The sequence below is a fragment of the Dermacentor andersoni genome, chromosome 11, assembly GCF_023375885.2.
Source record: "Dermacentor andersoni chromosome 11, qqDerAnde1_hic_scaffold, whole genome shotgun sequence".
Taxonomy (NCBI): Eukaryota; Metazoa; Arthropoda; class Arachnida; order Ixodida; family Ixodidae; genus Dermacentor; species Dermacentor andersoni.
In genome coordinates, this window is record NC_092824.1 from 79,438,985 (window position 1) to 79,727,342 (window position 288,358).

Consider the following 288,358-nt stretch of genomic DNA (forward strand, 5'->3'; position numbering starts at 1 on the left):
TTAGGGGGAAAATTATTCTTTGCCTAATCGTTCTTTTATCGCGTTAAAAGGCTTCTGCGCGTGCCCAGGGACTGATATATGCGGAAAACCAGCGTTTAGAGACACTTCATTTTTCGTCGGAAAAATATTTTCATGGGCTATAGGCTTGGCATTTTTTCAATTTTAGGGGGAAAATTATTCTTTGCCTAATCGTTCTTTTATCGCGTTAAAAGGCTTCTGCGCGTGCCCAGGGACTGATATATGCGGAAAACCAGCGCTTTAGAGACACTTCATTTTTCGTCGGAAAAATATTTTCATGGGCTATAGGCTTGGCATTTTTTCAATTTTAGGGGGAAAATTATTCTTTGCCTAATCGTTCTTTTATCGCGTTAAAAGGCTTCTGCGCGTGCCCACGGACTGATATATGCGGAAAACCAGCGCTTTAGAGACACTTAATTTTTCGTCGGAAAAATGATATTTTCATGCACTATAGGCTTGGCATTTTTTCAATTTTAGGGGGAAAATTATTCTTTGCCTAATCGTTCTTTTATCGCGTTAAAAGGCTTCTGCGCGTGCCCAGGGACTGATATATGCGGAAAACCAGCGCTTTAGAGACACTTAATTTTTCGTCGGAAAAATGATATTTTCATGGACTATAGGCTTGGCATTTTTTCAATTTTAGGGGGAAAATTATTCTTTGCCTAATCGTTCTTTTATCGCGTTAAAAGGCTTCTGCGCGTGCCCAGGGACTGATATATGCGGAAAACCAGCGTTTAGAGACACTTCATTTTTCGTCGGAAAAATGATATTTTCATGGGCTGGCATTTTTTCAATTTTAGGGGGAAAATTATTCTTTGCCTAATCGTTCATTTATCGCGTTAAAAGGCTTCTGCGCGTGCCCAGGGACTGATATATGCGGAAAACCAGCGTTTAGAGACACTTCATTTTTCGTCGGAAAAATGATATTTTCATGGGCTATAGGCTTGGCATTTTTTCAATTTTAGGGGGAAAATTATTCTTTGCCTAATCGTTCTTTTATCGCGTTAAAAGGCTTCTGCGCGTGCCCAGGGACTGATATATGCGGAAAACCAGCGCTTTAGAGACACTTCATTTTTCGTCGGAAAAATATTTTCATGGGCTATAGGCTTCGCATTTTTTCAATTTTAGGGGGAAAATTATTCTTTGCCTAATCGTTTTTTTATCGCGTTAAAAGGCTTCTGCGCGTGCCCAGGGACTGATATATGCGGAAAACCAGCGCTTTAGAGACACTTCATTTTTCGTCGGAAAATGATATTTTCATGGGCTATAGGCTGGCATATTTTCAATTTTAGGGGGAAAATTATTCTTTGCCTAATCGTTCTTTTATCGCGTTAAAAGGCTTCTGCGCGTGCCCAGGGACTGATATATGCGGAAAACCAGCGTTTAGAGACACTTCATTTTTCGTCGGAAAAATATTTTCATGGGCTATAGGCTTGGCATTTTTTCAATTTTAGGGGGAAAATTATTCTTTGCCTAATCGTTCTTTTATCGCGTTAAAAGGCTTCTGCGCGTGCCCAGGGACTGATATATGCGGAAAACCAGCGCTTTAGAGACACTTCATTTTTCGTCGGAAAAATATTTTCATGGGCTATAGGCTTGGCATTTTTTCAATTTTAGGGGGAAAATTATTCTTTGCCTAATCGTTCTTTTATCGCGTTAAAAGGCTTCTGCGCGTGCCCACGGACTGATATATGCGGAAAACCAGCGCTTTAGAGACACTTAATTTTTCGTCGGAAAAATGATATTTTCATGGACTATAGGCTTGGCATTTTTTCAATTTTAGGGGGAAAATTATTCTTTGCCTAATCGTTCTTTTATCGCGTTAAAAGGCTTCTGCGCGTGCCCAGGGACTGATATATGCGGAAAACCAGCGTTTAGAGACACTTCATTTTTCGTCGGAAAAATGATATTTTCATGGGCTGGCATTTTTTCAATTTTAGGGGGAAAATTATTCTTTGCCTAATCGTTCATTTATCGCGTTAAAAGGCTTCTGCGCGTGCCCAGGGACTGATATATGCGGAAAACCAGCGTTTAGAGACACTTCATTTTTCGTCGGAAAAATGATATTTTCATGGGCTATAGGCTTGGCATTTTTTCAATTTTAGGGGGAAAATTATTCTTTGCCTAATCGTTCATTTATCGCGTTAAAAGGCTTCTGCGCGTGCCCAGGGACTGATATATGCGGAAAACCAGCGTTTAGAGACACTTCATTTTTCGTCGGAAAAATGATATTTTCATGGACTATAGGCTTGGCATTTTTTCAATTTTAGGGGGAAAATTATTCTTTGCCTAATCGTTCATTTATCGCGTTAAAAGGCTTCTGCGCGTGCCCAGGGACTGATATATGCGGAAAACCAGCGTTTGGAGACACTTCATTTTTCGTCGGAAAAATGATATTTTCATGGACTATAGGCTTGGCATTTTTTCAATTTTAGGGGGAAAATTATTCTTTGCCTAATCGTTCTTTTATCGCGTTAAAAGGCTTCTGCGCGTGCCCAGGGACTGATATATGCGGAAAACCAGCGTTGAGAGACACTTCATTTTTCGTCGGAAAAATGATATTTTCATGGGCTATAGGCTTGGCATTTTTTCAATTTTAGGGGGAAAATTATTGTTTGCCTAATCGTTCATTTATCACGTTAAAAGGCTTCTGCGCGTGCCCAGGGACTGATATATGCGGAAAACCAGCGTTTAGAGACACTTCATTTTTCGTCGGAAAAATGATATTTTCATGGGCTATAAGGCTTGGCATTTTTTCAATTTTAGGGGGAAAATTATTGTTTGCCTAATCGTTCATTTATCGCGTTAAAAGGCTTCTGCGCGTGCCCAGGGACTGATATATGCGGAAAACCAGCGTTTAGAGACACTTCATTTTTCGTCGGAAAAATGATATTTTCATGGGCTATAGGCTTGGCATTTTTTCAATTTTAGGGGGAAAATTATTCTTTGCCTAATCGTTCATTTATCGCGTTAAAAGGCTTCTGCGCGTGCCCAGGGACTGATATATGCGGAAAACCAGCGTTTAGAGACACTTCATTTTTCGTCGGAAAAATGATATTTTCATGGGCTGGCATTTTTTCAATTTTAGGGGGAAAATTATTCTTTGCCTAATCGTTCATTTATCGCGTTAAAAGGCTTCTGCGCGTGCCCAGGGACTGATATATGCGGAAAACCAGCGTTTAGAGACACTTCATTTTTCGTCGGAAAAATGATATTTTCATGGGCTATAGGCTTGGCATTTTTTCAATTTTAGGGGGAAAATTATTCTTTGCCTAATCGTTCATTTATCGCGTTAAAAGGCTTCTGCGCGTGCCCAGGGACTGATATATGCGGAAAACCAGCGTTTAGAGACACTTCATTTTTCGTCGGAAAAATGATATTTTCATGGACTATAGGCTTGGCATTTTTTCAATTTTAGGGGGAAAATTATTCTTTGCCTAATCGTTCATTTATCGCGTTAAAAGGCTTCTGCGCGTGCCCAGGGACTGATATATGCGGAAAACCAGCGTTTGGAGACACTTCATTTTTCGTCGGAAAAATGATATTTTCATGGACTATAGGCTTGGCATTTTTTCAATTTTAGGGGGAAAATTATTCTTTGCCTAATCGTTCTTTTATCGCGTTAAAAGGCTTCTGCGCGTGCCCAGGGACTGATATATGCGGAAAACCAGCGTTGAGAGACACTTCATTTTTCGTCGGAAAAATGATATTTTCATGGGCTATAGGCTTGGCATTTTTTCAATTTTAGGGGGAAAATTATTGTTTGCCTAATCGTTCATTTATCACGTTAAAAGGCTTCTGCGCGTGCCCAGGGACTGATATATGCGGAAAACCAGCGTTTAGAGACACTTCATTTTTCGTCGGAAAAATGATATTTTCATGGGCTATAAGGCTTGGCATTTTTTCAATTTTAGGGGGAAAATTATTGTTTGCCTAATCGTTCATTTATCGCGTTAAAAGGCTTCTGCGCGTGCCCAGGGACTGATATATGCGGAAAACCAGCGTTTAGAGACACTTCATTTTTCGTCGGAAAAATGATATTTTCATGGGCTATAGGCTTGGCATTTTTTCAATTTTAGGGGGAAAATTATTCTTTGCCTAATCGTTCTTTTATCGCGTTAAAAGGCTTCTGCGCGTGCCCAGGGACTGATATATGCGGAAAACCAGCGTTTAGAGACACTTCATTTTTCGTCGGAAAAATGATATTTTTATGGGCTATAGGCTTGGCATTTTTTCAATTTTAGGGGGAAAATTATTCTTTGCCTAATCGTTCTTTTATCGCGTTAAAAGGCTTCTGCGCGTGCCCAGGGACTGATATATGCGGAAAACCAGCGTTTAGAGACACTTCATTTTTCGTCGGAAAAATATTTTCATGGGCTATAGGCTTGGCATTTTTTCAATTTTAGGGGGAAAATTATTCTTTGCCTAATCGTTCTTTTATCGCGTTAAAAGGCTTCTGCGCGTGCCCAGGGACTGATATATGCGGAAAACCAGCGCTTTAGAGACACTTCATTTTTCGTCGGAAAAATGATATTTTTATGGGCTATAGGCTTGGCATTTTTTCAATTTTAGGGGGAAAATTATTCTTTGCCTAATCGTTCATTTATCGCGTTAAAAGGCTTCTGCGCGTGCCCAGGACTGATATATGCGGAAAACCAGCGCTTTAGAGACACTTCATTTTTCGTCGGAAAAATGATATTTTCATGGGCTATATAGGCTTGGCATTTTTTCAATTTTAGGGGGAAAATTATTCTTTGCCTAATCGTTCTTTTATCGCGTTAAAAGGCTTCTGCGCGTGCCCAGGGACTGATATATGCGGAAAACCAGCGTTTAGAGACACTTCATTTTTCGTCGGAAAAATGATATTTTCATGGGCTATAGGCTTGGCATTTTTTCAATTTTAGGGGGAAAATTATTCTTTGCCTAATCGTTCTTTTATCGCGTTAAAAGGCTTCTGCGCGTGCCCAGGGACTGATATATGCGGAAAACCAGCGCTTTAGAGACACTTCATTTTTCGTCGGAAAAATGATATTTTCATGGGCTATAGGCTTGGCATTTTTTCAATTTTAGGGGGAAAATTATTCTTTGCCTAATCGTTCATTTATCGCGTTAAAAGGCTTCTGCGCGCGCCCAGGACTGATATATGCGGAAAACCAGCGCTTTAGAGACACTTCATTTTTCGTCGGAAAAATGATATTTTCATGGGCTATAGGCTTGGCATTTTTTCAATTTTAGGGGGAAAATTATTCTTTGCCTAATCGTTCTTTTATCGCGTTAAAAGGCTTCTGCGCGTGCCCAGGGACTGATATATGCGGAAAACCAGCGTTTAGAGACACTTCATTTTTCGTCGGAAAAATGATATTTTCATGGGCTATAAGGCTTGGCATTTTTTCAATTTTAGGGGGAAAATTATTCTTTGCCTAATCGTTCTTTTATCGCGTTAAAAGGCTTCTGCGCGTGCCCAGGGACTGATATATGCGGAAAACCAGCGTTTAGAGACACTTCATTTTTCGTCGGAAAAATGATATTTTCATGGGCTATAGGCTTGGCATTTTTTTCAATTTTAGGGGGAAAATTATTCTTTGCCTAATCGTTCATTTATCGCGTTAAAAGGCTTCTGCGCGTGCCCAGGACTGATATATGCGGAAAACCAGCGCTTTAGAGACACTTCATTTTTCGTCGGAAAAATGATATTTTCATGGGCTATTATAGGCTTGGCATTTTTTCAATTTTAGGGGGAAAATTATTCTTTGCCTAATCGTTCTTTTATCGCGTTAAAAGGCTTCTGCGCGTGCCCAGGGACTGATATATGCGGAAAACCAGCGTTTAGAGACACTTCATTTTTCGTCGGAAAAATGATATTTTCATGGGCTATAGGCTTGGCATTTTTTCAATTTTAGGGGGAAAATTATTCTTTGCCTAATCGTTCTTTTATCGCGTTAAAAGGCTTCTGCGCGTGCCCAGGGACTGATATATGCGGAAAACCAGCGCTTTAGAGACACTTCATTTTTCGTCGGAAAAATGATATTTTCATGGGCTATAGGCTTGGCATTTTTTCAATTTTAGGGGGAAAATTATTCTTTGCCTAATCGTTCATTTATCGCGTTAAAAGGCTTCTGCGCGCGCCCAGGACTGATATATGCGGAAAACCAGCGCTTTAGAGACACTTCATTTTTCGTCGGAAAAATGATATTTTCATGGGCTATAGGCTTGGCATTTTTTCAATTTTAGGGGGAAAATTATTCTTTGCCTAATCGTTCTTTTATCGCGTTAAAAGGCTTCTGCGCGTGCCCAGGGACTGATATATGCGGAAAACCAGCGTTTAGAGACACTTCATTTTTCGTCGGAAAAATGATATTTTCATGGGCTATAAGGCTTGGCATTTTTTCAATTTTAGGGGGAAAATTATTCTTTGCCTAATCGTTCTTTTATCGCGTTAAAAGGCTTCTGCGCGTGCCCAGGGACTGATATATGCGGAAAACCAGCGTTTAGAGACACTTCATTTTTCGTCGGAAAAATGATATTTTCATGGGCTATAGGCTTGGCATTTTTTCAATTTTAGGGGGAAAATTATTCTTTGCCTAATCGTTCATTTATCGCGTTAAAAGGCTTCTGCGCGTGCCCAGCGACTGATATATGCGGAAAACCAGCGTTTAGAGACACTTCATTTTTCGTCGGAAAAATGATATTTTCATGGGCTATAGGCTGGGCATTTTTTCAGTTTTAGGGGGAAAATTATTCTTTGCCTAATCGTTCTTTTATCGCGTTAAAAGGCTTCAGCGCGTGCCCAGGGACTGATATATGCGGAAAACCAGCGTTTAGAGACACTTCATTTTTCGTCGGAAAAATGATATTTTCATGGGCCATAGGCTTGGCATTTTTTCAATTTTAGGGGGAAAATTATTCTTTGCCTAATCGTTCTTTTATCGCGTTAAAAGGCTTCTGCGCGTGCCCAGGGACTGATATATGCGGAAAACCAGCGTTTAGAGACACTTCATTTTTCGTCGGAAAAATATTTTCATGGGCTATATAGGCTTGGCATTTTTTCAATTTTAGGGGGAAAATTATTGTTTGCCTAATCGTTCATTTATCGCGTTAAACGGCTTCTGCGCGTGCCCAGGGACTGATATATGCGGAAAACCAGCGTTTAGAGACACTTCATTTTTCGTCGGAAAAATGATATTTTCATGGGCTATAGGCTTGGCATTTTTTCAATTTTAGGGGGAAAATTATTCTTTGCCTAATCGTTCATTTATCGCGTTAAAAGGCTTCTGCGCGTGCCCAGCGACTGATATATGCGGAAAACCAGCGTTTAGAGACACTTCATTTTTCGTCGGAAAAATGATATTTTCATGGGCTATAGGCTGGGCATTTTTTCAGTTTTAGGGGGAAAATTATTCTTTGCCTAATCGTTCTTTTATCGCGTTAAAAGGCTTCAGCGCGTGCCCAGGGACTGATATATGCGGAAAACCAGCGTTTAGAGACACTTCATTTTTCGTCGGAAAAATGATATTTTCATGGGCCATAGGCTTGGCATTTTTTCAATTTTAGGGGGAAAATTATTCTTTGCCTAATCGTTCTTTTATCGCGTTAAAAGGCTTCTGCGCGTGCCCAGGGACTGATATATGCGGAAAACCAGCGTTTAGAGACACTTCATTTTTCGTCGGAAAAATATTTTCATGGGCTATAGGCTTGGCATTTTTTCAATTTTAGGGGGAAAATTATTGTTTGCCTAATCGTTCATTTATCGCGTTAAACGGCTTCTGCGCGTGCCCAGGGACTGATATATGCGGAAAACCAGCGTTTAGAGACACTTCATTTTTCGTCGGAAAAATGATATTTTCATGGGCTATAGGCTTGGCATTTTTTCAATTTTAGGGGGAAAATTATTCTTTGCCTAATCGTTCATTTATCGCGTTAAAAGGCTTCTGCGCGTGCCCAGGGACTGATATATGCGGAAAACCAGCGTTTAGAGACACTTCATTTTTCGTCGGAAAAATGATATTTTCATGGGCTAAGGCTTGGCATTTTTTCAATTTTAGGGGGAAAATTATTCTTTGCCTAATCGTTCATTTATCGCGTTAAAAGGCTTCTGCGCGTGCCCAGGGACTGATATATGCGGAAAACCAGCGTTTAGAGACACTTCATTTTTCGTCGGAAAAATGATATTTTCATGGGCTATAGGCTGGGCATTTTTTCAATTTTAGGGGGAAAATTATTCTTTGCCTAATCGTTCATTTATCGCGTTAAAAGGCTTCTGCGCGTGCCCAGGGACTGATATATGCGGAAAACCAGCGTTTAGAGACACTTCATTTTTCGTCGGAAAAATGATATTTTCATGGGCTATAGGCTTGGCATTTTTTCAATTTTAGGGGGAAAATTATTCTTTGCCTAATCGTTCATTTATCGCGTTAAACGGCTTCTGCGCGTGCCCAGGGACTGATATATGCGGAAAACCAGCGTTTAGAGACACTTCATTTTTCGTCGGAAAAATGATATTTTCATGGGCTAAAGGCTGGGCATTTTTTCAATTTTAGGGGGAAAATTATTCTTTGCCTAATCGTTCATTTATCGCGTTAAAAGGCTTCTGCGCGTGCCCAGGGACTGATATATGCGGAAAACCAGCGTTTAGAGACACTTCATTTTTCGTCGGAAAAATGATATTTTCATGGGCTATAGGCTTGGCATTTTTTCAATTTTAGGGGGAAAATTATTCTTTGCCTAATCGTTCATTTATCGCGTTAAAAGGCTTCTGCGCGTGCCCAGGGACTGATATATGCGGAAAACCAGCGTTTAGAGACACTTCATTTTTCGTCGGAAAAATGATATTTTCATGGGCTAAAGGCTGGGCATTTTTTCAATTTTAGGGGGAAAATTATTCTTTGCCTAATCGTTCATTTATCGCGTTAAAAGGCTTCTGCGCGTGCCCAGGGACTGATATATGCGGAAAACCAGCGTTTAGAGACACTTCATTTTTCGTCGGAAAAATGATATTTTCATGGGCCATAGGCTTGGCATTTTTTCAATTTTAGGGGGAAAATTATTCTTTGCCTAATCGTTCATTTATCGCGTTAAAAGGCTTCTGCGCGTGCCCAGGGACTGATATATGCGGAAAACCAGCGTTTAGAGACACTTCATTTTTCGTCGGAAAAATATTTTCATGGGCTATAGGCTTGGCATTTTTTCAATTTTAGGGGGAAAATTATTGTTTGCCTAATCGTTCATTTATCGCGTTAAACGGCTTCTGCGCGTGCCCAGGGACTGATATATGCGGAAAACCAGCGCTTTAGAGACACTTCATTTTTCGTCGGAAAAATGATATTTTCATGGGCTTAGGCTTGGCATTTTTTCAATTTTAGGGGGAAAATTATTCTTTGCCTAATCGTTCATTTATCGCGTTAAAAGGCTTCTGCGCGTGCCCAGGGACTGATATATGCGGAAAACCAGCGTTTAGAGACACTTCATTTTTCGTCGGAAAAATGATATTTTCATGGGCTATAGGCTTGGCATTTTTTCAATTTTAGGGGGAAAATTATTCTTTGCCTAATCGTTCATTTATCGCGTTAAACGGCTTCTGCGCGTGCCCAGGGACTGATATATGCGGAAAACCAGCGTTTAGAGACACTTCATTTTTCGTCGGAAAAATGATATTTTCATGGGCTTAGGCTTGGCATTTTTTCAATTTTAGGGGGAAAATTATTCTTTGCCTAATCGTTCATTTATCGCGTTAAAAGGCTTCTGCGCGTGCCCAGGGACTGATATATGCGGAAAACCAGCGTTTAGAGACACTTCATTTTTCGTCGGAAAAATGATATTTTCATGGGCTATAGGCTTGGCATTTTTTCAATTTTAGGGGGAAAATTATTCTTTGCCTAATCGTTCATTTATCGCGTTAAAAGGCTTCTGCGCGTGCCCAGGGACTGATATATGCGGAAAACCAGCGTTTAGAGACACTTCATTTTTCGTCGGAAAAATGATATTTTCATGGGCTAAAGGCTGGGCATTTTTTCAATTTTAGGGGGAAAATTATTCTTTGCCTAATCGTTCATTTATCGCGTTAAAAGGCTTCTGCGCGTGCCCAGGGACTGATATATGCGGAAAACCAGCGTTTAGAGACACTTCATTTTTCGTCGGAAAAATGATATTTTCATGGGCTATAGGCTTGGCATTTTTTCAATTTTAGGGGGAAAATTATTCTTTGCCTAATCGTTCATTTATCGCGTTAAAAGGCTTCTGCGCGTGCCCAGGGACTGATATATGCGGAAAACCAGCGTTTAGAGACACTTCATTTTTCGTCGGAAAAATGATATTTTCATGGGCTATAGGCTTGGCATTTTTTCAATTTTAGGGGGAAAATTATTCTTTGCCTAATCGTTCATTTATCGCGTTCAAAGGCTTCTGCGCGTGCCCAGGGACTGATATATGCGGAAAACCAGCGTTTAGAGACACTTCATTTTTCGTCGGAAAAATGATATTTTCATGGGCTATAGGCTTGGCATTTTTTCAATTTTAGGGGGAAAATTATTCTTTGCCTAATCGTTCTTTTATCGCGTTAAAAGGCTTCTGCGCGTGCCCAGGGACTGATATATGCGGAAAACCAGCGTTTAGAGACACTTCATTTTTCGTCGGAAAAATGATATTTTCATGGGCTTAGGCTTGGCATTTTTTCAATTTTAGGGGGAAAATTATTCTTTGCCTAATCGTTCATTTATCGCGTTAAAAGGCTTCTGCGCGTGCCCAGGGACTGATATATGCGGAAAACCAGCGTTTAGAGACACTTCATTTTTCGTCGGAAAAATGATATTTTCATGGGCTATATATATATAGGCTTGGCATTTTTTCAATTTTAGGGGAAAATTATTCTTTGCCTAATCGTTCATTTATCGCGTTAAACGGCTTCTGCGCGTGCCCGGGGACTCATATATGCGGAAAACCAGCGCTTTAGAGACACTTCATTTTTCGTCGGAAAATGATATTTTCATGGGCTATAGGCTCAGCATTTTTTCAATTTTAGGGGGAAAATTATTCTTTGCCTAATCGTTCATTTCTTGCGTTAAACGGCTCCTGCGCGTGCCCGGGGACTGATATATGCGGAGAGCAAGCGCTTTAGCGACACTTCATTTTTCGTCGGAAAAATGATGTTTTCATGGGCTATAGGCTTGGCTAAGCTGGCAAGGATTGTCTCTCAGATTCCTGACACCCTTATAAGATGTGCGATGAAAAATGCTAACCATTTTTTAAATAATCTATATGTCACTTCTTTACTAGTGACTTATCTTCTATGCTCATTAACAATCCTCAATGCATCCGGCATGTAGTAAATCCTCATTATTCTGACATACCACTTTTTAACGAGCACAGTGAAATAGTTCACAATTCAGAATTTGTTGAGCTATTGTATAACGCATTTTCATTCATCTTTACACATGAAGACCCCACATCGTCACCATTTTTGGATTATCTAATGAACACATTGATGACAGAAGTAATTGCTAGTGAGGCAGAAATTTCATTACTGAATAAATTTAAAACTTCCTCAGCATCTGATCATACAGGAATTAATGATATGGTGTTAAAAAAATATTTCCTCGAGCTCATCAACTATATTGTGTGCCCTCTTCTCGCAGTATCTATCAGCTAACTCGATTCCACATAATTGAAAGGTAGCAAGTCATTTCCATTTTTAAGCCGGTGACCACACACAACCATTAAACTACCACCCCATCTACCTAACCGATACTATTTGCAAAGTAGTTGACCACATTTTATGTAGTGATCAGCTACTTGGAAGACCACAAAATTATTTGTGAACACCAGCATGGCTTTTCATGCTAAACACAGTTAGCCAGATTTTAAAGTTACACGGATTTATATACCATGGATTCCAAGTTGATGCTGTGCTTCTGAATTTTCCATAGGATTTTGATTGGTTGCCTATTACATATTACTACTGAAACTCGCAAATCTTAAGATAAACTCAACCACTATATGGAGGATTAAGGATTTCCTCTCATCTAGAGTACAATATACCTGTGCTAACATCAGTTCTTCTTCTGCCCAAGTAGCTTTTGGTGTTCCACATGGCAGCGTTCTTGACCCACTATTTTTCCAAATCTATATCAATGATTTACCTAATTGTGTGTGTTCCCACATCAGACCTTTGGCCGATGACTGTAATATATCACATTATGTCACCTGCAAACAACAATGTTCTTCAAGCTGATGTTCGCACAATCATAAATTGGTGTTTAACATGGCTAATGACACTTAATGTCTCTAATGTCTGTGTCACTTCATTTCCTCAGGTTTGTCATCTCATACTAACATTTCTGCATTAAAGACCGCGATCAGCTTGACAACTAATCCCATGACCGCGGAATCACTTGCCTTCTGCTGCACCCTAAGCTTTAACGTCATCTGCACCTTAACTGGATCTTCGAACCACCCACAGCCTTCTTTCCTCGAAGATCATTAAAATAAAACGTGTATAAATTGTTGTTCATCACTTCGTGTAAATTCCTTCATCCCCCAAACAATTGAATGGATTAACCTGCCATCACACATTGCTACTCAAAAAGGGTTCCCAGCTTTCCAAGAACTCTCACACGAGCATTAATTTGTCCACTCATTATATATTCATCTTAGTATAAATTACTCGTTTACTGTTACGTTCAAACAATTGCCTAAATTGCGAGTAATTCCATGTTTCTTGCCACTTTTTCTGTACCTTTCTTTGTATAATTTTGCATCATTATTACATCTACTATCTCTGATGAGCCCCTATTCCTATTTTCAATTTTGTTGCATTTAATTTGTTTTTAATATGTTGCAGTTCTGCCATTTGTATCTTTTTACCCGCATTTATATATCTGTTTTGTTAACAGATTTGGTTTTCTCACCCAATTTCACATGTTCTTGTGGCTTTTGTATAATATAGCTCACCTCTTTTTCTTTTTGCATTGAACGTGGTCGTCATTGTGCTGTAGTCGTCACACATATATGCTCGCCACACTACACAAACAACTACTCTATTTACATAAAAACGTTGGTCTTCCTGGTGTCCTTTTGCAAAACTCCCAACAGCACTGTATATCAAGGTACTAACAAAATGCCTCACATAACATCTATTCCCAAAGTGCGTGGGAACTGCACAATATTTAGGATTCCAAGCATGACGTCTTCAAGTGGCCAGGCTGTACGTTGTGAAATAATGATTGCTTACAAGAAATTCTGCTGCTCAAGCTGAACACGAAATACACTGTTATTGTGATTGTTTATATATATTTATTGGTGGCATCCCGCACCTTGATGAATGGTTATTACAGCGTAATGGGAGCATTTCAGAGCGCAGCGCGCCCATTCCTGCGGCGAGTGTCAGCGTCGCTAGTAGCTGCGCGAACGACCACAGCAGGGGATGAAAGACGGCGATAGCAAAGAGAGCGTGAGGAGGAGGCAAGCGGAGGAAAGTATGGCGAAAGCCTGAGAAGAGAAGCTTGCTGCCACGCAAGACGGGCCCTGCGGTGACGACAGCTACGAGGTGGCACCAGAGTAGGACGTGTCGTCTGTTTACCGATGACGCCACCGCTACCATATATGGAAGCAAAGTGCTGCATGAGCGGAGGTCTGTCTGCGGTGGCTGCTGGGAATCGCTCCCACGCATCACCCATGTGCTGCCTCTTGCGATCTTCTGATTAGCGAGGCAGTTGCGCCACACTTCGCTCCGTTTGCAACGTGCCGCACGAGACAGATTGTCCACACCAGCCAATATATTGTAAAATGAAAACGTGTAGAGCTGCACTCATATTTCGGATTAGGGAGTATCGTAATCGGAGGTGAACCGTCTTTCTTTTTTTTTTCGAGCACTAAACAGCTAGGTTACCATCTAGAAATAATCTACTGAAGAAAATAAAAAATCAATACACAACATGTCACAAGAGAGTGTTAAATTTATTTGTTTTATTTGTACATACTGCAGCCCGATCGGGCTATTGCAGGAGTGGGTGTGAAAGGCAGAGAAATAAGAATAGTAAGTAATACAGGCCAATACGAAAAATACAAATAAACACAAGTCAAAACTATTCAATGGCCGCCAAGAATAAGTTTAAAGGAAGAGAACGAGTAGCACCAGGCAAAGAATTCCAGTGCTCGATTACACGGGGAAATAAACTGTATTTAAATGTGTCCGTACGGGCGAAATAAGGTGCGATGTTTAGGTGATGGTGACTTCTAGTATTAGATGGTTTCGCAGGAGTTAGGTAGTTATCCGAAGATATCCGGCAAGAAGAGTTAATAACGCAATGCAAGAACTTCAATGATTCCGTGCGTCGGCGATCTGAGAGCGGTTCTAACCCTAGGGATGAAAGCGCTGTATACGGCGAGAAATCCCTATCGTACCTATGGCATATGAAGTGGATCGCTTTCTTTTGGATGGCCTCAATTTGATAAATGTCACTTTCTGCTGGATTCCTAGTCATGTAGGAATTCCCGGGAATGAAAGAGCAGATTTTATGGCAGCCCATACCAAAGATTTGGAGCTACATGATGTTGGCCTACCTTGGCAAGATTATAAAGCAACTTTAAGAATAGCAGTTGGGAAACACTGGCAGAAAGTGTGGGATCAAGAAACACTTAACAAGCTTCATTGCATAAAACCTATTTTACGAGAATGGCAGAGTTGTCGCCACAGACAAAGATTTTAGGAGGTTATCTTATGTCGCTTAAGAATGTCACACAAGGCTGACACAGTTACTTAATCAATAACAAACCACAACCAACATGCCAACACTGCGGTGAAAATTTAAACGTGCTACACATTTTAATAACATGTCTTGGTTTAGAAAAATGGAGGGAAAGATATTTTAAGATTTTTTACGAAAAAAGAATCCCTATCCATCCTATGTTCTTATTGAGCGATGAACCAATGGTCCCATATGAAGATACCTTTAACTTTTTAAAAGCCACAGGAATCCTACAAGAACTATAGCACATTTCATGTTTTACATTTTTACTTGGCCATTTACACCATTTTACAGCATTTAAACAAATAATCTGATACAAAAAACATGTGCTTGGCGCATTATAGTCTGCACGGCTGCTGCGCCATAAAAATCCCAAATCATTATCATCATCATCATCCGAGCACTAAACAGCTTACTGTAGAGCGAAGATGCAATCAACAACTAATGTATCGCAGTAGCCCCATGTAGGCCATCCACATGAGTGATTCTAGTTCACCCAAAGCTCGCTGTATTGAACAGCTGCCCTAAGAAATTGGTGAAACGAGGCAATAACGAAGGCTGGGCTCGAGCATATGTGATTCAATTCAATTCAGCTTTATTCAACATCTGCCAGATGTTGGGTGCACAGACAAAAAAGCCTGAAAAGGCTTGACTGGGTCCGTGCACCATAGCATAGCGTACAGTGGCATCAATTCCATGCAAAATGTAGAGGAGAAAATGCATTTGCAGGAAATGCAAGAATTTTAGAAAATACAGGAACTATGCAAACAGGCAAATATATGCATAAAGAAAATCCATGAATATACAAAAACATTGTGGGAAATTCACTGGATCAGAAACGAGAAAAGGAAAGTTAAGAAAATACAAGTAGTGTTTCAACAAAAAATGGAACAATGGAGAGTTATACATATATGTTGCGTAGCTGATTCAAAGAGATCAATTCTATATCCGTGCCATTTTTGGCCAACTCAGTTAACAAGGTCGGTAATGTTCACTTTAACATTTGCTTACCGTAGGTCGTGCGGTATCTATCAACTTTCCGCGTTTGGGGATAGCGTGTGTTGTATGCAGGGGAATTTTTTTGCAACTAAGCCACTGATTTCAGAAGGCAATTTTTTCTTTTGTTTCCAGTTGATGTTGTCGAAGTAGTCTGAAATTGTACATACATTGTACGTTAACAAGCTTAAGCTTGTTGAACATGTCCTCTGTGCGACTTAGGTAAGGAGCTTTAAAAACAAGGCGTATAAGTGAAAGAACTTTCTTCATATTTTCTTTAGTTGTTCCTCAAACTAGTGCACCATAGTTTAGCGTAGGAGAAAATAAAGCATTGTAAAAAATATTGTTAATAGAAAGAGGAAATAGAAAGATTGCATTGGTTATGAACAGGAAAAAAAAATGCCTCTTCAGATAAATTGCAAATCAATTTTTATTTTTTTCTTCTGTCACTGCTATAAATCACCACTACTACACTGGAATAGGTGTGACCACCTACCTCATCCTCTAGCTCTTCCTATTATCACGTGAATTCCTGAGCCGATCAAAGAGAAAAACAGCTAGTATTACAATACGTACGTTGCGTCCTTAATTGGAGCGTGTGTAGCTGACCAGATTTTGCGATTTTTTTCAGTTTTGCCACGGCTTATTTCCAAATATACAAAAAACGCCGAGGCGCATCCGAGAATCCCTACATTTTTTTCGAAAAATTGGCAGATGGCCATATGGCCCTACCAAGATGTCAAAATGCTCAAAATACCATACCAACGCTTCCTATATTAGAATAGAGGAGGCGCTGACCCTACAGTAGTGCAATTACCCCAGGGTTGGAAAACCTATGTAATTAGTAAACCTGTCCCTTGTCAGATCCAGAACGATGCTTTAGTATGCAGGCTGTTGCCAGCTGGCCTAAATGAATAAAGGCAGCATGACAATGAAGCACAAAGCTCACAGTGCATCTATCTGCATTTTCTTATACTTTTCCAGACTTCTGTACTGCCATACTATGTATGAAAGTACCGTGCACAAGCACTTCCGTTCCTAAGCCAACATGATTACACCACCAGTATGCATTTTCTAACACAGAAATACTGATTGCTAGTATGGTAGACATTTGTTCCTTGCAGGACGGACGACTATTCTTTTTTTTTCTGCAATGTCAATTAGTCGTTCTGCTATGCACATCACTAATAACTTCAGCATGCCTGTTAAAATACTGCCTAAATTCTGAATACAATTAAAGCTACTACCAACTTTTTAGCGGTGGTAATGGACTTTTTAGCGATTACACAATGTATACTATCGTGCATCATAGTGCTTTCTTTAAGATAATTTTTATCGCTAATTATGTACAGCACGTGTAATGCTGCAAAAATACAGTTTGTTTTAGGCGCCCTACATCAGCTACAATGGTTATACAAAAACTCGAGTGATGAAACTATAATCAACTATTTATTAGTTGACGTCAGAATCCTTGTCCCCTCTTGTGATGGTTACTTCGTAGTCCTGGTCGCATTTGTTCTGTAAAACAAACAAACAAGGCAAAGAGGTCGAACCACCTTTTTATGTTTCTATCGTAATCCTTACCACAAGCTGCATACAAGTTGTACTAATTGAAGCACACGTCACATTGGTCCTCAAAATCACCTTTATTTCAGATGTTACAGTTCATGTCAGATACATCTTACACAACCAAAAAATGTACACTAGTCACTTGAAAAAAAAAAAAAGGTATATAATGTAAAAGTTACACAATACGTCATTATAAAAAGTTGCCTATGTTCACGAGAATCAAGGAAAGGCTGCCTCCATTACAGTTCATCCATCGATAAAAGAAAGCTCCCTTTAGCGACCTCACTAAAATCAGAATGGAATGTGAAAACCTTTGCACAGACAAGCACACTGGCTGAATACAGAGACAAAGCAATGCACACAGCTGTTCTCGAGAAAACAGTGGTGAGGTTCATAACTGTACAGCATGAGACACTGGCAGAATGGCGGGGAAACGTAGTGCCTAGCGTAATGTCAATAATAATAATAATAACAAAAAGCTAAATGAAAACTATTTTTTCTGCCAAAATAAAACTTGCTAAAAAAGTATTTAAATACTGTCCAAAGAATGCACACGAGTATACCTACATAATGACACAAGACTCGTTTGCACGCTAGCCAAATGCACCGTAACAAAGAACGCAAGTGTAATGCACAACGCATGACTGGTGCTTAAGTAGATCTGCGCTGCCTATGAAACAAACAAATGCAAGTACTATGTGGCAATGAGGACAGGAAAGCAAACATCAACAAGTGGAGGGGGGAGAAAAAAAAAATCGAGAGGACCGTTGCTCAAAAAAGCTCAGCTGCTGGAATGGCGGAGGCAAAAACAGCTCCGAAAATGGCAAAAAGTGCAGGCTCTGGAAGTTGTGGTACTTTTTTGCTTTGTTTGTTTCATTTTGCTCCTCGCAGCCCAGGCCATAAAAGACAACAACAACCAGATGAACGCAGTGGCTGGCTGCTCCGCTTGCTTGTCGTGGACTTGTCTACCAGGGCCGCCTTTGCTTCCCGACTCAGCACCAGCGTCCCGCAACGTCGCACCCTAAAACACAGTGCAATGCTACCCGAGCCATTTGTCCCTGTGGACACCGTTACGCCGGACATTGTTTGTTTGCGACGGGAGTCACCGCAGCAGCGGCACAGAGAAGCACGCTTTTCGTCTACGACATCCATTCATCCTGCCTCGATCGTCGGCACAACCCAAGAAATGCAACGCAAGAAATCCCTGCGACACTTGAGCAAAGTTTCCGTGTGAAGTTCATGTTCAGAAGAAAGAGAGAGAGAGGCACACACGCGCAGGCGTGTGCAACGATGGAAGGACCCAATTACTGAAACAGTAGAACCGAGAGCTGCCACGGTAAAGAATTCTTTAAAAAATGTTAAACCTAATGTCGAAGCAGAGAAACGGGTAGCAAGAGAACTGGGTGGGGTAGAACGGGACAGGACGGGACGAGGTGTGAAGACACACAATGCGGTGGACCAAAACTAAACGAAAAGTCAAATTACCGCAAGCCACGGCAAAAAACACTCTTGTTGGCACTGGCAGGATCAGGAGTAGTACAGTGTAGTATGATGATAGAGTGTACTCGTAGTAGTAAGCGTTTGAGTAGTAAATGGCAATGGGGAAAAAAATTGCTTTCCCATTTCCCTGGTATATATATACCTGACCCCCCCCCCCCCGTCCCCCCCCTCTTCACATACTCTACTAACAGAGGGGAATGCACCGCCTATTTTTTCTTCTGCTTTCGTGTCGACGTCCTTTGTGTTTTCGCCGCGGCTGACATTTCGAGATAGCTGTCTTGATTGCGAACAGCGACTCGCTTCTGCTCACGAGATGGCGTTAGGACTTCCTGCCCCCCCACGCAGCATGTGGGGGGCAGAAAACAATGTTTCTAGAGATGGGGAGACCTGGTCTTGACTTCCTTGTTTCCTTTTCACAATTCAGCCCTGTGTTTTCCTTTTTCTGCTCCTCTAACAGGTTCGGCAGGTGGCGTGTCATGCCACTTCACCGCCTGTACGCACACAGTCAGAGAGCACCTCCATGGCGTCCGTTCTCCTGTCTTCCTTTTCTTTTCGTTCCCGTCAACAACTGCTACCTGTGTAAAAAGGCAGAAGAGGGAGGGAGAACACGCATCTCTCTGCAGGAGATCCCAGTGCCCTGCTCAATGTGAAACCTTGACGTGTGATAGAAGAAAAAATAAAAAAAATAAACACACACACACACACTCTTTCGGAGATGCCGATTTGTCGCTGGCAAGCGAGAGAGTAAAATGAGGAACTGGCTTTGGCTTCGAGCTTTCCCACACACAAACACGGCCACCACAGCCCTGGAAAACCCAGGGGGGTTGTGGTGGAGACCTTGGCTGCCCCGATCTGTGCATAACACATGCACAAAATTCTCATAAAATTCGATATAATTCGTAATGATTGAAAAGACAAAACCAGAAATCACAGCAGTAAAAAACAAGAAAACAAACGAGAAAGTAAAAAAAAAAAAATAATAACCACACTGCTGGCTTCCTCAGGCTAGTGCACAATCTTCTTCTGCTCTCCCTCCTTTTCCCTCCCATGTCGTCCTTGGCGTGTGAAAACGTCCCAAAACACGGCGAAACAAGAAAAGAGGAGCCGCCGCCGAGTCGCGGTGGCCGCAGCATCGCCTCTCACACCCAGGAGTCTCCGGCGGGCTGGGATGCCTGGCTGTCAAGCGCGAGGTACTGGGGCCCCTGATCGCTCGGATACCGGTCCTTCTTCTTGTTCACCTGGGCGTACACAGGCTCAGGCGGAGACCTCATAGGCGGCTGCTGCTGCTGCTGCTGCTGTTGAATGGTGCACAACAAATACCCGGAAAGACCAATAAAATTTCAGCAGTCGTCAAAGGATTGCTAGAACTAAGGTCTCGGTGACAGGCTAGGAATTCAGTGCAAGCAACGCCCACAGAACTGCACCGACTCTGGCCCTCCGTGCTTCCAAACACCAAAACATAAGTTTCTGAGTGGTGCCTATATTAAAGGAAGTTTGTATGCATTATGACGGCATGGAACTGAGTGAGTGTAATTAGCTGGCACATCTGTAGAAATTCTCTTTTGCTTGTACAGCGGTGTGGTTGCCACTGTATTCTTAGGTTGTCACCAGCTAGAGACGAGGTACAACGCCTGCCAAATCTTTAGCTCGGCCGTGCAAGTGTTAAGTTTTCCGCCCTCCAGTGCCTTACGACGAGATCAATGCTAAGCATGTGCTTTGTCAGCATGAGCTCAGCATCCATCAAAGTCTTCATGCAGTAAGGCCATTGGCAGCAGCAGAAAAAATTGGCACTCGCGTGGCCTAGCTAAGGATTTTACCGGGTGTACGGCCAAACTGTGATACATATAAAGAAAATGGACATAATAAACTACAGGATATAATGAGGTAAATGTTAGATCTGGTTGGACAAGCTTTGATTCGATGAACATCCTACTGCTTTAAGATTCTCGTGACCTGGGCAAGCCAATGTGCCAAAATCCTGCGTGATCACAGAATTACACAGTTACACATTAACGACCATGTGAAACACATCTTTAGTTAAGCGTTCACATGCCATGCACACACACTGCAAGCTGCAGACAGGTCATCAAAATCGACAGCAGACCAACTGTTATTCCTGGCTCGTCAGAGACATTGCGCTTGCCTTTCTTACGCAATGACCTGAATGCCTTTTTTGCTAATACCAGCAAGTATGCTTAGGTAATGAACACTGAATTTAACAACGGAATTTTTGTTAGATGGGACTTCATTATAATGAGATTATAGTTTATATTTCGGGCATGGAAGCAGCAGAAAAGCTGAAAGGTGACGAGAGTAAGATGCCAAATGAGGCTATGTTTGCTGGACTAAATGGACAATCCTTTACAGCAAATGAGGATGGCAAGCAGGTCTGGGACAAGGGAGTTGTTACGTTCTTGTTACATACTGGACTCATAGGCCCATAAAGCATGAGCCTATATTATAACTGAACTAGCAAGTTGGTTGGTAACATTTACTGACAGGAAAAAGTGACGTATTACACAAAGCGATACAGAAGTGTGCAACTTTGGTGAGGCTGCCTTCAAGTTGCCGAAAGAAGCTTCCTTGCATGTTAAAAAAAAAAAAAATATGTGGCAGCGATCAACCGAAGGCTAGTGAATCTGGCCAAGAGAGGGCACCAATATACAACCGCAGCGGGAGGGATCAGGAGCACTGATGTACTCTTCTAGCTAGCCTCATTAAGCATTCACATTCAGTGTCCTTTCAACTCAAGCTTGCTCGTGGCTTGCTCAAACAAGCTGAAATTGAGCAGTGCAGTGTTCCAGCTGCAAGAAAACAATTCCACTGTTTTCACAGCCCAAGTTATACAAGCTTGTGGGCTATAGGCAGCATGTTGGTCACACATGTATAACTATGTGCGATAGAGAAGGCAGGTGCGAATCTTCTTCGAGCTTTTAACTATGGCTCTCGATAAGGTGGGCTAGCGAAATGGCCAGATTTTTTTTTTGCTCCAGACTGTTGCTCATCGACTTTCATACGAAGGAAAACATTAAGGAATGCTATAGTGTCATAAGCCATGCAAATGACAAGAGAGTACATGATAAGATAGGGCAGTCATGAACTGTTAAGAGTTAACCATACAAGTTGTAAACTCTTTCTATTTCTAGCCATCTTCTGCAACCAACCCCAATGAGCTAACAAGCATAGGCAGTATTATCAGTCAACCATTTTCAGGGATGTCAATGTCAATGTGTACTTATTGGATAAGCCAGTGGATGGGATGCCTATTACTCCAATGAGACACTGTGCTGATCATTAAGTCAGGCAAAAGTGAAAGTATCCCTGAAAGTGATGAACTGAGAATACGAGCCCAAATGCATGCCTGTGAGCAAGAAAGGGACCAGCATTTGTTGTGCTAGCATTAACATTTAGCAGCATATGCTATTTAGTCTATTTGGACAACACAAATCACACAACAGTTCATAGGCCTTCAAATTTTTGAACCAACAGCCCCAATTCTTAAAATGCGGAGCTAACACAGAGCTTCGTGAATAGAATTCTCCTAGTTCTGCTTGTGACAAACTAGGGGAACAGCATGACTCCTTTGCTTGTGGAGTGTCCCAGATTTGTGACCAATATTTCATTACCAAAACAAGGAATTAGGAATGGATTGGGAACATATTAACATGAGAGATAGCTCTTAAATGCAGTTATGTTAAGAAAGGATAAAATATGCTATAAGCAAAAGCAAGCATGTTTTGCCACAATGGTAGAGGGCTGATGAGAGTCAAGGGTGACACACAAAAAGAAAGTTCGTGTGATAAGTATTGGCAAGTCAAGCATTGTTAGGCTATGATCGCCTTGCAACAACTGACTCAGCGCAAGCATTACCTGTCAAAGTGCTTAACTACAACAAAACCAGAATGTATTGGCTAATGATCGAAAGGAGTCATAGCAGTTTACAGGTGGGAAAAATCCAGGGGCTTTTAAGGACTTCCCGAAACCCTGATGAAGCATTTTCATAGACTAAAATTTAAGCATTATGCACTCTTTAGCAGGCAATACAGCGAAACACAGAGCATGGTACTCAGAACAAGTGTACTGTGACACAGTTGACTTGCGATAATTAAAACTCTGATAACTGAAGACATGGTTTAGTCAAGAATATCTTAACATTTCGGGCTACATCTTTAATGTATTTCACAGGCATTTCAGTAAAACTTTCTTTATCCTTCCCGAAAGAGAAGGCAATGTAGCCACAAAAATGGACCAAAGATGTCTGTGTTGATAATAAGCCTGCTTGAATGTTGCCGAGCAGTGCCGCTATATTGGCCTCGAGGACGTACCATGGCGCGACCTGCTCGACTCTCTCCGCGACGCAGAAGGCGACATCATGTGATACTGGCTGCGGAGTATTCGGCCTCTCTAGCAGTTCGGCCACGGTTAATCCTGAGTGTTTGCATGTTTTAATCGTTGTTTGCATGGCGATTTCGCTGCAAAACAACATGGCCCGTACATGCCGGTCTGGTGCGTAGTGCGGCAAAGGTTTTTAGCGAGTGAGCAACCTGATGCTTTCATATTGATCATTCAATTTGCAAGATCTTTCATAAAAGTAACCATGCGCTTTTGCTGCAATAACAGTATACTGTTCACAGCATTCATCGCAAGAAGTGCGGCTTGCCACTTTTGCCATAATTATTGCAGGACAATGACTTTTCGCCAGTCTATTATAGTATGTGGAACTTCAACCACTTCTGTCTTTGTCTACTCAATCCGTGCTTCCACCATGTGTGGGCATGCGGGTAGCATGCATCTCCATGCAGGGTATTCTGACTGACGTCATATTAAGCGAGCAAGTTACAAGCCTTATGTGCATTGCTCGCTCCCTGCTGCTTCGTCTTGGGACACGCATGAAAACTCGCATTGGTCTTGGTTGTATATGAGCGGCACTGCGGCACCGAGCAGTAAACCATGCTGTAAGGGAGGGCAGCTAAATTGCTGCCTTGGAAATTAAACACATTATGTACAACCTTACAATAAAGGCTTCGATTGTCCAGCCAGCAAGCTGCATTGGCTCTCGTGAAGGCACGAATGCGAGTCACGTGATTTCACTTTTTACATCATAGCAATTGCAGCGCCATTCTCTTTAGTGGTGGTCCTCGAGGCCAATAGCGCCAACAGTTTTGCTCGTGCATTCGCAGCAACCGGGCTGAATGTTCTGTTCACATCCATGTTTTGTTTGTATACCTATTATAGCGTTACCAAGTACACATGTCAAGTAGCTTAACACATTGTGTTATTCTTAATCGCATCTTACCAAACTTCTGATAATTAATTCAATCTAAAGCCTGTGCCGCTTAAGAGGAAGCTTTAGCTCGGGCCCAACTCCGATGCGGCCTATTCAAATACATGTAAAACGCAAAAACGTTTTTATGAGATAACCCCTCGACCGATTTTGATGAAATTTGTTGCATTTGAGAGGGAAAGTGAAATTCTAGTGACTGTTGGTCGCGGAATATTTATTTAGGTCCTGAATTTTGATAAAAAGATTTTCAAAAATTCGAAAGTTTGAAAAAAATAGAAGCATGAAGTTTACAAATTCATAACTCTGCATCAAGAGCAGATATCGCGGTTCTGTAAACGGCATCCATTCGACCATTGAAAGCGGACAAATTTCACATGTCATTTTATATCTTACGTGGATTTGTTACGTTGTTTACAAAGGTTCTGCAAAAGCTGTATTTCCATATTACTAAATTTTTTTAGATTCATGTATAGCATATCAATTTTGTCCGCTTTAGATGTACTATTAGATGCAATTCAAAGAATTGTATTATCGTTTTTCATTTTAGAGTTACAGAGTTGTAAACTTGATAGTTTCTTTTTTTGAAAATTTGCGATATTTGTCAAATTTTAATAAAAAATTAAGGACCTAAATCAAAAATACGAGACCAACAGTCACTAGATTTTAAGTTTTTCTTTTAAAGCCAACAAACCTCGTCAAATTCGGTGCAGTGGTTGGCGAGAAAAACGAGTTCTCCTTTTACATGTATTTAGATAGGAGCACCCGAGCTAAAGCTTCCTCTTAAGAGTATGAGCCATTAGAGAGTCTTACCTCAGCCATTAACATACTACTCTTTGCAGAATATGAGTTACTGGAGACAATTTTGTGGGCAGCCGAGTTGGTGGCACCAGCTTGTGATGTAGATTTTAGCCAGACAGTACGCAGAGCTGCAATTACAGTGACCTACTACATTTGCTAAGCTGCTATGTTGTGAAGCATATGCAGTGACATAACAGTTAACATTTAGTCATTCTTTATGTTCTTGGCTGAGAACACTTATGTAAGAGAAAAACAGTTCAAATGTGTTTTAGATAGTCAAAGCATCACAAGATGTTATTATCAATGTCGCCACTACTATTAGCAGGTCTTGTAAGCCAGTATTCCGCAAGCAGCAAATATGTTTATGAACAAGCCAGAACTCTACATTGCAAATTGACATGCAACTGCCGAAGACCTCTGCATTTTCTAGCACGCATGACGAAAATAAGAAGTGACACGGAAGGTACGAGGCACTCTTTTGGCAAGCAACGACACAGCAACATGCACAGGTTAAGACAAACAGCCATGCAAGAGTAGAAATGGCAAGAAAAACCCACCACGTTTTATTTTAGTTAAAGGAGTGTAAGACCAGGTCGGGAAGATGTTAGAAACCAGGCGGCTGAAGGAAAGAGCAAAGTTAGTCAGACATGGCACAGACTGACAGCAACGTGAACACAGAAGTGAGTGTTATTGGTAGATGGCAGATGACACGACTGCAATATCTTGAGTTATCACCCATCACCAATAGAATACCCGCACTTGTTTTGGCAACAGAACACTGGAAAATCGCCAATGACAGCAAAACTGTCAGAGTGACATGAATTAGGCACGGTGAAAATGTATGGGGTCTTGTGGTGCAAGGGCCAATTAAAATAGACCATGAAATATCACCTGACTGACGAGCCCTTGCAAATGGATGTGAACCAATAATGAATGAGAACTGCGCTCTCTCAAACATTGGTGACGTGTCTCATATTTTCAAAAAAGGGCGGAGATGATAACTTAGGATATTACACTAAACATTCTTCATCAGACAACTGGATGTTCTAAATGAACACTTCTGAACTGCAATGTGATTATTGCACGGTGAAGTTGTAGCAACAGATTTTATGCACTAGTGCATTTAGTCATGTGATAACATACTATCATTCACATTGCTGAACTAGATCTCAATGAAGTTAGGTTCTCACTCTGTGTTAATGTTAGCCATCACAACCAGAAGCAGTAGACAGAGGGACAAACAGTATTTCGCAAGTACATCACAGACAACAAACAGCAAGGCAACAGGGAGGCCTCAGCCATGCTGAACACCTATTGAGGTTAGCAGAAATAGGAGTGCACTGTAGGCATGACTGTCTCTGCTAAAGCGCTGGCTCATTTGCGCTTAAATTATGCACAAAGCATTTTGGCATTGTGCAGGCATTACATGCCCATTCAGTCCACAATGAATGTGAAGCGGGGGTAAGCTGCAGCAACACTCCCAAAAATCTTCTAGTTTGCTGCAACAAAATGGTGGCACTATCTGTCATGGCTACAGTGAAAACACTGTGTTCATTGTAGCCATGAGAGCTAGAGCCAGTGCTTCTTTGGAGTGGAGTTGACACATTGAGTGATGTCACCGCAGAGGGCATTTCGCATTTAATGCGGATGAAACTGGTGAGTAATGCCTGCAAAAATAATATTAAACTAAACTTGCTGCAAAATGCTACACTAGCATGAAATTAGAGTGCAAACGAGGAAGCTCTTTAGCAAGAAGAGTCATGTACACCTCGTGCTCCTATTCATGCAACAACCCATACAACAAAGCTACCCAAGTTACAGCTACTAAGCAGAACAGCAAAATCATGAGAGTGAAGGACGAGATAGGACTGGCCCCAAGACCATTTTTTTTTCTCTACGTTTTCCAAAGCATGTGTCCTCGTGAACTAAGCTGCCTTCAGCCTATTCCCCATATCATCTTCATTATGAATAACCTGTATGACTCAGCTAGAAGATGAAGGTCTCAACCGGCGATTTCAACTTACTGGAAATCGCCGTCGGCTAACTCAAGCCTATGGCCACAAATGTCCTTTTATCACTGCACCTAACTAATCCTTTGCTGCCTTTGGCTGTGTTTCCATTCACCTGGGGTCTACTCTCTTAGGAAGTTCAGTATGAATTTCAACGTAAGGGAGGCATAGTCAAGGATGGCAAAAGATTACACGAACTGATGAAATTTGGCGATTTGCAAGCATAGGACGGAGCCTGCCTACAGAAGACAGGGCCGACTGGAAATTGCTGGGGGAGGCCTGCATTTAGATAATATCTGCGACAACAAATCTAACAAATTTCCAGTATGTTAAGTCATACAAGACATTGTTGGGCATCTTGAAATGAGCAAGTCATAGCGCACAAGACCAAATAAGACCCAATTATTACGTGGAAAATGTTGCAGACCTGAACCTATTTACCAACAAATGGAATGAGACGTTAGCACCACCTGCATCACATCAAATGTTGCCTATGATGCTTAAGTGGACAAAAATTTCTGACCCTCTTTGAGTTTCCCAGACCTGTATCTAACCACACTTCAGAAATGTCGTCACATTGAATGTTTCAAATTTTTGGCACAATTTTGTAAATTCCCAGTGATGCACTTCACTGGACTACATTACTTTTTCAACACCCCAAATAACTAGACAGTATTGCGATCTTAATATTATGCCACATACTTCTCATACAAACATGCCTATATGCAGTTTTTTTTTCCAGTACCAGTAAATTATAGATTGTTTTGCCAATAAATTTTGCAAATATCCTGCAAATGAATTTCTAGCACCCATTTAACGCTTGTAAGAGTGTGTACAATTCATTGTTTTTTGTTATCTTGTAACCAACTCCAACTATAGCCCAGTACTCGGCAGCAGTACGTACAAAAAAAAATTAAACAAATGACATTACGCTGGATTTGATGCCACTCCATGACCACAAGTGGTAGTCGTATGACATGCGAAGTAATTATTCCACAGAAAGTACTGCAGATAAAAAAAAAGAAAAATGCACCACAAGATGTGCAAGCACAGCATTGCACGAGTAACTTCTTCAGTGCCGCCTGCTGAGTGTGAAAAATGGAGCAGAGAAAACGAACAACAACAAGCAAAGAAGAAATCACAAGAGCAGTGCTAGGAAGGGCACTCACGGGGCCTGGTGGGAAAATCGGGACGCCACCAACGGGCGGGCGATGCATTGTTGGCTGCTGCGGTTGCGCAGGTTGCGGAGAACCCGGCTGACCCTCGGCGGCGCCACCGCCATGGCTGAGTTCGCTCAGAGGAAGCTCCTCCGACTGGATAAACATCAACGCAATGCCATGCTGAATAGCTCTCAACAGAGCAGAGAAGTCTATTAATCTGCTTCTACAACAGCTGGCCAGGTGCTATCTACGCAAACTGTGTTCATCTCGATGGTGTACATATGTTCACCCTCATCACTTGCTGTGTATAATTTACTGAATACAAATTCCTTTCTGTGGGTTTCTCGTAGCTATTATACGTACCCTGCCTTGTGTTTATAAATGAATGTTTATGTATATATCATTTATTTATACTTTTTCGTATTGCTGTTAAGATGGTGAATTATAACTAGCATGGATCCCAACTAGCCTTGAGCTAGGGATTCAGATGTCCTGTACAACATTTCCTGTGTACTTTCCTGTTTTGAAAAAACTTCAACTTCAACTTCAACTGTGTTCACCCAACAATAGTGACCACATTTCTTTCGGAAAATAAAAAATAAAGGAACCCTAGACAGCACAAACAATTTGGTTGATATATCAAGCCAACCCACAACACCATTCTTCTAATAGTCACTCTCCTTTTAGCACAAGAATAATGTGTAAATCATAATAAGGAACATTAAAATCCCATTAATTCTAGAGTAGAGTACATTTGTAAGTTATCGGGCACTGTTTCCTGGTAAACAAAAGACCACAATCAAACTTGTGATCAGCAGCGAGGACAGGGCTTAAATACAGTAAATAGAGCTGGTTTTGGGCACTAAGAATGCTCTGAAGGAACTTGCTGCTCGAAATAATTTCAGTGATTGACAAGTTAGTCTCAATGGCACTTTATACAGTTGAATTTCGATAATTCAAACTCCGAAAGGCTGGAAACATTTGTCTGAATTAAATGGAGTTCAAATTAAAGGAAGCTCACTGAATGAAAGACTTATGTGCGATGCTGTGTTACGTGGTACACGTGTAATGAAGTAACACACGAGTGACGAGTTCCAGAAGTGTGGCTTCACGACAGCGTGGAATGTGCTGCCGTGAAGCTGCACCTCAAAGCAAAATTTGCATAACCCTTACGCCGATTTTATGGAGAAATTTTTACATTTTTTTATGTGCGTTATATGCGCTAAAATAACAATACTAGCAATGGGAGATGGGAGCCACAGCCGACGTGTGGCCACACTTGCGCCAGGCCAGAAGAGCTGCTGCACAAGTTGGCGTTGTGCTGCCGAGGGCACGGTTGGAGCGGCGTTACGTTCGAATCAACCGTCGTAAACGCTTACACCTTTGAATTACTGGGTGGTTTCCCACATTGAAACACACACAATTTGGGAAAAACTGTGGCATCGGTTCGAGCAAACCGGAAGTTCGAATTACGAGCTTCCACTGCAGTTGATGGAAGGATGCTCAACACTGCAACCCAAGACTGTCTCTGTCAAAAACAATGCCGAGAGAATGATTCTGCAGCACGTTGTGCTTCTGCAACCCGTTCTCGTGAGCTTCAATATGTGTGTGTGTAGCAAGTCACGGCGAATACACAGAAACACGTGGGAGTGGATCATGACGTCAAGATGCAGAACACAGTTTTACAAGACAACTAGTGCACTAGTGATAATGAGAATCTTTCAAAGACAAAAGTGCCTGTTGCCTAAATTTTACAAAATATTGTTATCATGTCACTATAGGGAAAAATATAGACAAAAAGAAAATGTGCTTACCCGACTGTATGGCATGCTCACTGGAAAAAGAGAAAGACAGAGGAAAATATTACAGCAACCTGAAGTTTACAAGTAGCTTGTGTTTTTTTGTGAGAGCACACAAGTTATTCCGAAATATAAGGTGCTTTTCACCAAAATCGAAGCCCAAAAATTCAGATTTTCTCAGCAACAAAATGTTGATGCCATCTGTCACTTTTCTGGTGAAGTGCAAGCACTATTATACTTCACCCTCACAATGACAGATGCACCATCGTTCCTTTTACAGGGACAATCACCTGGGTAGTTGTGGATCACCTATGAAGACATGTAGCTTCTTTTTATTCAGGGTGAAACATGCAAATACTGCTCTCAAACATGGCAATAAACAAAACGCACTGTGGAGTAGTACAACTATGTGAAAACTGAGCATGGACAAGCCAATTACAACTCAGATAACTTGTAACATAACCGCTTATATAGTGCTGGACTGGATATAACATGGTCTTTTCTGACTCCCATTTATCCTCCCATAGAACTCAATGTATATGCATATGGCTAATAGTGCAGCCATGCGAGACTGAATACTGTTAGTAATGCGGTTGCCGAACATCCCGCAGACAAGCAAGGCAGCAAGTGCGCTTCTCTGCAAAGCACAGTGACCGTGGGGGAGAGCGACAATTCTGATGCAGAGTAAGACACGCGAAGCGAGCAACAAGCGGGGGGGAGGGGGGGGGGATGAAAAGAAAAAGAAAGGAAAGATGCAGCGGCAACGTGATGGTTCAGCGGGCACGTGGGCGCTGCCTAGGCAACGGAGAAGCTGTCTGCTACGGCCAATCGTCAGCCATTCGTGGTCCTTATCCAATGCGTGCGCAATGCCGCTTTTTGGCTATTCAGTTTGTGTGCGGAGAGTAAATAGAGTCGCCAAATGATCTCTTTCAGATACAGACAGGGTTGCAGAAATGAATGAATTATCGGCCAGGCCGGAAAAACGAATTTCGACGATAAAATCGTAATTTGTTGTCTTAGAAAGCTCCAGCAGTGTGGAAAAAAATCGGTCGAGGCCGAGAGTTCGTTTCACATTCGCCTGTCGCAACGCCCGTTGTCATGAAGTGCAGATGTACGGGTGAGGCTGACTCCATGACCCTGTCAGTTTACTCCGCAATGCCAACGAAAGTGAGGGCGCATCTTGGTTGTGCGCTTCGATTCCCAGACACACACTGCGGTTTACAGGTCTAGATGCGTGTGCAAGCGGGCTATGAAAAATGTTGCTTTCGTTACAGTGCAGCACCGCTTATAGTGCAGAAATTCCGAGACTTCAGTGACATACATTATAATCAGCCTATGCTGCATTAAGATTGATTGTTTGCCAAGGCATGTAACAGCAGCTCTTGGGTTTTAGATGAGCTGTATATTAGTGTTGCTCAGGTATGCTTCGTAAAAAGTTTGCTATAGTGAAAACACGTCTACGAAGTAGTTCGTTTTGGAGGAAATTTTGATGTATTACCGTATTTACTCGAATCTAACGTGCACTGCTTTTTCCCTATAAAACGGGTCCAAAAATTGTGTGCGCGTTACAATCGAGTACGACCCTAAATCTGTGTTACCATATCGCCATCGGCACTTCAACATGGCGGCCTCGTACGCACTTCGAGCCTGGCTACCATAGCTTCATCCGTGTTGTTGCAGTACTTGTGCTTAGGCAATGCTTCCTTTGGCTTATTAGGTTAGTGCATCGTCCACCTTCCTGTTTTCCGTGTTTGCTCTACCAGCATGGAAGTGCCAACTTCAAAGACGCGTCGAGTTCATCACGATGCCGCAATTAAAAGGAAAGCGATCATGTGTTTGGAGATGGACGGAAATTGGGCCGAAACTTTTGAGTTCCCGAAACTTGCGTATGTGAATGGCGCACACCGGAGAGGCGTCCTACACTGACGGCTGCTATGTGTGACGCGGCCACGTGGCCCCTATCTTGAAAGCGATCTGCGACACAGACAAGAGTCTACACGTCTAGGCGCACCGCACTGTGTTCTCATCGCTTCGTTCGCATCAAAGCATGAGGCCATACAAAGGCCAATTCCCTCGCTTATGCTACCGCACTTCCTCGCTCCAGCGTTTTGATAAAGAGTTGCCATGGTAATTGAGTGAGACATGTTCATGTTTTCTTGTGCGCGCGTGACACCATGCTTATAAATTTAGCTAGTAAACGAATGTTTAAATGTTTATACGGCCGATAAAACTACTATCCTTACTTTTCGCATAGCTGTTTACTGATTTGCAATCGTAATCGATGCTTCGCCTTTCGGGCAAAACTGTGACTTCTTTTATTTATCGCTACTTTAGTGCATTGGGAGTAAATCTTTGTCTTTTCCAAATAAGAGAAAGTTGTATTTCTGTATGAAAGAACGAGCCGCACGGTACTGCAAAGGACTTTTCTCTTTTTTGGATCACGGCAAACAGGTGCGCGTTACAATCGAGAGTGTTTTTTCCCCCCTTTTTTGGGGGTTACGGAAAATGGGTGCACGACAATCGAGGGCACGTTGCAATCGAGTAAATATGGTACGTTCTATGGGGTGTCGACAGGGAATTAAGAAATCTTTGTTGTTGCGAAAATTTCGTGAGAGCGGCCTTCGTTGCGCTGGGATTTGAACGTAATTTCTGCCTCTTCAAGAAATCCAGCTTAATGGAATCTCTGTCTCTCCAAATATACGACAAACATGATGAAACTAGAGAAAACAGAAACAACACAGCAACGCCATGCCCCGTTTGAGCGAGTGGTAGCGAAGGAAAAACTGTTTTGGGCGTTCACTGCCCGCACTGTCAATCATGCAAGTGATGCTCACCAGGGGGCTGTCCGCTGTTAAGCTCTCGGGCCACACGGGGCAGCGTGCGGTCCTCGTAGCGGGTGCCACCTTGCGAGCTGATTGGCCGGCTTAGCGTGTTGTTGGCGCTTGATGGGGGCGATGACGAGGAGTTGCGTGCCACGAGTGTCCGCGTGAGGAAGTGGTACTCGCGCCAGCCGGCATTCTTGTAGACTTCCCGCAGCTCCACATGCTGCCACAAGTTGTACAGAAGCTAGAAAAGATCGAGCGAGGAAAATGTGAAAAGAAGCATAGCATTGCAAAGGCCTCATCAGATAAATACATGTACCAAACAGCTGCCAAAACTTTGTGTGCCTTCTAAATGTCAAGCTCACAGTGCACTTTTCACAGCAGACAATCTGTCAATAATCTCTAAACTGCCCTGTTAAAGCATCAGAGATTGGCAATGATATTTATGAGCAAATTTTGTCAGGCGAGCGAAAACGAATGTTGGCAAATTGCGCTGGAGAAAAAGAGGTGCCTAAACATGACCATTTAAGCAATAATTACATGCTTCTGCATGTCAGCCAAGGCTAAAAGAACCAAATAACAGGCCGATTTTTGAGACCTCAATGCAGAAATGGCATCCTCAACAGTGCAATAACTCAATAATGCTGAGAGAATTTCTAACTCATGGAAAGAGTAAAAATTGGCAGCCTTGTGCTCAAGGAACTTGCACAGCGTTTTAACAATACATGGAGGTGATATGGTGTGATGCAGTATTCAAGACAACTGCTGCAGAGCAGGAACAGGCGCCCAGGCGTGTTGCAATGTTGGTGCAACGAGCAATGACGACAAAGGCGATGCAGACCTCGTACCTCAATCGGTGCACAAGATGAGTCAGACGGGGAGCAGTTGGCATTTGTCAGTGCCCACTGCAAGAATTAGATTTAGCTTGACATTCGCTATCCATTTCGCTCAGACCAGTGCACGCACCATCATGTGGTAGACAGGCGTACAGCTGCTCAGCAAAAAACGCTAATGCATCTGGCAGCTAATGCTAACTTCTGGCAGCAGTGGAAGCCAAATCGCTGCCCTGGCTAAGGCAGAGCCTACTAAGCAAAGCGAGACGATGTGTCCAATTGGCTTCGTCATTTCTGCAGCTAAACACACTGTGTATATCTACAAGCATTCTAACCCTCCACTCATGGGCTGCACATGTGCTGTCGAAACCAGGACCGCATGACAACCAGGGTGTCTGCCAAGTTGACATTTCCAAATTCCCTGAGTGGCCTTTGCAAAATTCCCTGAGTGATGCAGAACTATGTTTTATGTCAAGACGGGCTGAAACCATATCGCCCGATGTTGTCACTCTCTAGTAAGCATATGAAAAAATTTAAAAGAAAAGCGACTTAATCCAATTTGAATACTAAGGAGTAGTGTTTACGTTATTCAAAAAGACTAGAAGGGAGTTGTTAGTAAAATGCACAGCAAATAAAATGTCTTCGAAAATATTGCAAATGGAGTCGGACCTTCTCAAATACGAATAAAAAGGATATGCATACAGAAGCAAATATTTTCGAACATGAGCTATTTCTATCAACTGATAGCAAGCTCAGTGGCATGAGGCCCAAACTTTGACACAATTGAGATTCTCTCTCAAGAGCTCGTAAGTAAACCTCAAATGTCCTGACATACCTTCAGCCTGCACACGACGCCTCAGTGTTGTGTTTCACTGCTTTAAAGAGTTTATTTTGGTTTGGATGATGGACACCTGCATCCCGCCATCAGTCAAAACTTTATTTTTTTGAGCTCAAGCTCTTTCAAAATGGCGGCAGCATGCTTCCTTTCCCGTTCATTCCTCAATGCGTAGGTCCTTTCTGTTCTCGTCCTCCGTCCGCCATTCGTTCACCCGACAGGCCATTTGAAGCACCTTGTTGGCCAGTTGCACAGTCCATGTCCAATTTTTCTAACTCCCTAGGGGGCGCGAAAACATTAAAAAAATCGGCCAGATGGAAAAAATAAATGCATGTCAATTACTGCCCTTAAGGGCTCAAACCACCACAGGCACATTCGAAAACACTCTGAAGGCCTGTAGGTACACGTATGAGGCATATCGGCACTCATACGGTGACAGGAAATACCGGGTGCATGTGTGTATAATTAAGGAATACATACTGGGTCAAATGGCAATAGCCCCTTCCCACGCTTGTTATGCTTCCCTGCAATACTTTTGTGTATGCTTCACCAAGTACCATTTCTGTACAGAGGTGAAGCTGGCTTTTGGCAACCGGCATTATACAACACACCATGCTTTCCAAGCTTCTAAGCCAATCGCGAGGACCATAAAGGCGGAGTCCGTGCCATTGCTGACAGCAGCGAATTCTTTCAATAAAAAACACGGCACCCAACGGCAAGAAGCTCCATAGCGAACGTCGAAGCAGCTAGGCCTAGCGTTGCCGCAGTGGTGGCTACGGCTGCCAGCGGATCTGCGTGCGAGAGCGCCGATTCGAGGAGGCGAGGTAATCAAAATGGCAGCGCTGGTGGCTTTGATTAATGCCGTTTCAGACCTGCAAAACGTCCAGAAAATCGGATGGCAAAGAGTTCTTGCATCTGGAATTTCAGACATTTTGATACATTGACTCTATGGGGTACGTGGTGGTGCCGCGAAGCCGTCCAAATTATCGGGAATTCGGAAAGTCGGTTGTTGACTGTACACTGTTAACTCCTCCAGCCAACGACAGGACGTCAAAGACGATTCATTACAATTCCTGTCTGTTACTCAAGCCAGTATTACCGCGACTTTCGACCCTTTCAATAAAATTACAGCTAATTTTCCCTGATAGAGGGACAAATTCCTTGAGTTTTCCCTGAGTTGTTCCAGACTACTCAAAATCCCTGAGAATTCCTGGTTTTTCCAGTTGGTAGACACCCTGGACAATGGCAGAGGCACAGACGTGCCTCGAGTAGTTGTGTATAATTGCTATCGCATAAAAATACGGGTCAGTCAGTGGAAAGTCAATTCTACGGTGGCATGAACAAAGCAACTTCAAGATACTGTATGATGGACCAGGCCTCTCGCATTGCACTCATGCCTTCTGCATGTTAAAGAATGCTCCTTTTTAAGTATGCTCCAGAGAAGTGCTGTCTTTATAAAACATGCATCATTCTCACTGATTCTTGAGGGCAATTTCAGGTGAAACAATGCGCATTTGATGAGCTAAACTGAAGGCTAGTATTGAATTACACCGCAACCTGGACACAAAAGATTTGGCAAAAACAGACACCGCACTTGTGCTTGCATAATCCACACGAAAAACTAAGAAATTTGAGCATGAAATGGGGCAAGAGCGTGAAATGTAACATGCGCCTTGTGATGTGGCTTCTCTGCACTGCAGAATGCATTGCTGCGAAGCCGCACCACATTACAGCATGATGAGTAAACGCAGAAGTGTGATGACTAAAAAAAAATAAAAATTGTCTCTAGAACTCTGCCTCGTGTCATAAATGAACAGAGTAGCATACATACAATGACTATGGCTACGTGGACAAAGTGGCTACTGCAACAGCAAGGCGCCTAGACATTTCTGCCAGAGAAACCAGAGAAAGACCAGAGAAACAACATGAACACAATGAAGTCTAGTGCCTGTCCTGTGTACCTGTTCTTTTACTTGTCCTTGCAACACTCTGGATATGTTTGACATGTAGCACAGCATAGCTGCCTGTGCTGCGCTCACTTCTGATCGCATTTACTCTCTGTCCATGCCTGAATACCTACCTTTTGTCGCCTCCTTTACTTCAGGTAAAGAGGTACAGCCCAGCTGTACTGCTTTGCTCTATTGCATTACAGTCACAAACCAGCAGTTGTAAACCACCATCATGGTAAAAGAAGTGACACAGAAAATCATTTACTATCTATGATGCACAAAAGCTGCACAGATCTAGCACGCTTTCCCTTTTCTACAGGTTGTAATTCGGGGAACACGATCGAAGGCATAAAGCTTCCTTCAAACCTTACTGGAGTATAAACTCTGCTGCTGTGATCATCCGGCTACCATGGGAATGATAGACAGTACATGCGTCTAAGCTTCATGCTTGTGGATTCAAACATTCTTGCGACACTAATGCTTTGTCTTTCTAAATTTGCAAGCCCTTAGTTTTCTAAGCACAGGAAGACAATTGGCCTCCCTGAACGTGCATAATCATTGCAAATCGTTGCACTTATCAAGCAATATTTCTTTTTTTTTTTTGCAAATGATCAATTTACGAAGTTACAAAAACATTTGAAGCCGGAAGGTCGAAGTTTAGGCAAATCCCTGTACCGTGCCCATCATCATTTCCCCACTGGCAGCTGCCATGGACACTAGCGCCAGAGTTCCCCCTAGCGTTCTTCGTTGGAAACTCTTTGCATGAAGGGGGCAAGGTGTGCCCACATACAAAGCCATTGAGCCTGGACAAAATCCCACGCACCTGAGACGTGAACTTGACGACACGGGCTGAGAAGCGGCCCTTCTGCTTGGTGATGTAGGTTAGCCGCGTGACACCGCCGGCCTCTAAAAGTGAGCGTGCAAAGTCACTGTTTCGCACAATCACTTCGTTGAGTGTAGCAAGCACAGCCGCGATTGTGTCGTCGGAGGTGCCCACGTCGTGCTGCGGGTTGCCGTTGGGCAGCTTCTGGACCAGATCGCTCATGGCGTATTTGCCTGCAGCAGAAGACGGCGGCGCATTAGGCAAATGGTGCAAAGGTTGAAAGACTAAACGAGGCTGTGGATCACTATTTCGTTCACCAAAGTTTGTTCCCACTGCGAGATACAAGAACATTATTACAAAAAAACAAATGTTATTTTTATTCGTATTATTACGTACAAAAGCTGTTTAGAGGTCGTAAACACATGTATGCCTGGCAACCTGATCACCTCAAAAATAAAGGAGTTTGACCAAGAAGAGATGAAGAGGCAAAAGAAAGAAATAATAATAATAATTGGCCCTTTTTTATTGGCCCTTTTTCTTTATGTGTGTGGGTGGGGGGACCACAGTGACGTCGGAAATAGCTCTGAATTGCTACCAGCACAGTTGCTGCAATAGAATCAGCCCTACACGTGGCTCGAGAGATGGCGTTTATTCAACTATCACCAAATCTTTCGAGGAGCCTTTATAGAAACTGTTGTTTTATACATTATTTTCGTTACAGCGATTCATTTTACGTGACGGACAGGTTTCCTTGTTGGGTACGCATAGAAATGCTTATGCATTTAAAGCACCCTAAGCGTTATCACAGTCATTCTTTCTGTCAGGCCCCGAGTGACTGTGATAATGCACGGCCTGTTTTTACCGAACGCTTGCCACCAGCGTTCTGGCGTCAGCTTTGCCGTTAGCTTCCCCGCCATCAAGCGCACCAACCCCGCCGGTGTGCCGTCGCGGCATGTTTGGCACTAGGGTGGATGCGCAGCTTACATGAGTTAGCTGTAGAATTTCGTTTACGTAATCTCAGCCTTTCTCACATAGCATTATTACGTATTTCCAACACAGTAACGAGTAGTGAGAGTAAGTGTGCTCGCCCTAAACACATGTACTAGAGTAAAAGATGCTAGTCTCCCCGAAAAACTACAGCGCGGCCTTTCGATCGTGGGATTGTACAAGAGCAAAGTTGGGGGGGGTGCGTTTACTATGCAAACGTGTTCCTTACATGAGTATACAGTATATCGTAGATGCACCACCCCTCAAGTAAAATCCCACTTATTGGTGTATTTCTGGTATCGTAAGCAAATATATATTGAATAAACTCTTGTCGCCCTGCAGTGGTGTGGCTGTAAAACTCACCGATCAGCTCCTTGTTCCGCTGATCCATGGCTAGGTTTCGCAGTGCTGTGGCCACTGCACAGACCACCCTGTCCACTTCCATCCGGAGCAGTTCCACCAAGACGGGCAGGCCCCGATCTTTCCTCACAGCTGCCCTGATGTCTATGCTTGGCTGCAAGCAAGCACAAGTATTTTTCACACTTGGGAGACAACACAGAAATGAACAGTGCGCTAGCACATTTTTTTGCCCAAGTTAAACTCTGGGAAACATGGTTAGGAAGCACGTGGGAGGAAAATCAGCCCTTTCAGCCATGTTTCAAAGCAAGATAAATTTTAGTGCATTTACAGCATAGACCACTTATGGTGCAAGTTGCCGGAGTCACGAGTGTTTGCACTATAAACGGTACCACAGTATAACCGAAACAAACGTGTGAAGCTCATTTTGGTTTCTTGGGCGATCAGCCGTGGCAATTCGTGCAAATGCCTACAAAGTTTGCACGTATAAGCGCGTACTGGTAGCAAGGCAGAAGCTCGCATGTGGACACAAAGCCTAAAAGCTCCGAACTAAATTTGTGGAGCACCGCTTAAACTGACAGCAGCCAAGGTACCATGCGTGAGATGTGTACTTCACGACGATGAGCATCACGACAGGCGCACAAAAACTGAAGGACCAAAGACCCGACAATGCGCACACATACCTACAGTACGGAGGGGGTGCCGTTGCCAGGGCTGCTTCGTAGCCTAGGCAAGTCCCACATGCCTGCATCGCATGGCCACCGTTTCATTTTTTTATTTCTGTATTCGTTCGCTCCGTGTCTCCTCCTCCTACGAATCGCTCTTGTTGCTTGCCCCCCTCGTATCGCGGGCCCAAGACGTCGCCCCCACCTGGGAGCCACACTAGGCCTACCTGGCCTAACTTCCCACCCTGCAGTGACAAATAAAGTTGCTCCTCTCTCTCTCTTCCCTCCCATCATCCAGTGCACCTCATTGAGAAGCGCTGACTACCACACTTGTGTGTGGTATTTTGCCGTGGGAGACATTATATAACCGGTATTTCATCTTGCATGGCTGCAATGAACTGCATGCGTATACAGTTGCCGACCATCCCACAGAAGTAGGCCTAACGACAACCAATAGTTTGGAGGCTTTACAGCCCGCCGTCAGATTTTGTGGACTCCGGCTGCCCGATGAGCTACAACGTCGACTGTCCTGTGAAGCTGACTGGCACTATTTGCATATTGGTAGGCTGCCAGTTCTATAAGGTAACGCTGATTATCGCTGAATAGGTGGTTTCAAAACCCTATCTGCAGTGACCACAGGCCAAGCCAAGATTCCAACTTTGGAAGCTTTCACTGCCATATGCATTTGCCTTGTTAGTTCGTCAGTTGCTTGATGTGCTAGGCCCGATAAGCTGCTACTAGTTCTCGCCGAGCCTCGTCAGGTAATGCCAAATGGTGCCAGCCCCAGCCCTGCTATCTGCGTAGTCGAGACCAGCGCGAAAAAAGTGAAAATAACCAGACTATGATAACGACGGAGAAAGCCACTATCATTAATCAGATGGAAAGTGGCCAACCTCAGTGCAATGTTACCTGGGGATCTTCCCTCTCAAAGCAAACTATCTCCGACTATGTGAAAAACAAAGTCAAGATCCTGGAGGCAGTGACAAAATTGCAACAGCACCCATCCAAAACTAGAAGAGGCCCTGAACATGTGACTAAGCGCCACTATGGCAAAGAATATTCCTGTGTCAGGCAATCTGCTCAAACAAAATGTGGAGACGCTGGCCCTGAGCACAAATATTGACAACATTAAGTTCCGGAATGGCTGGCTAAGGAACTTCAAAAAGAAAGGTACGATCTAACATTCAGACTACATGAATGTATGGCGAGAGTGGTGGCGCTGTTGACCAGACTCTTGTGGCCAGCTGCTGCGTTGGCAGGTTATGTTGACTGCTGTGCCAGCACTCTCCGGACATGCGAGACATGTAGCTGCGATGAGAAGGGCCTGTTTTTCAAGTTGTTGCCTGGCATAGCAAGGAGTGGCTAACAGTTGTAGGAAGCAAGATGTCTAATGGAGAAGCTTTCACTCCTGGTGATAGGGAAAACAATTCTAGAACTGCTACAGCGCACCATACAAAAGAAGAAACAAGCTGAGCCGGCCAGCGCTCTGTACCTTTATCTGGCCTGCTCGGCTTGTTTCTTCCTTTGTATGTTGCGCTGTAGCAGTTCTAGAATGCAACACCAACTCGCCCAATCCTCAACCCTAGGGAAATCAAAACATCTGATATGTTTTAATGGGGTCAAATCACTGCCCGTCAAGTACGAAGCGAACACCAAGTCATGGGTCACCCAGGAACTTTTTGAAAAGTACATCTGAAGCTTGACAGAAAATGCGAGCTCCAGAACCACAAGGTGCTCATGTTCGTCAACAACTGCGGTGTGCACGAACGCATAAGAAATCTCAAGGCCATCGAGATGGGACTTCTGCTGCCAAATACTACAAGTGTATTGCAGCTCATGGACCAGGGCACCATTAGGAACTTGCAGGTTCGTTGCTGAATGCACCTCTTGTGTCACTTGCTACTGTGTATGGAATGCAGCAAAAAGTATATTGTAGATTTGCTCTCAGCCATCAGCATCCTGTTTAATGCTCAGAAGGCAGTGACACCAAACACGATTCGCAACTGTTTGTGACATGCAGGATAGGTCCTTGATGATGAAGATGGTGCCACAGGCCCGGACCTCGCACCCGAGGTGCCGCCTGCCACAGCCACGAACAACATCGATGATTTGCGAGATAGTGGTGTAGAGGTCCCCACTGTTACGTTTGAACAATCTGAAAATTTTCACAGCGCTGTCCGGCCCTGCAGTGAGTTGGATGGATGGATGGAGATACTCCGGCAATTTACTCACGCTGTCGCCCATGGACTCCAAGCCCGACTCCGAAGACGACGTGCCGTCCACACACACCACAGCCACCAAATGCAGATTTAGTGCAGGCCCTGACAACACTTTTGTCTGCATACAGCAACGGCATGAAACTGGCTGACCTACAGGCTGACTTGGTTATGCATAAGGCTACATCTGTGCAGTTTAGCAATCACAATTTTTTCTGGTCGCTAGGTAAATAAAGGTAAGTTTTTCTGCTGCACTATCTATTTTTTTCAGACACCCGATCATTCGGAATTTGTATTTCTTTGCTGGTTCCTGTCGAGTCCGAATAAATGTTCAGCGACTATAAATTGATTTCTATGGGAGGGTAAATGGGAGTCAGAAAAGGCCGCATTATAGCTGGTTTTGCACTATACGCAGTTATGTTGTAAGTGGTCTAAGCTGTATTCAATGCACGACAAAGGCGGTGCAAATGAACAAGTCAAGATAAGTATGCACGGCACCTTAATGTTGCGTCAACAACTTTCACCAAAGCAACACGATATCCACTATTCTACTAGCTGCGTGACTAGGATACTAGCTTACTTGCCCAGTAGGAAAATTCTTTTCTATTCACCGATTTTAAGAATTCAGGAATGACCCTAACCAAAAGTCCACCTTTTGGTTGGAGTTATTTCCTTATTCCCAATTAATTGTCGCAACTAGACGGGTAATTCTGTCGAAATATTGGAAGCCATCAACACATGCATGGAGACTGAGTCACGCGGGAACCACAGCTTCAAACTTCCACGCCTTGAAAGCCTACCTGCCAGTAGCAGGCGGCCAGGTTCTGGATGGCACCCGCTGCTGCCTCTAGCGTCTCTGGATTAGAGCACTCAGACAGCAGCGCCAAATATGGCTGCACAACCTCCGGCTGCCAGAGGAGTTCCATGCCAGACGGGGGATCCGACTGCGGCCGTGGAGATGTGCTGGCCGAAGCCGATGCCAGAGCCGATCCGGAGGACTCCTTCTTTTGCTTCTCCAGGGCTTCTTTCTTCTTCTTGGCCCCAAAACAGCCCAAGCTGTCGCCCACTGCGTCAGGCAGGTAGGACAGCCACAGACGAGTTAAGCAAAGGGACACCACAATATATCCCGTAACACAAGAGTCATGATTCATGTTTGTCTAGTAATCATTTGTTGCTGAATGCATAACACTGTTGGCTTCGAACTGGAATCGGAAGTTCACTTCACTCTTTAGGGAGTTTTAGAATAGGGTACCCAAGCCATGACCAAGCGTCGGGCGACCCAAGTTTCTCTGTGGGCCCTTCGTGCTATTTTGTGCTCAGTTCGAATTTTTTTGTATGCCCGATAGCTTGCGTCACCAATGTTTGAGCCACCTAAACTAAAACTCTCAATTGACACGTGCATCGCACCTGTGGGAACCATGAATAATGGTTGTGTATCCTTTCTGCTATGCCTATGCATGTGCTGACCCACAAATGCTTGTTCCGAGATTAGCCATGTTGCGAGTTTTGTTGTCTTAGGACATACCGACACATGAAGCTAAATATATTTATACGTGAAGAAAAAAAAGTGCGGTACTATGGCATTTGCCGCTCAACAAATCACTATTCAATGAGAGACGTGTGGTTTGAACTTCAAGGACTAGACCAGACTTGTGCTACAAGCAGAACAAAAAGTGCCGTGCTCGAATGGGTTCCCAAACTTACTTCCTGTCACTCAATGCTTCTTGCCAAGGTCTTGCGAGTTCTGACAGCACATGTGGCTTATATAAGGAGTACTGTATTTACTTGCATAATGATCACACTTTCTTGCCAAAAAAATTGAAGCAAATTCAGGGATACGATCAATACGCGTTAAATTTCCTGAAAAAACAAAAAATTTTTTTCATCCAGCGTTTTCTGCAGGATGACAACAGGTCAACAAATAGGCGGCTGCCGCTGTATGTAGTGTGGGACACCAAAACAAAAATGGCGGCCAGCAGAGCAAGCCGAATGCGCTGAACGCGATCTTCTTATTCTCGCGAGTACACTACGTGCATTGAAACAGTTTCTTCCGTATCAGTAATCAATAATATCATTAATATCAGCAAGTTTGTGGCAATAACGCAGCCATGTCCACTTTGAGGGGACAGAAACAGTTGGGCGCGCTTAGCTGCCAGTGACAGAAACACATGGCGGGCATGCTGCGGAAACTGCGGCATTTGTCTTCACTACTATCCTAATACGGCATGTTTCCGCTAAGGGAGGGTGAATATCTTAGCTGTGTTACAAGCGTCGGCGTATGAATAGGGTACACTTTTAACGTATCAGTGTAAACGTGGCTGCTTTGTTGCGTGCCCACGAGTGCAGATGAGAAGAATCTAAAGGCGCCTTTTTTGTTGTTGTTGTTGACCACAACCATTATAAAGCCTACACATAATAAAGGCAAGTTTGGTTGCAGTGTGGAAAGTGATGAAAGGAATGAAATGGTGCATCTGCTTAAGAATGTTTGGTGCGTGCAGACCGCTTGGTTTGTCTTGGAAGAGTCATTCGCGTAGCATTCGACAGATGGTAAGCGCAATCATTATTAGCTAGACTTGGCACATGACACATCGCTGCGGCAAGTTCGGGGTGCGATCATTACACGGGAAATAAAGAAAAATCTAATTTTGACGACAAAATTCAGGGGTGTGATCATTACGCGAGTGCGATCATTATGTGAGTAAATACGGCACAATACATGATGCCAGTGCAGAAGTGCCCTTCATGCAGTCCCACAACTTCACATGCGTTCCATATTACCATTATGGACATAACAGGAATCAATATCAAATCCTCATTGATTCTACAACAATGGTGACTGCAACACACAGAAGTTTTTGTTCGGCAGCGGGAAACGCTCGGAAACACACCTTTGATGGCAGCACCCGTGGCACGCGACGGTGTCGGCGCCGGTGCGTGCTTGTCGTACTCGGGGTCCTCAACTTCCTGCAGCCGGTAGGACAGGTTACGCAACGTGCAGACGCAGTTTTCCACGCTCTTGTTGTCCATGTCATTCTTGCGCACCGCCGTCCGCATCAGGTGGAGAAGGGCATCGCAGAGGCCCTCGCACTCTCGAAGCTTCCGCCGTGCATACTCCCCAGCGGAGCTCACATTTCTGGCGAGAGAAAGATGACACCGCGAGACGCATGTTGCGAGATGTGAATCTATTCGCAAACGTGTTTTCCATAAGCCGATTTCAATGATTCAGAATTGTGAATGAGAAACAGCATGCAAAAGAAAGGTGGCCCTTGTGTGTGCTGGCCTCCTTTGTTCAGAATTATACAGACAAAAACAGAACAAAATAAATTCCAGCAGAACGCATCTCATGGTGACTGTCACCGGTAATGAAATTAGCATTCAAATGCTGTAGCGACACACTGTATTGCGGAAGTGACGTTTATTTAAAACCTGCAGTGGTCATTCTGAGACTTCTGTGGCTTCGGCTAAATATGACATAGACGTCTCCGGTATCGGCCCATTTGGCAATGGCACTCGCTTGCCAAGGTTGGCAATGAGTATCAAGGCATCACGCCTGTATGACGATGATGCAATGGTGACGATGGAACGATAAGGAATGAATGCAGATGGAACGATGAAGGCGGTATTAAGAAATGAGATGATTCTAAACTGATGAATATGGTATAACGTCTACAGCAAGAGGACGATGGCATGAGGATAATAAGATAGTAAGTGCATGACAATAGCATGTTGACGACTGTATGATGACAATGGCTGATGACAATGATATGACGAAAACCTCATGACAATGCTAGACTGACAATGATGAAACGACCACGACAATGACCGTATGACAACGAATGCATGATGATTACTGTCTGACGATGATGGCATCACGACAGCAGCATAATCACAATTGAATTATGACAGCATGATTGCAATACAATGACAAACAAGGCACTATACTGACAAACAAGGAATGACAATGATGGAACAATGAAGGCGGTATGATGACAATGGAATGACCGTTTGTGAGGTGATGACGATGGTAAAGCGACAGCCCGCCGATGACAATGAGATGACGATGAGGGTACGATGACGACGGCACGACAATGATGGCATGATTGAGAATCTGATAACGAAGCCGGATCGACGTTGATGGAACAACCACATTGGCATCTCAACGACAGTATGTCAATGAATGCATGACAACTGTATGACGATGACTGCAGGACGACAGCCAGATGTCGAAGGTGGAATGATGACAATGCAACAACCACAGTGGCATCATGAGCATGAGCACATACCTAGTTGCCCAAGTTGGTAGACAACACGGACAACTGCGTTGGCCTACGAGGCTACATAGACGATAGATCGGCTCAACATGCCTTAGGTAGGCAAAAAATGCCAATTGCACGAAACATCATCTGCAGCTAGAAAATTTTTCTCTGTAGGTACCACTTGCACCCTACAACCAGATAGAATTGCCTGTTGAAACAGCTGCTCTAGCAACTGGCAGATCCGGAGGAATGTCCTCCCTCAAAGCGTTGGCTGGCGCTTGCAAACAAGCCTGCAGCGCCAGCTGTCATCGTGCGGCGATGCAGTGTGCCAGCAGGGAGTGCCGCTAACTGCCGTGCTCACCGCAAGACTCCGTTGGCATTGCGAAAGACAATGGTCCAGTAGATCTCCTGGGGCTTCGTGTGGTCGCCCCTGTCGCGGTTGCGGTCCCAGCCGGACAAGGGGATGATCACGTGGTTCACCAGCACCTGGAGGGCATCGTCGATGATCGGCCTCTTCAGCTCCTGCACACGGAGATCGACCAACTTGTCACAAGGCTTGGCCGATTGTTATACCAGCACAGAGAGGCGTGGCAAATTGTGCAAGCCGATAGGCTGTGAACTGTAGGCGTGGGGGTTAGTATGACTCAGCAGTTCATATAGTCGCATGCAAAAAGACGGTATTGGTGCTTGTTCACCTGTTATATCTTTTACATCTTATTTGTGCGCAATTTTCAGTTTTCCGATGCTGTTCTCAGATAGTTAAATCATTTCAAACTTGTACAAGTGGACATTTACTCTGCGGCTGCTACTTCAAACGAGTACAATTATGTATTAATGAGTTACGCTGTTGTTTGGCTGTTGGTTGAATTTTTATTTCTTTGCCACGCATTTATTTATGCTTTGCCTCACGTGCAATCGAGCTACAGTTTTCTAGCTTTAGTCTGCAGAATTTATCCCCTCTGTTGAATGGAAAGTGAGGACAATTTTCGAAGTTTCAAATGTTGTTTGTGTTGCGTTGCCCTTCATACTTTCGTATCACGACATCACCAAAGCTTTTAATGCCTAACGGTCAAGGGTGCTTCAGCTAACCTTAGCCAGAGTTTAAAACTATGCGAATGCGATTTGAGTATCTCCAAGCGACAGCACACAACATTACCTTGGTTCTGTCTAGCTGTGTGGCGCTCGCATATCTTTAACCTCTGGCTAAAGTTAGTTGGGATACCCTGTAAACTGTACAAGTGGCTTTTACAGACAGCAACATTTTTAGGCTGCACGACGACACAGGCCATCAGTTGTAACTCATGCAACTTACAAATTGACCCACCTCGCATGAAGAAAGGTTCCACAAGACCCCGGTCACCAGCTCGCGGATTTCATTGTCGGGCGTCTTTCGCAGTAGACGCACGAGGGCCGGTATGCCACCCGCATTGCGGATGGCTCGCTGAATCGCAGAAGAGAAAATGGCGCACAAAGTCAGCGTTTATAGGTTGACACTGTCATCACATTATACATGACACTGGTCAAATGACATCGTAGGCCACAAGTTGACATTTACCATATTTACTTGAATCTAACGTGCACTTCTGTTCTGATAAAATGGGTAAAAAAATAGCTAGCACGTCAGAATTGAGTACGACCCTAAAGCTGTGTTAACATATCTCCATCGACATTTCTAAATGGCTACGTTGCACGAGCTTTCAGCCTAGCTGCCACAGCTTCCTCCGTGCGCCGTAGTAAGCGTGCTTAGGTTCATGCACCGTCCGTCTTCCTGTACTTCCCGTTTTCCGCATTTGCTCTATCAGGCAGGAAGTACCGACTGCAAAGACATGCCGAGTTCATCACAATGCTGCAATTACAAGGAAAGCGATCCCGTGTGTGGAGACGGATGGAAATCGGGCCGCATCACAGACATTCGGAGTTCCTGAAACTTGTGCGCAGGACTGGGCAAGCAGGAGAAGCTTTCTACGCCAGTGGCCCCTATCTTGCAAGCCATCAGCGATGGAGGCAAGAGTCTACGCATATTAGGTGCACCGCTCTGTCTTCTTGTTGCTTAGTTCGCGTTGAAGCGACAGGCCGCACAAAGGTTAATTCGCTCGCTCCTGCTATCGCACTTCCCCACTCAAGCGTTTTGATAAAAGAGTTTCCACGGTCACTGCATGAGACGTGTTGATGTGTTCTTGTGCGCATGTGACATTATGCTTGTCACTTTAGTTAGTAAGCGAATGTTTAAAAGTTCATATGGCTGATAAAACTACTACCCTTACTTTTCGTATAGCTATCTACTAATTTGCTATCATAATCGATGCTTCGCCTTTCGGGCAAAACTGCTACTTTTTTCATTTATCGCAACTTTATTGTATTGGGAGTAAATCTCTGTTTTTCAAAATGAGAGAAACTCATATTCCTGTATGAAAGAACGAGGTGCGCGGTACTGGACTTTTCTTTTTTTAGGTCGTGGCAAACGGGTGCACGTTAAAATCAAGGGCAGTTTTTTACTTCTTTTTTTGTCACGGAACAGAGGTGTGCGCTACAATCGAGGGCGCGTTAGAAAAGAGTAAATACGGTATAGTTTACGGTTGGGGTCACAAGACATCACAAGCACGAAAATCGTTCAACAAGAAAGTTTGTCATGAGAACAAAAATGTATAGAGAGCTCACAGGTTTCACTAAACGCTTTTCCTCAATGCAATATTTGAGTCAAAAGTTAGTTATCTGAAATAAAGGAACTTAAAGCTGTCAGCACAAAACAGGAACACCATTAAGATAATTGATAACATAGGTGAAAAGCGAAGCATAACTGCATGTTTACAAATGTAGTAGGATGTTGTTAATTTAGGTAAACAAAAGCGGCATCTTTGGCGTTTGGCTGTTTTTAAAATTTTTTCAGAAGCATGAGTAGCATGAGAGCACACAGGAGTAATGACGAAAGCAAAACTACAAAGATAATCATGATGCAAAAAGTTTAGTTTACCTAATTGAACTGCCCTTTGCACGGTGTCCATCCTTGCTGTGATGACTAAAGGCATCCTTTTAGATGCTACCTTGAGCCAAGTTCTTTCGTAGGAGAAATTTTCGCAATGCTACAGAGTCTCAAAAGATTGCTAACAAAAAAAATTGTTTTTCTAATTCAGTGTTCTTTTCAGAGCTGGGTCTTTCGTCAGGATGTGTTTCATTGTCTGCATAAGATGTTGGGGAAAGCGAAATAAATATGCACACCAATTTCGTACTTGCAACACAAGAACAAAAGAACTGAACGTTCAAGTTCTTGGAAGTGAATAAGCTATGATAAATTATTGTTGTGTATGACATACTACACCTGGTGGTGATGTGCTGGTGGAAGAGGTGGGTTGAACGATTTGAACATGCTAGTACACTCTGAAGAAATTAAAGCTGTTGTCCTAACATAGTTCACACATAGGCAACGTCCGCAAGATTAGACAAGGCTTACCTTGTTTTCGTCGTTTTGTCGGCCATAGGAGAGGTTCCTGAGAGCGCCGCAGGCATTCCTTTGAATTTCTGGGAAGTCTTGGTTCAGAAGTTCTATCAAGAGTGGGATGCCTCCCAAAGCTCTGTAATATTGATAAAAGAAGTTTCACGCCCTGTTTTGATAAAATCATGGCACCTAAAAAGTGTAAGAACGATTCTGCATTTACTTTTGTACTAGTACTCTCTAGTCTTATAATTCTACTGTTTAGCAAAAAACCACTGGCATGGATTTCTGCACACGAACAGATGCCTACAAGTTGGGCATACTTCCCAGGATCGAGCTTGTTAATTAAAACACACAAGAACATGAGACTTTTGATTTGTCTGCCGTTCATAGTAACCTGCAAGCTTGAAGGAGAGGCCTAGAGTTGATTGATCGAGGGATTTAGGTTTCATTCTTCAGGGATAGTTTCGTTTCTCTGCGGCCAAGAGTGCAGTGGACATTATTGTGTGGACGATCATTTTTTCCCTTTTGTAGCATGACATGTGGCATGACGCCTCGTTAGAGCAATCATTATTTTGCCCGCTGGCTTCCACCTGCGCTCGCTGAAAGCGACTGATCCAGAATGCAGACCCGAGTGCTGCGAGAAAGAATGTACAGTCCTGCAGAGGGCTTCACGTGCATTCTGGTGCAGACGATCACCGAAGCACCAACCTCGTTTTCTGCTTCATGCCATTGTCCATGTAACAGAGGTGTTGCAGGTAGGCCGCCGCATTGGCACGCACCACACTGTTGGGGTGGCCCAGGAACTCTATGACCTCGTGCAGGTCAGGGTCTCGCCACCGTACGTCCCCGCCACCTGAGAATGTGGAGAGACAATCAGGTACAAGAAAAACAGCCACTGGACAAGGACTTTCGCATCTCTAGGCCTCTCAAGACGGTGTTGACAGGTTCAGAGGTGTCGTTCAGACATTCAGGTGAAGGTTGCCATCTGCCAGTGTTTTCTGAAAGCCGACCTTTGAAATCTTACGTGAACGGCATTTGTAGATTGATTCGCACAATAAGACGAATGTCTGACCACACCTGGAGACTTTTAAAGAAAAAAGAATGTTGTGATACCCATCATGGATGCCTGTATATATTGTATTTAGTGTAGTTAAAGGGAAGCTAAAGAACTATATTAAGTCGTACCAGACTGATAGACCACTCAACTAGAAGTCTATTGTTTTCTGTGCGCCAATACTCTGTATTTTTCTGTGTATAATCCACCACTGCGTATAACCTGCACCCCCAATTACAACAGCCCAGAAAGAAAAAAAAAAAAAAATCCGCTCATATAATCCGTGGAAATAACCATGTACGACAAAGCTCAGATGTTTGCAAAAACAGTCTCCATCTGCAGATGCATGACTCATTCACGTCGTATCTTCGGCGATGCTGACAAAGCTGGATTCTCACGCTGGACTTTATCGCAGATGAATCAGTCGTGAGTGAGTCGTGAATCGGATGACTTCCCAGCTGGCATTCACATAACAGCGGATGACAGTGTAGACGGAGCTGCCCTGGCATGGGCAGCGGCGATGGAGCAAACGCGACCGAACCGAAAATCCTACTAATCATTTGGCTCACTGTCGTATAGCGAAGTGCTTCGCGTGGACAGAGGTAGTGCCGCGGGAATAGGTGACATAAGAGTTTTCCGGCACCGCACGCCCAATTAGCTAACTACCCACTAAACGTAAATGGCAGCCCATAAAGGGGAGGAGAACGGGCGACCATGAAGGAGGGAAGAAAGGAGCTTGTACACAGAGGAGTGGAGAGAGAGGGGTGGGGTTCCCTAGGAGATAACGAAACTTTGAATAGTGGAGAACCTCACCTTGAGGAGTGGCTTCAAGACCGTGCGGTGCGCGCTGCCGCACTAAAAGGCGAAATTCCCATATAGCTCACACCCCAACTATACCATCTACTTTACTGAAATTTAGGTGCCGGTTATACGCGAGAAAATGTGGTACAGTGGAATCTCTATAAACATAAATTACTTAAATGGAAATGCTGCTTTAAATGGAACACCATCCTCATGGTTGGTTGGTTTTGAATTCATTCAATAATCTCTGCAGAGTCTCTCCGTAAATGGAACTCCTAATAAACGGAGCCAATTTCCCTGGCTGCTTGAGGTTCCCTTTAAAGAGAGACAACTGTATATCAATTTGTTGCATAAAGGAATAGCTGCTGAAGGTCCTGTACCTGCTCTTTAATTTGAACTGTGCGGGCCAAAACGGACGAGCTGACATAATCACCACGTGACCTCCAGATTTTCATATTTCCCAATTCACTGCCTCACAAAGTAGAGCAATAACGATGATCTCTGTGAGCAATAATCGTGCCAACCCTGCGGATGAGCCAGCACAGAATTTAGTCTCTTTAAATAAAATGCGTGCTTTCTCAGATGCTGTCGGCAAACAGGTTTAATTTGATCAACCCTCATACATGAATCTGTCTAAACTTTGTTCTTCTGGCTTCAAGCAACATTTTAACAGAATCTGCCTTATGCATGCGACAAGTTGCAATGATTATATGCATGCGTGCAGAAACTTATTGCTCTCATGCATTTAGAAGTGTATGACTGCTTGGAAATCCAGAGAGATAAAGCACAATAAACAAAGCCACAAGAACGTTTGAATTCACAAGCACAAATATTACACAAATCCATGTGCAGTCAAACGAAGTTGTACTTGCAGCGAACAAGTATGCGTGAATGGATGTGTAACCAATGCTGCAATTTGGCATGACATATTCCACCACATCCCTAAATAGCACAGGCGGAAAGTGCTCGTCTCTGTGGCAAGGTGAAAAATGCATAGGCAATGTCTGAGAAACGGGTGCCGATGGCACAAAGCTGGAGCCCGTGATAACAAGAGAAACAAAGAAAGGTGGGGGGGCTAGTTGGTGGTCGATAGTTGAATGCATAATGTAACTGCACAAATGACAATAGACGAAGAAGGAAGCGCGCTGTTTCCTTCTTCATCCGTTGTTGTTTGCGCAGTTACATTACGGATAACAAGAGAGACGGAAAAACTGCAAACAGCGGAAAGAACCACGACAGTCTGCTTGTTGGAGCACACCGTATCCCAACTCTAATCGGAGATTTGCCTTCCAAGGTCACTTACGAATCCACACCCATGCACACGCACCGCATTCGAGCAAGTGAATCTGTGGTGTCGGCAGACGTCGTCTGCTCAAGGATGCCATTGTAGCTTGTTTAAGGGGCAGCACGGCATGTAATTCGACCAGTATCAAGCAATTACATCTGCTAAAATGTCCGTCACTCTTGTTCCTTGACATTATTGAATGAAATGTAAATTTACAAAACATGAGATTGCTATTTTTCTTCACCACAGCCATAATCGAGCATGTAAATGATGGACACATGCTTGCCACGTCATCTGACGTGCTGTGACGAAAACTGAACTTCCCCCTCGCCCAAGCGTGCCCCTGTCCAACTTTCTGCACATCCGGCACTCACAAAAATGAGGACTACGTGCCCCGGACATGCAAAGTGCATGTGGTGAGAAAGCGTCAATGGTGAAAGGGAATGCAGACCTCTGGGGTCAGAACCATCAAGAGGGGGTCCCACGTAAGGTGGCCTGGGGGGAAGCTGTCCTTCCAGGGGTGGGGGTGCAGGGCTGGCCTCCTCCTCCTCCTCCTCGAAGAGGGCTCGTGGGGGAGCTGCCCCATAGGGGCCCCTCGCTCCACCTGGGGGACCCGCCTGGTGTTCGTCATAGCTTGGCCTGCGGTCGAGGTACCCCTGCGGCGGGGGTGCACCTTCGTAGCCCGGGCTGTAGCCGGGGGAGCTGGCACCGGGCGCACCCAAGTAGCCATAGGTGCCTGCACAGGTTGGTTATTGTCATGGTTATCACTGCTAGCCAGAAGATGCTAAACTGCAGGGTGATGACGTAGAAAGAAATGCAGTGCGGATCTGTAGGGTGTTTCGCAGCACTTCGCATTCAACACAGGGAGTTATTAATGACAGGTGGTGCCAATTTATCAGTGTTGGTGGAATAGCATGGTCTTCGGTACTGTCAAGAGAATAGCAACAACATGTATAGTTAAGCTTTTCCTTCTTTCCTATGCTTTGTAGCCAAAATTTACCATTTGCATCACGGACTACATAAGGTGCAGCGGCGCTGCGAAACCAAGTATTTCCTCACCAACACCTTACGCCTGCTTTTGAAAAGCCTTCAAGAAGTGACTGCAGTAGCATCACATCGCGAGGCTGTGGTGTACAATAGTCAATATACTATGTGGAAGACTTGCACAATCATGCGAGCGTGACATTGTGTGCAATGATGCAAAATTAATATACTATATCAGCATGGAAAACATACCAAGCAGATACTATGGGAGCCGGCAAAAACAGTTCATAGATGGAAATGCAAGTCGAGAATTAATCAGTGCAAAGCCTTTGTTTAATTTGTTTCATTGCAACCACAGTTCATTGATGGCACTGTTAGGCACATTGAATGTTTGTAGAGACAAAACAATGTTTCTAAAACCTTTATTTATATATATATATATATATTGCCATTAAACCTACAAGTTGAGAAGATTGACCATATTGCTTACCATGCTCTTGCAACATCAACGTTTGTAGGCCGCGATCATGTCTACTTATGGTGCATGCTTCAACAAAAATAGGTACAAAATACACAAGACATTTCTGCACACATCGTCCTCTTCTTGCATGCCTTTCAGGTGATTCACAACACTGTTATTATAGTCGAGCCAAGCTGACAGCTATTTAACTAAGGCTTCAGAGCTGGACAAGTGGTGTTCCTTTTTTACTGCAAGACTTGAAACACGAAGACAAAAAAACAGGGACAAAAGGACGAACATGGTGTCCTTGCTTTCATCCCTGCATTTTCCTTAGTGCTTGAAGTGTACAGGTGATGGCAGATATTCATTGGCAAAAGGACGCAAGAGAATTGCTGTCCAAGAAAATGATATAAACCGAATGCCATCAAAATGGAAGATTTTTGATGCTTTCCACTAGGGTTCACAAACTGGGAAGCCCTTATTAGCTGGAAAAACATCAACAACGTTCCACCTGAAGAACAAAGCGCTTCTCACCGTAGCGATCCGGATGAGGTGCCGGTGAAGGTGTACTCCTGTAGCAGTCCGGTGCATACTCCACGCCGCCCCTTGGAGGTTGGGGGTCAAGTTCATCGTAACCCGAATTTCCATGGGTGTAACCGTCAGGGGCAACCATGAGGGGCGACATCATACTTCGAGACGATGCGGCCTGGGGCACAGCCATATGCGAGGGGGGCAAGGGTGACTCCGACGTGACCGAAGGAGGTGTAGGCGCTTGTCCGGGGTAGCCGCCGTAGTCGTAGTCGCGCAAATAGGAGCCGTAAGTCGCATAGTCCTGGGGATAGGCGGCGTGCGGGGGCGCCACCTGACTGGCTGGACTAGGGGGCTCGCCTGCAATAACAAGTGAAGTATTGGCCTTTTTTTTTAGCTGCACGAAGCTACAGCCACTTCTCAGATAATTTACAGTAGTAAGACATATTGTGGTACCCATAAAGCCTTGGGGCAGGCACTCCAGCCCACAAGTGAGTACAGCCATCGCCAAAAGTTAACGGACTACAAGATCTGTGAAAACCCTGAATTTTTTCTTTTACTGTAGCCAGTGAAATTACACAACGTGGTTTTGTGTGCTTTTGCGGGCTTCTTTCACATTCGGAAAAACCAGGGTTAGTTCCAGTAGTAACACATAAATACCCAAGAAAGTGGATGGGGAAACGGCGCTGCGGTAGCTCACTTGGTAGAGCATCGCATGCGGAATGCGAAGGTTGTGGGTTCGGTCTCCACCTGCGGCAAGTTGTTTTTTCATCCAGTTTCACTTCCATTAATTTACCATTTCCTTTATTGAGCACAAGTAATTTCCCCTATGTTGTCCTTGGTGTCAGTGTTTGTTGGCTTCTTATGCTACGACTAATAAAAAAAATTGGCTCCTCGGTTAATCCCTTTTCTTCTCGTTTATATTTGCTTAGTTACTTTAGTCAGGCAAGTTATTATTCAGTGAATAATATTGTTTGTTTAGTTAGATAACTTCGTCAATTAGTTGGTTAGCTTTGGTTTCGGCTGTTTTTATCGGAAACATGTGGACAAACCAATCTTCAAAGGAAAGAAGAAAGCTTAAATAGTCATTGTGGCACGGCAGCAGATACCTTAATACGCTACAACAGAACAGTGTACAACAAACACGAAATTTTTTGGGGACCTCCTCCAAACTACTTTCCTATGACGCATGACTCGAACAACATCAACAGTCAAGCTGCTGAAAACAATTAAGGTAGGCTAATCACAGACCAACGAAAACCATGCCTCAAAGAGGACCACCTACCTGTATCGTAGCTGCCATAGCCATGGGAGTTGTCAGTGGCACCCGTGTAGGGATATGTGACGTAGTCAGAGCCTGCCATGGGCATGCCGTGCGTTCCGTACGGGTTGTACTCCAGCGGTTGACCGTCGGGACCCACGTGACGGACTTCCCTCGTCTTTATTACCTTTGTGACCGTCTTGACCTGCAAAGAAAGCAGAAGGACAGCTTGTCTCACTCTGTGAGAAAAACAGATTATGCAGACAGTCCCAAGGTGTAAAATCCTTCACTGAGGAAAAAAAAAAAAAAAAAAAACTTGAGTGGTGTGCCTTCTAGCACCAACATTGCACATTTAGACATGAACGCATCTCACAGCATCAGCTGTCTAGGTTCTTTCCTGCAATGGATTCCCCGACATGGCAACCACCCGCATAATCCACAGGACTGAGTAAAAGAAATCTGTGCGCTGGCAGGAGTTAGAATTGTACTGTAAGTTAAGAGGTGCAATTGTTGGCAGGACAGTAACTAGCACTGTATAGTAGTGATTTGCACAAATTGACCAGTACACAAGTATGCCCGTGACGCTTGGTGAATTTTTTATTAATTTTTTGCTCTTAGACAAAGGGTGGGCCTTCGTAAGTAAATATGGCAGCTTGATGCACTCATCAGACTGGAGTGCGCCTGAGCACACTCTATCATGGCACTTAATGGTTTAGACAACGCAATGCAGCGTACGGCACCTGTTGTGTCTTGGTCTGCTGCGTTGTTCGGCTGACAAGCTGGGAATTCTCGCCCGGCACTGCCAGCTTGGATGAGTTCGGCGAGTGCTCGCCATCGCCCACTTGGTGACCGTTGGTCGACGTTGTACTGTGGTAGTTCATTGAGTAGGACTCCTGCACCTGCGGTGAGCTGCCATCTTGCCTGGAAAGGAAGCAGGAACAAGTGGCTTAATTTACGCTAGGCAGACTGCAGCGCACGAAGCTGAATTCCCTTTGGTTGCTTATGTCAGTGTTGAGACAAGGACGTTTGTAAGAGGCAGGCAAGAGTCTAAAGGTACTGAGCCACGAGACGATTTGTAGAGGACTCCGCACTCAAGCTTGATTTGGCTATGCACTGCGTTCAGCAACATCTGCTGTGAGCTTACAACAATGGCATAATTCCATAAAGCTGCAGTGCTTCGCTCTCGTAAATGAACACAGCAGTAGCATGCACACAGCTTCTGTCTGGGTTTCCTTCCTTGGTAACGAGGTACAATGACTCATTCTTTCTGCAAAGCACATTACAGAGCCTTTGCCTGGTTCAGTCTGTTCTACTTAGCTAACCTAACAAACTATAACTCCTTGCAGCCGTCGTCTGCACAGCGTACACTTTAGAAATGAAAGAACAGATTGTACAGGGCACAGAATTGAGCCAAGAAGTACATGTTAATGTCACGTGGGAAATGCACAGAGAAAAAGGATGCTCACATGCCTATCTTGCTCATTCTGTTCTCGATGAAGTTCAAATGTAATGCAACTGCCCTGACATGTACACATGTAAATCAAGAACAGATATAGTTCGTCTCATTAACCATATGGTGCCGGTAAGTGCATAAATGACAAGATTTTGCTGCAACAACAGCAGTTCGTGCCCTCAAGTTCTTGACAAAAAACAATAAATATTTACCATACTCCCACTACACACACAATGCACACTGTTAATCGGCACACCATACAAATTTCAAATGTTCAGCAGCCACAACTTTTCACCAAAACTATCAAGTGCAGCACGGTAACAGGCAACATGACAGCTATGTGCAAGCATGCCTCTTCTATTAAAGGTACATTCATAAATTACAATAAAAGTACTGAAGTACTTAACAAAACCACTGGATGCACCATCAGGCACTAAAGTGTGAGAATTAACGGCAACACACGACCCTACATGCAGGTATGCCCACTGCCAAGCACGTGAGCAATGACTCCAGCTTCAAAGGTACATTCACCACAGACACATACACAAACAGGTACACTCCAACAGTTTCAGACTTACATGTAGCGATGATACTCTGTAGTTGTTTGATCAGGATAGTAGCGCCTACATAGAGTAAAATTTGACAGAAACATTATGTAACAGCCACCTTTCACCAAACACACATTCTGGGAACACGCTATTTGAAGTCATGAGCAAAAAACACCGCGCTGCAAATCTGACAGTAACAGCGATTCTGACAGTTATTCAACCAGATGCCTCTAAATTCAATCATGGTAACTGCAGGCCAAAGATGAATACCATATTAATGCAATAGCAAAAGAAAACACGGTAAATTCAGAGTTGCCTCTGTAAACACACTTCAACTGCAAATGTAAATTTATAAGTGCAACTTAAGTTTCACAATGGGTGAGCTAGCCAACTGTTTTATGAGGGTGCATTCATGAGGCATCTTGAGTGCCGTGGGTCAAAATCTCTTAACACAAAATCAACCGTTTTCAAAGGTGTCCTTCAAATGCTCTCTGCACCGACACATTTACGTCAGCTACCTTTTTCCAAACTTAAATAAGATTTAGAACAAGTACATCACTCTACATGCTGCTGACTGGCTGCCAGATAGTGGAAATGCAACTGCAACGCACAGGCATGAGATGTAATGCAGCGAGGGTCACTGATGCCAACTTTCTTGGATGTTCTCTTAGCTATTTGCTTTCTTTCTTTGACAAGTGCTCACTGATCCAGTATGTTAGCACAGAGTAAGAAAGCTGTATTAGATACTTAGTTATGATGTCACTTGCAATAGTAGTATGTTTCATTTTTAGCTGCTAGATGAATGTAGTCTAACATAACCTCCAAGGGGCGCCTCAATAGCGCCGTCATCGTAGTATAACACTCACTTTTGTCTCACAACTTTGAGCATGAAAAATGACACATAAACACATGCAACATTACATTATTTAGTAGACCTCTGTGCATTGTCAGGCCAGTGTGGTTGACCTTGATAACGTTAGGCAGCCACACAATTTTAGACACAAATTGTCACACTTTAGGCAACACTGCTCTCGATATACTGTGCAATGAATTAGAACCCACAAATCATTTAATAATGAGGACACCATAGCTTAACTTCATGCCAGGGCTCTTTTATATACGTACAACACCATGTAGGAGAGACACAGGCAGCCACTGAGGTTTGCGCATGCAAGAAGAGCAAAAGCACAAAAGCAAAGGAACATGCATGCACAGTCAGGTGACAGTATCTTCACTCTTGCCTAAAACAAAGTAACGTGAAAGAGGTTCTGATTTTCAGTGCCTCTTGAGCCGTGCCACGCTATTCCGGTTTGCAACTGCCTCACAAGCCGGAATGCATTTAAAACTTGGTGGGTGTCCCATGTGGCACGCAAATCGTTTAATGCTAGCGTAAAGCTGTATCTAAAAGAACTGAAGCAAGTTCATAATCGGAAGAGTAGCAGATGAAACCTGTACACTCAGGTGCTCTCAGCTGCCTCCATGCCTGGCAAGCCCAAATGAAAAAACTCCGCCAAAACTTTTGCAAGTGTAGCTAAAGCTCCGGGGCACACCTCATTGCATGCCCTCTTGTTTCTGTCAGTACAAAATCAAGCTATCGGCTACCTATCTTGCTCTTTGCTGTTACGTAGAGTAGCAGGCCAGATGCTCCATTATCTGGCCGACCTCTCTACATTTTCCAGTCATTAAAATACTTCTTCTTCTTTGCCATAAGAGAACCTCCAACATACAGACAAAGTTGTTTGCGCATAGAGCATTTGGTTTCCAAATTGGACTACAACAAACCCAAGAGATCTGCAGACAAGTTCCCTAAAATTTCTGTGGGCACCAAAATAAATGAATGGTGCTCTTCCCACTTTTTTTATCCCAAGCTACCTGCTGCTTTGTGCTTGCACATGTGAATTTACGTCCACAATAAAGTTCAGTTGCTAGCCCAGCTTTCGTCCTGTGCACGCCTTGCATCTTATCTGGCATGTGCGTGCTTTTCAATCATTGTTGTCTTAGGCGGCCATGTACAAAGTTGGCCGGCGCTTAGCTTCGATGCAGTATTTGGCTAGCACTGTTAATCTGTCTTCATCTTTTAACACAGGTAAAATGGATTACATGGATGAGAAACTTGCTGACTCGTTGGAGACCTTGTCTTAGGCAAGAGCGAAGAAACCCTCACAGACCGCGAGAGGTTGCGGGCTCGGCAGTGACGACACCAACCTCTGCACTTTCTCGACGAGCTCAGTGCGCACGAGGTGCTCTTCCTCTTTGGATTCCGTCTTTCGGTTAATGATGCTGTGGCCAGGAAAGACAAGGCAGTGGGTGATTGCAGGAGACGATGGAAACAGGGCAGGAGAGCAAAGCAGAGGGCAGGAGGAAGGAGGCGTGAAAGCGTGAGCGATGTCACGACCAGGAAAGTGACAAAGAGGAGCGATCAGGTGGCGGCACACAAAAAGAAGCCAGGTTGCAGAGTGAGAAGCGTGAGCTGTGCCGGCTCTGTTTTATTTATTATTATATTTTTAATGGCTTAATGGCTAGTACTATGACGGGAGCTAGGCCCCGTATTCTAGAACATTTCAACACTCCATCTAGACACCCAAGAGAGTGCGCTCCCCCTCTTCTAAAGTGATTAATGATTTCGGCGGCACTTCCCGACAGCTTTAGAGCAATACTTTTGGAGCCTCGCCCTTGTGGTAAACATAAAGTGTACCAGGCTGGTGATGTGCTTCTCAGACAACTGGGCATCGTAGGAGCCACTGAGGAGCATTTCTGAAGCAGAGCATCTTGTTCGGTGAAGGGGTGGCACTGTGCTCTACTTGGTGGAAAGTCAAAGAAAAGTTTCGGGTCAAGGCTTGTTCGAGAACATGGGAGTAAGCCCTCAAATCCATTTGACATTGCGCAGCATTTCTAGAAAGCAAACAGCAATGCTTCTCCTTCACTGAAGTAGTCACCACTGTTCAATACCATTACTCTGTAATACCGACTTATACTTCACGACCAAGTACTCTCGGCATCTACTCAAAAGCACTGCAGTAAAGACCTCAAAGCATCACGATTACAAGAATTGTGGAACGTTGTTAAAGTTACTACAGTTGAGGGGGTAGAACTCTCATATTCTCTGTGCTGCTGATTGCTAGAGCATTGCTTCAGTATGCTGCCCTCTCTGACTCCCTTTTTCTTGCAGGCTTCCACAGTAAGCTGTCAGTGAAATTAGGGCAGCCTACACCCTCGCCTTGTAAGCAAAGCCACAAGCAATTAACTGCTGTGGCTGACACGGTCACAAAAAGGTGTTGACTGATAGCTGCCCTTGATACTGCTCACAGCTCTGGTTTAACACTAGGCGATTCCCTCTCGCAACTAGTAGATGCTACACATACACTGCCCCGCCATTCTTCTGCCACTGAGAGTACAATGTGGCCTTCCAGTCACCGCAGAGTCAATTTACAACTGCCATACAAAAACTGTACAAGCTACACTCCATTCCAAACACACGAGGCAACGCTGCGAAGGCTAAAATGACTTCTCTCGCTGCTTGCATGCTTTATTATGTTGAAAAATACGATGTAATTATTACACGGAAGACATCACCGATATGAACCTGTCTACCGTCGAACAAGCAGACTTCTGCAACCGGCAGCTACAGTGCACCGCTTGCGACCAAAACACAGTACGTTGCCCACTGCAAGCATAAATGTGCACAAATAATGTGTGATTCGGTGTAACCTTAGGTCTGGAAGTCGTAGTTATAATATGTGAAGTAGCTATTCTGTAGAAGGAACTGCAAACCAAAAGCAACTGCACCGCGAAAGGCACAGAGGGACACTTCTATGACCAAACTACTTGGGTATCCTCCACAACGTTGCCTGTGAAATGGAGTGTAGAGAAACACAATCCATCGTCTAGCAATATGCATGGCAACTTGAAAACTCAGTTATTCAGTTCCCCCTAATATACTTTAACAGAAATGTTCCAGATTTTACCTGCCAACAAACGCCCAAGCTACACTGAGTGCTGACACGGCCGCCCTGTGAGCTCAAAGGTGACATACCATCAGTTCCCTGCTGGCATTCACAAAATAAAAGATTAACATATGAAAAAAGGCACCTCTAAGTGAGCAATATCCAATGAGTGATCCTCAATCATATGCCACTTTCACACATCATTGTCATATTGCTATCCATATGCTGGGCACTGCTTGGGAGCACAATCTTGCACACTTCACAAGGAATATCAACAAAAAGACAAAAATTGACTCCAAAGCTAAGTGTTTGCACAAGCTGTTGCCATGGCAGAAACTGAAAGTCAGGCTTCAAAGACAGTAAACTCAAAGACTTGAGTGTTACACATATAGCTGACACTAACGAAACCAAGCCTGCACAAGCATAGCAAGTGACAGCAACTAGGTGTTCTTGATGTTCCAGAGCAACGAATGCCTCTAGTTTGCAAAGGATCCTGTCGTGTTCCTTAAGTCAAGGACACCCTTTGCTTTCGAAATTACGACATGATGTGCTGGAGATGCAAAGGCAGGAATGATGACTGAACAAATGTGCAGTGGGTAGATATTAAATAGCTGATGCCATAAATGAACTGTAACAACAGTAGGCTTGGAAGCTTGATACCTTCATTAAAATGCCTCCGTTATCAACTGCGAAATAACAATTTGCACGCCCTTCTCCACGTTCTCCCTGCCCGAGTCAACAAATGTTGACATTCAACCTTTTAGGCTAGACATGTTTTTAAAAGCACAAGCGCAGAAAATATGGGGAAGGGCAGTCATGCCGTGATAGAGGTACTCTCACACTGCAGAATATTGAAGCAGTAACTAAAGAGTGACAAGGTCTCCCAAGTGACGAGAGCATTACATCCCTTTTCCTAGCTGGAAAAGAACGCTCATTACTGATTCTGATTAAGTAAGGCAAGGCAGGCATCTCTACTCATACGCTGGTGCCTCATTTTGAATAAAGCTATCTGCTGGAGTTAGCCCTGCTGTATGTCCTCTCTGTCCCCCATCCACCTCTCATTTTCTTGCCCTTGAGCTTTCAAACAAGGTGGAATCACTTTTGCTGTGCATGTTCAAACAAAATGAAAAATTGAAGAAAGCAGGTGCTTCCCCCCAATAAAGACTTAGCGAGACTACTCAGGTGCTTAATGCAAAGCCACTGCTACGCACTCCTCTACGTCTTTCAACTTCCATGCACACGGGCATGCAAACAAGTTTCCCAGGCAACAAGCAGTTACTACTAAGTGTAGCGGAAATGCTGGTCCCACTGCAAGAGTTGAACACCGCAGCGGAACTCACAGGTGTGAGTCGGTCATCTTGGGCCGTGTCTCCCTGTCGTCACCTCCAAAGCTGCCAACCTGGGGAGGCGGGGGCCTCCAAGCGTACGGGGGCTCCTCGGCAGACCCACTCACCGAGACGCTAGACACGCTCACTGCGTCGTCCCGGTCCCTAAGTTTGATCTGCGGCAGGGAAGCGAAAATATGGAAGCAGAGGATGACGTTGTCAGCTGAAAACAGACACAGATGCACAGATGCACGCAAAAGAGATTTCGGGAGTTCTGTGCAACTTAAGTAACCAGCATGGATGAAAGGCCAACAGTACCATATGAATGAACGAGTGAGTTATCAACTGCTCGGAACAGCAGAGGGGCATCGAGGGAAAAAAAACTCAAGAGAGCTTGACGGGTTACTGAGCCCTAAACTTCTTGGCAGCAAATGCGTCAATAAGACAGCAAGTGCATGCTGGGCACAGAAAGAAATACACCAAACTCAATAAATAAGAAGAATGCAAATAAACAAAAATAAAACAACATACAAGCACTGAAACTGAAACAAAGTATGCATCAGTACAGCAGTAGGAATAACTAACTGAGGAAGTTGGCTTGCACCAAATGCAAATAGCATGAACTTCCGAGATCAATACATGCTGCCTGGTGATTCTGCAGATTCTTTAGAAGGCACATTGACGTGACACCACAACCTCAATCACAGGAATCATTCCAGTTCCATGCATTGACCTTCAGTGTTGCAAGGAAATGAAATTATTTTCTATGATGCCTTAACTTCAAGAAATTGAAATAGCAAAACAGAAGTGCTCAAGTGAATGCATGAAGATATGAGGAAGGACACAGTTCAGAACCACAGCACACAAGGCCACAGGCATTGCAGTCAAGTTAAAGAAAGAGAGGCTGATATGGTTTTGCCTCAAAATGAGAAGAGTTGAGTATACCACAGCAGCAGGAAGGCAATGAAATATGAATTTGATAGCGGGAAGAAAATAGGTTTTATAATGAATTAACTGTATATTTTCTTTAGATACATACAGAGAAACGAAGTGAAGCTAGAGGCCATTTGGCCTGATGGGACTTCCCTATGAGGTAACATGCCTTAAGTGACATTAGAACACAAAAAGAAAATTTAGAAAACAGTGATATTCAGTGCAACATGATACAATATAAGGAGCAGCAAAAATACATAAACATGCGCAAAAGTATACTGGCAACAACATCTCTGTATGCGACATATACATACAAAAGAAAAGAAAAAAGTAATAAAAGAAAGAAAAAAAGGAAGACTAGGCTTACAAACTAAAAGATCTAAGAATTTGAAAGCATTATACACATGATTTGCATGAGTATACGCATAAGCCAATAGACGTCAATAGTAGCGCATACAAAGTAATATCGACTGCCTACATTAGCCTATCCACAAAGAGTTCTTTGATGTGGTGCTTGAATTTCGTTATTGAGAGGTAAAAATTTATTTTTTCACCGACAGGATTTAAAAGCAGAGGCATGCAATATTTAGTCAGGGCTCTATCATACCCTGTCCTTGTGGCAGGTACCTGAAGTCGCTGTTTACGCAATGAACATCTGAACGTAATTTCATGTGTTGGAGAAAAGTTAAGCTTGCTTTTGTGAATGTGAAGTAGTACTAGTTTATATTTGTAGACTTGTCTCGCTTTGAGTATACAGTGTTCTTTTAAACAGAGGGTTGCTAGACATTTCCCTCAGGTCACTGTAATAGTTTTCAAATAGGTGGAGCAATTTTTTTCTGTAGAACTTCTAATTTGTTTAGGTTCTTTTCACTCGTACACCATACAAGCATGCTATAGGACATGCGCGAGTGAAAAAAGAGCGCGATATATTTTCTTTCTCAGCCGAAGTGGTATGAATGGATTTAATTTAAATATGCACATGATAATCTTGCTGAGTTGTGATGTTAAGTCTGTCGACATGAGTGTTCCAGGACACATTTTCTTAGAACCATGCTCCAAGAAATTTTTGTGTTTCAACCTGCTGCAGATCCTGGTTCCTAAACCCGATGTTAATCTCAGCTCCGCACAGCCTTGTTGATAGGCTTTAAAACTATGTACTTACTCTTACCTACGTTAAGCATGAGCTTGTCTTGAAGTAGCCATTTCTCCAATTTTTGTAGCTAGTCATTTACCTCAACCTCAAGGTGTATGAGTGACCTACCTGTAAAAAATATGTTAGTATCATGTGCGTAAATGATTAGCTTACGGGAGTTTGGAATGTTACAAAGATCATTGATATAAATTATAAAGAGTGGGCCTAGGATTGAGCCTTGTGGTAGACCATTTTTTACAATAGACACAGGAGAGACCTCACTGTCAACCTTAACTATATTGTTTCCTATTGGTGAGGTAACTTCTTATTAGTTCTGATGCCACTCCTCTTATACTGTAATCCTACTATTTTGAAACTTGAATGTCATGCATTAGTCAATTTTTTTGCTATGGTTAGCTTTAGATACCATTAAGGCGGACCTAAAAGCAAGCCAAAAATAAAATAAAATGAAAAACAGACCACTGCATATGTCATTGGGCACAGTACAAGGAACACCAACAACAGCAACCTTATATGAAAATGGGACAGAGCTTTTAGATAACTGGTGAGAAGCTTTGATAAGCGTGTTTATAAAGGCTAAAATACTAGCTACACACTGTAGAACAATGCAACATCATTTGGTTGTCGGCCTTTCCAATGTTATACCTTGCTTCAAGAACGTCTGCTCTGAAATATATTTAGTGTTTGTAAATACAGGTGCTGTAAATTATTTATGTTAACACAGTCATTGTGAAGCTACGAATAGGGATGACTTGCATATGCTATGCATTCGACAATCACCTATCATTACAGCTGAACAAAAACATTTTGAACCTGTATGCTACAATTGATTACAAAAAATTATAAATTGTTGAAAACACCTGTTCACAGCATGGCTGTTTATTAAGAAAAGGTTGCTATACTTTTCATTATCCTTGTTTTGCTGATAACATTGTGGGAGCATGTAAATCAAAATGTACAAGGTTAACATAAACATCAACAGATGTGAAGCAAGCCCAACACACTTGACAGCCCAAACACTTCATTGAATAGCATTTACAATTAAGTTCTGCAGGGTTATGTTAAAAAAATCCCACACTTATACAAACACAAATAATGTATCTCATTATGTCTCTCTCAGATTGTCCATGCTTATTTCTTGGAAACTACGACAGTGATATACAAGATCCTCCTGTCGTTTGGCAAAACATGAAGATCATGCATCATAGAGATTGCATTACAAAGGTCACTACTGAAACATTTCATATTACAAGGCCTAATGAAGAATGCATTCGTGCCCCCTTTAGTGCTTATCATCCAAAGAGTATCAGTATTTCAAAAGCACGTGTGTTCAATCAACACATCATAGAGTTCCATCACATTACTTGTATCCACATCTGCCAAGTATTGCTGCCCATATCTCGTTAGTTTCTTCAAATTCGTTGCTTTTTGTCACCTACTCATACATATAGGCCATTGTCTTCTAAAAAGAGTTCAGATGAGAGTATGATGTCATGTCCTGTACAGTTTTTCATTCTTTCTGGCATTCTTATTGCATTGAGCTTCATATCTCAGGCCCAGTTTGTTTTATTCTGAAGCCACGATTCATGGTATACATCTCTCACTGTTGGTTATAACGTGGCAACACGTTAAACATGTTTAGCATCAAGACCAAGGCTGACAATTTCTCCACCTGAGCATCTCTTACATTGTCACTGCAACAGCAAATAGGTCTCTCTTAAATGCAAGAAGAATATGTGAAGCTTCCTTGCAGGCTATACAGCTGACCTTTAGGAACACAAGTTGTTGCAGGCACAACTGGAGGTTCTCAAGAACATCTTTCTCCTAATGGTATTGTGGGTACAACCAAAGAAGGCGTTCGATGTCTCCCATCTCGTCACATGAAGTACAATTCAAAATATCAGTACAACCATCCAAATAACTATGCTGGTGTATGAGCAGATCATTTCCCTAATCGATTTACTGACCATAAATAATTCCAGGAAATGTTAACTCACCATCCTGCCTAAAGTTCCAAAACATACTCCTCGCCTATTCTAACAAACATTTTCTTTTCTTTTTTTTAGCCCTACCATCACAAGTTTGCCCTTCTTGCAATTGTTTTACTCTATCTATTTTTGCTGTTCTGTTATTTGTTCTGGCATTGTCACACGAAATGAAGCCCCTCGACTATGCAATGCCTCGAGGCCTTAAGGAAAAAATAAATGAAATTAAATGGTGATGCTTCTTCTCAACAAAACTGCATGGTTACCACATGGCAAATGCGGCAGCATGTAAAGTTACCAAAAGAGAATACAGACACCTGCTTCGTATCATCGTTCATGGTAATACAAGCATCACAGTAATGCACACGACGGAATGCAACTATCAATGCAGACGAAGGTGATGCGGGGCTCACTTTTTCGAGTTGTGTGGCAACCGTCTGGCGCTCTGCTTCCAGCTGCCTTGTGAGCAACTCAAACTGGGCCTCCTGCACCATGAAAGGACAAAAAAGGAAATGCCAAAGTTAGGACACTGCTCAATGCATCCATTCACTGGCCCGCACAAAAATCTGTAGGGAGCACAAACACTAAGCGCTGGCTAGAGATAGACGACAGCATTACAAGAGTTTGCAGATTAAGGCATAGAATGGTTACTACAGCAACATACTTTACCACTGTACCTGGAATCTGACCAAGCTGGAGCAACTGGTCAGGATGCACATAGGCAAAGCAGAAATGAAAACAAAGCAAAAGGCCTTGACAATACATCAAACAAACTTTTTATGCGCAACTACAGTGGTCGGTCTGATATTCAATACACCATGCGCCATTAGAAATACTGCTATCTCTGAGGAGTGTAATGGAAAAGAAAATGATGCAAACCTAACACTTGTGTAACGTACATGTACGGCAAAGGCATAGACAGGTGTCAAATACTGTGTGAGTAGCTATTTGCAAAACAGACAAACACAAGTAAATTGGCCCTCCCTGCCACAAACTTAGCTTATAGCTATGGTTCGTGTTAACAAACCATCGAACTTCACTGAAACTTACTGCTCTAGAACCTAGAAGCATGCTCTAGTCAAAGAGGCATGGCCTCCAAGACTGTCATAGCGGCACGTCTCTTGTCCTAGAGGCCATAGCCAAAGAAATGTATATATTTTTCTCGCATTCATCAGCATCACCGTTACACTTCCCATTTGCACTACCAGAACATGCAATGGTATCCAGAAAACTGTCCACCTTATTAATCCACAATACTGAGTGTTTCTTTTAAGACTACAAGGAATTTTTTTAAAATGCCTGTGGCATACAGCATAATTCTAGTTGTTAAGCTGGATTACTCAAAGAGGTGGACACTACTTGCATGAGGTATCTAAACACATAACTGAATAATTAATGAAAATTCACTAACTTGGTTTTTCATTAATTACTCTACAGCACATTTTGTAATCAACAAATTGTATCTGGTGAGTTTGCAAGGCATATCCACCTAGAAAAAATTCTAAGGATGGCATGAGGTTTCGAGATATGCACCATGAAGCTTACGGTAAAAGAATGCGCTGTTTTATGAATTGAAGCGCAGAAGGAACCCCCATGTATTTTGTCGTAATGAATATGAATTCCTCGAAACTGGTATCTTCTTGCAAATTTGTTCCAAGTGAATATGCTTTGCGAACTCAATGGCTACAATTTGTAAATTGCAATATGTGGCATAAAACAAATAATTATAATTTAATTAGTGAATTCTTTTTATTAGTCAATTATGTATTTTCATTTCCCTTGCAAGCAATGTCTGCCACTTGAAGTAAACCCACTCAAGGACTACAATTATGCCACAGCCATTTTTTAAAAAATTCTGTACAATAAACACCTACAAAAATATGTGTTCGGAGGCTGTCAGCGCACGCTGTCGTCCATGCAAGCCTAAAAACTAGAAGTGGACGAATATCAACTTTTCCAACTATAAATCGAAAACTGAAAAATCAAGTCAAGACACATATATTTACAGCAAGAATATCTATTACAGTATAATTCGGTACACTGCTCATATGAGCAATGCAAACAGGACAGGTAAACTATCAGGAACAAAGGATCAAATTTAAACACCATCACTAAGTGTCATTAAAATGAAACTGCACTAATAGAAGCACAACAACTTCAAAGCCTGCTTGCAAAGAAGCATATTTCAAGAAAAATGGCTGCTGAATGGGTAGCTTTGCATAAACAAATGGTTGTGAAAAAGAAAAAGATTAGTTGTGGAATGAGAAAAACTGCAAAGATGTCCGTTTCGACACGATTCATTGGGAAAAAAAAGAAAAAAAGGATGACAGACTACACAGGAAAATTTCAGGTTCTAATGTATGTTTCCACTGTAAAAAAAAAACCAAAAAAAAAAACAACAAAGCTTCCATTACCCATTTCGTTCCCACACTGCATCGAAACCATTACTGTTGTCTTGCTTCCGATAATTTGCTACACTGTTTAGCAGATGGAGAATCAATAACCAGAGTTTCACATTAGGTCGTTTTGAAATAATTGGTTAGTTTCGAATACTCATGCAACCGTACAGAAAACCGAAACGAAGGCACTCACAGCAGGTACCAACAAAAGCCTACTAAACAAAGAAACTCGTCGCTAGCAGCTTAGCAAAACAAAGTGTCTGAACGGGTAGTGGTTACTGACGTGAACTCCGAGCGCACCGGTAGCGGAAAGGAATTCCCCAGTGCCGGCAGGCTGCACAATACCGTGCAAGAAACGAAGCCGCGCAACAGCGGCGTTGCCAGGCATTCGCGCAATTCGGCACCGAGAAAGTCTGGCCCACAGACTACATTCCTGCCTCTAAGCGCGGCCCACGGCGACAGGAAACATATTGTTACCATTCAATAAAGATTTACCTCCGCGGAGTAGAGCGATTGTGCGCGGATTCGGTTGGTTTGGTAGGGTGCCTCTATGTCCTCCACGCCAGATCGAGAGGCGGGCGAGGAGGACTCCGTATCCTCCTCGCCCAAGAGTCCTCCTCTCCCGAGCGGCGGGCGAGGAGGACATCGAGGAACCCTAGGGTTCGGAGGTGATGAAAACGAGGACATTGAGACACGAACAATTTGCTGCTCTAGCCTGCTGACGAGAATATTATTTTATTTTATTTTTTGCTTGGAAAACAGCTTTTCTCGCGTACGCACAGTGTATTCGTGCAGACGGTTCATTGCAGAAACAGCCTGCAGCGACGGAAACGAACTGATCCAGGGACCAACGTGGTGGAAAACCAATTTTTACATTCTTTTTTAACATTTCAACAGAATTGAGGAGAAAAAAGATAAGCTAGAAAAATATTCAAAGGAGAAAGAAAGAATGACACGGTCCAGACGCATGTTCTTAGCCAAGAAAAAACAATGCAAAAGGGGGCTTAGCGACAGAAAAGGCAAAGATTCGGGCCACGCCAAGCCCCGGGGGAACACCAGGCGGGACCGAATTTGTCCGCAAGGACAACAGAGAGAAACACCATCGCGGCTTGCAAGTCGCGTCAAGAAAAACAGGGCGCCGGAAATGCGCACCAAGACTCGCAAGATGACAACACCGCGAGCAGGCCCGGCATGACAGGGGCATTACAGAGGTAAAACAACCGAGACGATCGAACAACTGTTGCAGTGACAGTACTCGACAAGACAGACGCAGAAGGCACGGCATAAAACGATATGGGGAGACAGAGAGCGGGACAAAAACAAATTATCACGAAACGCGCGGCCGGTGCTTCCGAACGGAGAGACGCGGCACAAAACAAGGGAGTGTTGCGGCAAAGCCATACTCCCCTAGAGGGACGAAAAAAGAACGTACCCGCAGAAAGACTTAGCACTACCAAAAGAAGTCGCGAGTACAAACAATAAATAAATAAAAACGAAGAGAACTAGACAAGCCTTGCCGGTTGTTTCGTTTGGGGAGACCGAAACGCACGCCACATATGCGACAGGGACCCATCCGCGCAAAGGAAACAAGACAGCAGGCGAATAGTTTCATGGCTTCGTTCAACGGTTCATCGTTAGTTCGGTGCACTGTTGCCAGTAGTGTTGCCGCCGATACTCGAGCATCAGTAAGCACGGCTGTAAGTAACGCGCTTCTCGCGCATTTGGTCAGCACGAACGCCCTAGCGCGAAATGAAGGGGAAGAAAAGTAGAAAGCAACAAAAGGCTAACTTACAATCGCCTGCGCTATAGGATGATGCAGCTATCATACGGCACTATCGCGCCAGCCGCACAGTGCAATTCCACTATACTGTCACATTCCGCCACGTTGGCGTTTTGAGCCAATCAGAGAGACCGTAGCAGCCCCGTGAGCCAATCAGCGCTGACAAGGTGGCAACTTTCGACAATATGGCGGAATTTGAGCGCCCAGAATAGCAGTCCCGGAGATATAGCTCCAATTTCCGTCCGCCTAATGTTGGTAGAAATAGGAGCATCGCGGCAAGATTCCAAAGCTTCTCTAACTGCCCGATTAAAGAGGATTTACACGTTCAAAATCTTCAGGATACCTCGTTGCGTTGATTCAGTGCGCCCATGTGTCCGAGTGACCAAACGGAACACGACGATTCAAATTTGATCCCGTTGCGGCAAGCTCTTTTGTGGATCTTGAACGAGGAGTCATCACACGGCACATGACCACCACCGCAATGCCCCGATACCCAGGTTCTCCCAGATCGATGGCCACTAACGAGAGTTCGGAACGCCGTATGTAGGATCAAGTGGACTCGCTGTCACCCAGGGAGGCAAGCCATTTCACACATATTTTGCGTTTCGTTTCGATATATACCTCTCTTTCTCTCTCAGACACACGCACGTAATTCATTTTCTAAGCGACTACCCGTTTTGAGACGACACGTTACTCAGCCGGCGTCAATTAAGAGACACCCTGCGTATACAGTTGCTCGGAGTTTTGAGCAGGAGTGCAACAGACTATGAGCTCGCAACCACTATTAGGCATTCTTGTCTTATCGGGACACATGGAGGCGAGGATACATAGGCCACACGCTACGTTACAGACACCGTGCAACCCTGAAGATTCCCGCGTGCAAATTATTTTCGAAATGACAAAAACGCTTTCCAGGACCCGTACCCGCGTTACCAGCCATGCAAGTGCAGACCGCCGCTGCGGGGTCGCAAAGATGGCGCACTTTCGCGCAACGGCCGTAAGTGGGCAACAAAATAATGCCAGATATACTCCCGCCCAAGAGAGAACGGTTACACAAACTAACTTCCGTCGTAAATATACACAATCACTGTTCCTATACAGCTAGTCTCGGTGGCTGAGACGATCTCTAGTTGTGTGCATAATGTGTATATGCGAACCTGCGCAGAGCCTCGAAGACCTCATTCAAAGGCAAAGTGCTATAGTTCTCGGCTTCGTTTCCTTTTCCTATTTCAACGGCACTCGGAACAGGAAAAAAAAAAAGGAATGAGTCAAGATCCCACGCCTACGGCTCTTTCAAGACACCTTAAGTTGGCCCTATATGACGGCGCGTGAGAGAATAAGCGCCTCAAAGCTGCCCGTGCCACGCCCCCCGCAACACAGCCAATGCTGCACGCAATTAACGAAAACGCGGTTCTACCTCCCGCGGCGGCGCGGCTTGTCGCAGAAGCTTCTCGGTCGCGTCAAATCGGCGGCGCTATCGATCATTCATCGCCTTCCGCCCTTTCTCTCTCTTTCTCTATCCCCAGAAGAGGAGCGGTGACGTCAGTGCGCGCCTCTCCGTGGTTACTTATATATCCAAGGAAGTGACAATGAGCGAGATATAATAACAAAAAAACGATTACAAAGGAAGCAGACGAAGCAATATGTCAATCTGGAAACAGCCAAGAAAAAAAAAAAACCGTTTGGCCGGACGTTCAACGCGCCGCGCCGGCGACGGTGTTGACAGGAGGTGAGGCAGAAGGGACCACTTCCGCCACGGAGGGTCGAAGCCGTCGCCGTCACGCAATAAACAAGCGCTTGTGCGTGCGTGTTTCCATGTCGGCGGTGGGCAACCCATCGGGCTGTCGTCACACGGCGCGGAAAACGGGATGGCGTGCGCGAGAGAGAAGCCGCAAGCTGTGCGTCGAGAGAGACTTCAACGGCCCCGGGAGGACTCCGAAATTGCTGCGGGCGACTAAGTAAAAGCGGCGCTCTCTGCAGAGAGAGAGAGACAGAGAGAGAGAGAGAGAGAGAGAGAGAGACCGTCGGAGTCGACGTGTATGAGTGTCGCGCCAGCGCACCTTTATATACTACGGTGTTGCGAGCGAGAGGGGACTCGGGGTCGTTGACACGCGCAAGGGCAGTACGAGAAAGAAAATGCGAGCCACAGAAGGAAACTTGGCACGAAGAACCTCGCGAGACTTCGTCATCCCGGTTTAAGGCGTCGGTTACATGAGCCAGCATTGCGCGCGCCCGGAAGTCTTGGAACCGGCTGCACGCGCTGTGGGGATCAAGAGTATACACCGGAACCAGATCGGTAGCTACGTTTACGTGAACGCCGTAAAGAGGTGGCCGACTCAGGCGAACGAAGAGAGTTCAAGTGAACCTTCCTGCAAGGGGTTAGGTAAACGAAGTTCATGTAAACGAAGCTAGCGAGTTGTAAGTTTCAGGCTACCAGTTCGGGTGCGTGTCTGTTCTAGGTGCCGGGATTCGTTAGTAAAAGGTGCCGTGGCGCGTTTTGCAACAATACATGGATGTGTATACCCCCCCGGTGCCTCATCATCTTTTGAGGCTCAACATCGTGGAGGAGCGACTATAGTCACGCCTCGCCTTCCATTTATGTGCATACGGCGTTTGAGATACGGCAATGGGCAGTTCGCCATTGAGGAGCCTACATGCACAGCTTCGCTGGTCGTCCACATTCCCAGAGTGAAATGGCACTGAACTTTTTTTTTCTAGCAGTTTCATACCCTTCCTCCCACTGAAATGTAATAAAATGTCGCAATTGCGACCACCACGAAGAAGAAATAATTTGCATCGTACACGTGAGCTCGACGGGAGCGGGTAGAGTCAGAAGTCGAGCCGATCCATGCCGAGCCGGCCATGCTTGCATGCATCTTGCCAAGCGGGTTGACCTAAAGCCTCGCCATACCCGTTTTCTCCAAGGCGCTGGCGCGTGGACGGGAAGGGGGGGGGGGGGGAGTTGCTTTAGGTTGACCGAATTCCGACAATCGCTCGGTCGAGGCGCTGCTTCGGTGCGACACGCCAGCGCTCACATGAGCCATTCGACCGGTTTCAGAGGTCCGACGATTCGACTCGACCCGACTTTGCATATCAAGCGCGGTACTGCAGTTTCGTATTTTTCATTACACAGAATGCCTACAACCGTTCTAAACGGCAGGCGACGCTCCCGGAGCATTTCATATAGTTAGCGCTCTGCTTGCACGACTGCAAAAATGTTCGAGAAAGGGACAACACAATTTAAAGCCCGACTTGCATACAGTCTTCCTCAGAGAAAACTAAGCCACCTAGCGCACGACCGCAGCCGACTCTGCAGGAATGCGCGAAAGGTCGCGGCCAGAAGTTAAAACGACACACTCACGGCGACCATAACGGCTTTGTGTCTTGCATTCGGCCAGATCCGCACAACAGGACGGGCAGAGTAGCCCGCTGCTGTATGAGAGAGTGTAATACTGGAGGCTCGTCTGGGCATTTGGGAGGAAGGGACAAGTGTCTGCTTTAAATAATAAGTAACAAAAGGGGTGGGTGGTGGGAGGGGGCTAGATGCTAATATAGGGTGAAAACCTAGCATGCACAAGAGAGAAAACCCGCCTCAAGTTTGCCGCACGCTGCTCGAGCGCGCACCGAAGCGCGCGAGCACTGCGTATGCAGGGGCCGCGGAGCGCGCGCGTTTATCTTTAGCCGCAGTTGATCCGCTTTCGGCTTCTTTTCATCTCGCAAAAAAGCCGCCCGGCGCCTGCCGGCTACCTGCAGCTCGGCTGAGCAGAGAGCGCCGACGACAAAATTGCAGGGCTCGCGCCATGGACACCACGTGACACTGGATGGAAAAGGCGCGCGCTGATCTCGGGCAAGGGACCTGCGCCAGCGCAGACGTCGCAGTGGAATCCTCGGAATTAATTTCGACCCACCAGGGGGCCCATTTAGGTGCACCTTAAGTTTAAGTACACGAGGGTTTCTGCGCTCCGCCCCCGTATAGAAATGCGGCCGGGAATCGGAGCTGCGACCTCGCGCGCAGCAGCTGAACGCCATCTGCCACTGCGCGCGCCGCCGCCGCCGCGGGTATAGTTTCGTTATCTTCATCTAAACGAACCGCGCATTTAGTTTTCTCTGACACACATACCATACCACCCATCACTCCCACGGTAGCTTAACGATCGCAGCGCCAGAGTTCGCCGAAGTAATTCTAGCAGGAAACTCTACAGCGTCCACGTTGCCTCCGAGATCGGACAGCGCGCGCCACCCGATCTCGGAGGCCAATTGCGTAAGAGTAGGCACAAGGCCGAGGAGGCGGTCGCCGCGCCGGTGGTTCTCAGGAGATGGGAAAGGACGAGGGCGGGAGAGGGAGCGGCAGCTCGGTAGAGAACGGCCCCCGTGCGCTCCCCGGTACGTGAGAGGCAACCCGATTCCAGTGTTGCCCGCATCAACAGCCTCTCGGAAACCAGAGAGAGAGAGAGACGCACGCGCGCGCAAAGTACAATGAACGCACAAAAGGAAGAGAAGCTCCGCGGCTGTCCGCGACCTCCGGATCGTCGCCATTCCATCGTCGCGGATGTGGGGTGCTGGGTTTCCGTTTGCCGCCGACAGCACTCACCGCCGCTTTTGCTTTAATACTATTATTATTTTTTTTTGCTTATTCATTTTGCGTGAGCTTGTGTTCTGTCTGGGCGGCGCTCGTCGTAAACGGACACGACAGTTCGCTTAATAACAGCGCGCGCTAAGGACGACGACGCGCTGACGTCCCGGCACGAATTCGATGCGAGCCCGCGTGAATTACACTGCGAATTACACTGAGACAAAAAAAAAAAAAAAAGAGAAACTAACTTCTTTTAAAATTTCATATTTGTGCCTAACGACATTCATCGGGTGTTGCATGTCGTGCGAAAACACGGTTACAAAGATGGCGAAACGGGTACGTTTCATCAGCATGCGAAGCGAGGTCTTCGTACCAGAAGGAGTTATGAGGTACGTTTCTGCAGAAGACCTGTCCTTAGAGTAATTCTTTTGCCACACACAACAAAGTGTTAAAACGTTTACCCACAGCGTTTGTACAGGATTTACACAATGGCGGCTGACGACGAGTTCTACAGCTGTAGACCTGTAAGACATAAAAGCGTTGCACTTTCAACCAACTAGACTGTTCACTGATTATAAACAAAGATAAACGTCTACATCTGGAGGAAAATTTCAGTTTTTAGACATGAAATCTGCCTCCACTTAGAAAAAGGGCTTCGCTAACACGAAGAAACACAGCACGTGCGACAACAGTAGGGTGGGAGAAACTTATGAGGGACAACAACCGATTGGAGAAAAGCATGGGACGCAGCTGGCGAGAGAAGATAAATGGAAGGAGTGATTTGCGCAGTATTCGATGCAGCGCGTTCGCGTTTGCCCGCTAAGCTCTCTCCACACACAAAGTACAGCGCTGAATCGTGCTTCGAAACGCGTAAAAGGAGTGACTCGTTCTCAAGCAACGAGTGCCACGAAAAGTACGCGGACAATGTCAAAACGCACAACAGCCCGCTTATGCAAAGCGGGAACCCTTTTCAAAACGGGACCCCACTTCCTCTGCTTCCTCTTTCTTTTCCCCCTAGAGATTAAAACTACACGATGGCACCGAGAAGACCACCCACGGTTCAAATAAAACCATTATCGGCATAAAACACTCAACTAGCACAGCATACAATGTCCAAGCAAGTCCAAGTTGAATATCGCCTTTCCGCAAACGTATACATACTCAAACTCTAGCTAACACTGTCAGGTCCATGTTGACATCAAAAGCTCTCCCAACCGAACAGTTCGTTCGAAGGCATCTCTTGACAGTGATGGGACAGAACTTCTGAAAGCAAGAAGCATGTGACCCAACGAGAGACGCCGCGACAGACGGCTCCGCATTCATTTGACCACCTACTCTTCTCTGACATCAATCTAAACCTACGTAAAGACGGACGCATTCTCTCCCAATCGTGAATCGAACCCACGACCTCGCGCCGCTGCCACCGAGCTACACCGGAGACAAGTTAGAAGACATCAGCGTGCGCATGCTTCCGCAAGCAACGATCACGGGAAAAGAGTTATATACACCGCGCTTGTCAGTGCAATACTTTTGCGCTCACGTACCTTGCAACGGGCTGTCAGGCGCAGCAGTAACGGAGGCGCCCTCTCTGTGCCTCTCAGAAATAACGGTCGTCGGTACATTATTCAATTAGCTGGCTGTAGGACTCGCGAGAATCCACACTGTAACGTTGAAGACTCGGACCAGCTTCGTTTCAACACGCGCCTGCGGGGAGTTCCGCACCGAAGTATTTGGACAGTGGTGCGGGCAGCTCGCGGATGGCGAACTTGACCGAGAGGGAAATGGCGCAGACACTGCCGCCATTGGCATAGATAAGCGCGTACTGATAGCGCGATAGTTAGCACGGGGACTCCCAAGTTAATCTTCGGAGGAAGACGGTCGAGAGTGAGCTTCTTCGCAAGCGCGGAAGATTTGTCTCCTTATCGGGAGGGAGTATTGAGAGGACATCCCCCACGCGCTTTCGAAGTCTATGTTGTCAGCTTCCACTGTGCTGCAGTAGATCAGCGGAAACTAGATAAAGCGCAGATTTGCACCGTGCCGGTTGTACTACAATATGGCCTCTATCGAGACTTTGGCCTAGAATCTGGCCAAATCGGGCGACCTTTCCCTTGCCTTGCCTATACAAATCATTGATACCGGCGGGTCAGTTGCTGACCCATGGTTTTGGTAAAGCAGCGCACTTAGAAAAAGAAAAACAAAAAAACAGATTCACTCAAACCTGAATGATGAGGACATACACGGGCGCTGAATGCCCGCCTGTGTATGTCCTCATCGTTCATTCATATTTGCCTGAACCTGTCCTTTCTTTTTTTAAGTGGGCTGTTTTAACAAAACCAACCCTTGTTCCAGCATTTAGACCGAATCGCTATCCCTTCGAAAGTAATAATTAATTGAAACTCGGATAAATCGAAACTCCGCTTTATACATCGAACTTCAAGCAAATTTAGAAATTACGGTTGGCCCGTCCAAGTTCCTCAAAGCGTCTTCAAAATACTTAATTCCGATCCCGTCCACTTCAGGCATGTGGGTTCCTTCGATGGTTGACCATGTTTGTCACGCGCCAACGGGACAAGCAAGCAACCCTACCAAAGAAAGCTTGTAGTTCAATGGGACGCTATGCTTCCCAAGTTGAACTACGACGAGAATAACACGGCCCCTGGGGCCAAAGACGGCTGAGGGGCAGCAGAGACAATCGTTGCGCAAAGGGCACGGAACGCAACCACAAGGACAGAAAGCCAATAGCGGCGGACACTCAGTCAGCTCGTCTGTTGTCGACTCCGGCTTGCGAGTATAAGCAGAAGTCGTTCGATAACACATCACAGCAACGAGTTCAGATTATACCTCCTAATGCAGCCAATTACTGACGTGATAAGCAGCGGCATCGCTTATCGAGTTAATCTTTTTCAAGCTTTTAGTCACTGTGTGATTTGCAACCGAAACATTGGACCAGTAGGGTGACATCATTAACCCCCCCCCCCCCCCCCGCCCCTATCTCCCTTAAGAAAAAAAAAAAAGAATGGAGCCATGACCTGTGCTCTCTATAGCTATGTAGCGATCGAGGCCCTCACGATGGAAACGAATCGAGGCCCATTTGGAAACTACTTCTAGGAGGAATATATCTTCACGAACAGCACATCCTCCTTGAATATACCTCCCAGAGTTACCATATGGCACACACAATAACTCTACTTGAGGGTGCCTCCACGCGCTCCTCCTCCCCCGCTCCGTGCGGGGGAGAGGGAACGCATGGAGGCACCCTAGTGTGCGGTAAGGTCATTAAAGAGGGGAAAAAAACTTGTTTTTCTATAGTGACTAATGTGCGCCGTTCGTTCCGTGAAACCGATTTTTGCTACGAAAGCGGGACCTCGACGCTCACAACGAAGCCGATCAACGCGGTTGGCAAGAAGACCCGCTTGCTCTGCCAATACGTGGGCGTAGCAATTTCGGCTTCCGATCGTACCAATGTGAGCCAGCTGCGCTAGAGAAGCGCACGGTTCTATAGAACGAACCGGAACGTGGAAAGAAAAAAGAAAATAAAAACAATATGCAAGAAAGAATCAAGACGGGGATTTAAGTAGAGCGGAAGCCAAGCTGTTACAGCAAACACTGCGCCGATTTTGGCGCGACTTCATCCCGGGCCGTAACGGCACGTGCAAAAGCAGAGAGAAAAGCAAAACTGAAAGAAATATAAACACGAGCGCGCGCGTGGGACACGAAAGCAAATAATCAAACAGCTTTACGGCAGTCTTCGAGGAATCGCCATCGCGACGCTCCCGAAACTGGTTCCTTGTCTTCCTCCTCTGCTCGTTACGGCTTTCTGCATTTTCTGAAACCTCCGTTGAGCCTCTACACGTACAACGGCGTCGCGGTTGCGTTTGCGAAGCCACGCTTCGCTGCGTCGCTCTCCTCCCTCGCCTTCTCGCCCGTTCTCGTTCTTCGACCGCAATTGCGCGCGACCGTGAAACGAGCCGCGTGTACTGAATACACGAACGGCGGGGGTTGGAAACGCTGGTTTCCGACGTCGTTCGGCGAGGCTGCTATTTGCCGGTGCTGCCGCCGTACGGAGGAGACAAGCGGAAGCCAACAACTATCAATTAACCCCGTCGCCGAAGGGAACGCGACGGCGGGTGATGGCGCGCTCGCGTTTCGAAGCTTCGAGCCACCATGGATTCGAAATTAATATAATTTCAAGCAAAATTGCGCCGATTGAGGTGCAAAAGTGCGGCACGCCGTAGTAGGGGGGGGGGGGGGGGGGGGGCACTCCAGATTAATTTAGACCACCCGGGTTTCTCAACGTGCATCTAAATGTAAGTGCACGAGCGTTTTTCTGCACTTCCAACTTAAGCAGTCGCGGCCGGGAGGGTCGAACCAGTGACCTCTAGTTCAGCAGCGCAACGCCATAGCACCGTGGCTTCGATATTGCGCAGGTACGTGTCCGCGTTTGACCAAGACGCTTCTCGAAAGACGACTTTACAGGTTATGCAGGGCTTAAAAGTTAAGAGGAACCTCTAGACAGAGAGAGAGAGGGCTGGGCCCTACCACTACAACTCGCGGAACGTCCCGGTGGTCGAGGTAGCCCTAATTCTAGCCCTAAGTATAGCTGCATGCAACGGGTTTGAAACAAGTTTCAGCTGGGGGAACCGTAAGAATCGGACTGATTAGAAAAGTGCGCACGCGCAGTGGAAGAGAGCTTCGAATCCATTTCCTACAAGTACTGCGTAAGACATTACCGTCGACTTTGCACACGCAATTCCACCAGGTCTGATGTTGGCTATAGCCGGCGATCTTGACACTGTGGCTAGGGTAAAGCACAGAGTGTTCATTAGCGAGTCAAAGGGACAACAGAGCTCCGCGTAGTGTACTGATATACATCCGCTAGATGGTGCGCCATGTTCAGAGGGAAGAGCGGGAGAGCTATCGGAGCCCAGCTGCAGCAGTACAGGCCTCACGCACATGACGCGCTTCGACGGTGGCATTACGGCGTGTCGCTACATGCTTCCATGCTATTTGCATTAACGTCAACTGTCATACTGAGATTATTTCTGTCGGAGTTACTAAGGGGGCCGTGTCGCAAGAAATCCGGTGTCGGCGTCGAACGTCGCTACGCGAAAAATCCTTCCGAACCGCAACTACGCAGGCCCTCCGCGTGGCGCAGAGGCGTTAACGAACGAATTGAATTCCTCAAAGCATAATGCGTCAGAAAAATCGTAACGTACGACCAAAACCCAACCTACGGACACGATAGCGTCGGATTGTAATTTGAATATACCAGAAGACATAATTCTGTTGGGTGAAAACCCGAACACGAACCCCATTTTCCAGCGTTTCTAGCATTCATAGAGCGGCGCGGCCCGCTCGGCTCCTTGCAACGACACCAGCCAGATGGCGCTCGCATCCGCAAGAAAGCTGCATTTGCCGGGAGGCGTGACAAGCAGTCAGGGATCTTTGAATGCCAATGCGTAGCACTCTTAAAGGCGAAGCTTAAGCGTCCTCTATTTCTTTCTTGATTCTCATTTTGTTTTTTTATTTTGGCACGCTTCCCCGCTGCTTCCGAATGGGCAATGATATACACAGGGTATACGTTCAACGAATAGTATACTATTACAACTTTCTTCTTCCTGCGCGTTCATCTCATAATCGATCGACTACGAAGGCGGGGAATGAACTGAGAACGCCTTTAATAAATATGCGCAATACGCAGTGACCGTCTGCTACGCGGCATGATTTATGGGCCCGAACGACATACACACGAAGCTTACAGAGCGTACAGTAGAACGAGCCGTCGCGGAGCGCTTCTACGTGTCTTTTATAGGCTCGTATAGGTCGCACTCGATCCATATCAACCTGATATGTCTTCTTCCTCTTCTTTTTTTCCTCCCGAAAGTAGTAGTCAAGAGCCAGGTACATGGGTATTCTTTGAATAGCCCCATGCAGCGTAAGGAACGATTCTCCGGGACGTAGGAGGACCAGAGACAAATTGATTTCCGCTCCATCGACGACGACGACGGGCCGGCTGCTCGACCGGTTGTTTTATTGCACCCCCCCTCCCCTCCCCGCCACCCCCTACCACACGCAGGCACGCGCTCTTTGGGGACAGGCCTATCTCCAAGAGCGACGGCCCTTCTCATGCTTCCTATATCTGCCCGCACGCTCGCGATGTGTCGCTCAAGCGACAGAAAAGACCTCGACCTCGCACCGCCCTCGTGTCCTTTTCTCGTAAAGCTTCTCTCTTCCATCTCCACCGCCAGCTAGCTCCTTTCCGGTATTCGAGGCCCCTCAGTCACGTTATTCACCCCTTTCTCGTTGCCTCTCGCATCCATCTACTAGTTTCGGAAAAGGGAAACAACGCAACAACAACCACCAGACATCACCTCTGCGGCGCCGCAACAACAGCCGGCGGCCGCCTCTCGCTCGATAGCGTGCGCACCCGTGGCTTTTAGCGTACAAGAAACCGTAAACGAAGAAGGCACGCGCGTGCAAGGCGGCCGGGCGGGCGGCCGACCGAGCAAGCGAGTGACGCTGCCTCCGGTCTGCACCGCACGTGCATTCATTCTTCCATTCCGTGCCCGGGCTCAGGACAAGCGACCTGCGCGCCGCCCTGGCGGAGCGTGCATGCACGTCGGGCACGACCGTAAAAAAGAGCGAGCGCGGACGCCGGCCCGCTCCCGCCTGCCTTGCATGTACGACGACGGCGGTCTTATGGCCCAATTCAAAGAAAGGAGAGAGAGAAAGAACAGGCAGAGGTCGAAGACAACCACCACCAGGCCCGGATAAACCAAGTCGACGCGCAGAACCGGCCATCCTTCTAGTTTCAGTGGAGGAGAGCTTCGCTCCACTGGCGCGCTAGAGAGCTTACTAAAAATTATGTGGTTTTACGTGCCAAAACCATGATCTTATGAGGCACGCCGTAGCAAGAGAGAGAGAGAGAGAGAGCAAGGAGAAGGCAGAGAGGTCAACCAGACGAGCGTCCGGTTTGCTACCCTCAACTGGGGGTGAGGCAAAGGGGGATAGAGAGAAGAGGAAGGAAGGGGTGGCTGTGTGCAGTGAAGCACCGTGACACCAAAGTGGCATTCCATAGCTGGTGATCTGCGTTGATCACGTCTGGGACGACCAAAGGGCCAGTGGTCGTTGCCCGAATAGAGGATCCGGAAATTTGGACCACCTAGGGTGCACCTAAATCTATGAACACGGATGTTTTCGCATTTGCCACCCATTGAAATGCGGCCGCCGTGGCCGGGATTCCATCCCGCGACCTCGTGCTTAGCAGCCCAACACCACAGCCACTAAGGAACCGCGGCAGGTCTAGCGCTTACTGGTGTCAACAGCGCAAAATGTAGACGATACAAACGTAGACGGACGTCCTGTCTACGTTTTGCGCTGCTAACACCAGGATGGAAACCCAACAATCCCAAGCTGCTATTCTAGAGCTTACTGACGTCTTCGCCAGTGTCTGGGCCGAACAGCGCGGATGTGTACAACAGGAGGAGGAATGCACTTTAATGCGGTTAACGGATCCAAGTCCGGGCCGGCGTGTATATTAGTTATAGGACTACACTTTGTCCGTAAACGTGTTACCGTTTACGGAATACGGGGTTATCGGAGCCGTGCACGGCAGCATGGCAGCGCTGGTAGCGACATCTCGCGAAGAACGCGAGCGGATGAATAGAAGACTTGCTGCAGGTGGGACAAGGATCCACATCATCATTACGCTTGCTGTGCCTTACCGATCAAGCTACCGCGGCGGTCACCTTATCGCACTCTTTCTTTGGTATTCGCGCATGTGTATGTGTGCGCGTGTGCACGTGTATTCGCGTATGTGAAACTCCGGGAGCGTTAACGAGTGGCACGGGAAGTCGCGCGAAAGGGAACACTGTGATCTATTCTAACGCGTACAGCTCGTGCTACCATTCTGGTGAATGACAACTTCCCTTTTCGTCAACCTTCAGTACGGTTTGTAACGCCTGCAATACGTCCGCGTATACGGCTGATCGAAAGAGAGCTCGCGCACATCGAGCGGCCGTTCGCGGAGCGGGGGCTGTGACGCGGACGGAGCCGACGACGAAAAAGTGACAGGCCGTGGAAACGAGACGTGTGTAAAGCCGTCCGTCAACGAGACACGGCGCGGAAAGACAGAGGGGGGCGGCGGCAAATATTTCGGCCCCTTTTTTCCGCCGGATATCCGGCGGGACGCACAGACGTCCTCTCCGCCGAGCCGTGACGCGGGATTTCGAAGCACGTTCAGTCCGACACCGTATTCCGATGCGTCGTCCTCTATACGCGTGTCCGCTTTGCTCTTCTTCTAAAGACCCGCAAAAGAAAGCAACCGCGTCTCCCGTACCGTTTTTCACGCATCCCCGTTTTTCGCGATCGTAAGGACGTCTGTACATATAATAAATACACACACACACGCACGCACGCACACGCGACAGCCATAACGCGCTCTATCTAACGCACAAGACAGTGACGCAGCAAGTGCATGCATGCATACAGTCGGCCAGAAAACTTTATGAGACACCGCGGGTTTGACGGCAACTGTGAACTTCTGCTCCGTTAAGGAACGACGCTTCTAATTTACGGATTGCGATCCGTCGGCGTAGTTCGGCGACCATGTCGTTGCGCCGCTGAGCTCGCGATGTCGCGGGTTCGATCCCAGCGGCCGCGTTTCGATGGGGGCGACAGGCAAGAAAAAGAACACGCTCGTGTATACTTTGAATTACGTACGCGCTATAGAAGGAACCCCAGGGGACCAAAATTAATCCGGATAGCCGCCCCCCCCCCCCCCCATACCCCACCCCAACTACGGCGTGCTATATTCAGATCGTGGTTCTGGCACGTAAAACCCCTTAATTTAGTTACCCTTGAATTTTAATTTAAGCGATTTAAGCAAGAACTAGTACACAGTGAAACCGTTCGAATGTGCGAAGGCTCAGCGTACTACGTGCGATCGCACAGCGGAAATTCGATATTCGTTTTTTTTTTTTTCTTGCTAATTCAGCGTTCCGTAACATTCTGTGGTCGACCTCGCGTTTCTTTCAACTACGCTCTTCCCATGGCCAGAGGACACGTCAAATTCTTGGCTATCTTTCTTTCTTTCCTCTTTTGACGTAGAGCCAGGTCGACTGCGCGCCATGCATATATATATATCTCGTCTCAAACGGGGCATTATTTTATACGCATCCGCCTCGCCTGGAAAAAAAAAAAAGCTCCACCGCTCCAGCGGAGCGAGAACGAACGCACGTACTATTATAGCAACACGACCACACACACATACGCACGCGGTTATCGTTGTTCACACCAGGGGGCGTCGGTTCGCGCGTAAATTACGTAAACGATCCGTAACACGACCATGTATCTAGTGGGCGCTTTTGTAAGCGAATAGCGGACTAGCCGAGCGTGGAGACACGAGACAATAAGGAAAGAAAACAAGAGAGGAGGTCAAAAAGGAGCACGTCGTGTTTTTTTTTTCTTTCCCCCTTCCAGCTTAGTATAAGTGCGGTTGCCGCGTTATTCAATTTTTCTTTTTGTTCACTTTCTTATTTTTTTTTCGCCGTGACCCAAATTCCTGTCCCACCGCAGATAGCGGCGTGTCTGGGGCGTCGTCGCTATTAATAAGCCGTCAGCGTCGGTTCGCGCACGGAGGATATGCATCGCGGTAATTTATGTCGATTTCCATCAGTACAGCTTGATGGAAGGGGGTGAACCTAAAAACGCGAAAAATCTCGCACTCGTGATAGCACGCTTATGATAACAACGACACCTTTTCTTAGAGAGAGAGAAAAAAAAAGGAAAATCATAGCAAAACCCGCGAGCTACTTCGACAAGAGGTACTTCGACCTCGTATACATGCCGCAACATACCTATAGATAAAATATATAAGACACGCAAGACTTAGGTTCATGTGTTTAAATTTAACTTATGTTGCGTTTATTTTATCATTTTCTGTTAACAGACAGCACTATACACCGACCTATCGGTAGCACGGTAAACATGCTAAGCGATCTGCTTTCGGTGCCCGTGCTATGCATTAAATTAAGTTCTTGGGTCTTACGAACCAAAGTCACGTTATGGTTAGGAGGCACGCACGCCGCATAGTGGGGAACTCCGGATTACATTTTGACCACGCGGTGTTCGTGCACCAAATGAACGGTGCACGGGCGTTTTCGCATTTGGACTCCCCCCCCCCCCCCCCCCCATCGAAATGCGGCCGTAGCGACAGGAATTTGAACCCGCGACCTCGGACTTAGCAGCGCAACGCCATAGCCACTACAGCGAGTTGCGTGCAATGTATACTATACTGTCAGCAGAAATTCGAGATGAACAAGTCGAAAAGGACCTGAAGGCGTCCTCGCGTTTGCAGCCTGGACTTTAGAACAAAACAAAAAGATATCGTAGTCAAACGCACAAAGTCGACGATCAGTTCAGCCGAAACCAAAATTCAAGCATTCTTACAAGCAATCCGTGAAACTTGGTCTTTCGAAACCTCGAAAAAACAAAACAAAAAGTCTAGGTTAACATTCAAGGGTTTTCAGCCGTTTCAAGAACCGCACTATACGAAACCTGCGCTGGTCTGTTTACGCCTGACCGCCTGAGGCATACAGTATATGGCTTCTTAGGCCTCGTTTACAGCACGACTCTGCAGTTCTTTCCGTGAGGCGGCAGCATACCCATTACAGTTGAAACGAAGGCGGCAGGGTGCCTGCTTAGCGAACTTGTCGGCGCAGAAGAGAACGATTCGAGCCCCCATCTGGGGCAACGATCTTAACAAGCACCGTCTGTGTGGCTATACCGTAACGCCGTATACGTAAAACCAGCGCGGCTTCGAATTTACAGAACGACGACGGGGACTACATCGGCAGCGATTATAAGAGCCTTTCGCGAGCTGCAATGTCAAGGGACCTGCCCAAACAGCCGGCGACCGAACGAGTACTGAACCGATCTACAGGCTTTTTCCTAAACTTATGCAACCGACAACCCTGCCTGCGTGAACGTCGAAGCGGCGAGGTTCATTACGGAAAAATCCGCCGGTTCGACAAAGCGGCTCTGGGTCGAGTTTAAGCGTTACCGCTAACCCAGAACACGCGACGACATGAAGCTTTAGCGAGTCCGTTAACGTATTGCCGTTTGCGGAATAGCGTGTTGCCGCATGCAGGGGCGTAAGGCAGCTATAGCGCTATAGTAGCGGCATCCTCTGGCGCAGAGTTCAGCGTGAGAGCCATGCAGGAACACATATATACAGTGAACTCCCATTTGAGTGAACTTAAAGGGACCCAAGGAAATAGTTCACTTAACTGTAAGTTCACTGAAGTGAATATTAACTGGAATATGGAACCGCGTGTAGGGCACAGCAGACATGCGAGTCAAAAGCGTGAAATGCAATTTATGGAGTTACGTACATCAATATATACGAAGTGTGTAACAGGTACGTTGCTGCCTATCTCACTTTGAAAAAAAAATTATATAATTTTAATTTGCACTGTAGTTCTCAAAGCGCAATAAAGCTGTCCAGAGAGTCTATGTTTTTATGCACTTTCTATGGCACAGCTTGTCGCTGAGACACGAAGTGTCGTCGCAACTTTCCAAGGCATCCTACAGCCTCGGCTAGCACTACAGGATTTGAATCTGCCTCTTCTTCAGGACGTACACTGGAAACAATTTCCAGATCCGATAGTTCGGCACAGGTAACCAACTCACTGACACACTGCACATAGCCGCAGCTGGAGGGGCGATTTGGGGGCGGCTGGCATCGGATACGCCAGCGCTGCAGAGCGCCGAACTTAGTTTAACTGATTTCAAAAATGAGCCCGGGTCCACTGATCGAGTTCGTTCAACTGAAATAGTCGCTATTGAGAAATTCGTTGAAACGAAAGATTTTTTTGCAGTGACTACAGAGAAAAACTGCCGGCATTTTCTAAAAGTTAGTTATTCTTAAATATTCGTTAAAACGACGTTCGTACAACTGAGAGTTTACTGTATATTCTACTAAACTGCTAGTCTAAAGCGTTAGTGCGGCATAATCGTTAACATGCTGTACTTTGATAAACGACGAGAACACTCACAAAAAAATAAAAAGAACGAAAATGTTTGAAATGCATTGAACTTGAACAAAGTGTCACAAGATGTTGCCGCCAGCTTTGCCACTGCAGCCATCCGCGGCTATATACGGCAATATCCGAAACGGTGCGATAAGTTAACGGACAACCTAAAACTTTCAAACATCAAAAGGACTAGACAGACAGTCAGCAACCGAATGAGTACTTAACCAACTTAAGCTCTCTTTCAGCTCACGCAAATAACAGCAGCGCTCGCACGATCACGTCGAAGCGGCGAGGTTCATTACGGAACGTCAGATCTTTTATAAAACAGCGGCGCTGCCGGATTCGAGTTAAAACGTTAACCACCGCGAACGCTGAACAAGTACGCGACGATATTAGTCTCTGTCTGTGTATTCGAGATTATATTTCCGGGGACTCTTCTTTTTGCCGGCGAAGCACCGGCGCGTGACAAAACGACGGAAACGGAGCTCGTACTCCGCAATAGTCGCCGGAATAATGGTTGCGGAAGTGGTGAGACGCCGTAAACGACCGCGCGGCTCGGGGCGTCTCACAGTCGTGGCGCATATACCATACAAACGCTCATAGAGGCCATGTTTGTTGTGACTCGCGCACACATCCCCTCTATTTATTGCGGTACGCGCGATAGCGTTGGACGCGCGTAACCGGAGCCGGAAATAAGACAACGAGAAAGAAAGAAAGAAAGAAGGAAAGAAAGAAAGAAAGAAGGAAGGAAGGAAGGAAGGAAGGAAGGAAGGAAGGAAGGAAGGAAGGAAGACATACTTCCTTCTTTCTTTCCTAACAACAAGGCGCGTACAGTACACAGGACAAATTTTCAAGGACCATACATGGACTTCACATATGCCGGAGGCCAAAAATCAAGGAGAGGGGGGGGGGGGGGGGGGAACGAACCTTAGTCGCACACGTGTACTGGAATATAATGAACACTCCCTTCTTAGATGCAATTTTTTTTTCGCAGCTAAGAGTTGACCACACGCCTTCGGGCTTTTTCGGATCGCTTTTCTAAGTTGACTTTCCAATTGTAACGATGTCAGTCGCCTTCTGGCACGATGGTTAGTGGTGTCCGACTTCAGCCAAAGATGGTATAAAGCAAGCCACGTGACTGAAACTTACTTCCCGGCAGGCATTTCTAGAGCCTATATATGGCTCAAGAATAGTGCCGTTATAGGCGCGGTGCGAACCAAATAGCAGAACGACAAAATGATATGGCGCGGCTTGCGTGTCTATGTTTGTCTAGTGCCACGATGGTAACGGGTGATTAAAACAAGCGTATCCTTGGTGGCTATGGACACGCCACATTGTAATCGTTTATCAACACTCCCAAAAGAAAATATATAGGATAGCTTCCCGACAGACAGTGTCCATGCAATTAAACCCTTTACGGGTGTAAGGTTGTAAGTTACAGACCGAGTTGCCCCCTTGAGTAGCCCTTAACCGTGCAAAACCGCTTAACAGTGATAGCTCTATGGGAAGTGCGTTACTTTGGATGTTCCAAAGTCACCCCCAAATCAAAGCTTTCACGGATTCAAGGAGAACATTTATTTTCAAGTAGTTTTACAAACCCTTCAATCTCTTTCCAAATTCAGGGGGTTTTCAAGGATTTCAAGGTACGAACCCTGCCATTTAGATGGAACGGAAGAGAGAAAGCTAGCATACGAAAGTGAGCACCCCCGTACTATTCGCTGAGATGTCCTTACGCTGGAATCATTCGTAAGAACAGATGCCAGCATTTCGTGATAGACATATCATTAGCGAAGGGAGCCGGTCAATGGTAAACGACACTTGCTAAGAGCTTTGCGAACTAAGCTCTACGTTCTTCAAACTGCTGGGTTGGTTGTTCCTTAAAGAAATGGAGGAAACGGTGTATTAAATGAATAAATAAATAAATAAATAAGCATACACAACTAAAACGAATAAATATTTGTTTGTCCTGCTTCTCGTGCCTGCTGTTCTTTGTAATCTGAGCATTAAATACCTTTCTATTCACTGTTAATCTCAACACAACATTGTGCAAATTGTTTTCGCCGATGCCTTTATAATAGTAACTGATTTTCCTGCGCGAATGCCCCACAAGTATTCAATCGCACTTTCCTGCCGTAGCAGGAACAGAGCTGTTCTGTTCCATGTCAAGACAGTGCCATCGACCAGCCCCCGCCCCCCCTCCCCCCCCCCCCTCCGGCTATTGGTCCGATAACTAAGTGTTCGCATATCGTGAATGTTGACAAGAGAAAATAAAATTGAACGAACGAATGAGTCGATCGATCGACCCAGTAGTGGGTTAAAGCGAATACAGGCCACGCCTTCTTTTCAAAGCATACGTGTTATTTTATGCCAGCCACGATGACCTGGCGATAATTGCTTTACGACGCGGCATATGGAGCGTCAGAAAAGGAAAAAACACATTCCATAGTAATCTACTGGACAGAAAGAAAGAAAGAAAGAAAGAAAGAAAGAAAGAAAGAAAGAAAGAAAGAGACGCTGCCGCAACGATCTGAGACCCCTCGGCACAGAACACAGCCGCAGGCATTAACTCCGTGCAATACTCCTCGGCGGCTAGACAAGAGATCAAAACATTCGCTCGACGACAATGCTCCCACTTTGCGATATCTGTCAACGATCTGTCAGGAGATTCGACCACGACAGCCCACACTAAACTACACAAAACCCCGCCGGTCACGCCCCTCCCCCTCCCTCCCCCTTCCGCCCTCTTCCTTTAACGCTTCTCGACAGGCGTTGTTTTCAATCCCTCTCATTTCATTTCTTTCTGTCTACAGCTTTCTTCAACAGAGCCGCTCCTCCTCTTCCGTCTTTCACACAGACTTCTTCCGCTTGTACCTTGTCGTCGTTTATAACCACATACGGCACGCATTATGCGCACTATAGCGTGCGTGTATGTAAAGACCACGCCCACTATACTCTGCGTTTGGCATCGCGGACCTTCCGTCTCGTAGAGTGAGGCCGGAGCGCAGTGTCGCGCTTCCACGGAGGCCCTCCGTGTACACACGCTCTTATCGAATGTGCGCATCACTGAGGAAGTCGGAAGCAAGCTCGCCTCACCAATCGTGGACTCTGAGATCGCAGGTTCCCGTTGCCACCACGGAGGCCACGCAGTGCAGTGCATGCTTCGAAAGTTAATGCTCGTGTCCGAAAATCGGCGAAGAGAGCACGAACAGAGAAGGTTCCAGAGTGACATGGGACGGCTCGTCCACTGAGCGCTACGGATCCTACAGTGTATCCCACTCAGTAGGCGTCGCTTGGAGGGCGATTAGAGGAGGACAAGACAGACACCCTTGCTGTGTTTCGGTGTTCTGGTTGCCTTACGCGACCTACCCGTAGCTCTGGCTGCCCTGCATTACAGAGGCCAGAAGGTTTGGCCAAACTCTCAGAAGCCAAGAGAGAAGCAAGCTGGGGCCAGGATGGAGCCAATAAAAAGGCCAACGTTACAAAGCCGCTCACGCAACGAAGCGTGAAATAAACAGCTACTTCGTTTAATAAACGAAGAAAATTAGTCTCTGCGGATAAATGCACTTGGTAGCTCCCGCTTCAAAGCGTGTGTGCGAGCGCACTTGTAGTACTTCTTTGTCTCAGTCCAGCTATGCAGTGCAACTTCATTTGACAAAAAAAAAATAAGGCTAAATGAACAATAGAGACGCCATGCAGTTTGAGGCCCCGTATTGTGTGCGCGCGAGCGTTCTTACTCTTGCGTCTCGTTCCAGCCGTGCAGCGCCACTTCATTTGAATAATACACGTGAATGAATAATACAGCCGCCCGCGTTTCATCGCCGCGTCGGCACGTCCCTATAGTTCCGTGCCACGTTCTAGCTACAAACAGCGCCGTCTGGCGTTTTTGTAAACCGGACGTCGCGCGGCGCGGTGCAGACAAAGGACGCGCGGAAAACGCGTCCAAAATACGCCCCATGTGGCTGCGCTGCATTACAGTACAGCTGCGTCGGCACAGAGGAACGGTGCAAGCTTTTTTGAGCTAGCACAAGCGCCCGCGCACTGCACACACACACGCGCGTGCGCAAGGAACACGCGAATAGCAGCACAGGCTGCGTCGCCGGCTATTCCCGCGCTCTCCCCCACCACCTTGTGCACCATCCCCTTCTCCCAATCTTCCCGAAGTGGGAAAGGCTTTCCGAGCGGCCCGCGACGACTTCGGAAACCCGATGCGGAAGCGCGCGCGCGGTGAAATATCGACCCGTCCGATGAGGACAAAGGAAGCCCGCCAGCCGCCCCTCCTCCTCCTCGCCGCCCTCAACGGCCCTTCTCGCAACTCTTTTCAGCGTCCGTTCCCACTAACCTCCTCTCCAAAGGAGGTCTTCCCTTTCGGGACCGCTCCCCCATTGCAGGCCCGCCTAACTCTCCCCCTTCGCGCGGACAGGAAAGGGGCAAATGCAGAGGCGACCAGCATACCGCATTTTCTCGCGTCCTTTATGCGTACCTTTCGTGCTTACAGCGCCCTCGCCGCTAGTGTACGCACCATCTGTATACATCGCGTACCTTGATCTGATGTGAAGGCACGACAACGGCAACTTGTCACTGGTTCCTATACTTTCTTTTTTTCTTATCCATGTTGCATTTCAGTTAGACATCGTGTCAATGATCTTAGTTGGGTCGGTGTACATCCAAAAAAAAAAAGGGGGGGGGGGGAGCCAACTGTTGACTTGCTCTTACGTTTTTGCGATAGGTTGCACCTACAACTGCTTAACTTATTGCTGCATACTTTATTCTTCTTCTCTATATTCCATCTAAGTGTCATTTTGAACCCAACTTTAATGAATAGCCATGACTTTAGATAAGAGGAAGCTTTAGCTCGGGGGCTCCCATCTAAACACGTGGGAAGGGAGAAATCTTTTTATCGGCAACCACTGCACCAACTTTGATTAGGGTTGCTGCATTTAAAAAAAGAAAGAGTTAAATCTAGTGACTGCTGGTAGTGAATTCTTTATTTAGGCCGTTAATATTTTTATAAGAATTGGTGAAAACGGGAAATTTTCAGTAGAGGAAACTGAATATTGCAACTAACTCAACAATGAAAAACACTCTCACAATATTGTAAATTGTTTCTAATGTAAGCCTAAAGCGGACAAAATCGATAGACATATATGGCTCTCAAATATACCATAATACGTTGGCAGGACTTTTGCAAAACCCTTGCAAACAATGTAAAAAATGCACTTTAGTTGTCAATTGATCAATCAAATTTGTCCGATTTTGATGCTCTATAATGGATGCAGTTTACAGAGCTACGATACATATTCTTAGGGCAGAACTACGAATTTGCAAACATTGTGCTTTCATTTTCTTCAATGTCATGCATGTTTTGAAAGCTCCTTTTGAAGAATTCAGGCCCTTAATGAAAAGACAGCCACTAAAATTTGACGTTCTCTTTCAAATGCAACAAACTTCATTAATATCGGCCCAGTGAAAGTGGGAGGCCAAGCTCGTCTCCGAGGACCTGGAACAATGACGTGTCGTCGCCAGGGTTACAGAGGTAGCGAAGGCCAGAGGGTTCCTGGAATGAGGAGACCTCCCACCTAGAGTAGAACCGGGGCTTACTCCGGGATACTGTTTCAAAAATGAACGTTTACTTTTCCTCTTCATCGGCCCAGTGCTTATCTAAAAAAAAAAGCGTTTCTGCGTTTTAAATGCATCTGCAAGAGGTGGAATCACAGTTTGGCCCGAGCTAAAGCTTCCTCTTAAGCATAACTGAAATCTACCGTAAATACTAGAGGCTACAACTTGCCGTAGCTTTAGGTATCTTGGCCTTTTATCGACGTTACTCTTTAAATCCCTTTTTCGCTCGTGCAGGGTAGCAAATCACTTTTGTGAACTTTCCTTTGTTTCTTTCCCTCTCACGCTGTAATGTTACCCTATTAGCCAAGGAACTTAGCGCCCCAACTCACGATAACCATCGGGATGAAAAAAATTAAGCGCGGGATTACATTTGAGTGAACACGGTAGTTCCTCGCTCCGATGTATAGGGAGGAGAAAGCGTCACTGGGGAAAGAGGAGTCTGCCGGGTACCGCCGGCCGGGAACCCGGGAGCGGGGGAGGCAGTGGGGAGGGGGGACACGACGGCGACGGCGGCAGGGCCCGTTCTATAATGTCCAGGGGTGTTTACGCCGCGCCTAGCTGGTCAGTGGCCCCGTCTCAAACACACACACACACATATAATGCTCCTCCTTCCCTTTTCCGTTGCAGTCAGTGCGCCCGACCTTTTCCACTGGGGGGCCAAGCCGGGAGCCCTGATCCAGCTCCTCTTCCCTTTTCTCCTTTCTTTATATTCTTTATGTCCCCGTTTTCGGAATGACGTCATTCGAACGACGCGCGCGCGCGCGCTCTGAGCTCGCAAGCCGGACACGCCCATCAGCATTGCGAAGGGTGAAAGTGCAGCCAGCGTAAGCGCGTTTGCCTGCAACGCATTCGTCGCGCGCCTTCACCGATGTGAATGCATCAGGTGTTGCAATGTTCGCGACAGGAACGCGTCGAGCGCGCAGTGCTACAGGAAGGATTCGCACAGAAGATAGACGACGATTACTGTTTGGGGACGAGATAAGCCCCGGATGATGCAAAAGAAAAAAAATATGTTTTTTGTTGCTTTAGATTGTGTAGGTTAACAAAAGAACAGATGTGCAATGGAAAGAAAAAGCACGCGCACACACCCTTCAGAAAAGTGGTGGCACGCACAACGCTTTAACGCAACACCGAAGCCTGCATGCATCGGCTACTCGAAACTACATCGAAGACCGATTGCACCACAAATTGAGGTCGAGCTTCAACCGCCATGAAACTATCGTGTGCCAACGTACGTAATAAAACATCGCGGAGTCGACAGCTCCTACAAGGAAAATCTTGAAAATATTCGAACTTATTCGCTTAGTTACGCCGTATGATAAAACAATTATCCCCGCCTCTCGCCTCACCTCTGCACGGATAATGCGTGTGACGTCGTCAGTGTTGACGACGCGCAAGGAGGCAACCCGACATGCGCTCAGTTGAACCAACAGCTGCTACGTTCGCAGCGCACTCTCGGGACGTACAGGTGAACCGAATTTACAAAACAGCGACGCAAGACCCCATTCCCCCCAACTGCCAACCGGCATCCTCTCTCTACATTTTTTTTTTCTTTTTTCGTCTGACGCGTTCTTTTGCTGTTGCTACTTCGAGACAGGCGACAGATCGCTCGCCCGTCATCCCTCGTCGACGCATGCAGGTATAATATAACATCGTTTCGGGCGCGCTACTCGCTCTTTCCTCCGGCACAGTTGATCCCAGCAGCAATTTATCAGAGCCCCTGTCCGGGGCTACGCCCAGAGCCGATAGGCGGGGGGGGGGGGGGGGGGGGGGGGCGCCGACTACAGAGCTGGCACCGAGAAAGAATAAAAAAATAAATAAAGAAGACGGCTCGCTAGCACGAACTGTCGCAGGGCAACGCGCGTTTCGTAAGCTGCTCCATAGAGGGCGTTTCGTACCCTCCCTACTCCGGCAGGCCTCTCGTCCACCAGTTATCTCGTTGCCCCGCCGGTATAGAATGTCACCATCTATTTCTGTCCCACGCGATGGAACACACGTGGCGCCTTCCTTATACACGGGGGACCGACGGTACGCAACAGTGCTTGATACCATCAAGCATCGCACTACATTCCCAGTTCCCCTCGGTTATATATATATATATATATATATATATATATATATATATATATATATAATGTACGTGGCACGAGATTGGCGTTACGTAAAGATCGTAAAATGAGACGACTGAGAAACGCCGTCGCTACTCGTCGCGTACAGCGCGATGGTAATGAGATTGGTGGCACGTGCCCGTATGTAAGATAACCCAACGCTTACATGCAGAAAGCGAACAAATGCATTACGTGAAGAAGACTTCCAGAATGCGGAAAGTGCAAGGAAAAGAAAGGAAAAATGTGGCGATCTGCAAACCTGAAGACAGCCGTATAGATGGGTAGATGGGTACACAGCACGGGGAGTATTGGAGCGTTTACGCAGTTACTGCTACAGGAAGAAAAACACACTTCTGCAGCGTTTATTTACGCAGAGCGCTAAGCCGTCCAAATACGGCGAACGCAACGTTCCAAGTTTGATTTGGCTTGGTGCCTATCGGTATGGCTCATCTCACGACGGGGAAGCCCGGCACGAGCACGCAGTCTGCCGGTCGCCGGGCCCATCTTCACTTCGTCCTCCTTGATGAGCCCTGGAGAGCACGGTTCCCAACAGCCGCACACCGAGCACTTTGCCAGAGACTGCCACAAACAACAGTATTACTGGCACCTTTCGCAGCATCAGAAACCTTGGTTCTTGAGAAAACGAAAAAAAGAAGAGAGAAAACAGCGACCATTCGGAAGTATGAACGAACTGGAAAAAAGGAATAGAGAGAGTGCTTCAAGATAGCTAGAATGCAGAGTAAGTCGTAAAAGAATTCACATTCAACCCCTGGAGTCGTCGCGGAAATTCTTCCGCGACTCCAAAAACAGCGAGGAGAAAAGCGTCCAGTCCGCAGCCGGCGTTGCGTGCTATCAGTTTACCCGGTTAGCCAGCCCGACGCGAACGTCGTCGCGGCAAAGCAGCTCCACCTTCAAGCACAACGGAGGGTGCGCGGCGGAGCGGGGAGCGATCGAGAGGGAAAGGAGGCCGCGGATGCAAACGCGACAAACGCACGGCAACAAATGAGAGAAGAAAAAAAAAAAAAAAGTGGTGCAATTGGAACGAACTCGAAACGAAGCCGACCTCATCGGTCGGCACGGGCGTTGACACGCGATAACATGCACTCGCTGCTCTATCGCGCTCCACCCCCCCCCCCCCTTCTTTCAATTCATTCATGCTTCCGAGAGAAAGGGTATTTAGGAGGGAACGTCAGCACCCAGTGGTTTTCAGCTGCCAAAGATATCGCTCGCTCGGAGGAGCCGCACGCCAGTACAAGCGAGCGAGCGCGTTCTCGAAACCAGCTCGGCCACCGAATCGCGCTCAAGCTACAGCCTTGTAGAGAGAACGCACGCACAAAAAGACAGACACACACGAACGCACGAAGGCATAACACACACGCGTGCAGACTACCACATACACATATGCAAACACACGTCCGCACAATCGCACATACAGACGGCCAAACAAACCACGCGGCTGCATAACTTTTGTTTTGTTTGTTTATCGGGCGTCCTCGCATGCCGTCGTCCTCGGGAGACAGCGGCTGCGTCGGACGCGGCGGGTCCACTTTACTTATTGATGAGGGCGCCCCATACGTCACAGAGAAAGCGCGTAGCTTACTGCCCCCTCCCCCCCCCCCCCCCCCCCCCCGCACACGCCTCCCGCGCACACGCCTTCAAAGCCCGGCGCTCCGGTTGAAAGCTGGTGAGCCCCTCGGGGGCAAGCACGCGCAAACTTCGTTGTGCATTTCTTTTTTTCTTCCTTCCGCGCTCTGTCTTCCTTACAGCGGCCGGGGGCAAACAAGCAAGAAACGCTGAACGGCTCAATTTGATTTTCCCGACAGGCGCGGCCCATGTGAGTGTACACACGCGGAACGCATAGAAGCGCGGGAAAAAGTTTACAGCGCTTTCGTTTTAAGCACACACAGTTTTGCGTTCAGTTGCTTCGAATGCGCTCCGCTTTCAAAAGACACGACGGCGCTCTTGGCTGCCTCAGAACGACGCTCTCCCAGGGTCCGTTTGAAGCCAGAGAGAGAGAGAGAGAGAGAGAGAGAGAGAGAGAGAGAGAGAGAGAGAGAGAGAGAGAGAGAGAGAGCAGTGACCGAAACGTTTTTCTTCCTCTGCATTCTTTTTTCTCTCTCTCTTATTTCGTGTTGCAAAGTAATTTTTTCTTTCATCCGCGGTTCGAAAGAAAAAACATTGACTCAAACTGGTAGATATGATTTCCTGAAATCAATTGTAGCGACGTATGTGGATGCTCGCGCAGTCGAGAATTCTGCAGAGAATGTTATACAGTGCCTGTTTTTCATCATGCACGAACAAGGTTTGGCCAAGAACGCGGAATGTGTATATGAGCCGAAAGAAAGAAAGAAATAAAGTAAGAAAGAAAGCGGATTTTACGTTAGCCGTTCACTCCATGGAAACAGAAACAGTAGTTACACGAGGCGTCGCGTCTTTCAATGTTGTAGTGGCTAGAATATTATGTACAGTAGCGAAGAATAGTTTCGAGACCCCGGCATCATGGCCAAAAATAGTCCCCAATTTCCAGTTACGTTCACAGCCGGATATGTAAGAATATCGGCTTCATCGCGGAACCCTCGACCTGTATACTTTCTTTTAGGGGAGTACTTGTGTTGATCCACCCAAGATGCGATCCTGGCATATGCCACAAAACAATGTGCAGTGTTCTGGTATATGGACCCAGAATTCGGTACCGAGCGCACGATCTCGTGAACCGCCGTGCCGCGGTCATCATCTGCGTCGTCATCGTTGTCGCGCTGTCGCCAATAAGTCAGCAACCAGTGGCTTTGTACAGCACTTAAGCTTAACTTCTTTCGAGTGTCACAAATACAACAGGTGGCGCCCACGTCGCAACCCTGCCAAAGACGGCTTGTCTCTCAGTAATGCAAACCTATATGGGGCTTAGCCAGCAAATCGTTGGCAAAAAAAGAAAGAAGAATAAGCATTGTAGGCTATCTAATTTCTGAATCACAAAAGAAAACTACAGAATCCGAGGTTCGTGAGTACTATATGATACAATAAAACCAAAATGGGGGGGGGGGGGGGGTGAATGCAGTAAGAATATTGCAAAGCAGTATACAGCTTCGTGCAGTCTGGTAAATGACGATTTTCCCCCCTTTCATAAAACTTCCTCCACCTAGCGGATTTCCGCGGACCTGATTTGACATATTCATTGTCCTAGCAGTTCGACTAGCCGGTGACTTCTACCTAGTCCTGCAACCTGCTGCAGACTCCTGATTAGCTCTGATGGTTGAGCGACCGCCATAGAAAGGCTTTGGCCAAGGTTTCGATCCCCGGAGTAGGACACACTTTGTTTTTTCAACGAAAGTCCTTGGGCGTCGGGTACTATTTCGGTCTAGCTTTTATCTACTGTTAATGCGCTCTTAATACCATTCCACATAGGTTTTATCAAGTAAGTGAAATATACTTAATTTATTAGCAAAAAAATCACCGACGATTAGGATACCGCCTAATGCAAAACGTGAGCGCAGCTCCACGCGTGTTTTCATTTGGTGATATATTTTGGCTGGCGCGGACAACCTGTCTCGTGCGGCACGTTGCAAACGGAGCGAAGTGTGGCGCGACTGCCTCGCTAATCGGGAGAACGCGAGAGGAAACGCGTGGGTGACGCATGGGCGCGATTCACAGCAGCCGCCGCAAACAGACCTCCGCTAATGCAGCGCTTTGTTTTCATATGTGCTATCGTTGGACGCACTCGCCGCATGTCATCGGTGAACAGACGACGCGAGCTACCCTGGCGTCATCTCGTAGCCATTGTCGTCGCAGAGCAGCACTACGCTTTTCTCCTAGCACTTTCGCCATACCCTCCTCCTCCACTTTCCGCCTCACGCTTTCCCAATATAGCCTCCTCCTCCTCTTTCGTACTCGCGCTCTACTCGTTTTTCGTCCCCCGCTGCGCTCCGCGTTCACTCTTTCATCCTTCGCTCTGCTCATGCGCTCGGTTACACCGACGCTCAACGCGGGAACGGGCGCTCAAGAGCTGCGCTCTAAGATCTTCCACCTTGGAACTTATGTGGAACGGCATTTAGAGCGTATTATATGACTGTAGAGTTAAGAACTCCAACGCATCACAAACCGGAGTTCGTATACTGAACCGCGCAGTCGAATTCCTCGTTCCGCTAACGAATCGACTTGGAAGGAAATCTAGACAAGCGCTATACCATTGGCCAAAAACAGAGCGCCGACGTCACGCGCCCTCCACCAATAGGATAGGGGAAGCCAGGCGTATGGACTGATAGCCCGTAGAGCCACCACCAATCCCACAACCATAGGTTATAACGGCGAGCGGCAGAGGCATTGCAATCTAACAAGCGGATACCCTCGAAAAAAAAAAAGGAGAAATGAGAGAGAAAGAGAGTGAGAGAGAGGACGGAATGGCGAATAAATAACGTAACACACACATAGAGAGAGAGAGAGAGAGAGTCAGACTAAACTTCCTCGGAGCGCATCCGGCGGCCGAGCGCGAGCACCGCAGACGCGCCACCGCAAGCAAGCGCACAGATATCGCGCACTTCAAAGGGATCCCTCCCGCCGCCGTCGATGTATACCTGCGCACCGTTGAAAGCGAGAGGAAGCGGCCGCGTCTTTCCCGCGCTCGTTTTACACGAAAGAGACGGTAGCGAAGAAGCAAGAAAACGCGGGGCACAGCACGGCGAGAGGAGTGCAGACGGCGTTGTGTAAGAGAAGGCGCAGCTGTGTAGAGACGAGCCACCGGAACCGAGCGCCCAGCGCAGGCGCGGATTATACTTATTGATCCGGCAGCAAGGCGTCGACTTCGGAAGGCAAAGCCTCTTTCCTAGCGCGAGCGCCTTGCCGTTCCTCTTCTCCGTCGTCGAACTCTGGCGGGCTTTCGCCGCGCGAGAGCGGCATATATATAGGCAGCGTCTCTGTAGTCAAAGGCGCGCACGCGGTGTTCCTTGCGCTTTGTAACTAACGCCGGCACCGGCTGCCGGAAGAGAGCCCGCGTCCTGGTTTCTGCCGCCGGAAAAAAAAAAAAAAAAAAAGAAAACGCGCGCGCAAGGAGGTGCAAAGAGAGAAAGCCTATTCAAAGCGCTGCGGTGTCGGTATACGTGAAACTACGTCGTTGTTATTTACTGGCGTTGCTTGCTCGGGGTGGAGCTGTGCGCGCGCCGTTACAACGCGTAAACATATTAAAATGTGGAACACATGAACGTGCCGGCTTTCGTGCGTACGCTTTACGCAAATAACTCGCTCGGAAGTGCATATACATATATATATATATACATATATATATATATATATATATATGTATACACACACACACACACATCTGTACTTATTCACGAATCCCATCTGTATATCATGCAGCCTGTTTACTTTCTACAGACAAACACGGGAAGTCCGACAACGCACAGTCTAAATTCCTTTCTGTAAGGAAGATTACGCTGTAGCCGCAATAAGCTACAGCCTTCTTCTGCAGGGTGGCAGTTCTTGGCGAAGAAAAAAACAACAACACAGGGTCAGCAAGTTCTGAGCGCCGCCACGAAAACGTTTACGATAGCAGACGTGGTTACGAAGCCACAAAATGGAACCAGATGCCCACCACGTTTGGCTGAGCAAAGCAACACAAGGTGTCGCCCCCTGGCAGGACGCGGCTCCGTGCCGGTGCTTTGCGTTAAGCACCTGCATAAAGTGGGGACTACGGTTTCAAACAATCAGGTACCCGAACAGAACGTACTCTGCCCGCTCTGCGTACAAAATAACACCACACGAGTTTGCGTTCTGAGCATGCGCAGTGACGCTGGCCCTACTCTTCGTTATGCGCTGGGCCGCATGCGTCCTTTATTTCTAAAGCGCCCTTAATACTACTCTCTTACGACAATGACCCGACGGAATGAAGGATGGAATCGGTATTAAAAAAAAAAGAACAAGAGAAAGAAATAAAAGAAACTGCAGAACTCGTCAGCCCAGTCAGTACAGTGAAGCACAGCACTACTACTGACCCGGAAGGGTAACCTCAAGACCCCCGAGAACTCATCTGCGACGGCCCGCCGGATGACCCAACAAAGCGGAAACTCCACAAGGCTCCGGCGGGCACAAGGTCGCCGCCCCCGCAGTGTGACCCACTCGGCCGTACGAGGCAGAGAGCGCGCGGCAGTCGAGAATGTGCATAACCTCACCGCGCAATTTGCAATCGCTCGCCCATCGCGAGCGAACGTGCCCGGAGGACTTTCTCCACCGCAGCACGCGCCACTGCGCAGAACACGACGAATGCGTTCGTAGCGAGCGCTTGCGGGTCACAATGAGTCGTTTATTACGCCGGGTGTGCCAGTCGCCGTACCCGCCGAGCGGTCTTTCTACGCATGTGCTGTCTGCTGCCAAGCTCAAAGGTCTCTCTCTCTCTCTCTCTCTCTCTCTCAATCGACACATAACTTTGTCGTTTCTCGTTGAGATTCCAGGCCACAAACATTTCTCCTCGGTCAGTCTAGGCGCCACCAAGGTTTCCGTCTGCAAATTCCAAAAGGGAGAAGATCCGCGTAAGCTAAGGTTACGTGAACCTGATGACGTCGCGTCGAGTCGACTTGTCGGACGGAAATCCGGTCGCCCGAGTTCACGTACACGCCAGCGGGCGGGTCCGAGCGAGCGTCGAGGTGAGTTCAGTTCGGCGCAGGGTGTATTTGTAGACTCACCCGACCCACTTAGCAAAGTGCACGTAAACGATGTAAACGAGGTCGCGTCGATCTGCGTAAACTCTTCGCGTCGAGTTCATGTAAATGAACCTACAGAACTGTCGTTCGTTGGACGGAACGTTCATGTGCTGCACACTACTGCACGTCTGTATACGAAAGAATAGGCAGAACAGGGGGGGGGGGGGGAGGAGGAGAGGAAATAACGAATAACACAGGTTATGAGAAAAGCTACATCTACGAAACGTAGTAGACACTGGTGATTACATAAAAGTCCACCATAGAGTTCGCGTGGGTTGACGAAAACTAATTGCTCGGGACTCCATTACCAAAGCAAGAAGACAACAGTCTGACGACGACAACTGCCGGCCATGCATCTTCGGCAACGGGGTCGCAGCAAAAGCGGACTTGAAAAGCCATATAGGAGAAGAAAAAAAACCTTCGGTGCGTGTTGTCTGCTGCCCGCTGTACGCAACTTCACATTCACGCGCAGTCGCACGGGGAACCACTCCACGAGCATCTAGAGAGACAACCAACAAGTCGTCACAGCGGAGCGACTAGCGCGCGCGTATCTCAGAGACGTGAAGACGCTAGTGCACCGCACCCGACGAAACAAACGACTACAACGGGGAAACCATTTGAGGTCGCAGCGGTGGTAATGGTCTTTCGTCGGAGAGAGAGGCAACGACGAATTCGCACTTCGCGAAGCGCAGTGGCGTTGTTGACGCGACTAAAGCGCCTTACAAAGGAGTCATTAGAGGCGGCTCGAAAGAGACGTCGCCTACCTCGAGCCGAGGAGAGTTCAACGCGAAGTGCCCGCGCAGCCCCCACACCATCGAACGACACACACACAACTTCCTACACACACGCGCGCGCGCGTGTTTGTGTGCACACAAAACTGCCGGAGACGGACGCGTAGGAAAGAAACCGCGGAATGATGAATGAGTGGGAAATAACGGGGTAGTGACTCTCCCTCCGTAGGAGCAATAGGAAGAATAGGACACACGCACGCACGCACACACACGCACACACACACAGCGAAACTGTTCGGGAGGGTTCGACAATCAAGAAGGCATCAGGGCAGCTAAGAAAGAAACCAAGAAAGGCGGCGCCAAGGGGGGTTGAAGGCGACAAAAAGTCAAAGCTGCCTCCTCGGCAATAACAGCGGGTGGGCCAAGACGGAAGTGGGGAGATGGGGTACGACACCACAAAGAGATAGAAGCCGCGCATATAGATCGACGACACCAATGCGCAGCTTCGACTCAGCGCCTGCACGGGCTATGTGGCTAGCCTGCCAAAACCGCAAGAGCGGCGGCACGATCACGATCCGCAAGCAATTCCTCCCAGCTCTCAAGAAAAACAGAAAGCAAAATAGAGAGAGAGAGAAAGAGAAAGAGAGGTTAGGGCGAGGTTGAGGCGGAGGCTTAGGGGTTGATATTACAGAGCGGTGGAGAACGTATACGGGAGCAGGGCCAAGAACGACAAAGACTTCAGGATCGCGTCTTCAAGACGCAAATATCGTGGGCCAAACTGAGAAAGGACTAAGAGAAAAAAGAATGCAGAAACGGAGCCGACCTCACGGAGGAGGAAGAAGTCAAAAGAAAACGACTTGCCATTCGATCGTTTTCGAAGGCGGAGCAAAGGATAAAAAAAACCGGTGGCAGCAACGGTTAAGCAGAAAGAGGTGCTAGTGTGTGCGCCAGCGGGTGGCGAAGATGGACTCCAGTGCAGTTAGAAATAAAGAAGAAGGCCGCTCCTTCTTCAAAGCGGGATCGAGTTCGTGCTGGTCCCTCCCTGCCTGCAGCTCTCAACTTGACCGAGGCTCGCGGTGAGATACCCTTTGCCGGCCCTTCCGGCGGTAATCGAAGCTGGAAACGCGCGAATCCTCTGGTCACGGAAGTCGCCGGCTTCCGATCAGGAGGAGAGTGAGTTCCTCTCACCGAGCAGCGGCGCGGGAATCTCTTAGCGGCCACCTAAGTACGTGTGAACCGCACGAACCAGCACACGAGGAACCCTCGATGTGACAGAACGCCGCGTTCGAACGCTTCGGAAACACTGCCACATAGCGGTCGCGGGCGCACTGGATGCGGCATATAGCCTAAGTCGGGACGTCCAAATTTCCGCGACTTGCAAGACCTGCATTTTGACCGGCTCGTAAAAAAAGAGAAAGAAATAGACAGACAAAAGAAAAGATTCCCGGGTGTCCTTAGCGATCGCCTAAGTGATGCGAAGGCGAAAGCCTCGCAAAGGCTACTGTAATTTACCCGAATCCACCTTAATCTTCTTTAATCAAGCTTAATCCACCTTAATCAATCCTCCTTAATACAATCACTAATGAATCATGCATTAACTTTGCTAATCATTAATCATCTCTTATACACGGCTGGGCATGCTTTGGTTGGCATCTGGCCTTCCTTGAGTGACGTGCTATTTTTTGTACCTCACAACGCGACCTTGAAACAGAGATTTAAGGCTTTCAGCTTAAAAAATAGAGCGAGGAGGAGTTCATTTTTCAGCCGTGCCGACCCCTTTTGAGGCCTAGACTAATTTAAATGTATAATTTTCGTCAGCCCACCGGCTAAACTAGCGTACGCGTGACTGCGCGCGAAAGGTCGCACCCACGTGTCTCATGGCATGCGCAGATGGTGCAGAACAGATCGCACGCGTCGAAGCGCGGCGCGAGCGTATATATCTTCTCCAGACAAATACCGGTGCTCTGGCTGCCTCGTGAAAATACGAAACGGTGTCTACCGAGGCGAAAATAGTGAGCAAAGTGGCCGCGCGTCTTGTAGGTTCAAACCTCCATCCCTTGCGAGACGCGCGAGCGCGAGCTTTCGCACGCCGGCAAGCGTCCGTGTAGTTTGACATTAAGACGCTGTGAAATGCGAATGCATCAACAATGCTGGCGTTACCAAACTGTACGGCCGCATGGAATCCATGAAATCCACGACAGCCGTCCCAGCAAGAAATCGTGCAAGTACCATCTGTTCGCGTCTGACACCACCACATTACGAGGGGAAGAAAAATGAGGCTGAGAATCAACGCGACGGCAACGTACCCGTTGTGCTACGTTACATGAGTGATCTACCAATCACGCTCCAAGGCGTAGCACAGAGGCTATCATAAGATAAGGCTCAGTGGAGAGTCCCGGGTTCAGACCTGCTAACCTTGGAATTCGAAGAACACTACAGTGGAAAGCAAGAACTACCAAAGTTCGTTGGGTAACGCTAAAAGTTATTTGATAATTCAATACGTTTACTGCTTACTATAAATATTCACAGACTGTGTTCTGCATGCAGCGATGGCGTGAACACACTCTGCTCTATACAGTCTCAGCAACAATGTCCTGCGCCGCAGGCAAGAAGAAATGTTTTTGAAGATATTAATGTAATATTCAAGTAAGGGCTGTCGAATATTCGGCTGCCGTTATACATTGGTTCTATCAGTTGACGTAGGGGTACGCAGGGGTACGCCCGCATAATCAATGGATCCGAAAAATTGGGCCAGAAAAATATCGCTCGGCGACTGTGCTCGTCCTTTATTTTTGTGTGTGTGTTGTCTTTGCTCCAAACTATATGCAAATGAAAAATCGTAAAATATTTGTGTCAGCACAACAATCATAAGCGAATGCTAAAAAAATGAAAAAGAAAATGGTAAAAGCTGGCAGGTGCGCCGGATTACGTTCGAGCACCTGTGGTTCCTAGAGCGCGCCTCCATTAAGTTTTCAGTGAAACGCAACGCGCAACAAAAGGCCAGCGCTCGCCGCCCACACCGCCGGCCACTATGCACGCCGTGAACATGCGTGAAAACATATGCCGACGCTTTACACGAACGTCGGCGTTAAACTTAAGTTGCGGGCCTTCACGTCCCCAAAGCCAGCTTTATGGCCGAGAGAGACGAGGAGGAGTCTGCAGACTAAGGGCACATTCACACCGGCGACTGACAGTGGTCGCGCGACCAAGTTGGTCGCAAAGCGACCAGTCGCAAATGGTCGCAAACGGTCGCCTTTCTTGAAAAGCGACCATTTTGGGCCAGTCGCTCTCTGCGCGATTTTTCAGTCGCGCGACCGTGGTCGCAAAACTGATAAACCAATCAGCGGCGCACCGGAAGTGATCTTTCGTGTGTCTACATCCGGCCTCCTCCGGCGTCGCGTTCAAATTCCGCGTAGATTCCGAGAGTTCTCGCTGAGAACGATAATCTCCGGGATTGCGACTTGCGGGTCGCGCTCAGCCGGGCTTGCCGGTGTGAGCATCAGTCGCCTTCGGTCGCTTTTTGATTGCGAGTCGCAAATGGTCGCGCGACCTCCTCAAGTCGCTGGTGTGAATGTGCCCTAAGTTTTGACCGGCAAAAGTTCATGAATGCACACACAAAACCCCTTTTGCTGTGCGTCCTGGTCAGAAAGCACAAGCCGCGGCCTAGAGAGAATCCAGCACGCTAGATCGCGCCGGCGCACCACAGCGTCACAGCCACTAAGCCACCGGCGGCAGGTAAAACGTCAGTGTCACGCTACGCAAACAGTACTTATATACGCCAGGCAGGATCTCTGAGCCAACCGACGGTGGACGAAAGGGCTGGGAAGTAAGCGAGAGAGGAAGGGTACGATCCGAAAGAAAAAGACGAAGAAAAGAAAAGGACATTCCAGAGAATTGAGGGGGAGTCGCGAAAAAAAAAAAAAAAAAATACCAGCCCCCTTATAAACCAAGCGCGGAAGCGGAATGGCCCGAGGGAGTATTAAGGCGGAAGCGGCAACGGTGCTCGATGGAGGAGGGAAAGAGAAAGACGACAGTAAAGCCATCATCGTAAAGTAGAATGACAAGAGCGAATGCCTCGAGGGGTGAGGCGGGGAGTTAGAGATCACGCTGGAGGCGGGGTGTAGAGCAACGGCATCTGCAGAGGCCCAAAACAAAAACGAAAATAAACATCTACCGCCCGCCGACAAAAAAAGAAAGAAAGAGGAATCGCCCTCTCCGTTTCTTCAGTTGTGGAAGCGATACCATCACCGCCCTGCAGCCGCCCGCCCGTTCGCCCAACGCCGGCATGCCCGCGGCAATCGACGACCGACGACGGCTAATGGAGGAAAGATAGCGTTATGTTCCCTTTAACTCCCCCCCCCCTCTCCCGCCTCCCTCGCTTTCTGCTCTTTACACGTCCTCTTCGATTTCGCCGTTTCCCCCCACTTCTCTTTAGCCCATAGCCGCATAACTCAAACCAATCGTCGCCCGCTCTTTTCTTCTTACCTTCCGATCTGTTTTTCATACTGCCTCGCCGGAAAGGTACACACGCGCGCACGCACACACTCCGCGGGTCGATCTCTAGCGAGACTGTTCCGTTACTGGCAGCCCCCCCCCCTACCCACCCCCTACTAACCCCTTTTTTCCTTTTTCTCGCTCGAGTACATACCTTCGGCTTCTCAAACGCCTCTTCGATGGAGATCGCGGCCGCTATGCGCACCATACCTCCTCTCCCGTTCTCCCTTTCGGCCCGCTCTGCTCCTTCCTGAACAACCCGGTGACGACTCCACGCACCGCCCGATTCCCATCAAAACGCCGCAAAAACCAATAAAGGCAAAAAAAGGAAGAGAAAGAAAGAAACGCGGCGACTCCGTCGCCGACCCGGCGTGCGAGCCCTCGGCTTCCGGCAGCGGCTCGTCGATATATTCATACGGGGAGGAGAGCTCGCCGCGAGAAAAATCCGTGCAGTGCTGCCACAAGACGCGAAATCGCGTCGGCCAATCGGGAGAGAGAGAACTTGGGAGGACGAGCTATTCATGGCTCACTCCACTGTCCAGCGCTAATCCTGCCGTTCGCGACACCGGTTGAACGCGGGAAGGTTCGCGCGGATGGATTAGCGGCGAACAGTGGGACATTGGGCGATCCCCGGCCGGTATGACGCCGCGATTCCCTTTCGCACGTTTCTGCGACTTTCTCGTACACCGCCCGCGACCGGCCAATCGCGGTGATTAACGCAGGCGGAGCGCAGCTCGGACTATTGAGACGAAGCGCGAAAAGGAAAATTGTTACATCATCCGTGTCACATTAATAATTGTTCCATTGCCCAAAGAAATGTTACGTTCAATATCGTTACATTAACCCGGCCCTCACCTCACCACGACTGGCCGACCCCATTCGTGTTTGTTGTTTACTAACTGGGGCAGCATGCGAAGAGTACGAAGAGCCCGTTATTCTAAAATCGTAGCTTAACAAAAACAAAACACTAGACGAGGCAATGTAAACAGAAAAAGATATGCATAAATAATCAAAAGCTTTCACAATCGCTTAGGCTGAAAGGAACGCACTACATGCAACACTCAGCAAATTTACTAAGAACTCGACACAAAGTTGCAAATCACCACAAAGTACGACTAATACCGAGCCAGCGCACGATCTGGCGACGAGCACGAGCAGACTTTGCTCGTCTGTTTTGATACAATCCGCAGCTTTCGCCGCACTGCGTGTATTTGTCGAGGCCGAGACGAAGTATACGCGGCCCACCGCCGCGCACAAGGCAGTGGCGGGTATACAAAGAAGTAAGCGCGCTCGCGTGCAAATTGCAACCGAGATCAGCCCAGCTCTCCACTCAACCCCCCCCCCCCCCCTTCCCCACCGCCTTCCGCTTTGACGCTGGAAGAAATTACGCCCTCCGGTGCGACGAGCAGACTCCGCGCGGCTAATGAGAGAAAGATGCTTCTCGCGCGATGGCACGTCGCTATACTTCGCGCACGCACACACAGGTCGGGAAGTAACTATCACTACTAGTTGGCTACGTTTAGCGTAGGAGGCCGTCAGTCGATCACTCGCCCCCTTTAGCTCGCGGAACACGAAGGAGGAATCTCATTATATCTCGCCGCGTAGCGGTAGCAGTTGCATGTCGGATGGCTACGTTTAGTATATAGAAGGCAGTAAGTTGATCATTCACGTGCTTGCGAAAGTGGCGGGGAATAATGTAGCTCTGCAAGCTAACTTGGCCCCTCGCAGCGTAACCGTTAAATGGGAACAAGCCGGAATGGTTAAATGGGTTAAAAATGGGAACAAGCCGAACGGCGTCCGCGAAGAACGCCTGCTAATGCACGCCCGCGTGATCTGAACAGAGAGGGCGCACACTTCACTGGAAGGAGAGGGGGACTAGGGAATCCTAACACAGCGAGGATTACCCCTGGCTCAAAGTGCTACTGCGTTAGCGTTGGAAGTAAAGTAAGGTTACACAGCCGCCTTTAGACCTAAACCGTACGCGCGAGAGAAGCGATTCGAGCGGTCTTAACTAGGGGAAGGGCTCTAACGTGGTTCTCGAAGGAAGACGCTGCAGTCTCCCAGCGCGCTTGCCAAGCAGCTAGTCGCAGGGGAGCTCTGCTTTACATGTATGCGAAGCGAGTAGGCTCTTGGATTGTGCTCAGGAAAAGTTTGATTATACGGCTGTAGTTCAAAAACACTACACCTTCGCCCTAACCTCCCCCCTCGCCCCGCACTTCCAAGTTCCCGCAGCGTTTCTACACATAGATAAGCACGTGTATTTAAAGTTGATCGTTTGAGTCCAACTTGGGGACAGGGGATATAAGGCTAAATATGGCGTAACACACGCGCCTGACGTGACAGACATGCTCGCTACGAAAAGTGATCACCGCAACCGAATGAAAAGAAATGACAATGCCGAGATTGAGCAGCAGCACCTTTTTGAACTCTAATTGCAGCATCTGCAGTTAGAAAAAAAAAAAAAAAGCCACGAGGTTTAGAGATCAGGTATTAAGACCACACAGAGAAGAAGAAAAACAATATATAATGGAAACATGGGCTACAATTAAACGCCACACGCGCCCTACGGTGATCTCAGGGGAGTTAAAACATTGCGGGCTCTCCCTCCCAGTGATGCATCTGTCCGGCGGTGGGGAAAAAAAAAATGGAACCAGCACCACTGGTCACGGGCCAGGGCGAGTTTGCGTACATAGCGGGAGGACAATCGCTAAAACGCTCGGTTTCCGTCAATCTGCTCCGCATACGACGCACGAGACACGCTAGAGTGAGAACCGGACCTCAAGGACGCCGAGGAAGACGGGGCCAGCAGTGCGGGATGTTGCGAAAAAGCGGCACTCGCCGTGCCGCTCTCAGGGAAGCCTGCATGTGCCAAACAAGCCGAGACGGAGCGAACGTACGGGAGCAAAGCGGGCGAGCGAATTCCGGAGGCGCAGTCGCCGTGTACACACCTACGCACTTTCTTTACGCCGTCGCGTTGTTGAAGGCAACGAGAACGGGACGAGCTGGGTCTGCCACTTTGTGCAGTGACCGTACATATACTGACGGCGAATAACAACCACAACAAAAAGTCTGCCCGAAAAAAAAAAAGCGCTAGTTATGAAACTAACTCCCTATTTTGGCGTAACTTGGGGCAAGAAAGGCCAGGTACACTCATATCCACAACGAATGCGAAACTATAGACCCATGCGCGGGTCGAGTTGGTTCGCAATTAATGCACGCATAACCGCGTATTCCAGATTATTCGCTGGTGACAGCGCGATTTGATCAGGCCTCATCCCTTCGTAACAGAATCGGTGACGGAAATGACGAAATTTCTGTTACTGGGTAGGCGCGTCTTGCGACGAGCGACAACTTCATATTGGTGATCAGATCCGGTGAAAACGAACACCGGATAAAATATATATATATATATGACGCGTGAACGCGTGAATATTTCTTTCACGATTATTTCCTCGGGTTCAGTGAACCCTTCTCTTGGGAAAGAAATGAAAAGGAACAGGAGACCGTACAAAGCGTCAGTGATTAGAGAGTCACACAAAGCAAATCGCTGTTTCACCTTTCAGCATACTCTGCAGCGATATGCTTTAACGAGGGTTTAATTAACGTCCAAGAGGAACAAGGCTTACGAGAAGCATCGTAGCGATGGAGGGCTCCGGTTTATATTGAACACATCAGGTTAATTAACATGTATGTGTACGAAAGCACGGTACACGAGATTATTCTGCGTTCCGCCACCCATCTGAATGCGCAGGTCTCCGCACCTGTGACCCCGTTATGCAAGTTCTGAGAAATTACGGAGGGCGCAGAGCTAAGCGCAAATGAAGAAAACTAAATTATTAACGGGACACTAGGGTGCAGCACCAACCTTGGTCAGGTGAAGTATCTTACAAAAAGAAGAAAAGAAAAGAGGTTGGTTGCTAGTGCAACGAAACTGAAGGGCGAAAGTTTTCCTTGTTGATTTTAGAGCGCGAACCGTGCAGTACCGGTGCGTTCTTGCGACGTCGCGAATTTTAGAGTATTGCCGCTGGCCAGCACAACGAAGAAAAAAAAATATATGTCTCGAAACTCCCTGTATCACACAGTCATGTTGTACACAATTGCGCACGCGACTTATTTTCGCCAGTGCTGTCCAACGGAGGCAAGGAACAAACACAACGAGCTACGAGTTAAACTGTAATCCACAAGTATATCGTCACGGCGAGACTACCTTTCAAAATAATCTCTCCTATGTTTTCCTTCCATTCATTCCGTTCAGATATGACAGCGCCGTTCCTCAAGTTTTTTCTTTCTTTTGTTTTTACCTGTAGTTTCTTTCGGCTTAGATTACGAAATAACGAAGAAAAAGAAGAAGCGCAGCCTAAGTGCACTGACCGCACACAATGAACGATCGATCAATCGCCACAGGATCTGCCGGTCGCCGCTCTGTTCTCATCAGCGTCTCGTGCTTGCCGCTTCGCGAGACACGAGTTGATCGACTGCCTTCCTCCGTCTCATCAAACGTCTCGAGGCCGTGTGACAACTACGGAGAGTGCGCGAAAGTGGCACCAAAGTGCGCAAGTAAAATGTAGTGCCATGTTTTGGCCACGTTTCGTATTGCTCCGCCCGTGTATACGGATGACACCGAAGCATCCCCGCCGCGAGGAGTTCAACGTCGAGAAGGCTGCGCCGGTCACGTGACCCACTGGACGTTCCGTCTCGTTGGACATTCGGTCTGGTCGGACATTTCGTCTCGCCGGCCACGTGACCAATTGGACGTTCCATCTCGTTTGGGCATTCGGGCTCCCGTTCGGTGCAGAAGGATCCGCGTGGCTGCAATTGACACCGACGGCAGCTTCAACCTGTCTATGGCTCCGCAGACCATATGGATCCCTGTCGGAATCCCTCGAACACGACAAATGTTACATCTGCAGTCGCTTTCAATGCGCATGTTTTCCCTTCCTAGGCGCCCCCAATGTTCCAGTTGCCTCGATCCAACGTTACTAGACTAGCTTCAGTTGTGAAACTCCCCGCCCGCGCGCTTACAGCCGCTGTCGCCACTTCTGTGACAGCCGCCAGAGGGCAACGCTGTTCCATCGGGCTCCACTGCAGACGCCTCGTCACAGCCTTGAGCTCGTGCGGACGGGCAGTTCGCGCGTGTTTCGCGCTCGCTGGCGTTCTCCCTTCTCCGAATTAGTGATACAACGAGAAAGCGGTATCCACCTACAGCAAGAAGATTTATCGCGCCAGTTCGTTAATACTGAAAGAAGGGTAAACTGCACGAAAGGAAGAAACGCATACAGCGAAGCGCGGAAGCTGCGTTTCTAAATGTCGTGTGTTTCTTCCTGTCGTCTTAACGTTTCGCGCAGTTTAGGCTCACGAGCCTGAATATCTGGCCTAAGTGCGTGATTGTAGGATGATGTGCATCCCCACCGAAGCTTCTCAACACGCCAAAGAAGCGCTACAAAAAGAAAGATGAGGTCGGACTTTGTACACACAAGCCACAAAAAAAAGAAAAAGAAAGAAAAAGAAAGAAGTCGGATTTTTCACTCCGTGAAGATGCTTAATCAGCGAAACTGAAACGTGCGGCCCCTGTGTTTATCACTGGGTTGAGGGTGCAATAAAGTATTTCTCAGTTATGAGGTTACACACACAATCGGCTACGAGAGAGAACGACGTTACTGACGGTATGCCCGCCGTCCGCAGTTGTCGCGAGCGTTCGATGTCTCGAGTTTGCTCGGCGGCGCGGTTAGCAGCCTTCGCCTGCGATTTGCCGCTTGTAATTCTTCAAAATTAAATCTTTCCGTTGCGTAAGACCATGAGTAGCTCATACCCCGTAAACGCGGCCTCCCCATTACGACGACAGAAGTGAAGTGAAATTCTACGCTGGAAAGATGAACGGCCACGCAGCCAGCTGTGGAAGACGACGACGAATGCGGGAGCAGTGGCACGAGCGCGTGCCGTTGATTTCGCAAAGAGTTCCCGGTCGGTACGAGGAATCGCTCTGTTTCACGCCCAGCGAAGCGTCGCTTTGCTGGGAGCAGAGAAAAAGTGGTGCGCCGAACTGTTGACATCGTTCCGATAGCGGCCTATGCAGCCAGGTACGCAGCACGGCGGCATCGTCTGCTGATATTCTTAAGAAACTCGGCGAAGGTTACAGTTCCAAGGATGACATGCTTGCGAAATTCGCTCTCAACAACGAACCACAGAATACATCAACGCTGCACCGCGTGCTTAGTCCGGCCCGCCCGCGTAGCCGGCTAGTGAGGAAGTGAAGCCGGGCGCGACTGCAGCGCCACAAAGGCGCGGGCGGGTGGCGGTTCCGCGCAACGGCGCCGAGTTTTAAAACTGAAGCTAGTCTAGTAACGTTGCCTCGATCTGTCTCCACCGCCAGATTCAGTTACGTTTCCTCTGCTATTCTCCAAATGCTACGCCTTGCCCAGGATACTAGATTCACGTTTATTGCTGGATGAATACGTTGAAATTCAAGTGGACATGCGCGATGGTCTCCGCGCCATTTACACGTGCTATTATTTAATGTCACACCACGCGTTCACCACGCAGCGTCGCCCGCGTATGGACGAGGGATGCTACACCGGACGGTTCGGATTTTCCCGAATGTTGCGGACTTTTGAAAATTATCCTGAGTGATAGTTAAACCCCACATAGAAAGAAATTCGTTGCGGTGTTATATTTCTAGCAAAACCCTAGATCCAGAACTTTTTCACACAATCCGTTCGAAGTGCGAGCATCCTAAAGAGCAGCGATTGTGACGACACGCTTGTCACCTCAGCGCGTCGGTGACTGACTTCAGCTACCACCTTACATTAGTTTTTATTTACTTCTTTTTTTACGGTGCCGATGGGTCTAGCGACGTACGTACGTGGTACAAATTTTGGCTGGAACCAAGCACGTATAAACATCCCGCCGAGTCCGAGTTTCAACTGCACATACCAAAAATTTCGCTCGAACTTTCTTTTTTTGTAATCAATTTAGTACTTCCCAGCAACACAGCAACAGGCGATATGGTAATTCTAGATTGCGAAAAAAACATGTGGACAGATGACTAAGCAAGCACGCGCGTCACGGCAAGGCCCTGTAATTTAAGTCAAGGTGAGCTTCGGATGAGTCGAACTTGCACAACCGTAAGGTAAAACCGCAGCAACGTGCCTCGCAATCAGGAGTTAGGCGAGCCAACCGCCGCTAAAACGGCCCGAAGGCAGGCACGCAGACGGCACGACGGAAGCGGAGATTTGTTTTCAGCAGACGTTTAGTCTGCTTTCTCTCTCTCTCTCTTTCTCTCTGCTTCCTGTTTTCGACAGCACAGGACGCAGCAATGAACCGCTGCTGTACGACCTCGTCGTCTTCTCCGTGGGCGACATAAAACCTCAGAGCCTCGACAACAGTACGCGGTGGCGTTATACAGAGCGAGGCGAAAGTCGTGCACCCGCTATAACAGCGCCGATTGACAGCCGCACACAGAGAGGCTCGTTGGCTGGCGACGTCTGAGAGCGGGCGTTCGACGAAGGGGCCACGCGTGTAACCGGCAACATCCGGGCTCGCAGACACTACACGATTCCCGCTATGCACGATTCGCTCACGTTTCCGCTGCGCCACCCTCTATTATTTTTCTTTTCCCGGCTGTATGCGAACCGTCGAATAACCGTAGTAAAATCTTCGCCTTCCTTTCCACTTTAAAAGCCAGTCGTAGTAATGGACTCCGGCATAATTTTGACCACTTGGGGTTCTTTCACATACACTCAATGTACAGCACACCAGCGGTTTCTTCCTTTTTTTTTTCCCCTTTCAATCTGCCCTCATCGAAATGCGGCCGCCAACTCGTACTCGACAGCGCAACGCCATGGCAGGGTTCTTCAATACCTGGCCATAGCTGGGGCGTTTCCGCGGCCGGTTCACAACATTTGAGGAGACCGACTTAAATTGTTTTGCTCGTGGAAGCAGAAGCATCTTTCTTTGCTCCTCCCCAAGTCGACAGTCTCCCGAGTTTGACCTTTAGGAAGCGAACGCATATCCGCCTCGCACGGCAACCGCAAGTTGCAAGAAAACTGCAAACGAAAAAGAAAAGAAGGCTTAGAACAAGAACAAAAGGCGCGCCCCGCATCGGCTGTTTGCGTGCGTGCCGTCTGCATATCGTGCAGACGACGCGTATAGGCGCAACTAAACCAGCGCAAGCGCAGAAGAAAAAAGAAAGAAAAAATAGGTTGAAAGAAATTAAAAGAGGCAAAGCTAGCACTCCAACTGGAGCACCAGACAACGAATGAGAATGGAGACGGGGACAAGACCGCTCCATTTTTAAAGCGTATTTTCTTCTTACGATTTTTTTTTTTTTCGTTTCCTGCAATCTAGAAATCCACGCGCACCTGCAACGCACAGCGGTCGCCGAAGTCGGGAATGTTCGCGCCGTCCTTTTCTTCCTCCTACTTGGCGACTCTTTGTCGCCGATTCCGCAGAAAAGAAAGAAAGAAAGAAAGCCTCCCGAACCTGCCCGTTATGTACGATACAGAGAAGGGCGGCCCACGTGGGTTGACCTCGGCATTCAGGTCGACATAACTGCAAAAGGAAGAGAAGGCAGGTAAACTTGGACCAGTTTCTTCTTTACCTTTTTTTTTTTTCAAGGCACATTTCTCAGCTTCATCGCAGCCCCAACCGCAGAAAATGAACCGTTCGCGGAGCACTCCTCGACTTCTCAGATAAAAGAAGAGCGGACAGGTAAAGAAATAAAGTGAGAACTAAAGAAAGAAAGAAACTACAGTAAATAGGAATTAGGGCAGCACCTCCCGTCGGATCGACACACAAAAGAGGGGAGTAATCGAGAATGACGTAAGCGTCCCGTTATGAGGGGGTGCCAACCCGTCCCCGCCTAGACATTGCACAATGACTGAATGAGAGCTTCACCGCCATCATCACGCATTCTCTCTCTCTCTCTCTCCTGCATCCATCTTTCCCCGAGGAAAAAAGAAAGTAAGGGAACAGAGAGAAACGAAACGGAGGGAAGACGTGGGGGAGCACGGGTCGGGGTGGTGGTGCTGGACAAATGATACAACCACCGTCCCCAATCTCCTCTATGCTCTGCGATGAAGTGCACAGTGTACACACATGAAACGAACAAGAGCCCTTGTTGATGGGGGTGGACCGGTCGGATTAAAGGTGTGCTCACACAGCCGTGAGGAAAAAAAGAAAAAAAGAGAACACTGAAAAGAAAGGCGAGATGCGGGGACGGGGAAATTGATAGGCGCGCGACGTCGCATCCATACTCTTGTTTAAACAGGCACCCACCCGTGTGCATTTCCCCAGCGGGAGGGAGGTGGGGGGAGGGAGTCTCGGTAAACAAACCTTACTTCCCCCTTTCCTCCTACGTCACAAACAAGCGGCTTACAAACGGGCGGCTGCTGCTCAGCAGGTTCGGCCCGCATCACACGCGTCGATTTCTTACGCAGCCGGCGAGGTTCTATGATCCCGTTCTCTCAACCTCAGCACCATGCAGCCGCCATGCATTCTTCTTCTTCTTCTTTCTTTTAATTTAACAATGACGCGTTGGAGAAATAGGTTTCTCGGATGATGAATGCAATAGTGCGTCAACTAGCAATGTAAAGCGAGTGCAATGCGGTTATCACCGACTAGCTTTTCATTTATTCGCTACAAATGAACATGAAATTGATCCCACTTGAAGTGTGAGCACGAAAAAAAAAAAAAAATCATTTACTCTGAAATTCGCAGATGTACACGCCAATTCGAGCAACTCATACATGAAAGACAGCGAAGCTGCATAAAATGGAGCTTTCACGCTTTTCGGAAGTCCTATGGAAGACCCGTTTCGACACTGCCCGAAATCATCTATCCAGGACTTTGCTAACGCCATCACTGTATCCGGTACAACCACTTCGCTACACCCGAGCCTTTTCAGATGCTTCGCTAAATCCGAGCGTAGTGCCTACAATCTGCGTTATATCCGATGCCATGTTCCTGCGCGCTGCGAAGACCAACGACGCCGGCGTGTGCCTGCGTGTTCCGACTGCCTGACAGAACTGTACTGCTGGCGTTTCTTATGATTACATAGTTATAGAAAACGCTATTACAGATTATTTCATGCAGATTTCGTGATCTAGAAGTACCGGGCGCGCAGCGTTAAAGAAAGGAAAGACGCGCAAGTTAGATGAAGACTATCACTTAGGGACAAGATAAGCCTTGAAGGATGCAAACATTATCTTAGAACGCACGAATGCTCTATGTGCGGGATGCCCCGAGAAAATGCACGTATCTGAATTAAGACAAGCGTGCCGAAAAAAAAAAGACCAATACTCCATTCTTGGGCGCATTACACGGGCGGTGCGCTATCGTAATCTCCAAGCCGATATACCGCGCGGGCAGTATCGTAAACAACCGATATTACCAAGTCGCGCGCATGACGATGGGTTACACACGCACACAAAGCGAAATATCCACAGCCTCGCCAGCTGGACGGACAGTGGTTCGCACGGCTCTATACGCAAGCTGCAGCGGCGACACACAAAGTGCTCGGACGTGTCCCGCTCTCCTCCTATAGTGGACATTGTCCGCGACGATACCCTTTCGCAACGGTGCACGCAATTTTACGGAACGACGTATACCCGCGCCATTCCCTAATTCCCCTCAACTTTCCCAACAGGCCACACTATATATGCGTGCGTGGGAAGGTACAAAGCACGGCCACTCGGGAGACGTGCTCCCAGCGTTCCTAATGCACAGCAACCGCAGTCGCGTGCTCATGTAAAGGCTGCACGTAATTAGGAAGGGGACAGTGTGTATACTATAGACGCGTCATTCCTTTATTCCCCACCCCCTGCTTTCCCCAACTGGCCACACTGCTCCCTCTCCGACGAGGGGTGCACTACAAAGTGACCGAACGTGTTCCCCGTTTGTCCCGAGTGTGGACAACGCCTCCTACGCGCATGCGTCGCTTCCCTAACGCTGTGCGCAATTACCGGACTCTGCAGTTATATACACGCGCTTTTTCCTTTATTTCCCCAGTTTTCGCCCGGCCTTCTCTCTCTACCGCGAGGAGTCCGCGGAAACTCGATTACGTGCCGCCATCGCAGCCTGGGGGGTCATACGGGGAAAGCCCGGCAGCCAAAGTAGCCCAGCCTATAGGTCCCCATCGCCGTAGGGTTAAGTGCGTAAGGCAAAGAAAGGAACGGGGGAGCGCTAGCTGGCGTTCCTTATTAGGGACGCCACGACCATTCCAGGATTCCCCCACCTCTTTGCGACCTGGAGTACAGAGGCGGTCGGTCGCACTTCGCTGCGCTCCACACACATACAACACTGGCGCTTGCACTTTCCCTCGGCAAAGGCAAAGGGAAGAGGGGGTTAGGACCTCAGCTAAGTACGAGGGCAAATAAGGGCAGGTCCTACTCCCCCCCTCCCCACTTCTTCCCATTCTCTAGCGGCTTCGAAAAGGAGAATGTTATAACGTTGCAGAACCAAAGCAGGTCTCCCCCAGCAGAACGAGGACGAGGTCACGACGAAAGTGCTTGAGTGGGACAATGAAAATCATTAACGCAAGCACTGAGCAGATAGCGAGAAAGTAAACAAGCCTTAGAAGAAAGGGATGGTTTCGCAAGCGCATGGTCATGGAAGGTTTAATTACGTTTCGTACTTCGCACTCGCCCAACCCCTCCCTGCCGCACTTACTTATACTGTTTGTTTTGTACACGCGATTTCTGTTCTTTCCTTTCTCTGCTTCTTTCTTGCGCTGCGCGTGACATATGAGCAAGCCTGCATTAATTCCGAGAGCAACAATGCCAAACCTAGAGAACGTGGCAAGATATAAAGGCAGGCACTGTGGTGTGCGCCTGTAACTACATCTCTCTCTCTCTCTCTCTCTCGTAATCTCGGTACTCGTATTGCAGGTTGTTTCGTGCAATAATGTGCACGCTATTTCAGGAAATACGCCGATTAACACTGCGCATCGAGTAAGACTGCAGTGCAGGTCCAGGCGTCGTTCGCACTCGTTTCCCTGATGATGGCCTTTGGTTAACGGGCTCTGTTAGGCATTCCGCAGAGACACGCGTACACAGTCAGCCACAAAAAGTTTGAGAGACCCCGCGGGATTTAGGAAACGCATTGAACGTCCGAGTACCTCGTGGCCGTACTTAGCAAAATCGTACAACGTTATGTTGCTCGTATACGCTGGTATACGTACAGGCTGGAATTGCGAACACCAGGCATGCGTCTCGATGCTGCGGTTTTCCTGCAGACCTCGCGGTCCTCATAACCCTCTGGGGTTGACTGCAGCTACGAAATACACCGTCAATCCGGGATGAGTTGGCGCTACTTGGAATTCTTTAAGGTTCGCCTGAATCTCCGCGCAAGTGCTTTTTCTTTCTTCGTTCAACTCATATCGGGGCACCGCTGTCGCAGCGTGAAATCGAATCCACGTAATACAGGCTCAAAAGTTACAAAGCCGTCCGCTGATATAGACGGCGACGAGTGACCGACTGCCCTTGACTTTCAGTGCACGTGGCTGTATAAGACGGAAAAGCGGACGCACGGACGCAACAACTGGTCAGCGATAAGAGGCGAGGGGGCTCTCCAGATGTGCGCGGTCGTCGAGGGACGCGCGATAAGGAAACGAGGTGGGTCAAGAAAAGCCCTGGTCAATGCCGCGCTCGTCGCCCGCATTATTCTGGCACACTGAGCCCATATACGGTCGGCTGCACTTTGACCGTGCACTTCGATCCATCGTAACTTCTAATCTAATCGAGGCAGCCTGGGTGACCACGGGTGCGCTGTACTTGCACAGTGCCGAATCCCGTCATGTTCGCGTCTTGAGCCAAACAGAGAGGGCGCAGCCGCCCTGCGAGCCAATCAGAGTGTCCAATATGGCCACCATAGCTGATACACTTCCAAATGCAACCCGAATGACTCGAGCCGAAACTACGCGGACAGTTTATTAAAGCAATAATTATGTGAAAGTCTGTGTCGTTCGAATGAAAAACGAACTTCGCGGATTAGGGTTATAATTCCATGGACGTTTTGTTGAATGGTTGAATTAAAGATAAAGAAATGGGAAATAAACGGCTAAAGACTGGTTATAAATCGATAGTGCGCTGTACACCTAAAGCCCGTTGCTTTAGATAGATAGATAGATAGATAGATAGATAGATAGATAGTACTTTTATTCGTATCAATTTTCATACACAAAAATCAGGCCTACCAAAGCCTCACAAGGGCTTGAGTGGCAGCGCCTGGCAGACAGCGAACATTAGCAAAACAAAGGAAGAATAGAGGTATTGCAACAAACTCGACAAGCAAAAAGAAAAAGAAAATTTAACAACTCAGAGAGACAGATATGGAGACATAACTATTACAACATCAAAAGGGACGACAGCAATATGAAATTAACATAGTAACACTCGATTAAATAATTATGGGGTAGGAAGCAACGCAGAGACATACCGCAAAAATTTTTTCAGGGTGTATTTTGTTCTCATGCGGAATACACTAGGTGGCATACTATTGAAACAGGCAGGTACATAGTATTGACGCGTGCGCTTTCCGTACCGGGTTGAGGAGCGAGGAATGCAGTAACGGTATTTTGGTCTTAAATCACGTGCAGGAACATATGGAATGGTGAACTGACTGCACCAAAAATGTTTAAGCACAATGGTTTCTGTTAATAAAGCGTTAAAATTTGGAAACTTTAATCTTCTGAAAATATCAATGTTATTACCGATGGGCAGGTCGTAGGCAATATTCTTTAAAAGTAAACGCAGAAGCGAATTCACCCTGAACTTCCGCCGATAGCTGTTTTAGGTGCAGTAAAGGGTTACTATAGGTTAGCGTACATAAAGAACAATGGCAGGGGCAAGAAAAAGAGCACGACATGGGGCCTCAAGCACCTGGACGAACGTTTCCTCTCAGAAATTAATTCTCCGGCCTGCGAGACAACGCCGCGCGGCAAAGGGCCTGAGTGCGCTTATAATAAGTGTAACAAGACAGTCGTGGTACCGGCGCGAAGATGGTACTTAATGTAACGAGCTGATAATTAAGGAAGAACAATCGCTTCTAGCAAAACGGGAAAGGTTCCGTTAGGTTGAGCGAAGGCGAACACAAAGGTGTGAGATAGAACCACTCATTTCGCTAATGCAAGTTATAGTACACATCGCTTTTGAAGGCACCGGAACGCCATTATCGTCGCAATAACCTCCCCCCCCCCCTCCCGAGGTGTGACGCTGAATTTCGCTCATAGTACATTCTGAACTCATTACTACATCCTTTTATCCTGAATGATTACACTGTGAGCCGGAAAACGTCCCGTAATTAAATTTTCATCTCACTCATTCGGAATGCAGCAGTAAAGTGCGTCAACCGTGACACAAGCCTCACTTCTGATAGCGCTGAAAAACTCGCCGATCCCGCAGTTACCAATCCCCGGAAAAGGACGGCTTCGCCACCAAACACGCTTTGTTCTGACGGTATCGATTTCTCTCTCTCTCTCTCTCATCCCAGCCCCTTCCTTTTTCTTACATCCCACTAACATTGATTGAAGGTACCATCGACTGAGGCCATTTTATCTTTGTTGGCGTGTATTTCTAAGCGCGTTCTGCAGTTTTCTTCCAGTCACGGTGTGTTGCTCGAACGCAACAAGCGGCGCTTATTTTTCTTCTCAGTCATCGGGAGGTTGCAGGGCTTCGATCCGCGAAACTACATGTGGATAACGGGGATCAGTGCCCGATGTTCTCTCCATCGGGAAAAAAAAAAAAAAAAGACAGCACTGCAAGCTCTCTAGAGAGCCTCTGGGGGCGGGTGGGGGTGAACTAACCAGGCGCTAAGAACCGTGTACTATCATGATTCCGCGATAAGATCAAACGCTTCATCGAACGCTTACATCGATCGAGAGCAAGAAAAGAAAGACTAAGCACAAAAAAAGGATCCCACTCGATGCTGGCCGCGAATGGAGGCATGTTCAAGAACTGCCGTTTCCATCAAATTGGGCAACCTTCCTTGCAAACTAACTTTGTCGTTCTGTAAATGACCGACGGAAATTGAACATATTGCAATTTACAAATTCTAGCCGCGGAGTTCGTCGCCAGGCGGATCCACTTCGAACGAATTCTCAGGATGACACCAGTTTCGATATGTTGATTCCCGAACTTTGCGCAGAATTGCATTGGCGTTCCAGTTACTTTTGTTCTTCAACGCCTAAAACGACGTTTTGTTAAAGTAAGTGAAACAAAAGTGCATTTAACCGCAATTTTGACGGCGCCTTTCTCGTATATAGTGCCATCCACACAATTCTTCACAAGTGTATATGCCACGAAATTTCACCGGCTAGAATTATAAATGACAATGTGTGCTATTAATAAAGTAATTAGTTATAAACTTAATTAGCAAAATTTTGCTAATTGGTCGATTTTACATTTCGATTTTTGTGCATGTCCGCCCCTTCGGTCAGACCAGCTCACGGACTAGAATTGTGCTCTTTGCCACAGGCAATTAAAAAAAAATTGATAGTGTTCGCTGTTACACCCATGTACACAGGAAAGACCTAACTGCTGTCCAAAGCCCCTGGACTGTCTCTACTGAGAGCATATAGTTAACATAAGTGCATAAAAAGTCAGAGTTCAAAGGTTAGGCAATCAAACTGTGTCACCAATCCTGCATGTGAGCATATATTTTCCAATGGACACGTATACATGCTGCACAGTAACCTAGAGCTCTATAGGTAGGCACACTAGTATAAGATATATACAGACTGTCTTAACTGAAGTTTATCAAAAATAATGACTAAGCTTACATGTAAGTACAGGGACACACGGGGTATTGGGGTATACGAAACATAGATACTCCATATCTCGTCGGATCGCGCGCCTCCCCTTCCCACCATTACATTGCGCAGATCCCAAGACTGCTCAGAAGCCTACCGCCGCTTAATAAACGACGTTTACAAGAGCAAACGAGCAGCTCTGGGACGCCGAGAGAGACTATCCGGTTAGGTTCGCAGCAGTGATCGTTAGGGACTAGGGAGAGATCGTTGCGAAAGCCGTCTTGCTTAGTTACGCACAAACACAAACACACACCTTGGCCCGCTATAGTGGCCGTGGTCGCCGCGTCAGATCTGATCAGGCCGCCACGCTAGTCATTCGGGCCGGGGTCCCTCCGAGATAGGGGAACGGGGGGGGGGGGGAGCTGCAGGGCTGGTGGACGTGCCGGACGTGATTGATTCGTTCGGAGCCTCCACGTCTGCCGAGCAGCCCGGTCCTCCCGTCCGTCTCGCACTTTGTTTGACCGCCAATAATCGACGAGCACAGCACGGGACGAGCAGTTTGTCACTAGCGGCGCGTAAGCATTGACAGCAGCCACGCGGCGGCACTATATATATATATATATATATATATATATATATATATATATATATATATATATATATATATATATATATATATATATATATATATAATCTTCCAACGACGACGACGAGAACACAACACAAAGATTCGAACAGAATCGTGCACCGGAGACAACGCGAGTTAAACTTTTACGAGCGAGACAGGAAAAGAAGAAGGAAAGGTTGTCGGGTCCTGCGCCATCGCCCGTCGGCTATCGATTCGGCATCGATCTCGCCCCCCCAATACTGTCGATACGAAGCCGATCAAAAGAGGGATTGCCATGCTACGCTATACGCCGGGCCCGCGGGTATATAAGACGGGCAAAAGGGCCCCTGGGTGCAGGGGACATTTTTTTATTTATTTCTCTCTCTGCCTCTTTTCCGGACTTATAAGCCGTGTCAGGAGTACGTCAATTTCTGTGCAGTACAGTTCACGTAGAAATTACAGATGTTTTTGATCAAGTACTCCGTGATTTGGATGTTCTTATGCATTGCAGCATGACGTCGATGTTCCTTGCCAGTGGTGGGCGGTGCGGTCCGCGCACCTTCTTGGTTTGGGCCAGTTCGAATACACTTTAGTTGCGAGGTAGCGCTTGTCACGTGGCTACCTTCATCTGTCCCGTCTGTGTGCGCGCGCATGTTTAACGTGCAGTTGTGAACCAACTTGCCCGGCAACGCGTTCTACTGAGGAATTGCGAGCCACGGAAATAAATCCACGCAACTCCCTAACTCAGACGTGCACACATTCGCTTCCCTTCGATTGCACCAATTCTCTTCGCGCAGTAAACGTTCAATGGAACAGAAAACTAAGCCGGTTGGCGACAAATAAAGTGATGGTTGCCAGTTGCCACGCTGTGCTTACGCTTGCTGCAGTTCCTTCTGTCTTGTACTTGGCGTGAAGCGCTCAACACGGGCATTTTTTCATCGCACGAAATCTTGCTTGTTGACTTTGCACTTCTTATAGAGAGATGCTATGTTTGGTGCTCGCGCGTATTCATCGAAAAAAAAAAAAAAAGAAGCCACATTCTGCACGGGCCTACGTAAAGGGCTCGCAGTATATTCTAAACCATTTGGAAAAAGTTCGCTATAACCGACATTTCGATAACGCGACTTTATTGCAACGCGCACTTGTGGAGCAAACCACTTAACATCGCGAACACACACAGACACACCTTATCCAGTAGACATACGAATTTCTGAGATGTAAACTTAGATGCTTACACAGATGCCCTGACTTAGATTACCACCTGCTTGGATCACAAAGAAAAAAAAGAAGTATGTGCACTGACTATCGTCACACGCGGTACACGCCCCCAAGCCTTATCGCTGCGTCTCCCGGCAATCTTTACGAACTTTACGACAAGCCTGGAAACTATAGGCATGGAACACGTAGCCATGCATGGGAGGACCGCAGCAAGAAGAGACGTACGGGCGACCGGCTCCTTGCCTATTTATCTTTCCTCCTCCCCGTCTCCAGAAAGTCGCGCGTGTCCAGCGTGTGCAATCGAAACCCAAAACCGCACTCGAACACCGCGCCGGTCTGATAGCTAGGGTGCCCACATCTGTCTCGATGCTCCTCGCAGTCGGCAGGGGGAGGGGGGGGGGCGCCGAACTCGGCCAGCATCGCGTGCTGGGCGCGTTCAGATAAAGCTGCTCATGCACCGAATAAATCGCCGTTATCTCAAGCTCGTTCGCTAAGAAGGGAGGCCCTGCCAGCTGCGTCTTTCATGTCGTTATAGTTCCGTACAGTGCCGCCGCGGTCCATCCGGGATGGAAGGAGATACATACGCCTCCCAAGCGGCGGCCACACCACCTCTGTCGCTGATCTGAAATATAATGGGCTGTCCTTTCAGGTCGGTCACATTTTATCTTGCACGAGGTCGGAAGAATCAAAGCGCTTCTTATACTTCGCCTATAGTTCAACGTAATCGAGTCGTCTATTCTTTATTTAACGCTTCATTAATCTACCCTGTAATTCGGCTGCGTTCAAAGGCCCCCGAAACCGTCCATGGTTTCCAAAAGATTGCTTGAGTTTTAATCACAAATTAAACTATACTCTGGGTTTTTTTACGAGCCAGAACCATCATCTGATTACACGAGGCATGTCGTATAGTGGAGGACTTCGGATTAATTTTGACCACCCGATCGAGGTTCGTTAACGTGCACCCAACGCAGGGTACCACGACCGTTCTCGCATTTCGCCCCCATCGAAATGGTAGCAAGCGGTTATGGCATCCGTTGCAAAGCACGAAGAGGTCGCGGGCTCGACTGCCGCCACGCACAGCGACCGCATAGCGCCGCGCGCGTTCAACGAAAAAAAAAAAAATGCGCGGGCGCCATATCGCGTCATAATATCGCGTCTCGCCCAAGAGACCTACAGAAGTCGCGCCAGATGGCTTGCGTACACTAAACGAACAGACCTTATGCGTATCTGAGAAAGAAGCGCCAGCGGAGCTGCGCAAGCGCAGAAACAGATCGTCCTTGTAGAACATATGAATTCATTGTGGTCTCTTTGGTTATGCGGCGCCGACAGGCTCTGTTAACTATGAGCTGGCTCCTCAGCGCCGTGCACAGAACTACGGCGCATAGCGGCGCTATGGCGAGCGTCCCGGGAGCTTCGAAAGACCGAACAGCGGCGGCCTCTCCTTGCGCAAGAACGCGTGCATGCGCCTGCCCTTGTTTCTCCACACGACACGAAGGACGCGGTTGGAACACGCTTAATGCTGGCCGGAATCTGGAAGGCCCGACGACCGAGGCCGATATCGGACGGACCGGCTCCGCGTTCGGTCGGGATGTGTGGAGGAGGACACCGCGAAATGCGAGCCCGCCCGCCCGCCCGCCCGGGGACTGCAGTACAGAGCGCGCTGCACACACGAACGACACCCAGCCTCCCCACGTGCGCGACGACCGAGAAGACGGCGAACTAGAAGGAAGGAATGTGCGAGCGAAGCGACGGCACTTCTGAAAGCCTGCGCTTCTCGCTACACACTATCGCAGGGGTAGTACGACCGGGTGGCAATAGCTTGCGCCGTGAGGACAAGGATATAGATACAGAGAGCACACAGGAACGCCTGTAGAGCAGCGATGGCTTCAAAAAGAAAAGTGGTGGGACAGAAACGTGTTCGCCGAGGCATGAACAGGAGATGCGTTTTACAACAGGCCTTTTACGGAAAGTAAGACGTGCAAAGCGAACGCAGAGCTGAAATAGCCTATACACGCCCGGCTGTGGCTTTTATACGTTTGCGTCATAGCAGCCACAGACGGGTAGTGGTTATTCGTCTTTTTATTGATTGCTTACCTTGTCCAGTTATGGCGCCTTTGTTTCGTTAAAATAAAGATAAACGCCCTACTCATCCGACTGCGTCTCTCAAAAGGTTGCTTATAATTTTATTAAGGATACCCAATAGCTTTCCACTGCCTATTAATAGGCATCTGAAGCGGCACCTGAAATTAGACAAAAAAAATGAGAAAAGAAAAATGAACGACGTCCTTGCAGAGCCGTTAGATATCTTCGGATGCTGCACTAACGCGACCCCCCCCCCCCCCTACATACCCTCTCATCACACCCCTCGCGTAAGAGCGCCTTCCCAACACCTAGAGCTCCCGACTGGCCTTCCTCAAAAAAGCGAGATCGATAGTTGGGCGAGTTCCTCAACACAAACGCGCGCGGCCGACGCACGGAAAGCTGGAAGTCTGCGCTACAAATCTCGCCAACAATATGCGAGTCAGTAAAAGAAAAAAAATAATAATGACGAGCACATAACGTAACGTATCCTTAACGCGAAACGCATGCACCTGGGTTCCGCGTATAGCATTCATAGCACCTATAAACCACACGCGTCGAAACCCCGCGCGACGCGGAAATAGAAGGTGATAACGAATCTGACAGCCGTTGCGCTCACGCGAGCCAAGCGCACGCCCTCCCAAGAACACCGACGAGGAAGCTGCGCACTCGTAACGCACCTGCCATGAAACTGCGTCAGCTGCAGTGGCTGCAGTGGCCTATACGAGTGAAACAAGGCTACCAAATGTTGAGCGCCATCTCGAGTAGTGCGCGCACCTTACGTGTGTAAAAATGCGGTAGTCTTTACGTTCTCCAAAGGCTAGGTGGGGAAAAAAAAAAAAGAAAGAAATCCCTTTCCTCGAAACCGCCACACCCTCCCGCCCCGAGAGCCTTCCGCGGAACGTTTATTCCCGGTACGGAAGCTGGCCATCCAGGAGGGGCGTAGCACATAGGCACACTCACACAACGATGTCTCCTCCCGTATACAGACGCCGCTTGCACCCCCCCCCCCCTCCGTCCCTAAGCGCTCTCGTACAACGAGACACGTTTTTGTTTATGTCTCCAAACAAAGAGCAGCCGAGACGCGACGGAGAACCGGGGCCTCGCCCTCGAACCTCGTTGTGCCGCTTCAGCTGGACGGCAGCTGTTCCGACGCGCACCCCCGTTCGCCCAAACACACACACACACGCTCGCACACAACATTCTTGCGCATACTTTTTAGTTCACTCCGTACCTTTCGTGGTTCTTCGCGTTTCTCGACCTCCTCTGTGTCAGGTCGCGCACGACTCGCATAGACACACAATTCGATTCGGGGTGTTCAACGTTTCAAAACTTCACAGTTTGCTATGAGAAACGCTGCAGAGGAGGGTTATGGAATAATATTAACCACTCGAGGTTCTTTAACGCGCACCCAGAAGTGCGGTACACAAGCGGCTTTCCCCCCCTCCCCCCCTTTTTTTCCCCATTCCGCTGACATCGGAATGGGGTTGCCGCGTAAGGGAAACAAACCCGCGACCTCGTATTCAGCAGCGCAACGCCATAGCCATTTTGCCACCACCTAGGGTACCTAATGCCTTTAAAGGGACACTAAAGAGAAAAATTATTGCAGCTGTATTAGTAAATTATATCCTTCTAGAATACAAAAAAAGAAGAGAGAGAAACTTTCGTTGCGGCTAGAAGATGCTTGACAGGGTCATAAAAGACTCCAGAACTACGACAGGTGGCGACGCCCCATTGAAGTTCCCGCGCCAGCTCGCAAGTGATGTCATGAATTTTGAAAATGTCGGTTCGGGACTATAGTTAACCTCTTTGCTGGTAAAGACTACACACTTTTCTAAAAAAAAACAAAAGAAAGACAAGTGAACTTTTACTGATCCACAACGGTCCAAGCGCACACACACGTGAAATCTGCAACGTCACAATGACCTACCTACGGGCACTTGGGTTTCAGCGCGAAATTCAAGAGAACCGAACTTCGAACTTTTTCTCCTAATGAACAACTTCTCACCGCGAAATTGACGGAGCTTTCTAATGATACTTTCTCAGTCTCGACGTCTCTATAGAGTGATTTTCTTTTTTCTAGCGTACACAGACGCGAGCACCTTCAACGTTGAAACCACCCGACGCACCTGTGGAAAAGCTAAAGGCGTGTGCGTGTGTGGGTACAGATGCCCGGGTAGAGGCCGCCGCTGCTCACTTATTAAGAGCGGGGTGCAGCCAGCGCCAAGGACCGACGCCTCGCCTCCGACACGCACCTCGTTCCACATAAGACAACGGGCCTCGCACAGAAGCACTTCGAGGAATGAAACTACTAAACGAGAGCGGCGAATGCGGTTTGTTGCGTGGCCTCGATTTTTGCGCGTCGAGCAGTGAGAGAGAGTCAACGAATGACATACGTCTACACGTAGCGACGACGATTCGACACCCTTGATTGCATCCCCCCGATATCGAGAAAAAGAAAGGATCTCTGGATTATCGGAAGGCAGGCATGGGGCGAAACTGATGGCGATTACCGTCCACACGGTGTGAGAAAGCACGCGAGCACAGCAGCAAGCGATGATGACAGGAAAGGAGAGGAGGAGGGGAGGAGGAGCAGCTCGTTCGTATTCACGAGACCACGCTACTACGCATGCGCAGTACCGTGGCCCCTAGTTCTTGCGTGCGCAAGCCGCTTGCGTCCCCTAAACTAAAGCTCTCTACTGAGATAAGCGTGGGTCGCCAGATACGCGCGGAAGCCCTCGTCGGCCTTTGTGAAATGTCGAGTTGCTTCAGTGTGGAGAACATCCCGACCTGAATACTAGAGAAACCCGCATTTCTCCGACACCTGCTCATCGCTGGGTGAGCTATTGGAAACAAGCATACGCCCGTAGCTCCGCAACCATTGTCAATAAGCCGATGTGATCACACATGTTTTGTATGTGATCCCAAGCGATGATACCAGATCACTGTGCAAGAACAGGGCATACAGGCTTTTTTTTTTTCCAGTGGGGTAATCGCAACACCAAAATCTTGAGCAAGAAGCATCATAGCCAGCCCAATAAAAAGGTGACAGCAGATGCCACCGAGGATAGTCATCAAAAGCCAAAGAACTTGAGAAAAAATTTGTAAATAATAGACTGAATAAAAGTACATCAAGAACTGCGACTTAACAGCACGCAGGTTAGTATATTTTCCTCACACTTAGTGCAATTCTTTCAAGTTGCTTTGGACACACCTTAACTGAAGTTTTCAACAAGTGAACCTGACAACAAGCTCATTAAGCCTAAATAATGCTTTACTTCTATAATATGCTGCAGAACTGCAGTGTTTGCGTCAATCATTGCTCCTAAGTCTTAATTTTCTCCCCTCTGCCTTTTCTTTTACAGCAAAGCTGCATACGTCTACCCCCTAAGGCATTTGTCGTGCTCGTGCACAAAACCTCTTCTCTGGGTCGATTCCAGCGGTAGTGGAATCGTAGGCTAGAATTGAAGCAAAAAGTGTGCATATTTTTTCAAGTCACACATACTGTGCATACCACATAAGTCGTTTCGATAAAGAAAAGCTTAAGACATGACTCGTGTCAACATGACGGATGACAAGGCGGTTGTTAACAATTGAAAGCACAGAATGATTGACAACGACATCCACTGCTTGTAATAGGGGGCATGACTTCAATACCCATATAAAATATAAAGTGCAGGTTTGTAACAGCACAGCTTGTAACACAGGATGTGAAGTAACTACAATATATATATATATATATATATACACATAAGAGGGCCCACCTAGTAAGGCATTGCATAGTGAAGCATAGCATCGCCTAGTAAGGCCATGTATAGTGAGGACTCCTGAAGAGCAGCGTGCATATGAGGAGTGGCAAAGAGAACAGAGATGACAATGTGAACGGCGTCATGCTCGTCCCATTGACGCCCAGCGCAAGTGCCAAGCACAGCAGGATGATGATGAATGTCGTGAAGCCAAAAACGCAGCCAAACAACGAAGGCACACTACAGTAAATCGTTTCAAGGATGCAAATTCTCAATTTAAGAAGAAATTTCTTAACGTAAAATTCGGATTTGGAGTTCCAAGTCGAGCACATTTCGCTTGTCTGTGGTCCCCTCTTTGTGGGAGCCCGAAGTAGCAGTGCAAACCAAGTCGCAGGCCGTCGAAACGTCTTTGGCTAATAATTAGGTAAAGTACATGTGGATATGTTGCCATATGAATAATTTCGAGCCCTGTCATAATCAGTAATCGTTCTGTCGTTTACAGCTCTGCTGTCCAACCACCTTTACAACACGGATTGGAGCCCAAGTTCTTTCTTTGGGCAATCACTACGTGCGCAGACTACATGCCAGAGGCAGGAGCTGACCGGAAAACGACACGTAACCAACAATACAAAGTGAGAAGGTCAGGCCCACCACAAGAATAGGAGCTGGTGATACATGCTGCACACAACAACATCCACTTCACATTCTGTAGTTTGCACATTAAATTTGTATTACACTTCACCAAGAGACCCTGAAGAGCTGTCTTCGAAAGAAACAGCCAATTACTGAAATTGGAGTGTACCAGACAGTAGCATAAAGATCTTTTCTTTTTTAAGCTATCTATGAAACACGTCCGTATTTCTTTCAGAGACTTGCTTGCTGCAGCAAACATTATGGAAAAACTAGGCAGACACCAACCTGTTAAAAAGTCAACCTAAAAGCAGAACATTGGTTGAGCAGGGGCCATAGCTGAAAAAAGTAATGCTAGAATAGCTCCAATTCTTGTTGAGCTTAGCTGAAACAATGGACATTCGTAAAATGTAATCCTCCTCCCAGCGGTTCAATAAATGGAGAACATACAAGCAAACGAAGCTATTCGCAAAATTCAGAAATGGAATGCAAGCACGTGGCACACCTTGCTGCTTCTCCTTTCTCTACACCCTCGACAACGACAGAAAGAAAAAAAAATTTTTTTTGAAGTTCTAGAAAGTCATCTTCCTTTTTTTTTTTTGGTGGCTAGCGATACTGTGAGCCTCTGAAATGCACAATGAATTCAAATGAGATTCAGCTCTGCACGGAGCCCACTCCTGTATTAAGGTCACTGCCTGTGGAAACAGCTTGCTTTGAAAAGAAGTAAGAAAAATGACAACGGAAAAGAGAAAAAATAATGATAAATCTAATTTTAAAAGAGAAAAAGAAAGGGTATTGAGCAAGGTGGCATTGCTTGCTTCATTCGTGATCCACCCAAGACTCGCCAACAAAGAGATGAGTCAGAAACTAAATTTGCATTTCACTATCACCCGAATTCTCTTGGGAAATTTCAGACCTATGCGCTGGGTTCACCCCCCCCCCCCTTTCTATTTTTTTTTTTAAATGCCTTCACTGAAAAAAGGCTACATGCTACAAAGCACACTCTTGTGCCAGTAGCAAAAATCCCAGATGACTAGCATGCAACGGCTTTCCATATTTAAGTGTACATTGCCTGTTTGCAATGGTTGCACCAACCTGAGGAGCACAGTACTACAATGTAAGTAAAGCAGCTTGGCCGTGCGATTATGAATGACAACTGTCTCTGCCTGCCCTTGGGGACAATCTGGGGCAGTCGCAAATGAATCCAGCATGAACTACGTTTGCAAACTGTATTGCCAAGAAATACGAATTGATGCACTAATGCAATTAAGGCAATAAGTACAGAGAGCTCTTTATGCATCGAACCCAAAACACCCGTTTTGAACTAAAGCATGTGATGACAGTGAGTGCAGGAAAAGCAATAAGAATGGCATTACGGCTTGTGGAGTGCATCAGTATTTAAAAGGAGGCAGATTCAGTTACTTGCAGCTGACGTAAGATGGCCAAACAGAGCTTAGTCGCTTGCTGCTCAAGTTGTAGAGAAGCAAAAGCAAAAGAAATGAGTAAATATGTAGGCGTTGGTCCAAGTAATGCATGCAGCATATGCACGATTGAAAGAAAGAAAAGCAGACTCGTGCAACCTTGGAGAATAGCAACTCAATTTCCAGCAAACCTGTTTCTTTTGAGCAGTTCTGTTAAGAATTTCAGTTGCTAAATTAAACCCAACGAACGAGTTTTGTGCCAGAACCCCACGCACAAAAAAGGAGACAGCACGAGCGGCCATGTTGTCTCCTTTTTTGTGTGTGTGGTTCTGGCGCTAAACTCGTTCACTATGTCGGACAACTAACTAGTCCAGCAGTTCGCTCTTCTAAAGTATATTAAATCGAACCACATACTTTAAAAGATTGGCTGTGTATGACTTCCCTGTTTGAAACCTTGCCCACATACAATGCTTTCAAGCCCTTAACTTTTAAGCAAATTTTTCAGAAAGGCTGTATTTGATCAAAACGCATTTGACCTCGCAAATACAGATTCACTATAGTGTTTCCTTCATTTCGCTATGTTAGATTTCAGCACTGTTTGCGGTTTTTTACCCAGGGCAGCGTGCTATTATGAGTGCTGATTCTAAAACGAACTTATAGCTCCACATTGCTTCCGTACATAATTTACTGCTGAGGCCACCATAAGTAGTCCTCAATTTTAAACAACTATAAGCCAGGCACCTTGGTTAGTTCATCTAGAACACCGTAGGAACCTATTATGAATCTCACATAACACATAAATAATATGTAAAAAACAAGGGTTCTCTAGGTTTTCAATGCACCTAATCAAGCCAGGAATATTGGTTTCACCACACATTATGCATACTATTTTACCCATTTTCATGAAATGTAAGCTCTTGTAACAAATAATATTTCTGAGACACACAATAATGTGGTACAAGACAGCCTAAAAATACTTTCGTGTACTTAGTGAAGGAATTCTGCAAGGATTGCATTTCATCCACATGCATTTAACTTCCCACACAAATATACCGAAGTGTTTCCCTAATTTTCACTAACCTGTATCCCGGTGGCATGTGTAGTTCCACAGGGGCAATAAGAAATATCTTATAGCACTCGTTAACGCACTTATAACGCCCCAGCACACTGGCATACTTACTATATTGCAAAGGCCCTAATTAAGCCACCAACTTTGAACTTTGCCTGCATATACCTGTAACCACACACTTTATTTCACCACATATAAACTGTGCCTCATTTAGCTCACTGTAGACACTGGGGCAGCCTCATATAATGCATGAAAATAGCGAAAAAAATTAGAGGTCAGCAATTATTTGCAAAGCTTCTAGTTAACCTAAGAATGTTTAGTTTCCCCAGATATTACACTTAATATGCTCCCCATTTCCACCGTATGTGAGCTCTTGTGTCATATACAGTTCTCCGAGGACCCTGCAAAACATTGTGAAAGTCATAATGAAAGTCTAAAACATAATGAAAGTCTAATGCTTGAATGGGTAATTTTCTACAAAAGCTGTAATTAATCCGCAAACATTTAACTTTGCATACTGATCTGCCATTGCTGTACCCCCATTTTTTCGCAAGTTCGACCAAGGTGGCATTTGTAATTGTGCCATGTATTTACTGCTAGCCAGTTATCTGCGGCGTATGACTTGTGGCATCGAATGCAGCATGAAGTGACATTGCATAAATGTCAATCTGATGTGGGCACTGTCGATGTTCACCTGGTGATCTAACGGCTTAGAAAGCTTGCTCTGCAGGCGCTTCTGCCGAAAGGCCACGACCCCCTCCCTCCTGAGCCTCGAAAAGACATCTGGCACACCGCCATCTGGGTTAGCCCTTTACCGATGAATGTTCCCTAGAGGCAACATACCAGAAATAGTTTTTTCTATCTGATTTTTCATATTGAGTACAAAGCTTTTGGCTAAACGTACGGCCAACACTGAATGAGAACAACAGGCGGCAAGCATCCTTTGTTGGTGTAGAGCAGGAGCGCAGGATGAAGTCGAAGAAATTCGGCACACGACTCGCTTTCTCTTGAAAGAGCAGTCAGATGATAAGAGAGCAATGCAAGGTCTCCGGCTACAGTGGTGTCACACAAGTGGTTGCAAGCAAAGCAAATGAACACGCATGTCTCACACATGACAATAGCTGTCTGAACTAATGCCAAGCGAAGCCATAGGTGGTTTAAGGTGAAGCCCCACTTCTAAGTTGTGCCTAAGGTTTACCCCCGATTGCTGATAACATCTCCCCTCCCACAAAAAAGAAATATATATATATATATTTCTTCTTTTTTTCCCTTTTCGTTGATTATGCTTATTCTTGATATGTATTGCAGACCTACATCGCAAATAACATTTTCTTTTATTTATACATGCTGTCATTAATGGATTAATTAGGGGATAAAGGAAAATATTGGAACCCTCGTTTGTGGCCTGTTTTGAAGCGTTTCATACAACACTTACAAAGATTCTCTGCTGTCGTGAGAAGAAACACGGTGATTTCATATTTGAAAAAAATTGTGGCCACGCTATGGGTGACGGAAGTTTGAAGAGTGTAGATTAATTATGTGGGTTGCAAATAATTACTAATTTTCTCCCAATTTTCCTTGGTTATAGGAGGTGTGTCACTGTTCTTGCCGATCTCTTCGGCAGCCACGTTGTTTATATGTCGTTGAAGTAGGAGACGTGTTATGGGTCGCCCTTGGCACAGTGTCAAATATAGGAAATGTCCCTCAGGTCATAAGTCCCGTCATCTGTTCTGACAAGAACAATGAAAGAAAAGAATGCACAGAGGAAAACTGCAACGAGAAAAGCACGGAGGAAAGAGCAAGCTAGGTCAAACCAAGCAAAATGCAAAGTGTGCGATCGTTCTAGCTGGTAATCCATGATACACACAGCATTATAGCAGACATAGGACAGCGCTTGTCTCAGTCATGGCTTTCCATCATACGTCTGCTGTCGTGCTGTGCACATTGTGAAATGCAAGGGAAGCAACATTACTGCTGTCATAGTAAGGCCAAAGGGTTTCTTGTCCTTAACTAAATAGAGCTTACTAAAATTGAGCATTCAGCGCCTTACGAGTAGGAGTAAGGAGCTATAACCAGGACACCAATTTGTCAGGTTTTCATGCAGCTGTTTCGTAGACAAATCGCAAATAAATCCTCCTTGCTGACCCACAGCGCAAGGCTCAAAGAAAACAGTTGAGCTGTCAGGGAAGTTAGTGATGACATCATGGTTTTTGCAATGATGCAACATGTCTTGGGAGCAAACAGCACCAAGCATGAGACACAGAAAATGAAGACACAGGATGTTACAAAGTGTCCCATGTTGAGGGCTGTTTGCTCCCAAAAGTCCCAGTTTTATGTTTCCCAGCTGTAGTGGTAATATTCTGAAGACTGCTTGCAAAAAGAAAAAAAAAATAGAAAAGGAAGAAGAAAACCTTCCTGCAATGTCTACTGTGTTGCTGGCCATCACATAATTCTACACTGCAGAAATTCATGCATAGCAGTTTCCTCACAAACTCAAGAAGGTGTCATTTACTTAAGTGCCTTTTTCTTGGGTCTGCTAAATAAAGAATGGCCACGTATTGGTGTGCGAATATGCACGAATATCAGTTCCATCACGTTTGCATTAAATGCAGCACCGTCATTGATACTTCGATCTAGAATGCTGAATAAGTATGCTGCATTGAAAAGAAATCAAAATCTGTGCATTGCTGGCTTTTTCCAGAGACGACACTTAAGACCAGCAGACTCCAAATGAGTGCCCAAGCACAAAAACACAGTGTTTAGCTCAGCACAGTTGAACATCGATATATCGAATTATCGGATCTAACAAAGTAAATATAGAATGCATCTAGTTGATATCACCATGTAACATACACTTGTAACAAACATTGGGTATAACGAAGGTATTCTCGCACCAGATGCAACTTTGTTACAAAGTTTGACTGCATCTTGAACTTGCAGCTGCTACGTCATTACTCTTTGTTCCGCAGTGACATATGCTCAAGTGCTTTGGAAAGAAGTGTGGATGACTGTACCACTTATCACGGCAATGGGCTGCAGCCCTCACCTGTTCTTTCACGGACTGGAGTATGCTGGCTGCTGAGCTATTTGGGTAGGTGTGCATTAACGGCGGCTCCGGCGGTGGAGCATCCTGGCTCGCCGGCATGGTGCTGTGCTCTCCAAGCGGAGCTGATGGAGATCCCATTCAACTGCGGCACAAGACATTGTCTCCATTCAGCCAGTCACACACTTCGCAATGCCAAGAGGTCAGTCAGAGCCAGTGGTCTTTTGGAAGTGGAAACAGCGGAGAGGATAGATTCAAACTACCAATGCACAACGAGTTTGCTGACACATTGTAATGACAAGCCACCACCATATGGGATTCAACAAAGCTGACCCCTCAAACGACTTACTATTCAACTTGACCCTGCGAGTTGAGAAACAAATGGTGATCCAGCGAGCAAACACCTAACAGTGAAAATGCACCTATGTAAAAAAGCACTATGTATAGCTCACATACTTTGCTGCACTTTGTGATGGAAAATGTTCAGAACATTCAGGTAGCCCGGCCAGGAAAGCTGCTTTTCGTGAAAGGTGTTAATTTTGTGCATCAGTCATGCGACTGAAAACTATTAACAGCGCACAAAGGTCGGTTAAGGACGCAACACAGGCGCTGTGTCTTTTGTTACTAGTTTCCAAAATGTACCAAATCGTCCAGCTTTCGACTCTTCAGCATGTGATCTGCGAAGAAGGTGGCAAACATCTGTTTCAGTTTCAACAAACCTTACACAACGATGATGCCAACCATTATTTCTACGAACAGTGTGCGACAATACACCGAAAAGCTGCCCATGGCGACGACGGACACTTCCTTAGGAATTGGCCACAAATTAAAATTATACGGGCTGCACACAACTTAGGGCTGAAGTCCCCGTTCTAAATCAGCTGAACGCCAACGCTAATTTCCCATGCACCTGCAGTGATACAACGACGCACGCTACAGGTGCTGTCAGCTGAAACGCACGGGCCGAAGCCACGCTCGAGCGAGATATTTTTTTTTTCCCACGACAAACGAGCCGGAGTACGATGAAGCACGAAACCGCGTACTAGCCCCGAGGACACGGAGATGAAATCGGCGTCCTCTGGGGCTGCGGTTTTTTGAGGTCAGACCAAACAAAAAAAAGCCTTCCGACTCGTCGCAACAGGAATCCTAGTTTTTTTCACCGCGCCACGCAACGTCATCGAGTGTCACGCACGGAGAGAAGCCGGTTCGACGGCGACAACAAAACGGGGCCGGAGAACTTACCCAGCCGTACGCCTGAACTTAGTCCGTGGCGGCCGCATCACTGGCATGAATACGACGCCTTCGAGGCGTTGGCACCCAAAGCAAGACCAAACCTGCGGCGTCTTTCGTTGGAATGCGGCGTCTGCTTCGAACTGAAGTCGTTGGGGTCCGTCCGTACGAGACCCGCTAGGCCTAAGAGGTCCGCGGCCCGCACAAAAGCTCAACGTCTCCGCGCACTGGTCAGTGAGGAATTCGTGCGCTGGCCGCCAATGCTGCAATCGACCGGACGAGCCGCCGACTCAGCGCGCGTGGTCACACGGAGCTCTAACTCGAGCAAACCTGTCACTCAACGACGTCCGAAACACGGCTTCGTAGCATCCACAAGCACAGTTGACACTTGCGCGGAACAGGAATGAAACTAGAAATCAAGCAAACAACTTCGAAAGCGGCATTGTCGTGGTTCTCCAAACTGTCCCTAGAGGGGACGACTGTAGGAAGGAGGCGTGGGTGAGGGGGGGCTAGCTGGCGGCGGCCGCTTCGAGGGGCCGTATAAGAACGGCGTTGCATTATTTGAAACAGCGGTGGTGGTTGGCGGCGGGCGGTGACTGACCTGCGGCCTGGCTGGCTGCGGACGGCGACTCGCGCAGCACCTACACAACAAAAGCAAAGCGGCGACACAAAAGAAGAATGAAGAGTATCTAAAGAAGTTTACCTCAAAGAGTAGTCTCCCTTTCCCATCGTCCCGACTACCGCAAAAGCTGCTGCCCTCTCCGAAGAAGGCCATATGGGACGGACGTCGCGGGTTGCGCTTTTGTGTTGACGCTCGCTCATTTGGCGACAGTTGCGGGTCCCACCGCGGGCGCTATGCTGTGCGCGTCGATATTTCCGAGAGGAGGCAGATTCGGTTACTTGCAGCTGACGTAACGAACAGAGCCCAGTCGCTCACTGCTCAAATTATAGAGGAAGAAAAGCGTAAGAGGCGAGTCAAGAATGTGGGCATGAGTCCAAGTAGTGCGCAGATGCACGAGCAGAAGAAAAAAAAAAAAAGGAAGGGGGAGGGAGGGGGGAGGTAGTGCGGCATGGAGCGTCCGAAACTCGATCGCGCGCGCTGGCATGAGAAATTTGAGAAGAGCGCTGCGAGGAATCCGGTGAGCGTGATTTTAATAAAACATGACGAGCCGAGGCAGGCCGCCGGTCTCACAAGCACGTGCGGTATACAGGGCTGTACGAGTGGAAAAAATAAATATGGAACTAAATCACATCATGAAATATCGCCGCTGTCACGAGGAATGCCGTTACTTTCACTGGCCTCCTTGCGTTCACTGATATCGCAGCATCTAAGATTGATTTCCAAGTCAGGCAGCTGGACATATGCGCTCCGATCGCGAAAGAATGGCCAAGTTATCTTTTATGTCAAATTTCTGCCAGCATTTGCGTGGTTTACATTAATTCACTTCTATGCACCTATCAAAAACATCGCCGAGATAACAAGGAATATACCGACAGCCAATGATATAAATGACGGGCTTTTTCTCATTTTAAAACTAGCGCGCTCTTTCCTTTCTCGTTTTTTTTTTTTGCTTCTTTTTCTCCATGAAATGACTACTGAAATATGGTCTAACGGGCTGTTATGTTGCATAATTGCGGATTCATGTGGCAGGGGAGTCATTAAAAACTTATTTAGTTATTTAGTAGAACACAAATAATAAAACAAACGCACTTCATACATCCGCTACAACTGAGCCAGCTGAATTAAATGGCGAGCCACAAGAATGAAAAACGCGTTAACCTAGTACCGGAGAAAGTTTGCATGCGTAATTACCTTCCATTTTCCCAGGTTGTGTCGGTGCTCCCTGCAAACTCATTTCGGGTGGTGGTTCGCTGTCTCTGCAGTGCGGGCATCGAACCAAGAGCCCCTACGAGATCCAATTGCTGTGTTCAAAGCCGACGCACCCGGGTAGGCAACGTGATCACAACAAAACACCGGCACAACCCGCATTCCCCTCCCGAAAGTTCGCACCAGAAAGCAGCAAAAGCAGTGTAGCAGGGAGTCGACACGGCACTGGTTTCACAAGATGAGCCGTGTGATGAGCGCGCACTCGAGTTTCCGAGCTCGCTTCAGTTATACGCAGAGTGCAGGCTCTCGAACGAGGAGTGAAGTATATAAAAAAACAAAACACAGCGATGAAGTGCAGGCAAGATCCTTCTGAGAGCCCTAACCCTAACCCACGGAGAGCTCAGAACCCTGGGCCCGAAATCGCCATACGAGTACGCTGCTCCAGCGGCCGGCGTCCCACAACGACTGCAACGAGCGATAGCACCGAGCTCGCCCCCGGAGAGGTATCTGCGGACACAGAACACGTTGCCGCGACGACCTTCGCCGTTCAATGCTGGCCGTTATTCGTCACGGTAGCGTTGCTTCTTCGACGCATCGAACGAAGGGTTGGCATGAAAACACACCGCTCGCGTCGCTGGCACCACACCGTCGCCTCCGCTGCTGCTACAGCACATCGCGAACGGGGCGATAGAGACCCGCGCACTGCGCTCCACTTAGCTCACATCTCGATATCCCGTCGCCGGTTTGGCACTCGAGGCGCGTTATCCGCAAGAAAAGTGGGAGATAAGGGAACTGGCTTCCGCGTCTCTTTTTCAGAAGGGCGTAAACTCGAACTGCAGTGCGCGAACTCCACTAGCACTTCGCCGCTGCCCGTCCTTCGACCGGCAAAAGCCTCCTTCCAGGCGTGTATCGCACGCAGGCAGCCGCGGTGACCGCTATCTGGACATGTGGCGCCCTCTGTTCGCGAGCGCCAGAGAGTAACGGCGTTCTCTAGCCCTGGAAGCACTCGGTAATGTAACGAGACGAAGCTGCTGCCGATCTTGCGTAGAACGTGATCCCTCTTACCCTTCCCTCATCTGAAGCTGTGTTTTTCAGTGGCCCTACAGGGCTGGCAGGCTCTGTTCGGTACGGGGTGGTCCTGGGAGTGTTTCATTTATCGGTCAGGCCTGCGGGGGTCGCCATGCATCGAACAGTTTCGTCAAAGCGTGTTGCGCCTTTGGCGGTGTCTGGCTTTTTCGAGCGAATCCCGGGACCTGGCCGGCTGGCGTCATCGTTCACGGCTCCTTTTCCTTCGTCCTCAGAAAGAAGGCAGGGCGGCACTTTCGCTCGTGGGATGGACGCACGTCGCAGATTCCTGTGCGTGCGCTCGCTCGACACAGAACAGAGCCATCAAAATGCGGCGCTGCTTCTTGTTGCACTTCGCCTTTGCTTTCACTTGGACGGGTGATCAATAATAAACTTAAGACACGCGCCGCCGCGAGTATTGACTCACGTGAGGCTTTATTGTGAGGTAAGAAAGTCGAGCAGTTTCTCTATTACTTTTTTTTCTGTTTAGGCCTAGCTGTTTCTTCCATTGTCGTTAGTTTCCTGCCTCATGTAGCCCGATAGAGTTTGACTAGCAAGAAGAACGTGCTTTCGGGAAGAAACATATTGGCAACGTCTTTACAAGGAATAAAACAACAGAAGCACGCACATTGACACACAAACACACAGTTGGGCAGAATGGTTTCTATTCCAGGTCTTTTGTACCGAACGAAATGGTGGAGCACATTTGCCAGTGGAGCCAAACACACCAACACTTTCGCAAATGCGAAAGGGCTCTAGCAAAGTTTAGCGACGGACGCATACCTTAACCGAAGTTTTCAGTTGGACGAGTTTCTGGGTAACGAATTTAACGCCACTATACCAAGACACCAGGTGTCATAGCCGGTGTTTATGAGCGAAGTTGGAAATCAAGGCGTCAAGGTCAGTGCCGCAAAGAGAAGTCTGTGACATCAATTGCATTATTTTTTTCTTGTTCCCCTGTTATCCACGGAAAATTATTAACGGCGTATAAATGGCATATTTCAGCTACATTTCTTTAAAAATTTTATTGTTTTATGTTCAAGATAAGCCATTACGACTGAGTTCGGATGCTACCGAAGCAAGAAAGAAAAGAAAAAGGAAAAAAAAAAAACGCGATCTCGGGGCGGAAACAGGCTGACAGAAGGTAACAGAAAGATGGCGTCAAAGGGACGTTGTTGCAGACGTTACACCCTTGTGTACACTCTTAAAAAAGTTTGCACCCCTTGGGGCTTATCTTGTCCCACAACGATAATCATCATCCGCCCCGTTTGCGTTTCCTTTCTTGAAAACTCTGCGCTCTCCCTACTTTCCTGTCTAACACGCCGATAACGCGCACGCCGTTCGTGACCTGGAAGTACCGGTCTCGCAGCGTTAAAGAAAGGAAATGGGGCAAGATAGATGACAATTATCGTTGTTGGACAAGATAAGCCTCAAAGGGCGCAAACTTTTTAAAGAGCTAGCTCCGCGACAGGGCAACCGAAAAAGAGGCTTCGTATATAAGCGCTGCATGAAGATATCAGTTACACAATATGAACTCGATTGGCCCGTGAGAAGCGCGACCAAAGGAAGGAGGGGGGCTTAGCCTTCCCGATATTTCGTCGCGCTGTTATTCACGGCGACCAAGACAACCACCTGCACCGTAAACTATCGTAGGATTTTGTCTATAGAACGCCCTTTGACGCGTTGGAAACAGTTCGCCGCCTCCATCTGCAACATGGCGGCAACATAATGTTACTGATCTTATCGCGTACCGCACAAGCACAAACTGTTCGGAAACGTGTTACCATAGCGCCCAGCCAGAGAGACCTCCTCATGCTTGACCCGCACACTGACTTGCCGCTTGCGAACTTGGACACAAGTGTGGTCCTGGGGTCCCCTCCAACTATCTACACTTCTCTCTCCTTCCTCGCTTGCCTCTTCATTATGTTTTTTATTCTTTTCTCCTCCCCCTCCCCAAGGAACGGTTGTAGTCTTGTGGTCTCCACTTCTGGTGAAACATACACGCGCCCCTATACATTTTCATCTCGCCGATGGACGACGCCATGGCAAGTACGCGCATCATGCTCTGTGGACTAAGCCCTGTACTTTCTTTTCATTCTGTCGCTCCATCATTTGCAGCGAGAGGATGTGTCGTCACGCGTTCAAATTTAGATTTTGTTGTTTTTCCTTCTTTTGCGGCAGCACCCCGAACAAACAAGATATCCGGCTACGCCACTGCGGCCGGTGATATGTTCCCGGCCCATAAGCGTGCTCACGGTTGACTGCGTTGAGCGGCGCCCCCCGTCAGTCAAACATTGCGCTCGCATATTTGGGTCAAATGTTTTCTGATGGTAATAGAGAGTTTTAGCTTAGGGGACGCAAGCGGCTTGCGTACGCAATAACTACGGGCGACGGTACTGCGCATGCGCAGACACAGACGTAGCGGTCTGTGCATGCGTAGTACCGTCGCCCCTAGTTCTTGCGTACGCAAGCCGCTTGCGTCCCCTACACTAAAGCTCTCTAATGACTGACTGATAAGAATTGATGACGTAATGGCGTCTGAGGTCATAGAGCGCCATGACAAGAAAATCGGTAATTGGAATCTTTAAAAGCGAAAGCGTGCAAATGGATAAAATTGAGCTGTGTAGCTGCGAAAAATAAACTGCGCGAGAACGTTAAAACTGCAAGAAAAAGAAAGATAGGTTGAAAAAGTGTGGGATGTAATCATGAATGAAGCATTAACGAAAAAATTAAGCGACCACAGCAAGCGGCACATCGACGGCTCATACGTATCGTCATGATGCGATACGTATGATCATACAAACAAGTGTCTTGGAAACTTCGAAATGGCGGGGCTTTTACAGATATTTCGGCGCCCGAATCAAACCTATGATTCATGTGGTCAGTATAATAAAGTATTTTCTTTCAAAAGCGGCAAATTCGACTCAAGGCGAATCGGCGGTTACCTACAAAGAAGTCGTGTCGGCATTCCCCAAGAGTACTGCACCGTTCGAATTTGATCGATCGATCGATAGATTCATTCATTCATTCATTCATTCATTCATTCATTCATTCATTCATTCATTCATTCATTATTGGTTTGTCACAATTTAAATTTGTGCCGCACACGTATGGTAGTGAAAGCCCTTAAATGTGGCATCTGCCGTTTTAGTCTTACGCATATTTATCCAGTGCCTACGGTCAGGATGTTGCCCGCGTTAAATTATCAGTATAATCTGATCTTAACCATAGTGGTAGGTTCGACACCCTAAAGTGACGCAATGGTTGATGCAAAGGACTCCACATAGTGGTGTCCCCTGGATTAACTTTGACCGCGTGATCTTGCTTTGTATTTTTAATGTGCACTAAATTTAAGTACACGAGCGTTTCACTGCAAATTCCGCACCTATCAGAACACGGCAACCGCAGACAGATATACAGAACCCGCGATTCTGTGCAGGCATTGCGGACCGAAGGACCTGCTTTACACGGCACATTTGTTCCATCGGTTTGCATCCTCAGAACTGATGTAACGTCAGCGTTCAGTGCAAGTCTTCGAACAAGCGAACGAAAGAAAATATCTAAAGAGAGACAGAGAGAGAAAAAAGAAAGAGAGGGCGGCGTCAACTGTCTTTTGTTTTCTGGAAACGTTTATGAGCTCTTCTGGTGACGGGCTTAGAACAGTCTTCTCATTGGCATCAGTCGTATGGCCTTTCTGGTTAAAGAACATAGTCAAATTTGCATAATTGCTACTAATAATAGTAATAGCACACCCGAAAGTGGGGTCATATATATCGAGGGATCAGTCAGGGGCTTGCCAGCCGAGGGGAGACGTTGTGACTTAAAGAGAACGCGCTTCGTCACCATACGGTGACGCATGGCACTCTGGAAGTTGTACACGTCATGCCAAAGCGGGAGTGTCTACCAACGAGAGTGACCGACCGATCGATCGAGGCGCGCAGTGTGATCAGGCAACTTCGGCGCGTTACAGAATGAGAGAGAGAGAGAGAGAGCAAGAAAGAGGAAGGGAACGTGTCAGGGAGAGTGAAAAACACCACTAGGCGGCGCCTCACTAAAACGGCGCAGCGTTGTAGAAGCTACGAGAGCTGGATGCAGCCAGTTATGTTATACACATACGGGTGGTATAGAACAGCGAGATTTTCGAATCGAATCACGCGCAAATACCCGAAAACATGTGGCTTCGAATGTTGAATCCAATGCCGAATGATTTCGCTAGTAGAAGAGATAGATCGAAGAACGCACTATGGTTTGTTGCGAACTTAGCGAAGTTCAGTGACGAATTTTTCGCCTAAATTGGCGTAAGAAAAACTGCGTCGTCATTCGGCCTCGTCCCTCTTGTTATTGTCTCTTGTGCGGAAACCAAGCGCGGTAAACCAAACGATGACGTAATATACCCGCCGTCAGTCTAGGGAAGAAACATGCTTAGAATGTGCTCCAATTGGGGCCATTGTTGGAGACAGTCTATACGTTCACAGCTAAGAAGACAGCTTCAATTCCAAGCAATGAAACGCAGCTGGAACAGTTTGGAAGACGTCTCTGCGACGCGACGCCACGTCACGTCAAGGAAAAGCAAGGAAAACCACATATCGTAGTTCTATATTATGTAAACACACACTGCAGTTTGCACAAAGCGCGTAGAAAAACGTGACTACGTTTTCCTGTGAGCCAGAGGACCTAGCAGTCGCGTTTTCAAGCCTTTGTTCACTGTCATTTTGTGTACAGCAGACTGGCCTGCATAATTTTTTACTTTGATGACGTCTTCGCAAAACTGCCTTTCTCGCCTTTCGTCAGACCTGGAACGAGACTTAAAATGGCCTCTGTTCGTTTAGTTATTTAGCCATCTGCATCGAGTATTGGAACAGTCTGCATCAAGAAACATCAGCGAGGCATCGCGAAAAAAAAGAAAAAGAAGAAACGAAAATTCAGCGGCGATATAATGTTAAATGACGGAGAAATGCGTTAGCATTGAGTCGCACCTCTTTGAGGTCCCTCTTTGACAACCAAAACATTGTGCTTCATTGTTTCTTCTTACTTACCAATTTTCGGGACCTTCTTGTGAACTCTTTCGGGGCCCTGAATCAAATTTCTGCTTCTTACACTCGGTTTAGTTAATAGTTTTTTTTTTCTTAAATGCAGCAAATTTCGTACAGATCGATTCGACGGTTGTCTAATGCGAGTATTTCTGTGTTTCTCATACATTAATTTTGAATAGGGAAATCGTATTTGGCCTCGAGCTAAAAACTTCCTTTTAAATGCCCTCGCTTCAGCCCTCACGGAGTCCCTAGCGGCCATATTGTTCAGACTGAAAATTAGACTTGTTGGACTACATTCATGGTAGCAAGCAAAGCTCGGCGCTAAGAGTCGGCAGCGAAGGTACTCCACTTATCCTCAAACGGAATTCGAAAGCTGCAAGTCATCGACCTCCGAACCATTCTGACGTCACTCTATCCGTGCAACCGTTCGAACAGATGCCGCTGGCTTGTGAGGCGGTTTGAGAGGAAGCTTTAGCTCAGGGCCGACTCCAATTTTCCCGCTCAAGGGAACACATAAACGCAGGTACGCTCTCGCTAGACCACTTACGAACAAAAAAGACAATGATCTGTGTTTTTCTTTTTGCATATCAGGGAGAACGCTAAATTCTACTGATTCTTGGAAGCAGATAGAGTTTCGATTTATAGGCCATCAACACTTTAAAACAAAAATTACGGAAATCGCCATATTTCAGAAATATTTACAGGGTGCATTTAACACTGAGGTTCAAGGCTGTCAACAAAATGGTGGACAGCTCGCACGTAAAACGATGCCGTCATCCTCTTCGTCTACGCTACAGCGATGACTCCTTTCTGTCGAGTTCAGTGCAAAGCATTATAGCGATATGGAGCATGAAGCTTGCAACTCCTACTCAGCAACAATAAAAAAAGAGAGATAAGCAGAAACCAATGAAGACATTTACCAAAGTAAGCGACTAGCTTTCTGGATGTACCGAATTATCCGTAAAAGTCGTGGTTGCAACGTTTCTTCTAGCCTTCTCGGTTGTCATGGCAACACCATGCTGATCAACGCCTAGCTTCGCGTCGCCTTTCCGACTTCTATTCCTTACAGTCACCACAGCAGCACGTTGAGCCACCGCCTTCGCCGATGCACTAGTTTCACCAGCCTCTGGCGTGACGCCAGCGCCTCTTCGACGAAGCAGCGAAGTCCGGAAACACCGGCGCCTTTCTCGCTTGTCCCGTCGACCTACTTTCTCAGCGATATATCCGCCTCCATGGAGGCCCTCTCCTGCTCCCTATATGGAGCTACCCTCTCCTCATTCTATGCACGGAGAAATTCCGGCCATCGAGTAGAAAAAGGGGGGAGGGAGGGAGCTAAAGGAGGCTTTAAAGTCCAACATCGATTTCACGAAACCAGATTTTACGATTTTTTATTCAAGGAAGTTTTCGGGCGAGTACATGCAGTGAAAAGTATGGAGATTCCAGGTTTACCACGAGGGAACATAAGACGCGCTTGGCGGGCGTGCTTTGATAAGCGCGCATGAAGGGAACGATTACACCTCTTTTCTTTTTCTTGACTAAATGGAATGTTTGTTATTCGCATAGGTCTTCTAGATCCTTTCGTTTTAACGAAGTTCTCAATTTAACGAAAAAAATATCCAGTATACTATAAATCGAGATTTAACTGCCTAACGATAACGATAGCGTCCGGCGCGACGACTTACGGAGTGACGGGCTTTCGTCCCGCGTGACTTTAGTCAATCAAAGCGCGCGCAGAAAGCGATACACCCGGAAACGATCGATTCTGCAGTGCAGCTCCAGCACTGTCGTTGATAAGCGTATACCTTTGCTCGCCCCTTTCGCGTCATCAATAACCACGTGGCGTTTATAGTGCTTGCGTAAGCGCTGTGTGCCACGTGTGTCCTGCAGTCAATTAGCGTGATTTACGACGCATGAGCAGAGTAATCGTTAAGCATCGATAAAGTCGGGAGGTTCAGCCACGTCAAATATACTCAGCGGGGGCCGACTGTGGGTGTGCTGCTTTAGGCTTAACTATAGTGCCGCTGCGCAATAGTTTGCTGCCTATGTAAACTGCAGCGGCTGGGAAAAAGTCCGTACAGTTCCGTTGTTACCAAGTCGCGCGAGGTTAAACAGAGGGCAACAGTTCTATAGACATTTGCACTGAATATCACTGTCACTACTTAAAAGCTGCACTACATACTGCGGCGGTTTGAGTCGCTTGACTGGGTGACGGACTCGGTCAACGTCCACATAATTACTATTCTTCCAGTTTCATACGCAGACTGCGATCTCCACGAACGGAAGTTCGGAAGGGGGCTTCTTCTTATAAAGTGTCTTAGTGTGGAGAAGCAACCTTCGAGGAGCGCTCGCCACATTTGTCATTAAACATCTGTCCCGCGTCCTTCCTTGTCCACGTTTGTCCGTGCTCGTTTCTATCCGTTTCTATCATACGAAATTGCTAGGCTTTCGAGGACAGGCATGCGTAAGCCTTTGAGACACATACGGTAAATCATACCGCACGCAGGCTTGTCGCCTGCAAGATAGGTATTTTTGCAGATATGCGAAAGCCTGTCGCGAACGCATATTTTATTCATATGTGTTACAAAACTCGCACCCTCTGGTATTCATTATTCCCGACTTGAATTCGAGGCACACACTACTGGTTAGGTCAGATGAATGTGTGGAGAAGCGCACTTGCAAATTTGCATACCTGTCTACAGTGATGTAATTCAATTGTCTGCATTGAGAAGGATACTTTTGGTGCCCGTGACTAAATGTTTACCCTGCCTTTCTAAGCACGTAATTAATTAAGATAATTGCAGTGAACCTTCGTACAGCAGTCGGGCGCCGCTCCAGCCGGTGTAGAGCCTCATGAATGTTTTTGTCCACGAGGGACATCAAAGAAAAAAAAAAACGCTAAACCCGTCTAGATCTGGACTCAAAGTATACTTTAAAAAAGATAATATGTGTTAGTTTTGTGGCAAGAGGTTTATTACTAGAAGAGAAATTGAGAGCCAAACTTCCAACTTTCTTTTTTTTCGCACCGAAACCTCAGCGTTGGTACGTCAGTGTGACGTCACGGATGTCAAACAATAGATATAGGCTGGTATTGCGACGTAAATGCTATTGAAACTTGCTTAATTTACTGTTTTGTTAATTCAGAATGCGATGTAGTCAATCCTTATCGATATGAACTTTCACGGAACAGCCATCAGCATCCATGACGTCACGGCACGATATAGTACGGAAATTGCAAGGCAGCGTCGCCACATCCTTCGTGAATCTTGTATTTCCGCCACCGCCCCCACCCCCGCCCTCGACACCTACAGCACAGTAGGCGTCGTGGCCTGGACGCGGAATTGTCGCAGTTGCATGACGTCGAGAACCTCGGTTTTCGGTGGAAATGTAAATGATCCGGAATATCACAAAGCGAGGAGCGCGGCCGGACTCTGTACAAAGTCCTGCATACTTCGCTTAAACGGACACTAAAGGCAAATGCTAAGTCGACGTGGACTTTGAAAATACCATTCTAGAAACCTAGCTCGCAACGTTTATTTCGTGCCAACAAAAGACTTAATTTACGAGAACATCGCATCTGAAGGTTCTTAATACCTCTATCGCAATTCAAATCTCCCGCCACCCAGCCGGGGAGTGGTGACGTTCCATACGCCATAACCACTCTACCGACGGCGGTGCGGTTTGTTGGGCAAAACGCAAACGCGCGGTCGTGGGGAAGCCGAGCCAAGAGCAAAAGGCTGAATTCACCGCTGCAGCTGCTTTTGGTCAAGTGGTGTGGACCGTTCTGGCATCCCGCGACATCGCACGGAAGTGGAATTCTCTGCTATTTCCAGTTTGTGCGAGTTTTGCGAGTCAGCAAAACCAGCGGACCACTACGCAATAACGAAACTACTGAAATAGGAAGGCGCAGGCGGCGCAGAGTCGAACGAAAACGTGCGACCACCCGTGTCGTTTTCAAGGCTAAAATCAATTATTTCTTTCTAAAAATGAAACAGAACTGGACAAGTAGTATCTTGTTTCACTTTATAATACAATACTATGATACTTTCTTAACGACTGGTTTAGTGCTAGTGACAAAATTTTAATGAGGAGGGCCTTTGTCATCGGCCAAGTATTTGAATCTCCCGGGGGAGCCTCTAATCGTGTTCTGCATTTACCTCAATTTCTCAGTTGCTAAGGCCATAATACTGCCGCCTTAGATATTCTCGAGCTGTAAAAAAAAAAAAAAAGATTTTGCGCTTACCGCTGCACATTTCTTGAGGAAATTTTGCAGAATGATCGCAATTTGTAGTATACGTCGTTAAGTGTTACACTTGCCACAGCTAATTACCTGTTCTTAAGAAATAAAGAAGTGCATATTTGCCTTCGCTTATGGGGATGCGAGCTGCTGACATGACGGGACGAGCATTACCACCCCTTAACCTTCGTAAAGTAGCGACACTCTCCTCCTCCGCCTTCACTCCTCCTCGTTTCTCCTCTCTTTCACGCTCCCTCCTCGACCGTGGCGCCACCTACACTGCTTGAGCGTAGCAACGGCGCCAACATGCGCTCCTCGCCACTTCGCCGACGCTTCTCGAGCAAAAATGGCGCTGATGCACGGCGCGAGGGCCCACGTGATGCTATTAGGCAAATAGCGACGTGGCGTCGGCCGCGGCCAGAGCGCGCGAGGAGGAGGCGGCATTCTTCAAAGCGTGGCACTACTTTACGAAGTTAAAGGGGTTTTAACGAGCATAAACTTGTTCCGCCGCCTGCCGGCAGCTGCAGAAAGCAGCGTTTCAAGCAGGGATGCTGCGTGTTCCAGGAGCGGGCCACACGCGGAAACCCTTCGTGACCGACTGATTAAAACTCTACGGCTTGCGCCGTCGCGGCAGCAGTTCGCATCCTCATAAGCGAAGGCAAATTTGCACTTCTTTTCTTAAAAGCCAGCCAATTAAGTGTGACATGGGTTACAGTGAACGACGTAGACACCAACATGCAATCCTTCTGCAAAATTTCAGCAAGAAGCAGCAGTAAGCGTAAAATTTTTCTTAAAACACGTTATGCATTTAAACACGTTAACCCTTTTCGCGGCGATCCCGTGAGTGCTACCATGTTTCATCACGTGGTGACGCGCCCATTGCTTGCCTCAACTGCCTCCATGTTTACAATGGGTGTGTATGACGCCGGTGCGGCTTAGCAAATCTCTGTTTCGGTAGATATTGTAGATGGTGACTGGGTGGACGACACGAAGCATTGGCCACAACTTCAGAGAACACGCAAAAGAGCTTTGGGAGCTGACTAACCCATGTCCAAACCGCGCGAGCAGCGTATATGGTGCTTGTTCTAAAAGCGGGGCTAAATATGTATTCTAGGCTATATCCAAACTTTGTGCTCATTTCTTGAATCAGGATTAGTGCGTTTTGCTCTTCCGTCTTTTTTTGGCAAATACTTTGAAGCAGCGGCTTGTCACATTTCTCAGTAAATTTCCTCGGTGCGGTCACTATCTGATTAGTTTCTGCCTAATCGCTCACGGGTGTGTTCAGCTCTGATAGATTTGTTCTTGCTGCGCGCAAGGCTTTAAACTTAGCTGTTTTGTACATTGTACTACCTTGTAGCACTCGCTTATTCTTGGGGGCCGTCACGAAACATTCAGCTTCGACCATTCGTGGACTATCGGTGTAGTCGGCCGTCATTTATTGTGCTTATATGGTGCGCCTGTGTTCAAATGTGTGCCCATTCACCCATTTGGGTAGATGTGTGTAGATACTGTGCGCGAAACTTACTAAGAGAAGAAGTGGCGCTACTACCTTTGTCATTGTTTAACTCTTGCCGACGTTCCGAGGCTGAAGCACTCTCTGTGAAGGTCAGCGACACAATGCTGGCGGATGAACAAATTCCTTTATCCTCCAGCAAAGCCGTACATCTCGAAGTGCCGGTAACTCGTCGTACGGACAGTTGCAGCAGCGGTCCGCAAACTTGGCCCCACTGATTCATTACATTCCTTAATATTCCAATCACTGTTTTTGCAGCCAACTGCTGCTGTACACGTCTACAATTCATGATTAAATCCATCGTGATTGCAGCACAGTGCGTTTGCGAACACTCGGTTGCATTTCCCCAAGCTGATCGCACAGAAGCAAGGTGGAAGCGTTAATGGTTTCGCATTCGTGCGCTGTCGCTGAGGCGACGTGCGGCGCCCCACCGAAAGCGCCATCTCGTTTCTCTAGAACAAGCTGCTCCGCGAAAAGGGTCAATAAAGACGCTGCCGCTGGCTACCGCTGCCAACGTTAAAAAAAAAAAAGAGACGTTGGCCGCTGCTGCTCGTATAGAAACTCTATATGGCTGCGGATACTGCTAATCTCAAATTAAGCTCGTGCCGCCGCGATGGGCACCGTCGTCGGGGCTAGAGTAACCCTTTCAGAGTGCCTATAGGCAGTTCATTCGTATGCTCACGCAGGACTCATTGGCGAGTGCGAATGATAATACTCGCGGTTAACCTTCTGTGACTGTGAAGGGAAAGCTACGGGCGTGTGGCTGCTGCTGCACGGGTGTTACTGCGCCGAGTATATAGTCCGGCAGCCTTTGATAGTGCTTTTGGTTGCTCGCAACAGGCGCTGAAATGACGCAGCTTCCACGTGCGACGGTTTCGCGTTTCTCTGTAGACGCGGAAGGGAAGAGCCGCAAAATAAGTAAACCTCTACATTCGGGGGTGTGTTCCGTCTTCTTTAACTGTTGCCAATAAGGTGTTTATGGTTTGCCTTGCCCAGCCTAATTGACGTGGACTAAAACGCGGGACTCTTTCCAGAAGTGCTCTCTCTTTTCGCGCTTCGACTCTGTGGCTTCCCCTTCACTGCCGCAGAAAGTTGTCCGCGAGCCGGAAATGTCTGTCTCCCTGAGCGACATAGTCTGCTCCACTACCTAAAGCCTATCGTTTCATGTCTTCTATGACCGCCGGTATGAAACTGGTATTTTTGCTCCACATTTAGACTCGATCGCGCTCACTTGCTGATTCGAAACATCGGAAAACAATTAGAAGAGTGTTCATATTTACGAATAGCGACTATTCGTTTCGAAGACCGAATCGAACTGGGCAATATTCGATTGGTTATTCAGAAGTTTCGAATGTTCGCCCCCACCTATAGTTTTTTTTTTTTTTCACTTTCAGGTTCCACGGTTGCTGTAACGGCGTTATTAGAGGCACTGCGTGCAAGTCGAGCCCGTGCCAACTCCTGATGGCGCACACTGATGGTGTTCGGTACAGAAGGGGCCCTGACTGGGAGAGGGGGGTGGGTGGCAGGAGGGGTGTTGAGGAGGCCAGGTCGATAAATAAGAATGACCGCTCTTTCCGGCCTCGACGGCTGCAGCCACCCGCGGACCCGCGGTCAAGAAGAGGGCGACCCGAGGTGAGTCATCACCCTTGGTCGTTCGGAGAGAAAGCCGTAGCCATAGCCATAAAGAGTAGAGATGCTATGTAGAGGGCATATATAGTCCCGCACAAATGAAGGACGACGAACTACGGAGAGAGATAGAGAGAGAGAGAGGGAGGGAGGGGAAGGGACGAAGCTGAAGGTGAAAGAGGTGTTTGGGGCTTCATAGGAAGCAGGAGGAGAAAGTGGGAAATGCCGGAACCTTTTGATGATGGCGAGAAAGAAACAAGATAGATTGAAAGGAAATGAAAGAGGGAAGTGAGCGGGAAAATGCGGAAAGGGTATATGTTGGAGGGAAAGACTGATGTTAGAAAAAGTTATGCCAGAAAAGGGACGAAAAGGAAGAAAAGGAGACGGTGAATGAAATGGATGAAAGAAGGAAATGAAAGAAAGAAAGAAAGAAAGAAAGAAAGAGACAAAGAAAGACGTTTGAAAATGAAAATGTTGGAAGGAATGATTGACACTAGAAAAAAAAAGAGATAGAGCGACGGGAACAAATAAGTAAAGAAAGAAAGGAAGGAAGACGGAGAATGAAGTTGGCGGTTGAAAGAAACGACGACGTAAATACGGAATAGTGGCTGGCGGGGCTTGTTGGCTAGCCGGGCTGAAGTAAATACAGAACACGCAAGGAAAACGAGAAAAGAAAATAAAGATGAAAGAAAACACGTGAATCTGCTGGAAAAAGGAAGGAATAACTTATTCGTCTGGCACCGTGTGCCGTCCGCCGTCTGCTGCTTCGCGAAAATGATCGCCTCGTGGCGACGGCATTTCAATCGTTTTTTTTTCTTGCTCCTCACTTTTCTCTCTCAAAGCCTCGCCAACCAACCGCGGGCCTAAGAATAATCATTATGCGCCACTTCTTCGCCAGACTGATCCCCCTTCAATCCTTCTTTCCTTTACCTCCCGGATTCGGTCATTCTATGTTCTTCTATTTGCGTGTATAATTTTTCTTTTAGCGTCCCTAATTTTGTAAGACACTCACACATCGCTTTGCGCTTGTGCTGCTTCTCAAACAAAAATGTTTGGCTTTGGTAGGCAATAGTCGTTATAGTAGGCTTGCGGTATAAGGGCTTTGTGGAACCCGATTCTTTTTTACTTTTTATGTCTATCACAACTTCTCTTGATCTCGTCCTGTTTTCTCGGCCTTCAGCTATAGAATGTACTAGAAGCCTAAGCCTCTCCCAGTCTCGTTTTCGCAATGAGCATAATGTGGAGAGAGAGAGAGAGAGCTCCGGGGCTTTTTACGACTTTCGCAACTTCGCAAATCTCGCCGCAAGAAAAGAGAAAAAAAGGAAAAGCAAACAGAAAGGCAAGGGATGAAGAGCCAACAAAAAAATATAAGAGAGACAAGTGGAACGAACCGAGAAATGGGCAGCCTATTGAAACGCGATACTGTTGCTCGAGCTTGCCGCCAGGGAGAGCTATTGGCGACACGTGCTCCTTCGTTGCAGGCGAGAGAGCGTGTGTGCATAATCCATACGAACGATTTCGGGTCACTTCGCTTCTCTTGGTTTTTACGGGTGGGTTTTTTACCGCCCCCCCCCCCACCCCCTTTTTTTTTCGCTTCTTCGTCTTTCGCTTGACCTGGTGGTTCGCCGGTAATGAATTATTTGTAAGCTACCGAAAATGACGGGATCCCGTGGCTATACGTTCGGTACGAACGTGATGCCAGGATAGCCGTACGCGCGCCCGCGCAGGGAATAACGATACAACAAGACGCGTATCACAAACAAGCACGTCTGCGGCTGAACGTAGATGTAATGAAATTCAGATGGACGGCGGGGACCTATATGCTAAATCGGTAATATGACGGGGCCGCGGTGAGCGGCGCGCGCCATGCGTATGCTAATGCGTTCTGGCCGACGTGATCTTTTGGAGATGTCCCGTATATGTATGCGTCCTTACAAGTACCGGACAAATACGACTGGCGTTCTGATTTGTTATGCGCCAAGGAAAAAGGGAAAGAAAAAAAGCGTACCGACGATTACTACGCCAACTTTGCGGCTGGATTATTTGGCCGAACAGTAAGTAGTCAACTCGATCGATCGGAGCCGCTGTCCGGCACTTTGCGCTTCAAAAGCCGCCGCAAAAGCGGGGTCAGCCTCAGAGTTAATAAAACACAGATTTGTTCACGAACATACATACATACATACATACATACATACATACATACATACGTACGTACATACGTACATACATACATGCGTACGTATATACATACATACATACATGCATACATACATACATACATACATATTGAATACAAAGTCCAATTTCTGCTTTGTTATTATTTTTAAAACAAATTTGGAAGCGTGGTAGATTTAGAGAAAGGCGGCCTCAAATTATGTCGTGAAAAAAATTGCGATTCCAATATACAGTTTTCCACAATACATTTTTGGCACGGTGCAGAAACATGTAAACTTGAAGACCAATGCGTCTTGATGCAGATACTGAGTGCTAGCTTATTTCTCGAAACTGCCGCCAAGCGGAATTTCTATCAGAAGGTTATGCTTTAATGAGAAAAAAAAATGATTAAATTATAGTACGCTAATTGCCAAGATGATGATACGATTATGAGGAACGCCACAGTGGGGGGGTCCGCTTAAATTTTCTACACCTGGAGTTCTTGAACCTGGGCTTAAATCTAAGCATACACGTGAGTTTTTTTAGGGGGGGGGGTGCTTTGGCCCAGATCGAATACGGTAGGGTGTCGAACCCGCAACCTCCTGCTTTACGACATCGCGCTCAGCAACGCCGTGGCATATATCCACTGAGAAGGTTTATGCTTTGACCGCGGACTTTATCTCCCAAATTCTGCGATCGCAACATTACCTCTAAAATCATCAATTGAAAGTTGATTGGTAAACGTTTGGTAATTCAAATACCGAGTGGTCATTTTTAAGCTTTACGGAATTAAAAAAGAAAGAAGAAAAACGCCTGTCGTAGACAGCATAATTACATTCCTCGAGATGGAATATTCAAAGAGGCGGACGAAAATTCACTAATTTAATTCTTCTAAATAATTAGTTCGTGGCACATTGCAATTTACGAATTACGAATTTACGAATTACAATTTACGAATTGGAGCCGGTGAGATTGCAAGGCGTAACCACTTAGAATGAATATTCAGGATAACACCAGTTTCGAGATATTAATTGCCAAACTGCGACGAAGCACAAGGCCGTTCCAGTTACTTCTGTGCTTGAATGTATAAAAATGCATTTTGTTAAAAAAATAAGAAGGTACGTGGAACAACAGCGCATTCTTACCGCAAGTTTGATGGCGCATATCTCGAAACCCGTGTCATCTTCAAAATTTGTTCCCCAGTGAATATTTCTTGCAAGCTGACCGGCTACAATTAATAAATTGCAATTTGGGCTGCAACGTAATTAATCAATAATTAGTAATTTTTCTGCGAATAGTTGGTTATTTGTTTCGATTTCTCGTGCAAGTACTGTTCAGCCTCCTTGAATATTCCGGCTCAAGGAATGGAATTACATGTGCCACAGGCTGTCGTTAAAAATTCCATGGAAATTGAAATTGATCACCCCGTATAGTACAGCGATGAGTGCTCGAGTTCTGGTGTCCACCGCTGTTACGAAACTGGCTTGGGCGGTAAAAAATCGTAATTTTGTGTCATATGTCTCAGTTTAAGTAGTAATACGAGGCATATCGTTGAGTTAACGTGTGACGTGAGCACGTTCACCTGAATAAAATCCGACTAACAGTCTGCACTTCGTGTTGTGCCCTCCTTTCTTCATTTTGTGACGCACTGGTGTGTAGAAAGATCGTTTTGGGTCAACTCACTCAGCGGCGGATCGCAGTGTCTCGATCATCCCTAGAGGTTCGGATTCCATTGGAAGATTAAACTGAATTAGAGTGTGTATACAGGGTGTTTCTGCGAGCACTTCCGAAAAATTGTGAAGATTGCCTGTGCTGGATAGCCCAATTCTAGCCCATGAGCTGGTCCACTTGAAGAGGCGGACACGCACAAAGATTGAAATGAATAATCGACTAATTAGCAAAAATTTACTAATTAGGTTTTCAACGACTTATCTTGGGGCACATATTGCAATTTACAAATTCAAGGGGCTGAGGTTGCAAGGCATACCCCCTTGAAGAGAACCGTGTGAATGACACCACTTACGAGATATGCGCCGTCAAACTTGTGGTAAGAATGCACTGTCGTTCCACTTACTTTCTCAACAAAGCGTCGTTTCATGCGTTGAAGCACAAAAGTAACCGGAACGCCAAAGCATTTCTCTGCAAATCTCGGGAATTCATATCGCGAAACTGGTGCCATCCTGAGAGTTCGTTCCAATTGGATCCGCCTTGCGAACTTCCCGGCTAGAAGTTGTAAAGTGCAATATGTGCCATAAGGCAATTCGTTAAAGATTTATTTTGTGAATTTTCGCTAATTAGTCAATTATGTATTTCAATTTTATGGGCAAGTAATGTCCGCCTCTTCGAGAGGACCAGCTCGCTCATGTACTAGAATTCTGTTATCTGCCACAGGCAATTAAAAAAAAAAATTGAAAGTGTTCGCTGAAACACCCGGTACATATTTCCAGAAAGTCTAAAGGAGATAGAAACAGAGTAAGTGTAATGCCAAACTCGCTTTCTTAGAGCATTTTTTTCCAGCTTCGAAGCGCATGCCAACGCCGGTGTCAGATATGTTTTTTTTTTTCTTTTTTTGCCTTGCGCTTCCGCGGTCTCTGCAGATATCTTTCATCGACGACATAAGCCCCATCTTAGAGTTCACCAGTTGCCCTGACAATTCCTATCAACATATCCAGCATGAACCATACACATTACGACGACAACGACTACTACTACTACTACTACTACTACGACGACGACGACGACGACGATGACGACGACGAGGGCGACGATGATTATGATCGCAAATGCTATAGATCCATTTGATCCTCCCTGAAAATCGTGAACTACTTCCCGCCAGTTTGGTGCCAGTTCCTGCTCGTGTGGAACCGGCACGGAACCTGACGCAGGAACGCTGCACTGCCTCTCTGACGAGTGCAGGTAATGGTGTGAACTCGCCCTGCACGAAGCGTGCACTGAGTAAAACGAAGGACGACGTGCAGGTGATGCTGTATTGAACTGGTGAAACGAATGGCGAATTGCATCACTCCGTTAGGTAGCTCAGGTAGTGCAGGCGAATCGAATAACGCTTATATGACGCTTGCCCAATAAGGGCGACTTGGGAATGACCGACTTACCGGGCAGTTTCGTAGGCCAATCGCTCGATTACAGTGAGCTACGTATAATTATAACCTTAGCCCTCTGTACGTCTATGTGCAGTACGCCAGCAAACAGGCGATGTAAGTGTTTACAAAAAAAAAATGCTACAGAAACAAAGTGAATCCGAATAAAGGAATGGAATGCCTAATGCTTGCAGCGTGCAAGTGAATGAGTTGATAGCACAGAAATGAGTGTAACAAACATTTCTGTAGCATGGGCGTAAAGGAAAACGATATCCAAAGACAGGCTTGATCAGACTTAAGGCTTAGACCTCGAGAAAAATGGTAACGAGACAATTAGGCTCAGTCACGCACAGCTGCGAACCGACGCACCTGCGAGAACACTTCTCCTATACAAGTAACGATCAAACGTGTATTCTCACCTCGTGCACGCGCATCTACATCGAGTGGATTGGCTTGCTCACCCGTGGCTGGGACTAAAACATCCGCTATGTAGCCGATGACGAGGACGACGGAGAGAGGACGCGCCACGCAGGTCGACAAGCAGCTGGGAAATAAGAATTTCCTTCAACTACCTCCTGCCGCCCGATTCTTGGCCTATCCCCCTTAGTGGGTGCGAGCCATGACAGAGGTCCATCATCATCGTCATCATCGTCAACCGCAGCTGCAGCTATGGGCCCCGGTCCTCCGCCGTCGTCGTGAAGCGGACGCGAGCCCACCATGTGGTCCCGGCTGGCGCCGTCGGTCGCCAAGGTCGAGCTCCTGGCCGTCCTGCTGGGCGTGGTGACCCTGGCGGACACGCTCAACTTCCACTACGCCCGCGGATTCGGCGTGTGCATCTTCAGCGTGTACACGCTAGCCTTCGTGCTGATCGCGGCGTACACCACGCCGCTCACGGCCTTCGTCTACCTCGCGTCGCCGGGCCTGGAGTCGTCGTCCGCCTACCGTCACGCCTGCCGGCTGCACTACATCGTCGCCTCGGTGGCCTACCTCACCGTGCTCGTCTACCTCGTCACGCATGACGCCGGCATGGCCCGCGAGACGGTGCGCTATCGCGTCATCGTCGCGTCCATGGTCAACATGCTCGTCTACTGCCTGCTGGCCTTCCTCATGTGACTGTTTGGGCGTCGTCGGTAGACGGGCGTTTCAAGGCGACCAGTTCATCGATGACACAGGCACGTGGTTCCGCCTGCGACGTGGCAGAACGCGTACCTCTGCACGACGCTGTGCCCGAGGCAGCGTCTGACAAGTCCAGCCACTCGATACGTTTCGTACGCCTGCTGTCTGGCCTAATGCGCGACGATGTGCTTATCCGTCACCGAGTCGGGCTCTGTTTTCGCCGTCGACTGCAAAATGACGTCGTTACGCTGGTGATCGGCGCCGGTGATTTGCTCTTCTCAAGGATGCCAACTGTGCCACGTACCGTTCAGCATGCGACTTCCCATCTTGCTTGAAGAGAATAAGGTAGAAGCAAACAAGACTGCGTTTGCCGTGGAGTTAGTTGCTTCGAAGTTCCGCAGAGTTGCGATGAGACGACGAAGAAAAGCCGCTGCCGTTCATTCCAAATGCCAAATTGACCAAGGTGGCCCTTGCCCAGTTGCTGCGTTCCCTTCAAAATCGTTTAAGAAAATGGTAGTGTCATTTCCTCCAAGTACGCGATGATACGGTCTCGTTGGTGACTGCAGTGACCGCATACTGGATGTCGAAACCGGCAAGTTGTCACCGCTTCTCCTGGACGACGAGGTCACTTTACAATCGTTCGTGTAGGTGGGAGTCGTGTCTGTGCAGGTCGTGAAAGCGTCTACGAAGTATACTGATGCCCAGTGAACGCACGATATGTCCTGAGACTGGCACCTCTTCGGCGTGCAAGAGGACACCCACCTGCATGTTATAGATGCCTTCGCCAACATTCTTGACGTGCGCTGGCCTGCGCCCAACGTGTGACGTTGCATGACGCTGCACGCTTAGCGGCGAGCATCCCGAAACAATGAAAAAAAAAATCGTCTTAGCCGATAAAATTACCAAGACGACGTTCACTTTTTGCTGGTGGCAGTCAATCGTCATCGTGCTGTCAAAGGCGTGGGAACTCTTCACGGGTTTCGTGACAAGAGTTTGCGAGCGTGCGGCGTTCGGCATGGCAGGGTTCTCAGTGGTGAAGCTCTTCGCCATCTTGCAGGAAAAGAACTTGGACTGTGGCCAAGCATTGTCTCGGAACCCGGCAAAGGAAATAAGGCTGTTTCCTTTTTAGAGTATGATTGGATAATCGCGCTTAGGTGCTTGTATTAAACTTGCTATCGTCGTTTCATCCGCCAAGCTTGATGTCATCGGCCTTAATTTAAATTATGGGGTTTTACGTGCCAAAACCATTTTGTGATTATGAGGCACGCCGTAGTGGAGGACTCCGGAAATTTTTACCACCCGAGGTTCTTTAACGTGCACCTAAATCTAAGCACACGGGTGTTTTCGCATTTCGCCCCCATCGAAATGCGTCCGCCGTGGCTGGGATTCGATCCCGCGACCTCGTGCTCAGCAGCCCAACACCATAGCCACTGAGCAACCACGGTGGGTCATCGGCCTTAATTTACTTAAAAGATTTTGCCATTCTGTTCATGTATCTAACGTTCAATTCTTTTGTGGCAACTGCAAGGGACTGCAACAGTCTGAATTCTATGCTGCTCTCGAATCACTGTTCTAAACACAGCTCATTCCTAATAGACTTCATTTCTTGCGGATCCCGTCCCTGATGTCTGTCAATGTATTGTAGGTTTGTTAGTATTGTAGAACGGTACATTGAAAAACAACACATGGCATGCACTACGAAGTGCAGGTCCGTTTGTTTACAGATTACGAGATGTCCGTGGTTTCCGGTCGTTTCTTTCGTTGTTGCGCAGTCGAGGGGATCTTCCGAGAGGTCTCCATTTACGACTGAGAGAAATCGTCTTATGCAATATCTTTTATATAAGTTCGACGACGTCAGTTGCGTCTTTCTGATTGGTTAGTAGTTCTGAGTACCTTATTTCTTTCACTTACGAAATTTCACTGCTCTTGCTACTGCCGAATGATCCCGTAATGACAATTTCCGTGCGTTTAAATCACTTTGTAGTATGTACAGGCACGGCCACTGCTAGAGGGAACGCGAGAGCCCGTCGCATTGCTTCACGGAAAGCCCCCACTGGTGCCTCGTAAATTCTTGGAAGATGACTTTTCGCCAATCGCTTTGGTAGCGCTTGTGCCAAAAGACTTCATGAGGCTCCGGCGGTGGGGAGCTCCGCGGAGTGATGTCATGGGCTCCGTGTTTCCACTAGCAGTGGCCGCGGCTGTACTTGCGTCATAAATCACGTGATTGAACTAAGGACTCGTGTAGCGCCCGACCTTTAGCCTAACGCCACAATTGACCGCGGAGCGAAGAGAGATTCGTGAGAGTTTAAGGCTGCGGAAATGGTGCAGGATGTGTGTTCCCGAATTAGGTGCTATGTAAACCGATACTATAGACTAAAGCGGCACGATGTCCAAAAGTCGTAGGAGCACGGCATATTGATGTCAGTGTGCACCTGGGCATTCGATAGAGCTTAGATGAAAGACACATACAAAAGATACATACTGGCTAAGAAAGCTTTGCATGAATAAATGAACAAATAACGCATTCTCGAGCTGCTTTCGTTGAGGTGCCGTGGGCTATGATGACTAAAAAATTTTAAAACATGACAGTGAAGGTTTCGTCGCCACTTACGCCATGTCCGCGTTGCTTCTTCTGACGAAGTTAGCCACTAAATATCGAGCACAACATAGTTTATATTGGCTTCTTGTCGATTCGTTTTGTCGACTCGTGTTGATTTACTCCTCGCACTATCGAATCAAAAGACAACGTAAATGCAACATCTTTTCAGAGCAACGCAATACAGACAGAACCGCTAGCGAAATGTTCACGATGTGTTAGATGCGCGGTGCCTGAACAACCTTTAATGCGAAACGCTCATGGTGAGTTCAATGTAGTTTTCTGTTACGACTATCTGGCGATGTTTTCGTGGGTCTGTTGTGAAGACAGTGTAGTCTAAATATGTGGGCCGAAGGTAGTGTCGAAGGTAGTGTAGGGCCGATCCCGAAGGTAGCGAACTTTAATATATGGGCTCTTCCCGTTGGTATGTGACACTAGGATACGCGAAGCTCTTTAATGAACCCTTTTGACGCCAACCTGGGTATGTGACACCGCATGTGTGTCAGTGGTTATGTGCCACTCGGTATGTTAACACTAAGTATACCTGCCCCAGTAGCCACCCTTCAATGGACCTCCTTGACGGCAACTTGGCTATGTGCCACTATAAGCTTGTGCCTCTGTAGTCACTGGGTTTCTGCCACTGCTAAGGGCCCCAGGGTCCACTTGGTATGTGCAACTGTTCAATGACACTCTGAGGTCAGTCTGGGTGACTGCATATAACAAAAACAAACATAATGCGCTGCATCCCGCGTCAATTATCAATACTTCGAAAAAGCCTTAGCCATTCGCTGCAGAACAACTACAGGACTCGTCAGAACCATTCTCTACCAAGCCATCAGTGCATTACATAGATATTAACTGGAACTACGTCTTTTATTTCTGTTTATTTATTTTCTGTTGCAGAATATGCGCTGGGTACGGAAACGTCTAATCACTTCCGTGATGCTGATGTCGAGGCCGAAATCCTACTGCGGATATGACTGACCAGCTTCTTGACACGCTCGGAAGAGCCGGACAACTTCTGCAGGTACGGCGTGATCTTCCGGATCTTTGCGGACACGTCGTTGTAGCTGACCCGCAGAAGGCGATGTAGCGCCGTCAAAGCGCGGTAAGCCAGTTCCTCGCTGAGCTCGCCCTGCAAAAACTGCGTGATGGCCGCGGACAGCTCCTCGGCAGCGTCGTCGAACAGCTCCCTCGTGGTGAGATCGAAGACGAGCGCGGCGGCGAACTCCTGCGCGATCAGCCGGTCGCTAAGAAGCCCGTGGACCACGGCGCGGACAGTGGCTTTAGCGTTGCTGCATATCCGGCCCCTGTTATCTCGCCACTCGGTTATGTACAGCAGCCACTCGCAGCTGGCGACGTGGCTGCACAGGTTGCAGAGCAACTTGAGCACTTCGTCCTGCTCCTGGGGAGAAAGCTTCGCGATTCGGTTGACGTAGTTCATGATGACGTGCGTCCTGCGGTCCTGGTGCAGGAGGAGGATGACGTCCTTGATCAGCGCCGCCGCCTGCAGCACTCGCAGTAGCGACAGCCGCGCCGCACACTTCACGTCGTGCGACGTCAGCAGCTTTTCGAACAGGTCGAGCAGCTCTGGGCCGAGCGCCCAAGCTCCGTGGCCCTTGACGAGGTACTCGCGGAGGTGGCCCAGCTGCGAGCGCTCGCTTTCGGTGATGGCGGTTCTTTTGAGGTGTCCTTCGAGCTCCTTCAAAGCGGCGATACCGTCGACCCGAGGGTAGAAGATCGGTTGGTCGCCACCGCTCTCATCATCGCGCTCTTCCTCGCTCCCCGTACCTGGACTCGTTTCTCCAGACGCCCTACCGTGAGCAGAGCCAGGCTTCTGACGGCTTGGGGAGGACGAACTCTTCGGCCTTTGGTGTGCTCCGCCAGGAGGATCCTGTCCCGGCGCCTTGTCGACGGCAATCGCGAGGCGCTCGAAGAAAGGCACCAGCGTGCTGCCCATCGGCGTGCGCAGGAACTCGTCGGGTAGTTCCAGGATCTCTCGCGGGATGGACTTGCCGGTCAGGAACAGGGCGACGTCTTGCGAAAAGTTGTTGCAGTTGTGGCGGAACAGGTTGTACGTGCTGCCCTTGTAGCTGGACTCGCCTAGTTCGCGGATGTACTCCAAGAACACGCCGTGAGGCAGCTCCGTGCGACCGAGGCTTATGACCTTGTCCGGTTCCTGGAGGATGGTCTTTCCCGCCGGGCAGCTATCGATGCCCGTCGAGCCGAAGAAGTATTCCGTGCCGCGGACGACGATGCTCGTGTGCCACACGCCGGGCAACTGCTTTCCCAGGAGAGCGGGAGAAAGTTTCTTGGCCAGTCCCTTGGACAGGTCGTACACGTAGAGATGAACTTCGAATCCGGTCATTTCGCTCAGGCTCACAGAGAGCCGAAGAAATCTGGTGGCTACTTCGGTGCTGCGATGCAGTAAACGCTGCACTAGACGCCTAGACGAGCTGTCTTGAGCACGGTAAAGCCTTCTGCTTCCGATAACTCACAGAAGACGAGACGCTCGACGCCGAGCAAAAAAGTGCATGGGCCTTCTTCTTTCTTTGTTCGGTGCCACGCGGCGCTCCCTGCTTCTTCTTTCTCTGTCGACGCTGGTAAGAAACAGTCACGCGCTTGCATATCGTTTTGGCCATATGTATGCTGTCATGGAGGGAGAAAGAAAAACACATAAACAAAGACAACAGTCCTGTTCGACATTGCAGTATTACAATCCAATTTCCAGCGAAACTGTTTCTTTCGATCGGTTTCAGTAAGAATTTCAGTTGCTTGTAATTAAATAACTTACCTCAAAGCGTTGCTCCTATATGAATGGCTCGCTTGAAACCTTAAATGCCCGCGTGTAAAGATTTTGAGCAATTAAGAAATTTTTACGAAGGCAGTAGTTCATTCACGCACATTTTACTTCGCAAGAACATTGGCTATAATGTCCCTCAGCCCCTCTTCCACTTGAGAAGTTCTTGATTTATAAGGTAAAACACGCTTATATTGCTCGGGTTCGCTGGCGTACGTAATTCGCGGCTGAGGCCGTGATTAGTACACGCACTTCGAACTCTGCCTACGTATTAGCCGCAACGTTCCGCGAACTCTAAGCAAATCTCGACAAGGCCCATAGTTTAGTTCACCCATAACATCAGGCGAAAAGTACAATGAACCTGGCATAAGGCATTAGAAAAAAATAAGGGAAACGATGGTACAATAATTACTTTGAACGCTTTTCCTTACGCATGGAACGTTAAAAGTTTTGCCGTTGCACGTGTCGCAGGTGTCGACGCCGCGGGCGTCGCTTAGCGAATAATCATTCTGAACCGCAACCGCGCAAGCCCTCCACGTGGCGCGTACCTTGTCTTACATTCTTTACAAAGTTATTTCTCGGAATTTTGAGAATCACAGCTCATAAACAAATGTCATGAAGCAAAACTCCGACAGCGCATGCCTTTTATGTTTTTGTGATATGGCCACGTCTCGATCACGTCCCGACGCGGCCGGCGTTAGTGGCGTGCGTCTCAGCTACATGACGTGGCTGGCGTTAGCGGCATGCCGATCAACATTATCAACAACAATACACATCAATGTTGATGCTCTCAACATACATTGATATGCCTTCAGGTAGCATGTGTGAGTTTATTGACTAGTTGCCTTCACCCAAAAAGATCGCGTACTCGTGACGCCTGCGGCAGAAAGGATGTTCCACATCCGCCGCCAAGGTTTGTGAGCGGTGGCGCTGGCTAACACTCCCATGTTTAGTTCTAGTAGTAAAACATAAACACCCAAGAAAGTCGATGAGAGAACGGCGCCGCGGTAGCTCAGTTGGTAGAGCACCGCACGCGTAATGCGAAGACATGGGATCGTTCCCCACCTGCGGCAAGTAGTTTTTTCATCCACTTTCATTTCATTAATTAAGCATTTATTTAATTCATTAGGTAAGTACAAGTAATTTCCCCTATGTTTTCATTGGTGTCATTGTTTGATGGCTTCTTAATGATGCTCTTTGTCCTGTGCTACACAGCTTCGCTGGCCATCCACCTTAATAGAGCGCAATTGCTCATGATTTTAAAGCGAAGCTTTCTTTGCCTCTTTCTTCGACTTTCCCACTACGGCGGCTGCTGCTGTCCACGCCAGCACGTGGTCGAGACGTGGCCATATATGATTTGATAAAACCCAATCCCACAAGCATTTGCCACAAGTGTCCGTTCGGAAACCCCACGACGCATGATGAGATTTAATATCGCCGACAAGTATGGTGTTATTCCGACTGCAAGCAATAAAAGGTATCGAGATAACGGGTATCTTGCACTCCAGCGGGGAAGTACGTGTCAATTCTTGCAGCGGAAAGTATGGAACGACAGTACCACTGGATTACCGTTAAACTTCCTATGGTGGATAAATTCCGGCAGCAGAGACCACTTGGTCTGAAACGCTCTTCTTCAACAAGTCCTTCTTAGTATGAATATCTCACGTACTTTTCTGCCCTGGAGTTATTGGGAGAACTAGACATTTACTCTTTCGGTGACCTTGTTCGTTTAAGAGATCGGGGTTCCGTTTCTACGTCTTGATTTTCCATCCCATCTGTGTTGGAGAGATAGATGTCGTCAGCTTTCTCAGAAGTTGATGGTTTTGTTAAATCATTGTTAGTCAATGGCTGCGCTGTCAACACTTCACTAAGTTGATTCCGTGGTAGACTAGGCACTTGATCTTCAATGTTGGCTTTATTATTAAGTTGAAACCACTGCGCTATTTGTGAAAACATCACCTGAACAAGGGAGTGGGTGAGATTTGTCGCAACGTGCCCCATTACTTTCTCCAACGCCTTTTCTGCGGAAGCTGCCCCAGCCTGAGAGATTGAGTTTTACACACACAGAGGGTGACGGGCCGTTATACCAGCATACCCTTGAGTCCTGCTCTAAACTTCTTCAAAGGCCTCGCGACGAGAGCATCGACGTCTATCAATGATTTCAAGGATTTGCACTTCTTTTGACCTTGCAGGACAGTTAGGCTCATCTGCAGGGTGAGTACCGCTGCAAAGGCAGCAGCACTCATTACGGGAAGAACAGCCATTTGAACTATGGCCTCCTCCACAAATTCGGCACCGTGTGTTGGACCTGCAACCTTTCATGAAGCGCCCAAACCACCAGCATTTTAGACACTGAAGGACGCGGGGTGACAGCGGCTCAACACGGTATGTCAGTGGCCATGCCTCGATTCACGATGGGCGGTTCATTCCATCAAATGCAGCAATGACTGTTTCTGTGGGCATGCGCTTATTATCAACGACATGCACGGCTGCAACGATGCACAGAAATCACGCCTGCCGCTGAAAACGTTTCCAAAACATCTGCGGGACATAGACTTATGCCGACGCCGCGGACTAGGCCTTTGGTACATGCAAGGTGATGAGCAATGAAACTGCTCACCGGGTGTATCGCAAAAAACATAGCACTTCAGTAAATCCTGTACACAAGCCTGGTCTGCCGAAGAGCAAAGAATGCCCCCTCGGACAAAATGTCGAACATCAGTGATTTGTCGAAAATTGGCCGAGGCCATCCGGAGCTCGGTTTGAATCGCTTTGTTATTCTTTATGCGAAACATTCCGTTTTCACTTGCTACTAAAGCCACAGGTACACTGCTGGTCCCGCGGCGTAAGAAAAGCTCCCACAGGAAAATGGGGGGAGCAATAGAAGCCGACCAGCAGTAAGTTTTCTGGCCTAGCGTTGAGCAAAACATTGTAGATAAGTAGGAAATTACTTTAACAAGTTAACAGATAATAAAACAAAAGGTGAAAATCAATTAGGCAAAATACAAAAAAACTAAAGAAAACCGCCAGCTACTTGACCAGAACCGGCGTTGAACCAAGTCGGCCCCACTCAAAGAAGAAGAAGCAGAAGAAGAAGATGATGAAACTCTGTCATGGCTCACACCGGACAGGTCAAGAATCGGGCGGGAGGTCGCTAAAGGAAATTCTTGATTGAAAACGATAAACACAGTAAAAAGAAATGAAAGGAATAAAACAAAAAGAGGAGATGTTGCAATAACTAGACTAGTATGGGAGCGTGCAGTCGGACTAACTGAAAGGTGAATGATAAAAGAGGCTACAATCACGGAGAAATCGATGTTAGTAAATAATTTAGAGAAAGAAATTTAGGTGAAATGAATGCAGATTTGATATCCAGAATAAAGGTACAATATGTAGATAACAATACAATAATGTCGAACGGAAAGAACACCGAATTTGTTGGTTCGGTGGCACGTTCCACTGTCTCCTTGCGTTTTGGTTTTGCTGTGTTCCCCGCAATGAACACACACACACACACACACACACACACACACACACACACACACACACACACACACACACACACACACACACACACACACACACACACACACACACACACACACACACACACACACACACACACACGCACACGCACACGCACACACGCACACGCACACACACACACGCACACACACACACACACACTTCACGATCGCGCCACTATGGGCTTCGGCGCTTGGGCGCGCCAGAAGTAGAGACCCAAGCATAGCGTCTGTCCGTCGTATATATATACATATCGCTCGCTGCATTACTTCATTTCATCCGACGCCTTCGCCCTATCACTTTCGCAGTTATACGCGAGTCGCCGCCAGCTGATAAGTGCAGATGAGCCGTGACGTAAAGCGGCTGCATTAATGCGAAATACCGCTAAGCCATACTTGTCACGCAGCGGTGGTCCACTCGCCCGACGATACAGTGAGGCGTCCGACGGAGCGAACGATCATTGCAGCCTGTAAAATGGGAGGCACATGAGCACTACGCGAGTCTCGAGGCCAGGCTTGCCGAAGCGCCGACGAGGTAGTTGGCGCGATGATGCGATTCTGTCCGAAGCTATTAAAATGAATGCTCGTTTGTATTCATGTCGTAAGCTTCAGTAAACCCCTTGCTATAATGCCCTCGCGTTATGCCGGAGTCGTTTTCAATGAAAGAATAAGTGGAAATTCGACACGTGCTCCTGGAGATTTCTCGCTTTGACATACGGCAGTTAGTTAGCAACACGAGCTGCTAAATGTGCCGAATTCTACGTAGTTGATACGCAGGGGGTTAAAGCACGCCTACGCGTTCTTTCCTCAATGTGACAACCGGCCTCAAGTTTCCAAGATGACGCTTCTTCATCTTGTGGAATCAAGGCCCATCCAATGAGTGGTTTATGTCCCCCTGGCCCTCATACCTCTGCTGAGCCCTTTCTGAGCTAAAATCTCGCAACCGGCATTTACTCGGCGGCAAGTCTCTCAATCAAATTCCCATCGCAGTGGCCGCTGGGAATCACCATTGAAGCGCAGGGTCTAGCTGTGCTCGAAATGTGGCTCTGTCATGCGTCGGTGGCACGAAAGTTAAGAAAAACGTAGGCAGTAAATTAGATGTAAAAGATAAAAAATAAATAAAAAGACATTTGTGGAGGTTTACAGGGAAGGAAATTAGGAAATCAATAAAGATAAATTGTAAAACGCGAAGTCTTTGGTGTCACTCACTGTGTCAAAGCTAGTCGCGTGAGAAGAACGGAGATTATCGCATTTCTGCGACAGGGTTGGGGTGTCTGAGGCATAATATTGTTTTATTTATGCTGACAGGACTCAGCACGTTCTAATGTAATGCCAAGATACTCAGCAAGTTTGTACCTCGAGGAACGTTAATAAGAACGTTGATGAGAACGTTAAGTGGACAGCGGTGAAGATCAGCCCGAGGACGATGCGAATATTGATGTGGAAAAAAGTCGGTAAGAGCGGGGAGCAGGATTATTACAGGCATAGGGTGGCTTTGTTAAAGCAGTGACGGCCAGTATGCTAGATATCCAAAGTTATAGTAACGCACAATTACCTCAAGCAGGTTAGGTTCGAAGTGGAAGCCATTAGAGATCGTCACCATCTCCGACACAGTTTCGAGTGGTGTTGAATAAGAGCTTTTCGTCAAAGTTCGTTGGTCATTAGAGAGGGGAAAGTAAATTTGACGGTTCATTTATTCTGTCCGCGATTGCTTTTCCGAAACACATGCACGAATGCGCAGCCGCCTTGTAGAACATTTTCCGCCATTTTGAGGAAATTGAAATTTGATAGGATCGTGAACGCTCTCTCACGATGATTCAGCGGCCTTCCACCATCTTTGCAGTATTTATCTAAGAGAGAAAACCTATTAAACAACGTAAAAAAATAATTAAGGAAAAAGGAAAACAGAACAATACGCACAGGCCAGCACGGAAGCAGATTAAAGGTTATATAACGCAATGAGAGACAAAACGGGTAAATATCGGCCTATGTTCAGAGAAGGGTAGACGGCGCTGCGAATTACAGCAACAAAGGCGGGTAATGATATTCTTCTGTAGATTAAGAGGAAAAGCAGAATAGGAAATGAAATTCTACAATGACTGCATACCTCTACGTGCTACCGATGATCCTTATGACGGCTTAAAGTTCGCAGCCTCAAGCTACCGTCTAGTACCCGTGGCAGAACATTTCATGGCCGCCGAGAGCACACAACTCGACACGTATGTAATCTCGAAGGCCATGCTGTTTGTTCCACTTGGCTGCATTGCCCTCCGCCAGATGGCGAAGCTGGTCCATCCCTCGTAATCCCCCGCGTGGAGGAAGTAAAATTCTCTCCCGATTCTTTCCTGCCTCCATGGCTTCGTGCTTTTCGCGCGTTCCTATCGATCAGGCAGAACAAGCTCTCGACACCTCGATAGATTTCGCAACGGTGGCGCCTCTCTTCGGAATGTCGTCAAGGATAACCTTTATTATTTTTTACCCTGGTCGACAGGTGGCGCGAGCTCTCAGTTGACAGTTCAGTCCCCTTCGAGTTTAAAGGAATGTGGAAGTATTTAAAGATTATGATCATCATGATCATGAGACTATATCGCTTTTCTTTTTAATTTATTGTACCACATAGCTACAGGCTATATGCACTGCAACATTATCAGACTAAAGTATGACTTCTAAAAGCGGGTATTTCAGATTTATGCCGTCAGTTCCATTGAAAACGAGGATTTTACCTTCAGTTTTTTTTTTTTTTTACGTTTAACCTTTTCTCTTTACCCACTTTTATGCTGGCCTTCGTCAGTCATAGCTTCTCAAGTATCGCGTCGCAGTTTCATTTGCAAAACAGCAGCAAATATTCACAAAGGGAAAAAAAAGTAACAATAAATTCCTGACGTCTGTCGATTGAGGAGGAACTTTCTTCGACAACGTTTTCGACAACGGTGCATGTAAACACATCACGTCGTATGTTCGAACATACGTGTGTAGTCCCTGTAGTCGCCCGTCAACCATGCTTCAGTGCATTGATTCAAGTATGGGCCCATTCACTAATTCTTGATACATTGGCGATATAGCGGGCGCATGCTCGAGTGTGAGATGAAGTGGATCTGTGTAGATAAAGCACGAGAAACTTATTGTGCCAGGAAGCGGCACTGGAAAAGCTGGAAAAGCTGGAAAACACTGGAAAAGCTGGCGCTGCCGTCGGCGTGACGTGGTATGAGGGATCACGTGGACACAGCAGCCGCGTCGGCTGCCTCGGAAAAGCCGAAGCAGGCTGAAAACGAAAGTTTAAAAACACACCTGCGCTGTGGTTTAGACTAAATGAGGAGGTTTTCCTGCTGCGAGTGTCTACTTGACAACACTTGAAAACACTATCATAGTTTCGTTTGAAGGCGTCCAACGTGGTAGGCTACAGCTCGGTGCCGCAGTGCCGGACGTACGCAACGGAGCCCGGTGTCAGCCTTCTCACCTACCCACAGGACAAGAAGCTGCGTGAAGCTTGGCACGCGAAACTTATAACCGGCAAACAGCCATCGGCTACAACTTGGGTGTGCAGCCAGCCCTTCCGCTAGGATAATTTCTGCTACGGCGTAGGGGCTGCGATGTTCGGCGAGTAGCAAAAAGTGCGCACTGAGACCCTCGACCGCGCGCGCTGCCCGGCTAATGTCATTAAGCTCTGGCCTATGTATGACCTTGTTGATGCTAGAAGCCGGCAAGTTCGCTGGAACGGAAAGGGAATGGTAAGAAGCACATTAAAAACAAGGCATGACATATCCTCATGTTTGTGCTAGCACGAAACAATCAATGTACTTGATTAAGAAAGAAAGAAACGGGAAATTGCTTGCTGAGAAGGCCGATAAACATACAGTGCGATGAAGCTTGGGAAATAATGATATGTAAACGTCCAAGAATTTAGAAGAAAAAAAAAACATTGAATCGTCCCGACGGCATATCAAAAGTCACCGTAGTCGTCGAAGTTTCTAGTTATAGCGAAATTATTTTTGAGGAGCTCTGGCAGCTTTGCTTGTGTACAATCTTTGCTTTTGTAGAGTCAAATGCTCATATGCTGCGGCGTAAACATCATGGCACGGTGCGAAGACGCGCTCGCACCGAAAGCGAAACATTGTACGCGTATATGCATGCAGACGCGCAGTCGGTCGCCGCGAAGCCGTGCGATCGCTGCATTGCGGCATTCTGTTACACTCCATTTGGTTATACAGACAGCCCACTACAAGAACGGATTGCACACAGTTTGCTCTCGGCGACTGCCTACCTTTTAAGTAAGAAACCGATTCGGGGGACTCCATCGCGGCGACCACACGGATTGGGCGTTCACTGTACGTATTCAGTAAAGAGAGAGCGTGTGTAAACCATTCTGTGTTTTCTGTTTGGCTGAGATTATTATTATGACAGTGAAAGCTTCGGTCGTTTCGAGAGTACTTACAGAAATGTCCAGGAGGGCTCTAACGTGCTGTTCTTATCGAGCGCCGACAGCCAAACATATATGATGAGCGCGCCGCGTGATCCCTCATACTACGCAAGCGAGGCGCTTCCGACAGATGGTGGCTCCGCAAGTTCTCGCCGCCAATGCTCATTCCTGCCGACATTCTGGAGTTGAAGTCCTTACTCTGAAGGTTAGTGATACAACCCCGGCGGAAGAGTGAAATCTTGTTTTTAAATCTTTGAGGAAAGCCGTCAATTGAGAAAGGTCGACAAAAGAGGCATTCTGCTTGCGCAGCAGAGGTCCGTGGACCTGCTCATTTATTTCGTTCCTTAACGCCAATCACTATTTTCACAGCCAACTACAGCAGGCGTCTTCCCTCTGGCGTCTCACATTTTGCAGCAGGAGTGGAGCACAGTGCGTTAGCGAACGCCCAGTTGCGTTTCCGAGAGCTAATCGCGCAGTAACAGTGCAGATCTAAGCGCTAATGGTTTCGTATTCGTGCGCTTTCGCCGAGGCAACGTGTGGCGCGCCGCCGAAAGCGCCATCTTGTGCATCTAGAGCAATACATTCAGCGCAAAGGGTCTAAACGGTGAAAGCTAGATCGTCTGTGAAACATTGTGAGAATTTGTGCCTACATCTGTCCCAGTGATCACCCAGCACTCACCGGTGACGGAAAAAGTTCCGGCTGCAATGCGATTCGAATATCGCGTTTGAATCGCTGAGCACTGCAATACAATGTGCGCTTAGGTCTCTTTATTTACATATGTATGACATGCTCATGGTTTCGATTCGTTTCTTCTTGTTGCGCAGCTATCTGAATATTTCGAGGGGGCGTCATCCATAACTGAGAAAAATGGTGTTGTGTCGTCTCCTTTGCATACGCCTGGTGACCTCAATTGCCTCTTTATTATTGGTCAGTACTGCAGAGTATTTCTTTTTCATAGAATGTATACAAACTGCAGAGGAAAAGCTGGCCAAAAAAGTGGAAACCGCAGAGGTGCTGTCATGTTGCTACGACTAATTTCTGCAACGCTAAAATTGTCAAAATATTAGGCAAGAACAAGCATTTATAGGCGCACGTACTTTGGGAACAGGTGTAAAGTGAAAAGATCGAATGGTTATTTATAATTTCTTTTTTTTTGTAAAATGAACGGTGTGTGAAAGGATGCGTTTGCAGGAGCGTAAGCTATATAGTGTCACCATACTGATGGAGGCCCAGGAATCGCGTTGATTGCGCCTCTCGCCAGAATCGCACCTAGTCGTCTGCGCCTGCGCGTCTGCACAGACTAGCAAGATGGCGGCGCCCTTGCTGTGGCTGATTTCAATGCATGGACGCTATGGGGAGCTTTTCCTCTAGAGTTGTTTATGTTAGCCGTTCTTTTTTCTTGTTATTTGCGAAACACAGCTGCTTTTCCTGCCGCCGAATGACCCCGCGCTGATGATATCCGCTTGCTTGCTACTATATTTGCATGCGTCATAAATAACGGGCGTGAACGAATACGCGTAGCGCCCACCCTTCAATGAAGCGAGACAGTCGACCCAGGACTGATTAAATATTCATGAAAGCTAAGGGCCTGAGAAGAATGCAATATATGTGGTCCAAAATGGGCACTATAGTATAAGCCGATGGAAATCCATATATCTTGTTGCGCGATTTTCAGTTGTGGGAATGCGGCATTTTCACGTTAATCTGCACATGCGCATGCGATAGAGGTTAGGTGAAAGATACCTTAGGAATTCTCTGCAGAAACAGCGGAAAATTATCTGGCTAAAAAAACTTGTACGCAAGTAAATATCCAGCATCTGGCGCTACTTTCATCGAGATGCCCATCCGAGGACTACGATGACTAAAATTTCGCCAACCTGACAGTGAAGGCCTAGACGCCGCTGGCATTGGTCCCTTCTCATGAAGTGAACCACTACATATCAAGCACAACGTTTCTGATATATGGGGTCCATGTCGATTTGTTTGTCGACCCAAGTCGATCTACTCCTAACGTTAGTGACTCAAATGAGTGCTTCATGTATCAGACCAGCATAAAACAAGCAACATTGCTAGTGGAACACTTGTGCCGTGGCATATCGTGCACAACGTTAGAACTTCTTTATTACAGAATATGTGCTATGTACGGAAGCGTTCCATCACTTCTGCGGGGCTGATGTTGAACCTGGAATCTCACTGCGGGACTGTCGCACCAGCTTCTTCCCAAGCTCCGAAGAACCGGACAGCTTCTGTAGTGGTACGGCACGAGGTTCAGAGGCTCTGAGGACAAGTCATTGTAGATGACCCGCAGAAGGCGGTGTAAAGCCACCAACGAAAGGCAAATATGTTTCTTCGTCGACATCCGACTGCAGGAACTGCTCAGTTTTCGTACTATTCCGTATATACTATTGCGTATGGCACCTGGTTCCACATATTCGACTGCTAATCGAGCTGCTATCTCGTGCATGTTGGCGTCCGCTTCGAAATTCGCCTCGGAGATTTGACGGCCGTTGAGCTCAAGTCGAAGCTACGGGGATTTCGGTGATAGCACATATCAAATACAATCTGGGCCAAATCGACACGGGAAAACACCGGCTCTACTATATAAAAACGTGATATCAAAACAGACGACAAAGGCTGTTGCGTACAACTAGTACATCGAACAGAAATTCCACGACAGCACGACGAAAAACAAAGCGACGGTGCCGAAGCAGACACTCCGGCACGTGATAAGACTTTGCATGTAATTCAGGCACAGGCGGCAGGTGACTAATTGCCTTCCCATCAAGGTGCTACTCTCCAGATTATTATTAATTTACAAGAAGCGCTGTACACGTCACGATTTAAAAATTGCGGCCCGTTGTGGACAGTGTTTCTAGCTTGTCCAAACCGATTCCGTTGGCGAGAAAGGTACAGCAGTTAAAAGGCACGATGGCGCCTAAACAAGTGTTTGTACAAGTGTTGACAGAAAATCTACAAAGACATTACAACTCAATTTCGGAGTTCAAGTGTTGAAGCAATGTTACAAGAATGCCCAATGGAAAGTGTTAGCAAATTGTTAAAAGAAAGTTTAGGGATCTATGAACCCGTAACAAATTAAATAATCTTACTAACAAGGTCTAACTGAAAATGTTCCCAGATAGTTGTTAGAACGTTGACGGAAAGTAAACAAACACGTTTCAAGTGACAGCTGGCTGTCAATTATCGATGGGATTTATTAGTGAGTTGTCGGGAAGCATAAAGAATAGAAACATTTCAATGAGCTAGTTGGTGGGTTCAAGTAAACTACGGTCAACAACAAAAAAGAATGCTACTGAATTCTGCTAGAAATTGTTATAAGGGATCATCACCAGCTCTTGCATCAGCAGTCATCTCTCCTAGCGCTCTAACTTTTCGAATTTTGTCCGCTTAGAGAATCCTGTCCTAGCGCCATATCGACAGCAATCGCGAGGCGCTCGAAGAGAGGCACCAGCGTACGGCCCAGTGGCGTGCTCAAGAAATCGTCGGGGAGTTCCACGATCTCTCGCGGGATGGAATTGCCGGTCAGGAAGACGGCGACGTGTTGCGAGAAGTTGTTGCAGTTGTGGCGGAAAAGGTCGTACGTGCTGGCCTTGTAGCTGTACTCTCCCAGTTGCCACATGTAATCCAAGAAGACGTCGTGCGGAAGCTCCGTGCGACCGAGGCTCACGACCTTGTCCGGTTCCTGGAGAGCGGTCTGTCCCGCCGGACAGCTGTCGATGCCCGTCGAGCCGAAGAAGTACTCCATGCCGCGGACGACGATGCTCGTGTGCCACACGCCGGGCAGCTCCTTCCCGAGGAGCGCGGGAGAGAGTTCCTTGGCGAGCCCCTTGGACAGGTCGTACACGTACAGCTGTACTTCGAATCCAGTCTCGCCGTAAGCACTCGATTCGTTTGCCATGACGCCGACGTTCCTGGTGAGCGGAAGAAATGAGGCGGCTGCTTCGGCGTCGCGGTGCAACAAACACTGCCCTAGACGACTAGTAAGGCTGTCTTCAGCGCGGCAAAAGCTCGGGCTTCCGGTGAAGAGGACAGTTGCGCCTAGATGCCTATATATCAAGGCGGACCATCCATTGCCTCGTCTTTGTTCCTTTGGCGTCACACATCACTGTCTGCTTTTGCTTACGATGACGACCCTTGGAAGAATGTGACGCGCTTGTGGGTGGTTCTGCTGCGAAAATATCGCAGTTTTGCCCATCACGCCACCTAGTGCCCCGGCGTTGGGGCTCGCCTGCAGTCTAGACCTGAGCAGTGCGCGCGTGCTTTCTGCGTTCCTTGCTGGCATGACTTAATTTTTCATCCGATGTTTTTCATCCGAGCCGTCGCTATAGCTGATTAGTACGGCTGACCCATGACGTAACGCGACTGCTACTGCGAGACACCGCTCAGTCATACCTGCCAGGCATTGGTGGCCCTCGCATAACTCGCGAGACGACACTGGGGAGCATCGCACAGAGTGAACATTCGCTGCGGCGTGTAATATTGGTCGCACATGCGCACTGCGTGGGTCTCGAGGTCAGGCTAGCTGTGCCGAGGTGTTAGGTAGCGCGATGGTGCAATTCTGTCTAGAAGTTTGTCTGGAGCGATGGTGGGCTATCAAAACGAAGACGCGTTTGCATTCATGTAACCTTTAGTAACCTTCCTGCTATGATACCCTCGGGCAATGCTGGGTCATCCTTAAATAACGGGAGAAATGGAAATTTGCCGCGCGCTCGCAGAAGTCCTTCGCTTTTTACCCCCGACGTGCAGTTAGTCGGCGATTCGAATTGGTAACGCTGGCTAACTCGAGAGAACGAGCACGCAGTGGGATGATACATGCACATGGATTCTTTACTGACCTTGGTACCCTGCGTCGAATCTTCAATAGTGGCTCGAGCCCCTTGATATTGCAGAATGAGGGGGCTCTACTCTGCAGAAAGTGGCGGACCTAGTCCACTAAGTGGCGTACGTCACACTGGCCACTTCCAACTCTAGAAGAATCGACAATGCCTGTCCTATCAAGATGTTCAATTGCGATATAATCTCTGGTTAACCTCCCTGTCTTTCCTTTGCCTTTCTCTCTCTCTCTTCACTCTGCTGGGCGGCGCTTTCAGAGCTAAAATCTCATAACCGAGCTCTGTCAGCGTCTACTCGAAAGCACAAAGTTTGAGGCACGTCTCTCAATAAGCTCCTCATCGCGTTGGCTGCTGGGAGCCACCGTCGAAGCGCAGCGGCTACCATGGTCGAGAGGTGGCGCTGTCATTCGTCGGTGACACGAAAATTAGAGAAACGGAGGAGGTAAATTGGATGCAAGAAATGGGTACAGAATGTACTAATTTCTCTAGAAGCATGGCAATTAAGATACAAGAAAATGTAGTTAGTTGGATTATACTGAGTGCCTAGATTTTGTTTATGCCAGTACAGTACATACAGGGCCGCTATTTTGTAGCGATGCCTTATGCCTTATTCTATGCTATTCTTATCATCCACCACACACGGCCGCCTGATTGCGTTGATAGTGTGGGCAGACCGTCGCTCTGACCAGTGGCCAAGCGCGAAAAGCCTGAAAAGGCATAGAATCGGAAAAGGCATCGCTACAAAATACCGGCCCAGTACACCAAATTTTCGCAAGAGGGTGAAGCATGTGTCTGTTGCGCAAGAAATCTGGAGACGACTCAGCGCATTGTAATGGATTACAGAGATATTCAGCAAGCCAGAACTGCAGGGAACGTTAATGAGAACGTTGATGAGAACGTTAAGTGGGCAGCGGTGGAGATCAGCCAGGTTTCGATGCGAATATTGATTGGCAAAAGTTGACAACTGGATCGTCATGGGCATAAGATAAAGCAGGGATAGCCAGATTACTAGATTGCTGGGTTTATGGTAACACATATTTAGCTGACATGTTATGTAACTGTTAGAAGCGGACGTCATTACCGATACATCGTCAGCACCGGCAATATTGTCAGGGCTTTTGAATACGAGTTTCGAGTATATGCTCTTTAATGATTACATGTGCAAAGATAAATTTCATGGCTTAACCATTCCATAGACAATGAAATATTTAGAAGCGCCACGCACAAATGCACAACTGCCCTGCAATATAGTTATGCCACCATGGTTGGGGCAGGTAAACCTTGATACGGTCCTGAGCGTGCACGTTTTTGCGAACTCACGTTTATGAGTTTGCAGCGGTCTTCTTCCACCTTTTCAGTGTTAGCTTATCGGAGAAAACCTTTAGAATAATAAACAATAATAACAACAAGAAGAAGAAGAACAACAACAACAAGAAGCAGCCTAAATGCTATGCAGTTAGTAGTGAGTGATAGACGTATGTTGAGATATAAGAAGGTGGCTCTGTGAAATAAACTAGTAAAGACGGGTATATGAAATTCTATTTCAGACCAAGAGGAAAGGCAGAATCGAAAATAAAGTTCCAGAATGATCGCATACCTGCGTGCGCTGCGGATGTTTCTCATCAATGCTAAGTGCTTGCAGTCTAAAGCCGCTGTATAGAATTCTCGGTACAAAATGTCACATGACCTCCGAGAGTTCACGACGCGCCGCGTGTGCAATCTCGAAGGCCACGCTCTTTGTCCCTTGGCTGTATGGCTCTCCACGAGACGGTAAACCTAGACCGTCACCTCATGCACTGCGCCTTGCCTTTCGTGCATTCCTATCGATCAGGCTGTCCAAGCGAGAGCGCGACGGATTGCGCAACAGTGGCGTCTCCCTGCAGGGAGAACGTCATGGGCAATCGTAATCACCTCTTCCGCATGCCTACAGGCGGCATGCGGGATTAGTCACCTTCGAGTCTGAAAAAAGAAACATCATGAAGTGTTTAAGGATGACAATCATCACCACCTATATCGTCATTGTAATCATTATGAAACGACTTGGCTTTTCTCGAAATTAGTGCGTGGAATTAAGAGTATTTTGCCACGGGCGGTACATATTACGAAATCAGCAGAAAAACGCCCACTTCTAACAATGGTTATTTCAGGCACATGTTGTTGTAAGGCGCATTGGAAGAGAGGACTTACTTGCAGTTTTCTTACGTTACCTTTTATAGCGATATCAACTATATGGACACTCCAGGGGAGTTTTCGTCGCCGTCATCGTGCTGAGGTTCTGTATAAATAAATTACAACTGCGATAAGGTCCGATCGTGCCTGGAACGGTGTATGTTTGCTGTAAGTGCGACGGGAAGCCCGCCAGAACGAGCCGAGAGGCATAGTGGCTAGATGCGCGCACGATGTTGGAGGTCACGTGACAAATCGCTCGCACGGGGGGGGGGGGGGGGGTCAGCACGTGGTACCACTATCGAGCGCGAGCTATAAGGTGGGCAGGTGAGCGCGTCTTCTTCCCTAGCCCTGCCGTGCACCGCCGAGCCCTGGCTTGCAGGTAATATCCGATGGGCACAGGTGGGGCGATCCGAGATGGCTGGTGGTCGCATGTACAGTCACGTGATATACGACCTGCAACACCGGTGCCCGTGGTCAAAAGGGCTCCAAGACTGTACTGCTGCGCAGACACAGGGTAAGTTCCACACCTAAACACAGCTCCAATTAGTGGTATTCATTAGACCTCTATTTCCCATGTCAGAGCCGCCGCGCAGCCCTGGAGCCCCTTCGACCACGAACAAGGGTGTTGCAAGTCGCATTAGCAACACTTCAAAATTATGTAAAACGTCTCTGTCGCATCGTTGTACATAACCATTTTGTACACTGTATATATCAACACCATTTTATATAACGTGACAATTAGCGTCTGTGTAACTGTGTGTTGCGTGGGTCTATGTGGCTATGTGTTAGTGAGTGAGGACTCGGACACTTTGAAACCGTGCCGTGTATATACATAACTGCGAGTCGGCCTAGTTGGAACAGATTCATCTTAAAACTTTTTGTGCGTAAACAAACAGGGACGAAGAATAGGAGCAACACAAGCGCTCGCCCTTGTATAGTTTTAAGGTGTATATACAGTGCTTCGTACTTTGTATATGTGATCGTCCTGGTGGAATTGTGCCGTGATTGTGGCTCAGTGTTCGTATCGTCTCTTGTTGAATAAACTTTTTTCTAAACACAAGTCATATCGCACGCGACTGTACGTTGTCATTGCGCGCGCCTTGTGCCGTAGGTCGTGCGCTTTCGCAGTCGCGTTGAACGGAGAGGCAGAAGAGGCGGTCGCTCCACTCTCTTTCAGCTTTCCATCCCGACAACTTTGTCACAACGAGTGTTCGTGGTCACCGAGGGAAGGGGTGTTCATATTTGCCTGTGCGTGTGGGACGCTACATCTGTGAATTAATAAGCGAATTTTCGCTGCAATTAACACGGCTGATAAAGCTACGAATCTTACTTCGTGCGTGTGATCATTTGCCATCGCTATCAATACTTCGCCTTTCCGGCAGAAATAGGTCATTTTTTGGGCCCTCTTCGTTCGTTTTTTATGCTGGTCTTCTTCCATCGTAGCTCCACAAATAACGTGTACGATATTCCCTTGCAGTTTTATTAGCAACGCTGGACCAAATTTAGACAATAAAAAAATATATGCAGATCATATCCCCGATTTCTATCCATGTAAGCGAAGGTTTCTTAGTGTTGAAGAAGTGCGCATTGAAGCACAACACGTGGTATGTACACCCTTGCATTTTTTTTAACCAGAACGTGTGTACGTGAACCTCAAGACGCGGCAGCGGCCTTGTAGCGGCGAGGTACGGCGACTGTATCCACGGGCGCGCAAAGCGGCTTGCAGTTCCAATATATTCTGCTGCGCGAATAGCGCCGCTAGGGGGCCGTTGAGATGCCGTGCGGTCAACGATCACGCGTTCCGGTTAGAAAAGTTTGCAAGGGTTCACAAGGTACAAATCTCCTTATTTAAAGGTTACGTCATTTCCATAGTTTCCGGTTGTTTCTTTCACCTATGTATTCCGAGGTGGCGACATTCACAACTCGGAGAAAAGGGTCTTCTGTAGTACCTTTTATATATGCCTGATGGCGCCGAATGCATATTTCCGATTTGTTTGTAGTTCGGAGTACCTTTGTAGAGTTCCCTGCGAGACGCAACTGCTTTTGCTACTGCCGAAAGAAACGGTGTTGGCGATACCCGCAGGTTTACATCTCTCGCTACCATGCGCTGTAAACTGCGCGCGGGAATGAAGAACAAATGCAGCGCACAATCTTTAATCGAACTACGCAGCCGACAAGGATTGATTGCATATGTATGAGAGCTTTTAGCGTGCAGCATGGATACATGGTAAATGGCCGGAATTGGGCACTTACGATACGATAGAACACTGCATACCTTGTTGCACGTTTTCCAGGACATTCGGGAGCGCGGCATCTTGACGTCACTGTGCACATGCGCAGTCAATAGACGTTACATGAAGCATACTTTCCGAACTGCAGAATCTAACTCGGCAAAGAAAACAAAAGTATCCCTTTTTTATCGGTTTATGTTGATTGGCACCTCACGTTACAGAAATAAAAGGACGGCCGAAGTTCGTGTGTGAGAGCAACATAAAACAGACAGCACCGCGACTAAAAAGCTTGCACTGTGTTAGATGACGTATCGAACACAGTGCCAACTCAGTTCTTTGTTTACTACGGAATGAACGCTGTGTATGGAAACGTCCCATCACTTATGCGGTCTTGATGTGGAGGCCGAAATCCTACTGCTGATACGACCGACCTGCTTCTTGACGCGCTCGGAAGAACCAGACAGCTTCCGTAGGTACGGCATGATTGTCCGGATCTTTGCGGACACGTAATCGTAGTTGACCCGCAGAAGGCGATGTAGAGCCGTCACAGAGCGGTAAGCCTGTTCTTCACTGAGATCCCCCTGCAAAAACTGCGCGATGGCCGCGGACAGCCTCTCGGCAGCGTCGTCGAACAGCTCCCTCGTGGTGAGATTGAAGACGAGCGCGGCGCCGAACTCCCGCGCGATCAGCCGGTCGCTAAGGAGCCCGTGGACCACGGCGCGGACAGTGGCTTTAGCATTGCTGCCCACCCGGCCGCTGTTGTCTCGCCACTCGGTTATGTACAGCAGCCACTCGCAGCTGGCGTCGTGGCTGCACAGGTTACAGAGCAACTTGAGCACTTCGTCCTGCTCCTGGGGGGAAAGGTTCACGATTCGGTTGACGTAGTTCATGACGACGTGCTTCCTGCGGTCCTGGTGCAAGAGGAGGATGACGTCCTCAATTAGAGCCGCCGCCTGGAGCATGCGCAGTAGTGACAATCGCGCCGCGCACGTCGCGTCGCGCGACGTCAACAGTTTTTCTAGCAGGTCGAGCAGCTCTGGGCCGAGCTCCCAGGCGTCGTTGCCAGTGGCGACGAACTCGCAGAGCTTGCGCAGCTGTGACCGCTCGTTTTCGGTGGTTGCGGTTGTGTTCAGGTGTCCTTCGAGTTCCTTGAAAGCGGCGATGCCGTCGACCTGAGGGTAGAAGACGGGTTGTTCTACGCCGCTTTCATCCTCGTTCTCTTCACCCCTTCCTGCATCAGGACTAGTCTCTCGTGGCGCTCCACCGCGAGCCAAGCCGGGCTGCGGACGGCACCGGCGTTTTAGGGAGGGCGAAGTCTCCGTTCTTTCATGTGCTCCGTGTGGAGATCTCGGCCCCTCACTAGCCCTGCTCGAGGTGCACTCAAAGGAAGTCCCCGGAGTGCTACCAAGTGGCTTCAGCTCGTCGGAGGGTTCCAGGAACTCTGCCGGAATGGAACGGCCGGTCAAGCACAAGGCGACGTCTTGCGAGAAGTGGTTGCAGTTGAGGCGGAACAGGTCGTACGAGCTTGCCTTGTAGCTGGACTCTCCCAGTTTGCGAATGTACTCCAAGTAGGTGTCACGAGGTATCTCCGTGCGACCAAGGCTGATGACCTGGCTCGGTTTGCCGAGGACGGTCTTTTCCTGCAGTGGGCAGCTGCCGATGCCCGACGGGCCGTAGGAGCATTCCGTGCCGTGGACGACAATACTCGTCTGCCACATGCCGGCCTGATGCTTTCCGGGGAGAACGGGAGAGGGTTGTTTGACGGGTCCTTTGGACAGGTCGTACACGTAGAGCGTTACTTCGAAGCTGGACTCGGCGTAATCGCGCGATGCGCTTGCCATGTCGCCTAGACTTGTGGCCAGCTGAAGAAAGCTGGCAATTTCGTGGCTACTTCATTGCCTCGACGAAGTAAGCGCGGCAGGAGACGCCTGAATAAGCTGTCGTCTAATCTATAATAATCTATAATAAGAATAAGCTGACGAATAATCGTCTGCTACATCAGCCAGACGGCGTGACTTCAAGATGAGAAATGATTTATCATATAATGGTCCCACCACGCAACACGCTAGTGCTTTTTGCCTCGAGACAACATAAGCGACCAACCAGTGGTGAAGAAGCGCACGTTTTGGGCCGCATTATCATTATCTTGCGAATGGCAATTGACTCAGCCCTTCTTTGCTGTGTGAGAAGCGTTCAAATTTCGGCTTAAAAGCTGGCGTAAGTATCAGCGTAAGCATAAGCGTAAAATAACGGTAAAATACTGATAGCAATGCGCGCGTCACACGCGGACGTTCGCACGACGCAAGTGGCGGCACCGCCATTTCTCGTTCACTTCGTTACTTATAGTCTCACCACGGGATGACACCTGATTAAACTAGAAGCCACCGCCTTACGCGCATTTTTTTTTTTGCATAATTTAAGAAAAAACGCTTTGTCGTAGCTTCTACTGATGTTAAAGGTTGTTAATTTAAATTGCGATAAGAATAAGAATGGGCTGGGGTGCATTTGGCAGGCATTCTCAGATCATGAACAGCAGGTTGCCATTATCCCTCAAGAGAAAAGTGTATAACAGCTGTGTCTCACCAGTACTCACCTACGGGACAGAAACCTGGAGACTTAGAAAAATGTTCTACGTAAATTGAGGACGACGCAACGAGCTATGGAAAGAAGAATGATGGGTGTAAAGTTAAGAGATAAGAAGGGAGTAGATTGGGTGAGGGAACAAGCGCGAGTTAATGACATCTTAGTTGAAATCAAGAAAAAGAAATGGGCATGGGCTGGGAGAATGTAATGAGGAGGGAAAAAAACCGATGGTCATTAAGGGCTACGGACTGCATTGCAAGAGAAGGGAAGCGTAGCAGGGGGCGGCAGAAAGTTAGGTGGACGATGAGATTAAGAAGTTTGCAGGGACAACGTGGCCACAATTAGCACATGACCGGGGTGATTGGAGAAGTATGGGAGAGGCCTTTGCCCTGAAGTGGGCGTAGCCAGGCTGATGATGAAGTTGAAGAAGAACGCAGCACTCAAAAGTGCGAAAATTTGCAAGAAGCTCTCAATGGTAAATTAATGTTATTTCAGACGAACACTTCCGTTGAAGAAACGATGGCTTGGATTGAAACACTAATGCAAATAACACCCGAGAGCGGTGCGAACGATATGAGCACGAATCGCGAACAAAAAAATTTCATGGCCCCAAAGAATGGCGAAGATGAGGCGATACCCATGCCTCTCGGCCGCCCTTGGATGTGACCGTTCAGCAGAATATTGACACGTGTACTTATCTTTATCGGGCGACCACTTCTCACCGCCTAACAAATGTTATCGCAAAGCGCAGGACGCGCCTGCATGTAAAAGAAGTTTCTGGAATGCTACCGATGGTTCCGTCCACTGTCTTTCACCGCAACTTGTGTAATCTGATTGCATGTATGCGCGACGCGAATAGTGTAGAACTTTGTGGAAGACATGCGGGTCCCAACGATTAGTCTGGAACATTCGATGACTGCTGTATAAAAGCCGACGCGCTTGACCCGCTGGTCAGATTTTCGACGATCGCCGAGCGTGTTCGCCGCTATCGTAGTGCTATAAGTGTAGCCTGTTTTGTGGGCACAGGTTCGCCCAATAAAAGTTAGTCTTGTCGTTCACAGTATTGCTACTGTCTTATTCAACGTCACCACCACGTGACAATATTTCCCGCTGCTCGTCGCGCCACAGATTGGGGCGGCGAGTATCTGCAATGGTGGCTCAGCACAACGTCACTCAACGTCTACAAATGACGTTTACAAAATTGCCTAAATTACCTAAACACGTCGCATTCCTACAGCCAACGAACAAGATGACGTGGCGGCTGCCTCAGAACGCGACGAGCCATACTCGCCAAACTGCAGATGCATTGCAGGAGCTTTCGCGCGCTACCGCTTGCTTTCTTTTTAAAGCGCTAACTTCGTAATACAGCCCTAGGTGACGACCAAAGACCATACGAAAAAAAAAGAAGCTTTCTTTTAAAAAGTGTTCAGCTAGACGTCACGTTTTGTCACCTTGATGAAAGCGCAGAAACGCCTTTTGTAACGCTTTCGTTTCCTGGCGCAAATTTAAACGAAGAAAAAGAAAAGAAAGGAAAACGTCCTTTCGAGAGCCACTCCTTAAAGCTAAAACATGGCGGATAATGACGTCAGTGCAGCCGCCATGCGTGTCGAGAATACAGCCTCTTGCCGAGCAGCGGTGGCCCTTGCCGAACTCGCCAGACGTTACTGTGGGGCTGAGGTGCGTCGAACAGAGCGAACGACCAGCAGCGTGCAATATTGGACGGACATGCGAACTGCGGGGTTCTCGAAAAAAAAATTATGGGGTTTTACGTGCCAAAACCACTTTCTTTTTATGAGGCACGCCGTAGGGGAGGTCTCCGGAAATTTCGACCACCTGGGGTTCTTTAACGTGCACCTAAATCTAAGCACGCGGGTGTTTTCGCATTTGGCCCCTATCGAAATGCGGCCGCCGTGGCCGGGATTCGATCCCGCGACCTTGTGCTCAGCAGCTTAACACCATAGCCACTGAGCAACCACGGCGGGTTCGGGGTTCTCGAGGCCAGTCTAGCCGAAACGCCAAGGAGCTAGGAGACACGATGATACAATTCTGTCTGGAGCCCTAGTGTGCCATGAAAACGAAGGCTGGCTTGCATTCCTGTTGTAACCTTTACTAAATACTAAATCCCCAGCTGTAACGCCCTCGGGCAGGGCGGGGCCGTTATTAATGAAAGAAGGAAATTCGGCACGCACTTTAACAGGTTGGTCGCTTTTACTCGCGATAGTTAGTTTGTAACTCGAGTTGGTGGTGAATTCGACAAAATGACCACGCGGTGAGCACAAATGCACACTCATGCGTTCTTTCTTCAACCTGGCGCTGTGCCTCGCATCTTCAAACATAAGGCACCCTAACCTTGTAGAATGAAGAGGTTTTACTGGAAACTGGCGGACCCCTCCGCTGAGTGATCTATCACTGTAAACCGACTAGTACCCTTAAGGGTGCTTGCTGTCTACAAATCGCACAATTACTCCATTTTGGGTGTGTAAGGGCGTGGGCTGTAGATTAACTTGCATCCTTGAGAACCCTTCAGGCTGTAAATCGGTTTGCAGTGTATATGTCACCCTGGCCACTTCACTCCACTCGGCACTTTCTAAGCTTCCATCTCGTAACGGTGCACTCTCAGTGCCTGCTCGAAAGCACGGTTATGAAGACATGTTTGTGGATCAAATCCCCATCGCAGCGATCGCCGGGAACTACCACTGTTGAAGCACTGTGTCTACTGCAAGACAAACAAACAAACAAACAAACAAACAAACAAACAAACAAACAAACAAACAAACAAACAAACAAACAAACAAACAAACAAACAAACAAACAAACAAACAAACAAACAAACAAACAAACAAACAAACAAACAAACAAAACAAACAAACAAACAAACAAACAAACAAACAAGCTTTTCAATGAAACTTTACAAAGAGGGCGAAGAAGAAATCTGGAAAAGAATTTGACAACATCGTAAGGTAGGGCGTTCACTATTTATGCCTGAGCCAGCTGCCTTGAATCAACATACAGGAACAAGTATTTGCAACAGGCTAAAGCATGTGTTTACTGCACAAAAACAGTCTGGTCGCGCCTCGTCCCAGTGTCGTGGAATGCCGACACCAGCCCGAAGGCGTACAGGAGACGTCCACTTCGCAGAAATGCCGGAGTTCAAAGCTGACCGGGGAGGTAACTGGAAAGCGGCGGCGGGAGACTAGCTAGACACGATTCGAATACTAGTGGATAAAGGCGCAGCAGAAAGCTTCGGACAGGAATGACAAGTGGCGTAGGTAGTGTTACATGTTAAATCAATGACAAAATACTAAAGTTCAGTGGTTATACAGTAACGTATGGGTAACTCACGCAACCCAGGTAACAAGTTGTCGCCAACCCGATTTAATGGAGATGCACCTAGCGATAATGATCATCGCCATGGTCATCATGGTGCACACTGCGCAGTGGAGTCATGAGGAAGTTTCTTTTTGAAACCCGTTAGTGAATACAAGTGTAAAGATAAATGACGTGGTTTATTTCTCATAGGGTGTAGCACAGGGTGCAGCAGCTTTCCGCCACGTTTTCAGTATTTACTTATGGGACAAAACAAAAAGCGACGAAACTGGAAATCACAGACAGAACAGAAATCACAGAAATCAATATGTATTCTGGAGTTTTAATCGCCGGAACCACGGCATGATTATGAGGTGCAACGCAGTGAGGAGACTCCCGAATAGTTTCGACCACCTCATGTTCCTGAACGTGCAACCAATGCGCATGGTCGTTTATCCGTTTTGATTCCATTGAAACTTGGCTGCCGCCGCTGGCCTTTGATCCTGCGCACTCAGTCTTAGCCGCGCAACGTCTTAGCCACTACGACACTACGGCGGGAAAAGCATAGGCATAACGTTCAGAGACAGACGGTAGTATGAGAGCAAGGGTGATGTGGCAGTTGAGAGTGAGAGGAAAAGTAGATCGGGAAAGGAAATCGCAGAATGGTCACATGTGCTAATTTGTTTTTTCTAGGCACCACAATGATAGCAGCCGCAAGCTACCGTCTATTATTTTTAGTATCTTTGGTATAACATGTTGCAGGACCTCCGAGAATAGATGGCACCACGCATGAAGTCTCGAAGGCCCGCTTTTTGTCGCTTGGCTTTGTTTTTCCCCGCAAGATGGCAGCGAACGCCACTGAGGGCAAAAACTCAACCGCGGCGCGTTCCAGTATGAAGCGCGTAAGTGGAGCTGCTCTAATTTGCTCGTTACATTAATTTGTAATTGTTCTGCTAGAGGCGCTCAACGCGGCTAAATATTTGGTCTGTAAATGTACATATAATAACCAACAAACATAGTTAACATGGCGTCGTTTTACAAAATAAGCAGACCATTGTTTTATTGGACTTATGGTAATAACGTCAGTGCTTTATTACTTGAATAAAGGCTTTGAGACCTCACTGACGTGTATTAAGCAGCAGCCCACTGGTATGGATTGCAGTCCGTGCAGTTTATCGATTCGGATTGTATACGGCGGTAATATTTGCGAGCGGGGTTGTCGTCTCCTGCGAGCAGCATCACGAAGGCTCGTTTTAATTAGATATAATATCTCAGCCTGTTTATGCGTCCAACATTCGATAGCCACCACCAAGTCATATATTCCGTAGTCATGCTAGAGTACCGTACACACGATTACCGCCCCGAAAGCGGTAACGAAACGCCCAAAACCAGTGAGCGAGCCCCGCCACGAGCCCCGCCACGAGCCCCACCAGCCACTACCGCGGCAGCCATATTAGCCATATTGATCACAACGCAATGATGATGATGTTAGTTTTGATTTTATCATCGCCATCTCTCGGCCGTATACTTTAGTTCACAACGCCACCGCTACTCTTATTTCCGTTGCACTGTGGAAGGTACCGTTTCCCTTCTCTAAGTTTATATAGGTGTTCTGTGTCTGGACAAGCCCTCATGAGCACACAAGACCCATGAGCACGACGGATTTCGCCACAGTGGCGTCAATTTGCGGAGACAGCGTAATGTATAATCGTTGTTCCTTTCCCAAATGCCGACAGGTGGCGTGAGCGTTCTTCCAGAGGGGCAAGAGCTTGGTGGCGCAACCCATCGCCCCGTTCCAAAGGGGACGCTCATAACATCCGTCCATCCATCCATCGGTCACGGCCGAAAAGTAAAAGCAGGCCGAACATGTAATGAAGTGGTAGAAATCCATCAATGTCTGAGGCGCGGATGTCGTCTGTCTCCATTGTTATTCACACTTTATGTTAGGGGCCTAGAAAGACGACTTGAAAACAGTGAATTAGGGTTTGATTTATCCTACATGCCGAATGGACAAATAGTGCTACAGAAGGTACCGGACTCATGTGAGCGGACGACACAGTGCTACTAGTGGACAATGCAAGATATTTACAGACACTTGTGAATATGTGTGGCAACGCAGCGACAAATCTAGCCACCCTAGTTTAGCACAGAGAAATCGGGAATTATCATCTTCAATGAAGAGACGAGTAATCATGTGGTGTCAATTCAACAGCAAGTCGTATACCCATAGTAAAGCAATATAAATACCTCGGCGTATACATAAACGAAGCAAAGACTTACTCAAGCACCCACCAAGGTAATATGAAAATATAAGGGAAGCGGAATGCAGCAGTAATAAAACATAGAGCGCTTTCGGGTCACAATAAATATGAGGTGGTGCGTGGAATCTGAAAAGAAGCAATGGCGCCAGCGCTAATGTTTACAAGTGCCATTCTGTGCCTAAAGTCGGATCTGTTGTTAGCGTTGGAACTTAACCAATGATTGGTACGCCTCATGGCGTTGGAATCCCACGGTAAAACTACAAATGAGGCAGAGCTGAGCGACATGGTTTGGGCTTCTCGAAGTCAGAGAAGCGCAGAGCAAAATTAGTTTTCGAAGAAAGAGTCAGGAACATGAATCAAAAGAAATTGGTGGATAAAGTGCACAAGTATCTGTACCTGAAAAGCGGGGACACAGAATGGGGAAAGAAGCCAATAAAGTTGGTAACCAAGTACAGGGTAATGGAAGGTGTAAATAGACAACCAAGAGTCATCAAAAAGAAAGTGAGAGGAACAGGGATAGAGATTTGGATGCAACGAATGAGAACAAGGGAACAATAAATAGCACTGAGATTTACAAGAATGAGAAGAATGAAATTAGAATGGAAAATCTGTACGATAACACAAAGGGCTTGCTATGTTTGAGGCTCGAGCAGGTTGCCTAAGGACAAAAACATACCGGATCAAGTATTCGCAACAGGATGAGGCACGTGCCTTCTGTAGCAAAGCCCCTGAGAAGATTCAGCACATTTTAAAGGAATGCCAAGATATCTGTCCAGTTGGAACCGTTGGGAACGTCCACTTTCCAGAATCACTGGGATCGAAAGCGAGATGGAAGCAACAACTGGTGAATTAGTTGAGATAAACAAGATACACTTAGGGTATGTTGATGGAAAGAAAGCAGGGAAGAGCTCGATGGAGGCGGGTTCGTTACATGAATACGATTTAATGAAGAGAGAGAAGACGAAGTAGAGATAAGTAAAATCCTAGACTAATAAGCATGATTAAGCGTACCTGATTAGTTCAAGCAGGCTAAGTGACTATTTTTTCACCGTCCCATTTCGAGAGAGATGCCAACAGATCCTCATCGTCGTCTTCATTATCATAATAATCGGAGGGAGACATCGTCAAGCGCCAGAAGCGACGTTTCTTTCGTGAAAGGAATTTTACAGCGACAGCCATCAGAATTATGAGAAGATAATTTCTATATTCTGGAAGTTAATGAAATTAAAAACAGCATAGATGATGTTCTAAACATTGCGACCATGAAGCGTTTTCGGGTCCTGCAGTCGCTTTTCTCGCTCGCCGCAAGGCTTTGAGATCGGTTCTTGTTGCTCAGGGGTAGCCGCAGCTGATGCGCGGATTTCGACACCCCCTATTGATGCGGGTATTCCTGAAATATCAGGAAGATGGTCACTTCTAAGAACAGTTATTTTATATCGATATTCTTGCTGTCAGTCACATTGAACGAAAGATTTACTTGCAGTGTATTTACGCTTAGGTTTTCTGGCTCGCGTTTACGCTTGCCTATAGCCTTCGTCTGTCATGGCTTCCCAAATAGCGCCTCTGGTATTCATTCGCGATTTTATTAGCCTTGCAGAAGCAAATATTCACAAAGAAAAAAAATTCGCGTGTTTATTAGTAGTCGTCTGCTCGGCGGCATCGTCAAAGAAGGGGTTCCACCCGCTGTAGGCACCGCACTAGGCTGTGCGCCAAAGTGTTACCCGCTCTATGCACGGAAGCCACTGCCATCATGTCCATCTTGCAGGTGTCGCCTGCAAAATGGTTACGCGGTTAGACGCGTGACGACGCGTGATGACGCGTGATGACGAGCGAAGGCGCGTGATTGACACTGTCATGTGGTTACCGCCCATATGGTGGGATATGGTATGTGGGCATTTCATCCCATAGGCACGCACTAAACTGGGTACAACGGCGCAACGTTCTTAGACACAGTGCCGGGCGCGTACTGCGTTGTCGGGTAGCCATGGTGTTGAGGTGTACACGGTTGTCCAGAGTAACCTTGCTGCGCTCCGTACGCGTTTGGCGCCGGATACTGCCACGGGGTAGCCAGTGGCACGGCCGCGGAAGAGGAGTAGACTACAGGGGTTCCCGTTGCATACTGCGCGGCTTGCGGCCAGCCTGGATCGGAGACGCCGGGGTAGCCAGTGTTCGCGCCCTGAAAAGAAAAAGACGAAATATGTACTAATTTTTCAAATTACCGTTGCTGAAACTAGTCTTCGGATTATCAAGGACGCACAACAGGGCTGCCATGTTGTAGGCGTCACCCTTTTGAAAAGGTGCAGAAGTATTCAAGAAAATGCCCCTAGCAGATATAACATTTCTCTATCTTCAGAGAGATTACACTGAAAGACGGATAATACTCCAGCGAAACCTCGCAATGTCCATTTAGGTAATTATACTAACCATGCTCCTTTCTCAATTGTTAGGTTAAGAACGCATTCAGCTACGGTCAATTCAAGTTGGACAATGATAAATTCATGTACACTTAGCAGAGTTAGAGCTTCAGTTTCACAGCCGAAACGTGTTAGGGAATACATTGGCGTTCCACTTGATTGGCGCAATGAAGGCATATTATGAATGCATTAACTTCACCAATTGTGAAACACCGTTTCCAGTACTTCATGCCTTTCTTTTTAAAGTTTCGGGTGTGTATATATCGGAGAATGGCCCTGATAGATTATATATATATCGCGCTTACTTTTCGTGCCAGGAAGCCACGCGCGTGATTACATGGCTGTGTGGACATGACGTCATTACCGCTAAACAGTCGGCCTCGGGAGATATAGATGATGCATGAAGAATAAAAATGCATATGAAAGGTCACTAACGTTAACTAAGGTTTCCTCGGAACGGCTGCTTTAAGCAGTTGCCGAGAGGTGGCGACAGAAGTTCGCGTTAGCGCCGCTTTGGCATCAGCTAGCTCTCCTAAAGAAGAAGGCAAGTCCGTATTTTTATTTTCTTAAACTACAGGCGAGTTACTCTGACAAACGTTATATTGTATGATCCGTACCATAAAATGCGATCTTTTGCAAAGTATCAGTATAGACACGCGCGCATGCGCAAAGAACACACGCTGATCTGTAGCAAACAAAGGCACTTGCGCAGACACGGTACGCGATCAGCGCAATGGCGTATACAAGCCACTCGAACACTTAATGTATACGCAGTGCTGCGTTTACGTGTAGAACTGCATTGCTCGTGTGGTTCGTGCCCTTTCTGGGCATATACTGCCACACGCACACACACGCACACACACACACACACACACACACACACACACACACACACACACACACGCGCGCGCGCGCGCGCGCGCGGCCATAACTAGACAAATCGTTCGCGGGAACCTTACCGGCACGTTACCGTTCCTTCGCGGCCAGATTCCGCGGCGTCGAAGGATGCTCGCCACGTAGAGGCCGACCAGGCAGGACACGATGATCAGCGCGACGACGCAGACCACCACCAGTGCACGCGACAGCCCCATAGACACGGAACCCACGACGGGCACGCACAAGACGAGTACGCTCGTCGCACTTATAGCGCGCGCGCGAATTCGTCGAGCGAAGGCCTATATAAGGACCGTTACCTCAGGCCGGTGCTTTTCGTTCGCCACACCATCGGCCACACCGTGGGCCGGTCGCGTTGCGTGCGACGGGTTTCTCTTCGCGCCAGGACGCGTACGCGCACCGTTTCCGCACAATCACACACGCAGCGACTGAACGGCGCGACAGCCGACGTCGGAAAAAACACGGTAGGCTACGCAGCGTGCGGCGGGTTTCAATGCCGACCTTGGCAGCCAAAGCAGACAACAGCTGTGGGCGTCCCGCGCGCGTGCACGCACCCGTGGCAGCGGTGGCGAAGAGAGGAGGGACGGGAGGGGGGGACGTAGCAGTGTCGAATCCCGGGCGGTGACACATCAGCGTCAGTGGGCTGAGGACGTGAGCGTACGGTGAGTCGCTTGGGATGTGTAAACCGACGCGTGTTGACGGAACACTGATCACGCGCGCGCCGCTTCAACGAGCGCGTTATATCCCCTTCAGTCACGAATTGCGATCGACTGTCGATAGATGTGTAAAATTTACATGATTTTGTGCCAAGATGCCGGAGACTCCATAGAAGTCGAGTCAAGGTGGGATGAGAATAATTTTGTGCTTTTCATAGAGACCCATCGTAACTACATAGTAATTTCATTTATTCATTTATTGTACAGTCAGTCAGTCACGTTATGTTTCTTCCTTAAAGATATTGAATCACCCGCTCGAATTACGTGCACGTGTTAATTATTGGCTGCAAGCATTACAACAAGGGAAAACATATTTCGCAATTAGTGCCGAAACGCCCCACTTTAAACGTCCCGTCAAACACAGTAGTGCCTTCACTAAAGCGGTCGTCTGTATAGTGGTACCTTTCCCTCAGAAGTGAAATATGTGTGCTTTAGGAAACCAGAACGTTTAATTCACCCAAAGCTTTATGGTCGTCGTCTATTACTCGCAACCGTTGGACAGTAATGACAAAAATAAGTAACGTCCATAAAAGCGTACCCCGTGACTGAAGGGGACATACATTGTGTATGCGTACAACAGACACCGGTTTACGAAAGCGTGGCATTGCTTTTGTGTCGCGTGGCCGCCTTCGTTTCTTGCGCTGTTCCCACGCGCACTGTGATGGAGCGAATAGGCCAACGTGGCACCCTTTGACGATTTAAGACGAAGCATTTTTTTAGCTCTGGCTCAACTTCTCTTTTTCCTGTCTGAAACACATGTACAACGCCGAAATGCTCCCCAGCGCTGGACAATCGCTGAATCCGCTTGGAAGCTGAATCGCTTGCCGCTTGGATGCGGCATTTGAGAGAGAAAGGCACATTCTTGCAAACCGACGCGGTGGCTTAGCGGCTATGGTGTTGCTCAGCTAAGCGCGAGGTCACAGGATCGAATCACGGCCTCGCATTTTGATGGGGGCGAAATGCGAATACGCCCGTGCCCCGTGCATTAGGGGGCACGTTAAAGATCCCCTGGTTGTGAAAAATTGATCCGGAGACCCTCACTACGGCGTGCCTTATAATCAAATGGTGTTTTTGGCACGTAGAACCCCATAAAGAAAAAGAAGACAAGTTGTTGCATATATAGAAAAGAAATCTTGATTTGGAATGACGAATTAAACAAATAAAACCACACTGATTAAAATTGGAAATTAAAGAATAAGTGCAAAGAGTTAACAAACGATACTTCCCCGGGAACAAATATTGCACTACTGTAAAATTTACTGTCAGAACACATTAAATAAATAGACAAGGTTGATATGTAAGTTCGTGGCATAGGAGAAATTGTGGCAGTGTTTTGTAGGACATTGCGAAAGTCTTACAAGTTATCGGTATATTTCAGAGCGGTGTCAAATTATATATCTTCGTCAGCGTTAGATGTATTATTAGGTGTAGTTTATAGAATTGTGATATCGTTTCTTTTTAATTGTCGAGACGCACAGTTGCAAACTGGATAGTTTAGTTTCCTGAAATACTGCAACTTTCAAGAATTTTTCTAACAAATTGATGGTATAGCTTGAGAATCTTCTTCCTACAGTCCCTAGATTTTAACGTTTTTCTTTAAATGCAACAAACATCATCAAGATATATGCAATGGCTACCGAGAGAAACGGTATCTTTGATTTCATATATCGTAAAAACCGAAATAAACCGGAAGTCGGACTGGAATATAGCTAGACCGCCCTCCTTCCCTACCGCCAAACCTTAATTTATGAAACAAACAAAAAAAATACCAAAAGAAGTCCGGTATAGAGTGGTAAAAAATTATCGGTATCTATGACGGGGGTCGAATGTATGCCGAGTTTTTCTTTTATTCTACCTATATCCTAGTTTTTACGGTATTAACGTAGGAGCTGTTAGGTGTGCATTATGACATATATTAATAAACCATCTAATTAATTAATTTGATTACCTCAAACGCTCCCAGACAAAGGGCATTACCTGAGGTGTACATTCACAACTGGTATATACATTCAGAACGAGTGAACCCATTCACAAATACAATCGATGATATTCCCGAAAGCTGCAGAATGGGATTGCAACACGACGTAGGGCGGCAGGTCGTTTGCTGTTTGTACGAAGGATCTGAGATGGGCAGAAGTGCGAGTGCACTGGAACGGTATTGGAGTGTGCGGGGCTGTAAGACAGTGTTTCGCGGTATGTGTTGTCATTTGCCCAGCGACCATTGCTTACTATGTATAATGTAAGAGAAAGAAATGTTTCTCTTATTCCTTCTCCTTCTATCTGCCTTCTAATTTAGTACCTGCTAACCTACGACTGCGTGTGTGTTTTGTGAACCTAAGGAAGCTGTTTTGCATTCTCGGGCGAAATAAATATTCGTCTTCTTCCCTCCCTTAATTTAGGTGCTGCACGGACTAGGTGGTGATCAATGAGGTTGGACGAAGCCCCAGTTGTCCTCACTTTTTATGGTGGCGTGGGCGTTTTTTCCCTAGTGCTCCGCATTATCAAGATTATTCCTCATCGTTTTTCGTCAGCGCTATGTTTTACTGAGGTTCACTTGCACGTAGTGCTTCTTTTATTATTATTGTGGCTTCGTCTGCTCTTCTATATGTAAGCATGACTATGTTGTCTCACACGATTGTTTTTTTCGATCATGCACCGCAATTTCTCGTTCTTGTTGCTCTGTGGTCGGGAACATTTGCGGGGGTAATTATTGTGTTTTTCTATCGCAATGCTGTGTAGTGAGTGCGCTTGTTTTGGATCACTCCTGCATTGGCCACCAAGAGGCAGCCACCAGAACTAACTAACTAACTAACTAACTAACTAACTAACTAACTAACTAACTAACTAACTAACTAACTAACTAACTAACTAACTAACTAACTAACTAACTAACTAACTAACTAACTAACTAACTAACTAACTAACTAACTAACTAACTAACTAATAAGAAGGGTGTCGACCATCATGAGTCTGTTGACTGGATGCTTGAAGAAGCTCAACCGCAGGAAGATTCCTTCAATGAGTGCTGAAAGTTTACGCCTTCATTATTTTATTTCTACATTGGGCCGCACCATAGTAGTTGTCCATACGTATGCCATGCTGCTCCAGAAAACAGGGTTGACACATGAAATATATTCTTACACGACCGCCCTCAAAAAGAAAAGAAGAAAAGGAAAGAAAGAAAGAAAAAAAAACGAAGTGCTATAGAAAGAGACGCCATGGCCACGCGTCCAGGGTTCAATTTTTATCACTCCCGACAAGTGGGAGCGTCCGAGATCCGCTCCACATTTCCGAGGTCTGCGAGGCCTTCGGTTCGCCTTTCACACGACCGGAATCAGTTGTGCGGCGGCGTCGGCGGGCTCTCCGTGGCTGTCTACATCTGGCAGTACGCCGGAGCCACCGCACCGAGTGGTGCACGACCGCTTACCGGGCCGAGCTGCTGCATGAAGCGGTCCGGGGCGACGCCCTGCTGGACGACCACGGTGCGAATGTCCTGCGTAGTGCCGTGAGAGAGAGAAAGAGATGGAGAGAGAGAGGAAGGACACGAGAAAATCAGGGAGGTTAATCAGAAATAGTTCTGGGTGACTACCCGGTGCGGGAGGAAGTGGCATGGGGATAAAACGAGAAAGATAGTGGAAGGGGAGCGAGAGAGATAAAAGAAGCAGAAGAAGAAAAGAGACGAACGCAAACAAAGTAACTGCGTACGCTAGAGAGCGCTAGCAGACGGCGCTCTTAAAGCATATAATAAGTACCCTTAGAAGCTGAGCAACCTGAGTAGTGCGAAGAAAGCCTTCGGCACGGTGTTTCTTTGGGAGCCCTGGGCCTAGAACAATTAGTTTTGATAATGGTCGATGTTGCGGCTCGTGGTGGCGTCAGGAAAAGGAATACACCAAGGCCATCGACGAATACGTCCAATAGTAGGAATGAAGGAAACCCGCCGTGGTTGCTCAGTGGCTACGGTGTTAGGCTGCTGAGCACTACGTCGCGGGTTCGAATCCCGGCCACGGTGGCCTCATTTCGATGGGGGCGGAATGCGAAAAAACCCGTGTGCCTAGATTTAGGTGCACGTAACCCCAGGTGGTCGAAATTTGTGGAGTCCTCCACTACGGCATGCCTCATAATTTAATTTCTAGGAATGAAGAAAAAAAGGGTTTATTTAACGTTAGCTACACGGCTCCAGTTACGGAAGCCCACTCCATGCAGGAGCAGGTTAAACGTCCGAGTTTACATCAGGACACATCGGCCTCCCTGCACCAAAAGTCTCCGCTTTTAATGCCGTCATCTTCCCTAGGCGAATAGACTAGGGAATCTGATGACTGTATATCGCAGCCAATCGCAATCGTTGAATCGGTTGCGATACCACGCTATCGCAAAGTTCCGCCGCCTCCCCCTCTCCGAAGCCTCCGCTCACCCGAAGCATAGAATAGGGGACAGGATAGCAATCTGGGAATCCACGGCCGGCGTCGTTCTTCGGTAGCATGGGAAGTTGGCCCTTTTCATCATTAGTTCAGGCTGTCAGGCTGTGGTGGAGTGGGTGCCTTTTGTGGACCCCTCAGCAGCGGGTGTCAACACTGCGTTGACTTCTTCGTAGGCGCCGATGGATAGGTGGGGTTTGCCTCGTGACAAACGTCTAATTAACGCCTTTGTGGGGTTGAGACGTAACAACGATTCTCTGGTCGGTCCAGCAACAGTGCAGACCACTTGCACCTCTGCGTGGTAGCGCGGGCAGACACAGATAATGTATGTGGGCGTCTCGTCTTGCCGCTGCCATGTGTCGCACTAACTCCTATATGTGTCCTCCTCGTTGAAATGGCGGACAGCCCCACGTGCCGTGGCAAGTAGTGGGGCACACTTGCCGGGCTGTATGCAATCAGATTTTAACGTGACAGAGTTAAGGACCCCGCGTTGCAGAAAATACGGTGTCGGCGTCCGGCGTCCGCGTCCCCGTGAGCAAATGTTCCAGTACATATTAGGCACATGTCTATGCCACACCTTGATATATGACATGCGGTATATGCGGGTTATATTGCCACAACATTCTATTCCTAAAGTTGCTCATATGTTGGCTTACATTCTCGACAAAAGTTATTCATCGGAATTATGAGAATGACAGGCCACAAACAAATGTCATGAAACAAGACACCGACAGCGCCGGACTTTTATGTTAAGTCTTCACAGAATGAAATATTAAAAGTGCGAAACAAAAAAAAATAAACCCGGAAATGATTTCATTTATTTGGCTCGGCTGTGCACCCCCTCCGGGCTCGGCCCATGCAAGAGGCCGCGTTTCACCGACACCAGATTTTCTGCGACACAGATTCCTTAACGCTCTCGCGTTAAAATCGGTATATAATTGCAGCATACTTGTTTAAATATATCGTGTCCGAAAGCGAACACCATATTGTATCTATTCCGTAACAAAGTATTATTGTGCGTTCCGTTTTGTCGCACAGAACATGGACTTAACGTCGTGTACTTACGTTGTTGCTAAACAAACGAATCTCGCCAGTATTTGAGTTGAAAAACGTAGCATACGCGGTACTCAAGAAGACTTCTTGATGTAATTACATTTTTCGTCACTACGTATTTCTGCTGGGTCTTCTGTGTTCTACCGTGATGTTGTCCATCTTGCATTACGCTGTTTTAAGATGCGAAGTTGTTTTTAGAATTTTAATCAGTTCTGTTGTGTCTTTGTTGTATTCTTGGTGCAATCATTGTTGTGTGCCTTGTTTATAAGGGGCTGGTACGTCCTCAAGTGAAATAGTTTTGAACGTATCGCCCGAGCACGCACACATTGTAAAGATGCAAATAAACAGAGCTTGAACCGTGACATGTCACGTGGTGAAGGTCCTTTATTCCCCCAATCCTCGCTTCCCATATTTAATGGATAGGCTTAGAAATTATAGGCTGGCTATTTGCCCTTGTCTTTACCTCTCTTTTTCGTTCATCCGGAGCGCGGTTTTGTGGTCCCCAATTTTAATTTTCTCCTCTCTTACATCATGGTGTCTGGCCAACATTCTCTGATGTAGGGGACGGAGACTAAGCCGGGCCCGTAGGCCTGTGCCCTTACAGAAAATTTCGTTGTAATTACTACATAGTTGTCACAGAATTTCTTACTTTGGTATGTGCGCAGTTGATAAATGTAAGTTTACTACCATTATCGATTAAACAGGGTCTAAACTACCAATTTTAAACGCAAATGGCACCGCCGATTACAAAGTTTCTAGCCTGTAACGAATCTATCGGACCCAGTCTGTCATATTCTGGACAGCCAAATGCAAATGTTTATGAAGATTATTAATAAAATATTCGCGTAACGGAAGCCGTAATCTTATTTGCTGATATAAGGAAGGAACTAAAGAGTGGAGAAGGAAAGGCAGGGAGGTTAACCAGTTTAGCTCAACCGGTTCGCTACCCTTCACATGGGAGCGGGAGGGGGGGATGAAAGATGGCGAGGAGATATAAAATGGTTCTAAGGGGTATAGGTAACGGCTAGGGTCCGAAATATCAGGCTCTGAAGAAATCGGCCTGCGTCTGCATCTGCATTCTGCTGAAACCAGTTTTGAAGAAAGCCGGATGCAAATTTAAGGTTCGTAAGATTCCTAATATCCCTAGGACAAACGTAAACATACTCCGAAATTCGAGAAGTTTACTATAATATCGTAGATGTTTGGAAGATGCGCCAGTGGAAAACTTAAAGGAGTGCTGACACGAAATTCTTGCCTTTTCATTGACCTCGAGAGATCAGGAAAAAAAAAAAAAAATGCCATGACCTCCCGACACATACACATCTTAAGAAGCGAAACCAAAACCGGTTCGTAGAAAAGCTACTGCAGTAAACTATTTAGGGCGCTCCGAGGCTTACCAGTGTGTTTTCTGGCGTTTCGAGGTCAATGACCTCCATTTAACGCTAGAAGTCCAAAATGTCATGCGAGCTTTTTTCCTTTAGGAAGAACACGTCCCAGCGTTAGCTGGTGCACGCCGGTAAATAACCAGATTGTTGCGCGAAACCGAAGACTACAAAAAATTGGAATCCGCACGCGGACGGGACAGGCGCCGTCCCGTCCATGTGTGTATTCCCCTTGTGGTCGTCTGCTTCGTGCTAAAACCTAGCCACTTACCCGGTAGTAGACGTGGCGCAGCGCCGTAGTGCTGCACACAAGTGCGGCACGTGGTTAAAGCAGCAAAAGCAAGTGGTTAAAGCAGCAAAGTAAGTGGTTAAAGCAGCAAAGTAAGTGGCTAAAGCAGCAAAGCAAGTGGTTGAAGCAGCAACGCCCTACCCTCTCGGGCCTGAAGCAGCCGCGGATGCAGCACACGCAGCAGGCGATGAGGCCTAGGGCCACGGCCACCACGACGGTGATGATGGTGACCACAATGCCCACAGCCAGTTCGCCGGTACCGTCTGACGAGTCCATCACAGCGTCACACTGGACCTCCTTGGCTCTGCAAGCAGAATTTCAGCGTGTTCAGTAACAACTGACAAGGAAGATGTGTTTCAACGCTACGGGGAAAGCACAGACGTACGCAAAGCGCACGCACGCACGCACGCACGCACGCACGCAAAGCGCACGCACGCACGCACGCACGCACGCACGCACGCACGCACGCACGCACGCAGCAATATAGGAAGGCAAGGGTCTTAACCAGTCAATAGTCTGGTCGGATACCCTACGCTGGGGGAAGGGAGAAGGGGGAGCGAGAGAATGGAGAGAGAAGGTGTAGATACGTGCACGGACAGCACTTAGTTAAAGACGCTCGCGCAAACCAGAAGTTCTGAGAAATCATAAAAGTGCCTTCACTGCCTTCTGAGCCGATGATCGGTCGGGACGGTGCTCTAGTAACGTCTGTTCACACAGAGGACGATCATCTAATTTCCTCAATGCGTTGGACAAAGATTGTCTTTGTGCTTGAAATTGAGGACAATGGCACAATAAGTGTTCCATGTTCTCTTCGCATCCGCAAACATCACATGCAGGACTATTAGCCATTCCAATTAGTTCTGAGTAGGCATTCGTGAAGGCAACTCCAAGCCATAACCGACACGGAAGCACACAAAAGCACGGACACGGACACAAAGACACGGACGGAAGCAGATAGCAAGAAAGCCAATGGGCAAGGTGAAAGAATCCCAGATGCCGAAAGTTAATTACATTTTACACAGAGATTCGGGAAGTGGATTTGCTATTACCATTGAATTGGTACTTGTTCGTAAAAGATAGTTTGAAAAGAAAAGGGCACTGAGCAATAGTGGGGAATGTTTCTGTTACAGTGTCAAATGTCCTTAAAAGCTTTTATGCCTTTCGGCGGTCTGCAATTGTAACATTTTACGTCTTCCAGCGAGGTTTAAAAACATATAGAAAATAATTGGGAAGGAAAACTTTGAAAGCCCGCGCACTTATGTGAGTTTACTTGGTTGATGTACCGGAAAGTTGTGAAATGCACCGCTGAGTAAACGTTAAGGCTCTATGTTCTGAATGTCCGATATTTCAGAAATGCATCTGAACTTTGAGCCCATGCTTGACTTTATTGGAAGGACGCCTAATGCGAACGTTATCAAGTCGCTCATTGCGACTTTTTCGGCGCGTTCACGACAGGCGTTCTTTAAATAACGTCAAGCATGGGCCTAAATTTAGGATGCATTTCTGAATACGGGGTTAAGTAATGTTCCCGAGGAGCGTCGGACGCAGGTCTTCCTGGCCATGTACGCAGAGTACAGATCGCACTGAACTGTTCTGGAGTGAAGGTACCGGTTCGCTTAGTGATGACAACAGACTGTTCCCGCCCGGCTGCTGTGTGTATCCTACAATCGCGGTGTACATACACTAGTTCGAGTAGAAAGGGTAGTAAACGTCACGCTCAGTCTATCTAAACCTCTCACTATGGCGCTGGCTAAACCAGGCGCTTTTCCATCGGTCTCATCTTGCGCACAATGATGATCAGAAGCCTGTAACGCAGCTGACTGCGTTCCTCGTGGCACCGGCGTTGTGACACGTCAGGCATCTGCTACTGCTGCCCAGCAGCAGTTTTCTAGCGTGCCGAGGGGCGGGATGTCGTCTCAGCGTATAGGTAGTGTCCCAAAGCCGACGTCTACACAACGTGTTTCCGGCTCCCATGAAATCGCTTCCGCTGCATTAACCCAGCAAAAGAATAGCCTTCGAGAACCGCATTGTAAATCCAGAGGGTGCCACCTATTGCGTAGAACTAAAGCCCCTTAAGCTTCCTAAGGTAGTGCCACGCTTTGATGAATGCCGCCTCCTCCTCGCGCGCTCTGGCCGAGGCCGACGCCACGTCGCTATTGGCCTAATAGCATCACGTGGGCCGTGGCGCCGTGCATCAGCGCCATTTTTGCTCGAGAAGAGTCTACGGGGTGGCGAGGAGCGCATGTTGGCACCGTTGCTACGCTCGAGCAGTGTAGGCGGAGGAAGGAGCGTGAGAGAGAGGAGAAACGAGGAGGAGTGAAGGCGGAGGAGGAGAGTGTCACTACTTTACGAAGTTTAAGGGCTTTACGTAGAACGCCGCGCGATACGCTCGAGCGCAAAGTCGAACCTTGCTATCGCTTTCAATGTCTTCTTTTTCGGGAGAAACCTGTTGATTTGGCAGCCAAGCTCTCAGTTTCAACGTTCTCGAAACTGCACTCGTGTTGTCGGCATTAAACAGGAACATGTCGATCGGGAGTGCGCAATGCGTTTCCGACTTACTCTCGGCAAGGTGTCGCGCAGTGTATAGGCTTGTACATTTCTTGTCAAGCGATAATAGCGCTGTTGTCATGGCTGGAAGGCAGGCCGCAAATATCAAGTTCTCCCATCTTCGATTTTACCACGTGAAGGCTAAAAAATGGCTTGCGACACTCACCCCCTCCACCTCTACCCCAGTAGAGCTACTACTGAATAATATTCAAGGAGCAGCCTTGAGACCGAATGAATTATTTACCCATAAGTTGTGGCTTAGCGTCTCTCAGCCTACTTTGTTGCTGATCGATAATTTTCAAACTGGGAAGGATCTACGAAGCTCTGACCGTTGCGCCAAGAACCACACTGCGAATTACCCCATAATTCACGTGGTCATTAATTAGCACATCATTAGAAAATAATTATGTCTACGCTACTTAACCAACGGCCATGAACTTTTGCGAACTTCATCTTCAGTTTGACTGTATGGCCCGGTGGTATACGGCTCGTCTTTTAAGTGCCCTTCTTCTCCAGCGCATATGGCGCTGTTTAAAGGACGGGCCGCATATACATAAACCACGTATAAAGAGGCCGCATATAAACGGGTCGCACACGCAAAAGATCACCACATGTATTTTGAGCTGCTTACAAGCGTCGAAATGTTAATCTAGTTTTCCTCGTGGTTCACGTTACTCTAAGCAATGTTTTAACAACCTCGTCAGGCCAGGACGCAGCTGAGGGATATAATCACTTTTCGTGTGGGTTTTTATTAGCTACTGCTATATATGGTTAGGTTGGGTTAGGTTAGGTTTTCGCTTAGATAGCACTGCTATAGAAGGGGAAAGTGACATCTCAATGCACGTGGACAAGGTATTCCCGTCTCGTCACGTTTGTTATGGTAAAAGCCACTTTTCCTTGCCTCAACAAACCGACGAAAATTTATATTTCGGGAGTGTGGATTGGGCTTTTGCACGCTGAATCCCCAATTATCGTGTTATCACGCGTTATTGAAAACGCACTTGGCGGGTGATATTCGTCACCCGTGACGACGCAGTGGTTTAGATAAAACGAACGTCAAAGCTTCTCGAAAAGTCATGGCGTGTCACATGATCAAACCAGTTCCATAGAGTTATATCGCACGTATCAGACTCGATGTCCGGAGTAAAGACCAAGCGAAATATCCGATAAGGAAACACCAAATGCTTGACTACCATGTATGACTGTTTACTGATTGGATGTTCCTGTGGTTGCACATTCTACAGCGCTTCTAATGTGATGGTTGACCCGCATTTTTCAAACAGTTTTTATGGATAATATAGCTACAATAATGCCTGTTATTCAATCTTGCTAGTTTTGTAATTGCAGTTACTGTGTGTTTCATGAACGTGAATAAATTGCATAATATTTACGTCGCACTTAAGAAAGCTAGTTTGCTTGTTCGATTTATATCCTCCAGACATCTCTTTAGTTTCGTTTGTATGCATTACCTGCATGCTCTTATAAGCATCCACGAAACTAGTACATAAATACATTACCGTACTAAAATCTAGCCTACCTGTTAGATTTATTCTGTATCCTGCATTTGTATTTCGTCTGCGTGCTCTTTTCTTCTTCTTTCTTTTGCCCTTTCTGCATTAATTTCTCTCGGGATCAACAGTATATATAAATGAAAAAAAAAAGAAACATTTTACCTAATCACTTTCTAGTTATCTTGGAAAGGCTTAAGAGGAAGCTTCAGCTCGGGTCCAGCTCCGACGCTGCCTATTAAAATACACGTAAAACGCAAAAACACTTTTCTGAGATAACCCCTGGACTGATCTTAATGAAATTTATTGAATTTGAGGGAGAAATTTAAATTCTAGTGACTGTTGGAAGCAAAATTTAGATTCAGGGCTTGATTTCTGTGAAAAAAATTTTCAAATATTCAGAAGTTCTAAATATGTAGACGCACGAAGCTTATAAATTAATAGCTGTGCACCAAAAAGAGATATCGTGGTTCTGTGAACGCATCCACTAGATCAATCAAGGCGGACAAATTCGACATGTCAATTTATGTCTTACGTCAATTCGTTACGTTGTGTACAAAGTTCTGCAAAAGCTGCATTTCCATATTACTGATTAGATTAATCTGTAACATATCATTTTTGTACGCTTTAAATGTACTATCAGGTGCACTTCACAGAATTATGATAGCATTTTTCTTTACTGAGTTAGAGAGTTGTAAACTTGATAGTTTCGTTTTCTGAAAATTTTTTATTCTTGCCAATTTCTAATAAAACATTGACGACACAAATCGAAACTTCGGAACCATCCGGTCACTAAATTTTAAGTTTTTCTTTAAAGTGCAACAAGCCTCGTCAAATTTGGTGCAGTGGTTGGCAAGAAGAACGAATTCTCCTTTTACATGTATCTATATATAGGAGCACCCGAGCTAAAGCTTCCTCTTCAAGGCATTTTGAAATATAACGTGCAAGAGGTCTCGGAAGGCTAGCATCGTATATAAAGCCGAGACCACACGTACGCTTGCGGACGCGCGCCTAGCGGCTGCCGCGCCTCGCGAGGAATGGCGGTTTGCAACCACAAAGACGCGCAATAACGCGCGCTCACAGGGCTCACTCACAGACGCCCGCTTCGTACTTTGTTATCGACAGTATTTCAACATGCTTCGATATCTACAAACGTAATTGTTATATTTTTATAGCTGTTAGATCAACGCAAAAAGGAAAAGAAGAAGCCCTTTCTTGCATGATATAAATCTGCTTCACTGAGAGTTGAATGTTCCGCGCCGTAGCTGCGTAGCCAGGCGCGCCGACGCGAGGCAACCCAAGCGCGCGACAACAGAGAGGAGCTGTTCCCCGGGATCGCGCGCCGTTTCGACGCGTGCGAGCCATGCCGCACCCTCTGCGCATGCGCGGGCGCCTGAACGCGAGCTCGCGCGCGTCCGCAAGCGTACGTGTGGTCCGGGCTTAAGAACGTACACAGCCTCGCGCAGTTGAAATAAAAATCGCGACGTGGGGTTTTTACCGAAGAGCCGCAACTCACGTATGCTTCTCAAAGCTTTACGCCCTTGTCTCAGCTCGAGGTGACGAGGAGTCGCTGGCCCCGGCCTCGTCGACGACGTCGAACGTGGGACTGATCTCGATCATCGCAGCACCAACCAAGTCGGTCCACCATCGGTCGTACGCGTGCAAACGGAGAGCGCAAAAATGTGAACCCGACGACCGCCGACGCGAGGGGGAAAAGCGAAACCACACACCTTACGTCGCGCTGGCCTTCGACGCTGTAGGCGCACGGCGAGACGTGCGGGGATCGGTGCGCCTTGCCGCGTTCTAGGCGGGAAGAGGGGCTGCCCGCGCATGTGCTGCTTCTCACCAAGCCCCTGGGAAACATTTAGAAAAAAAAAAAAAAACCAAGTAGAAAGGATTATTGCCTCTGTATTTCACCAATAAAAACTAAATATTTTTTTCCTTACATTCTAGAAGGAAATTACGTCGCATAAGTTTTCTTCATGGTATAGTGGCTGGTTAGAGGAAGATAACCGATCTTTCACACCTTTGCTCTTTAGCAACAAGACAAACAAGAAGCACTGGAGCTCATATTTAGCAACCAATTTTTGCCAAAACTAAAGCATTCCAAGGCAGTTTCTTTTTTTCAGAGAGCATATAGCGGACTGTAATATACTTCCAGATGCAGTAATAATGTCGCCAAATTTCGTTCAGACTGTCGATGAGCGCATTTTATGTTAGATTTGAGGTTTGTTTTGCTGCTGATGTTTGGTTTCATTAGCTACATGATAGTGCGTTATTATTGTGTATTATTGTAGTTTTTGTTCAATCCTTAGTGTATTGTATTTATTGCGTATTGTTGTCTATTACTTGACTATTGTACCATTGTGTACCAATCGATCATCGTCTTTATTATCATGTACCTGCCCCTCGTGCTTGAGCCATGTTGGCGTACGGTGATACCGCTATACGTGGTAACACATTAACACCGAGGGCAAGAAACCCTCTCATTTATCTTCCAACTGGTTTTACTAAAACACTTTGCACTTATTAATTATACCTGCAGCAAATGTCTAAGCAGAAGTCTATGTGTGTGCGACACGTTTTAGGATATCATTATTTTACTGAGTGCTTTTTTACTTTTGTTGCACTATCTTGGCGTAATTTGGCAAACGCCACTAGAAAGGAAAGACGCACATTTAGACCTCGACTTCCCGGAAGATTATCTCAGGAAATTTTCTGTTTAACAAAGTGTTTTTGATTCGCTCTATACTCGTATATTAGTAAAACCTAATTCGTAGAAAAAGTGAACACAATGTCTCACATGATTTAACAAAGTTTTGGCCAGGAAAAGGTGGATAGATGAGATGTCACAAAGGAATCTACTATATACAGAACGCCTCGAAATTGATTCAAGTATTGCTACAATAACCGCAGTACCATGCCGGTTTTAGGTACATTGTCAGGAATTTGCAGTTAGTTGTATTTCTGCCACCCCCGCTTCCTCACACAACTACCATGTACACACCGTATGTATGTTTGAACAAGTGAATCAATAAAGAAAAAGAAAGAAAATTCAGACCGGCCATATTGTTTTTCTAAACTGTGCGTTGGACGGTATCAGCTTTGAAAGCTGAGCTGAGCGTCGACTCGGCTATATGGCACCAGCTGCCGCGCGACGTCACAAATTTTAATGCATTTCCTTGTCGTCTTGGGCCATTGTGACGTAAAGCAATTATCGAAACTTGCTAAGTTCAGTGCTTGGCTCGTTACAACGTAGTCCATCATTACCGAAAAAAAGACCCGACCAGAGGCAGTGAAAAAACCATGACGTCACTGCCATGTGGTGCGGGAAGTTCAAGGCGGCGTCGCCACCTGCCTAAATAGTCGTTCTGTCATTTGTGGCTTATGAAGCACCTCAAGGTAATATTGGCTCGTTTGGTATTGTACGTAGAAGAATATATCTATTAATACGGCTTAAATTGTTTCTCTCTTTAATGTCCCTTCAATGCGGCATATTGGGGTTAGTTGGTAACATCTTGTCCTAATTGTATGTACTGAAAGGCGGGGATAAACAGGTCAAAGAACAAACAAGAGCGTCATAACTTCCGAACGATGTCCTGCCCTCTGGCTGGGCGACGCATTCATTCCTTTCGTTAACGCGTCTCACAAGCGCGTCTCCCGAGGAACCTCAGTTGGAAGTTTTGCTCTCGCGTTTCTCTTCCCTCGTCATCGCCCTCGCCTTGGGCTACACACCTTCTCTAAAAGCTTGTCACCACCTATGCTGGTGCTCTTACCGCGGCACCTTGGACGGAGCGAACCAGACGGGTTCCACTTCCGACCGCGCGATCGCGTTCTGTCTCACGCGCGCGCCATCCCCAGACAACAGGGCTTCTGGTCCCTCACTCTGCGTTCTCACGCTTGGTACGTCTCGCAGCGACGCCGGTTTAGCATTGCGTGTTTTGCCTTTGTGCTCCTTCTGTTGGCGAGCAGGCTGATTCGCTTACGACTGCGTTTTTTCCGCATACTAAAAAGAAAGAAAGAAAGAAAGAAAGAAAGAAAGAAAGAAAGAAAGAAAGAAAGCCCTTGGGATGAAGCTTCAGATGAACAGGCCTCCGGTATCGGCCAGGCATCCTCCTCTAACGCCGTCCCCACTCTCCCTCCACGTGAAACCTCCCTTCGGGGTCTGTCGGTGCATTGACTCTTGGGAGTGCGATACCGCACATGCTTCACAGATCGACTCTCAACGCTAGTAGGCCTCGGCTTCGCAATGCAGTGCCGCCCTACTGTTCTTTTTACTTTCTTAACTACATAATATCTTGTGTGTGTGTGCGTGTGCGTGTGTGCGTGTGTGTGTGTGTGTGTGTGTGTGTGTGTGTGTGTGTGTGCGAGATCGTAGGGAGAGGCCTTCTTGCTGCAGTGGACAAAGATAGGATGATGATGATGGTGAGGATATACACACAGAGAGGGAAAGAGAAAAGAGAACCAGAGCAGCTAAGTGACTTACGATAACCTGGCCCTTCGGTTACCCTTCTTCTCGTTTTTTATCTCTTGAGCTGTTGAAGTCCAGCTGAGTGCCTGGTCTTGGTGGTGAGTGAATTTGTCGGGGCATCGCTATTGATGTTTAATCTGGGCCACCCGCAGATCGCATTGTGGTGGTGGCAAAACGTTTTATTTCTTTTACATGGGTGCGACCTCCCGGCCCTTATGGTAGTTAACATCTGGGGAGGAAGTGAAAGAGAACGGGGTTCCGAGGAGGGTGTGTGGTCAAAAGTACATGAGCAACTGTGCTTCTTGGCAGTAGTCTACGAGGGAACCCAAGGTGCGTTTTCTGTGCTCTGGTTCCCCACCTGGCCTTGCATCCGGGTGCCTCGTGAGTTCTGGGCAATCGCACACAAGGTGGAAGATGTCCGCTTGTTCTCTGCTGCTGCACCTTAAACAGCAGTCCGTAATAATCCGCGCAGCAGTTGTACTGGAGTTTCTTTTGTGGAGGAGCGCTAACCTCACCGGCGTAAGGGCAGTGCCACTTCGCGCCCTGCGCAGGAAGTCTTTGGTCACTCGCACGTATCCTTGGGGGATGGGGTCAGGTTCTTCCGGCAGCAGGCTTCTAAGCGCAGTCTTGCGTTGTGCTTTCGTCTTCTCTATTCTTCATGGTCGTAACTCTTCTTCGAATGGAGTTATATATGTACTGTTCGCGCGGTTATAGCCTTGCGCGAGGGTGTCCAATGGCTTCTGCCGCGCGGCATCATGAGAGCACTGATGTCCTGGAATCATGGTATGGTCCGGAATCCGGTGCAAGGTTAGCACATGTCCGCATGCTTGCAGCTCACGCGTCAGTGACCCAATCTTTCTTACGGTCCGGCTCTCTGCCCTGTGAGACCCGCACGCCCTGACGACCTCCTGCGAGTCTGTGTGCGAGTGCATATAGATTCGTGTCGGGCGTTCGCCCCCAAGGAATGCTTTTCTGGGAGCTGCTTCGATCGGTCTCCGCGTCTCTTGTAGTAGGTCGCCCATGAAGGACCTCTGCTTTTGTTGTGTTCTCCTAGACCCAGTACCAAGCTATAGCCGCCCTTTCACCGATTACTGCTGCGTCCGTATATAAGGTGTCCCAGTTAGCTTTACCCAAGTTATTCAACGAAAAAGAAAAAAGAAATGATTAATACAGTAATTATAAATAAGCAATATTAAAATTGTTCGACGGCAGGATTTGAACAGCGCACCTACAGCACAGAAGCTCGACATTGAAACGATTACGCCACGCACGCATGAACAAGTGGAACCGCTGCAACTAGCAGCGGTTGTGCTTGTTCGCAGCGTCTCGGTGCCTTCTGCAATTAAAAAAGAATGTATAGATCGCTTTGTAATTTAGGCAGTAGAAGGCAGACAAAGCGCAATAAACGAAGCCACAAGAACGTCTGAAGTCTTAAGCCCGACGATCAGACGAGTCAATGTACTTACCCGTCATTCCCATGGTGGCTGAACGATCGCAGCACCAGAGTTTCCTCTAGTAACTCCGGTATGAAAATTCTATGGTTCGTCGTTGCGACTCGGACGCCACCTGGTCAAAAAAGGGTGTTGTAAATTTATTCGAGCAAGAGGCTGCCAGTTCAGCAGAACGACAAAGGCGAGAGAGAGACTGCTTGATACGGCTTGTGCACGAAGTCGTCATTTGACGACGGCCACCTCTCGCACGGTACATGCCGCGACTCGCGCCACCTGCCGCTGCTCCACGGGCTGGATGGTGGAGACCGTGACAGTCCTCACTGTGCACACCTGCACCTGCTTCGGGCTGGGCGGAGCGCGGTAGACCACCACGGGCGACGGCCGGCGCTGAGGTCGAGGTGGCGGTGGCTGCCGAATGAAAGATCGGGTATTTTACATATGTGCGGTGAGGTAGAAGGGAAAGCAGAAATATATATATATATATATATATATATATATATGTTTGCCAGCTTTTCTTACGGTTGTATTGTAGGCTCCGTCCGTACAGCGACATCAGAGAGAGAGAGAGAGAGGTGCTCAACTTCGCGTGCCGCTACAGACCAAGACACGGTCATTTTTCAAACACTCCAGAAAGTCAGAAAGCTTGATGAACTGCTCATACGATGCGCTTGGTGTACGATAGTAGAAGCCAAACACCCTGCTTTTTTCCGTTTGCCAGCTCAGTCCCTACAAAAAACTGCCTCGATATCAAGAACTGGGCTTGCCACGCGAACGCGAAGTATACTATTATTTACAAGAATAAAGACACCTCCACCGTGAGAATTTGGATCGCACCGAAAACAGGGGTAGCTTGCCGAGAAAATTTCAGAATCAAAAGCAGAAGAATCCAACCATGACTCGGTGCCCAACATCACAGTGGACTTTAAGGTACGTAGCAGGCATTAAATTTTATCAATCTTATTCTCATTGCAATAACATACCGCGAATTTTTAGCCGCACAAAGTCCACACAAGCAAAAATTAATGTTTCCCTCGCGAATAAACGTTGTTTCGCACGAGTTTTCGAAGTATTTTCTTTTTTTATTCATCGAACTTATCGGTTTAACGCAATGATTAACGGCTCCATTCGACTCGCCCGCATGATGCGAATTAGTTCAGGGGAGGGGGTGGGGGAGGAGGAGGAGCTGCACACGTTGTCGTTCGCTTACGCGCAGGGCTTCGTTTACGAGTTCGAAGCATTCCCTGCACTCGTCGATGAGGTAGTGCAGTTTTAGCGCACCAGGTGCCGTGCCGGTTCCGCAACGAGGAAGAACTGGCACCGAACCGGCCGGAACTAGTTGACGAAGTGCATGGTCAATCGAATGCACCCGGCATTTACGTCTGGTCGCAGAAACGAACCGAATAAAACTCAAACTCCGGTTCACGCATTCTTCGGTTCAACGCAGTCACGTTTCCACTTTTGCAAAGCTGACTACTGTCTTGCATTTTCGGCGCACCGACAGTGAATGATGACTTTTGTTTCCGCGGCCTGTTATAGTGGACGCCGTGTTCTGAGAAAATATGTACGAGAGATGAATATGTTGATGTAGCCGTGCTGCTGCAATGTTGCGCGTTGCTTTAGACGCTAACATTATATCACACCGCTAAAGCGGATTGCTTCACCCACTTATGACACTTCTCACTGGGACTCCACGTTTGCGTAAAAACATTGTTAAAGTAAACCTCAATGTGGACAAGCTGATCCTTGTTCCGCTTGCTGGAACAATAATATATATACATTCTGCTATCGATTACGTGAGAGGTGACCTGACTATTAATTAATTAATTAATGTATTTATTTGTTTATTCATTTACTCATTTAGTTATAAAGGTGCTGCAGGCCACAGAGATTACGCGGGGACGTATGCAATAAATATAATAAAAGTCAGAATGACAAACTGCCTGCAAGAGCTAGGGATCAAGTGCAACATAAAAATAACAATGCCAGTGGAATAATGAATGTCAGTTTGACTACCTGTATATGCAAATACATAGACACTGCACACAATAACATATTTGGTGGAAGCAAAATATACAAAAAAACCTTCAGGAACGATTTTTAAAAAAAGTAGGGTGCGGGAAGCGTTGTTAGAAGCATAGCGCCCAGGCATCCAATTGATTCCAACTAACTAACTAACTAACTAACTAACTAACTAACTAACTAACTAACTAACTAACTAACTAACTAACTAACTAACTAACTAACTAACTAATTGAATACCTTCTTGCGGCAGCTCTGACAGCAGCTTTGCAAAGTGCGCTTCAACCAGCGTAGGCAGCAGCACACGACAACGATAACGATGATGACTGGGAAGACGACGAAGGCGATACTGTAGATGGTTCCGACCACTGCGACAGCATTGGTCGCTGCAGTCGGGGCCGGCGTAGTCACGTGACGGTACGTGTAAGGGTACGTGTACATCGCTCCTTGGTGCAGTGCTCTGCGTCAACACGGTAAATAATAAATGCAGTAAGTTTCCTGAAGAGTGCGACAAAATACGCTGCCTTTCGAGTTCATAACGCGAAAACATTAGCTGGCCATTACGCGAGAATCCGCCGGCGTGACCGAAAGATGGTACCAAAAATGGCCGCCGCCCCAAGGAGCATAAAGAAACGTACAAACGATGCTCGGATTGACCTCACATTTCTCAGGGAGGTTCCTGTAGGCAAAGTATAGTAATGGCTTTGAAAAGAAAGAAAACGGTACATTCCGGTCTGGGTGCGAGACCGGCACGCTTCCCAGACGCTACGGAGGCTCCACGGTTCTAGTTTGCTAAAGGTGTGCCCTAGTGTGTACGCCATTGCATACGCCACGTCGCAGTTATCTGGCTCACTAAAGGTGTGTACTATAGTGAGCGCGCCATTGGGCCCCTGATGGTGCAGTGAATGAGGAGGAGGTGCCGCCACGTCGTGATGTGTATAAAATAAGCGCATTCATGACGTTCCGAGGCCTACGAACGTATAAAATACTTTCGCGTTCCTACGCGTAAGCAGTTTTAAGTGTGTCTGCCGAATTTTTCGTATCGCCTCCAAAGGTTGTAGATGCGTCGGTGATGCGTCAATTTGTTCGTTTGGTAGCGAGGAGAGGTTCGTGCGCGGCCATGTTGCAGTGACGTAATCATTTTGTACATATTTCACCAGTTCTTTTTTTGGATAGCGATTTTATGCTGTGTCATTGCGCATGTGTTGTAATGCGCGTACACTGACGATACCAAGTTTTGTTAAGACCGATTGCAATGTGTGGTATAAAGAAATTACTTATAACATAATTAACAAATGTTTGTTAATGTTTAGGGTTACAATGTGATTCGCTATGGAAGAGCGTCCACCTCTTCCAACAATGCAGTTCAAAGATTGGAATAGCGCTATCTGACATAGACAATATTTTAAATTGGGCATACAACAACAACAACAACAACAACCACAAAGCAAGCACTTCAAATACTTGGCTCGCCGTTTCATGCCCGCCGTTGCTCGGCGACTACATACAGTGTTGTGCGTATGAGCTCGAGGTCCTGGGTTCGATCCTGACCCTGGCGGCCGCATTTCGGTGGGGTTCGAAATGAAAAGAAAAGAAGAAGAAAAAGAATAAAAGCAGTCGCGTACTTAAGACTAAGTACACGTTAACGAACCCCGCTAAGTGATCAAAATTAATCCGGAGCTCCTTTCCCCACTACGGCGTGGCTCACAATCAGATCGCGGTGTCTGAACATAAAACCCGGGACTTCTTTCTTTTTTAAATCGCCGTTCGGCCTATTTTGCGATTTTATGTGAAAGGCCGTTCCATTTACGCGAGCGGAAAAATATTTCGGCTTGTAGCTGGAATCTTATGTGGAACGAGATTGAGCGTAGCGGGCTCTTGCCACTCGTTTTGTTCTCGAAGATCTGGCAACGTGGGGAGGCCGGAGGGCGCATAGATCACCGGAGATACAGACTGCGCCTTTCTTGACGCGCGCAGGCGCTCTATACAATCAGCTGTGCCAACAATGCCCTCTGTATTTGTACGTGGTATGTTTCACGTATCGCACATATCACACATGCCTGTGGCGATTGAGGTTTCGTCTACTGCGGAACGCCACTAGCGATACGTCTCTATATATCTGAGGTTGCGGTGTCGGGCACTCGTGGAGAGACCCGATAAGGCTCGGTTATCGACGGAGTAATGCGCAGTTGAATGACACGCACGAGGACGAAAGTTTGCTATCTCATGGCATGAAATATGTCACGTCGGCTCGTTGACTTCCCGGTCAAACAGTAGCGGATAAAAGCCGCATACCTTTGATGCGTTTTCGTGGAAAACGGGTTCTGACCGATATATATGAAACCGCTGCCGTACATTGTGTACCTGTACGATCTGTGTGTTTTTTAAAATATTGTTGTAGCTGTCTACGCCACAACTACTCCGCAGTTCCGAGACTTTCTAGCTTTACCCGCCGTGGTTGCTTAGTGGCTACGTTGTTGGGCTCGAATCTATGTCGCGGTATCGAATCCCGGCCACGGCGGCCGCATTTCGATGGGGGCGAAGTGCGAAACCAACTCGTACACCTAGATTCCGGTGCACGGCAATGAACCCCGGGTTGTCGAAATTATTCCGAAGTCCCCCCCTTACTGTCGTGCCTCATAATCAGATTGTGGTTTTGGCACGATAAACCCCGTAATATTAATTAAGGGAAAATAATACATCCACCCGTCCGTAGCAATTGCTACAAAGGAAAACCATGCGGGTTCCTTGAAAAAAAAAAAACGTCGCAGTTGAAGAAAAGTTCGTCCTGGTCCAGCACTCGAACCCGAGACCACCACCTTTCCTCTCTACCATCTGAGCAAACCAGGCGGCTAGCAGATAGCAGGGCGAAGTCAAATTTAACTCGAAGCAAAGGCAAGAGTTTGACGCAAGAGTTGTGCGGAAATCCGCAAGGTGGATGGTAGTAATTAATGAGGAAAAAATCATAACCGCATAATATAATTTTTATACTTTCTATCAACCTATTATATGGTCAAACTTCAAATATGTTTACTTAAAGTACCCCTGTCCATGCAATAGGGTGATTTTAAATCAACTCACCCTTTTCTTCTTTTAACATTAATAACGCTTCAGGGAAGTTCGGACAATTTTTGTAGCCGCACTAGGTTTCTTAGGTTCTCGCATTTTCTTATATATTTATTTTTTCAACATATTTACTGTATCGTATATATTATTTTATCTGTTCGACTAAGCCGCAAGGCCCTTCGATATTGCGACAATGCGACTTGACGACTTAAATAGGTGACGATGGCCATTTACTTGCCTTCACGCGGTGCCTGTCTTGCGGATGGATGGATGAATGAATGCTATGAGCGTCCCCTTTGAGACTGGTTGGCGGGTTGCGCCGACAAGCTCTTGTTCTTATTTTGACTGATGTCCTACCTATCTTTCTGAGAGAGAGAAAAAAAAAAAGAAGAACGTAGTCTTCACTTCCAAACACAACGTAACGTAAAAAAAAACAGAAAGAATTCACACACACAAAAAAAAAAAAAACTTGGAGGTGCCGGGGATCGAACCCGGGGCCTTTCACATGCAAAGCGAACGCTCTACCACTGAGCTACACCCCCCTGACGTATAATGGTCCGTCCGTACGCTTCCCCTCCGCTTAGGCGACGCGGAGTGTCACCGGCGTACGCACGTGTTTCCCAATGAGTAATTGTGCTGCTCCTTTCATTCACAACGTACTACTGTCTAAAACGGAGCGGTTGTAGACCGGTTTCATGTAATTCAACAGAAGCAAAAATTTCAGAAGCCTATGCCGACGTTCAAGGGACGGTAAGAGGAAAAAAAAATATGTTAAAGCGCGTTTGTTAATTGCGCCTCTGCATCACCAAAAACAACTCAAATCTACCACGAAAGTAGGCTTGGCAAACTGGCAAACTGCTCAAAAACTAAAAACGGATGGCGACGTCGCCATTCCCGCACCAGCCATCCGTGACGTCATAGATGTCGGTGGCCTCTATTAAGGCGTGATTGAACTGCAAAGGTGTAACTACCTTGTGTCATTAAGGAGTCGAAAAACTGAACTTGCCAAGTTTGGGGAACATTTACTGAGCCAATGCGACCCAAATACGAGAAAATACCTTGTTATCAGGGACCTCACACGGACGTAATGGCGCTGCACTTTAGACGCGAAATTTAAAAAAAAAAAGAAAGACTGGTGCTTTCACTTTCCCTTCTCGTGATTAACATATAAATAAATGAAAATTAGAATTTTTTCAAGGAATACCTTGCTTGTCTGAAGTGATTTGGCGCCTCTCTGTTTTATCTCTTTAACACTCAGAGAGATATATACATAGGCAGCTACCTCTAGACGAGACACACACACACACACACACACACACACACACACACGCTAATCTTAAAAATTTAATGAAAAGAAATAAAACGTATGGAGGTGCCGGGGATCGAACCCGGGGCCTTTCACATGCAAAGCGAACGCTCTACCACTGAGCTACACCCCCGCTCGGCACAAGCGCTTTTGTGCGTGCGCGTCGGGCCGCAGCAGCACGCGAGCGGGGACAAGCGACCGGTTCAGCATTTCGCAATGTCGACTAAACGCGGGCAGTGTCGCGATAAGGCGCTCTCGCGTTTCTTTTCAACTGATATCACTGCGGTGATCAAACCGGCTCTCTTAGGGGGAGATAGCTCTAGAAGGGCATATATAGCGGGGCCGCCTGGTACATCGTTGAAAAGGTAAAATAGCGCAATACACCTGTAGGACGGAAATGAAAGAACGGCACACATGAAGGTTAACTTATGACCGACAAACCGAGGAAAACACTCCGTAATTGTGCTCAGCTGGCGCATGGGCAATGACAATAACAATCATTCCCGACGCCATGTGGTACCCGGGATAATTTGCGGCAGCAGAGTTGAGTATATCAGTGTGAGAGTAGACGGTTTAGGACATAATAGGCGCTGCAGCGCACTCTTACGGCATACCGTCCCGTACACCTGCCATCCATCGCACGGGCTTATAGTGGCGTGTACTAGCACGCTGATTTCGCTAGCAGCAATAGGGGGCTAATTGGACGCATCAAATAAAACACATGCCTGAAAAAAAAAGAAGAAAAACAAGTATCTAGAGTCAATGAAAAAAAATATATCTATATATTAAGCTCACCATCTGCCGATAAGCATATGAACTACAGCCTACAATACTCCTACCATTTGCGCGCCAAGTGCTTCTACAGCCTGATGCCTTGGACGCTATAAGCCTCCCGTTCCGCTGCTCTTAATTTATAAGCCTTTATTGTTCGACTTTACACTTTCTGCTTGTTTCATTTGCCCCGTTCTCATGTCGTTGGATATTGAAGCCGCGCGCTCATGACAGGGCTGACCTCTCGCGTTATTACTAAACAAGTTCGAACGCGAACGCGTTGTTTTTTATAGCCCACACATATGGAGCTCTGTGGAGTCCGGATTTCAAGAAAGGAGGGACGGTAACACGTCGCTGCGGCCAGCATTCCTGCGATCTGTGAGGAAAGCGCGTTGGGATATACCCCAACAATAGGCACTCTATATCCACGTTCGTCTGACCGCCGTCGCATTCAACGCTCTTACTGTCGCCACAATGCGACCGCGTTTACGCGATTTTCCGTCGCACCTGTGCGCCCATGCAGCGCGGGTTATAAGCGGACGCGCGCAATGCACTCTGGAACCGCGGAGAAACGAGTGGATTGGCGGATGCAGGGCGTTTCATGTAACTCGAACCAAGGATTACAAAAAAAAAAATAGTGCTCAGCCGCAGTTGAATGAAACGAACGAAATAGGGTCTGCCGTCATGTGACGCTCCTTAGAGTATTTCTTTATATCCCGCTCAATTAGGCAATTAACTGAGACCAAATGTGCAAAAATTTCGATGTTCACGTTTGGGCCAAACGCGTTTCCTTACGTTGTAGAGGAGGGGATTCAGAAACGACCGATCTAGTTTTTGTGCGGCAACGCATACGCGCTGCGTGGGGACCTTTTCTCGGTCTTTAAAGAAGGCCCGCGAAATGTGAAATAGAACCACGTGACTGCGCTAGTGCGCTCTCAATCGCGGTTCGCGCGGAAGAACCGCGCGAGCCCACCGCGGCGAAGTGAGCGGTCGCGGCTCTGGGCATCGGCTTCACGGTGAGTCAGCATTTTGGACGGTGCGATGTACATTTCCATGTATTAAATTGTGAAGAAAAAGAACATCCGGTCTGCTGCGCCTACAGGTGAGGGCACGTAACGTGGATGCCTGTGTTAGCACTATGAAGATGGAAGGCTTTTGACAGAATCGGTGTTTAAATATATATGTGAACTTTTTTTTGCACATTTTTCACATTTTTCGAGAAGTTCACAATTTGACCTACAAGTGCCGCCCCAAACCACGGAGGCGTACGCTCTGATATAATAATAATAATAATAATAATAATAATAATAATAATAATAATAATAATACAGAATGCTGTGTGCCTTTCTTGTGGTTGCACCTCCGTGCGACAGTCGCAGTGATGGCAGGAGCGTAGCGCGCCAATATATAATGAGTAGAGGCAGGCGAATATTCGAAGTTTCGAATAGGAATCAAATATTAGACACTATATATTCGAATCTGCATTCGAAAATGAACAATTGGGTATTTTCGAATATCCAAACCTACCAAATACATCGCAACAACTGGCTGTTCAATTCTTGTTACTGTTCTCCGTATGTTAGACAAGGTACCGCAAATGACAACTTATTTATTTACCCTCAGGGCCTTTCGGCATTAGAGAGGGGAGTGGGTTATACAACAAATAAAAAGGAAATAAATTACGAGCTTATACACAATATTTGCTAATTATACAATGTTAGCTGAAAGTATACTAAATACAGTAATAGAACATGGCATAAGAGTAACATTAAACAAGGAAAAAGGAAAACACCAACAGTAGTTCGTACAAATGTTTACTATTATACAGTGTTAGCTAGTGCTTTTCGAAAATTATCATTGTTATTAATGAAAACAATGTCAGAAGGAAGTTCATTCCAATCTTTTGACGTACGTGGCAACATGAGTGCAAAAAATATGTCGCGTTACATGCACAAATTCTAGCTTTTTACGACAAACACCTTTACTGCACCAATTACTTAAACAACGACAGACACTTTGGAAGCACAGCAGAAACAAAATAGGTGATGCAACGTTAATTTCCGATATCGTGGCGGAAGCCTGCATGACAACCTGCAATTGTTCTTTTAGCTTATCATTTAGTGCTTTTGGCAGCCCGCATAGTAATGTAGCAGTTTCACATTCTACGTTACAACCAATGATGCTATCCTAACAACGGGACTTCTGAACATGTGTCTACGACACACACAAGTTCTTCAGAAGCTTTTTTATTTTTTTTGCACAACTTCTGATCTGTATTCGGCAACCATTCATTTCGTGATTTCGGAAAGCTATAGTCTTACAGGAGCCAATCATTGATGAAAAGCCTTTTTACAACCAGGCTATATGAAGATGTTAACAGCCTACTTCATTCATTCATTCACAAAACTTTATTAGAGTCCTGAAGCCCGGTCTTTTCAGACCGAGGCGGGCCACGTCCACGTCGACACCGCCAGGCCGAGCCTTGTGGCGCCATCGTGGACCCTCTGGACAGCCCGTAGTTGATCTTGATACGAAGAGCTTGAAATCATCTTCCTACTTGTTCCCTTTTTTTTTGTAGTGACGATAAGTGACCATGCGTTTAAAGCTGAACCGATCCGTCTGCGACAGTTAGATGCCCTTCATTTTTTTTTTTCGTTTCTTCCAATTTCATTTTTTCGCCACCTCGTCACCCAGCTTGTATAATCCCACGCCGAGAGGGCAGTATACGAGGTGTAACGTCCGAGAGAACCAATCCATCGCAAGTCCATCCCAAAAGTCCATCGCAAGTGCGCTTCGAGCGTGTAGCACGACGTCAGTGTATGACGTCAGTGCATGACGTCAGTGCATGACGTCATTGCACGACGGCGACTTGTCGAAGCGTGCACGTGGCTACGCGTGCCACTCCCGGTTCCTCCGTGGGCTGCACGGTCGCGACAGTGACCGTCCTCATGGCGTACACCTCCCGCTGCGGTGGCGGACTGGGTGGCGGGCGATACACGGCCACGGCAGTGGTCCGGCGCTGCGGTGGTGGCGGTGCGGGCTGAGTGACGTGCATTGGGAAAGAGGGAAACACGGTAGACGCGCCATTGTTACAGCAAATCTCTTCCCCCCCCCCTAAAGAATACAAAAAAATTAACGTGGCCTACTATAGCTACCGACATAACGACACCTATCGGATGAATTCTACGGAGGTCCGAAAGGTGGAGGGCGCATTTTCATGAACGAGAAAGGTAGAATGTATCTAAAATGTGCAGTTATTTATTTACCTAATGTCCGAAGGCATTACAGAAAACAGTAGGGTAATATTACATGATATCCGCAGTAACCGAATAAGCAGGCATTCAGGTGAGCGGCAATTGCTTTGCAGTTTTTCTTTTCAGTCTTCCTACACCTTGCATGAGTTCATGAAACTCACTTCGTTGATAGATTAATGTTACAGATCTTCAAGTTGCTGACCGATACGTCCTCGGCCAGTGACGGCCTTGGAATTGCATGGGTGCAGGTTTCAATCTCCGGACCAACACGTTTTCTTCAACTTCGAAACTTTCTTTGGAGGGCTTCTGTACGGGTTTTCCTTTGCTGCTACGCGCTGCTTTCAGGTGGGCTAACTATAATAATCAGGCTATTTAATTCCACCACATAACAAAATCCTCCCCCCCCCCCCAAGAATTAAGGTTTTCGTTTACCTCTATACTGCATCAACCAAAGTCATTGCCCATGAATTTTCTAATTTCATCATTTCATCAATTTGTCACCTGCGTTCCTCTGCACTTCCCTTTTTCTAGTACTCATAGACAACGCGGTTCTTCGTTTCACGGGTCACATGATGTGCCTAACTTTACTGGACCAAAGTGCAGATAATCCGCATTTTGGTGGACTTTGTGTTAGCTGCGGTGCGGTACTGTGGCACCATCTACCGTGTGCCCAGCGAACGATTATTTTTGACTCCGAGATTTTGGCGTATGCCTTCGCGTCGTTTCTCGCCTTAGACTTTCTTTCTTTTTTTTTTTGGGGGGGGGGGGGGAGAAGAGGAGGAGAAGGGGGCGGATTTGTACTTCTTGGAGGCACATATGACGTACAAAACGTTTCAGATAGAAATCACGAACTAGCGTAAACATTGAAGTTAAGCTTTCTGTCGCATAGAAACATACGCTGTGCTCAGCTTCAATTTTTTAAAAAGTAAGTTAGTGCTTTATTTGCAGTAAGCAAATTGCAAAGCTCACGGCAGGGGCAAGGGCTAAAGGTAATCAATCCTGTTAAAGATCATGTTCCTCCACAGTTCGTGATAGTTCACATGCTTCGAGTTCAGCACAGTCAAAAAAGGATTATAATACATTAGTTTCAGCAAAATGGTCAACTAGTAACTTGCACGACTACACATATCAAATCACACATAATGCAAAAAAGAAGCTTACATAACTTCTTTAAACCCTAGTACAGAAGAGGTCGCGCACGGCAAAATACACAGCTAAACATAAATTCCAAAAATGAGAAACGTAGAATGCATGAGGATACACTGAAAATACATTGTACATGGAAATATAATACTGATTCGTGAATGATTTAAGCATTGGCTGAGGCATGAAAATCCACCGTTTAATGTTGATGCTGTACACATCTGGTTATTAATAAGTTATTTGGTCGTATTTTAATGGCACCACTACTAGCTTTAAAGTTCAATCTATCTGCAAGGATATTCAGAACATGTGTCTGGTACGCAGAACTTCGTTTTCCATAATTAGTTCTTATTTTAGATGCTTGTTTTCTTTCTTCTCGTAAACAGTAAAATATGGTCTTTCAGTGGGGCTTTGTTCATATAGTTTATTTTGTTGAAGTACCTGGAGCAATTTAGGCTAGTATGACTTATGCACCCTGATGATGGAATTTTTTATGAACAGTGGAACAGTTGGCAAGTCTTGTAATTTCCACATGTACTTTTCAAAACAGCGCAATATTTTGTTTTGCATAGTAATAAGTCTATCGTAATTTCTTTGCGATGTTGTTCCCCAGATTAGTATCCCATAAGTTACCTTTGAATGGAAGAGTGCATAGCACATACCTATTTTTCATCTTAGTGGGATGAAGTGCACGGTTTTGTAAAAACAGTCAACTATTTGTGCTAGCGCGGTAATCAGATGATGCACATGTGTGTTCCAGTTTAATTCCTCCTGGAACCACACACCAATAAATTTTTGTTCTCTGACGTATGCAATACGATTTCCTTCAAATTTTACACTTAATTTACTTACAGGCTTGTTTATTGGTCGGAATATCATGTAGTTTTTTTTTTTTTGCATTGAAGTGCAACTTATTTTGTCTTAACCAATTTTGAAGATGATTTAAATAATTATTTACACTCATTTCAAGTGATTTTAAATTGTCTGATGAAAAAACGTTGGTATCATCAGCGTACATCGTACATAATAAGTTCAGGGGAATTAGGTATTTCGTCAATATCATTTGTATAGGCAAGGAACAACAGTGACCGCAGTATGGATACTCGGGGGACTCCTTGGTTTAAATTTATCTTTGTAGACATTGTGCTATTAATTTGTACGAATCGATAACGATATTGAAGGTAGCTTTTGAAGAGTTGAAGGCACTCCGTACCTCGACAATTTATGAATGAATAGTAGGAACTGTATGGAGTCGAGTGCTTTTTGAACATAAAGAAAAAGTCGGAGAGTGTAATTTTTCTTTTCCATATGATCGATTATCTTATCTCTGATATACAATAGAGCTTGTTCCGTTGACTTATTCTTTTGAAACCGATACTGACTTTTTCATACTGTGTGATGTTTACCAAAAAGGATGCAAGTTCATCGTAAATTACTGCTTCAAATATTTTTGATATTGTTGGAAGCACGGATATTGGTCGATAGCTGGCTAAAGTGTTGACATCGCCACCTTTGTGTACCGCAGTGACTTTTGCCGCCTTGAACCTTTCCGGAAATACACCGGTAGTGAGGGTGATGTTGATGATATGAGACAACGCATCACACATCAATGGTGATATCAATTTCAACTCAACAGAGCCTATTTCGTTTTGACAAATATGGCTGCCGATGTCAACTAGGATGTTATCGAACATAGTTTCCTTTTTTGCCCTGTCATGCTTCTGTCTATCATGACACAACTGGCCAAAGCATCGCAATATTTTTTTTATTTTTACTGTTTAGGTCCACGACGTACCTTATTGTTGGCGCAGTGGCGTCTGCACCAGCAAATGCAGCACACGACCACGCACACTGGGAAGGCCATGGCGATGATGCTTAAGACGACATGGGAGACCATGAACGTGTGCCACATGGAGCTGCTTTCTCCGGACGAGGGCGCTGCCGTCGTCACGGTAGCGTAGTCGGAATTCGTGAACATCTTTCGTATTCCGCGACGACGTTTTCCTGTGACCTGGACGGGACGGTTTGACGAACTGTACCGGGCCTTTCCTCGGCCGACGCGACTGTCACGCTCGGGCGCCTCCCGCCTTCTCGCACCATCCTCGTCTGTGGTTGTGCTCTTAAAACCTTTAGTACCGGCTGTCACGTGATGACGGGGACCCACGGGAGGCGCCGGCTTGCGCTCTCGACGTGCGATCAGAATGATCAGAATACCGCAAGCGCGTTGCAATCGAACGTGAGAAACAAGTCACCATACGAAAAAAAAAAAAAAAAAAACGCAGCACTGGCAATTCGCAGCACAAAATTTGGCGGACGCTTAAGCTTCGTTTTTAAGAGTGGAACGCGATAGTATTCAAAGATCCCTGACTGCTTCTCACGCTTCCAGGCAACTGCTGCTTATGTAACCATGACATTTAACCCGAAAACCCTGAAGAGCGCCCGCCTCGGCTGTGGGAGGTTGTGGGTTCAATTCCCACCGCCACCGGGCACCCACTGGTTCTCAGATGGGCACAAACGTATAACCCCGGCCTTGCGTTCGGCTTTCTTTAGGGGTGATACGCTTGGGAAAGGAGCCTACGCCCTAACATTCCCGCCGAAACCCTCGTGAGCACACAAAAAAGAAGTGATGTTTGGGCCTCTCCCATGACAGCCATGCCCCATGTGGCGTCCGGAATGCACCTAGTGAGGTGTAGGGTTGAGGACAAACACCCCTTTCCAAGCGTTGAGGTCCCATAATGGCCGAGCACCAGTACGGGAGCGCGCTTGCACCTAGTTTACCGGTAGTACACGGAGGTACACGCCGTGTACCTCCGGTAGGTAGCAGCGGCGGATGCTTTTCAACAGGGCCGTCTGTGGTTGGACAACCAGGCGCCCAGAGACAACTCGTAAGTCTCTATTGGGCCCTCTATTCGGGATGCGAAACCACACGAAAGCCGAGCACCATGCCAGGGAACGTCTCTACCCATTACAAAAAGAGACAGTGGGTTTCCGGCGACATCGGGATACGAACTCGGTACCTCACCGCATACTAAGCGGATGGTGTATACCGCTAGGCCACCGCTGCGTTAAAGAGTGATGTTTGGGCCGCTCCCATGGCGGCCGTTTGCCATGGGGCGTCCCAAATGCACCCATTGAGGTGGGAACGCCTTCGGGTTGAGGACAAATGCCCCAGAATATTTGTATCATCAACTAGTCTGACAACCAGTGTACGAATCATTTTACCAGTTAAAAAAATTATAGGTTATTTTATGTGCCAAAATCACGACGCGATTATGAGACATGCCGCAGTGGGGGAACTCCGGATTAATTTTCACCACCTGGGATTTTTTTAACGTGCACCCAGTGCGCGGTACAGGAGCGTTTTTGCATTCCCGCCGCATCGAAATGCGGCCAGGAAGTGAACCTTCGACCTCGTGCTTACCAGCGCAGCGCCTCAGCCGCTTAAAAGCCACCTCGGTTGTCTAGGAAAGATAAATTTATCAATTACCAATTCAAGAAAAATTACGGATTACTGGCGCAGACAAACATCGCAATGAAGTTGTCTATGGCGTAATAGTTCTGCGGAAACCTGCAAGCTGGAGAGAAGTAATTAATAAAGAGAGAATGAGACATCCACCCAATCGTAGTAATTATTACAAGAGAAACCCATACGGGTTCCTCGAAACAAAAGCCTCGTAGTTGAAGAAAAATTCGTCCCGGACCGGGATTCGAACCCGAGAGCACCGTTTTTCCTGGGCAGCCGCTCTACCATCCTAGCTAATCAGGTGGCTAGCAGATGGCAGGGCAAAGTCGAACTTATCAACAACTCGAAGCAAAGGCCAAGACTTCAACGTAACAGCTCTGCGGAAGCCCGGAAGGTGAGGAGAAGTAATTAATAACGGGAACATTGAGTGAAGTACACCCAAGGTGTCCCTTGTCCTTTATTAAACTGGCAACAATTGCGTTTAGGAGTTAACTCGGGGGGGGGGGGGGGGGGAGGATCCCATGTAGGCTGCTCTGCTGGCTTTTCTTCGATATGTGGATGCTGACCGTATGCAAACACACGCCTGCCTTCGATCGTTGTCCTTTATGTATACACGCTGGACGAAAACCGTTGCAGAACTACACCCTCGACAGATTCGCTGTAAAGCAGTACTGCACAGGTGCGGCGCCGCCCGCTTACCGCAACCGATCATCATCATCATCATCATCATCATCATCATCATCATCATCATCATCATCGTTATGTCCACTGCAGTACGAAGGCGTCTCCTTGTGATCTACAATCCCCCCTGTCATGCACCAACCGATTTCAACTAGTACCCGTAAATTTCATAATTTCGTCGTACCCCCTAGCCTTCTGCCGTCCTCTACTGCGCTTCCCTTCTCTTGTTACCCATTCTGTCCCCCTAATGGTTCAACGGTCATCTAATCTGCGCATTACATGACCTGCCCAGCGCTATTTTTTTCTCTTCATGTCCATTAGGATATCGTCTATACCCGTTTGCTCTCCGATACAAACCGCTCTCTTTCCGTCCCTTAAAGTTATGCCTAGCATTCTTCGTTCCATCGCTCTCTGAGTGGTCCTTAACTTGTTCTCAAGCTTCTTTGTCAGTCTCCAAGTCTCTGCGCCATATGTCAGTACCGGTAAAATGCACTGATTGTATACTTTCCTTTGCAACGATAACGGTAAGCTCCCAGTCAGGAGCTCACGACGCCTGCCGTATTCCAGACACTGTGTATTCAGCGTCTAGGATCTGGCGCATTAACCCCACGAAGCGCGAACGCCATTTGCGACGAAAGAAAATTAAAACAACTTGTTCCCATTCACTTCTGGCCGTGGAGCGCGTATCGATACGAAGCGTGAAATGATAATAGAGTAAAATGAATTATTCGGGTAATTAATTACCCATTAATTAAATTGCTTAACTACGCACGACCGTAAGCTTCCTTCAGTATGTCAAAAAAGCTACTAAGGGCTCTACATCGGTTTTCCAGGGCTTAAATCAGAGTCTTTAGCCATCAAATTCAGTGTATGAAAAATGATGCGCTGGGATTTGTGAAAAAAAAAAAAAAAAACGAGAATGAAAGAAAGGCTTACCTATTCCAAATCAGTGGCCACTTTTGCCCCTGTTTTCACGAGGAGTCCCTTCTCCGACCTCGAAAGACTCGAAAAGAGGCAAATATCGGCGATAGTTGAAAGCTCCGCCCCAGAGTTGGATGAAGCGACAGGAAAAGGCGCTGACGCAATTAAATGTCAAGCATTGCGAATCGATCGAGTTGGAGTCCATCCATGGCAGATAGCAGCGCACGGCAATACAAGTGCACAGAAGATGTGCTATAGTTACTGCGTAAAGATTCCAGGAATACACAGTCTGATTACACGAACAAGATGACACGAGAGATCATAGAGGCGGCTGAGATAAGCCGCCTATAGGGGCCAAGTGTGTCGGCACGGACGCGGTGTTCTTTGTGTTTCTTCTTTTCTTTCTTTTCCGTTTTTATATCTTTTTACTTTTCATCACGCCTGTTGAAGGATCCTCTTCTTTATACCGCTTTTGCTGTTCATCCCTCCTTACGCACGTCATACGTCGCCCGTGTATAAAATACAAGCGATTTCTTTTTTCCCGAATGAAGTTCAGTTGAAAGCTTGCGCTTGCGTTCGTCAAATCCCTGTCCTTCGTCATTCGATTGGTGCACAACAAGTATTTATTACGGGCTGCTACCAACTCATCCGAACCAGCGCCCTTGTCTGCCGAAGCTACGCGGGGTAGCCAGGTTGCTACGGTGTCCCGCAGCTGAGCTTGAGAATGCAGGTGCGACACAGATGGCGGCGGCCGCGTTCCGAAGGAGGTAGAATGAAAAAAAAAAAAAACCACTCGCGCATTGGGTGAACGTTAAAGAAACCCAAGTGACCGGAATTAGTCCGTAGTTCCCCACTACGGCGTGCCTCATAATCAGAGCATGCTTTCCGGCACGCAAAACCGCGGCATTTAATTGTATCTGTCTGACAAGCCCTATCAGTTGTCAGGCAACACTTGTCCTGTTTCTTTTCTTTTTTTTAGTGTAGATTTCCTTCTCTGTCTGTCTGACCGTCTCTTTGTTCTGCCGCGCGCTGCTATCGTGGATAAAAGATCAGGTGCGTCGCGTACAAACGTTAACCCGAAATGAGAAATTCTGCGGTCTTTTACGTGCCAAAACCGAGGATTAAATTATGAGGCACGCCGTAGTGTGAGAGAGCCCCGAATTAACCTCGACCAGCTGGGGTTCTTTAACATGCACCCGTTGCACGGGCGTCTTCGCGTTTTGCCCCCCGTCGAAAGCTGTTGCCGCGGCCGGGACTCGATCCCGGGACCTCGGCCTGAGCAGCTCAACGTCGAAGCCATGCGCCACCGCGGCAGTTGTGGGCTTTGTATGTGGGCTTTATGTGGGCTTGATATGTGGGTTTTGTATGTGGGCTTTATATGTGGGCTTTATATGTGGGCTTTATGCTTTTCAATAGTCGCGAGTACGCTGCAGCTGCAGCATCGTGTACATACGGTGTTGGCTATCCAGTGTTGGGAAGACCTTGTGGAGGCGGCCCGATGGTAGGGGGTGTCGCGGCCGCCGCCCAGTGACAAAAGGGAAACGAAGAAAACCTCTGAATGATGACCTCGATACGCTCTGATCAAAACAATGTCACCATCGAATGTTCTGCTAGATCTATCAGATTTGGGGCTTATAGCGGATTTAATAGGGTGATTTCTGACGAAATTCCCCAAGTGGAGCTAAAAGATGTCTGGCCGCTTCTATCGGGCATTGATTTTCAATGAGATGAAAATAGATGTAGTATAATAGTCTTTGTCGCCGCATGCCGGCGACGGCAACTTACTTTCACTTGGCGAGAGCTTTAATAAATAGGAAACTGAATGAAGAATAAATTCTTGCACCAGTTATACTAAACACAAGAAAATGCAGCGTCGCAAGGAAAGTGTTTCAGGAAAGTCACAAGGCCTTCGATATCGGAGATGGAGCAGTGCGTTTGTAGAGGTGGAGGGAGCAGGAAGGCGATACATGATTAGGTTTTCGAGGGAAGAACGTTGATTAAAGGTGGACGCACCGAAAAGTAGGATACACGCGTAAATAATGCACTTCAGGCTGCACGCCTACTGCGCCACGGTGGCGCGTTCCACTCAAGGGGATCGGCCAATACGTCGTCCAAGTTGTCTGTTGACGCACATACCCAGCGACACATACGCAGGGACTCAATCTTGTCTGCGAGGCCAGAGAGCAGCCGGCAGCAAGTTGTCCATTCGCCAAGGCCGCAGGCAGCACATACCCCCAGCGGATTAAATTACTCACACATATCTACAAATAGGTCTGGCGAGGAAATGACGACGCAAACCAAACCCCGGCGAAGAGCCAAAGAAAGGTTCGCTTAAAGAAAACAAAAAAAAACAAACAAACAAAATAGAAAGAAAGATACTCGCTGAAAATTTACCTGTGCGAGCGAGGGCGCACTGTTTGCACGTGAAAATGAGAACATGTCCTATCATTGGCATTTCTGCAGTCGCTGGTAGGTCAAGCGTGCAGTTGAAAGTGCCCCTGAAAGCTGGCGACGATCTCCGTGAAGAAATGAGGGTAGAAGCGCTCACTCGCGACCAAAGTTTCATTGGAAAAATAACTAAATAAAAGCAAGCAATACCAAGTACAGAGTCACCATAACTGCACGAAAATCATACCACGCAGGTGAAAGTGAGGTCAAAAAAGATACGGCGATTGAAAAAAAAAAAAAAAAAGTTCACGCAGAAACTCCCTGGGAGCTGTTAACTACGCCTGAGCTTTATGCCACGTGCTCATTTCCGCGCAGCCCGGTGTCATTATCGATGTTATGAAACTTGGTCCAACCATTATAAACGACAGCGATACGTCGACACCAACTGCTACGGACGGCGGGCCAAGGTGAATCGATGACGCAAGCAGCTATTGCAGGTGGCGGCGCCAGGTGCGCTGATGACGTTCCGGTCACTCTAAGCCGTTATCGCTCTTTAACGCCTTATCCAACAGCTTTGAACCATTGTGAACCGTGATCAAACCGTACTCCGGCGGCGACTGCGTATGGCGCGGCCAGCGGGCTTGCGATGGGGACAAAGTGCGCGGAATGCTCATAGCTTCGTGCGCGCTATGTTCTCGCCGCTTAGTTCGCGTTAAAGCGAGAGGCAGCATGAAAGTTAGTTCGCTCGCTGCTAAGGGCACTATCTTGAGAGAGATCGTCTTACGTGACGGACGAACAGAAGGACGGAGGGACGGATGGACGAACGGGTTTCCTCGTTGGGTATGACATAGAAATGGGTACGCATAAAGAGAGAGAGAGAGAGAGAGAGAGAGAGAGAGAGAGAGAGAGAGAGAGACAGCACAGGTCCCAACATAGAAAAACGAGAAGACCACATACCCAGTCCGGACTCATCACGCGTCTAAAAAATTCACCTCATTGTGCTATATAGCCACCGAAGGCACACTAATTTCTGAATAAAAAGAATATTCCGATATTTATCGCACCGAAGCATCCGGGACCACCACCACCACCACCACCACCACCACCATCATCATCATCATCATCGTCTCTTCCTGTGATCTGCAATTACCCTCGTATTGCGCTAGCTGATTCTAACTTGAACCTGCAAATTTTTCAAATTTCATTACTCCACCTAATCTTCTGCTGTTCTCGACCGCACTTTCTGAGCTTGGCACCCATTCTGTAAACCTAGCCGTCCACTGGCTCTCAGCCCTACGCATCACATTTTTTCTCTTAATGTCAGCTAGAATATCGGCTATTCCCGTTTGCTCCCTGATTCACACCGCTCTTCTCCTATCTCTTAACGTTACACCTAACATTTTTTCGTTCTATTGCTATTTGCGTGGTCGTTAGCTTGTTCGAGCTCTTTGCCTACAAGTTTCTGTTCCCTATGTTAGCACCGGTAACACGCAATGATGTAAATGTGTGTAATTGCAAGCGTGCGTTGGGTTCACGTTAAAGGAACCCTGTGGTCAAAATTAATCAAAATACCACGGAAGCGTATAAAATATGATACGTGCGCTCTGTGAGTTCAACCACACACACACACACACACACACACACACACACACAAAAGAAGAAAAGCACGAAGATGAAGGGAATGGATGCACTTCACGACGGCTCCTTGTTCTTCCTATGATTTAGCAGCGCAAATCATCAAGGACCACCCATATTTTGGAACCGTTCGACTCAGCTCCTCGCGCGGAATCTGTGGATACCCGATTCGGAGGTGGGTGACCATTCTTAGAGATTTTATGGCCGAAATCCACGCCAAGCGGCGGGCGGCTGGCTAAGCCTACCGCCAGCACCCTGCCCACCGCTATTCAGGCCTCGGCTTTCTTGAACCTAGGCGGCGACATTCTATCAAGAATGGAGGTTGTTGAGAGGAGCGACGTCGAGATTCCACAGGAAATGGAGAAAAATAACGGCTTGAAAGTCGTTAGATATAAAAGACTGGCCGAAGAATAAACGATACGTGGCATGCCTAGCGCTGGCCCTAACCCACTTCCCAAGGCGAGCGGAACCAAGATCTCGCAATTTAATAGGGCCAGCAAGATGCCTAAACTACCTATAGGAGATCACAAGATCGTGATCAGACCAAGAGGAGGGCTTCTGCTATCCCAGCTAAGCCTACTAGAACTAGGACAAGCCACCTACGAGGCGGCAGGGATCCATTATGATGAACGGGAGACGGATGCCGTCTGCCCCAATAATTTCCAGAATGTTCTAGTCGTCAGTACTCCGAATCAGGACCATGCGGATATGTTTCAGTGCAGCAAAACAATCAAGTTCAACGGCAAGGAATATGAAGTTGGAGCCTACGAAGTAGCCCCGGACGTTGCAGCTAAAGGAATCATCCGCGGTGTGTCTGTCGAAGTTTCCCCGAGGGACATTACGGCAGCCATTATTACACCACGAAATCCGACGGCGATCGCAGTCAAAGAACTGTGAAACACCACAACTGTGATCGTTTTATTCGACGGTTATGAGGTTCCAACCTACGTGAGTTATGTAGGAGTGCTCACGAGATGTTCTTTATACAGGAAACAAGTGGACTTTTGCAAACGGTGTAATAGACTCGTACACAGCAGTGACGTTGTTCGAAGCCTGAGGATAAGCTATGTGCAGGATGCGGCAAGTCTGACCCGGATCATGATCACACATGTCAGCCCAGGTGCCAGCTGTGCAGGAATGACCACCCCACGGCCGACAAAACCTGTAAAGCCAAGTTCAAGAAACCCTACATAATCAAGCGACGACAATGGCTTCTCAAAGAGCAAGCAAATAAACAACAGGAAGAACAGCAGCAGCAGCTTCGCTTCGCAGACGGGCCTACCGAGCGAAGCAGATCCAGGTCCAGAGGCAGAGTGACGCCTAAGGCCCGATCCAGGTCCCTGGCGATATCTAGGCCCCGTTCCAGTGGACGACAAGCACACCCGGCTACGACGCTTAAGGTGAGCTAGTCACGAAGATGCAGTCAAAGGGCCGCGCCCTGGGACACCGGAGGGAACTGCACATAATTCTAATAATATTAACGAGATAGCTGAGATGAGGAAAGAGAACGCGCACTTGAGAGAATTAATTGCACAGTTATCCAAGGAGATTCAGGAGCTTAAGAGCGAGAAAAATCAGACAGACAAACGCGATCTCCGAGTCCCGGGAGAGTGGAGGTAATTCAAGAAAATAGAATGGAGGAGGATAATACTCCACCTCCACCCAAGAGAAAGGCGACCAGGAACGCAGCTACGGCTCCAACTATGAACGTAAACCACCCAATTTCCGACCTGCGGAAGGCGGCTATGGAACAGGCAGAGGTGACCAGCAATTTTTTGCTGGCAGTCTCGATGATCTTGACCAGGCTAGGCAAAATGGAGGCCAATATGGCCGACCAGCGGGATAACAGAACTTAACCCGAAAAGAACCTCATCGCATCCGATCAACAACACTCCTGTGATCAGTTCGGCAGGGAATCTACAAAATTTACAAGCAGCCGGAAATTCCTGGGCTTTTAACATTGTTTTAAAAGCACCCTCCTTCCTTTCGCCACCTTCCACGGTAACCATACCGTAAGATGGGAAAGCGTGAGAAAAAAGAGCTTATCACATGGCAGGGGAATTGCAGGACCTACGAAGTCAAACAGGCGGTCCTGCAACAATACCTTAGAAACAAGATTAAACCAGACGTTAGGATTCTTCAGGAAACTCATGGATTAGCGAAACAGCCGGGATGTCAAGCTATCGGGTCCCAGGATAGACAGTCAGTCCCAGGACAGACAGTCCCAGGATAGCTAAGAAACATAATTCGCGAAAGCTTCTGCACGGGCAGTAATAGCTAACTACGCTCGTGAGGAAAGGGCTGATGGTGATTCGTCATGACACCCAACACTCGGATATTGAGCATGTGGTTACAGAGCTCCTCCCCAGATGGAGGAAATCCTCAAGCATATTTATTCTAAACTTATATAGTAATCCGAACCTCAAAAGGCAGCGCATCATCACTCTCTTTAGAAAGACTGCAGTGATGGGTGGTACTAGTCCTCTAACCATATCGGGAGACTTCAATGCCCCGCACGGTGCCTGGGGGTATGGTTATCGAGAGCGAAGGGGAAAATGCTATGGCAAGACATTCAAGATAAAGAGTTAACGCTTGTAAATGAACTCGACTCCCCTATACCTACAGGGACCGGGCTCAACAGGGATATTACTCCGGATCTTACATTCGTAAACAAGGTCGCAAAGGTCAAATGGAGAAGCACCTTCGAAGATCTTGGCAGCGATCATAGAATTATAGAAATCAAGATCGAAGGAGCCGCAGATGCCGAGAATACTAGATACGCTAAATGGATCGACTGGGACAAGTTTCTCAAAATAAGAGAGCATAGGAAGCAAAAGCCGATCGATAACATACAACAATGGGCTAGAGACCTCATCAGCCACTCGCACTATCGCACTAAGCGTAGCCACTCACACTATTACGTCAGAACAACCGGTAGAGAAGATTGATAGTCGTCCCGCACAGATGCGGGAGGCGAAACAATCGCTACTACATAGATAGCGTCAGTAAAAGTACAATAGGAGGCTACGTAAGCGAATAGCTGAGTTAAACAAAAAGATTGAAGAGCATAGCAAGTAGCTATGCACGTAACAATGGGATGAGTTCTGCAATGCTATGAATGGACAAATTTTTTCTGACCAGACGTGGCGTATACTAAAATTATTATTATTTGTTTTGAACACATATGTAAAATAACAGGAAAGGGAAAGCGAGGAGCAGGCGGGCAACTGCCGCCGGGTGGGGCACGTCTGCCTACTCTTCAGAAGGGAGGTGACAGCAACACAGAAATGGAAGATAGGAAGGACGGGAGGAAAGAGGAAAGGAAGAACAACAGGACAAATCTAAAGAATAAAGTAGTACACAGTACAGATCCCACACAGTAGGGCCGGTCACTGAATGCCACCGCTACTACAGAATGTTGAATAGTGTAGTTAGTTAACTCTAGAAAAGTAAGTAGAGCGCGATGAGCCTGCTAAATCCAGACAGTCCCAGGATAGCTAAGAAACATAATTTGCGAAAGTTTCTGCACGGGCACTAAGGGAAGGGAGATGAACTCATCGCTGAGGCAAGCGCTACATACCTTCCCCCAACCCACTCGTCGAGCATGGGCGGTATGAGGGAAAGTCTACCTAACGAGACCTTAGATGCGGACTTCGCTACGCAGGAGATTAGAGCATTGCTGCAAAAACTCAATACGAAATCCGGGATTACTAACAAGATGCTAAGAAAACTGGATGATCAGGCAATAGAGAATATTACGAAATACATAAACGAATGCTGGGCCAAGGCCTCTTTACCACGACAGTGGAAGGAAGCCCAGATTATGCTTATTCGTAAACCTCGCAAACCAACAAAATCGCAAATATACGGACGATATGTCTCACCTCTTGCGCAGGAAAGCTTGTGGAGCATGCATTCCTTATAAGAATAAACGATTACCTGGAAGAAAACGAAATATATCCAAATACTATGTTGGGCTTTCGGGCTGGACTCTCTATTAAGGTTTATATTCAGGACGTTATGCTGCAAATCAATAAGCACATACTAGAAGAAAAGCGAGGTCCACCAGAGCTATATTAGGGTTGGATCTCAAGAAAATATTTGAGAAAGTTGCCAATTTCATCATACCCAATCGGATCAGCAACCAAAACCTAGGAGAAAGGGCGTACAATTACATTCGAAACTTCCTAACGAATAGGAAGGCTACCCTCATCATGGGTTAACTCAAGCCTGAGGTGAGGGACATTGGCAGTTCGGTTACGCTTCAGGTCTCCGTGATATTGTCCATCCTCTTGAGCCTAATTATGATAGGATTGTCGGAAAAGCTCGAGGACATCGAAGGAATCAATCACTCCTTATACGCGGATGACATTACCATGTGGATCTCGCAAGGCAGCGATGAAGATACACTAGAACAGAAATTACAGGAAGCGATAGAAGATAAAGTGGAGGAGTACCTCACAGGCACGGGGCTTGAATACTCCCCGGATAAATCAGAGCTTCTCCTTCACAGACCCACGCTCAAGGGCAGGCCGCCAAGGGATACATCAAGGAGAGAGAGTACGAGGAGATGCACATTCGTACGAAGAATGGCGGTGTCATCCCCATCTTTAAACAAATTAGGGTCCTGGGACTCAACATTGAGTCGAAGGGAACTAACGGCGAAACTCTTAGAAAGCTCGCTGCCAAGGTCGTTAACGCCATTAGGTTGACCAGGAGAATCACGAACAAGTATCAGGGAATGACGGAGGCTAGCATTGTTAGGCTCATTCACTCTTTTGCTATAAGCCACATCATTTACGTAGCTGCGTACCTTAAGTCGTACAAGGCAGAAAAGGACAAAACCAATACGCTCACAAGGAGAGCTTTTAAGCAAGCCATAGGCTTGCCCGAAAGCACCAGTACACGGAGATTAATGTAGCTGGGCATGCATAACCCTTTAGAAAAATTGATTGAAGCTCAGCCGATAGCTCGGTTGGAAAGACTACCCAGCACCCGGACTGGCAGAAGGATACTTGATAAATTACGAATTAATTACCATAACCAGCAGGGACCCAAGGTTGCTTTGGCCAGAGAGATTAGGAGCAGGGTTGAAATGCCAAATTCACCCAAAAATATTCACCCGGAATTCAATCAGGGCCAGAGAACGAGAAGAGCTAGAGCTCTGCTCGAGCGCTATGGCAATGACGAGGAAGCGCTATTCGTGGACGTCGCGGAGTATTCCAATCACCAAGCGTTTACAGCGGTAGCAATTAATACAAAGCAGGATAGCACGCACACGTGCTCGATCAAAACCAGGGAATGTAAAGTGGCGGAGGAGGTTGCCATCGCTCTGGCTATCGTTTCTCCCAAGTATAGATGCATAATTATCGGCTCCTAATGGGCTGTACGAAATTACGCAAGAAGACGGATATCAGTTGAGGCTGCGAGAATTCTAAACAGTAAAGCGAAACTCGTATCATCTGAGGAATTTCACAAGAAAAGCCGCGCCCTATTGGTGGTGGGGCGCTATCTGAGGTAGGAGGAGATGGAACGGAATGATAGGGTTAGACTCTTCTCATTAAGTGACATTACTCAATTCTATAGGAAGTCGAGGTGTATATATCTACATAGTCGAGGTGTATATATCTAGTCAAGATGTATATACCTCTTAGCCCAAAATTGGACAGGTTTCAGCCGGTTGACTGGAGGCGCCTTCAAACAAGAACTTATACGAAACCGGTACATCTTAACCGCATGTTCCCGGAATCATACCCTGATGCCAAATGTAAATTATGTAATAAAAGATCCACCTTAGAGCATATACTCTGGGATTGTGAAATAGTTCGGAGAAGAATTGCAACCTTCCCGGTTGACCTAGAGGCGTAATGGAGAGCCGCACTGACTAGCTCAGATCTCCAGGACAAACTTTGGGCCATCCAGCAAGTCCGGGAAGCTACCGAGAGGCAGGATTTCTCTGCTGCCCCCGGTTCAGCCTAGACCCACGGCCTTCAATTGCAGGATATTTAATAAAGTTGTCACACACACACACACAGACGGTATAGTAAATCCACAAATTTGATTGAGCAAAATATGTCTCGAATATCGGGTAGAAATGTTTAATTGATGATCATCCCTAGCGTTAAGTAAAGGAAAAAAAAAACAGATGGAGGTGCCGGGGATCGAACCCGGGGCCTTTCACATGCAAAGCGAACGCTCTACCACTGAGCTACACCCCCAGCGCGGCGGATACGCCTTCAACCGCGCGCGCCATGCAGGAAAGCCGCTGTAGCTCGAAGTGCGCCCGATAAGCTCCGTTCATTTGTTCACAGCAAGCGCTTGGTCATGGCAGTCTCGTCTTTGCGGTCGTTATCTGAATAATCATCCTCTATTTGCTTTATCTAAGAGCGGAAAAGGATATTAGAGAGTTTTAGCTTGGTCCGGTATTCCGGTAAAACGCAGGCGAAATTTTCTGCACTGGCGTAATCGTGTTGCTGCCAAAAAGTTACACCCGCAACAACGTAAAATATACTTGGTTACTGCAATATTAGCTGTTTCTGTCTGTTTGAGCACTGCGCCACTAGGTGGCTGCACCATGCAGACCACTCACGTTTACGCCTCCAGCCCAACGCCCCGTCCGCCTGCGTTTTACCGGAATACCGGACGAGCTAAACCTCTCTCCGCAGAAAACCCGGTGTCGGCGTCACGCGTCGGACGTCGTTTCGGCACAGTGCTGCCCCGACACATAAAAAAATAGTAGTGGATTTTATCGCGAAATATTAGTAGAAAAATCAGTATATTTTGAATTTCAATTTTTGTTTACTTTCAAGTAAACCAATATCAAGATGTTTACTTTCAGAAGTAACTGTAGACGTTTCGCACGAGATCTTCAAACAGACGTGGAAGTTTAGAACAAGCGTACGATGCGCACAAGTGAAATGAATGGCACGTGCACTTAAGGATGAACAAGCCGGGAATCTCCTTCTTCAGCAGTACCATCGCAGAATGTTTACTACCCATCATGCCACTTGCGCCGTCTGCAGCAAAACCAACTAGATTGTCTTTATAAGGAACACCCGCTCTCTGAAAAGTACCAGTAAGGGCACTATAAAGGCCATTGGCACTCACATCCGTCACAGGGATGAGATCAAAGGCGGCATGAGTCACTTTATCTTTTTCAAGAACCCCTGTGTAACACTGCTTGTTGCAGCTGATGTCCGTTGCCTCGTCAATCATGACTGAAAATTTCTTTTCTCGAAGTAGCCTCCACAGCAGCGATTTACTGTCCTCGCCTCTCACAACCTTTGTTATCACTGATGTTTTTGTTCTGCTGCAGGCAATCTGCTTTGCAATATCGGAGTCCGGGCAATTTTTTTTGAGGAGCTTTGGCAGATGGTCCATGACTGTAAAGAGCAGGTTGTGCTCGGCGACAAACATAGCCATTCTTACTTCAGCTTCTTTTACCTGTGAAGAGATAGCAATGCTAGGCATTGCTTGAATCAGCGTTGGCTGGGACATAAGCTTTGTTATATTCTCTTCATGTTTCGCAGATTTCATGTGCCGTTCCGACAGTTTCTTGTCGACAAATAGGTTCATACCGCATGTTTTGCAGTACGCATAACGGTTGTCCTTCTTGCTTGGTTGCAGCCAACTTTGAAACGCTTTCTCATGCGCCCAAGTTTGCTTGTACTTTTGCTGGTATTTTCTTTTTTTTTCTGTTTTGGACTGCTCTTCTTTCGGTCTGAAGACTCTGAACTAGTGTCACTGCCACTTGTCATTATGCCGAAGCTTCCAATACACCTGTAATGCAAGTACCAATGCACTTAATGAGAGGCAGATAAATGACATAAGTATGACTGCCTACTGCCACAAGCAATGTCACCCCGCGCTGTCGCGTATCTGTGATAGTACGAAGGCAGTCAGACAGGCTGACGAACTTGAACAATAAACTGTAAGCAATTTAACTCGTGCCAGGAAGAAAAAAGTGAAGTTAGCTCGGCGGCACACCAAGCGCGATCGTCGAATTCATTCATCGGCTGCGCCATTCCACTATGTCTACTGGCTTCACCGCACTTCATAGAAGCTGAAACAATGTCGGCCGAGTAAGCAACATAATTTCTTATCCTTAAATACATATGCTTTCTTTACGGTTGAAGCGTGATAACTGAAAGCGCAGCACGTCATTCATCAGCAATACGCAAGCACTACCAGTCCTATGCAGCTGGTCGACGCTTATAATGCGTGCCGCCTTGTTTTTCGCGTCGGCCCAAAATCTGGCGCCGAGATAACCGGGAATAAAGCACTACGGTAACAATTCTGAAGTTTTGCATGTCCAAACGACGACATGATTGTAAGGCATGCCGTAGTGGCGGTTTCCGGGTTAACTTCGACCACCTGCGGTTCTTTAACGTGCACCGAATGCACGGTACACGAGAGTTTTTGCATTTCGCCCCGGTCGAGATGCGGCCGCCGCGGCCGGGATATGGTTTCGAAATCGTGCACTTTGCAGCGCAACGCCAAAGTCACCAAGCAACCACGACGAGTGAATCACTAAATTATTAGCACTAACATATCGAGAACTCAAGACATACAGTTATCACTTATCTGGTGAGCTCGTAATGAAGCGCGCACACTGAACTTGATGCGAAGCAACGGGTCACGTGATCTGCCACATGCGGTATGTACTGCAGTACACAAGCAGCAACCAACAACTTGACTGCACTATTCAGAACGAGTAAGTTAGTGGGGTCCTATTCTCCTGTAGAACAGAGCAGGCGCTCGAAGCGCCGCATGAAAAGAGTCATTGGTTCTGGTTCGATAGTTTCGATTTCATTGTTGTGGTTTCATAGTTGTGGGGTACGGTAGTGTACCAACTTCCACGAATTCACCGCCTCCCATTTTCCCACCTTTCCTCAAAGACAGAGGTAGCGCCACGTTTGAGAGTCTGGAAACGCAAGAATGTATGTCAACCTGGGAGCCAGCCGCGCTTCTTTTTTTCGCTCGCTAGGTGGCATCACATTAATATAAACTCTGTACTGAAAAAGTAGCAGCTTTTGCTTTCGTACCAGTAGAAAAGTAAGAAAATCCGTAGAGTCAAGCGCTTTATCACTGAATCAGTAGAAAAGTATAAAAATCAGTAGATCTACTGATAAATCAGCAGCCGTGGCATCACTGTTTCGGCAACAGGATTTTCTAACCACCCATACCCAGGCCCTCCATGTGGTGCAAGTACTGGACTAATTGCATTTCTCTTGCTAAAGAAACGTAGAAAAATCGTAAAGTACGACTTACCCACAACCTACAGACATCATAGCGTCGGTCCGTAATTTCACTATACGAGAAAACATAATTCTGTTACGCGAAAACTCAAAGAAACACATTTTCCCCCAGCCGTTTTGCCATTCGTAGGCCAGCAACGACACCCGCCATTTGCGCGCTGGCACCCGAGGGTCTTGGGGGCCATGGAGCGGCGCGCCCAGTTCCTTGCAATACCTCCAGATGGCGCTGGCTTCCACCGCGCCACGGCCCACGTAAGAGGCCGCGTTTCTACCAGAAAGCCCGCCTTCGTGCATACCGTTGGCGACCACCGTTTCCCGGTGGTCGCGGAAAGCGCAGAACGTTTGCTTCACTACTACTTTAATGTTGCCTATATATTAGAAAATAATGTAAGCTAGATATTTCGTCTATAACGCTTATATACCCATAGGTATATAAGCGTTATAAAACGCGTACGTTCTTGTAAAGTTGAAAACAAGAAGGTGGCTGGAGTGCTAGGTGAGCATCTAGCACAATTTTGCAAAAGCAAGCAGTCGTAAAAGCAGTGACAAGGTTAAGCTGTCACAAACACGTCTATAGTACGTTACAACTTAAGTCCGCAGCGAAGGCCCGCCCACGCCCTCATAACCGCCAGCCACCGTTCTTCCGCGAGGCTGCAAATAGTTCGAACTTCAAACTTTTCCTGTTACCTAAATAAGGCGGTACCACAAAAATAAAGGTATACGCGCGCAATTTCACACGTTCTCTCATACGTTATTATAGTGGAACGGCGAAAGCCCAATTCTTTATTGAACTGAAATGAAACGCTTCCTTCGCTGCAACTAATTACTCTCAAGTTTCACTTCAGTTGGCAGTGGCGTTTCACGAGTAAAACGGGCTCAGCAATGACATGAACTGTACCGAAGACTTTTGAAGAGTGAAATGCTCAGACTCCATACACTTTGTCCATGTCTGTTACACACCTCATCGGTTCCGCTGATGAAAACACTCTTCAAGAACAGCAGGCGCTCCGGAGGTATCAAGTACGACGCCATTCCGAAAACGTCGCATGACGACGACTTTGCTTCTGTGATTGGCTAGTGGAGTAACACAACGTCGTGCGGCGCATGTGCCTTGGTTGCCAACTGCTGTTTTTCTTAAGTTGTAGCCTACTATAGATGCACCTTCTACATTGCTCTAGAAACTCATGGTCAAAATAGTTAAAGGATATAAATAGACAACGTAGGGAAAGTACCGTACATATAATACATAACTGTAAGGTCCGTAACTATTGGAAGAAATGCAAATAAAAAAAAATATATTTATCTAAAGTAATACCTGTTTTTTTGTTCCTAATGTCTACCAATATAAGACAACTATGTAGGGCGGGCAATCCGTACTGGGTCATATCGTGTGACATTTTAGTGGCATGAGGGGATATATCTGACAAAGCAAACACAACTTTTTTTAAAATTCGTGATCCTTATGCTGGCGTTATCTCCAACTCTCCCTCTTATACTAACTTGAGCTATCACCGTCTGCGCTTGCCGTGGAGAATTTTCTCGGTGCCCCATCCGCACAGCAGAAACAACAGCAGCCCCGGAAGGCACAGCACAATCTGCAACACACGCAACAGCGACGCCGGACAAGTTTATGTACTCTTTCCAGCTGCTCGTCGTATGCTCATTCAAGGAATGACTGACTGAGTAGCCGATTACGTGTACAGCGCGGCTCCCTGTGGGAAAAATGACGCATTGTTCTGCAAGTATAGAAAGACATGTCGCAATTATCTAATTGGTGAACTAATTAGTCAGAATTATATATTATTGGGCGAAATTATTGTAATTCTAATAATTATGAATTAGTGTTATGTAATGTAATATGAATTAATGTTCATTACCATTACTATTCTTGATTGGATTTAAGTAATGTAATCGTAATTAATATTATGTAGGAATAAGTCACCTTAACTCCCCTAATTCATCCTGATTATCATTAATCAATTTAGTGTTAAGCAATCGCAAGTAGGCTTAATACATATCAGTTGACCATAATTAATGCTGATTAGCATTATTCAATTTAATGTTACTCAATCGAAATTAGGTTCAATAAATCTGAAATAGTCTTAATAATTTTGATTAGGCTTAATTTACTTGTTGTGGCACTTGTAGGGCCTGCTTTCTTTCTGCACGGACTGCATGGTATGGCCGACTGTATGGCATACTTGCTGCGGCAACTGCACTGGCCTACTTTCTTTCTACACTAAATGTATGATATAGTTACTTGTAGTAATTGTAGCGGCCTACTTTCTTTCCCCACCCGCCGTGGTTGCTCAGTGGCTATGGTGTTAGGCTGCTGAGCACGAGGTCGCGGGATCGAATCCCGGCCACGGCGGCCGAATTTCGATGGGGGCGAAATGCGAAAACACCCGTGTACTTAGATTTAGGTGCACGTTAAAGAACCCCAGGTGGTCGAAATTTCCGGAGCCCTCCACTACGGCGTGCCTCATAATCAGAAAGTGGTTTTAGCACGTAAAACCCCGTAATTTAATTTTTTTACTTTCTTTCCCCGTGTTATAGTTACTTGATATGGCAACTTTATTGTCTGCTTCCTTTTTGCGCTGACTGGTGCGGCAACTGTAGGTGTTCTATACGCTTCCCTAAGTAAAACCAAATGAAATATTTTAAACTGCTGTCTTACGTAGGCTTTGCTTCCCTCGAAAACATGATAGCGTTACATGTTGCGCCGACTGTAGTTGCCTACTTTCTTTCTGTGCCCACTGTAAATGTAAGTGTTGTATAGTCAGTCATAAATCTCAGTAGTCATTACGTAGTCCATAAGACGTAATGATACATCGCATAACACATCGTGTCGCGGTTTAAACGGACGGACGGACGGATTTCTGAATGAGGCAGGCTTAGAATGCTCACGCATGAACTTTCACGTGATGCACACACCAAACGTCTCAAAAAGCTCGATGGCTTCGTCACGACAGTAGCGTGAATCAAATCAAATAAAAAAAATAACTCTGTTGATGATAACTAATCGTAACGCTTCTAGCAGATATGCGAAAAGAAGGCGATGACCGGGAGAAGTAGATATTGCACGGAGGAAGGAAACTAAGGAGAGGCCCTGACGTCACTCTTTGTGAAGCAAAAGTGAAGCCGGAAGTTGGCGTTGCTCATGGCGATGCTCCGCCTTTTGTGCCACCCTCCTCTCTTGTTTACATCTTTCGCGAAACCACGCCGCGCTGCGCGTGGTTTCGCACGCGGAGCGCGCGCGCTCGCGCAACATCCGGCAGAGCACGGTGCAGGTAACACAGCGCAACAAGACACGGTGACTAACGCAAACCCGCCCACACAGCGCCTTTGCCACGGCACGAAACCTACCAGAGCAACACGTGTGCGCACTCAAAAAATCAGAACAACGCCGCCATTGTGGCCCAAAAGGCGTGGCCATGCAGCAAAAAAAATAAGAAAGCAGCAAAAGAAATGAGAACCTATACGTCATTTCCGCCACACTTTTCTCCTAGCGCGCGGAGGGGGTAGGGCCTCTCCTTAGTTTCCTTCCTCCGTGAGATATTGGCAGAAAAAGTAGAGAGATCGAAGAGCTTGATCTTTGCAATCGTTGGCACCATCAAGTGCTGCTGCCTATCCGAGAGCGCTCGCACTGATTCACGGCATAATTCACAGCCTGCGAGACGGTCGGCGCGGCTGCGCCATATTGTTTTGCACTTGCATTAGTAGAGGGCAGTTGGGTGCCATTTGCGTCTCGATGACGAGACCGACACAAGGCCGAAGTTTCCGGGACAAAGTACACGCTCGAGAAAAGACGAATGTAGGCGCTTGTCCGAGATCAGGAATAACTATAAAACCAGGTTAACATAAAGTTTCAGAATCGTCTATTATTGCAATCGAAAAGGCAAAGGAGAAAAATAAGCAGGAAACTGCCACGCATTGCGCATGACCTCGAAAATGAAGCAGTAGCGTGATTTATTCGTGAACACGCAAGGAAAAAGCTCAAGAGTGTACAAAAACACTGGGAACACGCACTTTGACACGGTAAGTCCCAAAAAGAACTTATTTTGACTGAGACACAGCGCTTAGAGGAAAGCGAACGACTAAAGCAAGAAAAAAGAATAGATATGCCTGTATGAAACTTGTGAAATTGTGACATTTATGAAAGGAGAGATTATCATCCACTTGGCTGTATTATTATTATTATTATTATTATTATTATTATTATTATTATCATTATTTGTTTTGAACATATATACACATATACACAGTTAACAGGAAAGGGAAAGCGAGGAGCAGGCTGGCAACTGCCACCGGAAGGGGCACAACGCCTGCCTACTCTTCTGAAGGGAGGTGACAGCAACACAGAGATGGAAGATAGGAAGGAGGGGAGGAAAAAGGAAAGAGGAAAGGAAGAGCAACAGGACAAATCTAAAGACTACATGATAGCGTTACATGTTGCGCCGACTGTAGTGGCCTACTTTCTTTCTGTGCCGATTGTAAATGTAAGTGTTGTGTAGTCACAGTCATAAATCTCAGTAGTCATTACGTAGTCCATAAGACGTAATCATACATCGTATAACACATCGTGTCGCGGTTTAAACGGACGGACGGACGGATTTCTGAATGAGGCAGGCTTGGAATGTTTACGCATTAACTTTCACGTGATGCACACACATTTCTGAATTAGGCAGGCTTAGAATGCTTACGCATTAACTTTCACGTGATGCACACACATTGATGCACACACATCACACACGTGATGCACATTTTAAAGCTGTAAGCTTTAAAGAAAACCCTCAAGGGTTTCACAGAGAGGATGCTTCAGAGTTAACTTCAGAAGGTAACTTTGTCGCGTTTCAGTCATTTATCTTTAAACTCGTTTTTACTGAAACACTTTACACTTATTGAAACCTGCAGCATAGGTCTAAGCCGAAGTCTATGTGAGTGCGACATGTTTTAGGATAGCATTATTTTTATGAGTGCCTTTTCTTTTACAGTACTATCTTGGCGTAATTTGGCACGCATCACTTGAAAGGAATGATGGACAGTTATACCTCGACTTACCGCAAAGTAATCTCAGAAAACTTTATGTTTAACAAATTGTTTTTGATTCGCCCTATACTCGTATATTAGTCAAGCCTAATTCGTTGAAAATCTCAAAGCAACGAAGTGAACTCAATGTCCCACATGATTTAGCAAAGCTTTGGCCAGGAAATGTGGATAGATGAGAGGTCACAAAGAAATCTACTATTTACAAAACGCCTCGAAATTGATTCAAGTATTGCTACAGTAACCACAGTATCACGTCGGTTTTAAGTACACTGTCAGGCATTTAATGTTAGTTGCATTTTTGCCACTCCCGCTTCCTCACACGTAATAATAATAATAATAATAATAATAATAATAATAATAATAATAATAATAATAATAATAATAATAATAATAATAATAATAATAATAATAATAATAATAATAATCAGCTCATTCTATGTCCACTGCAGGACGAAGGCCTCTCCTTGCGATCTCCAATTACTCCTGTCCTGCGCCAACCGATTGCAACTAGCACCCGCGAATTTCCTAATTTCATCGCCCCGCCTAGTCTTCTGCCGTCCTCAAATGCGCTTCCCTTCTCTTGGTACCCATTTTGTAACCCTAATGGTCGAACGATTATCTAACCTACGCATTACATGGCCTGCCCAGCTCCATTTCTTTCTCTTAATGTCAATTAGAATATCGACTATACCCGTTTGCTCTCTGATCCAAACCGCTCTCTTTCTGTCTCCTAACGTTATCCTAGCATTTTTCGTTCCATCGCTCTTTGCGCGATCCTTAACTTGTTCTCAAGCTTCTTTGTCAGTCTCTAAGTCTCTGCCCCATATGTCAGCACCGGTAAAATGCACCGATTGTACGCCTTCCTTTTCAATGATAGTGATAAGCTTCCAGTCAGGATCTGGCGATGTCTGCCGTATGCACTGCAACCCATTTTTATTCTTTTATAAATTTTCTGTTCATGATCAAGGTTCCCTGTAATTGACCTAGGTAAACGTACTCCTTCACAGACGCTAGAGGCTGACCGGCGATCTTGAACTCTTACTCCCTTGCCAGGCTATTCAACATTATCTTTGTTTTCGGCATATTAATCTTCAACCCCACCCTTACAATTTCTCTCTTAGGGTCCTCAATCATTTGTTTGTTGGCAATAAAATATCAGGCAATGTACTGATTCACAAACAAATAAATCAGCATATTGGCTGACATCTTATTGCACCTCACAAAGAACACGTGCAGCTTGACCCGTTTTAAAGCGTCAGCTTTTCTCAGCACGTTCCCCAGTTTCGAACCGCGCCATTGGCATTGCCGATTTTTGCAACACGCGAAAAGTAATCGGCAATATTTCGGAGATAATTGCGTTTTATTCCAACTTTGTTTTTTTTTTTTCTCAAACTTGATATAACGTTCGATGCTCTTTGCGGAAAGTAGCCTCTCTGCTTCTTGTCACCTGGAAATATTAGTAGTTTAGATGAGTAAAAGCAGAAAAGTTGCAGAAGAACCCTTTGTTACTGTTGCTGCTAAAAGGATAGACCCCAACGTTTGACATGTAGCTTTCACTGTATTAAACAGCTTTGTTATTCTGGAGACATTCAACTGCAAACGACTCGACGCATATCAGTGAAAAAAGAAAAAATCGCAGCGTCGCAATATGGGCGAAGTAATTAATTCGATTGCAACGTGTTAGAATATTGCACGAGAAGCTCGCACACCGTGGGCTCGTATAGTCGTAGTGGCAGGATGAATTGCAGTAGACGTAAGCCAAGTAAGTATAAACACGCCTGGTGTCGCGTGCTTGTGCACGTGAACGGAGAAAACTCCATGAGCGCGAGCAACATCGATTAGAACAACAGTGTCTCGTCGGCGTTGTCGCCTTGTGTTGACATCACCGTCCCGTATTGCGCCACGCTCACGGCGGGCATGGTGCGTGCGTCCGCTTCGTGCTTTCGAATTGCAGTATTTGCAGGATTACGCGCAGCCAGTGGCGTAGCAACAGGGGGGGCCGGGGGGCCGTGGGCCCCGGGTGCGAGGGGCCAGTGGGGGGGGGTGTCATATACGTCTGAAGACACCCAGAAATTGTTGATATCCTCGACTTACTCGACTACACCGGGTGAGGGGGGGGGGGGGGGGGGGGACAGAAGACCTATGGTCCCCGGGTGCCAGACGACCTAGCTACACCGCTGCGCGCAGCAGTACATATATTGTGTCTGCATCTAAACAAACGAAGTGGTCTTGGCGCGTGTGCGAGCCCGCCTTGCTTGAGTGCGATTAGCGTTTCCCTGAAGCTTCTCGGCCGGTGCTCTGAGTACACATGCGGGGACATGTTTGCGCGTTGTTTAGGGACGCGATGCCTCGTTTGCAGAAATGCCGCACCAGCGCGCACTATTCTGGCCCCACCACCCGCCGTGGTTGCTCAGTGGCTATGGTGTTGGGCTGCTGAGCACGAGGTCGCGGGATCGAATCCCGGCTGCGGCGGCCGCATTTCGATGGGGGCGAAATGCGAAAACACCCGTGTACTTAGATTTAGGTGCACGTTAAAGAACCCCAGGTGGTCGAAATTTCCGGAGTCCTGCACTACGGCGTGCCTCATAATCAGAAAGTGGTTTTGGCACGTAAAACCCCATAATTCAATTCATTATTCTGGCCCCACCCTAGCATGGCTACTACGGGAGGCGAAAACATTGACGCAAGCCGGCAAGGTCTGCATAGGCAGTTCGTTCCAGTTAGCGAAGCTGTATACCTCGAGGCCTTAGAACACACTTTCTGTGCACAAGTGTCCACGATTGGACACGAACACGCTTAGACATTTTTCGCCACCTTGCGTTCAAATTCTGACGCATAGGGAAATTACAGGTAATGCGACTAACGTTGCTCAGAAAACGTTTTAAAACTCAAAACGTCTTAAAACGTAAGCCATGGGACCAGCGAGCAATGCTTAGCGGTGCGAAGATGCTTTAACTACGCAGTCACCCATTTGCGGCTGCCGTAAACAACGATTATACGGCCATTGAAATGCAGTGTTAGACGCGGTGTTTCCGTTGGAAGTGCACGACGTACTTTGGCGCGACACGAGCGACTTTGCCGCTTTATGTGCCTCTGTCGCCACCTTCCTATATAAGCCTCACGGTGCCGTGCAAGTGCAGAAAGAAACAGGCGCTGGCGTTCCTATCGAGGCAGTGTCTAACGATTCGATGTCTTGGTCGCGCAGGCCACGTCTCTATTGAGGGCGAGCTCCACCACTGGAAAAGCTGGCGCCACCGTCGGCGTGACGTCGCATGAGGGATCACGTGGACACAGCGGCCGCGTCGGCTGCTTCGGAAGCGCCGAAGTGAGCTGAAAACGAAAGTTTAAAATCCCACCTGCTCTGCGGTTCGGATTAAGTGGTGTCGGCTTGACAACATTTGAAACTACTATAATAGGTAGTGGCTGCCTTTGGAAGCGTGCAGCATGGTAGGCTACTGCTCGGTGTCGCAGTGCCGGACGTACGCAACAGAGCCCGGTGTCAGCCTTATTCACAATTAGCCGCAGAACAAGGAGCTGCCTGAAGCTTGGCTCGCGAAACTTAGAACCGGCAGACAGCCATCGGCTACAACTCGGGTATGCAGCAAGCACAGACGCCAGGAAGGTTTTTGCTACGGCGCCGGGACTACGATGTTCGGTGAGTAGCAGGAAACGCGCACTGAGACGCTCGCCCGCGCCCGCTGCCCGGCTAATGTCATGACGGTTTGGTCTATGAACTTGTTCATGCTACACTCCGTTTCATACATCAGGTGCAACGCCGTAGAGGCTAGAGATACTTTTTTCAGTGGCTGCGTTCACATTCGGAAATATTTCGGTGTTTCTTGACCCGATTTTTGTGAAAATTTTCTTTATATAAGCTCAGCTCCAAGTGAAAAAAAAAAAAAAGAATTCACCCTTAGAAACAATTCATGTACTTATACGGCGGCTAACACGTTATTCTAAATCAATTTGCTTTTCGTTATTGTTTTATTGCAGCCTGTCGCGGCAGCCTCACGTGCATGCTCGCGCGAGCAAACACCGCTGGCGCGCAGCGAAGCATAGACGGAAACGCGCGGAGTGATACATTTTGGTGACCGGACATCTTTCGTAGCTTCCACAGCGTTGCACCTGATGCATGAAACGGATATTAGATACTGGCAAGTTCACTGGAACGGAAAGGGAGCGGTAAGACGCACATTAAAAAAAAGGCATGACATATGGTCATGTTTGTGTTATGAATTAATGCACTGGATTACGAAAAAGAAGCAGAGGGAAATGACATGCTGAGAAGAACGATAAACATACAGTGCGACGAAACTTGAGAAATAATATTGAAATGCCCAAGAACTTAGAAGACAAAAAAAAAAAAAAATTGAATCGTTGCGACGGCACATCACAGTCGTCATAGGCGTCGAAGTCTCTATAACGAAATTATTTTTGAACAGTTCTGATAGCGTCCGCACAATAATGGTTGCTAGTGTACTGTCAAATGCTCATATGCTGCGGCTTAAAGCTCACGGCACGGTGCGAAAAAGCGCTCACAGCGAAAGCAAAACGTTGTGCGCGGGCATGCATGCAGACGATTGCTGCATTGAGGCTTCATTCTGTTATGCTCCATGTGGTTATACAGGCAACCCACTATAAGAACATATTCCGCATAGTTTAGTCTCAGCGTTTGCCTGCCTTTCACACAAGAAGCCGGTTCGGGAGACTCCATCGCGACGACCGCGCGTAGTGGCGTTCACTGTACGTATTCGGTAAGGAGATAGCGTCTGTAAACGATTCTGTGCTTTAAGTTTGCCCAAGATTATTACATCGAGAGTCAAAAACTTCCTTCCTTTTGAGAGTACTTACATAAATGTCCAGGAGGGCTGCCGCGTGGTGTTTTTATTGAGCGCCGTAAGCCAAACCGATGAGGAGCGCTCCGCGTGATCCCTCATACTACGCAAGGGAGACGCTTCCGACAGATGGCGACTCCGTAAGTCCTCGCCCCCAATACCGAGCAGGGCGGCCCGGTGCTTCCGGTAGTCATATTCATACGCCGGGGTCGCGCACAAAACACACGGACGAAGCCGACTCGTTTAACTTTCATTTCTTTGCTTCCAGCAGTATTTATATTATGCCTGGGTGTGATAACACAGTATGTTACGCATAAAGGTATGTTTAAAAATTGTTTACAAACCGGGCTACCATACATAAACAATATCGTTGCTAAAACTGGTCACAAGATGTTGATATCGATTTCAACATGGCACACGCCCAAAAAGAATTTTTAGAAATGTTAAATTTAGAATGATTAGAAGGTAGGGTTATGCTAAAACCGGCTATCCTAATATCCCAAGTTCTTTAGTCACGCAAGAAAAGCTAAAGAAATATCAACGAGCTCAATGCTCACACAAACATTGGTAACACAAACATGAAATGGAATCTATAACTAGCAAAACACGTCTATATATTTAACAAGCTTTAAAAAGACACGATAAGAAACACATTTAACAGGGGATTATAGCGAAACTGAAAAAGAAACAGAAGCAAATAAAAGAACATGTAACAAGAACCTCGGCAGAGAGATGGGACCGCAAGCAATGTAACCTGCTGGTTGCTTGTACAAGCTTACGAAGCATATTAGCCTGCGGCCGCTGCCGAAAGTGCACAGCTCCAAATTATGACAACCTTGAAGCAGTAATTGAACACGCAGGATGACGCATAGGGAAGTTCAAGGCTGCAAGCTCTTTTCGCCAAATCATCTTCGTTGTTGAACATCAACTTCGCCTTTGGCGCCGCTCCTGGTTACTCCGAAACAATGTCGCAACTCGCGTAAGCTTTATGAGCTGTCGTCAGTAGTCCACGAGAGCCCGCTTTCTCAGAAGCACTGATCAAACGGCTGTGAGTCTCGTTATCCTCGAAAGCATTTTTTTTTCGCTTCGTCGTATTGGACGGCCTCGGTGTAAATGACATGCGCAATCTCACAGACGTGGTTTTTTCCCGCCTTATGCCACCTTGTGTACAGTATTTAACGCTTTCGTTTTTCATGCCACAATTTTGGGCAGTAAAAAAAGAGTCTCGATAAGGGAGATTCGGAGAAAGGCTCGAGACCTAGCTATACTTAGGAGTTATAATTAGATATAGTAATTAGTAACTGCAATAGAGAGATAGAGAGAGACAGAGGAAAGGGGAAAGGCAGGGAGGTTAACCAGAGGGGAAGATCCGGTTTGCTACCCTACGCTGGGGAGAGAGGGGAGGTAAAGTGATAACAAAGTAGAGATAAAGAAAGAATGGATCATAGACATACAATCACAGTCGGTCACTGTCGCCGCATACTGCCACCGCACAGCACAGTAGCACTTGCAGCACTATAAACATCTGTTCAGGCTACAGCCGCTTGTCCAATTCTGTTGCCTTTAAAAACTGCAACAGTGCCCTCGTCGCCCTCTGCTGCGATAGTAACTGCAGTAACTTCCACGTAACCATAGGAAAGTAGAGCACGACAATTAATCCTGTCACAGAAGGTGAGATCGGCGAACGTGCGCTGGTTTAGCGCAAAGCTATTCCAATCAGCTGTAGTTCACGATCCGCCACTACTCCTTCGTCATGGGTCAGAACGGGTCGTGCCCAGCCCATATATTTGGGCGCCGCGCAACATATGGGCAAGGCCCGAGCTATTTTGACCAATCACGGAGCGCTAATGGCGGATTTGGAACAAAAACAGATTCAACTAGCTTAAAATTATATCACTGTAAAATTATTTGCCCCCTTAGCTGTTAAGAGAGGTGTAATACTGTCTATAGCTATCAGCCTTACACCACAAAGAGGGTGTAAGGGTGGAGTGAGGTATAGACCGATTTACAAGGGTGTAAGTTATTTCACAGCCATACTTTCGTATTACCCTAGAAGGCAAGACTTTCAAAGCCTAGGAGGGTGGGAGGCCATTCACTGTCGTTCCAGTGTATACAACCAGTACAGTGCATACGCCATACGCGCGCAAACAGCGACACACGGCAAAGCGTAAAACACACAAAGAATTATCGGACCACTGCGAACAGGTGCTTATGATAATTTAGGCTTATCGATCAGGGCAAATTGAGTGACGGCGTGCTTTGTCTTCTCAAATCAAAGCGAATGGCAGGGACTGTCATCGGCCCCCGAAAGCGGTTATCTCTTTAGCGAAGACTGACGCCCTGACAGTAGCGTAAAAGCGGCAACGTTATAAAAAAAAAAAAAAGAGAGGGGTAAGGCGACACTAAGGTGGGAGCTTACAGCTGTGGGGAGAGAGCGGTGTGCCGTGAACGTAATGTGAATTGATTGGGCCGGACGGAGCGAAGTCCGCGATAAATCAAAGGACACAGTAGCGACAGTCGTCCCGACGTGTAACTTCGCTTCATGAAGTTTAGGCAGCCGGCACATCGACGTACTATGTTGTGTGCGCAATATTTGATGGGCCGTGCACAGAATTAGCTTGTAAATTATCCAGCGTGCATTGTTCTGCCTTTGCTTTTTTTGTCGGTGATAGTTTATCACCTGGTTATCGCTGTTATCGCTTGGTGCTACACGCCGGGCCTTCTTCGCGTCGAATCCGATTGCGCGCGCGCGACGCGTACATTTTTTTCGAATGTACGCGATCAGCTGCGATTACTCTGGAATATATAATGATGCGTGTATAACTAACGAACGGGAAAGATAAGACGTGGCTTTTCTTTCTGGGCACCACTTCGACAAATAAAGAGTTGAAACTCTGAACCTCCGCCTATGCCAGTGCTTCATGACTGGAAGCTATTGAGCAGAAGTTTTCTATTTGACGCGTTTCACTCGGAAACTGCCTCTGCGCAGCGACCGCGCGTTCCTTGCAAAGAGAGAGAGAGAGAGAGAGAGAGAGAGTGATGAACCTTATTAAAATAATAATCAGAATAAACGCTAATGGTCGGGTCCCCTATTCCAGGGATGCGCTGGCTCTTGCCATCTTCTCAGCTCTCTGGATCAGCTTGAGCTGGTCGTCGATGAACGACCAGCACGTAATCATCCGAAACAATCGCCACTTGCACCTCGCCTTTTTCGTGTAGAGTGTTTATTACTCTAGGCGAAATATTCTCTTATATTCTCTCTTATATTCGATCCAGAGCCAATGTTTCACAACTTCGAATAGCGATATGTGGAATTGAATACGAATCGAAATGCAAATCCTATTCGATTCGTACTCAAATTTTTTAATATTTCGCGCACCCCTATAAAGAAAAGATATCTACGATGCGTTGGTCACCGCTGCTGCGGGTGGATTTAGCCAGGGTGGTTGCTGAATTTACAGTACAGCATAGTCTAGTTGACGTCACCGTCATAAAGTGGAGCCGCGAGTGCTTCTGTGACAGTGCCTTGTTTTCGAGGCTGGAACTTGCGTATATATATATATATATAAAGAAAAACGCAGAAGCATATAGTCACAACAGGGTGAGACATGTGCCTGCTGCGGACAAAAAATCTACACGTGGCTCAGCACACTTTAATAGAATGCCAAAATATTCATCCATCAAGAAAGCGCCTTGAACGTCCACCTCCTAGGAGCACTAGGGTTCAAAGCTGATGACGGGCTCAACTATTCAGTTGTAGAGAGAAGCAAGAGATGCTCATTGTATTGGTGAAAAAAAAAGGCAAAGAAGGGCTCGGGGCAGGATTGCTAAATTATGAGCTAAAGAAAATGTAATTCTGGGGTTTTACGTGCTAAAGTTACAATCCGAATACCAGGCAAGCCCCATTGGAGGCACTCCGGATTTTATTTTGGCTTAATGAGGTTCCTAAACGTGTACCATAAGCGCGGTGCTCGGACCGAACCCATGATTCCATCTTAACGAAAAAGTGCGCGAAAGTGACGTAGTCGAGAAAGAGAAACGACAAACACAGGTGCTACTCGCAACTAACGGTTTATTTCCAAAGAAACAGAATAACAAGAAAATTATGCTGAAAGGAGAGCAATTTTCTTATTCTGTTTCTTTGGAAATAAACCGTTAGTTGCGAGTAGCGCCCGCGTTTGTCGTTTGTCTTTCTCGTCTACGTCTTTTTCGCGCACTTTTTCGTTAAGATGGAACCACACCAACTCGCCCAACTCTCAGTTTTGACGAACCTATGATCTCGTCCCGAGCACTGCACTGCTATATTGACTGAGTCACCGCGGCAGGTGGCGGTACGTCACAGGCGTAGGTAAGTTTAAGAGATAAAGAAGAGGTACGCAGAGTGCTATAGGTTAGAATATGGCAACACTTAAGTAGCTCACGCAGGATTGGTGACAATTTAATTTGTTGTCACCCTGATTCAAAGAGGAGGTCGCCACCACCACCACCGTCGTCGTCGTTGTCATCATCATCATAATCATAATAACCACCACCACGAAAATCATCATCATCATCATCATAATCATCATCATCATCATCATCATCATCGCCGGACGTTCATCTGGCGTCTCCGTAATTGCGTAAACTGCAATACGTTCCCGAGCTGGCTGAAACTGTAAGATTATACTTTCAACCGGTCTTACGGTGATATAGAATTAGTCGTTACTATTTATGCATAGGGGTCGGGCTCAGATAAAACAAGTTACTCACGGATTAGGAAGGTAGGGCAGAGGTTTCACGAAACAGAACGCTGACAGAGGTGCCGCCATACAAACTTCGTCGGTCTGCATACTTCCTCTGGACTGTTTTGCCTTTCTGTTGATTTTTTTTCTTCTGTCTAGAGAGAGAAAGAAAGAAAGCAAGGAGAAACGCAGAGTGGTTAAGCAGAACGGAAGATACGGCTTTATATCTACGCTGGGGAATGGGGAACGTGGAAAGGTAAGAAGATATTAGAGAGGGCAGAGACGCCCGATCACAGCCGGTCGTGATCGCCGCATGCTATCACAGCCGAAGATCACGTGAAGCGCAAGAAACACAAATTCACGTTACAACCGTTCGTGAACGCCTGTTATCCTTAAAGGGTACTTCACCAAGTTCGGTCATTGTAAACAGACAAAGGTGCAGCGCATACTTCGCTCTCTGACGATCGCACCTGCAAAATATTACAGCGCTCCTCCCCTCCCCCCCGCTCGCCCCTCGCGATAACAGCAGAAACGTCAAACAAAACGCCGTGTGTTGAACTTATATTCAACAAAACGCAAGTAATCTCCCAACAAAGAGGAGGAGGTAAAGACGAACAGTGTGGGAAAGGGGATGCAGTAGAACAATAGGCAAAACTGCAGTTACTTGTGGAGAATATCAAGATCAACGAAATAAGTGTTTTGAAGATGTTGGTATTATGTGGACATCGGAATGTTGGCTGTGGCAGGCAAGAACATGGAAATAACTATGCCATCTGGGGATCCGACGCGCATATCTAAGCACGATACAATGGAGGTGTTCGGTGCAGATGAGGATACCATGAAGGCCGTTGAACGGAAACGGAAGTGATCGCATCAATCAATCAATCAATCAATCAATCAATCAATCAATCAATCAATCAATCAATCAATCAATCAATCAATCAATCAATCAATCAATCAATCAATCAATCAATCAATCAATCAATCAATCAATCAATGTTTATTTTTTATGATACATATAAAGACATGTTATTTTTATACAGGCAGGACCACAGTGCCCTGACCTAATGGTAGCCTTACAGCGCTAGATCAAGGTCAAGTGCCGGTGTTAGTACAGGAATGATGGTACGTGTAATAAACGATGTGGACGCAGCAGCAGCTTTTGCAAGATTGCTTTATTGCACAAAAAACAAGGGTTTATGTAGGCACGGTGCATCGCTTATCGGCACACGTGCGATGGGTTTAAAGGGACACTAAAGGTTAATATTAAGTCAACGTGGAATGTTGAAATACCAACCCAGAAACCTCGAAACGCTTGTTTCATGGGAAGAAGGGACTTATTTTAGGAGAAAATGCGTTATTAAGCGTCCGCGTACCTCTAGCGCAGTTCAAATCACCCGCCCTCCGATCGAGGAGTGATGACGTCACGGTCTCATAGTGACGTTGCGCCGTCGGTGAGTAAAACGGCCCCCGCAGGCAGCTCTGCGGCTTTAATGCGCAAAACGCAAACGAGCGGCCAGAAACAGAGCCAAGACAGAGCCGACAGCAGCGCGAAAGCGGAACTACGGTGGCTAGCGGAAGGGAAAGCGCGCGACGATAAGCTCGTTCTGCCGGGCTCGACGTCAGCGATTTAAGAACTGATGAACGTGACCTGCTGCTGAGGGCTCGCGCTGCCGGCTTCGTTGCGTACTACTATACGACGGCAACTGTATGCCATGGCTGTACATATTCGCACGTTTGTAGCTTTTCCTTCGTGAAAACCAAATGCCGCACTCACCGCCCCAGATCTTCGACCTGCAGTTGTGCTTGCGCTTCGGAGAATGCAGGCAAGACCGACGGAAAAGCGCTACGGGAAAGCATTGCTTTGCAAGGCACTCCACACGACTTCAGTAAGTCGGCGTTGAACTCGTAATCCTCTGGACGAAAGTGCAGCGAGCACACTAGGCGATTTTTCGGCTCTTTGCCAACGCGCTGTGGCAGAGGTACGGCACTTAACCACTTCGAACGGGGACGTCCACTCGTTTCCACTTAGTGATAAGTAACGTTGGATTCGCCGCTGCAGCTGCCCTTGGCCAAGTTCCGCGAACCGTTCGCGCATCCCACGACATCACATGGACGTGGCATTCTCGCTACTTGTTCTAAATGCAAGTTTCGCGAGCCAGCAGAACCAGCGCAGCACGACGCGATAACGGAACAACTGAAACTCCAAAGCGCGCGCGGCGCAGAGTCGAGCGCGCAGAGTCGAACAAAAACGAAACCTTTCGACCACCCATACTACTGAAGGGTAACGTCAAAATATAATTTTTTCTTAGAATAGAACAGAAGTAGACAAGTAGCATTTTCTTCCGTCTTATAACCTAATGAAATCATCTTTTTAATACGAGTACTATAGTGACATAAGCTGTGATGAGGAGTGCCTTCGCCATCGGGCAATTCCCGAATGTCGCTGGGGGGGTCTCAAATCGTGCCATGCATTTACCTGAATTTCTCGGTTACTAAAGCTCTGTTCGCTATTATATTGTTACGTAGGAAGACGCGGACGAAAAGCTATGTACAAGTATATTTACAAGAAAACACGCTGCGCTTGGCCAAGAGGCAACAGCCCGCGCTAGCTTTTAATCGTCGTCGTCGTCTTCACACTGCTCGCCTTTTCGGGATCGCACATATTGTTCCGTAGCAATATTGACGCCTTAGACGTTCTAGAGCATTGCTTTATCACTTTAACTTGACTTCATAGTAACCTTTAGTGTCCCTTTAAACACGGAAGACATGCGCACAAGATAGCCAATCTGATACTGACATTTGAGGCACGCTGCTAATTGTCTTGTACAAAGAAGAAGCTTGGCAATTGACGTTAGCATAACATGATCTATCAAGAAGGCAGCTGTTCAGGAGACCGACAACTGAAGAGTAAACATCAAAGTGCGTAAGCTTAAACAGAAGCAGTGAGTGGCTGACTAGGCCGTAAGTTTCGCCGAGTTCGCAGCAGTAATAAAACAGGCGAATGATACTCATGGCTGCAGATGTGAGTATTTTTTAAGGAGAAAATAGAAAAAACTGTCTATATGTGTCGTGGCAGGCAATAGTGTTCTGTGGAAGTTAGTACGCTGGTTTACTTAGAAGTTATAGGAATCAAGTAAACTCTGAGGCAAGTAAACTTGGTCAGAGAGAAACGCCCTGACGGCCTAAAACGAAAGGCAGCAAGTAGCAAAGGCAGATGGTAGAAGTGCTCGAAGGGCTTGTCGCTAGGGAAATTACAAGGCTGGAAAAAGTTTGAGGCAAAGAACAGAGTAGCAGCCGCTGAATAAGTGGCGCAGTGACACTAGACTCGCTGCAATATTGAGAAAAATGGTGTGAATCCCGATCGCTGGAGACCCCAACTCTATAAAGGGAGCTAGGTGAGGACCCCGAAATATCGGGAAAAGTAGTACAAAAAAGTTGTTAACGGCAAGAAAAGGGAGAAGCCGCGATGGACAGAGAGTGCTTATACAGCGAGCAAAGGTGCAAGCGAGCGCCGTCCCAGTGTGGCGGGGCTGGGTGCGTTTGCGCGGTGGTCTCGAGGGGGGTAAAAATTTCGGCGAGACGATGCCCCGCAAATGTGTGGGCGTGCAACTTCTCCAGCACCGAAAACCTCTCCTCGAGAGAGTTGAGAAGTGAGTGTGCGGCTCGCTTTAAAAAGATAGGAAGGCGACGTGATCCTCTGAAAGGCGAGAACTCGGAGTTGGTTGAGGGGGCTCTCAGGTGATGGCGGTTGGTTCGGGAGAACTTTTTCTAGCCGCGCAAAAAAAAAAAAAAAAAAAAAAAGAAGCTCGCAGGTGAGAGCTGGCGTCTACTCGGTGTTTCGCTGCCTACATAGACGTGCCGCCACTGCTGCTGCTGCTGCGTGCTAGCCGTTTGGAGAACGAACTGAGCCGACCTAGCTAGACCTAGCCGCTTTGACTTTTTCTGCGTACCCTATAGGGAATAATGCACTCTGAAGAACTACCGACCGATTATACTTTGCGGAACATGGCGTTACCAGTGATCCGGTTTCTCCGCTCTGCTAACGACCGAAGTAATGGGTCGCAATATATCCTCATTCCTTGCACGTCGTTAAGCGCATTGCTGAAGATCTCTCGTGGTGAGATGTATGCGCGCCGTCACATGGGATGGACCACCGCGACGCCTGAGCTGTGTAAAGGTATGCGCGCGTGCGTCAGTGTGTGCGTAAGCCGTACAACAACAACAACAACAACAACAACAACAACAACAACAACAACAACAACAACAACAACGACGACGACGACGACGACGACGATGACGACGATGGTAATAGTAATCGCGTATACTTGCCGCACTGCTGCGTTTGTTCACTGCGCCCTGTACAAAGTTGCACTTTCATGTGGTACAGTCGTTTCGGACGATGAATAGAGCGTGGGGCCTGATGTTATGACCTCATAAGTACGGGGGACAATGCTCGAAATATTCCCGGGTTAGAAACATTGAAATTAAGAATGTATCTGCGGTTCGCGATGAAGAACTCATTGACGTCGTTCGGAAAACTGGCGAAGCTGTTAGCGAGCCTGTCATGGAGGAGAGTAGAATCGATATATGTCACTGCCGTAACTTATAAAACTGCTCGATGCGCGATGAAGTTCTCTAGAAAGGCGCGAAGGCATCGTCTTTTTGCTGCTGATGGCGGCCGCCTTGGAACATCATCTGTCTTAATGAACTCGTTTGCCCACAGTTGAGGAAAAGCAAAGCAATAACAAAAACAAACTCGCGGTCAGAAACCAAATTAAATTCTCGGGTATTACAAGTCAAAACGACTTTCTGATTATGAGGCACGTCGTGAAGGGGGAGGCGGGTGGTGGCTTCGCGTTAATTTTGACCATCTGGGATGTTCTTTAGCGTGCAAATCCAATGTGGTCAATGTACGGTAAACTAGTGCTTTTGCATTTCGCTCCTATTGAAATGCCTCAGCTGTAATCGAACTCACGACTTCACGCAGTACCGTCTCTTACTCCTAATTCACGATCGCGCTTGAAAAAAAAAAGAACAAAGATTGCTTACAAAGAATGTAGGACAATAAGCTATAGTGACAACCATTCTAAAGTTGACATAGAGGCGAGAAAAAGAAAAAAAAACACGAGTATGCGAAAGAGTGGGGAAAAAATAAAAAATAAAATAAAAAGGAACTTCTACAAATACAACGTCATGATCAAAGCTACTGCATTAACACTTAGTCACCTTTATACATTTCTGTTCTTCAAGAAACTGTACGTACTAATGCACTTGCTGCACCGTGTTGCACTGTATGCACTTGCTTCACTATTGGCCATGCACCCATTATTTATATCGAGTGACATTCGTCGGCTATCCAGATCTTCGCGAAAAGCCTCTTACGGTAAATATCATAACTGTTGCAGTGTAATGGACGATGCTCTATATCTTCCTCAGCCTCCTCCCGAATACACATACGGACAGAATGTTATGGTTGTAGAGGTAGTGTGCGCATCATTTCGGTGAGCTACGCGAGCCATGGCATCTGCAATGACGTTCCCTGTAATGTCCCAATCACTTGGAATCCACTGGAATACGACCTCGTAAAGAATGCCATTTGCTGTAGCGTAAGCCTTTTCTATTTGGTATATTATTGTACTGTTTATTTTCCCAAAGCTGATTTGCTCTGTGCACGGCAGTGAAGCTTCCGAATGGCTCAGCGTTTCCCATAGAAAAAGACACTCAGTGTGCGAACACATTAAGCGTAATGCGAAAAGTATAGCTCAGAGCTCTGCCGTGGTAGACTTTGTAAGGTGACACATTCTAAATGGTCTTTCCTCTTGGTCTTCCGATATAATCTGCCGACATATCTTGATCTTCCACTTTTACATGAACGATCTGCGTAGACAAGAGAACGATCCCTGTATGTAGTGCAGAGGTGTGACAATATTTCAGTTTCTGATTGCAATCACTGTCATGCCGCACTTACGAGTTGGACAATTTCGGAAATCGTCACTTTCATTTCCTTACTGAGGTTACTGCGGAGGTTATCTTTTTATTCTTAAAGACAAAAAAAAAAGAAATAGACACCTTATCTTTCTCTGTAGATAATCTGCAGAACACTTGCCGACCCGAAGCAATATGACTGTTATCGCGTCGGCTGCTGTAGCTCATTTGCACCTTGCTGCCACTAGCCTCGTGAACTTCGCAAAGATGAACATTATTTGCAGTGACGTCCCACTCTGGTGGCGGGTGAGCACAGGTAATGTTGGCGAATACATTTGCAAATGCTATTATTTAGGAAATTCATAGATACTGAAATTTTAAAGACAATTCTTTAGCCCCTAAAATTTTTTCTGCACACTATCATTTCCATTTAGAGAGGCTTTAACAAGGTGTGCCTTTTAATAATTCGCGTTAAAATTTCTTTGAAGGGGACACACGCATATGATTATGCGTGGAAAAATGTCGATGTGTTACATATATGCGCTTTATTATTCCAATTTATGTTTTTATTAGGACGCGTGTAAAAGTAATGCCTAATAAATTTTTGGGTGACTAAAAATGCAATAAAGATATCTATGACACAGAGTCAAAGCTGCAATAAAAATGTCTATGACTCAGAGGCAAAGTTAAAGAAAATTACAGGCTCAGAGTAAGGAAAAAAATGCTTCAAAAAGTGTGCAAGTAAGCCTCAGAGAAGCAGCTTAAATTTCGATACAAAAGCTTGTTGGAAATCGAACACGAAATCGAACAATAGCGCATGCGCAAATTAGAGCACCGAATTAAGCATACCTCTGTCAGTCGTTTGTTCAATAAGCCGCCTAATTACGTTTTCGCTGAAGTTCATTGCTCCATGGGAAAACATCACTTGCAGTGGCTCGGAACAAAGAGAGAAACACGAATTAATAGAATAAACAAATAAAACACGGCAACAAAAACTGATATGGCTTAATCTGCACGTGAATACAGCTCGATACGACACGGTGACGATCACAATTAGCAGCGCGGAAAGTCGAAAAACGAAAGTTACTTCTTGAAATTACCAATGCAAAATAGTTCGCCTTAGAGAGAACGACAAATTTTCCAGCATTGATATCAAGTGAAATGCAATGTGCAGATATTATGTAGGTGTTATTTAATTAACTTCAATGAATAGGGTATGTGATTAGGCCAGTCATTTACCAGGTTCCAACAGCGTCATTATATGCGTGTGGACTTTAAATATTGGCAGTCATTAACATGTCTCGCGTCTTAATTAAGACACCAATTTTGTATTAAACTTTTATTTGCAGACAAACCTTAAACAGCACCATCACTGGACCAAGACATATTAACTGGGTTATCGAATGAACTGACGCAACACTAAAAAGCTTAATTGAAGACAGATACAAGAAAAGGCAATATTATATAAACCAAGTGGGCGCAGGTGGGATACGAACCCACGTCTTTGCATTACACGTGCGATGCTCTCACCAGTTGACCTACCGCGGCGCCGTTTTCGCATTCACTTTCTGAAGTAATGTTTTTGCTACTAGACTAACCCTGGGAGTGTTAGCCAGCGCCAACACTCACAAACCTTGGCGTCGGATCTCGAACATCCTTTCTGCCGCAGGCGTCACGAGTACGTGATCTATTTGGGGGCCGCAACTGGTCAATAAATCCATACATGCTGCCTGAAGGCATCAATGCTGCCGGATTCTAGACACTCGTAATGTAATCAAAGAGAATAAAGGGAACCGATAGGCCCGATTTTTATTTATCATATCTGAAGTAACCAACAAACAAAGATACCAAGGACAACATAGGGGAAACTACTTGTACTTCCTAACAGAATTAAAGAAATATAAAATCAATGGAATTGAAAGTGGATGAATAACCAACTGGCCGCAGATGGGATACAAACCCTCGTCTTTCATTCCGTATATATATATATATATATATATATATATATATATATATATATATATATATATATATATGAGAGTACGACGTACGTTGGATTTACACAGCATATTTTACTAAAGGCTGGTGGACCAGCCTTTGTCAAAGTAACAAGTACTGCCTGTGGGCTTCCTTATAAACACGCTATACATGAAATAGGATTGTGCACAGTACTGACAACGTAAAAGTAGCGATAACACCAGCGAAGTTCATCGCACGGTAAGTGATAGGGAAATAAACATTACAGACAGCTTACGTGCATACAGTACTCGCGACAGCACAGCCAGATCGCACGCGACAGAAAAGAGATACACTTCACAACTACAATATATCCGGACATGTTCCGGCCGGAACTATTCACGTTATGTAAGCAGAGGTGGCAGCACAGTATGCGCACGTAACCCAAAGCACAGAGATCCATCGCCGGTTTACTAAGCATTGCGATGCAGACCTTCCGAGATCTATAAAAGAAACATAGAAATGGGGCACACACGTGGCATAAAGTATAGAAATGAATCGTTAGTATACTAAACGTTACAATGCAAAGCACTCGAGACCAATAAAAAACGTGGAGACAGTAAAGCGCCGCGCGACAGTACAGCAAGAATGTCATATAACCGCCATATTGTGAGCAGGATGAATGATGAGGGCTTTTACTGGCCTGCGCACGGCGGATTACTGTGTCGTGCAGCGACTATGGAAATTAGTGACGTAAAATGAACGTAACTGCGCAAGAAAGAAAGAAAGAAAGAAAAGAGGCTCTTTGAACGAAAGCTGCGTCTAATGGCATGCATAGGAAGTCACGGTTAATGCCAAGGATACTTAGTATATGCAGGCTAGTTAGTGTGCCGGTGCTCTTGGTAATGCCATTAGGTCGGATTAGGCTAGACTCACGGACTTCGCGATCGTGACAGGAATGAAAGCCTGATTCTATTACAATGACCCTGAGCTTTTCAAAAAAATGCCCTGGCAAGCGAATATGTCTTGATAACGGTAGGTTAGGAAGCGCATTTGCATGTGGACTGTGGTCACTAAAGCGTATTCTAAAAGAGGTTTCTGTTTTACCAATATACCGTTTTCCGGAGACGGTGCAGTTAAGCATGCATATAACGTTGGCGGTATCGCAATTAATGGACCTGCTAATTTTTAGGGTAAAGTCTGAAAACGTACTAATCACTTCATGGGTGGTTTGAATATGCATACACACACCTTGCAACCTGCTTGGTTGCGTGAGACGCAGCCAAATGTTCGGTTCTGCTCATTTAATTTTGAGAATGTTAACATATCGCTGAGGTCCTTGCACCGTGTTTACGTCTGCGTTCCTCCAGGGGCTCTAGTTCACAAGATTTTAACAAGGCTGTAGCGGAATCCGTGCGTCGGTATTTACTGCATATGAAACGGACTACCAGTCTTTGTACTCTTTCTATTTTTTCTGTTTTTTCTATTCTTTCTCTAAAAATAGAAAGAATACAAAGACCTAATACGTAACTTCAGCCAAACATTAAATATACGCAAATGCCATGTAGCTGGACTGAACCAAGGTATTGTTTGCCGTCACTTGGAGATAGGTTATTTTTTGCATTCCGCCTAGTTGTCTAATTAGTCCTAATTATAATAATAAACCTCTTAATCATTATAATTAGATGAAAAGTGTCAATCAGAAAATTGTACAGAGCAACATGAAGAACTCCCGATACAGCTTTCTGTTGCTCAATGCGTCCTACACAAAAGTGTTTTTCCGAGCGTGAAGGAAGCCCGCGAATACGCGCAACGTACCTCGAGCGGCAAGTCGCGCAGCGATTCTTCTCCCTTGGAAAAGAATTGCCCATCGTGATACTCTAACACAACATGCGTTATCGGCACTGCGTTATATTGTGTAGCTCATGATGCCGTTTTCACGCATCTACAAGCATCACACTTGTCACAATTCGTCATTCCGTTGCTCAATATTGTCACGTGGAGTGACGTATAAAGAACGCAGTAGCAATACTGTGAAAACGAAACTAACTTTTATTGCGCGAACCTGTGCCCACAAAAACAGGCTACACTTAAAGAACTTCGACAACGGCGAACACAGTCGGCGATCGCCAAAATATGATCAGCGGGTCAAGCGCGTCGGCTTTTATAGAACAGTTGTCGAATGTTCCAGAGTAACCGCTGGGACCCGCGTGCCTTCCACAAAGTTCGACACCATTCGCGTCGCGCATACATGCAATCAGATTACGCAAGGTTCGGTGACAACAGACAGCGGATAGAAGCATCGATAACATTCTAGAAACTTCCGATACATGTAGACACGTCCTGCGCTGAGCGATAACATTTGTTAGACGTTAAAAGCGCTCACCCGTAAGAGATAAACGAGTTCACGTGTCAATATACGCGATGCTCAATATACGCGATACTACGGCACACACGCACGCGCGGATGCAGAGACAGAGCGAAGTGTAAATAACTAATAAAAACAAAAAAGAAAAGGAAAAACGCTGAACAGCTCTTGCGCGTGTAAAAACGTAATATTTGTTTTTAATTGGAAAGTTAACGTGTACGAAAACAAACAGGAATGGCGTTTAAAAAAAATTATATTATGGGGTTTTAGGTGCCAGAACCACGATCTGATTATAAAGCACGCCGTAGTGGCGGACTCCGGAAATTTGGGCCACCTGGGCTTCTTTAACGAGAAAGGGCGTTCCATGTCCACAGACAAACGCCGAGACGGCTTCTAAAATTCAACGCCCACAACGTTCGGCACAAGCAAGCGACCACGTTGGCACGCGTACCTTCCACCCGCGCATGCGTCGTTAGGGCGACTGGTCGCTGCAGACGGCGTCCCGCAGTACGCGCCTTTCACAAACATCTTGCACGTGCACGGCCGTTCTTCAGCACACGGGCTGTTCTCGCGCTGTCGCATTGAAGCCCAACCTCGCTTCACGTGCCAGAAATGATGAGAAAGCCCTCTTGGAACTTCCTGCCCTCATCCTACTGTTGAGGTGCGTTTTGTGTACGTTGTGTATCTGTCACATGCACCTGAACGTGTCATCTCATCATTCCCACCTGGAATAGCATGCTAGGCGTGTCGTTAGGCTAGCCACTCGTGAATTCATTAAATCTCTCTCTGTCTCTTTCTCTCTCTCTCTCTCTCTCTCTACCTTCATAGATTCACGCTGAGCCAGTCTGCGTTACGTATCAGTGGTGTGCTGCATTGCTGCCTTCGTTAAGTTCGCATTCAGCGCAAGCTGAATGGCACGACTGAAATGCGCTGGCGCGTTTCGTTCCAGAAGTGAGGCGCCAGCGAAAGGAGCTCGACGAGGCCGGCGAGATCGTGGAGCATTACTCGCTGCGTGAGCGAAGCGACGTGAACCGCTTTTCTGTCGCTTCCGTGCTTCTTCAGGTGTGTACGAGCGGCACTCCGTCTATGGCATCACTAGAGTTGCGAAACCCCGGACAAGGACAGTACTAAAGTATGGACAAAATCTGGACACAAAACAACAAGAAATCGGCACATGTTCCGGGACTGTGCACGGAGCACAAGAAATACGTCAGTTTGTCTTTATTGGCACCAAAATGTTTACGATGCTGGGACCACCGAAACATGCTGCTTCATTTTCTGCCATTAAAGTAAATCGTTAAGATCATATCAAGCCGGCTGGCGGATCAATCTGTGTCTCTTCTCCTTTACGATATTCTTAACGTTGGCCGGAGAACAGGAAATGCATACTTATCCATAGTTATAAAGTTTGAAACGAACCTTAAAAAAAAAGAGAAAGAAAGAAAGGCTGCTTGTGTTTTTTACATGAGCTCATAGCGTATACATTGCGGGACTTGATAGCTAGAGCCATCGTTAGCTCTTGAATGATCTCACATCCTGGTATAACTGGATTAACTCAGTGCAGCATACACTACAGTAGACACAAGACACAAAGTAAATAGCCGGATAGATTCACAGCAAGCCTCAGGCGTTTCGTGAGTGAGTGCCCGGAATGAAAACGAAACCATGCAGTTGCGATAAAGTCACACCTAAAGACCAGACCAGACAAGGCTGACATATTACCTGCACTTGAATGGCAAAGTGAGTACGAGAACACATATTAAATCATTGGAAACAATATACAAAACCTGGGCAACCAGAACAGCCTGTGATTTTCCGGGACACCCATTGTAAATCCGGGACACCCGTTGTAAATCCGGAAAATTTCGGGACAAGAAAATTGCTGAAAACCAGGTCAAGCAGTTTGGCGAATGCACGTACATAGCTAACACTGACATAGGAACATGTTTTGAAACCGGAGTCCATAAAACCGGCTGATCATAACATCGAGAAAAAAGAAAGGAATCTTTACGCTATACCGGCCCACGATGAGCTCAGTGCGCGGGTTTGCCCAAGATAACGATGGAGGGACCAGGGCCGGTTTAATGTAACGATTTCTTTCGGTTGACTCTATATACTCCTCTTTTACAATCCACGGTTCACGGCGGGCCGATCTCGTTGATGATGTGGCTTACATCATTGATTAAGTGCGAAACCGAACAGCATTACAATAGCGTTGTTACATTGGCGTGGCTTAGGACGACCTTGACATGCGTTCCATGGATGTGTATTCCAAATTAACGAAAACGTTCCAAGCGGCAGGAAACTATGTTATTGTTCGGCCTACCGACACACACACACACACACACACACAAAAAAAAAAAAAATTAGGTGACACAGGGAGAAATACAGATAAGGGAGAAAAAAAATATGAAGGTCAAACGCACATCAGGGTCTGGGTGAAGCAGTTGATGAATTTTGTTGACTGTTATTCTGTGTTAAATGCGATCACATGTAATATTGATATTTATCACCACTGAGATCGCTGTTGTTATCTTTACGCACTGTAGCGTTCAGAAACCACGTCGAAGTGCGAATCCTTAAAATTAACATTCTGGGGTGTTACGCGCAACAACCACGATCTGATTATAAGGCACGCCGTAGGGGGGAAACTTCGGAATAATTTGGGTCTCCTGGGGTTCTTTAACATGCAGCCATTGCACGGTACTCGGGCGTTCTTTTGCATTTCGCCCCCATCGAAATTCGGCCTCCGCTGCTGGGATTCGATCTCGCGCCCTCGTGCTTAGCATCGAAGCGCCAAGTAAGCGTTTCAGTCGTTGCCTCTGGTAGCGAAACGCCTAAGCCACCAAGCAACTACGGCGGGTAAATATGCAAATTTCATATCAGGCAGACGCACAGTGTGAGACGGTACACGCAGCGCTGTCACAAGGACGAAGGCTACGCATGATACTTGTTGAGGGTAGTATGGTGATGACAGTTGTATAAGCACAGAATAAGTGCGACGCCTTTCAAACAACGTTAAGGTCACTCTGTCCAACACTTCATTTTATGAAATGAAATTATGGGGTTTAACGTGCCAAAACCACTTTCTGATTATGAGGCACGCCGTAGTGGAGGACTCCGGAAATTTCGACCACCTGGGGATCTTTAACGTGCACCTAAATCTAAGTACACAGGTGTTTTCGCATTTCGCCCCCATCGAAATGCGGCCGCCGTGGCCGGGATTCGATCCCGCGACCGCGTGCTCAGCAGCCCAACACCATAGCCACTGAGCAACCACGGCGGGTCATTTTATTCGTTTGTCAGCGTCAACACCGAGCGGTTCTTGTTGGTAGACAACGTCCTCACCCACACACTCCTCCCCCTCCTTCCTGTTCTGAAAGCCACGAGAATGGGGGATTGGTGCAATTAGGTGGGCATGGAATAGCGCGTTTTCGGCTGGCTCTTATCAGAACGGAGCAGTATGCTGATCTTAATATCACTTTTAGCGCAGTGTACAATATAAAGATTTTACGAGGGAAAGAAAGAAGACACAAACATCTTGCTTATAATGGTGGCAATAAAGCGAAACAATATGAATAAATAATCGGACAGAAAAGAGCGGTCTTTTATGTCTGATCTTGGCATGTCTTCGCGTCTTTACCGCCGCAGTAAATGTGGGGCAACAAGCCCAGCATCAAGTAGTCGTAGAATATCACGCCGTTAAAAGAACGTAAAGGATTTCGCGCGCCAAGAACGAAGGATTCTCTCCAGCAGATGGAAATTAATTGACTGGCACATTTGATAGTATCGAAAATGCGGGCAGCTTTTATTTTTTACAATAAATTCAATTCCAGTACGAGCAGACAGAAAGCGCATAAGGCGAATTGTTACGTATTAGTGCGCCTGTCCTGTGCGAAGACATTTGCGAAGACCCGTTGCGGCTGGCGCGGACTCCACCTGCGAAGGCTCATGTCACTCGCCCGCACGTTTTCGGGGTCCCGCTTGACGGGCTTCGTTCACTCACCAACTTACCCATTAACCCATTCCCATTTTCATTGACTAACTTTCATCACTCAGATTAACTCCCGTCTCATGCTACACTTTAAAAGAAGTTGACAACCTTTGGGGCTTATCTTGTCCCCAAACAGTGATCGTCGTCTGCCTTGCTTGCGTTTCCTCTCTTGAAAACTCGGCGTCCGCAACTTTCCTTTCGGGAATGCTGTGTGAAGCTGCTAACGCGCAAGCCGTTCGTGACTATTAAGTGCCGGGCTCGCAGCGTTAAAGAAAAGAAATGCGGGCAATACAGATGACGATTATTGTTTGGGGACAAAATACAACCAAGGGGGTGTAAACTTCTTTTAGAGTGTATACAAGAGGCCGAGAATGAACCTTCTTTCACTTTCTCCTGCGAGAGTGTCTGCCTGACTCTTCCACTTTGAGAAATCCACAACACAAATGACAGTCACATACGCGTGGAAGTCTGGCAGTTAAAGCGGCTAGCTGAGCTAGCATACGAGCACGTCTTGGCGTCACACAGTGTTAAATAGTGGACGCAGAACGACAAGAACAGGACACAGAGAAGCACAAAGACGAGAACAAAGACCAGCGTAGCGTCCTGTGTCCCGCTGCTAGCGTTGTTATAACCCCCACCTCCCCCGCTTGTGAAAAAAAAAAAAGAAATAACAATAACAGTGAAATAAAACTCTGGTGGTCCTCTGACAAAAGTTTCGATGCCTGGTATTCGGAGCCTGCCGTTCTCAAACAAGTCTGCTGGAAGCGTGCCCAATGTCCGAGACAGACTGCGCCTTTAGCATTAGATGAGTGGTCAAACGACATACAAGAACTCATGTTGTAAGGAAATCACACGACTTCCACATGCGCGTGTAACACGGTGACAATGCATCTTTTCAAAGCTGTTTAAGTTTAAGGTCTCCTCTTTAAAGCCAAGCTGTACATGACTCGGATCCCGGGATTTCTTTGTCTCCGTCGACAGAACAGTCCACAGAAAACCATTCCACAAATCGAAACGAGCAGTGCCAATCTCCATTGAAATTGCGCATGCAATACACACTACTGAATTCGCTTCAATAAAGAAAAGCACAAGTGTCAAATTCACGCGATAGATGATAAGGCGCGTTCGAACGATGCGAAGCACGTAGCGGTCGCAGCATGCCTTTCCCAATAATGATTACGGTTGGGGAATCTAGAGTTGCCGGGAAGCGGCAGCTGTAGCATGCGAAGCAGGAAGTTACGTCATTACACTTTCAAGTGAAAAAGAAGAACTCGCCTAGCAACTGATCTCATTCGTGTTGTGATAGCGCTATGGGGACGCCACGCATAGTTAGGACTCCCGAAGAGCAGCGTGAGCACGAATACTTGATAAAGTATTGACTTCTCTGGGCTGGAATTGAATAATGTCGCGACGGTGATCATTGTCGGAGGCTCCAGTGTGGGCGTTTCAAAATGAGAGAAGAAATGGTTTATCCAGTGCGTGATGGAAGAATTTGCTCTCTTGTGCTTCACCAATCCAAGTCAGCCAACCACTGTGCACATTTCGTGTATAGATTCAGCTTTCTAGCTAAGAATCTTTCTAAAGTAGCAAAGGAAAACCTCAGTGTTTGCAACAGTATCACGTAACCGTCCTCAATATCGTTTCCAAGGAATAAAGTTTTGGCACAGTGCATTTAATTGTGTTGCTGTCACTCATTTCATGTAGTGCACTGCTCAATCGTTCAAGGTTAGGTCAAATTGGTCTATTGAGTCAAGTGATACCACAGCTTCGCTGGCCAACCACCTTCACAGCGTGGATCAGAGCACAATTTTTTTTTTTGAATTTAGTAACTGAAACTTAAAGAACAAGCTGTTATTTATGTTATCCTAGGAAAGTAATATTTATGCACAATAAAGCCTGAGAGGTGCTTTTCGTTTCTTTCAGTTAGCAGGAAGAGTTGCGAAGCCACCCAGGTCTCATACCTTTAATTCAACTAATGTCTCGCAGATAAATCTTTGTGGAAAGCCGCTCATCGAAAGAATGGAGCAGTCCGCTGTGCTCCGCAGTTACGAAAGATTGTACTGTTATTAGAGGTTGCGCTAATTAAGTGTAAGACTTTTCATGCACTAATTAATAAATACGTTAGCAGTCCACTCGCACGCCTAACTCGTTTAACTTCACTGCTCTGCCTATTAAGCTCAATGAAACTACAGCTACGACGCGGTTAAGGCAACGAACACCCTCAAAATATCGAGCTTAGTCATCCCTTAAGGTTCTCGCACACCCAAGGTGACGTATGAGCACGTGGTCATTATTTGGGGGCAATGTGGCAGATGCCGCTGACTACGAATGTGCTAAATGCGCAACCAGTCAGACGCGCAGGAAACGATGGTAAGTTTCGATGTGTACGAAGTCCATACATACTTAAAGAAGCCTGATGTTGCTCGTCCTGCTGATAAATACGGGAGCATGCCGATCTCATGCAACAACAACAACAACAACAACAACAACAACAACAACAACAACAACAACAACAACAACAACAACAACAACAACAACAACAACAACAACAACAACAACAACAACAACAACAACAACAACAACAACAACAACAAAGGGTGGCGAGAGACATACTTCGTACAACTTTTGATCCCCGGAGAATACCGGAATGGTACGCGTGTCATCGCTCCGCTCATCTAATCCATGCACACCTTGTTAAGAGGGAAGGCTCGTCCTCGCGTCGCAGCGCCCACCAGTCGCCCTGCAGAAACGGCGCGCGACGTGACAGAAATATTGGGCAACGTATCGCCAGCGAGCTACATCTACTGTCAACATGCGCATCTCGGCTGTCTGTAGCCTCATGCGGAATCGCGCGCTCGCCTTTGTAGTGAGCGATATATACGAGCAACGTTACTTCGCCCGCCGACGTAACAGTAGTACACATTTCGGTCCCACCGTGAGGGAATTACGGAAAGATCCCGGCCGCCAAACACGATGCGACGGACGGGAAACGTCTTTCGGTCGGGCTTTTACGCGGATTACTCGTGGTCTCCGAGAGAGAGCGAGAGAGAGACGACGTGACCGATCTTCCCCTGTAGCACCTGCAACTCCTGCTGCGGGCTCGGTTTGCGGGTTAAAGAGACGGATTAGAAAGCGAGCTCGAGCCACACAGCCTGGCAGCCCTTCGTATTCCAAAAAGCTGAGTCGTTCTGGAAGAAAAGAAATTGAAATTGTCAATAAGTATAAACACGAAGAGCGAGGAATACAGAGTAGAAAAAAAGAAAGAAAAAGAAACATAACTGGCCCTGTCATGGGCGTATAAGGAAAATACGAAGCCGAGAGAGAGAGAGAGAGAGAGAGAGAGAGAGAGATGGAATGGGAAAGACAGAGAGGTTAAACGGATAAAACTCTGGTTTCCTGCCCTGCACTTGGGGAGAAATCGAGAGGATTTTCAAGGACATGGTGCCACGCGTATCTCTTGCCGCGTGGAGCATTCCTTGGTTTCGCCACGACGCGATCAGCTGAGGCGGCTTCCCACATACTTCGCACAGCAAGAGTAGGGGAGGTATATTTATCCATATGAGTTGCTGTTTTATTACTGTAACTTGAGACAGCCCACCTGCAGTTTACAAGAAATCTGCATCTTTTATTTTGCTACGTCTATGCAGAGAGCTCTCTTTTCTTTGGAAATTGGCTTTCGTCGCGTTGTGGGGAGAAGGTGCACAAATGACATTGAAGGACTAAATTTTCGGCGAGCTATTACGACAAATAAAGAAAAAGGTTAACCGACAAGTGCGGACTAGGCCCGGCATAAGGCTAATCTTCGATGGAATGGGACAAAGAGAAAATAAATAAGAATACAATATTTGTGACTTTCTTGTGTTGGAAGATACGCGGCAGAAACATGTAGGTTAACAACATGGAGACGACATGGAGAAGACGTTGAGGACCGCGTCACGAACGATCGAAAGAAAAAAAAAGAACTGTGGCGCGTAACGTTAGGAGAGAGTAAGAGAGAAAAAAGTAGCGGCATGCGCAAAAGCACAAACGGGGGTAGCCGACACCGCATTTCAGATTAAGAGGAAGAAATGTGCAGGCCGCGTAATAGCACAAAGGTGGCAAGTGATACGCACCGTTTGCGCGTTTGTGTGGTCACTAGATGTATCACCTCATTTATCAAGCAACACTTGCCTGTGAGGCCGTTAGCCATGAAGTCAACATAGGCTTCTCATTCGAACACTGTTTGTTGAGTCTAGAGTGCGTATACGTCACGAACCATGTTGGTGCTTCAAGCGCTTTCTGCTGTTTATATTTCTATTCTCTTATACGCTCACTCTTTTCCGTGTAGTGTAGTTAACAAGAGCCACGCCTTCCCATCCTTGCTGCCTTTCTGATGCATACTTTTTCTCTTTGTACAGTTTCTCCATATATGTGTATACATATTTTTTTTAAAAACCGCAGGTGCTTGCTTATTAGGGCGCATTCGCACAAGCGATTAATGAAAGTCGCATGACAGGCCTATAGACTGACAACCAAGGCTCGACTTACGACGGCCGATGCACACGCCGGCAAACGCGACTTGCCTGTCGCCGCAACTAAGTGTCTCACGATTGGTGCCGTTCGCGTTTGCCCGCATTTTGCTATCGTTGCGCAAAATAAGCGCCAGCATGTACCGACGTCCTCCACTTGCGCCGCTGATTGGTTCAGCAGCTTTGTTCGCGCGACTGAAACATTGAACAGCATCCAGGATGCAAACTAGTAGACTTTCGACTAAATCGATCATTTTCACGCCTCTTACGCGTCGCCAGTGAGTATGAGTCTTTAGAAGAGACTGCATTTATTATCTCTCGCTCCCTTTTAAACATTGATGATTGTGACTTGGAGCCTGCATTCTTTTTTTAAAGGAAGTCGCTGAAAGTGTGCTGGGATTGTTTTACCCAAATATTGCAGGGCAATCGTATGTTCACGAATTCACAGTGTAAAGAACTCAGGTGGGTTCTTTACACTGTTTATATAGGTGTTTATATCTAACTCGTGGATGGTTCGCTAACAGAGCTACCTGTAGGAATTCAGGCATTCATTCAAATAACAGAGAGAAAGCCAGGCTCAAATTTCCCTTTCTATTGTATGATTTTCCCCCCAATAAGGCTAAAACAACTGCACGGAAAGACAAAAAGGCATGTAGAGGAAGCTTTAGCGCAGGCCCAACTCCGACGCGGCCTATTCAAATACATGTAAAATGCAAAAACGCTTTTTTGAGATAGCCCTTGGGCCGATTTTAACGAAATTTGCTGCAGTTGAGAGAGAAAGTTAAGTTCTAGTGACTGTTGGCAGCGGAATTTCGATTGAGGGCCGTTATCTTGTTAAAAGAATTTTCGAAGAATTTGGAAGTTTGGAAAATATAAAAACACGAAGTTTACAAATTAATAGCTCTGCATCAAGAAAGATATCGCCATTCTGTAAATTTCCTACATTATATCATTCAAGGTGAACAAATTCAATGTGTCAATTTATATATTAGGTGAATTTCTTACGTTGCGTAGAAGGGTTCTGCAAAAGCTGTATTTACACATTACTAAACTTTTGGAAATTCATGTGTACCATATCAATTTTGCCCGCTTTAGATGTACTATGAGATGAGATTCACAGAATTGTGATATCAACTTTATAGTTTCGTTGGCTGAATATGTGAAATTTTTGCCAATTCTCAGTAAAGAATTGACGACCTAAATAAATAATTCGAAACCAACAGTCACTAGATTTTAAGTTTTTCTTTTAAATGCAACGAAATTCGTCAAGTTTGGTGCAGCGGTTGCCGAGAAAAACGAATTCTCCTTTCACAAGTATTTAGATAGGAGCACACGAGCTAAAGCTTCCTCTTAACGACGACAATATTGTCACGATTACAATTTTTTTTCTCAAATTCGATGGAGTACGGTGTCGGGAAAAGCAGGGCTTATGAGCCAAGCGTGAAGCGAAGAGAAATGCATGCTTCACGAACAAAAGAGATCGGGTGATTTCGCGAGCTCCTAATTAAGAATTCGGAGCCACCGGGCCGCCGCTCCGGAACGATTCGCGGAATGAAAGTGTATTGGGCAGATGCGTTTTGCTTAATTAACCTTCCGCTAAGAACGAGAACGTCGTACCGGCGCGATAACTCAAACAATCCGAGACTCGCAAAGCGTGCGATTAAACGAACGATGCTGCTCTCTGACGAAAGAGAAGCACTATACGCGACCAGTTTGCACACACCGCACGTCCATCCTTTCACCCGACCGCGCGCGCCTTAGCTCGGAGAACGTTTTGCTGAGCTTACTGTTCAAAGGTACGAGGAGTAGAAGCTTTGGATAGGCTATCGATCCCATCGCTTCTTTTCATTTCGTGCCTTTTGGCTCTAATTGCGGGCATGCCCACTGTACAGTTAAAGTCGCAACGTGGGTAGCTGGGTATGGAGATAGTGCCCTGCCTGTTTACTTCCTCGGCTTGTGTTGCACTAAGCCGTACTCGATCATGACGATTCATTACCGCCTAGCCAGGCTGTCAGTTCTGTTAATACGAAGAAGCCTCAAAAAAGATGGCAGGCGGGCTAAGGTACAGCTCGTAGACAAACTTGAACAAATTACGGCAGAACACATTTCAGAATGAGCGTTGACGGTAATGCCATTGAAATAGAAACAATGTAGCGAAACACCATATTGGCCCCCCGCCGAAACACGTTATGTACGAAGCGTGCATGCAGTCGCGCGCCTCTTCCGCGCTTCCCTGTGGACAAGCTGCGCCATCTACCGGTGCCTCCATGAAGTCTGCGCGTGGCGCGTGCCTAAACGAGAAGAAAGGGGGTTTACCGAAGGGCCCGATTTTTATGAGTCATATCATGAGAAGCCAACAAACACTGGCACCAAGCACAACATAGGGGAAGTTACTTGTGCTTAATAAACGAAATAAAGAAACGATAAATAATGGAAATTAAAGTAGATGAAAAAAAACAACTTGCCGCGGGTGGGAACCGAACCTACAATCTTCGCATTTCGCGTGCGATGCTCTACCAATTGAGCTACCGCCGCGCCGTTTCCCATGATATGATTAATAAAAATCGGGCTCCTTGGTTAACCCCCTTTCCCTCCCTCCCTATATATATATATATATATATATATATATATATATATCAATTGTAGTGGGTAACATGCATGTGGCGCTGTGCGGACTGCCACCTCTGCGGCGCGAGACCCGAGCTCGGGCTGCTGATGCGAACAGCTAGGACTCGCGATCAAGAGCCACTTGCGATCCCGCGTACGAGCTGCAATAGATAGATAGATAGATAGGTAGATATATATATATATATATATATATATATATATATATATATATATATATATATATATATATATATATATATATATATATATATATAGAGAGAGAGAGAGAGAGAGAGAGAGAGAGAAATGGCGACCAGTCACGGTCACCGCACATTATCGCAGCTCAGGATCGCGGGCCTCACAATGAACACCGATTCAGGCCACAGGTGTTCGCGCTTACCGCTGCACTGTTATTAGCGCTGCACTGTTTTATTACTGAAATGTAGCGGCAAGATCGAGTTTTATGGTCCGGATCGTTCTGTGCAAGGCTCTGCACCTATAGGACAGCGTGATATTAAACGGTTTCGTTATACACGCGTTGATTAAGTTGCTGCGACGCCATATATGTGTTACGAACTCGGAACAGCTCCCCTCCCCGTGTTTATTCAAACACGCCTTAAAGAGAAAAAAGAAAGAAAAAGAAAACGTAGAACGAAAGCAGCAGGACAGGCGAGAAGCAGCTGAGCGAGACAAGAGGAAAAGCGGAGGAGAGCGCACGCGTCATATCAACCAGACTCCCTCATCGGGCGACACGTGCGGAGAGTTCTCGCAGCTTTATTCAAGTCACGAGCACTTCTCATCAGCTGCTCCGCGATGCCAGAGTAACGACGCGCACTCGGACGTGCGGTGCATAAGCACCGCTCCGTCTGGAAATCACGCGGGCCTGGTGTGCCGCCACCGCATTTCACGGCCGTGCGTCTCGCTCCTGGTTCACCGTGAGGCTTACGAGCACAAATCCAGAGCCGCGAAGCATACCGTGTTTATTCGAATCTAGGTCAGCCTCGATTCCACAGGCCGACCCCCTGAAGTTCTCGGAAGGTTAGAAATAAGAACTTTTTCTCGAACGTAAGCCGAACGACGAAAAAAAGCATTCGCCGATGAAAAACAAAAAACAAAAACAAGAACATGTAACATCCCCGATAGGTTGCACATTCGTAATGGTCGCATTATCAGATCGGCCGGAATTGCGCCCTGTGCCATCGCGATCCAGCTCTCTGCCTGGCTTAGCGAAGTAGACATCTTCTATATACACATCTCATAGCATCGTTACAAAACTATGTAAAGTCACGTCATCATTGTACATAACCATTGTGTACACTGTATAAACTGAACATCATTTTGTGTAATGTAACGATTAGTTCATGTGTAACTGTGCGTTTCCGTGGGTCTATGTGGTTATATGTTAGTGAGTGTGGACTCGGACGCTTCTTTCAAAACGCGCCATGCATACAATGCTTCGCACTTTGGAGATGTTACCGTCCTGGTGGAATTGTCCCGTCATTGTTACTCAGTGTTCGTATCGTCTTTTGTTGAAATGAACTTGTTCTAAGCGAGACATGTCGAAGCCATTCAGAAGTAGACAGCGCGTCCCATTGGCTGTTGGCAAGCTCCTTTAACATAGCCTGCATACGATCTCCGTGGTTACGTGCATTCTTGTCTCTCTTTGTGCCCTGATAAAGCCGGCAGCATCTTTGTCCATATTGTGGTATGTTTCGCCGTTTCTGCGGTCAACTATGCCTGACGGTCGCGCCCAAACCGCATCTTCGAATCTCAGCCGACGCCCGATTTTCGTACGTCATTATTTTTTGAAAGGTGAGTATTGGCCTACGTTCGAGTAAACACGGTAGCCTGTCCTGTACGTTCCTCCTCTATTTACCTTTCTTTTTTATTTCACGTTTCACGCACGATGAAACTTAGTAGCGAAGACCGTCTTGAAGAACACTGAAATGCAGCTTCAAATAAGCTCCGATGCAAAAGAAACAGAAAGGCGCCGTATTACATCTGCTGACTATACGTGCAACGAGTTCTGCATTAGAAGTGCAAGGATCGGCGCTCTTTTCTTACGGTCTCCCAGATTTTCCAAATATTACGCTAGCTTGATTTCTCGCGGGGTAACACGTTGAGCTTCTGCTACGAGGCGAGACAAGCGTGCTCAAGGCTCTGAGTTTAAACGTCACGAACCATAGGCTAACAGTACAGCACCTGCATAATGTGTTGAGGAAGCGACCCGAACGTGGGAACTCCGCTAGTTCACGTATACTGTGTAGGCACATGTAATACGTGTACCTTATTCTTTTACGTCAAGATATCGAGTCAGAAGTTCGGCTGCCGCTATTAGACTAACAAAAAAAAAGAGTGCGAATCTGCTTTGCATATGAATATTTTCCTTCCGAAGTCTCAGCTGTATCCATTTGCATAATGCAACTGCTGCACCTACAGACTACAGAATGGCTGAACTTTAGCAGTCGAATATGAAATGAACTTGCTAAAATACGGGCTGCGATTGTCAAATCGGCTACAGAATACTTATGCTTCTGAAGGTAAAAAGAAAGGAAAAATAACAAGAAAAGAAAAAAAAAAAGCAATGAAAAAGAAAAGCATGCACATGGAAAGGTGGCACTAGAAAATGCTATAGATTTACTTGAATGAACGCAACGCCATTTGATGTCCTACTGATTGAGCCGGTTGCAAATGTGCCAACGAACAAAAGCTGACCACAGTGCCTGGTTTCGTCACAGCAGGTACTGGGACGAGCCGTGGGACCAAACGCACAGCCATTTTTCCACGGCATCGACGCTCTAGAATAGTAGTTAGTTGCACATTCCGCCATACTCGTGTATGCAAAAAAATCGAGCATCAAGCTGATGCCTTGATTAGAAACAAGTGTGGTTCTGTTCGTATTCGAAACCTTGAATATTTGTGCACAACTGAACATCAATAGTCCCTTACGGTATGGTATTGGAAAACGCCAGCGCTACTTTGGTTCAGAAGCTGAAGATCTGGTTGCTGACCGTGAAGCTGCCGTCACGCTTCCTCCGTCCCACATGCAGACGACCTATTGGCGCTTTGAGCGGCTTCCTGATAGAACGTATACTAACTTCAGCAGCATGACTGAGACGGACCGTTCTGTCGCGCGGTATGGCGAAGCTTAATTTCACACCGCCTCACTATACGCCACAGGGGAGTCGCAATGCAAGCCGCGCTTCGCGGTTCCGCGTGCATAATGAGGTAAATTTATTGAATAGCTTTGAGGATGTCATTCCACTCTACAAGGCGACTTTTAATTTTAGCAACCTTTCCAACGAGAACGCCCTGGACGTCGCCCTCGGGGCTGTGCTAATTGCACGTGTATACCTCCGCGCACAAACATCGCGGAAGCTGCCGCGCGTGGCTTTATACTCCAGCCGCGCAGTCCAGAGAGGAGGCTCTCGCTCTCCCCGATAAAAACTTATACGGAAACACAAGGGCCAGACTGTAATGCTAATCCAACTGAACTACGCGATATGTTAAACACGAGCCGCAATATTTTTTTTTACGAACAAGTTCATTATTATATATATAGCTTAGTTGGGAATCAATTGGTTTCCCCCTGCGAAGTGGCCTCCTATACCGGTCTTAAAACCTGGCACCGCGTTTCGTCTTCTCCGCAAGGCCTCCTGGCTCCGAAACCAACATTCGTGGACGCGAGCTCTCCTGCGCCGGTGGAAGGGAGTCAAAGCTGCTTACAAGTTCTTCGCCGCTGGGAGGGCTACGAGCCCCTTCAGTCAACCACAAGGACTGGAATATACGCGCGTAATGGCGAGGAAATGAACAAATAATGCGGGATCTACGAGCGCGTGCAAAAGAACTGCATTCTTGCTCCCTTCAACGAAGCAGGCGCCTACTGCCGAGACATATATGGCTTGCGCATGCGCGTCCTTTCATGCTCGCGTGCCTGCCCGCGTGCCCACTTCTTGACGACCTGCTGTAGGAGTGTCGAGGGTGTAGGAGTGACGAGAGCGGCTGCATGTTTGGGCCACTGTGGCGATGTACTGCGCACTCCGCCGACAAAAAACCGGAGCGATCTCCTTGCACAATCTTCTGCGACCATCGTGATATCGAGAGCAGGCCGTCAAAACGTACGTAACGTGGACACGCACGCGAGCATGAAAGAGTTCGATGATGTAGTAAAAACAGCAGAAGAATCCTATACTGACCTGTACAGTACCCTGATCATGCCACGCAACGTTCATTGGAAATAGTGATGAATAGGATACAGAGGCTCTGTTTATGACTGGCCGATGGGGCTAAGGAGTCCTTGCAAGACATGAACCTGCAAAAAGGGACAGGGGAAAGTGGAATAACAGTTGATTTAATCAAAGATGGAGGACATAATATGCTTGAGAGGCTTGCGGCACTTTATACGCAATGCCTCCCGACTTCAAGTGTACCAGAGAATTGGAAGAATGCCCACATTATGCTAATACACAGGAAGGGAGACGTTAAAGTTTTGAAGAAATATAGGCCCTTTAGCTTGCCTTTCAGTATTGTATAAAATATTCACCAAAATTATTTCCAGTAGAGTCAGGGCTACACTTTATATCCAAAGAAGAGAACAGGATGGCTTCTGGAAAACATAATCTACAATGGATCGCATCCACGTCATCAATCTGGTAATTGAGAAATCGGTAAAGTACAATAAGCCTCTCCATAAGGCTCACATATATTATGAAAATACATTTGATTCAGTATAGATACCAGCAGTCGTGAATGCGTTGCGTAATCAAGAAGCACAGGAGGCATACGTCAATATCCTAGGAAATGACTACAAATACACTACAGCTGCCTTAATTGTCCACAAAGAAAGTTGAAAATTACTATCAAGAAAGGGGTCAGGCAGGGAGATACAATCTTTTCAATGCTATTCACTGCATGCTTAGAACAAATATTCAAGCTATTAGACTGGGAAGACTTAGGAGTGAGGATAAACGGCGAATATTTCAACAACATTCAGTTTGCAGATGACATTGTCCTGTTCAGCAACACTGGGAATGAATTGCAACGAATGACTGGAGTAAGACAATGGAGGCCAAGGAAATGTAAGCGTAGTGGAGGACGTCAGGAAATTAGGTGGGGCGATGAAATTCAGAAATTCACCGGCGCATATTGTAATGAGCTAGCGCAAGACAGGGGTAACTGGAGATCGCTGAGAGTGGTCTTCATACTGTGGTGGACAAAAAGATATGCTAATTATGATGATGATGTACATAAATGCACCCGCGTGCGCAATGCCATATATCGACGGAAGGCGCTTGCGTAGTTAAAGGTGCAAGAATGTACTTTGGTAAAAGGATGGATAGGTGGGCTAGTCGGTAATCCATTATAGTAAAAACTTAGAGCGCTAAAAACACAAAGTACGTAGAAGAAGAAACACACACCACACGAGCGTGTGTGTTTCTTCTTCTATGTTCTTTGTGTTTTTAGCGCACTAAGTTTTTATTATAATGTATTTTGGTACACGCTCGCATATACCGTATTATCTCGTACAGGCATGCACAGAGTTTCATACAATTACTAGAAGGAACGGTGGCCCTAGTATCCACGGGAGCTTCAAGCAGGGCAGTTCAGTCCGCGCGGGAATGATGGGTAGCACATGAATTTGCCTAAACTTCGTCCTTCTGGTTTTACCTGGCTTCGTGACTTTGCAAACTGATCCTTTCGAACAAAGTACTCCCTTATAAATATTTAAACAAACATTGTTAAATTTGACCAACGGCAAGATTCGAACACAGGACCTGTAGTACAGAAGCCCGATACTGAAACCATTACGTCACGCACGCATGAACAAGAGGAACCGCTGCGATCGGCATCAATTATGCGGGTTCGCAGATTCTTATCGCCTTCTGCATTTAAAAAAAAATAAGGACTGCTGCGAAATTTTGACCAATGAAGGCAGACAGAGCGTAATAAAAAACGAAGCCACAAGAACGTCTGCAGCCACAAGCACGAAAATCGGACAAATCCGCGAAGCAACCATCATTTCCATGGTGGCTCAACAATTGCAGTGCCGGAGTTCCCTCTAGCAATTATTGTACGAAACTCTGTGCTCGCTGTCCGCTGTCGGCCGGCATGGCGTCACCACGCGACACCGGGTGATCTTCTCATGCTCGCCAGAAGCATTCTCATTGTAGAACGGAAGCCCTTGCAGGACCAGATTGTCGTCGTGCAAATGTAGTTCCAGGCAGAGGCTGTCATATACGTATGACAGTGTCCAGATAACAGTGGCTACTTCACAAGAACATAGTTGCACATATTCGCTGCTAGGTGTGCTTGAAGAAGTGAAAAAAAAAATAGTATTGGAGAATGCTGTTTCGTACATACTGCCATTTCATGCAGAACGTCGCTTCATTTAGGTAAGCAGGAAAGATTTGCAATAATTTTCCACTGACAGATAGAAGTTAAGTGGGACGAGGCTAAGCGTGCGGGAGGGTGGCTTCTATGGCGCCTGTGTCCCTTTAACGGCGCGCGGCTCACGCGGCGATTTTCAAAGCGAACGATAGCAGCGGGGAATTGTCTGTTTAGGGACTTGGTGATTAGCTCTGACTGTCGGCTGACCCAAACGCGCTTGATTGACAAGAGCACCTGCTCTTCCGTTACCGGTATAGTAAGTTCACCGCTCTTCTACGCTTCCCAACCACCACCGTCATGCTTCGTTTCAGTAACGGCGTTGAAGATTTAAAACAATGTTTGCGAACACCGTCAAATTTTGCCGCTCACGGACGATCAATTGCATCAAACGCGAAAAAAATGTAAAAAGAAAGAAAATAAACAATTGAAATGACCATCTAAACGACTGCAGCAACTGTGTTCAAGACTGTATAAAAGAGCAAGCTCACACGTTACTTTCAATACGAGGGGAATATAAGAGAGGTTCGGGTAACGGCGCGTTGGGTCGAGTTCCTAATTTAAATAATGACGTACATGGCTGAGTAGCAAGTCGAAGGTTCGGTTGCAATCTTTATAAGAGGCAGCAGGGCATCTTATTCACCGGCCGATTCCCAGAGTGGCTTTTCTTCTTCTGCCAAAATCCCGGTCCTCACATTTCTTGTGCGTCCTGAAAAAAAAAACAACAACAACAACAACAAAAAAAAAAAACCCCCGTGAACATACCCAGCACTGGCACTCTCTAATGTGAAGCGAAGTAATGTTACAACAAGCGCTTTTCACTTATGAACCCTAAGCGCCATCTCTCCGCCTAATGAGCCCGAGAATGCTTGGACGAATCTTTTGGACGTGGGCGTTTCTCTACAACAAGACATATCCTGTTCTTCGAGCGAGCAGCAGGCTAGAATCGTTGTATCGGAGTATGTGGGTGGCGGTATCCAGTTGCAAACGGGTCAGCTGTCTCCCTAAGCGACGACGCTGTAAGCACTAGTGAAACATGCCGGGGCCAGTACGTGGCTTAATAATTCCAAGTGATCAATCCCCTAGAATGTGCTTTGTAATCATTTTACAGCTTGATGTTTGTGTTATGTGCGTGTTAAGATTAGCATATCCTGTCCGTTTCATTTCATTTATCACCGCATTCACCTGGATGAGCTTCCTAGGCGTGCTGTTAGGTAAACCTCTCCAGTTTTCATTAAAGAGCCCTTCTCTCAAGCTTCAATGTGTTGTTACGTCGTTGTTCTTGTGACTGCAGAAATATAAGAGTTTCTATTTAGTGCGATAGCAACTACATGGACATGCCAGGCACTGTTCTGCCGTCGGCGTCGCCGTGAGGTTCCGCACGAGCGAAAGCGTGCGAGGGTGAGCCGGCGAACGCGGTTCAATCTCGCGTGCACGAGCGAGGAACGCGGCCCGGATGCGTGCCCTCTTCAGTCGCGCGCGAGGCAGGGGAGTCAGGCGAGGGAGGAAGGGCGTTCTTCACTCCGTTCCACACGTAGCAGTCAAAGCTGTGGAGGCTAGAGAGGCTTCTTGCAGTGGCTTTGCTCGCACTTGGATATAGTTCGACGTTTTTTGACCGCACTTGTGCGCAACTGTTGATCATATAGGCTCAATATTGAATGAAACGAGTTTTAATCCTTAGAAACAAACATACTGTGGTATAAGGCTGCTAATACCTCGTTTTAGATCACCTTTATTTATGTTGTTCTTTCCGGGTTGTTTTTTTATTTGCAACGCGTCGCGTAGAGCCTCACGTGCGTGCTCGCTCGAGCGAGCACTTCTGGCGCGTAGCAAAGCATGGACGGAACGCTCAGATAAGCCTAGACAGAAAGCACGGAATGATAACTTCTTGTGTAGCTTCCACAGCGTTGACTGCAATGGGTGGAACGGAGTAATAGGGTGCCTCGATCTCCTCGCCCGCCGCTTCGTACAGAGCGGAGACAACCGCGGCGTCTACTACGGCGTTGGCCACGCGAATCGCGGACGCCTTTTAGTAGACGCCTTTGGCGGACGCCGCAGCGAAGCGTTTCCGGTGCTCGTGTGTCTCGAAAGCGATCTGCGACGTGGCCAAAGTGCGTGCCCGCGCGGGCCTCATCTTCAAAGTGATATGCGATGTTTGCAGAGTGCGCGTAGTGCCGGTAGCTTCGTATGCGCCGTGATTTCGACGTTTCGTTTGCACTGAAGCGACAGACGCCCGGAGGTCAATTCACTCGCGGCTCCTGCCGCGATTCCTAACTCTAGCGTTTTCACAGACCGTTTCCGCGCTCATCGAGCGAGATGTGTTCATGTTTACCTGTGCGCGCGTGACAGCGCGCTGGTTAATTCAGTTAAAACACGTTGGCGGGCTAGTTGGTTTGAATCCATGATAGAATGTTTAAGCGCGACTGAACAAGGACGCAGAAAGAAGCAGACAGACAAAGACAGCGTTGTCTCTGTGTGTCGGTTTCTTTCGACGTTCTCGTTGAGTTACGCTTAAACATTCTATCATTGTTAAATTAGTTTTAGTAAGAGAACCTTTACAAGTTTACACGGCCGATAAAGTTATTATGGTTACTTCGTATAGCTATTTGCTACCGATTGCTATCGCAACCGGGTCTTCGCCTTTCGGGCGTAACTGCGAATTTTTTGGCCTTGCTGCGTATGACTCAGACTTACCGTCGCGATTTTGCGCAGTCCTGCATCATATATATATATATATATATATATATATATATATATATATATATATATATGTATATATATATAAGAAAAATTACGATGCCAGTTTATCACAAAGGACGACCGAGTAATTGCCTCTACTGTCACGTGCACAAACGTGACACTTGAAAGGCTTCCTCATACCATGACGTGCACTTCGAAAAGAAACACTGCACAGAAAAGGGCACAGAATTGCTTACATGTGAAATATCGAAAAATTCCTTCAGAAAATCTTTAGCTCATTAAAATTCTGCCGGAGACCGTGAAGTTTGTTCGCACTGGAAGCTCCGGAGACTGACGACTGCGCCGTTTTTCTACCTTCAGTGCCGATGCAAGGAGCACAAGCTGAAGGAATTGGAGGGACTTAGTCGAGAGTAGAGGGAATAAACTGACAGCTTGTTTATCGGGTGACTCACACATAGCGAGAAGGAACCTGTCCCGGGCAGGCGTGCCTGTAGCTGACAGCCGAAGTGGTCGTTGCGCACGGCCGGGCCTATGTTGAGAACAACTCCGGCGCACGTATTTCAGTGAGCAGTACCACCAGAAAATTAGGCGTCCACTTCACGTAGTAAGCCTCCGGTTCCTAGTAAAGATACGGCTCCATTAAGGAATTCTGCGATTATTTAAACAAATAAAACGTGGAAAAACGTCCTTGCAGCTGCCAGCAACATTGCGTGTTGTACTTGGGCGAGAGGCAACTGGCAAGTGAAATTGCGTTTTTTTTTTGTCACCTTGAGAAAACCCTGCCAGAGAGCATCAGGATCGCTTTTAACCAGGCTAGAAACCAGCGAGAGTTGTGCGAATCGCTTGGCAAATAGTTTGTATTGATTTTGGACCACGGCTGCAATCGTTTTAGCCTTGTCGTTTATTTCGTCGGCATCGACCCCGTGCCTGTCACAGTATATTATTTTTTAACAGTTGCGAGAAACATACAAATACGGGGATGATCGTTTTCTGGTTACTTACTTTGGAAATTTCTCTCGTTAAGCAGGCTGTCGCAAAGGTGTCGAAAGTGAAGCACCACCATCGGTATTCTGGTTTTTTGCAAGCGTTCTCAACGTGAGCTCAATTCCACTCGGTCAGGCAACAACTTCAAGGCAGGAGCAGTAGCCCGATGTTTTATGTTCTCCGTATAGATTATCATCATTTTTATACGTACAATAAGATGTCGCATGAATGTTATGCTCTGCCACCTGCGAGAACTGTGAAACAATCTAGCAGCCATTGTTAGTCGATTGAAATATACTGCCGGAGTGGGCCATCTTTAAAAGATATCCGTTTAGCCCCGCGAAGAAGCTAAGGACCTCGCAACATGCAGTGAAATGACAAATGATGGGCGTAACGTTAAGAGAGAGGAAGATTGACGGTATAGATGGCAAGCGAGCGTAGCTGATATTGCGGTTAAAGTGAGGAGGAAGAGACTAATTTCTGCAGGTCACGCAATGCGTACATCAAATAAGCGGTGTTAAGCAAATAACCGGGCAAATGACCGATTTACGGAATGGACGCCCAGGGAAGGAAAGCGCAGCCAAGACAAGATTATGTAACGAGGTGGTGGGCTGAGATTAAGGAATTTGCAGGAATAGGACGGACCCATCTGACGGAAGACAGGGGGAACCATAGATTGATGGGAGAGCCCTGGTTCTTCCTGCAAGGAACGTCCAGTGGGTTGGAAATAACTCGCTCCTGCCTTGCTTTAATCGAGCTTAACCTCTGCCGGCAAATTTCTTCCTCTTTCTATTCCCCTTTCCCCCCCCCCCCCAGTGTAGGGTAGCAAACCGGATGCTGTTCTGGTTGACCTCCCTGCCTTTCCTATCATTGTTCTCTCTCTCTCTCTCTCTCTCTAATCTAC

The 288,358-nt window shown here is 46.8% G+C and overlaps 5 protein-coding genes, 1 long non-coding RNA gene and 3 other non-coding genes across 16 annotated transcripts; all 9 read right to left on the minus strand.

Moving 5' to 3' along the window:
• Window positions 1-17,379: 17,379 nt before the first annotated feature.
• On the minus strand, window positions 17,380-140,699 carry p120ctn (adherens junction protein p120). Of its 7 annotated transcripts, none has more exons than XM_055064176.2 (23): window positions 137,984-138,382; window positions 136,745-136,886; window positions 67,175-67,246; window positions 62,706-62,866; window positions 59,627-59,701; window positions 57,452-57,496; window positions 56,161-56,341; window positions 55,445-55,625; window positions 54,166-54,519; window positions 52,639-52,923; window positions 49,756-49,900; window positions 49,063-49,183; window positions 46,939-47,055; window positions 45,976-46,136; window positions 44,247-44,491; window positions 42,159-42,424; window positions 38,484-38,634; window positions 37,134-37,366; window positions 32,706-32,937; window positions 29,887-29,906; window positions 28,082-28,225; window positions 25,461-25,522; window positions 20,028-20,113 (listed from the first exon to the last, which is right to left on the minus strand). In XM_055064176.2, exons 2-22 carry the CDS (start codon window positions 136,880-136,882, stop codon window positions 25,508-25,510), a joined length of 3,342 nt encoding a protein of 1,113 aa, XP_054920151.1. In that variant the 5' UTR covers window positions 136,883-136,886; window positions 137,984-138,382; the 3' UTR covers window positions 20,028-20,113; window positions 25,461-25,507. The 7 variants fall into 7 exon arrangements, with proteins under 7 accessions (XP_054920148.2, XP_054920149.2, XP_054920146.2 ...); XM_055064177.2 differs by having other exon boundaries at window positions 20,028-20,116; XM_072285288.1 differs by having other exon boundaries at window positions 20,031-20,119.
• Window positions 140,700-163,112: 22,413 nt separating this feature from the next.
• On the minus strand, window positions 163,113-164,769 carry LOC126518293 (uncharacterized). Its single transcript, XM_050168137.3, has one exon. The coding sequence runs from the start codon at window positions 164,600-164,602 to the stop codon at window positions 163,166-163,168; it is 1,437 nt and encodes a 478-aa protein (XP_050024094.3). The 5' UTR covers window positions 164,603-164,769; the 3' UTR covers window positions 163,113-163,165.
• Window positions 164,770-176,150: 11,381 nt separating this feature from the next.
• Window positions 176,151-177,211, minus strand: LOC129381442 (desumoylating isopeptidase 1-like). The gene has a single exon (XM_055064304.2). The coding sequence runs from the start codon at window positions 176,890-176,892 to the stop codon at window positions 176,359-176,361; it is 534 nt and encodes a 177-aa protein (XP_054920279.2). The 5' UTR covers window positions 176,893-177,211; the 3' UTR covers window positions 176,151-176,358.
• Window positions 177,212-182,136: 4,925 nt separating this feature from the next.
• LOC126518045 (uncharacterized) lies at window positions 182,137-184,552 on the minus strand. The gene has a single exon (XM_050167902.3). The coding sequence runs from the start codon at window positions 184,065-184,067 to the stop codon at window positions 182,604-182,606; it is 1,464 nt and encodes a 487-aa protein (XP_050023859.2). The 5' UTR covers window positions 184,068-184,552; the 3' UTR covers window positions 182,137-182,603.
• Window positions 184,553-188,296: 3,744 nt separating this feature from the next.
• LOC126518050 (uncharacterized) lies at window positions 188,297-194,246 on the minus strand. Its single transcript, XR_007596338.3, has 2 exons — window positions 193,750-194,246; window positions 188,297-192,552 (listed from the first exon to the last, which is right to left on the minus strand). It is a non-coding gene; the product is annotated as an uncharacterized lncRNA (long non-coding RNA).
• A 17,263-nt stretch (window positions 194,247-211,509) lies between these two features.
• Window positions 211,510-256,166, minus strand: LOC126518049 (uncharacterized). 2 transcript variants are annotated; one of them, XR_011890921.1, is made up of 3 exons: window positions 228,156-229,681; window positions 213,776-213,995; window positions 211,510-211,924 (listed from the first exon to the last, which is right to left on the minus strand). XR_011890921.1 is itself a non-coding variant. In XM_055064798.2 (3 exons), exons 1-3 carry the CDS (start codon window positions 256,131-256,133, stop codon window positions 211,739-211,741), a joined length of 486 nt encoding a protein of 161 aa, XP_054920773.2. In that variant the 5' UTR covers window positions 256,134-256,166; the 3' UTR covers window positions 211,510-211,738. The 2 variants fall into 2 exon arrangements, 1 of the variants encoding a protein (XP_054920773.2); XM_055064798.2 differs by lacking the exon at window positions 228,156-229,681 and adding an exon at window positions 256,054-256,166.
• TRNAA-UGC (transfer RNA alanine (anticodon UGC)) lies at window positions 217,072-217,143 on the minus strand. Its single transcript has one exon. It is a non-coding gene; the product is annotated as a tRNA-Ala (tRNA).
• On the minus strand, window positions 217,969-218,040 carry TRNAA-UGC (transfer RNA alanine (anticodon UGC)). The gene has a single exon. It is a non-coding gene; the product is annotated as a tRNA-Ala (tRNA).
• Window positions 238,310-238,381, minus strand: TRNAA-UGC (transfer RNA alanine (anticodon UGC)). Its single transcript has one exon. It is a non-coding gene; the product is annotated as a tRNA-Ala (tRNA).
• Window positions 256,167-288,358: the final 32,192 nt, after the last annotated feature.

What these genes read in the sequence shown, in the direction of transcription:
- p120ctn (XM_055064173.2), bottom strand. Translation starts at nt 136,882, where the DNA reads ATGGGATCTCCATCAGCTCCGCTTGGAGAGCACAGCACCATGCCGGCG. An exon ending in TCCAGTCCGTGAAAGAACAG is followed by an intron (nt 67,247 to 136,744) that starts GTGAGGGCTGCA and finishes TTCATGGTGCAG; the next exon opens with GAGGCCCAGTTTGAGTTGCT. An exon ending in AATGCCAACGGAGTCTTGCG is followed by an intron (nt 44,492 to 45,975) that starts GTGAGCACGGCA and finishes TTCTCTCGCCAG; the next exon opens with AAATGTGAGCTCCGCTGGGG.
- LOC126518293 (XM_050168137.3), bottom strand. Translation starts at nt 164,602, where the DNA reads ATGACCGGATTCGAAGTTCATCTCTACGTGTACGACCTGTCCAAGGGA.
- LOC129381442 (XM_055064304.2), bottom strand. Translation starts at nt 176,892, where the DNA reads ATGGCAAACGAATCGAGTGCTTACGGCGAGACTGGATTCGAAGTACAG.
- LOC126518045 (XM_050167902.3), bottom strand. Translation starts at nt 184,067, where the DNA reads ATGGCAAGCGCATCGCGCGATTACGCCGAGTCCAGCTTCGAAGTAACG.
- LOC126518049 (XM_055064798.2), bottom strand. Translation starts at nt 256,133, where the DNA reads ATGCAGACCGACGAAGTTTGTATGGCGGCACCTCTGTCAGCGTTCTGT. An exon ending in CTGCCCTACCTTCCTAATCC is followed by an intron (nt 213,996 to 256,053) that starts GTGAGTAACTTG and finishes GTGTTGACGCAG; the next exon opens with AGCACTGCACCAAGGAGCGA. An exon ending in GTCAGAGCTGCCGCAAGAAG is followed by an intron (nt 211,925 to 213,775) that starts GTATTCAATTAG and finishes TTCATTCGGCAG; the next exon opens with CCACCGCCACCTCGACCTCA.